The sequence below is a fragment of the Scomber scombrus genome, chromosome 15 (assembly GCF_963691925.1).
Source record: "Scomber scombrus chromosome 15, fScoSco1.1, whole genome shotgun sequence".
In the NCBI taxonomy this organism is placed as follows: domain Eukaryota; kingdom Metazoa; phylum Chordata; class Actinopteri; order Scombriformes; family Scombridae; genus Scomber; species Scomber scombrus.
Window position 1 is genome coordinate 22,943,887 of NC_084984.1, and position 288,358 is coordinate 23,232,244.

The 288,358-nt window shown below is 39.1% G+C and overlaps 10 protein-coding genes and 1 pseudogene across 19 annotated transcripts in view; 7 read left to right on the top strand and 4 right to left on the bottom strand.

The window, feature by feature from the left end:
* Positions 1–6,848: 6,848 nt before the first annotated feature.
* On the top strand, positions 6,849–34,233 carry atp2a2b (ATPase sarcoplasmic/endoplasmic reticulum Ca2+ transporting 2b). Its single transcript, XM_062434020.1, has 23 exons — positions 6,849–7,430; positions 7,912–7,929; positions 8,064–8,146; positions 10,843–10,947; positions 13,522–13,660; positions 20,343–20,423; positions 21,498–21,583; positions 22,050–22,205; positions 22,359–22,500; positions 22,791–22,957; positions 26,295–26,383; positions 26,592–26,694; positions 26,798–26,929; positions 27,090–27,209; positions 27,331–27,549; positions 27,775–27,898; positions 28,039–28,250; positions 28,480–28,700; positions 29,257–29,459; positions 29,564–29,649; positions 29,812–29,945; positions 30,364–30,481; positions 30,653–34,233. The coding sequence occupies exons 1-23, from the start codon at positions 7,313–7,315 to the stop codon at positions 30,923–30,925; spliced, it is 3,129 nt and encodes a 1,042-aa protein (XP_062290004.1). The 5' UTR covers positions 6,849–7,312; the 3' UTR covers positions 30,926–34,233.
* A 1,566-nt stretch (positions 34,234–35,799) lies between these two features.
* Positions 35,800–114,219, top strand: bcr (BCR activator of RhoGEF and GTPase). 4 transcript variants are annotated; one of them, XM_062434264.1, is made up of 25 exons: positions 35,800–36,198; positions 36,376–36,988; positions 37,019–37,492; positions 81,981–82,165; positions 88,057–88,161; positions 89,148–89,333; positions 94,749–94,856; positions 96,997–97,057; positions 97,173–97,225; positions 97,927–98,067; positions 104,299–104,420; positions 104,710–104,875; positions 105,040–105,159; positions 105,561–105,636; positions 105,730–105,834; positions 106,287–106,361; positions 106,756–106,853; positions 107,826–107,957; positions 110,454–110,513; positions 110,831–110,940; positions 111,885–112,024; positions 112,887–113,021; positions 113,228–113,333; positions 113,830–113,992; positions 114,130–114,219. In XM_062434264.1, the coding sequence occupies exons 1-25, from the start codon at positions 35,869–35,871 to the stop codon at positions 114,217–114,219; spliced, it is 3,954 nt and encodes a 1,317-aa protein (XP_062290248.1). In that variant the 5' UTR covers positions 35,800–35,868. The 4 variants fall into 4 exon arrangements, with proteins under 4 accessions (XP_062290248.1, XP_062290249.1, XP_062290247.1 ...); XM_062434265.1 differs by having other exon boundaries at positions 35,800–36,152; positions 36,294–36,985; positions 37,055–37,492; XM_062434263.1 differs by having other exon boundaries at positions 35,800–36,187; positions 36,356–37,492.
* Positions 114,220–123,512: 9,293 nt separating this feature from the next.
* LOC133995429 (adenosine receptor A2b-like) lies at positions 123,513–127,941 on the top strand. The gene is made up of 4 exons (XM_062434819.1): positions 123,513–123,712; positions 123,874–124,005; positions 125,753–125,856; positions 126,959–127,941. The coding sequence occupies exons 1-4, from the start codon at positions 123,513–123,515 to the stop codon at positions 127,939–127,941; spliced, it is 1,419 nt and encodes a 472-aa protein (XP_062290803.1).
* Positions 127,942–131,073: 3,132 nt separating this feature from the next.
* LOC133995344 (small nuclear ribonucleoprotein Sm D3) lies at positions 131,074–133,970 on the top strand. Its single transcript, XM_062434700.1, has 4 exons — positions 131,074–131,179; positions 131,932–132,072; positions 132,667–132,859; positions 133,768–133,970. The coding sequence occupies exons 2-4, from the start codon at positions 131,947–131,949 to the stop codon at positions 133,830–133,832; spliced, it is 384 nt and encodes a 127-aa protein (XP_062290684.1). The 5' UTR covers positions 131,074–131,179; positions 131,932–131,946; the 3' UTR covers positions 133,833–133,970.
* Positions 133,971–135,085: 1,115 nt separating this feature from the next.
* Positions 135,086–151,697, top strand: LOC133994999 (calcium/calmodulin-dependent protein kinase kinase 2-like). Its single transcript, XM_062434245.1, has 18 exons — positions 135,086–135,245; positions 140,352–140,656; positions 141,028–141,363; positions 142,889–142,936; positions 143,832–143,885; positions 145,635–145,686; positions 145,855–145,988; positions 146,182–146,218; positions 146,379–146,400; positions 146,524–146,612; positions 147,758–147,957; positions 148,190–148,243; positions 148,349–148,422; positions 148,584–148,671; positions 149,128–149,259; positions 149,927–150,030; positions 150,239–150,292; positions 150,989–151,697. The coding sequence occupies exons 2-18, from the start codon at positions 140,426–140,428 to the stop codon at positions 151,059–151,061; spliced, it is 1,782 nt and encodes a 593-aa protein (XP_062290229.1). The 5' UTR covers positions 135,086–135,245; positions 140,352–140,425; the 3' UTR covers positions 151,062–151,697.
* Positions 151,698–161,108: 9,411 nt separating this feature from the next.
* On the bottom strand, positions 161,109–164,042 carry LOC133995451 (proteinase-activated receptor 1-like). Its single transcript, XM_062434844.1, has 2 exons — positions 163,865–164,042; positions 161,109–162,901 (listed from the first exon to the last, which is right to left on the bottom strand). The coding sequence occupies exons 1-2, from the start codon at positions 163,959–163,961 to the stop codon at positions 161,640–161,642; spliced, it is 1,359 nt and encodes a 452-aa protein (XP_062290828.1). The 5' UTR covers positions 163,962–164,042; the 3' UTR covers positions 161,109–161,639.
* A 1,735-nt stretch (positions 164,043–165,777) lies between these two features.
* Positions 165,778–168,138, bottom strand: LOC133994948 (proteinase-activated receptor 1-like; annotated as a pseudogene).
* Positions 168,139–175,326: 7,188 nt separating this feature from the next.
* LOC133995452 (proteinase-activated receptor 1-like) lies at positions 175,327–178,495 on the bottom strand. Its single transcript, XM_062434845.1, has 2 exons — positions 178,288–178,495; positions 175,327–177,584 (listed from the first exon to the last, which is right to left on the bottom strand). Exons 1-2 carry the CDS (start codon positions 178,358–178,360, stop codon positions 176,326–176,328), a joined length of 1,332 nt encoding a protein of 443 aa, XP_062290829.1. The 5' UTR covers positions 178,361–178,495; the 3' UTR covers positions 175,327–176,325.
* A 13,984-nt stretch (positions 178,496–192,479) lies between these two features.
* Positions 192,480–195,650, top strand: LOC133995492 (proteinase-activated receptor 3). The gene is made up of 2 exons (XM_062434901.1): positions 192,480–192,602; positions 194,037–195,650. Exons 1-2 carry the CDS (start codon positions 192,539–192,541, stop codon positions 195,098–195,100), a joined length of 1,128 nt encoding a protein of 375 aa, XP_062290885.1. The 5' UTR covers positions 192,480–192,538; the 3' UTR covers positions 195,101–195,650.
* A 6,236-nt stretch (positions 195,651–201,886) lies between these two features.
* Positions 201,887–240,126, bottom strand: LOC133995307 (synaptic vesicle glycoprotein 2C-like). The gene is given in 13 exon segments (XM_062434648.1): positions 201,887–202,070; positions 202,757–202,916; positions 203,101–203,304; positions 205,539–205,672; positions 207,154–207,318; positions 209,329–209,417; positions 209,518–209,628; positions 209,724–209,813; positions 210,051–210,167; positions 210,169–210,188; positions 219,380–219,531; positions 227,090–227,270; positions 239,538–240,126. Coding segments are annotated over 13 exon segments (2,196 nt in total).
* A 39,802-nt stretch (positions 240,127–279,928) lies between these two features.
* LOC133994906 (ceramide transfer protein-like) overlaps positions 279,929–288,358 on the top strand; it is a 31,766-nt gene continuing 23,336 nt past the window's right edge. For all 7 annotated transcript variants that reach the window (XM_062434132.1, XM_062434136.1, XM_062434133.1 and 4 more), the window contains exons 1-2: positions 279,929–280,627; positions 284,046–284,180. In XM_062434132.1, coding sequence (XP_062290116.1) covers positions 280,517–280,627; positions 284,046–284,180 — 246 coding nt within the window. In that variant the 5' untranslated portion in view covers positions 279,929–280,516. The remainder of the gene's footprint in view (positions 280,628–284,045; positions 284,181–288,358) is intronic.

Genomic DNA, 288,358 nt, shown 5'->3' on the forward strand with positions numbered 1-288,358 from the left:
AAATCACCAAAGCTAGTGAATAATAATTAAAAAGAAGCAAAAAATAATAAACTACTACTAAAAACTATTCCCTTAAACCTCTGACTAACATAGCCTATATATGAACCCCTAGATTTTCTTAACAATTTATTTATTTACTTTTATTTTAGTAGTTTATATTATCTTTATATGTAATTTATTATATCATATTCTTTATTTCATATTCTTTATATTCTTTATATTCTTTATTTCCTCATATATGTAACTGCTTCTGAAATGTATAGAATGTATGTGTGATGTGGTGTTTGCCTGAATGTGTATTCCATTGTTGTTTCAATAAAGATAAAACAAAAAACAAAACAAAAAATGAATTGAATCAAGGCAAGGCTTTAACACTATAGCCTACTATGGAAACAAAAAACAGAAAGTTTGACGGACTGTCAGTTTATTTATTTTATTGGGAAAATTTCACATCCATAAATCAAAGTTCTAGTTTGAACTTTTCATGATTCTATAGAAAGTAAGAGTCTGTCCAATTTATAAATAATATGAAATGAAATGTAGCTACATGTACAGTAAGAATGCTACAAGAATTTTTTTTTGAGGAAATCTGATTTTATTGCCTAACTTTTCTGTTATAATGTATTCTGTCTATTTATTCATTTATTTATGTATTTATTTATTAGGCCTATTATCAGTTTGACCTTTTGTAGTGTTATCATGTTGAATAACAATAATAATAATAATAATAATAATAATAATAAAATCAAGCTGTACTGTGGACAAGATGCAAAATTGTAATGACCTCTTTTATTTATAGCGTTGTCTCTGTTATCTTTTTTTTTAAATTGGGTTTAGATCTTTAATGATCTCTTTATCTAAAACTGGTTTTGTACATGTTGGTGAACTGAACTACAGGATCAATGTATCACAGCCAAATTAAGTTTACAAATAATTTAGAGAAAAATCAACATGCAGTCATATTTTTGTCCACTTGAGTGCAGCAAAAGTACACCACTAGAAGACTCATCCAGTCAATCCAAAATATTTTTACTGTATAGAAAACACAAAAGAAGTTTCATTTTAGGAAATAAACTTTGTGATCTTGTCCGACTCTCATAAAAAAAAAAACCCTGTATAGTTTCATTCATGAAAAATGATCTTATATCCTTCTATCTAGTTGTAACTCTGATTAAATATTTCTCAAGTTTCTAAGGCTGCAGAGACAGGCAGCTGAGCTTTTATCTGACTTTATAATTTTTCAAATGTGCTTGACTACAATCATTGGTGGCAAAAGCTCAATACTCTTACTCATTGTGTTTGATCAAATCACCATATCATCATCATACCACGAACACCTGAACTCTTCATACAGTGCAAGCAGACATGATGTTAATCACATTGGTGCCTTTCCTCATTATTTTTAGACTATAAATAACTTTTTCAAACTCATTTACAGTAGCCACTTATTACAATGTGCTGTGACTCAAGAGCTACATGCATGTAAATCCATAGAAAGTTAAAAGAGAGTGGCAAAGAAGTTCCGCACTTTCAGAGCGAGGTGTCTGTCTTACTCAGGGACAGCACAGACAACAAGGAGGGATACTGGTTGCCAAACACACAAACCTTTAACCTTCTCATCATGGGATGTCCTCAGTATTAACATTTCCACTTGTTCATAGCACCTTATAAGGTAGTCAACCACTTTTCTGCTGAAAATCCAGTGCCAAACATAGGCATGCAATGGGAAAAGGGTCTTTGTTGCTTATTGTACTTGAGGATGGTTGGTAGTGTGGGTGGAAAGGATGGACTAGCATGCAGCGTTGATTTTTCAGAATTTATTCAGACTGTCCACAGAAAGGGGAAACAAGAACAATTTAATGAGGTTCATCATCTGCAGATAATTAGTGCAAAAAACCTTCACAGGCTACAAAACACTGGCATTTTCCTGGAGAGGGAAAACAAACCAACCATTCTGCTATCTTCCAAAACCTTTAATTCCCTGTCACCTGCTGTTTGTGGCCAATCAGGAAGGGTCTCTGGAATTAGTCAACCTTGACCCAGGCGGCATTGATCTCCCCTCTTTTGGAGCTCAGTGGTATTCAATTGTATTTTGGCCAAAAAATTAATCTAATTTAAATCCTCGAAATTTAATGAAGTTAATAAACAAATAAACATTCCTTTCTTTGGAACTGACTAACATAACAGCACAAAAACAAACCCACATACGTTTTTAAGTTTACATGGTCAGGCAGGAAATAAAAATCCCCCTACAGAAAATCTGTGAGCATTACTCAAACATCACTACTTCATGACTGATATAAATGTTGATCAGATGAGTGAGATGAATGTGCCCTTTCCTCTCAGCACACCAACATTGACTCATTAACATATTGGATGGTAAAGATGGTAAACTCCATGACGTTGCCATAATCCCATATCACACAAGGTACGCGCCCATTTTTTTCCTACAAATTCAGATATTACTGCATTTGGTGAAACAGGGATATTTTTTTAATAGTCTTCATACTGTACTGCAGCTGATAAGGTTTTGCTGGATGAAAAAGTTCTGCATCAGAATAGACATATTGTATGTTTAATTAAATGATCATGTCACTGCTTTACACCCTTGTCTATATACAGTAGTTGACACGCAAATAAGGGCATAAGGTAGCATTTTATCCCAATCACCATGCATTTTCTTGTTGGCCAAGAAAACCTACACCTACACCACAGACCTACACCTTTCTGCAAAGCTCACACTCACCTGTACTCCTACACAGTGGGAGCTGGCCACAGTCTTTGCTCACAAGAGAGCAGCCACAGCAGAACCTTCATCAGACTGAACTGGAACAACTCGCTGCCTTTGTACTGCCTCCACATATAACAAAAATAATTAATTAAAAACTCTCCCTACTGTCAGCAGAGAAATTCACAGCTGTTGAAGCTGTTGCCCTGCTGGCTGAGTTATATAAGCTATTGCTGAGCACCATTTTTTTTTTTTAAGTTTAAAGGCAGTGGGGTAGCAAATTGGCTAATAATGACATATGTTGCATATGAATTAAACTGAAAGGGAGGAAATTTCATTAATATATATATTTTTTAAGTAAGTGTGAATAGTGCCAGTCATTCTTAAAAAAGACATGATTTGTATTTAATGCATTAAGCAACAATGCTGGAATTCTGCCAAATAATGACTGAATTAAAGCTTGAAAGAACCATGATACTTAAAGTTTTGCATATTTTAAGGCTTCAACTAGCAATGAACTGGAGACTACCTGGTGGTTACTGTCCATACTTCTACTGTTTTTGACACTGATCAATTTTGCATGAAATGATAAGCTCAAGTTGAAATAGCAAAATAAGACTTTGCTCCATTTTATCGGTGGCCTAATTCCAAAATTGGTTAAACTAGGAGTGGTTTTAAATGACCTAATGATGGATTTAGATACTTAGGTATTTTTTTACCCCCCACCATAAAAAATGATATGAGTCTAACTATAAGTACACAATCAGATGCATCAATGAAGATCTGAAACGCTGGTCAACGCTCCTCCAACAAACAACGTTTGGAGTCAAAAAGGTCAAAAGGTACGGAAACTCAATGGAGGAAATCACATATGCAATAAGGCTCCAAAGGCCTATATTTACTGGAGGTGGAGTCCTGTAATGACTCTGTTAATGCAATAAGAGAATCTCCATCCTATATATCCCCCCCCCCCCCCCCCCCCCCCTTATGCTTCAGTTACAACAAAAGAGGCCTTGACATTGCCTCTACTTTGATGAGGTCATGTATTGTTACCTAAGGGTCATTGCAGTAGCTACTTTTAGACCAGCAACAGTTAATTTTCTGTTTATGTGACAGCTTATACAACGTTTGGAGGTTTTTAGATTTACAAACCTTTTTCATTATGTGTTGTAAAAAAAGTACTGTATATTCTCACTTTTTAAGCTGTAAAATTTACGTTTTTGTCACTAAAATTTTAGTTTATGTTCTGCAATTCTATATTATTACACCAAGGATCATTTATTTCAACATTTTGGCAGGTTTCCATTTGATAAGACTTTTTTTTTTTTTTTTTAAATCTCAGATTTAGTAGGTAGTCTGTTATGTGCAACAATTTATATGGATACTTTGAAATTTAGTTCCAACCAATGTATCAGGAAAATCACAATGAAATGTACCCCACGCAGACTTCACTTATATCATAGTAATGTTCTCGTTCATGGCACTTCTTCATTCTTATCTCATGATGTTGTGTGTCTAAATAGTTTCAGTTCAAATTTTCTCAAGCTTACCCAGCTGTCCCCAACTGTCACTTTAACTGCACAGATTTAGTCTTTCCTTGTCAATGAGCAGGAGTCTGACAGTGGCAGCACACATTAATCAAAGTGTCTGAAAATAACTTGTCTCTCAGATAGACAGCAGATAGTGTAGGCTGTAAAAGACAGGAACCATCTCACACTGGCGCTATCTCACAGTGTTTATGTATTTTAACTGTTTAAATAATTGTTTTGGTTCCTTATCAACTTTGTATTCAATTATTTATTTCATTTTCTATGTAGTCTTCAAAACCATGTGCAAAAAGGATAGACATGTCACCGCCCAATTTGGCACTGTGGTATCATTTCAAAGACAACTTTTAGGACTGCTTAAAAAGATAAACTGTTTCTGACTCTGTGATAAAAGGCGTGGGAGCAAATGATAAGGTCGACTGTGTTGTATCACTGGCGCTGCTGCTCTGTCAGTCTAACAGACAATGGGATTCTTCCCAGACAAGACAGATAATAAAACTGGTGTGTACAGTATTGCCAGGCCTCATGCTGGCATCAGAGGAGAGTAGGGATTTATTAACATAAATGTAAAAATGTATCCTCATTTACATACCACTCACAGCCTCCATAGTTTGTTGTCAATGTAGGAAGTAGTTGATACAATTTTAAGAATGTATAGGTAGCCTAATTAGACTTATTGTGTGGAAAACCAATTAAAGAATTGTTATTGTTTTTTATTTTTTAAATGTGTGCAGAATATCACAAAAAAAGGGATCTGAATCTGAATCCGGTGTATTGCCAAGTAGGTTTGCACATGTAAGTAATTTGTCTTGAGTGGTGTGTGGTGCATAACACAAATATATACAAAAGCATGTAGTCCTACATAATACATCAATTTTTATTCATCTCAACCACTGTTTTCCAGTCAGGTATCCTCAGTGTTATGAACTCAACCAACTACATATCGCTTTATTTGTATCCAGTTCTTTGACTACAACCCTTCCTTTACATTTTCGTAAACAGTATTCCTAAAATCATCAATTCCACAATTATTTCACTTGAAATAACTATAAGCTAAGGTCTCCTATATGTCGAACATCTCAATTATAGATTGGTTTAATTTACAGAGGTTCAGTGATATTGAATGTTCTGCCATCTCATATTTTAAACAGAACAGCTGCACAATTTAAGAAAGCTGTTAGGTTTGTTTATTATCTCTGCAATGTTATAATGGATTATCTTAATTAACCGCCCACTAATATGCTGATTAGTCATTTCAATTTATTTAATTACTTTGTGTACTTGTATATACCAGTGTCTGCTAATGTGTGCAGTCATATATTTTGTCTTTTTTTCATCTCTCTCTCTCTCTCTCTCTCTCTCTCTCTCTCTCTCTCTCTCTTTTATTCTTTTAAATATTTTTTTCTCCTTTTCTAATGTATTAAGGTGCACTCTAGAGTGCCCTTATCAAGCCCCATTGAGGGTTTTTTGCACCTATCCATCAGGTTGCGACAGGTTTAAACTTTAAAATGTTAAATAGCAGACAATGAGATGAAATGTACAACATAGGCTACTTATTTAAATGTAATGGTAATCAGTGTTGGGGAGTAGTTACATGTAACGGCGTTATTTAATTTAATTATAAAATAAATGTAACTGTAATCTGTTACAGTTACTGAGAAAAAAATGTGTAATTAGATTACAGTTACTTATGAAAATGTTGATGACAAAGGGGGATTTGATCTGAAGTCAGACCTTTTAAGAGTTTTTTCCTCATTTAAAAAAAAATCTAACATGTTACTGAATAAATATATTGCTGTTTTTAATTATTTTAAAACTAGATAGATAGATAGATAGATAGATAGATAGATAGATAGATAGATAGATAGATAGATAGATAGATAGATAGATAGATAGATAGATAGATAGATAGATAGATAGATAGATAGATAATGTGTAAATAAATCATGACATGGACCTTATTTGGAACACACATCAGCTTAAATTGTGTCACAGTACCAAGCCCATGCCAGACTTTTGACTTTTTTCATTAAATATCTTTATTGTATATTCCAAAATCTACATAAATTAATGAATACATTAAAAGAGAGATATAAAGAGAGATCAATTTTGCTTTATAAGAAGTAATCTCCCTTATACATCATGTCAGTGTCCATTAAAAATACTTGAACTTAGATTTTGGTGGGCTTAATGGGTACACTTATCCAAACAGGTGAAAGCATTTTTTTTGTAAAATTAGCAAACTAATCAAAATGTAAAATATAATACGTTACATTACTTTGATTAAGTAATTGTAACAGTTACATTACTTTTTTACATTTTTAAAAGGGGTAATTAAAAATGCGTAACCTAATTATATTTCCAGAGTAACCTTCCCAACCCTAATGGTAATATAGATGGCAGCACACACATACACACCAATGACACATCCATGATACACACATACACACATTCATGACGCCCACCGACGTCGTTGGTTGGTCGAGAGAGAAGAAAGAGAGAGAGAGGAGGATTTCCGGTGTCTCCAACCAATGAGCTGATTCCACATGCGGACACTGAACGCCGCATTCGACGCTGCGGACAGACTCGACTGGTGATTCCGCGATACACAAGCAGAGCAGGCAAATGAGTTTAAATCCTCTGTTTGGGCAGATTTATTCAGAATAAAAAGAAGAGCTGGACATCAATAACATCTACTTGAGACTGCCATGTTGATATGAATTATTCGTTCGCAAATCTTTCGGGAACGCGGAGCACAGCCGGCGAGTTCAAGCAGAGCAGAGGGAGCACAACTAGCCTGTTAGCTTTGTAGCTGTCCGTTAGCTCAGGAGCCGCTGATTCGTCCACTCTGTCCTATGTTAACGCTAATTTACCCAGTAACAGTCAACACTTTTGGGTCCTGCTGAACTGTTTTCAAGTATTTAAAAAAAATCTATATCCCAATACCCAAAAGGAGGGAAGACAGAACCCTGTGACAGGTTGAGGGTTGGGAGCAGCAGGGCAAAACCGAGCGGTGTCCTCAAGTGGCCGTGTCACCATGGATAACGCACACACGAAGACGGTTGAAGAAGTTTACAGCTTTTTTAACGTCAATGAAAGCACGGGTCTGAGTTTAGAGGCAGTGAAGAAGCAGAGGGAACGATACGGACCCAACGGTAAGGAGCCCGTTAGCGTTAAGTTTTATCCAAAAAAAAGTGCACTCTCTCTGGTGCCATGTATGGCCCGTGACTCCCGGTGTCATGTCGAAGTCTGCCCCCCTCCTGGTAAAATTGGCAGTGGCACCACATCCGCGGTTGGAGTTAGATTATCGTTACGGTTAGCTGGTTGGGTGTTACGGTAAACTTGGGTTAAGGTTTAGCCGCTCAGAAGACGACTAGTTGGGGTGTTATGGAGAAGGGGTAACAGACTTCGACATAACACCGGTTTGTAACGGGCGACATGCTTTAACACAGAGGAGGGCTGTTTGACGTCACGGTCCGCATGTTGAAATACTGGAAGAGGCATCACTTGTCTTGCTCAATGAAACATTACATCATTCTCCATCTGTGTAATATTTTATTATTGTATATAAAATATTTGACATCTAAACTAACGGCTTGTCCATTTCTCTTTATTTGGTGTGATTTGGATCTGCAGAATTGCCAGCTGAGGAGGGTGAGTAGATCTTTGTTTATGGATGCAAGCAAATAGTCACTTGTAGATGTTTAAAATCTGATTTTGCAAGGAAAATAAAAGCTTGGCATGCCTTTTTATTTATTTATTTTTGAATGAACTCTTGTGTTTTCAAGGTAAATCCCTGTGGGAGCTGGTGGTTGAGCAGTTTGAAGATTTGCTTGTGAGGATCCTTTTGCTCGCTGCCTGCATATCTTTTGTAAGTATAACACGTGTTTTGTCAACTATACAGGTGAAATTGTTTAGTTCCAATATGGCTGACTTGGTAAAACAAATTCGACAGCCCGTATCTCACATGTGCACAGCCCACTGCCATGCCTCCTTTTACTGTTTTGTTATCAACATTAGTAGTAGTAAAAGTCTGAGCTTGAGTAAAGATAGGGTATGTTAGTGCCAGATTAGTGAAGAGGTTATTCATGCTGAAATCTTAAATAAAAGAGCCTGCTATTCAACATAGGGCTCGACAGTTTTTTCCCCAACTATTTTATTTGGATTTTCCAACAAAATGATATACAGTGGTAACGGATAAATGCGAAATAAGGCATTAAAAAACAGACGGGGTGGACAACACATTCACACATACAGTTGTAAGTACAAAAAAAACACCCCAATCTCAGTTTTAGATTGTAAAGAACTTCTTGACCCAACAGTTATCAATATCACAATATCTTTGACGAAATACCCCTTTTGAAATTGTGATAATATTGTAGAGATGACTATTGGTGTTTCACAAAACATTTACAAAATGAGCTTTTTGCTAAATAATCAATATTAATATGGATATAATGACTAAGTGGGTAAATATAAATAAAAGAAGAGCTAGAGCAGTATGTTAAGTTGAGAAAATTACATCAAATGCAGCATTTAAAACCAGGAAAAGACAAGATATTATGATGACAAAATCTTGTCTCATAAAATGGTGTTGATATAATATCAATATATTGCCCAGCTCTAATTTAATTTTGAGGGTAAAATAAAAGGGTAAAACTAGGCATTCTGCCACTTGATCATTGCCTGTGTGTCTACCACTATCTTTTATTTTGCCCTTTTTAGTGATGAATACTGAGGGGTTTTTTTTCTCAGCAAAGCTCCGTCACACTACAAAGTTTATATAGTCCTTTTTGATTGATTCAGTGCAGATCACAGTTTAGCAAGAATGCTTTTCAAAGTGGAGAAGAAAGGAGCCCAGAATCTGTCCGGTGACACAACCCAGACAAACATTTCTCATGATTCTTCCTTAAGTTATTATATATTGGCGCTTACATGCGTTTGCTCTTGAAGCAAATCATAAGTCATTGCAGCTTCTTTGAGCCTGTGATGTTCCCTAGAGATCATGTTAACACATCAATAGTCAAGAATTCCTCCGTTAAAATGAAACACTGACATGTTAATGGAGCAACATGTTTGATTGTGTGGCATGTTGTTGAAATGAACTGCATGCTTTGAATTTAAGAGTGAGACACCTGAGAAATACATATGTCTCTCTGATGATGGAATTCCCTAGTGTTAATGTGCAATTACACACTGGCAATGACTACAACTCTTTAATGAGTCTTAACACTACATTGATGTCCAGCTTACATGTCGTCATCGTGATGACAGTGAGTGACAAGCCCTAGGGGAGTTTTATGTTGTACTCAGTGTTGGGTTCACTGTCCTGTGGCCCTGTATCTACTCCAGGATTGGCTGTTGGCCCACTGGCTGAAAATGTCATCAGTCACCACGGCATTGCGATGACAGCCAGCTATGGTTACAAAGCTTTTAAATCACCAGCTGTAGTGTGCCGCACTCTCACTGAAGCACATGCAGACACATTTATATTTATATCAGCATGACAACATTTTGACAACTAAGTTAAGTACAATTATTTGTTGGACTTGGCATTAAGTGGGGTAAGGAACTAAAAGATGCAACATAAACAACTTTGTGTGATATAAGCTTAGAATTGAATTAGAAGTTTCACTGGCCGTGTTTAAATAGGTTGGAGTAGGAGATAGGGAGGCAGTTGGTGTTTCATTTGACACACTTCGCTCCTGGCACAGATTATAAAAGAGGAGAAGGTGGTTACTACGCTCACAATCTCTTTGACATGACTCTCTAACACACTTGGCCCACTTTCTGCAATACTGGCAGAAGCTGGTTTGATTTTATTATTAATTATTAAAAGATTATTGGATTCTTTAAATGGCACAACTTCATCTACTAGCAAGGTGTGGAAAAGGACAAATATCGTTTTCATAGCAGAACAAACCAAGCTATCAATGTCTAGCATGTGTAATAAAAAACAACGATATATATTAATAATTCATAATTTAAAAAACACTTTATTTGCATTGTATCATGTGAACTACAGAATTACCTAAAAATAAACAATCCTTCAGAGTAGCATGGGAAAATGTAATCAATATATAAAGTTATGTAATATATTTTGATTAAAAGGTCACTTAATTCTGGGAAATAATGTGAGACAAACTACACTTGGAGAACTATTTGTCCCAGACTACTAAATAGACAATTAACTGAAAATAGCCTTGACCTTTCTTCCTTGCGATTGTTCCCTTCATGTTGATGACTTCAAGTAGTAGGCCAGCTGATATTATCTATCACCTATTGAGCTGAAAACAAGTGTATTTTATTCAGTAGCCTTAGTTAGCTTCCATGGAAATTTCACAATTTCAAAGTCAAGCCTGTAAACATTTACCTTACTGAGGAGAGTGGTGTGTAAACAACCCATGGTGTGGTTATCCAGCATGCAGCAGTATTCATTTTAGCTTCTTTGTTGGGAGGGGTGCATTTAATTTTATCGCATTTAATATGTTCCCTCGGGAGCCTCATGCTTTAGTATTGATATTTGCTGTGTATTAATGATTTTTTTGTCTTTTGTTTTGTGTGTAGGTGCTGGCCTGGTTTGAGGAGGGAGAGGAAACCGTTACAGCCTTTGTGGAGCCTTTTGTTATTCTACTTATTCTCATAGCAAATGCTATCGTTGGAGTCTGGCAGGTAAATACGCATTCATTTCATAAAAGCTACAACATTAAAGACTGTATGGTTGTTGTAATCAAATGTGTGTTGGCAAAGATCAAAACTGTGGAATAAGGAGTCATAAATCAGTTTTATTATGAAAGACAATAGTTTGAACCACACTGTTTCCCATTCAGGTCAAGGGTAGAGTTCATATCCTATTGGACCCTCAGGGCAAAAACACACCAATCTCCTACATTTCCCTTCTCTAAATCAGTCTGGGACCCTGGTCTGCTCCACTTAATCCTTACTTGATTATATTCTGGTCCTCATCCATTGACCTCCTTTTCCAGGGAACCCTTTGTTTTTACCCATTGAGTGAGCAGGAAAACATTTAGTCTTTAGTTCTAGAGGAGAAAGAGAACAAATTCAATTCCAGATTTTATTTATCCTTGTAAGGGTAATTATATGCAGCTGCTCACCAACCAGATCAACAGATAGAAACAGTTGATAAGAAAGACAGAAAAATGCAGTTATTTGACATGGCGCATGTTGAAGAGATATTTTTTTGCCCCTGTTTATATATGTCTGAGTCCTGGCTTTCCCCCAGGATTTACAGTGTCAGGTCCTTTGAGAGGCGGTATTGATTTGTCAACATATACCTTAATTATAGGCAGGAAGCAAACACTGCAAGAGTGAATGGATGGAGGCACTCATTTGTACATGGAGAAAAACTAATTCCTTTTTTTTCCCACTGACGCACTCTCCAATCAAATTCAGAATTGGCCAACAAACAGCATGTTACCTTGGAGTCTGTTATGATACATAGATGGACTGACTCCTTGCACCTGCCCTGTGGATGACAGGGGTAGATTAATACACATAAAAACAATACATAAAAAACCCCACACATCTTAACTATTCTGTGATGTTTCTGTTGGATGTGATGCGATAATTTCTTAATGTGGTGTGTTTTAAAAAAAGGGTGATGTGGATCTTTAGATGATGCTACACAGTATAATTGAAGCCAGATTTAAGTGGTAAAGTGTTTGTAATAATGTATGTGGTTTACATTCATTTTCTAGCTCAGTAAGCAACATGTCAACCCTATAAATCAAATGATCAGATATATTCCTGATCCCTACTTTGCATTTAGTAATACCTGTGATTTTTGTGAAATTCGTGTTGTTATGACATATCCCCGTATGTGATTGCTGTAGAGTTTATAGTCAGGAGAAGTAAACCCCTGAATCATAATTTGATGAAATAACTCACCCGAGATGCATATTAAAACCAGGTGTGAACAGCGCATATTTTTCTAACTAACATGTGGCCACATGTGTTTCTGCTTTTGCAAGTGTCTTTTACGATAAATGTCTAATATAGTAATTTAATCATCGTAAATCATGCCACAGTATACTTTGTTAAAGCAGACACCTGTACTTGATAGGTTGGGTGGGTCTCAACTCGATTATCTTAGTAACTATTTGTTGAAGGCAGCCTGCTCTGAGTCTAGAGCAAATGTGGAGTTGTTAAGTGGCTTGCTCTTTGTTTATGCAAACAGAGCCATATGATTGATGTAGAGATGGATGACATTGTGTGGTCTGCTTTCTCTGCTGTTGGTTATACCTGTTTTTCTAACTGTGCTCTGAACTCAGAGGACATTTCACAACATATGATGTTTTGTGTTAACCTTGTAAACCCTCACCTTTACAGGCAGCCATTTTAATGGCTGTGTGTCCCTGTTGTTATCCCATACAAAAGACCATGATGTCCCAGGGTTGTGTGTCCCATCTTGCCATGTCCTGTTGACTGCTGCCTTCTCGCTGCCGCTAATACTGTCTAATCTGAGAGCCATTAGTCCGACCAGGAAAAGTCAACACTAAGAATAAAAAGGGAAGAATGATTAGGAAGGAAATGAGCTGGAAAAAGGAAGGGAAAAGTCTGAGAAATCCAAGAATGGTGTAATTTTTATCAGATTACACTGTTAGTTATACCAGTACTTACTAAGTAACCTGTTCATATATTTAAAGTGTATTTTTTCACATCTGAAACCCAAGACAGGGGCTTTCTTACTCGTACTCTAACCCAAACCCTTTTACAACAGAAAAACGTGTTCAGCGTTCTTCACTGTCTATCTTAAACCACCGGTGATGTGCATGTATTCTTCATTTTTCGCCTAGCTTAATGACAATAAAGCCAAATCCTTGAACCCAATGTAATAATTCACACATCAGTTTATTTTAAATAAATGTGCTTTAGCCCTAACATAATATCTCATTCAGGTCCTGTGTAATATTTGTTAGGAATTTACTAATTTTACAAAAATATGCAATACATTTCATTCATAAGTGTATTTAAGCAGGCTGTATATACTGTACATCATCTACTTTATGCATATAAGTTAACTTGTCACTTTTTTAACCATTTAATACTGTTTGTATGCAGTTTACAATGAATCAAAAGGTGTCCTTATTTATCTTTCTGCAGATTGTTGTGTTGTATATAAGTACATTGGAAACCATTAACAGGAGTCCTTGTATGCATAAACTTACAAACTTAACTAATACAGATGATTCTGATCTTTAACTTTTTCCTATTTCTACTTTTCAGGAGCGAAATGCAGAAAATGCCATCGAAGCGCTTAAGGAGTACGAGCCAGAGATGGGGAAGGTGTACCGCCAGGACAGAAAGAGTGTCCAGAGAATCAAGGCCAGGGACATCATGCCAGGGGACATTGTGGAGGTGGCAGGTAAGAGGAGAAATATTAGTCATGCCTTCAGACTGGATCCATTCTGATACTCTGAATGTTCTCACCAGCTCGTAATAGATAGATAGATAGATTCTCTTTGTTTCTCTACACATTTTTGACTTTTCCATGCAAAATGTCTAAAGGACTATCAGCTACTTTGCCAAAGCGTTTAGCACGGTATCTAATTCACGGCATCCAGAAATTTGAATTTTAATCCTGTCTGCTCTTTCTGTGCTTATCAGACAGAGGACAGTGCCAGTGTTATTTGGTTGGTCTGTATCAGTATCTGTCTGTCTGATAAAACTTGGCCGGGTTTAACTGAGCAAGGTTTCATTTCATTAGTCACTGATGTGCAGCATATATGTGTTGCACCAGTGTTTTTAAAAAATCTATAATATACAGTATATGTGATGGATGGTTGTAGTACATCATCTAGATATATTCAATGCCACATGTGTAAAACTGTTTGGGGGCGGGAGCTGAGGATGTTAAGACTTCAGTATTTCAATCAGCCCGGAGCTATTATGATAAATGTTACCTGTTCAGTGGGACAGACGCTATCGATGAGACTGTAAGAACAGTATTCATCATCAATTCTGTAAACATCATCAGCACTGTTTTGATGTACATTTTACACAGTTTCAAACACGCACACACACAGCTGATCCCTCATCCTGTTCATCCCCCTCGACGACGCCAAAATAATTACTGTAGCGAGTAAGTAAAGCAGTTATGCAATCCAAGAGAAAAGGTTCAATCTGTTCCTGAAACATCATCTTTTCTTGGCTAACCTCGACTTTGATAGGGCCACATATGGTTTTGCCTTTATTCGTCACTCCTCCTCTTTTCTCTTTGTTGTTTTGTGTTTGTGTAGTAATCAGTGTATTTCAGTTCATCTCTTTCTGTCCGGTATCTTTCTTCTTGCCTGTTTCTTGTTTTCTTACTTTCATTTGTTCTCTCTGTTAATTATGTACCATCCCCTTTTGAAGATGTATTGTTTTCCCAATAGAAGTTCAGAGGCGTAGAGTCACTGAAAATATTCCTTTAGTGTGTTTTTAGTGTTTATAATCTTCCCAGAAGCTAAAAGAGAGCGTCCCAGTTCCTCCCAGCATCAACACTGTACCACACAGTGGCAACGTTTTACTTAAACTTGTACTGATATAATTAACTGTTTCAGTCTATCATGAGTCAGCTAAAATGATCAGCAGCATCAGTGCAGTCAAAACCATGATCAGCACTTACATAATTGCCTGGCACTGCATCGTGGCTTATGGAGACAAATGCTTTGTATTGCAGGTAGGGAAATGTCTGTTTTCTGAAACACAGTGTCTAAAATTAGGATGTGTTGAATAAGATTGAAACAAGAAAATTGAAGTCCATAAGAAATCTACAGTTTGTGAGTGAATGTACAAAATCTACAATATAGCAAACTGATATGAGCATTTAAGAGCAGTTAAGCATCATAAAATACAGTATACTGATGATACAGCAACATGTAATGACTGTATGAATCTCCTGCAATGGAGGCATTGACATCAGCATGATTTAACATTGCAGCATTATTGATGTGGTCATTATCCATAATGACCAAGAATCAACTAATGTGAGCACTTTCAACTGAAGTAATAACAACTGCAAAGCGCTGAATACCAGGGAAAACGATGGAAATACATTGGAAATAACTCTTAATTGTTCTATCCCTGACAAAGACTGATATGCTGTATCTTATGAATGTTTCAGATTGTTTATGAATCAAACCAAAAAAGATCATTTGTGCTTGGTAAAATGATGCATTTCTGTGAGATATCTTTGCCAAAAAGACCTTTTTGGCGGCCTAAATCTGCTCAAATTAAAGGCTCTTTAAAAAAAATTCATACAGTATATTTTGGGCCCAACAAAATTGCAATAATTTGAACCAGGGTTTGAAAAGTATTGGAATAAGTATCAATGATATCATAATAAGAAGAGTACCAAACCCCTACTGTAAGCTCCTGAATTCAGCTTCTGATGATGCTCAGTTTTTTATGCTTTAGTTTTTGTTGCCACAACTATTGTTGTATTCAGAGTTGCGTAGATTATTCAACCTGCCAACTTTAATGTTTTAGTGGGAACCAAACAAGCCTGTGTGCATGCTTTACGTACACAGTTACATCCATGTGATTTTAGCATAAATATAGTCCTAAACCTAATAGATGGACCTCTGAGCATCACATGAGCAATCAAGGGTCAAATTGGTCCACAGGGTTAATTTGTAGAGTATGGCCACAGTGAACTTTCTATAAGAGCTGCCTCAGTTTCATGTGCTTCATCAAAAAGCTGTGTGCGCATGTGGTTATGTTCACAAACACAAGTTGTCGGGAAGCCTAAGAGTCATCAGGCGAGTAGCAGTGTGGGGGTTGATGACAAATCAGTGTAATGCCAGCCTTGTCAGACCAAGCATATGGTTTATATCCTGTGAGGAGTTTTAGATTCATAGCTGTGTTGGTTACAAACTCAGACGCTCCATCACTACAATTGTTGGAATTGAAGTTATGTGTCTTACCCTGTGTTGATAATATGCCCCCCCCCTTCATCTTTGTATACACAGTGGAGGTAATGCCCACCTCTTCTTTTAGTCAGATCTTAAAACAAAACAAAAAACTGCTGTGTCAGATAACCAGAAGACGTCCACGCTCTTGTCTTCCAGGCTTGCGGAGACCTACTTATAAAACTTGTTTTTCCCTCAGTGTTTGCTTACTTGTCACAGTTCAGTTTATCGGCCGTGTTGTGTAAACAGTTTATTTGCTGCAGTATGAACCGAGTATTATTGAACACAGTTTGCTTTTGTCTTGTGACAACTGCCTCCTTTTGGCAACAGTGGCATTGATCTGTGTTAGTCATGGAGTCACTAACTGCAGTCACCTGTCAGAGGGAATATTTTTAGATGAGATATCAATATGGTGGCCATTGGAGCATTGTGATTGTTCACTTTGAATATAGCTATAATTGACATATTTGTACATTACAGCAGCACCGTTGGTGTAGTTTTTGTGTTAAATGAGCACAGGACGCAGAGTGTGTACAGGACATCACTTCATCTGTCAAAGAGGTTTCACAGCATTTCTGGATATCTTCAGTCAGGCTTTCAGTTTCTGGCTTATGTCGCCCACATCGTAATGACTCACTGTCCCCCATTCAAGCCATTCATACACTATTTGGTCTCTTGAGTAATTCCGAATTTCATTTAAAACCCCAAGTGGTTTTATTTACTGCCAGCACTCCACTTAGGAAAGAAACATTTGCTTGATTCTTTGCTCTCTTTCACATTGCATTTCTTGTACCTCGCAATTTCTTATTGGGGCAAGAGGTGCTAAATCTGTTGCCTAAGCGATGACCTTGAACCATGCAATGCACAGCCTGTGCATAAGGAATAGAAAGCATGTCCTTCCTTTTCCGTTTTCTTTTGTCCCCTCTTGAGTAACGCTTGCTGGCTGTATGCAGCTCGGATGTATATTTGTGATCACCCCTGTTCTTCCTGGCTTCTGGTTTTATCTTAACCACAATCTGAGGGAAGTGTTCACCGTTAATGTTGGGATGTCTGGGGAGGTGGAGGTGGGGGATGACGGCAAGACAGGATGTAACGTTTAGAAAGGGTACAGATTGATTTAGATAAATAATTTGTGCTCCAGATGGCCACTCTCTCCTCTCTTGTGTTTAAAGAGTGTAGGATAGTCTGTCTATTGTCATCACCCCAAGCTATTAGTCTGTGCCTGTCCTCCGCTGCCTATCTAACCCACTCGTCTATGCTTTTTTCTTTCCCTCTGCCTTTCAAGTGTTCAAGGTGTATCCCTTATTGGAACACACTGAAATCATATGGAGTGCCCTCTGCCACATGTGTTTGTATGTTAAGGTTTCTTGCGATCTTTCTATTCATAAGAGGAGTGGAAGAGTCCTTGAAGGGTTGGAGGACTTGTGGAAGGTCCCTGAAGACTGTAAGCCTACGTGCTAACTCGACAGGAAGTATCGGTCACTGGGGGAGAAAATATACAACCCCCTTAAGACCTTTGAAGTTTCACTGGACCCACAGCGATGTATAGCTGGGTGTTGTGTAAAAGCATTTGTACGATAACTTAAATATAACATTTTAAATGCAGTGTGCTATTCCATGTTTTGATGTTGTCGTTACCTGCAGGTCGCATTTCCTTAGATTCTCACATGAGTGGAGATTTATACAGTCACACAGGACGGGGGTTTCAGGAGGGATTCAGGTCATTGTTAGGATGAGGGCGACAAAGTTGGCGACTCTGAGTAGAGTATGAAAATTACTGGGGGGGGGGGGGGGGTGTTGTTATCACTCAAGTGTACGCTGCCTGACATTTGTGCCTCACTCCAGGGAGGCAGATAACTCCGATAAAACCCTTTGTTCACATGGGAGGTGGAAAGGTCCCTATCCCAGAGGCTGGCCACTCGTTCCCAGAAAATGATAAGAGCTAAAAAGAGCATATTCTGTAAGAAGGAAGGAAACATAATGTCACCCGTAAGTTGAAACAGCTGCAAATTTTGGGTCACTGCAGCAAATGTCTGAAGATAATTGCAAAAATAATTGTATTCATTGTGACATGTAGTAACATTAATTCACTGTAACAGTAATTCAGAGGCTTTGATAATTGCATTTTATATTAATCTATGGAGTCTTTATTGACCAATGCATGAAAAGTCCTTTATAAGCTTCTTATTACCTCGTTTGTCATAATGGTGAACGTAATGTACTTAAATGAAGATTATCAACATGCTTGTTATTGTTAAGGGTTTAATTTTCAAAGCCTTAATGAACGGATCAATCTTCTTTTCTCATTGCTTGTCAAAGTGGGTTATTCTACTGGCTGTGCCCTTATTCCCAGTATACACCACCAGTTGTTAAATGGGGGCCTATTTAAAGTGACTTTTTGTATGTATCTTTAATATTTCAAACGACTGCAGTTCCTCATCTTTGTGTCTTTTTAAAAACATTTTTTTTGGAGTTATCTCTTGTCTGTTGGGGCGAGGGGGGGGGGGGGGGGGTCTAGTTTGAAGGCAGGCAGGTGATGTTAAAGTGGTTTTGACATCTCTAGTCAAGTAGAGGACCAAATTTGGTAGTGTAGCTGGTTCGGTCTAGAAGCATTATCACTCAACATGAACTCAACATTACCATGTTACAGTAATGATATTGAGTTTTTAGAAATTATAGGTGCAGTGTTACTTTATCAGATATTTATTTGAGTTGAATGTCCTAACTTAAGCCTCTGTGTTGATGGCTAAAAGCTGTGACAAACCCATGAGAATGGTGGGAATGAATGAAAGAGCCTGTACGCAAGGACACGTCATACTGTTTCTATTTTAGTCCACATGACGTGGAGCGGGTTCTCCTCGCTTAAAACACAAGTTTTTTTTTTTATATAATTCCCCTTCCCCCCCCAAATCCAGCAGCACATGTTTGCAACTGATCAAAATAGTTTTCCCATTTTTGGACGTGCGTTTTGCAGGACTCATCTAATCCCTCTTCCCATTTTCCTCCTCCTCCCCCCTCTCTTGTCTTCCTCTGTGCTCTGAAGGGCACTGCAGAGGCCCAAGGGTTGGTTTACATGTGTGTCACCACTCTCTGCTGTCCACAGAGGGATCTCTCAAGAGCCTCTGGGTCAAAACTTGATATTGCTTTTACCGTCACCCTTTTTTCTTTTCTCTTTAAGTTGTGTGATGTCTTACTGTAAGCTTGGAAGTAATATTTCACTTTGGTACAACAGTGGCCTTTTTCCATTATACTTCAGCATTTCATTAAAATGTCAGCGATCCATTTGACAGCTATAGGGACCTGTAGCTGACCCATTGTATTACTTTAATAGTATAGTATAATATGGTAACCATGATAATAAATGTGCTGACCCTAACACTTTAGAGAAGTAAGAAGAAGTAATTTATCAAGTATTTGACCTTTTTAAGACATAATATATTGCATGTTTGTATTTCCAGTCCCTTTAGAAATTCTTTTGTAATGGAAAGCTCAAAGGAAAACAGCACCTGAAAGCTGATGTGCATCTGATGGTAGCGCGAAGTCTAACATTTTTCTTTTTTAAACTGCAAAGCCAAAATGCATGTGAAACCATACAAAGGAGTCCAACTGTTCCCTTTTTAAGCAAAGCTAATAAACGTCAGCGGCTTTAATTGAACTTATCCACTTTAGGCAGAGGAAACACTTGTTCGGAACTTGGTGTCTATTTACATTTTACATTTGTTTTACTGGGGATTGCTGAAAGGCTTGGGTTAGTGGAAAGAATGAGAAATGATCTATTTGCGTCCTGTGCGGGAGATGAGTGGAACATTAATAATGTTTGAACGCATGACTCTCCCGCAGCCTCTCGCACACAAATAACTTGGGTTTGATTATTTTACTTCTCCCGAGGAGAATGGGATGGGATAACATGGCGGATGATTGTGTTTCCGAGACTCGTGTGTGTGTGTGGGGTGATTTTTGTTTGTTTATTGAATGGTTGAATTTAGTCTTATCCAATCTGAGCTCCACTCCTTTGCTTTTATCACTTGTCAGAGTGTTTTTTGAGGTTGACTTAATCCAGTTATACAGCTGTCCATCCACCTGTAGTCAGCATCATTTACAGATGCTTTTAACTGTGACAGGGTGCTCAAGTATCTACTTTGTTTCTATCCACAGTTGGAGATAAAGTGCCAGCAGACATCAGGCTGACCTCGATCAAGTCGACCACGCTGAGGGTAGACCAATCAATTCTTACAGGTAAAACTATTCATAATTTGTTTGGAGCTTTTTATCTGTGTGAGCTTGTATTGATTCATGTTTCTGCCTCTCCTCATCCTCATTCATTACATAGTTATGCATTTTGTATGTTTACATAATACAAGTTTTCCTGCCTAGCTGACATATCATATATAAACATGCATTACTTGTGCATCAGTTCTTCGCCTTCCACTGCAACAGACTCGACATCCTTTTCCAGCCGAGGCACAGCAGAACAAGAATAAGTAATTTCAGCCTCCCTTTGACGCACATGCCCTCATTACACGCTGCAGTCATGGCTGCTCAGTTAATACAAAACAAAAAGAAGTGTGATGAGGATGAAAGGGAAGGTAAATGGATGAAGCAGTGGATGGATTATTGGACACTCAGATATAGCTATGGAAAAGATAAGGAGGGGAGAATGTTGAAGGATAGATAATGCAGGAGAGAGGAGGTTTATATGAATCAAGGCCTTGAATCTCTCGTCTTGCACAACTGCCTTAATTGGTAGCAAATTCCATGGGATATTTTAGTGTTTCAGCTATTTTTCTCCCCTCTCCTCTTCCCCATTCATGGCCATACCGCCTGTCAAATGCTCACTGCCTTGCTGTATCAGAACAGCACAGACCTTGCACAGTTGATTACACACACACACACACACACACACACACGCACAGTGCAACCCCACCATCAGATGTGGGGGTTTGAAAGGCAGTGGCGGCGGCTCAGCATTTGGTAATTGTCAGGCCAGCTCAGTCAGCTGCAAAGCCTTTTCCACACATCTGCCCAAAGTGTCAACCAAGCATCAGCTGGTAAAGCTACCCCCGTTAAAGTTTTTGGGAGTTTTTCCTTATTTGAATCGAGGGTCTAAAGACAGAGGATGTCCTTAGACGTTTTTGTACAGCATTACACTTGTGTTGGTGTACATATTGTAAAGCCCCCTGAGGCACATTTGTGATGTTGAACTATACAAATAAGATTGGCTTGATTTCACTAAACAACTACTTTTGCTCTGCAGTGTAGAAACTCTACCAATGCTTCCCTCACTCATTTTTTTTGTTTCCTCTTCTGCAGGAGAGTCTGTATCTGTGATCAAACACACAGACCCGGTGCCTGACCCACGTGCTGTCAACCAGGACAAGAAAAACATGCTCTTCTCTGTGAGTGACTCACAAGACCATTTTAGGCTGCTCGGTGTTACTTTACAATTTAAAACAAATATCCTCACCCCTTTTCATCTTGTCTGAGTGTCTGACTATACCTAGAAAAGGCATCATCCCTCTTTTTCTATTTTAGATTGACAGTGCATTTGGAAATTTTACAATAACAGTGCCTGAACAGCTCAAGAATCCTCAGCAGTTTGTAAATGTAATTAGCTGAAAGGATTTACATTATGTGCACATTCATATACAATAAGCGTTGATGTAACACATTGCCACGGCAGCCTTAATGGTTTCTAAAAGTGGATTATTGCTGCATGTTGACTCTTGAATCTTCTGTGTCTGTTGCTGGGATGACACGCAGCTCAAAATAGTCGTCAAACCAGTTTTTTCTCCCCTTTTACCTGAAGCCTAATGCATAATTTGTTTGGTTTTCTGCCGTTTGCTTTTCTCTGCTTTTCCTCAGGGCACCAACATTGCAGCAGGTAAGGCTGTTGGTGTGGTGGTGGCTACAGGTGGCAACACGGAGATTGGCAAGATCCGAGATGAGATGGCAGCAACAGAACAGGAGCGAACACCACTGCAGCAAAAACTGGATGAGTTTGGACAGCAACTATCTAAGGTGCTGTCTCATTGTTTTTTGCCTTTTAACTTAATTATAAGATGTCAGTAAAACAGGCGCTGTGTTTTTATCAAAATCTACAATGCTGGTTTCAGACACAATTGATTGACTTATATGATCTTTAAATTTAACACTAATATTGTATAATTGAAGGTTATTACTCTGATCTGCATTGCCGTGTGGATCATCAATATCGGACATTTCAACGATCCTGTCCATGGAGGCTCCTGGATCCGTGGGGCCGTCTACTACTTCAAGATCGCTGTGGCTCTGGCAGTTGCTGCTATCCCGGAAGGTGAGCCGGAGAGTTACACAAATGCAGCCATGTGAGATGTTAATTCCTCTGAGGCTCCCTTGCTGTGATATTATTCAGACTGCTGGAACTGTTGGTTGAAAAATCCTATATTATGGGCAGTTTTTCAGTATTTTAGTGATAAAGGGACAAAGGATAATATTTTCATCCCTTGAGTAAAAGACTATAAATAGAAATGTCTCCTTTCCTTTCTGTAACCGTTTATCACCTCTCCTACATTTCTTAATCCTATTTTTTTGCCCCTCTGTGCTTCTGTTGCTGTTTCCCTCCAGGTCTGCCTGCTGTCATCACTACTTGCCTGGCTTTGGGAACACGGCGCATGGCCAAGAAGAATGCCATTGTCCGCAGTTTACCCTCTGTGGAGACCCTCGGCTGTACATCTGTCATCTGCTCCGACAAGACCGGCACGCTGACCACCAATCAGATGTCTGTGTGCAGGGTAAGATTATTGGAGATAGGGAGGAAAACATTAAGCTCTTTTTAATAATTACCTGAAAGAGATTGTGGATTTAATTTATTTATTCATCAATCTTATATTGACACACACAACCTCCGTAGAGATGTATAATAATCGCTTATTCGAGTAGATTCAATTTCAAGGGACATTCTTAGCCCGCCGGCTTTGCATGAAATAACAGTCATAGACATCCGCAGTTCAAAGATGTTAAGAGAAGACTCAAAGATTAGAAATTAAGGTTATATACACCTTTCCACAAAAGAGACAAAACAATAATTCATCATGTAAAAAACAATTATTTCCTTTTTTTTCATTACTTCATCAATGTAATTTTAGTCCAAACATAATTGATGTTTGAAGCACAAAGAGCTGTAAGACTGGTCCGCTTTCTCTTTAAACAATTCTATTGCACTTGGCTGTTTAAGAGTTCCAAAACATAGATCTAATTTAACAGCATGAGTCAACTAACTGTGAATACCTTATCCTATATTTACCCCATTATTTCAAATATTTACCTTGTTGATTTTCAGAGAAGTGATTTTAAATCAGCTCATTAACCTTCAACAGGCATCTCTGAGTTGGCTCAGTTCACCTAAAATGAAACTGACCTTGTTGGCTTATCGAACAACATTCACACTGGCGTCGTAGTAACCACCATAAATGTTAGCATGCAGTTTGTAGAGTAGACGCAAAGATATAGTATATACTTAGGAATGTGAGGTGGGAAAGCTTACTAAGTTTATATTATACAAACAATAGTCATTAAAGAAATTATTATGTGTCAGGCAAAAATAATTAACCTAATTGCGACACCTTTGCATGGGAATTCTACATGTAAAGTGCATGTTATTACCCTTCATGCTTCCATTATGCTGGCCTTCTTTACATGTGTAAGCAGTGTTAAGAAGACCTCAGACTACTGGGCTGCTGATAATTAGTCCATATCGCAGAATACTATTTAAAATCCCTGCCAGCAAAGTGTGTTAAATGAACCCAGGATGTGCTCGATGTGTCCCACTGGAAGAGTTCATTGATTGACAGTTAATTGCAAATGGGGCGTTTGAAGTGAGTGAAATTGTTCTTTTCTTACCTTTTTGGGGAACTATTTAAGCAGCACACCATAATATTTAAACAGAATCAGTGTTCCCAAATGAACCTGTGGAGCTGAAGCAGCCAGTGATTTATTTGAGTGATCCATCTCTTAAATCTCTAACATTTTCAGGGTCCTAAACTCATTTTTCAAGTCTCAAAAACTCTCATGAACTAAAACTATTCAAGTGGTAATGTGAATCTGAGTATTGCATACCCTTAGTGTCGACACAACTTGTCACGAAGGCTGTGTATGGCTGTCTACATCCTCTCCAGGGAAACGGAGCAGTGAGCACTGATGAGGGCTGCACTGTATTTGGAGCTGGTCATTTCAAATGAGAAGACAAATGGGAGAAAAGTACAAAAATAAATACAATAAAAAAAAAAAAAACAGTTGCCATACATGGAAAGAGCTTGGGCTCCCTACTTTCCTGACCTCTGAGAACCTCTCAAGTGTAAACTTTTCAAGGCTGACAGCAGGGTTTATTGAGCACGGAGCTCTGCTGACATTGAGTGTCTAATAACAAATAATGAAGGATTTAGTTGTACACAGGCTGCGATTAAATAAGATTCATTTTGTGTGTTTATTTTAGCTTTAGGCTATTTAAACTATTATCTATTTACAGTCTATTTTAGTTTAACAAAGTATGCATGATCTCCCAGCTCCTTTGTTCTCATCAGTCTCTTCTTTGATACCATGACCAGAGGCTTTATGTTTTTGAGTTGTCCATCTGCCCGTTTCATTCTCGTGAATGCGATATCTTTACTGTAAGATCATGTTCTGCCAAAAAAAAAAAAACTCTTCTGGCCATTCTTCATCACCGTAACTGATAAACAGAAGGGGAGATTGTGACCATATTTCACATTTGGTCAGATACTGAATTGATTACACTCATTTTGGGTGATCACCTTGAAATTAAATTCTTTCAAAATCTTGACTACAAATATTTCTTAAGTCTGCACAGACATCAATATAAACTGCAACTTGACTATTTAGCGAAGGCATACAACCAGAAGGCAGTATTTCTACTTTTACATATGTGTAATCATTTCTCCCTCCATCTTTCTCACTGCTTTATCCTCAGCACTTTATCTTGCTGCTCTTCTGTTTCCCTCCCTCTCTTCCCCTCCTCATTCCACTCTCCTCCCCCTTCTTGTTCCGGCAGCTTGCTGATCAGTATGCAGTAGTTAGTCACTTGCAGCAGAACCAGCAGTAGAGTTGCATAACTGACCTTGTCTTGAGAGATTCTGTCTCCTTCCTCGTGTCTTTCTCTCTCTCTTTTTCTTTTTTCTCTCGCTCATCATGCACAATTTGAAAGTGAAAATTGTGTTGAACATGTTTGAAAAGCCTCATTGGATCCCACAGGATGCCATTAGCAGCTATTTGATAGTCACTGTCAGGGAAACTTTTGCGTGATGCATCTGCAGCATCCAGGCTACCCCTGTCCAAATAGGGCAGTACTAAAATTTGTTGCCCCTCAGTGACTTAATGTTTTTATTCAGCTCCTTGGGTTTTTGGTAGGACTGCCATTGACATCACTGCTTTTTGTAGCCTGACTGGTGCCTGAGGGTACTGCAGCCATAATGCTGGCTCATCATTTTATTCAGACATTTCTATTTTCTTCCCTTGTTCATCTCTTTCCTACCACTCTCAAATTTAGGCAAATGTATTCGCTTTTGTTCTGATTCGGTCCTTGTGGTGGATTTCTCTCTGTCTCTGTCTTGTAAAACTTGCTTCTCATCTTTGGGGGGGAACAACATTGAATATGGATGTTTTTTTTGCTAAATGAGCAAATACCTGCTACTGTACTTCCAGTTTACAAAACAAATTGATAGCGAATAAACCATACACCATAAGCTGTCTCGTTACCCAAAGGTTTGGATACACAAGTTCAAACAGTTTCCGCCTTATCCAGAGTGTATTCATGTTGTGTGACGGCACACACAGGAATTCTGCGTCTGCCTTGCTGTAAGATGACATTTATGGACTCTCCCCACCGGAGTGCTCATTGTCTGCTTTGGCTCAGCATTTCAATGTTGTGTGCTGTTCTATGTTCAAGTGGACTCATCACATAAAGGTTGATTTCCTGCAGATGTTGGTGTGCTGCTGCCACCTGCTGGATATGTTAGTTAGCTTCTAGCTTCATCATATCCATTGTTGCTCCCATTAGATGTGGCGTATGACTGTGAAGGAATAATAATTTGTCCCTACAATGTTTGTGTTTTCTAGATGTTTATCATTGACCGAGCAGAAGGGGATCATTGTTCCTTGAAGGAATTCACTGTCACTGGCTCTACATATGCTCCAGATGGAGAAGTGTGAGTATTCAGTGTGTGTAAAATGAAAAGACAAATCTAAAATGAACAAAATTAAGTTTCACACCATTTGGAAAGAAATCCCTCTAAGCTAATGTGAAAATGTATCTTTAATGCTAGGTGGTTTTTGACATGTTGACGCCCTGTTTTTAATGGCTTCTGCACAGTTGGCTCACTAATTGTTTCCTGTCTGCCTCTGTGTTTTCTTTAGTTTCCATGATGGCAAAGGAGTCAAATGTTCCCAGTATGACGCCTTGGTGGAGCTGGCCTCTATCTGCGCTCTCTGTAATGATTCCTCGTTGGACTATAACGAGGTTGGAAGTGAATCTTGTTCGCATGTTAACTGGCTCATAACCCTTCAGCACCATTTTTGCTTATGTGTTTATTTCATTTTCTCTTTGTATTTTTTTTGTCCAGACTAAAGGTGTGTTTGAGAAGGTGGGAGAGGCCACAGAGACGGCTCTCACATGCCTGGTGGAGAAGATGAACGTGTTTGATACAGATGTTAAAGGCCTGTCCAAGATCGAGAGGGCCAACGCCTGCAATTCTGTATGTAACTTTCACTTCCTCAAAGACAAATCCTTTCAATACAAACAGGGTTTTATGCACTTTATTTGAATGGGATAATGAAAAACTAAATGCAGAAAGACTAATAAAACTGTTTAGAGAAGAAAGTACTCATTGCATTTGTGTTTTATCATATCTTTAGGTGATCAAGCAGCTGATGAAGAAAGAGTTTACCTTGGAATTCTCCAGAGACAGGAAGTCCATGTCTGTGTACTGTACCCCTAACAAAGCCCGCTCTTCTGTCGGCAAGATGTTTGTAAAGGTAAGGCATTAACATAGAACACTATTGCTGCCTTGTTGACCAGTTTTTGTCCTAGGTTTGGTTTTATCGTGCTACTCTGATCAAACCTGCATTTCAAATGTCTTGTCTGTGCTTGCTTCAGGGTGCCCCAGAGGGAGTGATTGACAGGTGCACACACATCCGTGTTGGCAATAACAAGGTGCCCTTGACCCCTGGCATCAAGGAAAAACTCATGTCCGTGATCAGGGAGTACGGAACTGGCAGGGACACCCTGCGTTGTCTGGCCCTGGCCACCCGAGACAACCCCATGAGCAAGGACGACATGGTGTTGGAGGACTCCAACCGCTTTATCGAGTATGAGGTGAGAGCTTGGAGGGATTGATATAGTTATTGGTGTAGTAGCTGCCCTAAAGCTTTATTCTCCTAGATTTTTGTTTTTCAGGTTCCTTAATCTGGCATGATTTTATTATTTTTGTTAGTCAGTGTTTCACATGACATAGCGGCTCAAGAAATGTATTATACAGTTATACGTGAGAACAAGAATTTTAATACTGCATCTATTTAACTTTCTTTTTTTATAATGTAGACTGATCTGACATTCGTCGGCTGCGTGGGCATGTTGGATCCCCCCAGGGCAGAGGTGGCAGCTTCTATCAGGCTCTGCCGACTTGCAGGCATCCGAGTAATTATGATCACCGGCGACAACAAGGGTACGTAAAGAGAGTAAACTGGACTGGCACAAATCAGTCCAATAACATTCTATCACTACACGCACAAGGTCAAATATAGTTCAGCATTTCATTTCAGGAAGCTTTAAGAAGTTAATAACGTGCTCTCATTTGTATTACAGGGACCGCTGTAGCGATCTGCAGACGTATTGGTATTTTTGGAGAGGACGACGATGTGTCCAGCATGGCTTACACTGGCCGAGAGTTTGATGATCTGTCGCCTGCTGTACAAAGAGATGCTGTGGTCAAGGCCCGCTGCTTTGCTCGTGTCGAGCCTTCCCATAAATCCAAGATTGTGGAAATTCTGCAGTCCTTTGATGAGATTACAGCTATGGTAAGCCCTTTTAATATCTTTAAAGTTGTTTTCAGGGCCTGTTAATATCATGTGTCATTGTCACACTTTCCAGTTGTTAATTAGCTATTTTGTTAAAAGAAATGATAGCAGATAAGATTGGATTATTTCCAAGTGGAAACTTTATCATACATTGTAAATCACTGAAAGTCATAATGAATTTTGATGTTATTTCTAATTTCCTGCCCTGGTTTTCACCCTTCCCCCCCAGACTGGTGACGGAGTAAACGATGCTCCCGCTCTAAAGAAGGCTGAGATCGGTATCGCCATGGGCTCAGGCACAGCTGTGGCAAAGACGGCCTCTGAGATGGTGCTAGCTGATGACAACTTTTCCACTATTGTAGCTGCCGTAGAGGAAGGCAGAGCTATTTATAACAATATGAAACAGTTCATCAGATACCTCATCTCCTCTAATGTGGGCGAAGTTGTCTGGTAAGTTTTAAATGTACTCATGTTAGAGAATTTTCTGTCTTTAGTCAGCCTTAAAGATCTGGACCTTGACGTCACAGTTAAGGCCACACTTTCATCTTGGCAGAGAGACATACTTACTCCTACTTACTTACTCCTTAAGACAGTGAAAGCAACTGTCTGTGGTGTTTTAGGTCACTTTGACTGTCTGACTCCCTAACCCCACAGATGGGTAATTGTTTCCTTGTTTGTGGAATAATCAACCAGTAGGCTAATTCCATTACTGTAGATGCATTGAGTATGACCATTTTGGGCATAGAGTATTCGTAGTACTATTTGTGAAGGCTTAAAGACTCTCCATGGAGGACAGTTTCCTCAGAATTGTGGTGTCATCATGCATAAGACGGGTATTGATAATACTTGGATTCTCCTTGGCCAAGCTTCAATAAACATTTTCAGTGTAAGACATCCTGGACTCTTGTACACTTTTCTCTACTGCTGAGATTAACCACTGACAAACAAATTCTACATAACAACTCACATAAACACTATTTAATTTCCATGCTTCTTTTGTGTGCAGCATCTTCCTGACTGCAGCTCTGGGGTTCCCTGAAGCTCTCATCCCTGTTCAGCTGCTCTGGGTCAACCTGGTGACCGACGGTTTGCCCGCCACCGCTTTAGGCTTCAACCCTCCAGACTTGGACATCATGAACAAGCCTCCACGCAACGCTCGCGAGCCCCTCATCTCTGGATGGCTCTTCTTCAGATACCTAGCCATCGGATGTAAGAGAGGAAATAGTGTCATTGATTGTTGAGGGAGTTGTGTGTTCACAAAGTGTTGTGTGCTGTTTGTGACACTATTTTTTTTTTTTTACTTGTGTCACCAGGTTATGTGGGTGCTGCCACTGTTGGTGCTGCTGCCTGGTGGTTTGTTGCTGCTGAAGATGGTCCAAGGATCACCTTTTACCAGCTGGTATGAAGAAAAGGCAGATGACTACTATCATGTTAATTTAATGCACAAATAGTATATGACTAAATCACATTTTTAAATATGCACTACACGCAAAAATGCAACATTATAATAACCATTCCGTACAATAATTGCTGTTTTTTTTTTTTTTACCACTCCCTACAGAGCCACTTCCTGCAGTGTGGTCCAGAGAATCCAGACTTCCAGGGTATGGACTGTAAGATCTTTGAGTCTCCTTACCCCATGACCATGGCCCTGTCTGTGCTGGTCACCATTGAGATGTGCAATGCCCTGAACAGGTTAGTTGGAGCAAGGCGTCCTCACAGCTGTGCAAATAATTGCCAATAAATACGAGGCATTTATACACATTTACAAGTGAATTTCATGCTTCAGAGACACAAGCTGCTCAGGCTAAAATAGAGCTGATGCATAAAGATAATAAAGGAGGGAAACGAGCTGCGTGTGAGCCAGCAGACACTGGCAGCCAAATACTGTGTACATTGGCTGCGACCAATTTAACTCCAGATCTTTACATTTCCTGCTGTTATTTATTGTATGTGTGGCCCTTAATTTATCTCCACTAGCGCTTTCACACGCAAACCCTGTGTTTTTCTGTAAAATGTAATGAGTCATGAACTCATGTTAAAATGTATCTAAGCACAGCCTTTTAAATATGTGATATTTTAATAAACACGTCCACTTGTCCTTGTTGCTCAGTGTGTCAGAGAACCAGTCCCTGCTGCGTATGCCTCCCTGGGAGAATGTGTGGCTGCTGGGAGCCATCTGCCTCTCCATGTCCCTTCACTTCCTCATCCTCTACGTGGAACCTCTTCCGGTAAGAAATATGCCGTTTAGTTCCCTGCAGCGATACCGTGGGGTTGGGACATGCAGGATAAAAAGAGGGTCATTGTGACATGAACATGAAGCTGAATAGGAGATCCAGCCTGATTTCAGTACTGGACTGTGCACCGTATAACATGACTTATATCTTTTGCCTTTCTCACAGATCATCTTTCAGATCACCCCTCTCAATTTGACACAGTGGCTGATGGTGCTAAAGATCTCTCTTCCCGTCATCCTGCTGGATGAGCTGCTCAAGTTTGCTGCCAGGAACTACCTGGAGCCGGGTAAAGAGCTGGAGAAGCCTGCCGGCTCCAAAGGCTGCGCCCTGTCTGCATGCATGGAGGGCATCTCCTGGCCCTTCGTGGCTGTTTCCCTCCCCTTGGTCCTCTGGATCTACAGCTCCGACACTAACATGGCCGACATGTTCTGGTCCTGACTGACTTGAGCACAACCTCGACTTTCCAATTTGCATTCCTCCCCCCACACCCCCACCACCATCACTTCCCCACCCTCCATCCCCCATCCCCTCTCCTCTTCCCTCTCTGCCTTCCTTCATGTGCATAGCTAGCGTGTGTGCGCGTTTGTAGATTTAGCGTGTGTGCTTGTGTGCCTACCGTGAGTGTGTGTGTGTGTGTGTGTATACGTGTACGAGAAGGACCAACTGTAACACATGAAGCGTAACAAATACTATCAAATGTTAACATTGAGAAGTCACCCGTTTTGAGTTGGGATCAGATTTGTGAACAGGTGAGGCTTTAAATGCGAGTGTTAGAAGACCATCACTCCCATAGCTGTGGACTTTGTTGCTGGTTTGAAAGAAAATATACTGTTGCCATTTTTTTTTTTGTTATGTCAATATTGCCTTTTAAGGTTTCTATTTTCTAATTATTTGAGAAATATCAGTTGTCTTATGTCACTACAGTAACAAAAGCAAATTGTTTTGTTTAGCTTCCTTATTCATGGCAAGAAAATCTTAAGATATCAGAAATCCATTGATCTGTACAGAGATTGAACACTATTTTATGCAACTTTTTTTTTTTTTAAAATGGCTTTGTAAATTGTTTGACCAGCGTGGCTTAGACATACCGCCTTTCTAATGTTTACCATTGTGTCTTCAGTATAAACTCAGAACTCTTTCAGAGAGGAGAAGCTCCGTGTGGCAGACGAGGACTGGGGGAAAGGTTTGGGAGTGAACATTTGAATGCTCCGCTTTAAACAAAACGGGGAGGAAAAAAGATTATCCTGGAAAAAAAGCAAAAGCCGCATGTCCTGTGACCAAGCATGAACTGTATGTGGTTTCTCATTTGTAATTTAATTATGTATGCCCCCCCCTTTCCCATGTCAGAATTTAAATTAACTTCATGGATTGTTTTTTTTTTTTTACTATTATGATTTGAAATAAGCCAGTTTTTCTGCACTGGGCAGAGCACAGCTACCTCAATATGATAAAGAAAGATCGTTTAGTTTTTTGCTCATCTCTAGATGCTTTTCCCTCACGGCTTCCCACAGTCTCGCTAAAGCGTAACATCTGAGGTGTGCCCCTATTTGCTTGTGCAGAAAACCGAGAACAAAATCTTCCCCTCCCTCTAACATTTTTAAGGATTTATTTTGTTTGTATCTATTGTTGACATTCATTAACTTTATTTGTTGTTTTGCTTTAGAGACAGAACTGTTCGGGGATGATGTATGTTAATTACCATCTCCACAGTGTTTGATTCAAAGGACAGTTATTAAAATCGTTACAAAAAATACTAATACAGCAAGTACTCCAAAATGAACTTGGATTGCAAATAAAACACCCAAAATGTTGGTTTTTTTTACTTCAAGAAAAAAAATACACTCTTGAACCCTTTGAATCAAAGTGTTTCTGTCTTTATTTATTACAACTGAGGCCGATGGTTAACATGATTCATATCCAGTGTTTTCTGTATGTGCACGTAATACTTGAATATAAATCATTTCAGACATATGAATGCTTCAGTTTCCTTGGCGCAACATGACGATGCAGGAGATATTCATGACACAGTGAAACAGATCTTGTGTATATTTGACTCTGGTGGGCTTAGGTCTTAGTTTGTGCTGGGCGCACCACACATACAGTCAACTGCACTAACTTTAAGCATCATTCTGAATGGAAGTGTCCCCTGTCTAAAGCATGCTTTTTAGGGGTAGAAGCCTGGGTTTGTTTGCACTGTGTGTTTGTGTTCACTTGACAACAACTGTGTGCTTTCTTCCTCAATGCCTTCCATTGGCTCCCCTGTCACTAGAGTGAGTATCCATTTGCATTTTCACACTCTTCACTACAGTAGAAGCTAAAAAAAACAAGACGACAGCAGAGAACCACTCCCTGGATCAGAGATTTTTCCACAATTAAATTAAGAAGCATTTTGGGAAATGATGTCCAGGTAACTTGTAGGCTTTACGGTCATTTAAAGAAGTTGTAAATTGTTCCATTAGAGGTATGCAAGGGAGTGATCATGTGAGATCAAACTAGAGAAACATAGCATTCATGTTGACCACATGCCACTATTGTGAATGTCACCGTGTGCTGTTCCTTTCACTGCTCTGACACTTGCTTATATCCACAAATCCTACTGTTGAAAATATGGGTTTAAAAAAAAGGACAATTTAATGTTTTTAATGTCTTTGAATTGTGAAATTTTGTTCTAACGTACCTATTTTCTCCTTTCCAGGTTGGCTCTCATAAACACTTGGCATCATTTTCAGAGTGGGCTCAGAGGCTGGAGTCCTCCTACCATCCAGCATGTGTGCTCACTCTTAACATCACACACCTCAGACATGATGACCAGCAGTGTGTGTATCCATGCACAGACAAGAACAACAACAAAAAAAGACATGTTTTAACAGTAATATATGACCAAATACATATGGGTACACTTATGAAAAAAAAAGGTGGTTGGGCTTTGCTCCATGCGCCATAACACACCACCACACACACTTTTTTTAACACACTTATACCTCTGTGTGCAGACGCTATATCGACATGACACTATTCCAGTTTTGTGTGCAGGGAAGTTCAACACCCTCGGCGTTCCTTCTTGCATGAAGAACTTGTTTCTGACTTTCCATGGTAGCTCGTCACGTAGAGAAATCTTTAAAAACACTGGGTTGATTGGTCTTAGCTGTACATCAGTGTACAAATATCATGCATGCGTTTCAGCTGTATGTAGGTTTTGCGATTTGTATTTATAGATTCTAATGTATAATACTCAAATGACGGTTTTAAGATGGATATATCGTAAATATTGGGGAAATCACTGTTTTTATTGTAACGGTTTGGGTAATTTGCACAACATTAGACATGGAGAAATGACTCATGCTGAACTTGACTGCTCTACTTGAGTTAGATTTTTTTTTTACTTAAACTTTGCCATTTTTGTTAACTACTATACTCTAATCACGGATCCATTTACTTTCTGGTGAATTAGTCCTTTACACTTAGGACAACGGACTCGTAACAATAATCCTGCAATACAACAGTGTTCTCCTGTTTTCTTATTGCCTCCGCATTACTCTTATTATTCTTATTATCATGTATCTTTATCAACTGCTGTAAAACTGTGATCTAAAGTGAGGGGGCCTATGCAGCCCCCTCAGTGACACCTAGTCGAAGAACAATATTAACCATATGTAAAAAGATGATCATTATTGAAGACTAATAATGATTGTACATGCATTACTGAGGTTGTGATTTCAGGTAAATAAAAAAATATAGTATTTGAACAGTGTCTTCATTTCATTGACTTAAGTTGAAGTGGGCGATTCTTGCATGGTCTTCCCGTTTTTCCACCATTAGTCATTTATAGGATTTTAAAAAACAACACTTGTCTAAAGGTTTAGGAACGCTTTACAATGAAACCCTTAAAGATTCACTTTCACGGTTCCCATCTGGAAACTGAAAGACTGCACACCAGATAGTAATTGCAGTAGATGCTGTATAATGTGCCTCCACTGGGTGGCAGCATTGGGTTAAAGATGCCAAGACCAAGCTTTGCCGCACCTGTCTGAAAGGTAGACATTAGCTTTTTAAAGGGACCAAATAGGAGTAATTTGCTGGTTATAACCTATACAGTCTATGGTAATAACTCTATTCATAATTGTTAGTAAAGAATGTAGTAGCTTACTGTGTCTTAAGATATTTGGGGGCATATTTTAGTGCTGAATGCTTAAGTAAGAGTCAGTAAAATATAATATATGGGTTATATGTAGCTGCCTGAAAGTGCACAAGAGAAACAGTCATGCAACCATAGCACCATTTTTAGAAAGCCATTTGTGTCATTTCCTAGTTTTAACAAGCTTTTGTTGGCTTACATGAAATAAACATAGTATAATATATATCCTGGAGCTGCTCTCGTAAAACACTCAAACTTTTAAGTATGGAAATTTTAAAAAGAAGGAAAGAAACCCAGACTAATATTCAGGTGAGGGGTGACTGCATCCTTGCTCTGTCTCTTTAACCAGCAGGATCACTGTCACTCTGGTCCCTCCCATTCTTGCAGCCCCTCCAGTGTTGCTGGCCTGAGATGGGAGCGCACACAGCCGCACCATCACGGCCGAAGAAACGGGAGAAATCTGGAAAAGAACATTTCGGGAAAAAAGCAACAATACCGAGTACGTGCCGTGGGGGGAAAATGGGATAACGAAACAAATCGTTGACTTCTACCGGATCCCAACTGCTTAATCACGTCCTCTGAAAAACTCAGATGGTGCCGTCGCTTGTATTTTGCGCTTTTTATCCATTCTCCTTGAGCGCTGCTGGTACAAAGGCGCTTGGTCCGGAGCAGCAGCAGCAGCAGCAGCAGCAGCACTACCTGGGATTACTGCCGTATGAATGGACAAAAGTGAAAGCACCAGCTACTACGTACACACCTTGACTGGTCGACACAGACAGTGAGTAAATCGAGGAGGATTTAAACACTTTTTTTTTTTCTTCCCTGGGAGCCAGATCACCTCGTGAAGACAGATGCTGTCATTGTAGGCTGAGATTTTTCTTTTTATTCTTCTGAATTTGAAAGTGGCCTTTTCTGGAATAATGCATGAGAAAAACGAGCTCAATTATAGTATTTTATCCCTTTTTTCGTCTCACTCATCCCCAGCGAGTCCTCTGACTGAGCAGCCGGTTTCTCTAGTTGAGAATGGGATGTATTGTTGCGACTGCGCAACCCACGACAAGTGTCAGCAATTAGACTGTGTGTTTCTGAACGGGTTACCTAAAGGCCTGTTGTAAACAGCCACTGTTTTCTAATTGTAGGTTCCCTTTGTTGATAAAGGCTTTGGTGAACTGGACAATTAAGGGACAAACTGTGCGCATTAGTCCCCCTGAACCGGGGTTGTTCACAAATATAATTTGGGCACAATATGGTGGAGCCGGTGGGATTCATTGAAGCGTGGAAAGCACAGTTCCCTGAATCAGAGCCCCCCAAGATGGAGCTGCGTTCGGTTGGTGGTATTGAGCAAGAGCTGGAAAAGTGTAAAGCATCCATCAGGCGCCTGGAGCAAGAGGTGAACAAGGAGCGCTTCCGCATGATCTACTTGCAGACCCTCCTGGCTAAGGAGAGGAAAAGCTATGACAAGCAGCGGTGGGGCTTCAGGAAGACCCCCCTGAATGAGGGGGTGGACCCTGCAGCCCCACAGGGTGCAGAGTCCCAGTCCCAGCAGCCACACATGCAGGAGACTGGTGGAGTTGGAGTAGTTGTGGGAGGATGTGGTGGAGGTTACGCTGGTGTAAGTGGGGGTGTTGGGGACAGGAACCGTTATCAGCCACTTGGAGATGGAACCGGCAGGTCCAAACCTAGGCCTCCGCCTGCCAGGAAATCAGCCTCCCACGGAGATGGCCTGGAGTCAGCCTTTGAGGTACCTCAGCAGGCTGAGTCAATGTCCTGTGACAACCTCGATGGCCTCTCACCATCCAAGCAAAGAGGAGGCATCACTGTTTCACCCCGCAGACCCAACCTCCCACCCCCAGACAAAGAACTGCCCACTGACCCAAAGGACAAGCTGGGGATGGGACTTGGTGTGGCAGCTCTTAGGTCCAACTTTGAGAGGATCAAGCGGGCCAACTCTCACTCTGCGGGTGATGTAGCTAAGGGCCAGGAGAAGCCACTGCCACCACCGCCCTTCTACACCAACATGGAATTTCACCATGAGAGAGGTCTGGTCAGGGTCAATGACCGTGACGTTTCCGACAAGATCAGCTCCCTGGGCAGCCAGGCCATGCAGATGGAGCGAAAGAGATCTCTGCACTCCCTCCCAGGTAACCTGGCAACGGTAGCAGGAGAGCTCCGCGCCAGGCCAGTGTATAGAGGGCGCTCTACCGAGAGCACCTGTGGCTATGATGCAGAATATGAAGATGGAGATCCCAACCAGCGTCATTCAGGGAGGGCTAATGGGGGCAAACCTCCACCCCCACCTTGGCAGCCCTCCGAGTTCCAGGCATATTCCAGTGTCTATGTCGGCGGGGTGATGATGGGTGAAGGTGGTGGCGGAGATGGGAGAGGTGGTGGCGGAGGTGGTAGTGGAGTCACAATGAGAGACCACGGGGGAGGTGACGACCACCTCCTGACCTGGCCACGCCGTTCCTACTCGCCGGGGAGCTTTGAGGACGTTGGTGGAGGTGGCGGATACACACCAGACTGCAGCTCCAATGAGAACCTGACGTCCAGTGAGGAGGACTTCTCCTCAGGCCAGTCCAGCCATGTCTCACCCAGCCCCACTACAGCCTTCCGCCGGCCCTTCAGGGAGAAGAGCCGCTCGCCGTCCCAGAACTCCCAGAACTCCCAGCACTCCTTTGACAGCAGCAGCCCTCCGACGCCGCAGTCCCAGAAGCGTCACCACCGGCAGCAGGGAGGCCATGTGGTCATGTCTGAGGCCACTATTGTGAGTGTCCGCAAGACTGGTCAAATCTGGCCACCTGCTGCCCATCATGACCTTGTGCCCCATGGGAGAACATCGCATGACAACAGTTTCCATGGAGACCACCTAGGTGAGTGGTGGCTGCTATATCTTAGCTTTGTTGTGCTGGAAAGCTGGTGGGCTGGAGTGCAAAAGGACATTTCAGAGCCCACACAGAAACTGAGTATGCTTGGTTATATGTAGCGGAAGGAAAAATGAATGAAAGCCTGAGTGAATGAGTGTTATTTACTCATCCAGGAATTATGTTGGCATCTATTTTTGTGTATTTTTATACTCCTCTTCACATCATATGAATTTCCTTTTTAAAACCACAAACAATGCATCCAAGTGTTGATTTGATTGATAGTATGTGGTGATTGTGTGTGTCTGCATGCAAACACAGAGGACTGTGTGTCCTTTTTAAAAAAAAAAGATTTTGTTGGCATAGACGCCTTTATTTATCAGTAGACTGACAGGAAACAAGGGAGAGAGAGGGGGGTGTGACATGCAGCAAAGTACCTCCGATCGGGATTCGAACTGGGGTTGGCTGCGTATATGGCATGCGCTCTAACCACTTGACCACCTGCGCCCCCCACCTTGTCCTTTTGATGGCTTTGTGTGGGAGACATAAATAAAAAGATAAAAGATCCACCGTTGCTTATTCCTGGAATAAGTCAGTTGGGTGGGTGAATAAATGCGTTCAGTCTAGGTTGAATCTGCGGGTCTTTCTCAGACGACTCCTGCAGCTCAAAGTATGGAATTCTAATCGCTGGTGTCTGTCTGGCTGCCTGTCTGTCTTTCTGACAACAGATAATTCCCCTGAATCTCAAGCTAAAACTCTTCACCAGCTCAGCACAGATCAGAACAGAGAAAGAAGCCCAATCTAATCTCTCCAAACAATTAGCCGCAGTATCCCTAACCACAAAATTACAGCCTTGAAGCCATGGCACCTGTAATAGAACAACTGTTAGCAGATAGATGTGCAGCCTGGAGCTAAAGACACAGGCATCTGCTAACTCAGCTACCAGGCTGAAGCACAACAGTGGTGTGTTTTGCTTTGAGGAGCACATTACTACTTACATTTACTACTCCCCAGTAAAATTGCCATTGTAGATGTTGTGCCAGCATACTACACTGCACGGATGGTTCAAATATTTAACACAATGTTCACCAAGGTGTGTTAAGCTGCAGTAGTGTACATTTTTGGTGTGTTTTATCTATGGTTTTCTGCTGTGCAAGTAATAGTGTTTTAGTGGCCCTCTGTAGTGTAACAGATTTGGGACTGGCACCCCACTGAACCAGACAGGCAGCAGGGTGCTGGCATGTCATTGCTGCCCTAGTGCCAGGATAAAGTGGAGCGAGAGAAAGAGGTAAGCAGGTATATAGTGAAAGGGAGAGAAAGATAAAAAAGAGGGAATGTATGAAAGCAGAAAATGAGTTCTGGCACAGAAGCAATGTTTATTTATAAATGTGCCAGCCGCAATAATGTTATAGTTAATTTAAGTAATGCAAAGGCCTAGTATCATTAATATATGATTTTACAATATATGATTCAGTACTGAAGACATCACTGTCATCATTCTGGGTTGCATTACTGTCTGAAACCCGATGCTGCACATTGCCTAAATATCTTGGATGGGGGACAGGCCTCTGTGCATCTATAATTCATTTATTTGAATTGAGCCACTGACACAGTGGTCTCGATGGAATCGGCTAAAATGTTTTTCCAGACAGGATGCAATGCTCGAAGTACAGGATCACATCCTGTACGGAAAAGCACCTCAGACATATTTGCAGTGAAAGTGAATCTAAAAAGGGACGTTTCCCCTCTTAATTACCAACCTTGTGACAAGTAATAGGCAAACATTTAGAAAAATGCTAACATTGCAAACTCAGAAAGCAGGGACCCAGCAAATGGCTAGCTAATTCCCCAGCTGCTATGTTTGGGATTATCGCTGAACTGTCTGCTCTCTTTGTTTTAACATCTTTTCCACAACAATGAGCCCTGTAGGGAGTTAGGGGAGCCGGAAGAGCATGGACGGAGATGGAGGATGGGGGATGTGTTTGCAGACGGCGATGCATTTAGTGGGATAATCTGGAATTTGAGCATAAGAAGTGAAATGTTGGTTAGATGCACCCCGCAGAGTGGTCCTGTTTTCTATTTGGGGTTTAGGCTTAGGGGCAGAAAGGCGTAATGTTGACAGAGAAGGTGATGATAATGAGTTTCACATTGTTTTTGGGCTAGAACAGAGAGGTTAGGAAAGGGAGTAAGAGGGTTTTTGGTGGGCGGCTGACAATGATAATAATGAAGAGTTGGACAGTGTTGTGAGGAAGACTGAGGCAGGCAGAGTGCAAGGCAGAGCTGCCGTTTCTCGCTTCATTGGTCAGGGATGCGGGGGCTGCAGAGAGGCACAGATGGGAAGAAATCTCCTGTTGCGTAACAGAAACACCACAGACTCACACACAGAGACACACACACACTCAATGTTTACTCTTATACCTTGAGGCTGCTTTGCCTTTAGAAATAGGTGTGCATGTATGTGTTCCTGCGTTGCAACTTGAACTGATGTTCAGACTAAGTAGCAGTAGAGGGATGTTTCCTGCCTGACTTGAGTCTGGAGACGCCAGTGTCTCATGTGCAGATCTATTCTGATCTATTGTGATTTGTTTTGACCTCTTCCTCTTTGTGTTCCTCTCTTCTCCATGCCTCCTGCATGCCAATGACAGTAGTAATTGCTTCATGGTGTGTTCCGTTTATTTAATGGAGGGGGTTTTCAGGATGAAAGGATGATCTCCATGCTGAGCAGAGATGAGCAGGTCTTTGTAACTATGATAGAAAACAGAGAATGAAAGATAAAAAAAAAAAGATATTTCCCTCGAGTCATCCAGTGGGAAAGCGGAGACGCCTGGCAAGTCAAAGCCGGGCTCATAAATAGGAGCAAAACATGTTTGGAGGCAAAACCTTCAGCTGCCAACATTTCATTTTTGAACTCTGTTGAACAAACATGAGTGCAGCATTGTTACATATAAATATTTGATCATTCATGCTGAGTTACATGACTGACAAGTCTCTTTTGCATCACCATGCCTCCATTTTTCAGCTCTTTTGCATGTAAACCCTTAAAATAGGAAAGAAAAAGGGACACAAGTTCAGAGTCTGTCCAGAAAATTAAATGCTACCCAAACACAGGACTGTTGGAAGAGTTATCATATCAGATTTGAAAGGTGAATGATCATCATGGAGAACTAAATGATAAAGCTTTAATTTTAGGAGGTTTAGCAGTGTTAGCAGGCCTGCCCAGAAGCCTTACTCAGAAAAGAAAAAATGAATTATCATCAGTCATACCCCAAACATACCAGCTGCTTGAAGTTTAAGTGAGGTTGGTTCATTGAATAAAGGGAACTTTCACTACCTTCTATAATGAAATAGGTGGTAACTGAAAATGGCATACACTGCTACAAATCTGCTGTGAATACCTGTGGGTTAGCGTCTGAGGGTGGGGATGCCATAGCAGGACGGGCATCAGAAAGCTTCAATGGTTGTATTGTCCACACCCTTCACCTCCCTTCAGGGTCCTGTCGGTGGTTACATTCTTAGGCAGGAACAACCTCTCATACTCCCCCCTCTCACCTCTCTGGTCTCATTATCAGGGTGTCTGCATGTATCAGCAAATTAAATGTAAGACTTTTAAAGACTAAATTAATTAAACAGTGTCATGGTTAAAACAGCTAAATTTGTTTGGCTTTTAGATGCCAAGGTTAAATTAGCCACAGATTCAACAGTACATAATTGACAACATTTTAGCATTTCCAAGGACCTGTAACCACTTGCACCAGCTCTTCATACATTAAAACTCATCCTAGCTATAAGTGTTATCTAAGCAGAGATTTACACATCACAAAAATAATATGGGTTGCTCCACACAAACTAGTTGTAACATAAAGATAAGTTGTCAAAAAATATTTAAACCCACTAACTGGCAGGTATAACTGTTAGTTCGTTCACATAGCTAACGAAGAAACTGACCAAACTAAAGTTAGGTTGCTAATGTGACCCGTTTAGCATGAAGAGTAAAAGAGATAATATGGAATAATTGTCAACACACCTGACGATTGATTGGTTTTTAATAACTGTATAAACAGGGAAGATTTTATGTTACATTTCAAAAAAATAGAATACCTCAAATTACAAAACGTTGCACCGATAAAATTAGGCTAAATGACCTAATACCGTTAGCTAGGTTAGCCTAATCTGATGTCTCCCCATTCTCCCTAAACTGCATGGATGCCCATGGATGCCCTGGTAAGACTATTCTTTTTGAAAGTTGCAGCTTCTTATGCTACAATGACTTTGTGTTCATTAGAGCTACAGATATTTCCAACTGATTTAAACATTACAAAAATATTTACTAGCAAAGACATTCCTTAAGTTATAAATCCTGAGTGTGTAAGTAGCTAGTGGCCACAACAACTTCATAAAGACTTCATGCACAAATGTAGTCATTGATTTTAAAACAGCTAGTACAACCGGATCCTGCAATTAAATATATTGTGAATTTTACTTTGTTTTTCCGCAGTTTTTAACCTATGCCTTTTTTGACGTGTAAAATATCAAATCACAGCTTGCTGGGGAGAGCAAGTGTATCATAGTATGTGCTGGAATAGATGAAAAACAGTTGCTCAGGAAAAAGCTTGGTGACCCTGATTGACCTCTCCAATTCAATCTAATGATGTCATCAGATCCGCTCTGTGTGTGTTTCCAAGTACTTTTCTAAATATATTTTTTGTTTAACGTCATGACGTAAAACGCACTCGCTCTTACCTCCTAGAAAATCAGAGTTGTGTGTGTGTGTGTGTGTGTGTGTGTGTATACAATGTCTGTCTCAAGGGATTTTCTCAGCAAACGCAAATCCAGTAACAAGCGGACGATCAGTGTAGATGACAGACTGTTGCCGAGATGCCAGAGTGTGAGCAGGCAGCCAGAGAGGATCTGAGACTGTATATGTTTCTTCCTCTCTGAGCCTTTGTGTGCAGCTGTGTCCTTTGCATGTGATTCGCAGCATGTATCTCCATGTATATGTGTGAGGGAAGACGGGGGGGGCAGAAGATGAAAAAGAAACGATGGGTAGAGGTGGCTCACGAGACACCGAGATATTTTGTCACTGGTAACTGCGGCCAACCCTGCATGCTTTACAGTAGTCCAGCATGGCACAATGACCCCCTTCTCACACTGCGGGAGGGGTGGGGGGAGGTGGGGGTGACTTCAGCTCTTAAAAAGGCTCGTTCAGTCTGTGCTGTCGAGAGAGCTTGGCAGTGAAAGCCTCGGTTACCTCAGCCGGCACACAGGAGCTGCAGGCTTACAGTCGTTGCCCTAAGAGGTGGAAAGGAGAGGAGAGAAGCATGGGAGGATAAGAAGAGGTGGAGGGTGGGGGTGGGCTGGTGAGCGGATCTGCCTTTCTTGCCAGCTGGGTGCTCAGCTCAGCTTTTCATTGGGCTAGTGCAACCTGCTCGGACCAATTATGCAGGCACAAAACGGCCTCTTTGTTCCCTTTGTTGGGATCAGTTATGGAGGAAGAAAACTTCCTTTCTGAGGAAAAAAGTGAATGTTGGTTTAAACCCTGTTCATTCATTCTAAAATTGAGTTTGTCGGCTTGTCTGCAGTTTTGGTAAAGCACTTAAGTCTTTTATATAAAAACATTTAACTGCATTCTGTTAGTAGACCAAATGTAATGGTTTTTAACCTTTATTCAACACCCTTTCTATCACCAACACTGATCACAGAACAACAGTTCTTTATCTATCATATCTGGACAGTTTAAAGGCACATACAGTAATACTGCTGTGTCTACTGTTTTATTTTGCTCCAGCCTTGATATAAGATTGCAACATGCTCCTTGCAACAACACTACTTTGTTAGTATTAAGTTTATTGACTTAATCATGACCAGAAAATCTAAAGTACAACTTTTGGCGGTCAAATAATTGTGTCACTACACGAATAAAACTTATAAGCTATGTGTTGAAAAAGTGAATAATCGAAATAATTCAAATATAAACACATGTTAGAGTGTGTAGTTCACATTACGAGCGTGACATTACATTTTCTCTAGTGGTGTCCCGTGTTTCTGAAGTCCAGCCTGGCATTGAGGCTTGTGTGACGTTGCTGGGTTGGCAGCAGGCACAGGAGGGTGGAGCAGCTCCAGCAGCTCTCCAGTGAGAGTCAAACTGCCTGGCTTGGTTTTGTGTGGCAGGAGCCGCCAGATCAGTCCGACACTCAACTGCGCTCCTCTGCGCGTGTGTGTGTGTTTGATATTGGTGGAAAAAACTGTGTTAAAGACAGGGAGTGTTTGTGTGAGTGTGTCCACTGTCCATTACTTTAAGGCCTATAGGGCAAATATCAGACATCCAGGCTACGTGAGGGTGAATGGAAGCAGATTGGATGATCATCTCTGTACACTGCTGACAGACATGCAGACACAAACACACATAAACACAAACTCACAGCCCTCCAAAGGGTACTTTTCCTTGCTTCTGTTTATTTCTTCTCCTTTGTGTGTGTGCTTGTATATTTCCAATGCCAAGCATCCAGCCGCAATCTTTCCTCTGGTGACCGACAGCTCTTGTGAGGAAAAAGAAAAACTTGGAAAATCCCTTACATGAATTCTAGTGACTTGTTTCCCATACATAACTGCCTTCCCTTTTGAACAGCCGCCATCTTGGCTCCCTTTAACATGGCTTGCGTTGTCACAGTCGTCGAGCTTGTCATCTAGATTGGCCACAGTACAGGAAAAACTGCACTAGTTAGCGTCCACCACTAACCACTCACCACAGGCCGTTGGCTTCATTGTGTAAGTGCTTGCTGGTGTGTGTGTGTGTGTAGTGTGTTTTCTGATTTTCTATGTATCCTAGGTTAGCTACACGGGTCATTAATCACGGCCAGCTCTCTCCAAGGGTTAAGGCTGGGGGGTGGGATGGAAAGAAAAATCTGGTTTATGGTTTCAGGTTGAGACCACAAGGCAAAATGGCGACTAAATGAATATTCTAATGACCCAGAAAGCCCCCAGAGCTGTGCAGAGCTGCTTTATTCATCCAGATTTACTAGTTTGCTAGTCTAGACATTAAAGGGGCACTCCACCTATTTTACTAGTCACAGGGAGCACCACACAGCCTATGAAAACAGTCCTCTGTGGCTTTAGAGGAGCTTTGTCAAGTCTGAGAAAATGACTCATGTCACATCACATGAATACCTCAGCTTGAAGTTGAAGACTACAAATTTGGGTGGGTGTGGATGTTGAAAGATGTGGGCGTCAGTCAGGTGGATCTAGTCAAATATGCCATCATGTTGCATCATGGGAAGTGTAGGTTCTAGTGTTTGTGGATATTTTGACCCATATTTGTGACTACAGGTTGTAAACCTCATTGAACTTCACTGAGGTAAAAATCCCAGTGAGAGCTGCTTTTTCAACATTCTCTTTTAGCATGAACTGTGATTGACATCAGTCTTGTGGCACATATGTCTCACACATGTACAATGGAAAGCGTAGTGATATTCTTCTCTATATCATAGGGCAACTCAAACCTGTTTAGTCATGCAAACATGTAAACCTTGTGGTAATCAGATTACCAGTATTTGTTCTCTCCCTCATGTAACACACGATACTGCACTCATTATAGCACTAATGCATGATGTCCCATATATTACACACAGGATTATCATCACTCACAAGCCAGCACTGGCATGTATGCATGTTTAACTAACTTTTTTTGCGCAGGACAAAATAGCATCAGGTTATACAAAAAAAAAAACTTCCTTCAGCCAAAAACCGTGTAGACATTTAGACTGATTACTTCCGCATAACAACACACAGATATTTCAGGCTTTTAGAAAATTAACATGTATCAAATGGAGCTTTTCTTTTATTTAATGAGGCATTCACTCTCTTATTTCCCACCTCATTTCTCCTTTTTCTCTACATCTTTCCCTACTTTTGCCCATTACCCCTCTTAGTTCCCCCCTCTCTCTCCTTCCCTCTATCTTTGCCCCATTCAAACAGCTGTTTCTAGTTTTCTTTGCTCGGAGCCAATTAGAGGTGCATCACCTTCCCATCTTTGTTTCCGTGGGTTTTTCGAGCAAGGGGAAAAGCCGGGAGAGATCAAAGTCTTGACCCCCCCTGCAGTAGCGTACAGGCTCTCTCTGTAATTGTCCAATAGGGGTTTAACTGATGAATGCCTATAAAACAACACAATCAATGCCAAATGTCAGCAGCAGGCTTCCTTGTTACAGAGTATAGACTGCCGAGTCTATTCCCCCGCGCCTGCACCACGGATTCGTTTCATTTCAGTCTTTTTGTTTTCTCCTTTTACCTCCAGCTATTACTCTATGCATGTCTGTGTTTCTTTATTCTGTCTTTCCATATGTGTAGCTGTAGTGTTTGTGTGTGGACAGACAGTTAAAAGCTTGCAATCTTTGGAAAATGGGTTTAGTTGACTTTAATGGAGTTAACCTCAGATTACTGTCATTAAAGGATTGTGGTTAAGCTATATGTAGGATGTAGTATTCCCTGTCTTGGTTGTTCTTGAATGTCCTTGAAATCAGGCGGTGTTTTGGATCTTTTCTCCCAGTCACTTGCTCACTCAAAAAAGTAAGATATTGAGGCTGATCATGGATGCACATTATAAAACACATCATGCACATGTCCTTACAGTCTAATTGAAAATCTTCATTATTATTTTTGTCATATAATTAAATGAAAAAAACACAGATTATATTTTGTTATTGCTTAGTTGATTTAAAGTGTCTTTGAGTAACTACTTCTAGCTTGTCTTGCCTTCATCCTGTGCCATGATTTTAATCAAACATTGGAAAAACTTGATATATGTGGCCTTTGAATGAACCCAGCTTCTAGAGGTTGAAGCAAAGATGTATAGTGAGTAAAGTACAGATGCAGGACAAAATCCTTATGGAGACCTTGATGGTCAAAACATTGCCTCATTAAGTACGTTGGAGCTCGTGTGCGGACTGCCTCTGTTTTTCTTTGCTGGAAGAGAAGCACAGGAGTCATCAGTGTGCTCCTGCAGGGACAGAAAAATGCCTGAAGTCGTTTCCACAGCAGAGCTGAAAAGCTGGAGAAGCGGGAGGAAGCGCTGCAGACCTTATTAGCTTTTTGTAGCTGCAGATGATGAAGAGCTATAGGATGAGACACCTTGTCCTCCTGGCCTCTGTAATACAGCAGGCATGCACACACATATACACTTTCAGACTTTCTGTTTCTATCAGACAAACACATACTGTGCATTGTGCCTTGACTGTGGTCAGGGTTCAGCAGCATTTTATTGCATCTGAAATCCTTTTGTATTCATTATCCAATCCAGTTTGCTTTCAACATTTGTAAGTAACTAAAGCCAAATCTCCTTTTGTTGGCTGGATAGGCTGAAACACAGATTTGCAGCCTAATTAAAATGCACTACCTGTAGCTACAGTCTTAAAAGGAGATTAGCAGCATTGAGTATGAAATGTTCATTAAATATATGTATTACTTATTGAAATAACAGGTGTAGCCTGCTAACTTTTAGACAGTTTTCACAAGCTTCTTGCTTGAAAATACTGGAGGTCCAGATTCATATGATAAGTGCACAAGTATAACTGGGAGATCCAAGAAGATCTTTTTATTTGAGAAGACTTGTCATTCTGAAATCACATCGTCCACTTGATTATAAAATGCAAAGTGATATTTATTTCTTTAAAAAAGCATCTTGCTGCTTGCAGAGAGCTCATTAACCAGACAAAAGAAGTTGGCCTCTCTGCAAGTTTGATACAGCATGAACCATAATTAGTAACAGCTGATATAATCTGCTGCCGGTGGCGTTTATTATTTTAACCGGAAAAAGTGACGGCCTCAAGCTGGCTATGAATAAAAGGCCTCCTACCTAAGTGATTTGTGAAGCATTGGAGCGTAGTGAATCTGGGTATTTTGGAGGTACCAGCTCCAAAGGGGAACTAACTATTGGAACTTAACCCTAGTTTGGATGCAGTGGAGAGGTGAGAGGAGCCGACACACACAACAAAGAATTCATTACAGCCAGCCACTCCTTCTTCTACCTTTACTGTTTCACTCTGGGCCTCCCTCCTCTCTCTTTCTGTGAATGTGTGTGTGTGTCCTTCTCTTTCCCTTCCCTCAGGCTCTTTGTTATTGGACTGTGTCTGCACTGGGCAGCTGGATGGGTTTGCTCAATAAATGGCAGTTGTTAAGAGCTGCTCAGGCTATTAGAGGTGGAGGTGTGTGTGGTTGTGAGGTTTTAGGGAGCCGACCCGCTGTGTGAGTGAGTTCGAGAGAGACACAGAGGTAGAGAGCCTGCATGAAGGAGGAATGAGGTAGCTATGTTGTAAAAATAACACATTATCAAACTAATGAGGAAAGTGGCTGGCTGTGGATAAGAGTTGGAGCCGGCTGTGCTGTGGAGCACGGCCAGAGGAAACAGCTGGAGTGAAGAAGAACCGCACTGTAGAAGTCCATGCATTTGTCCGTCACAACGCATCTTTTGTCATTCTTCGGCTAATGAGTCAATACTTACACTTTTTGTGTAGTGCTGAGGAACACACGATTCGGTTGTGTTTAAAAATGACACTTTTGTAAGGGTGTGAATGACAGCATGGGTCAGTGAAAATGATTAAGAGCTTTGTATCCATGTTTCCAGACTTGGTCCAAGAGAAAGAGGAGGGAAAATGGTAAATAGAACCCCAATTGAATTGAATATGGTTTCAAGATTGATACTGTAAATTATGTTTGGGGGCAGGGTGCAGAAATGGAGGGAGGAGGCAGGATAATGTTGTAGCCCAATGGATTTTGAGAAGGAGCAGAAGAGACATTTGTTAAATGTCAGAAAACATGGGAAATAAAAGCATTTTACCAGATTTGAAGAGAAGTTTGACTTTCAGTCATTTCATCTCTGTGCCTTTGACTGCCTTTATTGTCTGTTATTTGTTGAGCCGCTAGTTGCAGAGGGAGCCGATAACTGTAGGCTCCTGGGGAAGATCAGATTTCATATTGCGATCTGCCCCTCCTCCCCTTCCTCCATCTCTTCCCTGAATGCCCTTCGGTAACATCCCTCCTTCTGTGATATCTCTTTTATGTCACTTAATATCCCTTTCTCTGCCCCCGCCCCTCCTCTCCTGACCATTTCTCTGTCTCTGTCAGCCTCTTTCACTCAGTGCTGTTCAGCCTGTATAGAACTATACAGCATAAAGGCAGATTTTAAGCCCAATTTGCCCACGACAACTGATTTTCAAGTTCATTGAGAGGCTGAACTTGTCTGCAAAATACAAGACACATCACCATAGATGGTCGGCAAACGTTATCTGCAGGATTTTAATTTGTCGCCGCTCAGTCCGGTATCATGCCAGCCTGAAGCAATCACGATTATATCAACATTATAACTCAGTCCTGGTAAAAATCAGAATGTTATCTTGTAGTTTGAACCGAAATGTGAATGGAAATCACTAATCTGCAAAAATCTGTCATTAAATGTGCGATTCCGAGTCCTTTCACAGTCAGTCAGACATTTAAAAGCCTTTTTATCCCCCAGCTGTATTGTCCCTTTCTGTCTGTCTCTTTCAGTCCATTGTTAGCCCCTCTTCTCCTCTGACAGGCGGTAGAATCCAAGCCAGTAGCTCTGGGGCTGATTCTCCTCCTACAAACCTACCCGGGAGCCAAATGGGGACAAGAAATCCAACTCTCTGGCTTTTCCAGCTCAACCTGCGCCCCCAGCAAAGCACTTAAACACACACACACACACTCATTGTCAAGTTACAGATCATTTACATAACTCTCAATGGTGCAGAGGCTCAACATGGCTTAAGAACTTAGCCTGCTAGTTACCTGTTGTAGCAGTTATGCAATTTTCTGGTTAGGTCGCAATCTGTAACTCTTCCACAGAAAGCTTGTACAAATAACCATGACTACAAGATAAAAAGGCCATTCTGTAGGCGTGTGATGTTTGCTCTGGGCTGATACTCTGTTGAATTGGGGTGATTTGACTTGAACAAAAATACATGCTTATGTTACTAACACATCAAAAATGCCACCAAGAGCGCCAGGCACTCTGGTATGTAAAATGTCAAAAACACTTTAAACTCTACAGTTGACAGGGATCTTGGTTCACCTTACATTAACTTTAAACCTAACGGAACAAAATGGATCAAGCTGTTTATGAATGTAGGAGGAAGAGAATATGAAGTGATTCCGCATGTGCTTCTTTGTTGTGGGATTTGGAGCTTCCTGTGTAGTGTCCACATGGTCTCCACATGGTCAAAACAGTCTCATTTTACTAAGCTTTTTTCTCCGTTTTCTGCTTCTTTCTTTCATTCTTTGTCAGCTCTGTTTCCCCTTTTTTCCTTTTCTGTGAGTGCTCCAGTTTTACATATCTTCCTGTGTCATTGTCACTGCAGCTCTCATTCATTTGGCCCACTTTATGGACCTATAAATGGCAGAGTGTGCTCAGGGCAAAGCGGTAGTGATTGGCTCAGAGTGACAACTCAAGAAGTATTTTCTCTGTCACATCTTTAAGGAGAGCATACAATCTTGCCTTGTCGAATTTGGTTTGTGTGTGTGTGGACTGTCCAGCATTGTAAAGCCTGAGGAGGGTTGTAGGCATTAGACTTCAGACTCCTCACCTGCACATTTAAATAATCTACCCATTTCCCCAAATTAAGCATTTCTTATTACATTTGCACGCATGCGCTCACCAGCCTGCCTCCCTGCCTAATACCTTTCTCTGTCATCCATTATTGATAGTGCAGCCCACTTGTTGCAAAAGTAAAGACTGACTGTCACTGGGTGTCATATTGCCACCTCCCCACCTTGTGAGCAACAACCCTTTGTGGGTCACATTAACACTGCAGCAAGCCTACTATGTCAACACAACCTCAATCATACTTAGACAAACATGCATATGTATTCACAGTCACACACACACACCCTAATCTGATGGGTAAAGCGATATCTACAGAGCAATGGAAATGTTGGTAGCAAGCTGAGAAATGCAGACTTTCTCTCCCAGAGCTGCTCAGCACGACAGCATGGTGTGATCCTGCAGCAGAAACATCTCATCAATAAATAGCACTGACTTTTTACCTTCTACAGTCGAGGTATTCAAAGTGCATGGTGTATGGAAATGAAAAAATATAACATTAGTTATCAAAAGGAGATCAGTAGAATAGCCTAAATGTGCGTGATCTGGTTAAAGACATACTTCGTGGATACTATAGTTTGGGGGAATTTGACTGTTTTTATCATTTTCCCCAGAGTCAGAAACTAATAAATGCCTTCAGACAGACTTTTTATGTATTTGGCATTGTTTGGAATATGTCAAACAGCAAGAGCAGGCTATCTTCACTCAATTGTTTAGTGTCTATGGGATCAAATAACATAATCGTGGTCCCATAGGCATCCAGGGATTGTGTGAAACTAAACATGTAAACTATGAGGTGGGAGGCGGAGGCTTTTTCAAAGCTTTCTCTGAGGAGATGCCCACAGTCTCAGACTTGGAAATCCCTTTTCTAAAGTAAAGTCTGCACGATTTGTAAACTGTAGCAAATATTCCAGAATTGTCCCAAAGCAGTTTTAGATGAAAGTTTTAAACATATTCCCTTGTTGACTGAGTGTTTGTGAGTGTTTCACCCCTTGATCCAGGTAATTGGGGGTTATTTAAATTCCAAGTTGTATTGCCAGTTCCCTTTTCTTTGCATTAAGTGTTTGCCAGTGTTTAGTATACATTGTGGCTGTCCACCTCAGAGTTCGGATTGGAGGCTTTAACAATTCTGACATTTGAAAATTAGCTTGGAATTCCCAAGCATACTTTAGATAAATAATGAAGTATCGTATTGTATTTCAGTCACATTTCAGCTGTAGTTTTACAGATTTTGAAAGAAAGAAATAGGCAAATCTATTAATTTGGAATGCCTTTTAAATCTTACAATGGAAATACTGATATTCATCACCAAAGCTTAGGAGAATATTAAACTAAAACTTCCATGTGTCTGTATGGGATGTTAAAATGGTATTCTGTCAGTTCATGTCCAGTTCTTAACAATTTATCATGTTAACAATTTATAAAATGTGATATTTACCAAGCAAACAGGGGATCCTGTTCTTCCAGTCGAGTCTTAAGAACTTGACATTCACCACAGTGGAGAGAGAAAAAACTGTTGCAGCTGAGCTGTGGCTCTGCACAGGCTTTTCTGTGATTTCTTTTTTCTTTTCTTTTTTTAAATACATAGGTTCTACTTTGGATTTATCTCTGAACTTTAGAAATAGTCTTGTAGCTGACAACTCATCTTCCCTGAACAGTCTCGTATAAGCATCTTCTAGTAGCAGCAGATGATTATGAACAGTATACACAGCAGTGTAAACAACACTACAGTCAGCCAGGATGTATATGCTTAGTCACATGGCTCCATCTGTTAGAGGAAAATTAGGTCAGTGACCTATCATGTGAAGCAGAGGTGAATTTCTAATTGACTAGGTCTGGGGTTTTTTTTGTATATTTTGCCTCATCACAAAAATAATCCAGTACAGTTTAATATAACACTGTGTTGCTTTAACCTTGATTGTGTTTCATGTTTTATTATATAAGTTGATTTGATAGAGAAGTTTCTGTTTGGACAAGTGAGAAGAAGTGAAACCAATCTGATGTCCATAGAAGCATTACAGTCACCATGTGAATATACTCAGAGGGATAAAGAGCAGCCGCAGTGCTGTGACAAATGATTGACACGGCGTTGTCCCCGCCCCCTCTCTGCAGTGGATTGGACGGTGGCCAGAGGACAAGGTGTCTCAAAGGAATCCCTGTGTCACCAGAGAAGGCCTGGCATAGCACACACACACACACACACACACACACACACACACACACACACACACACTGCAGATAACCTCGCACCCAAGATATTTACTCTAGACACACAATTCCTCCTGCTTCAGGCCTGGTCATGGGATCTTGACTCAAATGCAGTGAAAGAGGATTCTGTTCTTTAGATGCTGGTAGTACAGACACACCTAATGTAAACAGCACACCTCAGTGGAAATGCTGTTCTTTCTGTGAACACGTCATCTCTCGTGTGCGCTGTGTTAAGGGCCACAGAGGGATTCCTGTCCCTGCTGTGTGTGTGTGTGTGTCTGCTAATGCGTTGGCATGAAAGTGTTCTTCTATGTTTTGTGTTTGTTTGTCTGCCTTGAGAGTGACCTTGTGTTGAAAACAGAAAGTGATCTATACGAGAACCTGCGGTGCCCATTGTCTGCTTTCGAGGCCAGAGGAGAGTGGGATAATTGTATTACAGTTGCACCACGCCAAGAGATATTCATAACTCTATTGATTACTTAAGTGAATCCATGGTGAGGGCGCCCATCAGAAGACCTCTATAAAGCCTTTGTCTGTGGATGTCATGTTGCCTGCTGCTGGTGACTGAGATTGTCCTCTGCTCAGACAAGCAGCTCTGCAGACAGTATTACAGCTCTTGCAGCTGAGCTGAGCTGCAGAAAAGAAATTACTTCATGGAAATAAGGGGTTCATGAAATGAGAAGTAAAGATGTTTGCATACCATTTTTTCCTTCCCAATACCCATTTTGATACCTGAGTACTGATCTTTTGCCACTGCATAAAATATATATATGTACTACCACTACTACTACTACTGTTTACTACCAACCCCGTATTGATGTGATATGATTGCTGTCTTTCGCGTGATGCATCTACAAATGCTTCATTATTTAAGATTGCTGGTGTTGAAATTTGGAATACTAGTGCCAACCCTCAAAACTAAAGCCTTGCATACTGTACATGATGTATTTTTCCTGGTGGGACTTTCCAGTGTAAAATATTGCCAAATTATTAATATTTTGCTAAAATTACATTATTTACCAGAGATCAAATTTTTCTTCACGACTCTAAAACAGTAGTTTCCAGCAGTCTACCCAGCAGGTAGAAAGCATGTAGATTGCTGTTTTGGAGCAGCGAAGAAGAATCGATTTCGGGGGAAACTGATGTTTTTTCTGGGTGTAAAACTAGTTTAAAGTTTATTAATAAACACAATTCTCAACTCATGAAGACTTTTATACTTTTAACTTAGACTTGGTCTGCAGTCATGAATCAATGACTCGATTTATTCCAGCTTTAGGAGGTCTATTTATCTACTTTCTTTAATTCTGACTAGCTTTTGCTAGGTTTACCCCTGTAGCATTTGTTAACCCAACTAGCTGTAGAAGCTGCTGCACAGGTTCTTCATTGTCTTTTATCTTATCAGCATAATCACCTGCAGTCCATTCATGGTCAGATTTTGTAAATCAGCACTAAAAGCTATGTAATGACAAAAAGCTGTGTTGCTGAAGAACCTTTCTTTTGTCTTGTGGTAGTTGAAAATACAAGACAAAAGCTCTGCAAATTTCCTCAAGCACTTGAATGAATAGTTCAATAATAATTTGCAGGTGCTTCAGTCAGGAGAGTTATCTCTGGGGTGGTTTTGTCTGGTTGCTTAAGTCCAGCACAAAAAAGCATCCAGCTACCTGCCGTCTTTGCTCTGTCTTCTGAACAGAGAAGGCTTCCAGAAACCGAACAGATGGCTTGACTGTGAGAAGGAGACATAGTTCTCGGCACAGTGGAAACTTCCAGTGTTTTACAGTGACACAATTAGCTGTAATGAATTGAATTAGCCTCCCAAGGTAGAGATGGCGTTGGTGAGAAACACAACACAGAGAAAATCACATTCACCTCTGGCATTTCTCCTCGAGGCCTCTGTTGTTCCAGTGGGAGAAACAGCTGTGTTAGTTTTATGGAAGTGTGTGTGTGTGTGTGTGTGTGTGTGTGTGTGTGTGTGTGTGTGTGTGTGTGTGTGTGTGTGTGTGTTTTTGGATGAGAGCTCAAGCAAGATTTTGGATCAGAACATTAATGTGCACGTGTGTCAGTGTATGTGCATGTTTCAAAGATATTGTGACTGTCCAAACCTTCATATAGCTGTTGCTGAATCCACAGGGGTGTCTCCCTATCTCACACACTCAGTGTAAACAAATGTCTTGTGACTGATAATTGTATAATTGACACTTATCGCTTCGCCGTTACCATGGTTACACACCGTACATTAGGTCTAGAACACATTCTGATCTAAAAGTGCGCTTTCTGTCCTATAGACACCAAAGTCTGCTTAATTCTGCTGCAATTCTCCCATTCTGATTAGATGGGAAGCAAACTTCAACGCACATTATTCACACAAATCTGACAGCTGGACTGTTTGTGCAGTCTGTGTTTATTCACCACAAATAGCCCACTTACCAACTGTACAGACATTAGCTGCAGCTAGCTCACAACATGTGCCTTTGTGTGTGTGTGTGTGTGTGTGTGTGTGTGTTTGTGTGACAGCTCTGATCTCTAAACTCAACAAGAACTTAAGTCATTTTCCTCCAGGCTACTCTCCTTTTTTAAATTTGCCTCTGTATGGTAATGATTGGATGTCATAAAGATTCAATTATATTCACACAGATTTTTCAGTCAATTTACAGCAGATGCATTTTTTGCATCAATTCACACCATCCAATATAAATTTGGTTCCATTCAGTCCCACATGTTTTTCCTTTGACTTTACAAACAGTCTGCACCAATAAGTGAATTCCTTTTCAACATTATAAAACTAGCAAGTGTTTTCACAGTGAGTTTGTGTTGTCCTATCAGCAGGATTATTTAATCGCTAAAGTAGGGAGCTTGTGACCAGAGGATTGCTCTTGGTGTGTGTGTGTGTGTGTGTGTGTGTAGCCGTGTTTCACACACATTCATTCAAGGCTCTGCTGAGACTGTATACTGTTGGCAAATGATGAAGTTTGTGTTTGTTCGTCAGTCAATAAGCTCCAGGTTCAGGTTGTTCCCAGCAAACATGTAAACATGGATTATAGGGGAGACTTTGGAAGAAGTAGAAGTCTTTTCTCACTCTGTACTGTGTGTGTGTGTGTGCCTGCGTGCGTGCCTGCGTGTGCACTTCAGTGGAAAGGAAATGTTTTGTTAGCATTGTATATCTATCGCATTGCCCTCCAGTCTAGGCTGTTTGCCCTGCTGTCAGTTGGCCTGTCAGTCAGTCTGATAATAGGCCAGTCAGAGGAAAGCAATGCTGGTGTATTGACTGTCAGTCACAGAGGAAAAAAGACAGAGTTCTTCAATGTCATTTAGGACAAATCACATGCTCACAGATTAGAAAAATGCATATACACACATGCTGGAAACTATTGTGATGCATCTGAATTGTAAAGAGGAAGTGGCCAACAGCCTGGCTCTGTCTCGACTCAAGATTGAAAACTAAACTGCCGTGTTTCAAGAAATATTGCAGGAGAATTATAGTCTTTCTCTTGACAGCTGGTGTGTTGATCATAGTTACTAAATCTCAGCCGCCTGTGAGTGCGTCTGTGTGTGTTAAAGACTTTTGACTGCAAGATGATTTGTGGAGAGAAAGCTTCACAGGGCATCTGAGAATACTGTGAGAAAACTGATTTAAAAAATGTCCTGAGGCATTGAGTATATATTAAAATAATTGCAGTGTAGTTTATGTTTTATGTCTTTATAATGTCCTGTACTTTTTTGGCTGGAATACAAAAGACAAGTTAAAGTGCACAAGCTTGTAATAGATGAACCTATTCGCCTTTCTTTCTCTCCCTCTTACCCAGATGCTTCTTTTCTTTTCTGTATATTTCTCTCTGTCACTGTACTTTTAAATTCATGTCTCAGTTGAAGCTCTTATGTAAGTGAATTAGAAGGCAATGTAGCATTTCCTTTTTCATGTGCTGTGTTGGCAATCAGGGACTAGTTGGCTTATGTCATCTCTCTCTAGCTGAGGAGGAAGATTTAAACACGAAGCTTAGTGACAAATCAGGAAAGCTTTCATGCTACTTCTGTTTGTCTGTGGCAGTGCTTTGGTCTGAAGGCAAACATTAATTTAGATATAGTCACTATATGACTAAAAGTAAGCATGCATAGTATGTGCCCATATATATGTATTTTGTACTTTGGTCTTTTTTTCATGGTTTGGACCCCTTAGTTCCAATAAAAGGATGCTTAATGCTACAGTATAATATGTCCAACCTCACAAAGTCTCTTGTGATTGGATAATGTGTGCTCATTCCTCAAACTAAAAGACACAGTCAAATTATTGCAAGAATTAAGCATTGAAGAAAAATCCATTTACTGCAGCACTTTTAAGAATAACACCATTGAAACATATCAATCAATCAGACTGAATTGCTGGTGTGTTTTATAGCAGCACAGGTTAAACTGAATGCACTAGTGGCTATATCCAGGTTAAAGGGTGTTATCTTGTTCAGGTGAATAGACTGGTATTGACCGTGGGCCATTTTCTGTTGCCATTTTAGTCTCAAGGCCAGACCTCTTGAGAAAAAGAGCTTTCTGCCAGTAAAAAGCCATTATCTCCTCCTTCCATAAAACAAAAGTGCCATCTCACTGCTTCGGCTTATTTTTAACTCACTTTAAAAGTGGAAACAGGGCAGGATTTGAGGGAACATGATAAGCAGAAATTGTAAAGGAATTCTCGGTTATGAAAAGATTTTAAAATATTGGGGGGCAAACAAACATGTTAGAAAGGATCGAGCACATTCAATTTGCAGGCAATTTATAAGGCAGCAGATACGGACTAATATTAGCATTCATTTATAGCTGTGTTCCTAGTCTACTGCAAAATGTAAGGCCAATATTCATTTCCTTTTTAGCTGTCTTTTGGTCTCCTCCAACTCTTGAGGCACATATTTTGCTTGTTAGCTGCTAAAAGCTCCATAATGCCATCATTTGTACTCTTCCATGTATTTGGTTTTGGGCTGGATTTTTTTTTTGTTTGTCAATTTCTATTTTTATTATTGTATAGACTCTCGTTTAAAATGACTTATGTAAGCAGAGCAGAAGCGAAATAGAATATGTGGCTCGTGGATTCATAATCCGGGACCTTGTATTACGAATCCATGCCCACAGATTTATGTCCCCTGAATTGCAATCCATGCACTCAAGTATAAAATGGGAAGTCGCTCATTCCATTTTTTATTTCCAAGAAAATGTGGCCAAAGATATTCAATATGAAATTGTCTGTCTTAAAATATAGTCTTCCCCAATTTTGAGTCACACCATCCAGTAAACCATTCCTGTGTGTGTGTGTGTGTGTGTGTGTGTGTGTGTGTGTGTGTGTGTGTGTGTGTGTGTGTGTGTGTGTGTGTGTGTGTGTGTGTGTGTGTGTGTGTGTGTGTGTGTGTGTGTGTGTGTGTGTGAGTGTGTGTGAGTGAGTGAAAGGGGTGACTCATTTTGTAATAAATTACGGTTTTGTAATGGGTAACACACAGTGGACTGGCTTAGTCTCCATAGCAATAGTGGCTGAGAATCATGGGTAATGTAGCATTTATGCTACCCAAAACTGACCAAAAAAAGTCTGTAGGCATGGATTTGTAATTTGAGGGTAGGGATGATGAATCTGAGAGCACAGTTTATAAACCGTGTGCACAGATTTCTAAATTGAAAGTAGAGATTTTGTCTACACTTGGATCTTTTTTTTCTCAGTTGACCCCAGAGGGGCTCGGTATAAATGTTCTGGTTTCACAGTGAAAAGCTGGACCTGTGCAGCAAATAATGAAATATGTTATATACCAGTATATTAATGAGTGTGACATCACTAGATTTAATGAATTTCAAGGAGAAAGCCAACAATACTAGTCTGGCCAATGTACACTTTGTGCATTAGTTTTGATATGTTTTATATGTGTGTTTATTTATGGTTGAGACTGGGCGATAACAGAAATGCTTCTGCTAATGCTTGTCAGACGCAGGCAGCGCTGCTATATATTGACACTGAAGTCACGGTCACTCAGTTTGTTTTTGCAAGGCTGATTCACTGGTCTCAGGCAGAACATCTGACGAGGGGACAGCAGGGGTGGGACATCACATATAAGTGTGTGTGTGTGTGTGTGTGTGTGTGTGTTCTTGCACGTCTTCATCCGCATTCACTTAAATGAGAATTAGACTATTTTCAATCTGTGTAATTTCAAGATGTGGAACATCAGCTGACAAATAGTAAAAGGGGGAAAAACAGACTTTTAAATAAACTCAATGGATGAGTAATGAAGAAGGGTCAAAAAAAATCTCACAGACATAAGATCTACCGCCTCAAGAACAAGTGCTATGAAGTGTTTTCAGACTGAAGCACAACATAAGCAGAGTCAATCCTGCTCTGGAGGCAAAGCATGTTAAAGCATATTCAAGACGTGCCTTTTGGTGACTCAAAAGAAACAAGCCTGGGTCCCATATGGTTGTTAAAGAAACAATCTGGATAATGCAGGTTCTAATTTTCGTCTCAGTCACATCTGTTGGAGTGCAGTAGTAAACCTATTCATATTCCTCTTCATCTTGTCCTGTTAAAGTGCTCTTTTATTGACTTTTCTGTCAAGTTCAAGAGAGCTTTAGTGTACAACAATGAAGCTGCAGCTGCAACTCCAATTAGCAAATACAGAAGCATCAAAAATGCAAATTTAACAAGAACGTTAATAAATAAAGGGAATAAGAAAATTGAGCTGAGTTGAGAAATGTAGTAGTTGTAAAAAATATATGCAACTATTTAAACATAATCTTGAAAAAGAGATTTATCTTTATCTGACATTCTTATGCCAAAACCTGAAACTAGTGATTATTAAAAGAACACTGAAACAGGTATCGCATTTGGATAGCTGAAGCTTTATATGATCTTCAAATAAACTTATCTTAAACCTACCTTTAAGCCTGAGTTGTTAAACAGAGATAATAACCCTTCATGCTAAATGTATTGCTTTCTAAAATGGACACGACCCTTACAGGGCCTAATGCAGCTGATAACAGCTGGCCTGAGAATGCAACAAGGCTATCACAGAGTTGACAAAGTTGTACATTTTACAGGCCTCAGCGAGAGAGAGAGAGAGAGAGAGAGAGAGAGTGTGTGTGTGTGTGTGTGTGTGTGTGTGTGTGTCTACATGTGTGATAAAAGAGAATTTGTGGACCACAGACAGCTTGACAGCCCCCCTGATATCACCATGAGACCTAAAGTGCTGTGTTATTGATGACTTCAATTAGAGACCCCGAAAAGGCACTCGCCCTGCCTCACTGTACCTGTTTATTATTTTCTCCTCCATATCATCTTTTTTTTCGTTATACTCACAGCTCTCAGGTCATTCCCAGGGTGCACAGATAAATGCAAAATATTGCTGAGGAAGCAGAAAACCAACCAGACTTGATTGGGCTGAAGTGACTGTAAAGAGGATATTTGTTTAACCTTCATGAGAACTGATTTTTGACTGTGTGCCACCATCTGGGTATTCATTTAGCATTGAAACAATTAGTCAATCCATCATTTATCAAGCAATAATGAAAGTGATCATTAGTTACAGCTGCAGATCATTTCCAGCAACTGATGCTGCAGTGATTAGAGAGATTGAAGAGGGCAAAGGGCACAGCGGACAGAGAGAAAGAGATACCGAGAAGATGGACTGAAGCACATGCTGCTCTCCCACGCCCCTCCCTATCTCTGCCAACACACACACAAACGCACACACATGGCTTTCTCCCCTTTTTCTCTTGCTCTCTCTCTTTCTCACACACACACACACACACCTATAGCCTGACACAGTTATGGGAGACTTGCTGATCAATCCGGATGTTTCTGGTGTATCACTGGTCCACTAACGGTAAAAAGTGGGTCACTCGAGGGGTCTTGTCCCATTTTTTTGGGAGCTATTATTTGTTCTCACTCGAGTGTGGCGTGGCCCCCGCTGTCTTTTGTCTCACTTTTCAATGGATAATAGTTTCCCTCTCTCTCTCTCTCTCTCTCTCTCCCTCTCTCTCTCTCCTTCCCTCTCTCTCCTTCCCTCTCAGTCCGCCCTTGACCGCGGGTTGACTCAGTATTGCCTCAGGCTCATTGCCAAGAGCTCACAGTTCAGTGCTAAAAGGTTACTTACTTCGGCCAGTGCAGGTGACGAGGCTGTGAGATCATTCAGAGGTTTGCTGTAGAGTCCACTGACAGCACACTGCATGTTGACTTACATGAGTTCATTCTCCAATTTTACTGCCAAATAGTGGTAAGCAAGAAAGATGGAGGTTTTTTATAATGAAGATAAAAACCTTTATTTACTCAAGCATTGAATCAAAGTACAATTTTTCAAAAATACAAGTTACTTCACCTTGTATTTCTAATCCAGTCTGACAGCCATAATGACTAGTTACTTTCCAGATTAAAGATACCATCCAGACATGTTTGCAGATGTATATTAAACATTCTACTTTAATTGGTGTCTGTTTTCCTCCACAAAAAAATATCTTAAAATCCTTAAAATTACATCTACTCCCTCATTTAAAATTCCAGAGTCTATGAATGTGAAAATATTTAACATTTCTAAAGTGTAATGTCTTCTATTTCTTTTTAAGGTCTATTCTCAGTGTGTGTGTGCAGTGAAGGCTTTAACTTTCCACATCACACTTGTGTAATTTAAATGTTGGAACAGGATTGGCTCCAAACTAGTTGTGATGTCACACATCATGCTCGTTAGTACACATCTTAAAGTTGATGTAACTCTGTGCCAGCTAAACACAGATGTACAGTTGTCAGTTCTCATTCAGATTAAAAATGGATGCCTTTCTAGTGAGCTAGTCTGATGGAAGCTTTTGTGGCTTGCTGATCTGTTGTTCTGTAAACCTTTTTGTCCTGCCGTGCAGTCGTGGAAACTGTTTATCTTCTCTTTGTAGCACTCCGAGACAGAAGCGTTACTCACAAAAACCGCAAGTGTAAATATTGCATGTCCTTACACTTCTGTCACTAATTTGGGTTAATTGTTTCCATGCACACAGTTGAACTGCAGCTTCCACACATATCTTCTTCTTCTTCGTCTTCTTCGTCTTCTTCTTCTCCTTCTTCTTCTTCGTCGTCGTCTTCTTCTTCTTCTTCTTCCCTCCCAGTCACACATTCTGTGAGCTGGATTTGGGTCACACTGACTTGGGTGTGTGTGTGCGTGTGAGTTTAAGGGGCCCTGGCCTCTGTATCCTACTGATATCTCAACAGTAGCACAGTGCTATCAGTTTCTGCTTATTGTCAGCGAGGCAGTTCTCCAGTAGCGCTACATGAAGGCTGCTTTTGTTGGCTGATAGGAGATAATTCTTTAGGAACACACACACACACACACACACACACACACACACACACACACACACAAATGACCCTGTGAGGAATAAGTCATCAAGGAGTGTCTGTGGTTTTGGGCTCACATGCCTGCTTTTCTGGAAGAATATTTACCTGCAAACTGAACCAAACCCTTCATTTTTTTTGGCTTTCCATCATGAAAAATTCATGTAGAGCAGAGACAGAGTCTGTCTGCCTTTGTATGCTTCTGTTGGTGCGTCTACCTTATTTAATGACTACTGGAGGCCACCTCCGTCAGTTTGATTTAGTGACTTTGTGTCTGGTGATTAAGATGTGTGTCTTCGATCTTTATGTGTGTGTATTTCTATCGTGCATAGTGGACTAACTCTCTGAATTGCTCTACATTGTCCACATGGTTGTCATTGAGTTATGTTGCTCCCTCTTTCTAATTATAATGAGGTGTTGCCTTATAGATTTTGATGTAAATGCATGTTATCATCAGCAGTTCTGCAATAGATTCACTAGAACACAAGCAGTCAGTTTACTTGGTGGCGTTTATATGATGGGAGACAATAATTGTAACCAATTCTATCAGAACATTTTAGACAGCATGTACTAACAGGGAAAATAAAACTCAATTACACCCCCCCCCCCCCCACAATCTCAAACTCAAACCCAGACAGAGAGAGGAGCTACATGAAAATAATCATCCTAAAACTATTCCAATACCCAGAAAACAGACAGATCAAATGTGTTTTTGTGGCTGGAGTTGTGGTTCATGTTTGAATGTGTGTGTGTGTGTGTGTGTGTGTGTGTGTAGGAGTAATATTAACTCAGACACAGTACATCTTGTGACTCATTGTATCTGTCTGGTGACGGTTTATCTTATTCATTTCAGCAGCGGTTAATAACTATAGCTACAGATGGAAGTTGTTGTTTATGGGCAAATTGTCTTTTTCACAGTGTTCATATCCTCTCTTATTGATTTAATGAATTTCTTTCTCTACAAGACAATGACATAGTTTCTTAGGGCTATACCCGCATGGTCTCTTATGGTTCAGACACACCAAATCCGTTGATGGATGTTAAGTCGACATATCCCATTCATTTTCTATGTAGAGCATGGGCATACATCGGCTGTGCGTTGCATGATTGATATGACACGGCAAGTTGATGGACTGACCGCCGTATCTGACATTTGCATAATCACGACTCGACCTCAACTTTATGCAAATGAGGTCCATCTAGCACAACACGAACAGCTCACGAAACTCAGAATAAACTGCCAAACTAGGAATATGTATCAAGATGCTGTTACTGTGTTGCTTATTTTCTCACCTCAATATGTAATATGTTTTTTTAAGTGTATTATTTAGCTGTACAATAAAATAGTTTATAACACTGCAACCATGTTGAAAACAGTGGAACAAAAACCAAACATCACCCTACTGGCAGTGCCTGACTCACCAGTGGGAGTGTTGAATGATCTAGTGTATCTAGATCCATTGCTGCCAGAGTCTGTGTGCCTGCACTATTACAAGTTGGCCTCCTATTTACTGTAAATTGTTCACATTCAATCTCAGTTATTTCTTTTGTTGCATCAACTAGACAGTTGCTAGGATTGACTGTTTGGTGTGCTCATTAGAAAATACACAAACATACAGTGTGTGTGACGGACTGAAGGCACTGAATACTCGTGTGGAGGACATACAGTACAAAGATCTAAATACCAAGTTAAATGTGTGTGTTTTCTTGTGTGTTTTCTTGTTCCTTGACGGTGTAATGTGATTCATAACATGTTCCAATCGGCACTGCGAGTGTCTAAGTGTCTAGAGACAGCAGCATTGCTTACCACCCAGAGAGCCTCATCTCTGTGTGTGTGTGTGTGTGTGTGTGTGTGCGTGTGCTGACTGTGTTTATTCCAGCAGCATGCTGATGTGAACGCTCATTGGAACAGAACAACATGGCTGACAACAGCTTAGTAACCTAGAGGACAACACATACTAACAAACACATACCTACAGTCACACATGCTGAGGTACTGCAGCAAATTTACAGAGAAACAAGATGCAGACATTCATGCACAAACTCCTGCCATCCACCCTCTTCCCCTTCCTTCTCCTTCCTCTTTTCCATCGTTCAGACGCTCCAGCAGGCAGATTAGTGGAGCGCACAACGCCCACAAGGGAATAGTTGCATTTGTGGCTCTGCAGAGCAGATCTGAGAACCTCTGGGAGACTCATGCTTTAATTTGATTTTTGTTCTTGAGGTCGTAGCTCTATTTCAAGCCGATTCACAGTTTATTTTGCTTGTCTACACTCTTCTTTATGGTTTAGTGACTTATTTGCCTGCTTGTATGACAGTTGGGTATCTGTGTGCATACAGTACAAACTGTGCATCAAAAATCCTGCAAAAACAACTGAACAAATTAAGAAAAAGTTGGTTGGCTTTTAAAGAATAAACCAAAAAGGGATTTTATAGAAAAACATGTCTATATACCTCAAAAACAACTGTTTGGTAAAAATGTGCTCCATGATTGATTTGTCCTTGCACTGCTTCTTTATTGTCTGAGCATGAAGTGAAATAACCAGAGCTAATAGTGTCAGTAAGTGGAGCTCAGTGTGCTTCTTCTGTGATTTTAAGTCTAAAAAAGCTCCCACTCTGTTTGGAGACCTGTCAGATGCATTTGACAGCCTCCATCCTTTCCTGAGTGAGCCGTGAGAGTGTGTTCGGTCAGAAGGTACAAGATGTCAAGTACAAAAGTAAAAGTACAAATAAAAGAGTGAATGCTCTAAACAGTGAACAGTTAATGGGCTCTTGCGCTGGTGCTGTAAGATTACAGTTGAAAATAACATTTGAAGAATAATTTCTGCATCAGACAAAATACAATTGTGATGAATCAGAGACTCAGATTCTCAGACAGATTTTTCTTATAGCCCCAAGCAGAGAAGACACTCTAGTGGTGTTAGCTTCTCTTCTTTTTATGTTGTATCCCCCTGTGCTGATTGTGCATCAGCATGTGTTAGTGTGTGACTGTTATATGTTTGCCTCTGTGTCATGCATGTATACTTATATCTTAAATGGGTATCTGTGATTGGATTTCATCATGGCTGAAAAATAAAGTCATAAGATGATGAGCTAGAGTTATCTCTTTTAATGCTTAGCATATCACTAAAGGAAAAATGTTCATCTTAAAGCTTTTAGAATCACATATTTCATGAAGAAGGGCGGATGAATTTCTGCTTTGACAGGGTTTTATAAGAGATTTTGGTAGGAAAAAGTCATCACACTATGTCAACCCCCCCCCCCCCCCCCCCCCCTCCTAAAGTGTATATAACACATTCTGAATCACCATCCATCCATTTGTGCATCTGTCCATCGTTTCGTTCCTTATATGTGAACCAGTCATATTCTCTTCAGTGTGCGCTCTGTCCTCTCGCTCCAGCGCTGCTAAAAACAACATGAGGTTGAGCTGAGTCCAGCTTCTCTTTAATTAACAGCTGGCTAGTCTAATCATAGTAATGTGATGCTGTGCTTCGGTTGCATAATGACTTTCCTATCACCATCGTCATCATCATTACTCTCACACCTACACACACACAGTGGAAAGGCAGGACAGGCAGAAAGCCCTGTACTTTAAAGATATCTTGATTACTAATGAACTAATAGTCACATTTTTTGCATTTAAAGACAGAAGCTGCTTTTAACATGTGATGTGTATTTGGAGAGTGAGAAACACACGCAGCAACCATTGCACTGGAATGTGATCCAATCTGCCAGACCACTTCCAGGGTTGATCTGGATCACATTATGAACGGGATATCAGCCTGATTCTGCCAGAAATAAATGTAAAGTGTGTGTGTGTGTGTGTGTGTGTGTGTGTGTGTGTGTGTGTGTGTGTGTGTGTGTGTGTGTGTGTGTGTGTGTGTGTGTGTGTGTGTGTGTGTGTGTGTGTGTGTGTGTGTGTGTGTGTGTGTGTGTGTGTTTGGTTTCTGCATCACATCTCTGCTTGCTGAAATGATGTACTAAATACAATCAGTTGCCAGTTTGATTAGGCACGCCTCTCTAAAATTAACACAGATACAATAAATTCTGTATTTAGGGAGGTTGTATTTTATATGTTAGTTAGTTTGATTTTTCTGTTATTTTCATACCTTTATAATATCAGTTGTCTATGTTAATCATGGTGAAAGGTTCAAAACATGAGGGGAAAGTATATAAAAATGCTCCCTGTAAGTGAAAAGTTTCAGCCTGCTCTGAACACTTCATTGCAAAGTTACCTCTACTTCTTCCTTGTGATGACGTCAGACTGTCCAGTGATGCCCACAAATGCTCCATAGTCTTTGCTGCTTAGGTTGTTCCACCCGTTGTTCACGTGTGACCACTTACATATTTCAGATCAGATTCAGGCTGGAAAATCTATAGATGTATTTGAAAAGTTTTTATTTCAAGTAAGAACAAGAAAAATAAATAGAATTTGGCCCGTCCGAACTGAGTTGACTCATTGGAAAGGGAGAGCTTAAAGAGACGGGAGCTAAAACAGCCTGTTTCAGACAGAGGCTGAACTGTGGGGCTGCATAAAGGGCCAGTATAAGATAAATAGGCAGGTTTTTGAACTGTAAATCATGCAAAGATATTCCAGTAGAGTTGCAGAATATAAACATAGACCTGGTAATGCGCAGGATATGTCTCCTTTAAAGCTAAATCAAGTGTTCCCAGACAGAAAGTGTTTGGACTCAAGGGCAGCGGGACATTTTGGGCTTTAGTTAAGAAGCAACATTTTCAGTTTGCTTCACTGCAAAGCTGGACTGCTCAACATGAGAGCACATACACACACATACGCATACACTCATTGAGTGGTGAGACAGGCCTGATTCATGATCACACTCACGCCTCACAGGGATGATGACAAAAATGACTCTTTTGTTCTTCCACTGTAGTTCCATACTCTGTCTGTCTTTCTTTTGGGTCATACAGAGTGTAATGTTTCTGTATGGTTTGCGCGTTAATGAGGAAGTTTGTATCTGTCGTTGGGCTAGCACAAAATATGTACATCTTTCCCGTGTGTGTGTATATGTGTGTGCAGAGAGTTGTTGTACACAAATATGCTTCATTGTTGATAGATGGCATTCATGTGTCCTTGTGAGGCATTCTGCACTGTATGAGGTCATGTTAGCGCAGGTGTGTGTGTGTGTGACTGTGTGTGTGGCTCCCCTGCTTTGTCCTTGGTATGTAATAAGCATGTGGGACTGCGGCTCTTTGCACATCTGTCTGGTGGTCGAGAAAGCGTGCAGTGCTGCTTTGCACCATTTCCAACAGCAGCTGCCCCACCCCCCACCTGCTCTGCCCTCCCAGTCACTTCACACACACACACACACACACACACACACACACACACACACACACCAAAGGAGGTCGTTTCCACAGAGTTCGAGGACGCCCACACTCCATGGGGAAATCTGCCTTTGTCTGAATGAGTACAAGGGACCTGATGTGCTTTCATCATCATCTGTAACACACTCACGTCCTGATGTATGTATTTTTAGTTTGGCTTCAGTTCTGCTTTTATTGCTTCTCTTATTAGTCCATCAGACGTGTCTGTCTCTTGCCCCCAAAAGGTTGCTTCATCCTTCGGTCCTGTTGGAGACTTTTATTCAGGCTTTTTGGGTTTTAATGCCAGGCTTGATGCCCCCTTAAGGGCCAGTCTCTGTTCCACTTACGTCTCTAACTCAATTAAATCTCTCAGTGAGGATTTCTTTTATCAGTCTTAGATGAATCTGCTGCTACACCACAAGAATTGTTCTTATTTTCAACAAATCTCATGCAGAGTCAATCCAACAATGAACTCATCCTACTTGCAGGTATTGTGTGTGTGTGTGTATCCAAAGACTGATATATCGTATTCCTCTGTGCTGTAGACCTCTTTTGTCGTCCAGAAACTATGAAAAACACATCAATGAGCCACACTGAGCACTGGGTGACATGCTCCTTCAATGGTTATGGTAGTTTGTTTGGTAACGGCTCCAAAGACTAAACAGCGATCAAATTTTCAGTCTTAGGAAAGTAGTTCTGTGTAAGGCAGACGCCACTGAGTCTGAAAGGTTACACATAGAACCATGAGTTTGCATCTTATCACAAAGTAAAACCAATATTAGCTTTCTTGCCTGTAGGAATCGAGGCTCTGAAAGAACTTATACGGTCGACTGCTCTCTCATAATGTACTGTAGTTCAATGACAGCCGTGGGCGTACACCCGTGGCCCTACAACCTGCGGTGCCACACTCTCCTCTGCTTGTAGTGTCTGGTTACATAAGCAGACTAATGTTACCCTAGCAGGCCGTGTAACTGGCACCTCAATATCTGTCATCTCTCCGGAGGGAAAGAGGCTGGAGGCGAAAGAGGACTCGAGGCAGAGGAGAGAAATGAAATGATTAGTAGAAAGTTTGAGATGTGAGAAGAGGAGCTTCGAGAAAGACAAGAGTTGTGAATTGAAAAGGTAAAAGAGAGAAGTGAGTGGAATCAGTAAAGAACAGAATGATGATGATGATGTTTTCTTTAGCAGATTTTTTTTTTAAATACAGTTTTGAGTGGCAGTCAGCTGCCCTCGTGGACATGTTTTTAGTTTCCAGTGACAGCTCGCAGCCTTGATCTGACTCAGTTGAAGCTCCTCTCCTGAATCTCTCAATTACCATCCAGTAGAAAAACACAGAAGAGGCATTAATCCTCCGATCCATGTCTGGCATGCACTCCCGGCCCGTCTTCGCTGTGTTTCCTTTCTAAACACATTCTTTTAACCCAAATTGAATATATCATCCCTCCCTTGAGGCGCCAGAGAAGAAAGACTCTGCCTCCCTCGCTGTCTCTCTCTAAGTTTTGCAGTTAATGCTTCTGAGAGCCTCCTATCTCGTCTCATCTCTCTGTTTCCCTCTCGCTCACTTTCTGTCATCCTTTTTTTTTGGTTTGTTTGCTTCTGTCACTTTTTCTGTCTCAATTTATGCTCAAATTTTAGCACTGGACATATTTCATGAGAAATACTTATGTCATTTCTATTTTTAGAGGCCAGACTTGCACATGGTATCCACTTTTGGTTTAAAAAAACTCAAAGAAATTCAACTTAGAACTTAGAAGAGTTTTGAACCTTTTCACATGCTGACAATAGCTTTTCGTCTGTTTTTGTAGTCATAAACAACATGTTTCAGATTTTTCCACAACATGCGCACAGTGTATCAGAAAATACCACTCAAAAAAAACCTGCTGTAAGCATGGTGAAACATCAGTCTTCTTACGTCTCCTCTTAGACACTTTATTCAGGAGATTCAATGCCGCTAGAGCAGTGGTCTCCAACCCTGCTCCTGGAGAGCTACTGCCCTGCATGTTTTAGGTATCTCCTCACTCTAACACACCTGATTCTAATAATCAACTCGTTATCAAGCCCTTTGACGAGCCTCAGCTGCTTGATAACGAGTTAGAGTGAGGAGATACCTAAAACATGCAGGTCAGTAGCTCTCCAGGAGCAGGGTTGGAGACCACTGCGCTAGAGCAATTTATCTCCATTTTGATAATGTTTAGTAAAGCATCCGATCATTTGATTACATTAAGTGGATAGATGTATAGTTGATGGCAGGTTGGATTGATGGAAAGTGATGCTCTTCTCTTTGAGGAATCTACAACTGTAGTGCTAACTGAGCACTTTCCCAAAGAGTATGTGCTTTTTATATCATTGCGTTTATTACATAACATACTGCTCTATTCTAGTTCTGTGTTGGTAGGAGTGTGTTTTATTTAAAGTTGTCATGTATGTACTGTATGTGTGTGTACTTGCCAAATAGAGCTTTTCTTTCTTTCTTCTTTTTCTAAATCTTTGTTAGCTTATGTTTGTTTGTAGGTGTTAACTAACCAGATGACGTTGGGTTATTATGAGTCGTGTCCTTGCAGCAGAGCCATGGAGGCCAGTGTGCCTGTGCGTTTCCAGAGGGAACCAGATAAATAGCACACACACACACACACACACACACACACGCACAGGTCTACCCAGAGCTTCCTGTGTCTCTCTGCTAGGTCCTGTTGCCAAGGAGACCGGGGCCTGGGCTGAACACATACAATAAATACCTGGGAGTGGGAGTTAGGGGTGGAGAGGAGAGTGGAGGAGAGGAAAAGAGAGAAGAGAAAAGTGGAGGGGAGGAGAGGGGAAGAGGCTGCTTCATTCAGACATCCCTGTTTATCATATCACGATGAAGCCATAAACAGACTAGCAATGCCATGCAGTTGTCTTGGCCATTTGCCATTGTTGGTTTTAACATCAATCCATCAAATTTCCTTCATAAGACTTGAGGGGAAAAAAATGTTGTATAATATAACAGACAGGCTGGATAGAGCTGCAGTGGTTCTTCACGGCATTGATGAGATCCAGCATGTGATCCTGCGTTGAGGAGAATCAAATAGCAAACTGGCTCCTCATGACTAAAAGTCCCAGAGGAAACTGTGGCGAGCTGAGCCCATCACCTTCAAGAGACAGCAGCCAGACAGCCAGAGGAATAGAGATAATTGAAATGACTGTCTGTGTAGGCACTGAATCTGTGTTTTTTTCAGTCTCCTAATTATTCACTGTCCTCATTTTGTGATAATGTGTGCGTACGCATGCAAAGAAAGAGAGGATTTTGAAAGTGTGGATATGTTCTAGTATCTCATGAGTGTGTATTTGATCAGGCATTGTGTGGGGGCGAGGCATTTACAGTATGGTGTGTGTGTGTGTGTGTGTGTGTGTGTGTGTGGGGGGGGGGGGGGGGTGCGGGTGTGGAGGTTTTTAGAGCCATTATGGGAATATTTGAGTGCTGGGTTCAGGTAATTGATGCTGGGACGCTTCAAACTGGCAGACAGTCAGACTGGCGCAGTGCCAGTGTAAAGAGGAGGGGGCGGGGGCAGAAAAAAGGAGGAGGAGGAGAAGATTAGAGAGGAACAGATACAGGCCACAGAAATTCCATGGCAACCAGATGGGGTGAGAAGTACATTAAAAGGATGATAAAATGACAGCTTACCTTATGGTGGAATGTAATTTTGCAGTTTTTTTTCCCTCTTGTTCTCTATTACAAATGTAGCATGCGTATTAGTACATTTCAGTTTTAGTCAGACTTTTTTCTTCACAGAGCTGCTTATATAGATTTTTAAGAAACACATCTAAGAGTTGTTAGTTTGTTTAAGAAACTAAGAAGTGTCCATGAGCAAATATTATCATTTTTCAGGCTGACTGTTTGCTAATTTGAACAAATAATAAATTAAACAGATATTCACTGGAGATGCTTAGTTTTTTTCTGGTTATGCTTCCTCAGCAGCATCAATAAAAGTATGTTCTGTAGCCTGACAGGTTACCTAATCAGAAATGAAATGCTCTTCCTGTTGGCTGTGGTAACCCAGGCAACAGTTCCCCTGGAGACGAGCTTTGGCAAATCTCTACGGTCCGTTTAGCAAAGTCCTAATGCGTGTCCCCTGAACAGCTCCGGCATAAAGCAGCAGTTTATTGCCCTGAGCAGCGATGATGCTGAGGCTTGTGTTTGACCAGAGATTAGGCAGATTGAGGCCTTTTGTGCTGGTTCTGCTGTTTGTCGATGATAAGCGCCACTGCAGGCCGCAGTGTCTGAGCCGGGAGCGGAAAGAGAGGGGACAGGGTTGAGGTAAACTGAAGGGAGCCTTTTCAGTTTGTTTTCAGGTTGGATCAGGGATAGATCTTTATTCGCTGTTTTTCAAGGAAATTAGAAGTTGCGTTTTCAGCTTGTTAGCGGGTCTTCATCATCATACACAAGTAACTTCAGGGATATGTCCTATTGTACCAGTGAGCTTAAAGGATAAGTTCACACTTGTTCAAGTCTGTTTTAAAACAACAGGCTGACAACAGTCAGGTGCCTAATGAATGAATCTGCTCACTGTAATCACTGCTCCTGTTCATACTGATCATTAGACAATTCCCTCCAAATGTGCTTACAAAGTGATGAAGGACAAAATTCACAGTAAAAAGTCCCTCTTTGTGTCTCGACAGTGTTTTTCTGTTCAGCTGCAGTGGAAGGATAGTAACAAAAAGAGGGAATTTGGTGCTAAAAGGATTGTAACTTTAAAAGATATTGACTTGATTTGACAGCTAAAACCTAATACCTTCACATATACCCTGTATAAATGTTTGCAGAGAAGCAGGGCTGTGGATTTGAACTCTCATTACTTGCATTACATTAGGAACAGGAGGAATGATCAAAGCAAGAAAAAACTGTTTCAGTGTTCATTTTGGCACCTGGATTTGTTTTTAGACAGATTTGAAAAATTATGATTTTGCAGTTGCCATATTAATGATGGAATATATCATATTTAAATATTGACATGAATCTGAATACCTGTAAACTATTTGTATTGACTAAATGAAACTAACTGCAGTGTATTAACACTGTAGGATGGCATAGATGCAGTTGTTTGGCAGAAAGGCCTAGCGGGGGTCTGATGGTTTGATTTGATTTCTTGGTTAGAGACAGTCTCACCAGCAGCAGTAGCAGCAGCAGCAGCAGCAGCAGCAGCAGCAGCAGCAGCAGGAGGAGGAGGAGGAGGAGGAGGAGGAAGAGAATAAGGAGGAGGCGGGGGGAGGACAACATTACCTGCATTACAGGACTCTTGGGATTGTTGTGCCTCAGAGATGAAATAATGCCAGGAACTCACACTCTCTGAATGCTAACTTGATTGGATGCAGTTTCAAACTGCATGGGTGGATAAACATTTGAGCTATGTGCACTTTTTCTTCATCACTTTTTTTATAAAAGAGTTTATTTCTTAATCCGGAGAGAAGGTGTTGGCAGGTCATACAGGTGGGCTATACATGACACTTCACCTCTTTACACTGTATTATGCTGAGACAGCATGCTCCTCAGATTTGAAAAAAATAAGTGATTACATTCATATTAAGTAAGTCTGTTTCTGACAGTATCAGCCTCCAGCTGACTGACTATGGTTTGGCGTCTTGTGCTGCCAGACTTTGTTTCCATTGTCCAGGACTCATAAAGCTCTGCACCACCTAAATGGTACATAATGCTATAACCATAAAACTCACAACCCCTGCACATTATAGTAAGTTACACATGAGCACACACAGCAAACAGCTCTTGAATTGCTTCTGGGCTTCTAAAGAAGCATACTGTTGTGATCTTTTGTTTTTGCTGCTTTTCCCATCTATGTTGCCACAGTTACTGACAAAAGTAGTAATAGTTGTAGTCACTGTAGTGTTACATGTGCATGTGGATCAGAAAATAATGTGATACAATCAATATTCATCTTTTTTTTAAGTTAAAAGATGTGTCAATAGTAATTAGAGCCCTGCTGAACATCTGCCTGTCAGACACATAATCAGAGATTATTGGTCATTAATTCATATTTGCCAGCTGTCAACAGACAGTAGTGTCTCAAAGCAGGTAAGAGCAGTGCAGTCTTCACTCATCAGTGATACATTTAAAATGTCACCTTTTGTGGAACAATCATCAGTATGATTTACTTCAGTTTTTGTATCAGACTGGCTGAAATGAACCAAGATCATCGATCAGCTGACACGCCCTCAGAATTTGTCCTTTCATTTGATTTGAGTTGTATATTTTTATTTACAGTAGGGCTACAACTAAAGATAATACTCATTATCGATTCATCTACAGATTATTTTTTTCAATCCTTTATTTTCTGTACAGTGTCTGAAAACACCTGTTACAGCTCCGCACAGCCTCTTCAAATGTCTCTGAGTAATAGTCTAAAACCCAAAGATATTCAGTTTACCATTATGTACAACAAAGAAAAACATTAGGTTTTGGGTAATTAGTGTTACTTTCAGACTCTCTCATGACTTCAAGACATTACGACATCTTTAAACGGAGGTATGTGTTGCCAGTAGCTGATAACGTTCAATGTGCATTTTCAGCGGGTGGTTTTATTGATTGAGGTTTAGTAATTGGATTTAACCGCCGCCCCCACCCCCCAGGCATACATGGTTACACAAACACACCACGTGAAGACACAGTAACAAAACCCACCTGACCTTTGATCCTGCTCCTCTAAAGCGTTAACCTCTAACCTCTGACCTTTTTGCTCTGCCATAGGCCTTGAGCGCCTCCAGCAACAGACGCATGTAAACACTTGATTGTGTGATAGTATTTTGTTATACTGTATATAGGGTTGGTCAGCCTGATGCCTGACAGTGGTGTCCATCGGCGATGTGCCGTGCCCCCCGAACATCGTCGATTGTCCAATTCCTTGACATCGCCCAACCCTAACTGTATATATAGTGTTATGATGACTTTGTTAAGGCCAGACTTTGGCTAATTGGTTAAACTGTTTCAGTCAAATTTTAGACTATCAGCTAAAAGATGCTAACATCTTCATCAACGATTAATAAAATGTGGGCATGCGTAATTAGCATTTGTCGGTGACGTTCACTCTATTTTTATCAAGCACATGAGAGCATTTAAAACCCACACATTACTTATGACGGGCCACAGAATGTTTTGCAGATAGTCATGGAGATTTAAGTGCCAGCTTCACTGTAGCTAAATTAATGAGTCGGCTCTCCGCCCACACAGAAAACACACGCAATCGCTGTGGTGCTCATGATGCATTAAGCAGAGTGTCAGAGGGCTGAGCTCTGCCCTCGAGATTTACCGTCGCGGTGAGATCGCAGACTGGCTCCTGCAAAGGCCAACTCGGAAAGGAAATGGGAGAAAAGCAGACCAGGCGCAACAAGAGACCAAGAGATGCCGTGGGAAGATAGTATTCAGGGAGAAGAGAGAGCAGGAGAAAGAAAGCTCTCCTGTTGTGTAATGTGAAAGAGTGGAGTGGCGATAAGAATGTGTTATTATCTTGATTAGCTTCCATAGATGCAAAGAGCAAGGCAACGTACATACAGTAAATACGACCACTTAAGACCAATCATCCACCCGTCTTCACTAAAATTCCCAAAGTGTACTATTTGCTGACTTAACCCAAAAGCCAAGCATCTTCTATTTTTCATTACACATTACCGTCTTTTCCTGTAGAAACCGCAGTATAATGAGCACAGTCCGTGTTCCCGAGCTGAGCTGGTAATTTACCACGCTGTATTATTAATCAGAGTCTCTGTGTGATTTTGCAGCAATTTAAACGCTTATTTCCCCAATAATGCTTCAGGGGTCGGGGTAATGAGTCTCCTTCCTAATGACTTTGGTAGTTGACAGGGGAAGACACGACAGGCGCTTTATGGAATCAAAGGTTTGTCTGGCAGGATGAGTGTAGAGTAGTGCGTGTGCGTGTGTGTGTGTGTGTGTGTGCGTGTGTGCGTGTGTGTGTGTGTGTGTGTGTGTGGGCATGTGTCCACCGAGACAGGAGAGCGCTCCCCTCGAAAGTATTGTGTGATCAAAGCAGCAGCAGCAGGAAGGAGAGTGAATATGAAAAAAATGTAGCTAGACTGAAGCAGAGAGGAGAGACACGGCGGAGGATGTAGGACGCAGCACAGAGGGACGCAGACAGAAAACACAACGTGACATATGGCTGTTTGTCATCCTGTCAGACAAATTTGTGACAGGCCATGTGATTAGTCGTGCAATTATCTTTATGTCCGTGTCTTTATTTCTGTGTTTGGCTCATTTCTATACCTGCCTGCCTGTCAACCTTTATCTCTGTCTTCTGTCCTATTCCTTATTTGTATACTTTCCCATATTTTATACTTGACTTATGACTCATAGTTCAGTATCTCCTGGCAGCAAACTCTTGAAACTGTAAGGATGAGGCTCAAGAAATACAACATTTTAGTGTCTAAAGGTGTTTTTCTTCTTCTTTTTTTTTTACACAAAATGTATCATTTGATTAATTGGTTAATTGAAGACATCGGAATTGGAAGAAAAGCATAATTCAAAGAAATAATTGTTTGCCCTAGGTTGACTGCTTTAGGGTAGCAGTGGTAGGGGGCACAGTTAAGAGACTCAGCAGTCACACTTTTCTTTGTTCTCTGTGTAGAAGTGGCTGAGATTGACACTAAAATGAGAATAGCTTGTCCAATTTAAAGGTCAGTCCACTTGAAATGAGCCTGGTCAGGTGAGGCTAACCCCCTTCAATTTTCCAGCAGTTGGGGAAACTTTTCTTAGTCTTAACACACTGTTATCTGTACTGTACATTTACTGCCAGATTGACTATTTACTGCAAACCCTTTCCTCTGCTCACTTTTGTACCACTCACTCTACTTGCTAAACACTATTGCACACTCATTACATGTTTAGTGTCTTGTAGCCAAGTGTGTCATCAGCGCTAGTGCCTGGTTAGCACTCATGCTAACGCGAGCAAACGCTTAAACGGATAAAGATATTTTAGTTTTCTAAACATTTAACCACTTTTTTTCCTATCATATTGGAATTGAAACTGGGAATAGATAAAAACCGGAAATGTGTTGAAATCTCCATAGGAATTGAAAAATGTTTCAGTCGCCACAGGTGAAACAATCTCATCAGTGCTAGCAGCCTGGCTGTCAGTGTTTCTCTGTGGCATGGACGGATTGTTTGCATCTGTTCCCACGAGCAGTGGAGGAAAACACACAAAACCACACAAATATTTAAGAATATAAAAACAGCTCATGGCACATGCTGTAGCATTGTGATCCCACACAGTAAACAAAGCACCACAAATATCCTCGTTCCTCTGCTCATCTCTCTGTTCTCTTTTCCACCAGTGACATGATTTCAGGCTACACTCTTTCCTCTGTTGCTTTTTTTCCCTTCCATCTCCTGTTTTGCCTCTCATCCATCAAGAGACAAAGGGGTGATTACATCACTGCAGGGGGTGCTGTTTGTTTTTTTTCATTGTTTTTGTTGTGTTGTCTCTTTGCCTGATTTGGCGACTGTCCCGGCTTTATAACTGAAACCTACTGCTGCTGGGTTGTTTCCACAGAGGTTATTGACACTGAGGCAAAGAGATTAAGGTTTATTATGATTTCTCAACTCAAGTAATGTTAATATTTCAAGGAAGTGGGTACTAGGAATTCACTATCAAGAAGGCATCAGGTAGATTACTGGTTTGATTGGTGTATGATAAATAAACTGCAATCAGGAAATGAGATGAAGAAAGTTGATTGTGTGTGGTCCTCTTTGGTCCAGGAGCACTTTGCTTCTGCAAAGAGGGCTTTTTCATGTAGCCAAATACACACTTTAGATGTGGAATATGTGGAATCCAAGGCAGTCGTATCTTTTACAATGATTTTGCAAAGAATGCCTTTAAGATTCATCTTTATCCTGCGAGAGTCATTTGCTTCTCCAATCTAGTCGCCCCGAATGGTTTCTATGAGGGATGCAAAGTGGCCACTGTGTGACCTCAAATGAAAGCAGTTCTCTGAGTATAGCTGAAAGATTGTCATGCCTAAATTGCAGATATTCTGGACTTTAAGAATAGATGCCACCCATGCAATTTATGGCACTACGTCTGCTCCTAATGACAAGATACCGACATTTATCAAATTAACTGCTGTCAAGTGCCTGTGCTGTCGCGGGAGGATTACCGCAGAAACGCTGTGTTCAAGTTCATTTGACGGCATGTCTGTCCCCCCCAGCGATGCCGTAGCTAAGGCTTCACTTTAATTTCCACAGCTTTCCACTATCACTCGTCTACCAGCCCCCCTCTCTTCTGTGCTAAATTTGTCTTTAAATTGGATATTCAGGCGATGGAGAAACTCAAGGGAAAGGGTGCCCTCTCTCCCTCTTCTCCTCTCTTCCATCATAGTTTACAGTACAGTACTGCATGTATTTGACACCATTTTAGAGGGACAGAAATGAAAATGACAGCATTATTCAGATGTTAAATTGCCACAAGCTTACATACACATGTAGACTACATCTTATTTATCTCCAGAATCCAGACCTGGCCTATTCAATAAGCTTAGCCCTACTGGCCCACTGTAGGCTGCATCAGTCAGATTAAAACACACCATTCGCACTGATTACATTCTCCTCTCAACAAATATCTTAAGAAGAGGGCTGTAATGTTGTAATGTAACATTAGGACCCTATGAGGCTGAGAGTTAAGTAGGTAAGACTGAGTAAGGTAAGTGTGTGAATGTATTTGTAAGTGTGTGTGTGTTTTAGAAAGAGAAAGAGCCAGAGGTGGGGTTATATAGGCAGTGTTAGGATGACAGGCCAATAAAGGCGTAAGCAGCCAGGGCAAATTTATGACGGCCGGGCCGAGTGGAAAGAGAGATGGGGGATGGAGAGACAGCTCTTACTATCCAGGGTATCTTATGCCCCCTTGGAGAGTCACTCCTCTTGTCTCTACAATTTCATGGCTCTCAGTCCTGTCGCATTGTCTCTTGTCCTCTCGCTCTTTATTGTTATTTATCTTTTTCCTTTCTTACTGTAGTAGTCTTCATGATTATTTCTGTCCTAACAGTGGTTTGTCCCCCTCTCTCTCTCTCCCTCTCTCTCTCTCCTCTCTCTCTCTCTCATCTCCTCTCTCTCTCTCTCATCTCTCTCTCTCTCTCTCTTCTCTCTCTCTCTCTTTTTACTTTCACCCCCTTCTTTTCCTCCGGCGCCACACAGAGCGCTGAAGTGCTTCAGGCAACCATTGTTTCCTTTGTCTGTAGGCCACAGCGCTCTTTATCTCAATTTAACTCAGACAACGCCTTTTGATTTCTCATATGTGTTAGCATGAGTGAAGCAAATAGATAGTTAGCTCAGTCATCCTTTTAAGCCATTGTATTTTTTGTGCTGCAACAATGCTGTGTTTCTAGACTTTGTATCTATTATGGCTGAGAGCAAGAAAAGGAGAGATAGTCCAAATCAATCTTATTAGAGAGGTACGACACTTGAGAGAGAATAAACTGGACTAGCATTAGACAAAGACACTGAGAGGGTGAAATAGAGTGGGTTGAGCGCCCTCTTAAAATGACCTCTTATCATAGTAACACTTACTGTACATGACTTAATACAATACAGACTTACGCTAAAGACAACTAATAAGGTGACGAACACAAATCATAGAAGATCTTTTTTCGCAGGTCTCCTTCAGGGCTCCCATGTGTAGTATTTGAAGCCTATGTCTTATATTATACAGGACGTCCCATCAACAGACCAGTGTCACATGACACCCAGATACCCTGATACCCCTGCCCTGCCTGTGATACTGTTTTGGAAAGACCCATGTGTTGGCCATGGCAGCGGAGCACCAGCTATTCCCAGCATGATTGCAGTTTCCACCTGCAGCAGGAAAAAGACCTGTTCCCCTCCCAATCACTGTTTCCATATAAACATTTTTACAGGAATGTGTGTGCGCATGTATATTTGGTGTGTGTGTTTTTTATGTCTGAGGTTTAAATCAGAGTTTGGTTGTTTTATTTTGGCAATAGCTTCAGGAGGAAATCAATGTCGAACTGTTTTTTTTTCGGGGGGGGGGGGGGGGGGGGGGGGGGGGGGGGTTTGCGTGCTTATGCTGCTCTCCAGGCATTTGTATTAGCCTTTCTGTCATATCTGCAGTTTATTCTTTTCCTGAGGGGGAATTGTACAGGAGACAAGAGAGGAGAGGGAAAGTGAAGCAGGAAGAGGAAGATGCTCATCTGTGAGCAGCATGAGGATGAAGAGGCCAGCTGTGAATCTGTGGAAACACAAGCGATCTGTTAACAAGAAGGCGAGAAAGAAGAGAAGAGATAAAGACAGAGGCGGTTAGATGTATGAGATACAGGGGTCATGCAGACAAAGAGCGTGAGAGAGAGACTGACTCGGGGCAGCGTTAGGAGCAGCGTCTGGGCCGAGATGAGGTCAGACGTGGACAGACTGTAGCCTAGTGTTTGACCACCACAGGCTACGGTGACCCATTAACAGACTTGTAAAGTTCAGTCCCCCTCTACTGAAAACTGCAGGTCATCCACACACACATATACTCCACAAGTGCACATACATTACAGGTAGTAATATACTAATACATAGCAATGGTCTTAACCAATCTGATGTATTAATAGCTTTATTATTTTGAGTCTATTATTTGTTTATAGAAGAAAACATCTAGATTGCCTTGTTTCATTTGTAAAAAGCAGATAGGCTGGAGCTATTTAACGTGTTGCTTTTGTACCCTAGAGACACATAGCCTACATTCCCCAGAAGACCCTCAGTTTAGTCAGACCCAGAGCTGCTGTGATTCATTTGGCATTTCATGTTTCCTGCTTTTATCTACCGTGAACAGATTATTATTCATGATAGTGGTTTTAGGTCTATGACTGTGCCCCTTTTTAACCAAGAGGTGGTTATGGCCTAAAACATGTTGTCTGGATACTCAGTATTGTTGGCCTCAGGGCTGTGAGCACACTTAAAGCTTCCTCCCCCCACACACACACACACATATGCATGCGCACACCCTCAGTATATTTCTAGTGACAACATTTTTCCAAAGCCAGGTGGTAGGAATATTAAAATGAGTTATTTTAGTGATCTAGAGAAACAGCTAAAAAAAAATCCCAACCCGAAAAACAGAAACATGCCAGGATGGTAACTATTCATTCAGTTCCCACTTGGTGTTTTTCCCATCCACACCCTGTATTTTTAGTAATGAATCAGCTCAGCATATTCTTCTTCTTCTGAATTATATGAAGTTTTTGTTGTTAACAAACTGCAAAAACATTTTATTTCAAAGAAACATAACAACATAAATTTTACCTCAATGATAGAGCAATGAAATCTGGTGAGTTATGAAATATATGAGAATGCAGAGTTTGCAAAGTAACAGCAGCAGCGCATATGAGATTTTTAAAAAGTGAATGAAGAATGGGTTGTACACTACTCGGTTTGGTTTGCTGCACGGTTTGGCATTGTGGGAAGAGGCTGTTTGCACACAAACACACACACACACACAGAGTCTCTATGTTGCCTGGCAGGATGCCGTTGGTCCAAGCAGTCACAGTGGGCAGCGTTCGCCCACAGGCAGCAGCGAGTACACGGAGCAAGCGGTGGGTGGGCTGAAGGTCAGATCAGCCCTGGACACACTGGCATTGTTCTTTCTGTGTCATTCTCTCTTTTTTCCCCCCTCACTTTATGACCTGTGACTTAAAGAGCATATGTCTGTGTATGTGCGGGTGTAAATATATATATATATATATAAAACACAATGAAAGGCACAAGAAAGGAATAAGTACTATAAATGCTACTTAAATGTGTTTTAAAGCTACAGAGTGCTTATTATTTATGTGACCTGGAGAGTATTCTGTGTGTGCATGTTTGTGTTTTTCTCTGCAAAGAGCTATGGCATGTCATTAGTGTGAGTCAGCACAGAAGAGGCCTGGCCAGCTCTCTGAGAGCTCTGTTCAATGTAGAGAAGTGGGTGGAGATGAGCAAACGGTCTTCTTAGACACTCAGAGATGCATGATGTCTTCTTCTCAGCTGTTACACACCAGATTCCCCGAACTGCTGACTGTACTCTCTCCTCCTGGAAGCTGAACCTTTTGAACTCCAAAACATTTTAAGTAGAACCACAAAAAGCCACACCTTGAGCTTCCTTGCTGAGTGTGACATCATTAAACAAGGCATCCAGATTGTAGTTTGTTTGCATCCATTTCACTGACCTTTATTTCTTGTTCTTTGTGTCTCTCCCACCTCTTTTTGTAAAGGGCAGCACACATAATCATCAAAATCACTTTGTGCTGGCTGAACTCTTAATTTCCCACAGAGAAAGTGATAGCGCCCACCACGGAAGCAGTTCAGAAGGAGATTGCAGGAAATTTCCCTTGAGATGCTGTGCTCAGTGTTCAAATTATTTGAACCTTGACCCAGTTTATAGTTGGGCCATTTCAAGTGCTTCCTCCCCGAGCTTTATGTTTTTTGTATAAATGCATGAAGAAAGATGCAGGGGAAACTCATTTTGTGTGCCCCAGTTTCCGAAACTGCATTAATTAGTGTTAGAAATTAACTTCGCAAAACATGACAACCTGCTGTGAATGTGAGGCCCATCAGCAAATGTAACACACAGTTCTGCCCAGCGTGCTTTACAAAGGCACAGGTAACATGAAAAGGATTTTGGTCAGGTTAAAACTTACAAAAGTTATGTTTTACAAAAGATATTAAATGATGGTGTTATGAGATCGTTTGGCAACACCAAGTGGCAGTGCATCTCCCTACATTTGCCTTTGACTTAAACTAAATGCATGGCTGAAAGCTTCACAAGAAGGTAAAGATGACTAGATAGATGTCTGCATTAAAAGTGGTGCTGTAAGTGTGCTGAAATTAAATGACTGAAATGCAGTTGAAATAATTGCAAGACATCTAAATCACACTTTCCCACTTCTTTAAAAAAAACTGGAATCTGCTTTCTTTCTCCACTACAAACTCTCTTGCAGAAACCTCAAAAACATAGAAAAATCTAAAATATACTGACATAAGGTTTGCTTCTTTTCAATCACAGATGGTCATTTCACCGGGACCCCTCCCTCATATGGGTACGATGCAGACCGTGCAGAAGAGCAGCGGAGGCACCACGACATCCTACCTTACATCGATGACTCACCGTCATCTTCACCGCACCTCAGCTCCAAGAGCCGCAGCAGTCGGGACACCCTCTCCTCTGGATCTTTGGAGTCCTCCAAATCGGTCAGTACACCACCCCACAATCTCCTACTGCTGGTATAAACAGAGGAAAATAGATATTTATAATAATTTTATAATGAAACCAGTGTATAGTGAAACCACTAACTCTGCATCAAAATTGTCTTTTTTTCCACTAATGTAAGATACAAAACATAACACCGTATGGATTTACAATTCTAGAAACATGGTTGAAATCACTCTTCTATGGCAATAGGTGCCAATACTTCCTTTGACCTCAATACAGAGCAGGAAGTGGGCTAATCTATTCTTAGAGCAATCCCGCCTCATCAAAAAGCTGTAAATTGATGAGAAATCAAATCTGCCATTTGAGAGGATTGATAAAGGACAATATCTCCTGTCTCATAACCTCCAAAGCAGTCATCCGGTGAAGAAACTCATCCCCCTTAAGAGACTGGCCTTTTCTCGTTCATGGTATTAGGCAGAATTACCTATTACCTCCATCACCCCATTGCTGCCTTCATCCTCTTACCCTCCGCTCTTTCTTTCTTGTCTGCGGAGAGAAAACCCAGTGATCTATGACGTCTGGTGCTCTTCAGAGGTTACCATGGAGAGGATACACACATGCACGTGCGCACACAAGCACGTGCACAAGCTCGGAGACAGCAAAGATGAACAAATAACACAATCTATTTTAAGCTGCCTTTCTTTTTTTTCATCTCTTTTCTAGAATTCATATTTATTTGTATTTTAGGAGATCTCGTCATCATAGTGAGGATTTGTTGTTAGCAGATGAACATTCCAGGGCCAAATGTTCCATTAGGATAGAGGGGTATCGTGGGAGAAAGTAATAGGCTAATACTGCCCCTCTCCAGTGTGCCCTTGGAGGAAGTAATCGCATCAGTGGTCATGAAGCAATATCAGCAACGACGCCCCCCTCATTCTTTGCTCACTGTCTGAGCCGGCGAATTGAGTGTCTGTCAATCTGATTGATGGCTTGATTCTTCCAATAAATGATGAGTCCCCCGTCTGCATCCAACCTTTGACCTGCAAGCTTGGAACTCTCGCTGATTTACATTTATACACATACACATATGCACACATACACACACTCAAACACACCCTTCAAGACTGCTTGAGGTTGTCCCCTCTGAAGCACACATATGCTTGATTTTCATGCGTAAAAGAGATTGAACAGGATTTGCTGAGTAAACTTTCATGTTTAGAGTCAGAATCCCTGAGCAAACCTGAAGCTATGGGTGTGTGTTTATTAAATGTGTGTTTAGGGTTGGCAGCGGCGGTGCTGAATCTTTAGTTAAATATATTATGCAGCCATACAACAAATATCCATCAACAAATCCTATGAGCAGCAAGACATGCTTTCAATAACTGTCATGAAAATAGAGTTACCATCGTGCTTGATTTGCCCTTGGCCAGTCCTTCTTCAAACAACATCCCAGTCTGCTTCTCTAATTGATGAGTCACAGCCCAGACGGGCTCCGATTGGCTCGGCAGGAGCTGATGGTTTTATGATGTCATTGTGATGAGTCATCACCATCAGCAAATACTGCTGATTTAATTTTCCACGGTGTCTCTCGTTCTCTTCTAATCGGACTCTTGCCTGCACTGCAGAGGGAAAAGACGGGGGTCACTGATCAGAAGTCTGCTGACGCATGACGACTATTTCTAAAATGTTTCAGTTGTTTTGCCAAAAACACTGATGACATCTTTCACAAATGTGCGTCATATCTTGGCACATACTTGTAGGTCAATCAAGGACAGTTACAGCTTATTTTTAGTGGATTATTTTTCCATACAAAGTTTGCTCGACCAAGACAAACTAAATTCCTGTAAACTTTCTTGGGCAGATGAAGATGACAGGAAATGCAAGAGATAGAGAGATTGGGAATGACATGAAACAACAGTCCTTAGCTGGATTCAAACCAGGGTCCTTGCAGTTGATGATCACTTCCTTTACCGAATTGGCCAGAATTCCTCTTAATTCATGAACCTTTGTTCTTCTCCTCACTGTATACTGTATCATAAAAACTAATTTCTTTGTTCTCTTATCTTATCTGACATAACACCCTGAGGCCAGGACCTGAGGGAGAGATCACTTCTTCTCCTGCTCAGGACTAAATCTCTAGATGGCCAACTTGAGTGGATTAGGAGGCTTGGAAAGATTAAAATCTCCCTTGTTATAGTGCATCACATCTGTAATGAACACGACTCGTTTTCTTGCAGTTATAGTCCCGGCGTAATGTGGCATCGTTCACATCATCATCCAGAAAAACCACTACAAACACCAACTCTGTCGGTGTCTGTCACGTCTTGCTGAAGTGCATTTTGAGTAAAGAGAAGTAATGCTGCATGTCTTCCTCCCGCAGCATAGGATCATTCTGAGACAGCTCCATTACACAGCAGACACGTGGAGATAGGAAGCAATCTCATTAGGCATTTCAGAAAAGCGAGGGATGGCAGAACAGGATGCTAAACAGATTAAGATGTGAAAAATGAAAATTGAAAAGGGTTAATAAAGTGTGGAACAGGCCATGCATTGCCGTTCACTTCTTTCTTTCCCTGTTGAGTGTTTATATGAGCTGACAGTCTCCTGCACTCCAAAAGGGAAAGAGAGACAGAGATGTAGAATAATGTTATTACAGTCGCTGCTGCCCTGCTTCTATCTGTGCCTCCTGAGCTACATCTACGCGCTTGTCAAATAAACACTGTTTGCATTGATTCTCATGCATCTCCCATGAACATTATCAGTGCATAAGCAAATCAGAATTTCTAAATCATGTTAGGTAGAACCGCCGCTAAGGAGTGTGTGTGAGCTGGAGGAGGATTGGTTTAAGTGTTGGTTTAATTGGAAAATATTAGCTTTTGTTGCACATGCTGGTCACGAAAACATAGACACAAACCCAAATATACCCCAAGCAAGGCAAATGTGTTTTCTTTTTACTTTTTGATGACCAAACATGTAAAGCAGACACCCCTTCAGTCTGAACCCAGAGATGGGCTCATTAGCTGCCAGGGCGATGAATAAAAGATGATATGTCTGGAGATGTGGGTGCATCCTAGGGGAGGCGTCTGGGGTCTGTAACGATGAACAAACACTTTAAGGATCCCGTCTGCCCTCTACTAGTTCAGTAACACGTGGTTGGATGTTTCAAGTTCCCTGCTTGTGATTTTTCTTTGAATGTTCATGATGCATCAGATGGACTCTGGTGTTTCCCATGTTCTCTTACCAGCAGGCATGTTCCGGGTATGCGGATACTTGTGGCTCAGCAAGGCTTTATATTCATTTTTCATTCATTCACAAATGTTCAGGGGGCTCAATTGCTGCTTTCCCTTTTACCTCAGTGGAGACAGACAGATTCAAATCCACCACAATGCAATTTAATGCATTAAAAGAGCAATCCTATATTACAGTTATATTACCAATTTACTTTTTAATACCTTCTAATTAAAACTTTTTTATTCACAAAGAGAAGACTTTCCCACTTTTGGTTGTCTTAGAATCCATACATAATAACCAATTAGAGCTTTTTCAAGAGACGCTGATGTTTTATACAGCTCAGATCCCCAGACAGCTCTGCATGATGCATAATACATGTCTGTCACAATCATTTCCTTTACCCTTCACTTAAGAAAGAGACACAAAGAAAGAGAGACTGAAAGACAGAAGGAAAGAGAGAAGGTAATGTATATTTACAGTAGAAACATAAACTTTTGAAGTTAAGAAAAAACAGTCAAATGAAGAAGAGAGTGCATATAGTCCATCATGATTCTACAAACTTAATGAATCAACTTTGTCTCATTCAAAGCTTTTACACAAGTACATACAAATCGTGTGTTAAAGGCTAAGATGCTAAGAAACTGGAGCAAAGTGCAACAAAGTGCCTTTAAATCCTTGTGACACCTGTGTCAATGCATTACATAAACTGGTCAGACCAGCACAGAGCCGCCATCATAAAGGATTAATGGTTATTCATTTTAAATAGAACTGTAACCACATACAGCAGCACTGTATAAATGCCTTGCAGCTTTTAACTGTTTGCAATACATGCAGCCAAGATGCTGTTAATTAAATCAAACTTTATTGTGCGCTGAATGTGTTTGTCACTTTTAAAATGATGCTTTTCTGTTGCTTACTGATTTGCTAATCAATACAAATGCAAGCCAAACCAAAGCACGTCTGGCCCTGCGGTAACTGTGCTGATAATGGACTCCTAGGTAATGGAGTCCATAATAATTCTGGATCATTTCATAATCTTCTGGGCTATAGCGGTCCCCTGAGATCTAGGCTAGCATCTGCTTATGCTGTGGCCATGGAAACAGGTTTCAGACCCATTTACCACTCCATTTAAAGAAATGCATGTACACCCACAGAGATCCAAGTGCTCGCAGCACATGTTGAAATGCAGCTCACATGAATACTGTGCATCATTTTAGCATGCATATAGATAATATGTAGAATTACAGGTGGCTTGACATATAGAAACAGGTAAAGTCTGAAGTAGTGCTGAAATAAATAGTCAATTAATCAATCAGTCAACACAGAAGGAAGATTTTGATAATCTATTAAGCGTTTAAGTCATTTATATGGGCAAAACAGGCAATCTGATGAAGTAACCTTAGGCTCTGGGAAACTGTAATGCCATTTTTTCTCTTTTTTTGCCACTGTAGGCTAAATGTTCAATGAATTGATTTGGGGAAAAAACAGATGAAACCTTCAACCAATCATTTATTTGAAATCCGACTCATAACTGTAGGAATAAAGCTAAATATACACCAACAATAATAAAAATACACTTAGATTGTCTGGCTGTTATCATGTCTACCATATGGATTTTATCCTGTTGCCCCCTGTGCAAATACACATACAATATTTTCTGTGTCACTGAGGTCTGTGAAGCCAGGTAGCTTAAGCCCAGCAGGCTGATTCAGCTGAAGTTACAGCAGCCAGACCTGAATGTGCTTTTCCTTAGATCACTTTGCCATCTTCGTGTACTTGATCTTGACCTTCATTTAGTCCCTTTCACACCTACAACCCATATGATTGCTGTATAAACATAGGTGGCAGCATTAGCATGTGTTTGTAGGATTTCCATACAGGATGTGTACACACGTGACATGACAGCTCTTGATTAGCAAAAGGAGGCTCAACAATTTGTTATATGCTCTTGGTTCAGGAATCTTCTGGCTTCTGTTCACACTGGCATTGCACAGAATGAATCCCATGATTTTTTGTCACTATTTTCTAGATCTAAAAAGCTTTTCTTTGTTTTATGTCCCTCTTTCTCTCCTTCCTTTGGCCAGTCTCTTCTCACCGTGACCCTCACTCATGCTTCTCTCATTCCCAATGTTTCTATACTACATACACTATCAAAAATGTAGTCCTACCCTCTTGTTCTCCTCTTCATCATGTCATATCTTTTACTCTTCCTTTCCTGACCTCTTTCTATTCTTGTTTTCTCTGTTCTCTCCTCATCGTAGCCTGAGGGACAGGATGCTTCCACGTCCCAACCTGAGCTCAGTGTGTGCGCACTTGCGCATTGTCTCACACACATATTTTTACCCCAACCTTTGTCCCATGGGAGACACTGCCTGTTTGAGTTATTTCAGAGTTTGTGGTTAAACAAGACAGCCCGAGGAATCTCTCTCTCTGCCTCTCTGTTTTCTTTCATGTCCATACTCCTCCTTTGACTGGGCAGAAGGGAATGAGGAGTTAACCAGGGAGGATTTCTAGAAAGTGCATGTGTACCTTGGAGATCCTTTTACCAGCTGATATTGAATATACTTTAAAAAAAATCTAATTGTGTGCCCTACAGTGTGAAAATAAAAAACAGGCATGCACAAGATTGAATTTATTTGTGTGCATCTATTTGATATTGATGTAACTGCATTAATGAATGTCTGTGTTTTTGTTGCAGACTGAATGTGACCTGGAAAAAGGTTTGGAGATGAGGAAGTGGGTCCTGTCTGGGATTTTGGCCAGCGAGGAAACATACCTCAGCCACCTGGAAGCACTGCTTCTGGTGAGAACACACACACAGACACACACACACACATTGTCTGCTATTGTGTTATGATAGATCGTTTACTTGTTAAATTTGGTGCCATGGATGTATCTACTGTATCTAAATGAAAATAAAACATGCTAACAAGATGGATCCTTTATTGGCTTTTGGGTTTTGATGTGCAATACAAAAATGACAACGTACAAGTTATAAATAGCCAAATAAAAAACAAATTGCAACAGAGAAAGATACATAAAAACATTCGAGGGTTGAGTTGTATGGTATGACAGGATCATAAGGAAATAGAAAGTTGTCAGCCTTTCTCTAATTGTCAGGGTTTGCCATACTGTTTTTACCATGCAATATCCCAGGGCTGTATGAGCAATCTTTCAAAGCAAAACCATGTGTTTTCTAAGCCACTATGGCTTAAAGTGGAAATTACAGGATAATAGCACATTAAATTTCCCTTAATTTCCCAAGAATTTATTGTGTTTAAAGCTATTTAATTATATGTAATTTAAAGCTGCCCTAATCCAATTTTTTATACTAACAGTGGAATAAATGATTAAGCGTAATGTGAAAGGTGTCGCTCTTCATGTGAAACCCAACAGAGAATGATCACTCGGCTGCAGTTCCCCTCAGCTCTGTGGAGCATATTAGCATCTTTGAACTCATTGTGTTGATTTCACAGCCAGTAACTTTACAGTTTCGGTTCAGTCCTGCAGCTCTCTTCAACCTAATTTCCAGCAGAAGCAGGCGGCTGTTTTCAGTGAAAGATGTAAACCGACAGTATGCTAAGCTATTTTGGCTGCTAATGTTATGCTCTTAATTAGATTATATGCTAATAGTTCTCAAGCTTGCTTTGCAGATACATATCAGATTTCGTATCAGTAAAAACGGGCCCAACCTTTTTAGTAATTTACTAATAGGTGCTTACAGTTGACACAGAGATGCACTGCAAAGCATGTTTCACACCTGTTGTCTCCACTGTTCGTCCCTCTCAGCCCATGAAGCCTTTGAAGGCTGCAGCTACAACATCGCAGCCTGTGCTCACTGTGGCCCAGATAGAAACCATATTCTTCAAAGTGCCTGAACTATATGAGGTCCACAAGGAGTTCTACGACGGACTTCTGCCCCGCGTCCAGCAGTGGAGCCACCACCAGAGAGTTGGGGATCTCTTCCAGAAACTGGTGAGGAAAAAGAAAGAGATAAGTCGAGAGGTTTGGGGCTTGTGTGTGTGTGTGTGTGTGTGTGTGTGCCTGATGATTTTTCCTAATCAAAGTGACACTGAGCACCCTACAATGTTGGAAGTACTAGAAAAGACATTCAGGTTCTCACATTTCCTGACCTGTGAATGCAGCGACCCGAAGCAGCCCCACTGGGACATTATTCACAGTAATGTGCCTCAAACTGGGAAGCTTTCAATGTAACTCAATAAACCAGTAAAAAAATGTAGATTAGATTTTTGCATTGATGCTCTTCTTTATCATTTTAAATTTAGACAAATTGAATCTGAATCAAGCCACTCGCTCTCTGTCTGTCCTCTCCAGTAGTTTCGGCCAAGGATGTGAGGGCCAAATGTACACTGGGTCTACTTAATCATTTTCACAATGGGTCAATTAACCCACAATGAATCAGTTGTTAATTCTCTTCGAAATGCTTCTCCTCTCCCACTGCCTCACTCTCCGTGTTCTCTCTCTCTCTCCCCCTCAGACTCACTCATGCTCGAGCGCACACACGCTTACACACACACACACACATGCACACACACACAGAGGGAGGTGCAGGCGTGTTTCACAATGCCGCCTTTCTGCCTCAGGCAGCTGAGGCCATCACTGCTCTGTGTGCTTTGTGTCTCAAAAGAAGCTGCTATAAATAGGAGCCTCACTCTTTCTGTTGGCCTGTCTTCCCCTCTCTCTTTCCCTCTCACACACATTCACCAAAATCCATGTTTTTATCAAGTAGTTTGTTTAAAAGGTCATCTATGGTTTTTTGGTGTAGTAGTAGGGTATGGTCACATTAGCATCCAGTCCTGTCTGTTGTAGGTGATAAATAGATATTGATTGATTGTAGACTATGAACAGTGTATGAGAGCTACGCTGCACATTATAGACTTGCCTATTTGCCAACCTTGCAAATTTGGAGGGCAAAGTTTAAAGGATGAAGTTGGGGATTTTCTATATTTTTGTTAACGTCAACAAATCTCATGAAGAGTGAAACCAACGAGGAACTCATCCTACTTACAAATATTGTTTGTGTATCCAAAGCCATAAATGTTGTATTGCTCTGTGCCATAAACCTCTGTTTTCTGTTGTCCAAAAAATGATTAAATACACATCACTGAGCCACACTGCTGCACTGTGTGACATGTTCCTTCACCCCAAATGCAAAGGTTACCGTTGTTTGTTTAGAAACGGCTCCAAAGAGTGATAACAGCGGTCACATTTTCAGTCTCCGGAGAGTAGGCCTGTGTACGGCAGACTACTCTTGACTTTGTACTGAAATTCTTTAAGAAAGTCAAGAGGTTGTGATACAATGTGTAGCACAACAAGCTAGCAAAGCTCTGTAAAACGGAACCACGTTCATGTCTGCCGACTTCTCTCCTGGGACTAAAATGTTATTGCTGTTATTACTCTTTGGAGCCATTTCTAAACGAACTATGGTAACCCTTGCCTTTGGGGCTAAGGAACATGTCACCCAGTGCAGCAGTGTGGCTTATATCAGGATTTTGATACACACACAATACTTATAAGTAGGATCAATTCATAGTTGGTTTCAAATGAAATCAATGCAAATCTGTTTATTGTAATGTTTACCACATATTTCTGCAAGGCATAATGAAAGAATGTTTCTCTAGGATCAAAGTGTAAGGAGACATAACTTAAGCAACACTTTCAGTTAAAGTTTGGCTCTACATATGAGATTTGTTGGCAATAATAAAAACAGAAAATCACAAGCCTTATCCTTCAACAAAGGTGAACTTTCACCTACAAGTCGACCAGAGCCAGACAAGAGATCAAGCCAAAACAGGAAACACATTCTTGAATTTTTCAGCCGTATGGTATTCAACTGGGAGATGGAGCAAATATTCACCTAGACTATTGCTAGTGTGACCATACCGTTACCTAATTTCTTTGTCTGTTCTCAACTGTGGCTGAAAGAGCATTACGTCAGCCTATTTCTTCACACTCTGTATTTTTCTATCAACCTCGATAGTCTGGAGTCTGCTTGTCTTTGTCACTCTCCCTCTCCCTCTCCAGCAGGTGCACACACACACACACACACACACACACACACACACACACACACACACACACACATTTATACTGTACATACACACTAGTACACACACACACACACACACACACAGTTTCTGACCCATTCCCTCCCTCCAGACAGTAGTTAATAAAAGTCAAGAGGAGAAGACGCTGAGCCTACAAAAAAAAAAAAAGGAAAAATGCTACATGACAGCCGTTCCGTTAGGAGGTGGAGAGGGAGGGAGGAAGAGATTAGATGAGAGTGGAGGAGGTGAAGCAGCCAAGGAAAGAGGGGGAGGAAGGTTTGAGATGGAAGGAGAGAGGATGAGAGCCGAGTAGGGATGGCAAGTAGATTTAGGCAACTCTGATAGAGCTGTCTCACCATTACTCTGAAATCTGTGAGGGGAGCAGACGGGCTTAGGAATCATAAAACATTAGAACAAGGAAGGCGAGGGATGGGAGTGAAAAGAGGAAGAGGCAAAGCGTCAGTGGCAGGTTATAAGCATGAGTGTCAGAGAGAAGTGTTTGAAGACTGAAAATAAGGCTAAATCACACTCGTGCTTCTGCTCCGCCTGAACACACACTTCACACACTGCAGCAAAGTGAAGGTTTTACACCGTGAAGACAGACAATCAGACACAGCAGAAAAGTTTTTTATGGGGTAAACTGATAAACTGGCTTTGAACGTTTCACCTCTGATTCTGTAAATTTATACAGTAGAAGAAGAATACCCTCCCAAATTGTTCTTCGCTCTGTTGAAGTTTGTCTGAGGTTGGGTGTAGTGAATGTATGTGAGAAGATATGTCACTGCATGTACAGATGTGTACGGATGTATTTGAGAAGTTTCCATTTCGAGTAAACGATGAGAAAAAAGGTGAAATTCTGCTATTACAGTTTGTTCAAGTACATCTTCCCCAAGCTGGTCTGCAGAGATGTAGCTTCCAAAAGTTGACCAATCAGAACAGTACAAGCTCATCAGAAGAGGGGTCTTAAAGAGACAGGTGCTACAACGACCTGTTTCAGACAGAGGCTGAACTGGGATAAAGTATAAGATAAATAAGAAGTTTTTTTAACTGTAAATAAGATATTCCCGTAGAACACTAAAATATAAATATATATGTGCATATGTTTAATTTAACTTGTCTAATTCTGTCAAGTCATATAATTATATCATCAAGTGATGCTTCATCCTTCTGTAAGAACATATTTCAGTCTGTTGGAACTACCTTATAAACCAAGTGGCTAAATCCAGACTTCTCGTATAATGGCCGTGGTCTGTCATGAGGCTGTTTCCTTAATGTTGTTTTCCGCTGTGGATTACACACATACTCTCATGCAGGACAAATCCCAAACTGAGAAATCCAAACGCCCAAGCAGTTTCTTTCATCACCCAAAGCCATTTTCTGCTGTGATACTGTAGCCGCAGCCGTACACTCTGTGGATGTGGCTGGCAGACATTCGGGCTCTCTGTTCTCGTCGCAGTGAAACTGTCACGCTCTGAATGGCCTCCACTGTGGCGCAGATTGTGTGGCCCAGGGCAGGACACAGGATTGCAGGATTTGTGAAAATTGCCTTACTCCTCCTCGCTTTCTTCCACCTTACCTTTTTCTTCCTGGTGTGCAGATGTATGTGTAAAGCACAATACTGTAGAGTCATTTACGCACTACCTTTGCTTCCTGAAATCCATCAGCGAGCGCTTAAACACACAAGTAAGGAAAATCATTTGTCAGAAAACGGAGGTTCTAATTTCAGTCTTGTGTTTTTGCTGTGTTTTTTCATTCATGGTGGCACGTAGCCTTAAAACTATAGCTGTTTTTTGGACAAACATACACACAGTGAAATTGGTGGTGATAACATAATAAGTGCAAACGATGTTTAAAGAACTTGTGACCCCCCCACCCCGTGACATTAAAGATCAGGTCATGTCAGGAAGGTCAGAGTCATGGCTAAATATAGGATGTACGACGATGAATGAGCCCTGTTTGAGACAGCAGTCGTTTAATGGTGTACAGATGTGAGTTTTAAAGTAGCTTACACAAGGTGACAAATTACAAATCAACAGTCCCAAAAGCTTTGAAGACTTGGTGTGTAGAAGTTTTAAAGGATAATTTGGGTGCATATTTGGCATAATTTCATCATCAACACGTAAAGTGCTGCGATCTGAGTCCAACTGGGTAAGAGACTCGAGCATAATGATCATACAGAGTTTAAGCAAAATACTCTCAGGTTAGCCAAATCTTATGCCTGACTGCTCACATTTCTTGCCCGGTCAGACTTTAATCTCAGAAATGACTTTGGTACCGATAGAAATGATAACCACAGTTATCAAATAAACTGGAATGATCCTTTAAGCCTCTGAAACAGACAAAAGAGCTCTGCCCAAGGTATGAGTTACAGGCGTGTTTGGTATTCTTTTCAGGAGTGTGTGTGTGTGTGTTTGTGCGTGTGTGCGTGTGTGTGTGTGTGTGTGAGACATTCTCGATATTACACACAAAGCCCTTCTGCACTGTCTTTCTCCTGCTTTTGCTTTTGTTCAGGAGAATTGATTGTTCTTTTGTCGGCTGTCGAGACGGATCGCAGCGCTGGCAGGCAGAGTTTTGGTGGCGTTTTATTCAGCCATCCAGCTCCATAAATGTGTTTTCATAGCCTCCGTTACACCAATCATTAATTACTCACCCCGGTGCAGTGCAGGGGGCTCATTGGTTGCTATGGCAACAACTCGGGCGTGTGGAGCACTGTGGTTACGTGCTGTTGTTGTGACGGTGATCTGTGTCTTTTGGTTTGCTGTTTGTTTCTTCCAGCAGTCTGCAAGTCATACACAGTGTCTCAAACATGTGTTTCAAGGATTTTTCACTTGTTGCAAATAGATTTGTCTATTTGTGATTGTAATGGTGAAGATTTCAACAAAACTTCAGGGCGTGAAGTGGCTCCTTTTGTGCTCTCCGTCATTTTTACACAATCGACACTTAGACAAAGTGTCTCTGTTACTCTCTGTTGCTGTGTCTCCATCTGTATGACTGTGTGCAGAAAAGGAAGTACAGTAGGGAAGAGGACTGACAAGTGTGTTTGGATTTGTCTTTGTGTGTCTGAGCATCTGACTGAAAGACTGTTTTGTGTGTTTCATTGCCTCAGTGTTTCTGTTTGAGAGCACAGAGCAATGATGTTTGCCAGCTAATTATTTCTCCCTTATAGAAACCTTGAGCTTGACAAATTTAAATATTTTTATTTGGATTTAGAGTATGAATTGCAGGCTGAATAATCTCTTCACTTACAAACATTTCAGTGTGTCTAATCTTATCATTAAAATGTAACCCTCACATCACTTCTCTGTTTGTTTTTCTTCTTCAGGCCAGCCAGTTAGGAGTTTACCGGGCCTTCGTAGACAACTACGAGTTGGCCGTGGAGACAGCAGAGAAGTGCTGCCAGGCTAACACGCAGTTTGCTGAAATCTCTGAGGTAAGTAGAGGAGGGGGGAAAAAATGGATGACGATGCCAAGCAGGGACTCTAACATGTGGTTGTATTGAAAGCTATAAACGTGGGGGAAGGGATAAACAAAGGCTGTGCCAGAAGTTTAAAAAAGTGCAGAAATGTCAGGAATTAGAGGTAAAGATAATCCCACTACTCAGCAATGAGATCCTCTTGTGTTGCTTAGTTAGAAGAAAAGCACGTTCTCTTTTTATATGTCAGGAAATCCAAGAGAAGGCTGATAACCAAATATTTATACGGTATTCCTCTTGATTTACACTTGTTACTCAATCTTCCTGTTCATTCAGTATTCATCCACACACACACACACACACACACAGTGCAGTAGACATTGAAGCGCTTGCAGGCAAAAGTTACTGGTTTAGTTTCTGTCTTAATCTCAAAGCTGTGGCGAAGGTTGAAGCTGTGATCACTGAGTTATGGGGTCGTTTTACCAGCGTGTAAAATCAGTCAGTCAGACACTTAACCCCCACATACCAGCAAATTATCCAATTTGCACAACTTGTCCTTTTTTCTTTGATGTATGGAGCAATGCTGTATCTAATTAAGATAAAAGAAAGTTAATGTTCAGTCAAACATTTATCACAGGAGCCAATCTTCACCAAAACATGTACTGAATTGTTTGTAGAACCATGTGCAAATGTGCCTTCTCCAAATGTAATAAAGCAACATTCATGCTATTGAAAAACGCCAATTTCTGTCTGATTGGCTGATCTTTGATCTGATCATTGATAGAAATAATTCATTTAACAGAATCCAGTCTCACTGACTGTCATTGTCCAGCATTCATTCAGCATTTATTTTATTTACAGTACATTAGTGAGTAATGTGGTGGCTCTGATGAGTACAATTTCAGCAGAGTGTTAACATTAAACAGTTGGCCTTATGTTGTGCTGTTGCCACATGCAGCTGGATAGTTTGTGAAAGAAAGGCAGTGTTACCTAGTCACACAAAAATGGCAAAGAAGATGACTGACTTGCTGCACATTGTTAAAATATGTGTGATTATGGAAAGGAACAGTTTCCGAGAGGTGTTGCATAGAGAGAGTCTATTTTGCACCTGCTTAACAGTTTTACCCTTGATGTACTTCACTTGCAAAATGCTTTCCCATTTTCACCCACACAGCTTTTATCATTTCCCCGCATTTAAATTTCAATGTTCTGCTGAATATATATCTGTACAAATGCAACCAGAGGCAATTTTGTGGGTATGTGTCTCCCTGACCGCATGTACTTTTTTTGCCTGTTTCAGATGTGTTTATCAGGTAAATGATTGGTGTTTCCAGTCATTTTTGCTTAAAGAGCCCACAGCTTGATCTTAGTCTCATCCCTGACCAGGAAATATGAGCTTGGTATCACCTTCACAGACTGCGGATGAGTCTTGACAGCTTAATACATTTATACATTTATCTTTTCCCCAAACACAGATTTACAACAGCCTCGACGGCTCAGAACAATTTCCTTTATCGTAGAACAAACTAGATTTGAAAACACTCATCGTCATGACTCAAATGTAGTTTTAGAAACTATTTGTGAGGTTAATGTAGCACGATTGACACAAGTTTAAGCTACTAAACTTGGGTCAGCCAAGTATAACATGGATCGGAATTGTGGAAGCTCAGACATTTTTTACAGCTTCCCTCATACATTTTGGGATTTCTTTCAATTCCTCTGGTGGCCATGAAAATGAGTTCAGACACAGCGTTTAAAAATAATTTTGGGTCGCTATAACTATAAACCATTGTGGGATATCTTCTTTTGTACATTTTCTTCTTCTATTTGCATGTAAGCATGTGGCGGTTTTTGATGAGGTTACCAGTTAGTGTTGAAGCTGGTGTCTACATGCAGGATGGGGAATTCATCATCGAGGGTTGTTAATGGCCTACGTAATGATGCATGACTCCCAGCCATCTGAGCAAGATGATGGGGGGAAAAGCTGCTGAGGATGGCATAATTAATTTGAAATTGGGTGACCTCAGAGCTGTAGTAAGGATAATAACCTTATCATGCATTCATATTACTGTAACTGTGCTGAAGTGGTTCCTAAAGGTGTTTCTTGGAAAGGGTTTTCCCGCCTCACTGTCTGCACCTGAATTGTGTCTCCACACAGAACCTGAGGGTGAGGAGCCCCAAGGACTGTAAGGACCAGACGGCCAAGAACTCTCTAGAAGGTCAGTTGCTATATTTGGGGTTTTACTTAATTCTATTCTAATATTAAAATGTAATATAAATACATATAAAATATTATATTAATTCTGTCTGATTTCTCTTCTTTCTGATCTATAGCTCTCCTATATAAACCAGTGGACAGAGTGACACGCAGCACATTGGTGCTTCATGTAAGTAAGAGAGAGCCCTGAGGCAGCGACCCTCTTTAATAACGTCACATCACAATTGTGTTCTGTTGTGTTTTGGTAATTGCTTCTATTGCTCACACATTAACCTGAGAAACCATGACATGAACAAACAAAACACAACCTTCAGTTTGTTTGCTGACATTTTGAGACTATTAAAAGCATGTCGTACTAATTTGTTTTGTCGCCATCTTCAGTACCCAGCTTAATCCTCTATAAAGATAGTGAAAATAAACCCACCTGAAATGGTGATCATTATGAGATACTGTATATGACAGATTTCCGATTAGATATGTGACTTTTAATGTAATCATTGGATGTCTTTGATGACTTTGGAGAGAAAGATGCAGAAAGGCTTGGCTTTATTATTAATAAACTTTTGCCTTTATGTATCACTGCGCTGTTAGTTTTGTGTTTAGTAGAGGTGGCATGGCTCAAAACTTCACTTTATATTTCGTTTTTTCATTTACTGTTAGGATCCAGGGCTTCGTTCATTGCACATATGCAAAAGAAATAACCTTAAGCACACCATGAAAGAGCTAAATAAGAAAAGAGCAGCACAGCATATTTGAATGACATTATGCACTTTGAGGTAACTGTTGCATTTGCATGTCTGTGTGCATACATGTACCTGGAGATGTTTGCTTTTGAAAGTAAACGTCCCTGTGTCTCCTGCTGTACTCTAGGACTTGCTCAAACACACGCCCACCAGCCACCCGGACCATCCTCTCCTGCAGGATGCCTTGCGGATCTCCCAGAACTTTCTGTCCAGCATCAACGAGGAGACCACGCCCCGACGCCAGTCCATGACCGTCAAGAAGGGAGAGGTGAGTGTTCAAAGACTTGCAAACAGACTATGATGTAAATGAGTCACACTGCAGGCCTGGTTTTATCCCCCACTGGCAGTGGCTCAGAGTACATTGATTGACTGGACAAAAACAACTAAGTTCAGAGTAATTTGAGAGTTAAGCAGCTGATAGAAATTAAAGTTGTTGCATTAAATTAATTTCTGGCCACATTGCTATGAAATCAAATACAAAGGCATCAATATGTGATTCATTCAGACATACTGTATGTCACAAAATCGGTACTGTTGCTTTCATACATTTTCTGAATTTGCAACTTTGAACCCAACACTAGCATTTCTGCAGCAGGAAATATTTTTGTAGGTTTTCAATAAGTATTATGACCCTACAGGTTTAGATTACATTTTAGCTCAATTAAACTCCAAATGGGCTTCGAAATAATCTATTTCCTCCTCTTTTGCACAGACTGGTGATAGTAGAAATGTAGATAATAGTCTTTTTTTCATCGGTTCCAATCTATATAGTTCTGTTGTACATCGTTCAGGATGATGATGTCATGACCCCGCCCTCCAAATGGCCTTGAAGTCGCTGTCAAATCAGTGTACAGCGGTACCGGGAGGAGGCCACCAATCTGCAGCCTAGAGCAGAGCCCACGCCCTTATATGGTCATACCAGGGTTGGCTAGTTGAGGTTGATTCTCCGTTTGCTCTGTGTCTCTCCTGAGGTTTTTCCCATCTCCCACTAATGCAAACACACACACACACACACACGCAGACAACCTAACCCCCGCTGTCTCTCTCATCCCCGGAGATGACTTGACGCACATGAATGGATGCCTCTTGATTGATAGCTTGCGTGACACTACCGCACATAATGCCTTGTAATGAGCCACTGGTCTGCTCTGACTGGCAGATTCTGAGTTAATTATTCATAAATGGAGGGTGGGTGCGAGTGGGCAATAAGGCTGTGTCGGCTCCTCCCTCTGCTCACAGGGGGGTCATTACCGCACCCTTTCCATACACACACACACACACACACACTTTTCTACTCTCTGTTCCATTCGCTGTCTTTCTTTCTTTTGCCGTTGTTTGCCTTTGAACATATACACACATATACTTTCCTGCTCCACCTCCCCTCCTATTCCCTCAGGCCCCCAATTCCATCCCAGTCTGTCCAGACCACCACACCAGTCATCAAATATTTATGATGGATACATGAAAGCAGCTCATGGAAATCAATGGGGTTCATTATATTGTACTGTTGATAGGATACATAATACGCCTGAGGTTTTTGTCTGCCTTTCACCTACTCAGTCACTGAAAATCTGTTGTTACCCGGAGAAGATGTTTTGCGGGACGAATGTCTCAGCTGAGAATAATACAACACTTTTTAAACCTGTTTTAATACCTATAATTACACGAATTTATCAAATAATTGTAGTTACCTGGTTTAAATCACCAACTCAGCACATCTTCACCCTACTAAATTGAACTTGTGCTTTGACCTCTCCACATTGTCACTATTACAATGTTGATAACTAAACTTTTCTTGTCTGTATAGATCCAGAGAGGGTGTCAGACCTCTAATAACAGTGAAAGCTGATGTTAGGAAAGGTGTTTCTTTTTTGTTCTCCTTTGTCCATGGGTTCATACATTTTCCAGTTAATGAGCATTCATTTTGACCTTCCTTTTTGTAAATTGCTGAAGAATTATTAGACTGCACATAGAGCTATGTAGTAGCTGTTCAAACAATCGGACATTGAGTCCATAAATACTGGATTGGCAGGGCGTTGCATTCTAAGAGTTAAACACTGATGATTGCAGTTACATTTTACATTACACTCTTGCAACACACCAGGCAGAAATGTTCAATACATCTACTTAGAATGATAATTTGTCAAATATGGTTTTCCACAAAAAAGGGTCAATTATCTTTATTATCTACAATATCTTAAAATGACACCTATATCTTCTCCCTCATTTAAAATCCCAGAATATACAGATGTGCAAACACATATTAACTGTAGAGTCCACTCTTGTGTATGTGCACTGGATGTTTCAAGTATCCACATCCATTTCATTGTTATGATGTCTATTTGATTTAAGGAGGCAAAAAGAATCACGTAGCACAAGTGACAGAAGAAGAGGAAAAAGGCCTCAGTGCTAATTTATGATCTGTGGCTTGAAATCTCTGAATTCTCACTCTTACTTTAACATGCATGCACTCATGAGTAACCTGTGGTTTGTTCAGTGGAGGCACGCAGCAGCAGAAGAGTACAAGTGGCCCCCAGAGGCCCTGGCCTGGCCAGATGGGGGGGGTTTTGCTTAATTAAAAGGCGCAGTTTAAATCTCAATTCACCTCCCCACTCTGCTTTGTTTGCCTTTTGGAAAGATATGCACATGATGAAGATGATGATGTATGTGTGTGTGTTAGTGTGCATGCGTGTGTGTGTCTGTGTCTCTAGTAGAAGTGCACACACTCATCAACACCTCTTTCATCTGTCTGTACGTCTTTCTTTCAATCTATCATTACACAAACACGTCCCGGTATACACACAGTTTTTCACACACACAGTAAGCACAGAGATGCCCCTTTGAGCATGTACTACATTCTAAAAATAAACATGGATCTTTTGTATATTCATGCGATTGCTCACGCGCACGCTTTCAGTGAGGCTCCTCCACGAGATGGTCAATATTTAATCTGCATGTGCTGTCAGCGTGCTCTGCCTCGCCTCGCTCTCTCTCTACGTCGGTACTGCAGACGTTCCAGTCAGCTATTACGATAAATAGAAAAAGTCACAGTAGCTATTCGATGTTATGAAAATGTCATCTGATGCGCTGAGACAGCTGCTTTGTTAAGTATGTTTTTCCCCCAGTAGCAGAGCAAAGCAGCAACATAAGCACACTTATAAATTCATCAGATCATTGTTTTAGGAATGAGCCTTAACTGGAATATGTGTCTGCATCCAAAGATTAAACTCTAGACCCTAATTAAACAAGAAACAAAAAAACATTTACAGAGAGTAAACTTTCCATTCAGTATTAAATTAATAAAACACACAATAACAGCATTATTTAATCTATTATCAGTGTTTTTCAGTCCTGGTCCTAGGGCACCCCTGCCCTGCATGTTTGAGATGCACCTCTCTTCCAACACTGCGAAAGGCCCCGCTTCAAATGATCAGCTCGTCATCAAGCTCTGCAGAAGCCTGATAACGAGCCATTCATTTGAATCAGGTGTATTAGAGCCAGGAAACAACATGTAGGACGGGATGCCCCAAGACCAGGATTTAAAAACACTGTGATAGATCAAAGATTTTCTTCTTTTCAATTTCTGATTAAAAAAAATGAATACGATTTCATTAATGCTGATGATTTGATTTTAGATTTTAAGGGACTAAAACCTTTGTTCCAGATTGTTAATGGCAGGTTTGAATGTGCAGGTTAAACAGACACTTATGTGTCCCAGTGTTGTGTTATTCCCCCACATGATTCACATTCACTCGCACACAGTCAGAAGCCTGTAAATCCCCGATCTGGCTGTTATCCCTCCTTTTATCTTATCTCTTTATCATGAGATCAATGGACTAGAGGATTACCAGTGAGGCGTGATGGGCAGTGTACTTCCTCAGTCCAGTTTGAGACAATTCTCGTAGCTCCTGCGTAACACGAAAGAGTGTCATCATTTTTCTGCTGAACCTTCCGTTTAATCTGAGCGAGTAGGTGGGCAGTTTAAGTGCTTTCTGGATAGTATACTTAACCTACTGTTGTATGTTTTGTTTGATTATCCAATCAATAATCCAGTCCAGTGTATGTATTTGCTCGTTATGATTATCACAGGAGATATTAGCTGGGAAAAGGAGTTGACTTGCACACTAAAATTCTTACTGTCCTCTCTGGTAGATGAGAGGACAAAAAAAATTCTTAAAAAGTAAAAATTGCAACATCAGTGCAAAAATCAACACTTATTTTAAAGGTTTATTAACAATCTTCTAAGAACTGGATGCAATAATTGGCATGAGGAAAGACATCACGAGCAGGAGAATTTGGTTCCATATCTATTTTTTATAGTTTACTTATGATAGTTTAATCCTTGTTTATATACGCTATAATCTGCATGTAATTGGCAATGGATTAAATGCTCTTTAAACCTCAAATCCATGACCATATTACAGATATGTGATATAAGGATCAGACTGACGGTGTGTTGTATTCACGTATAGCTTTACAGTATGACTCAAGTATTCTTCATTCTTCTCTACAGTTTAATGATGTGTTTGAGCAACATGCTAATAACGAAGAGCAGCATTGTGACCCATGTCTCGTTCTGATTATTGTACACGTCCTATATATAGGCCGATGTGACAGCATGAAGACAGACAGAAGCAAGGGAAGATGGAGCTTTCTTTTATATTCTACTCAGAAAATATCCTCAAGGGATTATACATTGCATGTGGGATGACTTCATAGATGTGGCATCAAGGTACCCAAAAATAAACGATGGAGACTGAATGATGAACGTGTAAACTTAATGATGCGCAGTTTCAAAATATATGTAGTCTGTGTTATAGCACAAAATGGATCAGGAAATTATATCTGGACAGTGGTGAAGAGGAAGGAATGAGATGTTTTGTGTCGACTGACAGATCGTTGTTGCCCCTAGAGATAAATGCCAAAAAGACACAAAGCAACCCCATCTGGAAGTTATCTATCGCTAGCCGTCACCATCGCATGCTTTATTATCTAGCTAGAAACTAATAATTATATCCACCATTGGGAATTCAACTTTTATTTGATCCTTATTTGTGTCACATGGTTTGGTGTCTATAGTGAGAAACAGTGGCATTACATCACTTCCATCGGTAGCTACCCTCTCTTTTTTTGGCTTCTTCTTCTCTCAGTTCTCTTTCTCTGACACCTTCTCTCCCTTTCCTGCTCTTATTTCTCTCTCTGTCTTCTTTTTGTCACCCTCCCTCCTTTCACCCTCTTTATTGTAAGCAGTGACACAGCATGATCCTCCTCTTTACCAGCAGATGTCCGGTCAGGTTTTGTGAGCACATCAGTCTCTCCAACAGTAGCATCAGCTCCACTTCAGCATGGACTGGTGGTGACAGTGACTGTGTGCTCTTGATGGAGGGGGGAGGAAAAGGAGAGTCACACCGAGATAGGGATGGGATTGGTTCTGAGCAGACGTGATGTCATGCTTGAAGGCTTTACTGGCTAGGGTGTTGTGTGATTGACTGGGTCTGGAGAAGGGGGTGCTAGTGTGGAGCAACATGAAAGTGAGAGAGAAGCTATAAGAAGCTATGGTGTCCTGATGAGAAAAACAGAAATAGTAAAAATAGTAAATTTAAATTTATCAAACCTACTTTCTGATTTGCTTGGTTTGGTGAGCAGCAGTGTATGGACCATTATGTCTCTCATTCACATACACTGAATGTGTCTGTTAAAAAAAAATAAGATTATTACCCCTAAAAATATTGGTGTAATCATGAAAAATAACAATTACTGGTGGAGGAAATCAGCTGGAAACTTGCAGAATGATTGAAACTGAGCACTTAAAAAGACACACTAACAAAAGGATTAGCATAAAGGCACAAATGAACTTTTTTGCAGTCTCTTTTTTTTTTTTTTGCAGTCGAGTCACAAGTAAAGCCAACATTATACACATGACGAGGTGGACGGTTTACTACTGGCTTGTGGTTTGACATCTGTCTGCTGCCTGTGTTGTCCACACTTGTAAATGTCTTCTCTTACTTGGAAAATTACATCACTGCCCCCTTTTGGTACATGACAGTATTACATACCTCATTACATAGTCTGACATCAGTGACTAGTCCCAGTAGCTCCTAATATCACTATCCATTTCCTGCATAGCTCATTCATTCACTCCTTTGTGACCAGGAAATTGAATTTACTGGGCAATCAGTACAAGTGATGCATCCACACTTTTGGGTAATTGCAGGTTTCTTATGTAATGAACATCATTATGTTGGGTGTTAAACCTTTGTTTGGGTGCAAGGTGTATTTTGGGTGATGACGAAGCTGCAAGTAAAAGCTTTGTCTTGCTGATTTATTTATTTTTTTAACCACGACTCACAGAAATGATCAATACTCCTAAACAGCAACAGTTTTTTCTGTTACAAGCTGCAGATCTGTCTCTCTCCTGAGCTAATTGCATACAGTTTGGTTATTGACAGGATCAGCTTCATGTCACTAATATGCCTAAACGCTGTTGTTGTCCCTGCAGAATCGGCAGCTGTTGAGAGATAGTTTCATGGTAGAGTTGGTGGAGGGAGCCAGGAAGCTGCGGCATGTCTTCTTCTTCAGTGACCTGCTGCTCTGCGCCAAACTGAAGAAACAGATCGGAGGGTAAGAATTGAACGATGAGTGGTGAATTATTGCAACTTGTAAAATCATATTAAATTCCTTTAAAATATTAACGCCGTTTTTATTCTTTTATCCATCAGCACAATGAACCTTTCTGTGTTCTCAAATAACAGATGACTCTCAGATAAAGAATTCTTGGGGCTGTTTTTTCTTACTTAACTTTATATTTTTCTCCCCTTTCCACTGCCCCCCCCCTTTCTCCCCAACTCATCATCATCTTTATCCTCCTTTATTACTCCACTTCCTCCTTTACATCCCTCTTTCCCTGCAGTAAAAACCAACAGTATGACAGTAAGTGGTACATCCCCCTAACCGAGCTGACCTTCCAGGGCCCCGAAGAGGCCGAGCCACTTACTATCCCCCAGGTCCCAGATGAAGAGCTGGACGCCATGAAAGTTAAGATCTCACACCTCCGCAGTGAGATCCAGAGAGAGAAGGTAACGTGGATACACACCAGTGCAAATCCTAGTTAGATTTACTATAACTGTGACAAGATCCTTTATATCATTTGAAGCATAAAAATGCAGTGATTTGCTTCATGGTTTCCCACAGAAACATGCATAGTTGCTTTTAATTCATGTTTTCACATCTGTGATTTCAGAGAGCCAACAAGGGTTCAAAAGTCATCGACCGTCTCAGGAAGAAGCTGTCTGAGCAGGAGTCTCTGCTCCTCCTCACGTCTCCAAGCACGCCCCTCCGACTATACAACAAGAACGGCAAGGTGATGACATTCTCCGACTTTCTCTGGCTCTTTTTCTTCAATCTGATTTTTTATCATAATTTCTGCCCTCTTCCTCCTCCTCCTCTTCCTCCTCTCACTGCTCCTTTTTCGCTCTTCTTCTCCACATTTCATCTTTTCTCCCAACCGGTTCTCCTCATTTTGCTTCTTTTTTTGTTCTCCTCCCGCTTCATTCCCAGCGCAATATCCCCCTCGCCGATCTTCCATAAGATTAATTCTCCTTGATCTGTCTCATGCACAGACTTCCTCATATCACTGTGGAGCGAGTGCTATATGATGTTTTACATCTGTGAACGCAGGTGGAATGAGAAAACGCCACAGCACAGTTTCATTCTGCTTGTAAAATAATAGCCATTTTTTGTGTGTGTGTGTTTGTGTTTCAGAGTTACAGTTTTCTGATTTCATCTGACTATGAACGTGCAGAGTGGAAGGAAATAATTAAGGAACAGCAGAAGAAATGTACGTGTCTCAGAGTCAAAACCAAATATTATTGATCACACTTACATTGTTAACTTTTGATAAACACTAACTGTTCCCATAACTTCCCTTTAGGTTTGAAAACGTCCTCCTTGACTTCTATGGAGCTGCAGATGTTGACCAGCTCCTGTTTAAAACTGCAGACTGTCCACCACATTCCACTTAGTGTCAATAAAGAGGGTAAGATACTTATTTTTGTATTAGAAAGTATTTGTTTTTAGACCTCATGCAGATGCTGTTTACGCTTTAAGTCTTCTGAAACTGTCAAATGAAGGATTTTGTAGATTCTGCTGTGTAACATTATAAGTATTTGTTGCAAAAGTGTAGCTACGCTTTCATGCTTTCTTGGCTACTTGCTTGAGTCCATGTCTTGGATGGAAGCTTTGTTGTAAACTATGAAAAAGTTTTTTTTTTAAATTAAAAAAAAAAAAAAAAAATCCTGTCAAAAGAAATGCCTATGATTAATAATTGTGGGTGAGATGAGGATAAAAAGTACAGAGAGGTTTAAGCCAAATGTTTTACACTGTAGGATTCTGCTCCAAAACAAACAGAGATCTGCATGTTTTTCTAATCCCTCCTCGCTCTCTTTCTCTTTTTTTCTCTGCCTGCTGACTGTTTGACTGTTTTTCCAGAGGATGAATCCCCCGGTCTCTACGGGTTCCTGAATGTAATCGTCCACTCTGCCTCCGGCCTCAAACAGAGCTTGAGTGAGTCACTTTCAGCCTCTATGCAAGCATCCGAAAATACAGATAATCAGACAAAACGAGCTGAAAGTTTTATACTACTGAGAAAGCTCAACTGCTCAAACTGCTCAACTGAAAGGCAGTTTCGTGTTTATTTTGTTGTTGTAGTTGTTGTCATGGTGGAATGGAAAGAAATGCAGGGATTCTTTGTTTCCTTCATAAATTACATTCATTTTTAGAACAAAGTTTCACCCGCTGGTTTGTTCTATTCACCACATTTTATAATATGGAAATATACTCTTGAAGCATTTGACACAGTGATTCTGAGTCATTTTGCTATTTCAGTTGCTAACGTAATTCACAAAGAACACCTCAACACCCATGTGACTTTCTGTTCAAACCTTTTCTTCTCTTTCAGATCTCTACTGCACAATGGAGGTGGACTCCTTTGGCTTCTTTTCAAATAAAGCCAAGACGAGAGTATATAGATATACCACTGAACCCAAATGGAATGAGGTAGGAGATCAGTCCAATACATGCTTATATTATATAACTGCACATATCCCCAATGTCTAGATCAGTTATAGGTTGATGCTGAAATTCTGGACATTTTAAACATGTTTTATTAATCACACATGACACAGGCTTTTTAAATAATGACGGTCAAATTGGTATCTGCACAGTTTGGTTCTTAAACTGTTGAATCAAATTCACATTCAAATGACATTGACAGATGATTATAAATACATGTACACTGTGCAAATGTCAACAAAAATATCAAATACAATATAATAAAGGGCCGTTGTTGTTTTTTGTGTGTGGAAGACCAATTCACAAAGACGTCCATGAACGCATCTCTGTCATGTATCCTATCTGACATCTGCTTCTGTAATCACTTTCAACTTTCCATCTTTGGGTAATGAAAATATGTATGTAAAAGAAAAAAAAAACACTCGGAGCATCTGCAACCCCTGTAAACGTACAGCAAACACACAAACATGTATGCATTAATGACACAGCTGGATGTCGGAGGTTATCAGTACAGAGGAGCAAGAGCTTTGAGACACAATCAGCAGATCATTCATCTGCAGAGCAATTTTTTCTATCCTGGGCCCAAAGACTCTTTGAGGCCCAGCAAAGTGGAAATAATATCAGTTAATGAGGAGCTGCTGGTGATGACTCACATCTGTCCAAATGTTAAGTGAACCAACACAATGTGGGCCTCAGAACGATGTGCAGACCATATGCAGAGTGCTCCCTTACATAATTACAGGGAATGTTGGTCAGCTCTGTTTTATGTGGTTGGATGTATGCAGACAAAATATAGTGGGTTTTCAGATTTTTCTTGGTCTATAATTTCTCTGTTTCGCATCATCTTTGTCATTCTTGTTCTGCCTTTATTCTTGTCATTGTTTTTCAGTCAATGCAAGCTTGGATGTTTTTACCTTTTTTGCAAAAAAAAAAAGTGTTGTTTTTTTTTCTCCTCAGGAGTTTGAGATTGAGCTGGAGGGCTCTCAGACCCTGAGGCTCCTCTGCTATGAGAAGTGTTACAACAAGACCAAACAGAACAAAGAGGATGGAGAGAGCTCAGACCGCATCATGGGGAAAGGACAGATCCCGGTATGACATGACATCACCCCCCTTTCAGCAGACCCACCGTGACTCATTACTGATAGGCGGTTATGTCACCACCACTGCTACGAAGCATGAAATCCATATTGTTGCTCAATGAATGGACTTAAATGGAGCATGACGTTGCAAGTGGCTGGATTAGATGAATTACCTTAATATGTAATGGATGGGTAGAGGTCGGTTGAATTGAGAGAAATGGCTGTTCAGAACATGGGTGTGTAATTTAAATCATTTTTTAAAAATGGTCACTCTGCTCCGTTAGGATTTACAATGAGGCGAAAGAATGAGCAGCATCTCTGACAGAATGACATAAACCCTTGGAGCAATCATAGTTCTGCCACGTTTAGCTGTTTGAAACATTCGTCACACTCTGAGGTCTATAATGGTTATTGAATAACAGCGTCCTGCACAGGTGGAATTTGCATCGATGAAATTAAGTGCTCTGCCTATAAAAATACCAAAATCCTGAGCAACACTCTTGAAAAAACCTGAACTCAGACACTGTCCTGACAAGCTGGCCATGAGACTGACTGATTCCAAGTTGATAGCAGATTTAAATAGCAGGTATTTAGGTTGACACGACGACACCAAACTGCAAGATAATGCCAAATGTCACTCAGGAGATAAACAGAGAGAAAGATACAGCAGGGAGAGAACGACTTGGAAACATGAGTCACTGCTTTGATTCACTGGCGCTAAATTCCTTCTGTACTCACTCCTCCACCCACAAACAGGTCAAGTATGTGTGTGTCAGTGTACACGTGTGTGAGTGGACACAGCTGGACACTGGTGTCTGGGTATTTGAAAGATGTGTAACGGGTTATTTTCTTGCTTTTCTTCACCAAACTTATAAACAATCTTACATTTCGGACAATAGGACAAGTCTCTATGTGTGTGCACTCTGCCAAACAGTGAATTATAGTCACATGCTCCACCTAGTGGTTCCTTTCATACTCCTGAGATATGATCGCTTCTTGACTGATGATGTCATTCAAAACAAACCATCCAGAGTGGTGAGAAAGTTACTCGGCAGGGTTGTTGTAAATCCAAGGCGAGAAATTGCTGCTCCTGTCTTCAGCACGAGCCTCAGATTACTGCTCAGTTTTATTGTTTTACCGACCATTTCAATGTTTAACAAAACAACCATTTACTTCTCACTAATCATACATACCACAAGTCATATTAGATGTTTTCAGGTACTAAATTATTTTTAACTAAACATTGCAGGCCTCATCAGCTATTTGCATAACTGTATAGTATGCATGTCTTTATCACATTATTGTCTTTTTACAGTGTTGTAAAGTGTCCCGGCTCATACTTTCATTTCAGCTTTTAATAGGGTTTAGTGTTACACATCTGTGATTTATTGGAAAATTGTTTGTTGGGAAACAGCGCAGGCTTCGCTAAACCTTTCACCACTAAAGGTTTGAGAAGATAAAACTGTATTTGATCACAAAAAACAAAAAACAAATATGAGCTTTTAAAACATTTTTATCAGAAAGCAAGTGGAGCCCTTGTGGCTTTGCTGTTTTTTAGTGGGATGTAATTCTTTCTAGATAAATGGCTCAAACCAAAGAGTGCTCTCAGCAGTGAAAGATTCAGTTATGAGAAACATGATTACGCTTTGCACGCAACCAGATGGGGTTTAGCCTAGGTAAACATACAGCATACGATATAGTATATTGTGTGTGTGTTTATTTCCTCACGTTAGATATGTGTGTGTGTACTCAGCTTCTATCGCCCCAGATGGCCGTGGCTCTGTCAGATCTGAGTGTGTGTGTGTTTGTGTGTGCATGCATGTTTGGGTGTGAATTTAGTCCCTTTAAACAAATTGTATTTGTGCCATCATGTTTCTAAAAATACAACAAAACCACCTTTTACAACATTCCACTGTCATAGAGGGAAGATTTGTACTGTTGATGCACTTATAATTTAATGCACTGTGATGTTGACATAGCTGAACAGTACATAAGTAGGGCGAGAGTATGTAGAGACAGTTTAATCTCAACAAAGCAAATAAACATTAAAAATTCATGTAGCTACAGTGGTTCATGAGAAAATAGGGAGATTGTGTCTTTGGAAATCATAAAAAACATTCTTTGTCGTCTTTAATTTTTCGATATACATGAATCTGGATCTGTATCACAATCTAATTCCACTGCCAAAAAATGTATTGAAATTAGTTTGCAAGTAGTTTTTTGTATGTATCCTGCTACCACCAAGCATACAAGTAACTGAAAGTAAAGCAAACCTTTTTGATTGACATAGCCAATTAACACTCTGATACCAGCATGAGCTCAGACATTACGAAACGTCAAAAACTGCAAGTTACACTTCAAAAAGAGTTTAAAATGCTGAGTCAGGAGACCTTTTTCACACATGCACCATGGTTTTGGATATAAAGGAATATCATAGTTCAAATGAAGTGTCACTATGAAATGTATATGTATTAAAATGTCAAACTTTTCTGGTCTCGTCACTCAGCTCGACCCTCAGACTCTTCAAGGCAAAGACTGGCAGAGAACAGTTATTCCCATGAACGGGGTGAGTGGATCACATCGACTTTCTACTTTATGCTATTAGTTTGATGCAGTCTCTCTCTGTTAAGCAGTTGTCAAATCTGAAAATACTCATATTATTAGGTGTCACAGTCAGTGATGATACAACCTCATATAGTAGCACATACCAGTAAGGGGATCAACGATGTCTCCAGGAGGTTGTGAAACAGTGCAGTATACATCTGGTTTTAACATGGCAGGATTTCCTCAAGATCTCAGAAAACCATTGCAGATTGCAGGCTTGTAGATCGGCTTCTCGCTCTGTAAACCTGCATAACTTTAAGTAACTTTTTCCCATATCAGATCGAGGTCAAACTGTCCATGAAGTTCACCAGCCGAGAGTTCAGCCTGAAGAGGATGCCCTCGCGGAAACCCATGGGTGTGTTTGGAATCAAGATTTCCACAGTGACCAAGTGAGTTGACACAGAAGCTATTTGATTACAGAATAACTATATGTACTATTCAAGTACCAACCCTGCCCCCATGTCCAGTTGGATGGATGCTTGTCCTCCACCTGAAGTGTCTTATTCCATTCCAGAGGTCAGCAATTAGGTTCAACCCCTGGCCAGTTTTTTTTCATACAGAGCTCACACAGTAATATTTAATTTCTTGTAGGTTTGACCTAATTTTATAACCAGCACTGTTCCAATAGCTTTGCTGTCCTCACTTGGGGGCAGTATTGTATGCAACAAGGTTATATTCATTACAATTTACACAAGCAATTTTTTGTTTTGGGGTTTGTTTGTAAAAAAAAAAAAAAAAAAAAAAAAAGAAGAAGAAAAAAATGTAAAAGTGTTGATGGAAACTGTAATTCAAGACTGTAGCTTTAATTATGGAGCCAACTATTAGGCCTATGCTGTAGGAAGCTATCTGCAAACACCTAAACCAGACTTTGGCATGTTTTAGCCCATTAATTAAAAATCATGTATATTTTACAATATTGTCGACTATTTTCTAAAGCATAACACATGATTTACAGCCTGCAGTTTCTATTTGTTTCCTTATTCTATGAAAATAAACCTGCAGGCATTTCACACTTTCTTGACATAGTGAACACTTGGTTGGTGATAACTGACATTAATGAGGATTAAAGGTAACAAGTGGGTTAACTAAATTTACCAGCAATAATCAATTAGCATTGTAGGTAAAACATTTCAATAGAAACAGCAGCAAAGAGCCTGAGGCATTACTAGCCCCTCAGTAATTAAAATAATACAAAACACAGCTATTAGTCTTGTTCGTTTTCTCCCTTTATCACTACAAAGAAAACATTTTACACCTCATCATTTATTCAGTATTTTTGCTAATATGTTTGAACTAATTGGATGATAAAAATGTTGTGTTTCTCTCTGCCCAGGCGAGAACGCTCCAAGGTGCCCTACATTGTCCGGCAGTGCCTAGAGGAGATTGAAAGGAGGGGTATGGAGGAGGTGGGCATCTACCGAGTATCAGGAGTGGCCACAGACATTCAAGCCCTGAAGACTGCCTTTGACACCAGTGAGTGAAGCCTTTATCTATTAATCTGTTGTGCACAAAAAGGCATTCAAGAGGCTTTAAATGGACAAATTACAAAATGCTTTTTTATAAGAAATAGCAGTCAACACATGAATGTGTGTACTGTATGTTACTGGTTTCACAAGATTCACATTTACTCATTGAAAAGAAGATCAGTTTATATGTAATGAAGCCTTTAAATTTAATTCACTTCTGGCACACATAACCATGTAAATGCCACCATATTCCAGTTAAAATCATCCACATCTCTCCTTAACAATCTTTCCAAGTTTATTCTGTATGTGGTAACTCTAAAATTATTTATTACATGTAGTAGACATTAGAGGAGAATCGTGAAAGGAACATATTTTAGAGACCCATTTTCAGAAACAATAAACCATTTACAGAAGCTACTTGTACTGCAGGTAAACAGAAAATGTGATATTACAGAAAGTGGGTATTGTATTCACAAATATATGTTTACTTTGCATTTTCCATATTTCAGTACATCTATCAGCAAATTATAATACTGTAACTGCGATGCATTTATAGGAAAGAAAGCTGAGAGGATTTATTGACCGTCACCTGAAGGAAATCCTTTTTCTAATCTTTCTGTCTCTGTTAATCAGGTGATCATTATCGTAGCTCTGCATTTGAGGCATTTTCCATTGTGTGAAATGAGTAACCAGACTAACTCTTTATAAGCATTTTGTGTGTTTCTTACATGGAGTGGAGTTACTTTACTTCTGATGAGATACTGGAAAAATGAGATGCATGGCAACTGCCTGCTTGTGCCAAGATGCTTCCGTTTTGTCAGTGCAAGCCTCCTGTCTTCATGTTGTTCTCATCTCGCTGTCTCCTGCAGATCATAAAGACGTGTCAGTGATGATGAGCGAGATGGACGTCAACGCCATCGCCGGGACCTTGAAGCTGTACTTCAGAGAGCTGCCAGAGCCGCTCTTCACTGATGAGCTCTACCCCAATTTTGCAGGCGGCATCAGTAAGTCGACACATCGCACAGTTAATTATCAGTCAATCAATCAATCAAGCAAACTAAGTATTAGAGTTGTAGGTTTTCCACAGTTGCAACATATAAATGTGCACCAACGGTTGCTTCATTTGCAAGAAATGTAAAATGTCCATTTTCATTCAATGAGTAAATGTTTTATAAATAATGAGCATATCTTGTCCTTTACTTCTGTGCAGCCCTGTCTGATAGTGTTGCCAAAGAGAGCTGTATGCTGAACTTGCTACTGTCACTGCCAGAACCAAACCTGGTCACATTCCTGTTCCTTCTGGATCACCTGAAGAGGTAAGAAAGAACAACTAAAACTAATGCAGATACATTCACAGAATTGCATTCAATTGCAATAACAAAAGAAGCATATTAACATAGATCAATTTCATTTTTATGTTCCAGTATTATTGTAATTAAGATATAACATTCAAAATGTGCAACTGGGGGAACTACAACTGATGTCACTTCACGTACTTGCTGTGGATTATTAAAACAAGAGCAGTCAGTACTTTGGGATGTTTTTCAACTGCAAAATTTCCTCTGGTTACCATGGGGACTTTGACTAATAAGAGGCTCAACCGTTACATGAGCATCAGTACAATGCAGATGCAACTATTTTTTCCATTCTCCAACTAATCGATTCATTCTTTCACCACTAATAAATGACAGAAGCCTTCACATACTCGCACACACAACATACAGACCCATCATGGCACAGTAACGTCACCTTGTGTGTGGTCTCGTCCTCTATCTAAATCACTAATGGACTTGTCCGTCTTCCTCTCCCTAGGGTGGCAGAGAAGGAGAGCATCAACAAGATGTCTCTCCACAACCTGGCAACGGTGTTTGGGCCAACCTTGTTGAGGCCCTCTGAGAAGGACAGCAAGATCCCCACTAACCCAACACAACCCATCAGCATGGGGGACAGCTGGTCCCTGGAAGTTATGGCTCAGGTGAGACTCGTATGACTTCTATCATCTGTTTGTTCCCTCTGGTCTTTTATCTTATCAGAAAAATATGCTCTGTTAAGATTGAAGTACTTCCTCAGAGCAAGACCCTTTTTAACATATCCTTTCTTACTTCTTTGCAGGTCCAGGTGTTGCTGTATTTCCTGCAGCTGGAGACGATCCCCACACCAGACAGTAAACGACAGAGCATCCTCTTCTCCACTGAAGTATAGAGTGAACATTTGGCTCTGCCTACTTAAGACCTTTTGACCGTGAAGGAGTGAAAAAGAGAAGGACCTTGGCTCAAAGTGAGCCTGTAGTAGTATGTTTTTGAATTGACTGACCTCTTGCAGCTGTGGAAGGGATTGTCTCCTTGGCTATGCCTGTTGCCCCTCAAACACAAGAGGGCGCCATTGGGCCTCTAAAGCTCAGAGGATGCAAGTCATCTGGTTCATATCTCTCACTACTGTGCATCACACCTGATATTTAGTATAATTCCTCTTACCTTCAGTGATACTGTGGGTAAGCCTGCCATCTACATTTCTCCACTTTGCTCTTTGTTGGTCTTAACGTTGAACCTTTTCAAGCTTGAAGACAGTTGTGGTTCATAAATCAAAAAAAATGTCCAAATGAGAGCGAAATTCTCAATTCTTGGAATTAATTCGCGAATCAGAATTTCCTCATACATTTGTGTTGGGCATTGTTCTCTATCTGTGTTTATTTTGGACAATCATCAAGACTCTTTTAAAATGTGTTTATCCATCACAAATGTTGCTTGTTGAGGAAAGTTTTAAACACGTCTTACATCATTCCTTCACATCATTTCTAAGAAGACAAGAAGAAGCATCTGTGCTGACCGTGGGAGTTAAACATGAACATCCAGAGCTGCCACGAGATTGACTTTTTTTCCCTCTGTATCATGAAAGCCACTGGAAGCCGGCATCTGTACGTTAAAGTGTTTACAACGTAAACAAACCCCCGGTTGGAGTCAGAGACAAACGGCTTGAAGACGGACTGTAAGAGGAAAAAAGACAAACTGTTAAAAAAGGAACCTGTTGTTTAGTAACACTTCAATTTGACTGCCTGTGGTTTTTCTGACCACGAAAGCAAAATTTCCTCAAATTGTGTTGTTTGTTGTCTCAAGGTAGTCTTCAGCTTAAATATCCAGGAAGCAATATATTTTCTAACATAGGAATCGTCTGTGTTCATACCTTTGCTGACGAAATGTCCTTCTTATTGTAACATAGGACATCTTGCCAAATGACTATGTTGTTTGTTTGTTTGTTTGTAGGAAAAAACGAAGCCGTTGTATTTACAGATACAGTATGTACATAATCTTAAAGTGTTTTTTTTTTTTTCTTTTGTTCTTTTTGTTTGAATTGATAGAGCAGATACATCTAAGTGTGTGGAAATCTCCTCTATCAGTTTGGACTCATTGATGCTTCCAGCACCTTAGCAAAGATTTAGCCAGGTGGAGCGGTGGTCATCCTGCATTGTTCTTTTTGTTTAACAGTATAATCATTGTTGCTATTATTGTAATTTATTTTGGGGGTCCTGGGGGGGGAAATCAGTCTTTGTTTTTCTATGTGTACTTCTTGGGTTCTATTAAGAAAGTGGTAGATGTTAGCCTTTGACTTCAAGTCTTGCGGTAAATAAGCAGGATTTAGCCTTGTTCTTATAGAAACTACTCAGCTGTTCTGTCCAGCCTATCGAAATATTGGTTTAGATATTATGAAGGTGACACACATACATTTGGAGTTACAGACTGTATGCTGCTGTGGAGAAAAAAAGGCACAAGCTCTTTAACTGCGGGGTGTTCCTCGGCAGTCCATCTCACATCCAGAGACCATCACCTGTCTAGTGTAGACATTATGCAATGTCATAATACAGCGCACACCCACACATACACCCACACATACATACATACATACAAACATACATATGACATTGTTGTTTTTGTACCATTGAGTCTGTGGCTGCAGAAGTGCACTCATGCAATGTTAGAACTACTGTATTACAATTCAAGTGACCTGAGCACTCAGCATTTATGTCTATTGAAGAGAATATCTGTCGGTTTAAATGAAGGAATATGATTTTGTTTCTTCTTCTTCTGTCTGTTTTTTGTTCTCTCATGCATATGGCAACATGTCCTCCATTTTCCAGTGTTCTCCTTCCTGTTAAGCCTCCAGTTAAGTCTCTTAAAGCTCTAAAGATATTTTGTCAATACTAAATTGACATATCTCTTCGTCCTTGATTTAACATGCAGGCATGTTTTCTTTCTGTCTTTTTTTATTATTATTATTGCTGTCTTGTCAGCAAATGTGGGATGTTGGTTTGAGGATCTGGTTTACATTATTACAGATTGTCCTTTTCTTGCCCATTTAAGGATAAATATCAAGTCTGGTTTGTAAGAAGCTGGTTAATACTAGCTCTGCAATTAAATGCATGTCTGTGCTAGGCCTTCAATATATGTATCATAGGCATAAAACTATAACCAATTGATCAGTTTAATGGATCTGATAAGGGCTTGTGTGTGGTTGTGACTACATTTAATAACATAGGAAGGCAGATATGAGTAAAAGATATCAATAACAATGTTTTTTTTTTTTTAGACTTTTGAAATGTTAAGTGAAGTCTCTTCTTTTGGATACATATCTCTAAATGTTAAGAAACATATACTCACTTTGCTCATTATTCAGCACTATAGGGTCATCATCTTTCTCTTTTCAACATCACTTATAATTGAACAAAAAGGAAATCAAAATTCATTGTTTGAATGACTACTTAGTCTGTAGATTTTAGGTAAACACATTACTGTATCAACCCCATACACAGTACTGTCAAGATTTTATCCAGAAAGACTTTCAGTCCCATCTCAGTCATTTTTTACTGCCATTGTTTACTTCCACTAAGTTTGGCCTACTGTAGCATGCACACATTCTTTCAACATCTATAATCCACCATTCACCCATTCTTTCAATCATCCATCACCTTTATTACAAGTCCCAATTGCCTACACTCTTCTACCCTATCGTGCCTCGACACTTTTGCTTTTGTTTGGCGCTTGCGGTACTCGAAGCCGAGTGGAAACGTTCAGTCTCCCGTTGCCTTTGCTGAGGACAGCCACACAGCTTTCATCTCTTATAGACTAAGACAGGACCTTAAACTCAAGCACGGTCTTAGCTCATACTGTAATGCCCAACCTACTCGCCACCTTCATCTGACTGTGATGCTGTAAATCAAACTGTGTAAAGGACAGAATTTCTCGCCCATGTCCTTATTTTAGCTCTTAAAACTTTAGCTCCTTGTATGCCTTTTATTTGTATTTATTTATGCTTTGTTCCAGTTTGGTAAAGGAAAGTGTACTGGATCTATTTATTTATGATATAATACCATCTAAGGCTAAATTAATGTTGGAAAAATGGTCTTAAATGGTGTACTTTCTTTGGGAAGATGTTATGTCGCAGCTTGCTTGTCATCTTCAGTTTATGGATCGTCGTGTTTTAAGTTACAAATGTGTCTCACTATTTTGTCCCAGAATCCTGACCTTTATGTAAACATCTTTGTACCCCAAACTCTTGCAGTTAATCTCTGTAGTTATGTGTGTTGTACAACAGACTGGCCACTGTGATTGTTCAGCTATCTGATTTTGGATAACTGAATAGAAGGCGCAGGTTCTTGTCAATTTAACAGGTAGATTCTGCAAGTTTACATAACTCTAATGTCTCTTATCTTTTTTCCCATAAAGTTGTATAATATGTATTATACTAGAGAGTACATCATTTGGTTTTCATTTTATTTATTATGGCGTCCACTGACATATGAAGCACTGGGGATTGATCGAGCTGGTACACCTTTAGTCTCTTTGAGAAGACAAGCTGTCAGTATGTGGTAGAGGAGAAAAAGAGTCTTCTGCATTGTTTTGGTCTGTTGATTGTCAGTGTAACTGCATGTACCCTCTACAATACAGTTCCTTCCATAAGCTCAGTCTTTAATTTCTGTACATGGGGAAAAAAAGTCAATACCACAAAAAGGTTTCATTTTCTGTAGGAACAGGCTGGAGATAACATAGGAGGAACATATTGCTCCATTATGAAAGTTTCAAATTTCCTCCATTTATTGCAAATGACCCTGATAGCATTTCCTTTTCTACCCTATGAGGCAACTTCTCTGACATCATGCTGACATTGAATTACACAATTTTAACATTTGGCGTCAACAATGGCAGTTTTGTTTCTTTCAACATGTAACGCGAAGCTGAGGATGAGATTTGTCGACCAACCACAAACACTTTCTCTTTTATCTCTCGATTTTTTGACTCTCGTTCCTGTTCAATATTCAGTGTTCTGCTTGTAGAACTGTAAAAAGGAATACTGTATTCTGAGGGCAAACATGTTTGGAAGGCATTTGCAGCCTATGTTTGTACACAAAAATGTTAAATAAAATCTCCTGTATCTACATATAATGATATGTTTGATTATTTATTTTAATTACAGAGTAAACTGTAGGGTTTGATGTAAAAACTCTAATATTCTTAAACTAAATTCTTTCATCTATCATGTCTTTTATTGAGGCAGACAACACCAGGTTCATTAGACATGGCTATCTGTGTTTTTCCTACCCTGGTGTCTCAGCTGACTGACATCATTTTGTGGTTATTCTGTGTGTGCAACTGAAACTGGTGATGCACAAACCTTTACAACCACAGTCATTCTTTTTTAGCGCAAGATCCTCAGCAATAAAAATAATAAGATCATTTAAAGCAGGTCCACTTTATCTTGTTTTCTGATCATTTTTGTTTGTTACTTCCATTATTTGCTGTGTGCTTGACAATTGTCATGAATAAATCTTATATCCATATTTTCTTTGCCAATTCCAGTCCTGTTGATGTTAAACAAGAATCGATACTTTTCACAAGAAGCCCAGTCTGAGTTTTGAAATCTTCTATCCAATACATTAAAGCCAAAACAGTTATGCTCATAATTGGAGTAAGTTATTTAGAAGGAATGAATCATTAGTCTCACTGATAAAACAGTAAGTCTCATGTTTACACAATAAAAATGATGACATCTTGAAACAAATCCTTAGAATCTGATTGTTGGCTGAGGCAGTTTTATCTTGATGAATTTGTTTATTCTGACATGCATTTGAGTGAGTTAGGCTTTATAGTTCAAATGAAGTGTTGTACAGTATAATACATGTTTATGTGATGTTTACACTTCATGTTTTGAGAATTTTATCAGTTAAGTATAATTAATTGGATGGATGTAAATGCATCTCGTTTCATGAAAATGGTTTAATTATAATTGTTATGGCTTGAACGATAAGCATGATGAAAAATCCACACACTGCCACATGTACAGAAGGTCAATCATTGGCTTTTCACTTCTTACTACAGCAGTCATGTACTGTACATATAGCAGTGAACATGTGAACTAAACCAGAGCTGTTTTTGCCGTTTAACCGGAGTGTAGTTAATGGCACATGCTGCTCTGCTGGCAACCGTCTTGTCTGTGCAGTATAAGGATATCACTTGAGGAAAAACGCTGAATTTGATAAGACACGTGTGATGGTCTGCAGCTGATTCATATGGCTGCAGTGCATTTGGTGAAAGACTTCCGGTTTTTCAGTGCGTGTTTTTTCTGTTTAACTTGTTGCATGTACAGTCACTTATGGTTAATGCTGGAAGATATTGCCCAGCAAGGGCGATTGTAGGATCAGACCTTTAAGGGGGGATCAGCTCCTAATGAGAATTTGACATACAATGCCCTGCAATTGTGAAAACGAAACAAAACAATAATAATTTATTAATTTTTAGGGGTGCTGAGATCAAATTAAGGGGTCTAAAATCGGCCCTGTTGCCCAGCATGGTTTTTCCTTGTAATTATTTTACACACTGTCCCTTACAAACCTTAACCTTTAAACACATACTCCTGTTTGAAAAGTGTGACTTTTACGCACTGCCTCATTTGCAGCAACCCCCACCAGCCCCCCCACCACACACACACACACACCAATAGAGGCGGCGGCGCGGCAGGACAGCGGTTTCCTGTTGCAGCGTGTCAGAGCGCACCTTGAAACTTCTCCTGACAAGCCGAACACAAGCAGCGGACCATGTCAGAGGGTTTACACCGTTTTTATTTATTGTGTTTCAGGGTTAAACCAATCAGACTACAGTGTTCTTTTACTTTTTAATGTGCGCAGAGATCATCTGAACACGTGGATTGGATGGAAAATAAAGACCGGTTAACATGTATCCACCTTTATGAGGTAAGAAAGTAATTACTGTTTCCTTCGTATTGTAATAAGAGTACCAACAGTTAAACAGGTTTTTTTACTTTCCTTACCATTCCTACTGTGTTTAAATAGTGAATAAAAGCAAACTCAAAATATAAATAACTATAAGGCCATTCGTTAAGGTCTATGGTTTAAAAAGGTAGATTATTTTATAGTAAATAAACCCACAACAATCAGTAAGTAGTTGTGATAATGATTGAAGGTTTATTTACAGCCATTTGTAAGGCTGACAAATGGAAATGAACATTTGGGATCAGTGCTGAAACCTTTTTTCCACCACTAGACATCTGTGACATCAAACACATAACTTTCAGTGCTGTGATTGTTGGAATCAGCTGCCTGCCTTGGATGTTTGTGTGTCTCCATTGTGCACATAGCGTTTTAGCCAATAGTAATACAGCAGTTTCTATTTTTTTGTTTTTGTTTGACATTGATGGAGCTGAGCTAATTGACAGGGCAGTGACAGTTCCCCTCCAACAGGATGTGCATTTTTCTTATCACTTCCTCCAAGGCCCCTGTTTATAGCCATTTTTAATATAATGGGGAGTAGGTTTTTTTTCTTACCAAAACAAGTGGAAGAAGGAAAAACATGAAGGCTCCCTTGTGATCGCATATGTTGTCACCTATAAACTTCAGAGTTTGGGGAAAAGTAAGTAATTTTTTTTTACTATGTGGGATTAGAAACTTTTGCAGCCACTTGAGGTCTTAAAGAAACCCAGGAGCAAATTTTTGTTGAAGCTTTCCCAACCCGCTGGATAAACTGCGGTTTTGAAATTCCTCCGGGCTGTGAGAAGGTTTCAGTAGCAGAACAATAGAGGTAAAGTTGGACTTTGGTCCGATGCACTGCCAATCAGGATCACTGGTGGGTTAACAGAGGCAGATTAATGAAATAACAATGTATGAAAACTTCCATGAATGTGAAATGAGTGGAAGCGAATGGTTTGTTTTACTTCTGTTCCTGTTACATTGTCAACACTGGCACATGCAGTGTGTTTTTACATTTCCATAAAAGGGCAAATAAGTGCAAGTATAGGAGCATTTCAGACCAGCTTTCTTCCTGTTGACTTCTGGTGACTACTGGTGCATGCAGTTTATATGAAGAGAGTTTGCATCTGTGTGGTATACATTCATATCACTAACCAATTTATCTGAGCAGTGAAGTTAAATGTCAGTTGCCATTCTCAATGTGTTTGTAGTTGAATGGGGACTTCCGTCCAACTGAATTGACACTTAATATAGCTAATATTGTGTTATCTCATCTTTCACAATGCAATGGGGGAATGAAATTCAGACAGGTGTTAAAGCATGAGTGAAATTATCTGACATCTATCAGATGTGAGCACAGGCGTAGTCAGAGCAGAAGAAGAAAGTCAGCGAGCCTCTTCACTGGCTGAAAATGGTCAAATTAATTTTGACCATTTGGGACGCCTCATCAGCATATCGCTTCTGTGGTTACATTTCTGACACAGTAGGAGAAAAAATGAATTGGGAAACAGGGTGATTAAATCCCAAAACGCATGGGAAATTCTTATTCACTGAAAAAATGCTGACATGAGTCATCTAACATAGGTCACAATAGTCCCAACATTGCTCCTATAGCAACCAAATGCCTCCCTTTGTCGTTCATAGAATCACTTGTTTGTCATATATTCAATCTTGTTGAATCTTATCTCTTACTAAATGTATAGACCTTGCTAGGAATTAGGTCATTTACAGATGGCTTTTTCACAGCAGTCAATAGCTTTCACCTTCAGCATATGTGTGCTGTGTAGATTCTGTCCATTGAGTCATAGCAGCAGCTTCTGTGTGCTTTGATTTAACCAACAGGATAAATTGTGTGTCATAGGTGGGGATGAACTGACATACAGAAGCTTATTTAAGACGTTAATGCAGTTATTATATTTGTACTTGTGAGTTTTTACATTTTTGATTTGGATCTCTTAAAGGAATAGTTTGATATTTTGGGAAGTATGGTTCTTAACGTTTTCTGATGAGAATTCGATGAGACTCCTGTCAGTAACAATGGAGATAGAGGGGCACGACATAACTCCAACCGCAACTTGTCTCCCCTTTCTTCCAGTCTTTATAGTAAGCTAAGCAAAACAGCTCCTGGTTTAGCTCCGTTAACATGCAATCATTAGAGTGGCATTGACTTTTCTGTCCTAACTTGCAACATAAAGCAAATAATAATTAGTATGTTCAAAACAGAGCAAATCCAAGTTAAGCAGAGTAAACACAAACTTCCACTAACTTTCCAGAATGTTCGCTATAGTTTTATTTCAACGATTTCATCAGTTCCTCTTCAGTTATTATTATCTGACATGATCTGGAGAGGTTGTCTCTCTTACTCCACTGAGTAGTTGTACCCTAGTAGATAACCTCAGTGAATAACTTGGCATCCATTTCCTGAAGGTTATCTGAGGTTGTACCATGTTTGTAGTAATGTACTGTAATCTGTTTACAGTGCGGTGGAATTTAGCTGAAATCTTTGAAAAAAGGCACACCAAACATTGTTCAACACAGTGACAATGACTTTGAAATTTATAGGGGGTTTATTTAGTGTAATTATCAGTGATCGTGGGGGAAAGCATGTCACTGGCTGGAATGATTAGTGTGTCAAAGGGTTTCGGGAAACTTTTCCTGAAATAAAAGGTGCATTGTTGAACTGTCTGCTCTGGCCCTGTATGGAAAACAAACTGCCCCGCTGTCTTCCAGAGATAGATGGCTTTTCTGACCTGTGTGTGTGTGTGTGTGTGTGTGTGTGTGTGTGTGTGTGTGTGTGTGTGTGGTAACCTACAATCTGTTTGTACAGGCTCTGAGATTGTGTTTTCTCTATCTCTCTCTCTCTCTCTCTCTCTCTCTCTCTCTCTCTCTCTCTCTCTCTCTCTCTCTCTCTCTCTCTCTCTCTCTCCCCAGACCGCCACTCTTAATTTGGCAGCTTTTGGGAAAAACCACATGCTCTCTCTTCAGTAGTCTGCTGTTGTCTTTGACTAAGTTGAGTGGAGAACAAAGAGACTGAAAAGTCTGAAAGTAAGATCTACGAGTGAAGTCTAGCATCTCAAGTGTTCTTTGCACCTGCAGCTTCCAGCCCTAAGAGTTTTTAGGCGTCACTCCTACTTTAAGTCATACCATGCTGTATGGCAAGCAGGTACTTTTTCTAAAAACATGCCAATCAGCTGAGTGTGTGGGATGAGAGCGCGAAAAAAGCAAAAAAGAAGAAGAACTAACCATGGTGAAGAATGACCAGCTGGTCTACATTGGCCTGGAGATGGTGATTGCCTGCTTGGCTGTGGCTGGGAACATCCTGGTGTGCTGGGCTGTCTGCCTCAACTCCAACCTGCAGAGCATCACCAACTTCTTTGTTGTGTCGCTGGCAGTGGCTGACATTGCTGTGGGGTTGCTGGCCATCCCATTTGCTATCACTATTAGGTATGATTTCCTTTGTTGTTTCCTCTTGATCATCTTTTTATATGACTCAGAAATTCAGTTTAATCCTGATACAAAGTGTGGTTAATCACATTTTGAGAGCGGGGCAGATTTTGTGTCTCAGACATGTTTAACCTGTGTGTTTTCTTGCAAACCGACATCAGTATTGGCTTCTGTGCCAACTTCCACGGCTGCCTGTTCATCGCCTGCTTCGTCCTGGTGCTCACCCAGAGCTCTATCTTCAGCCTGCTTGCTATCGCTGTGGACCGTTACATTGCTATCAAGAACCCACTCAGGTGAGAGGAAACAACGCGGTTACATCAAATGACAACTGACAACTCAAATTGAGACAGCTCTCCATTTCTAACACACTCTTTTCACATGTCAAGTAGCAAGTCAAAGGAAAAACATTAAATCTGAGAGGCGTCCAAAGCACACATGCCATGGTGTAGCAAAACACATTGAATTATAGTGAGATATTATTCAGTTAAAGCTAATCTGGCCGTCTGCAGGGCAGACAGTGATGTATGTGTCCACAGGCTTTATTAAGTTATTGTTTGTGTCCTGATGGAAGTATTAAACCTGCTGAATGCTTTGATCATGATCATCAACATAAATCAACACCAGTCAGGTACTATTTCTTTAAAGTGCCTCACTTATTTTGCAGCTTGTTCCCTGTTCAGTCCTTTTGCAACAGATATTTTCACACCCATATTGTAACCAAGCCCGAGCTGCAGTCTTTGCTTCCATCACGAGTGGATTTTTCACTGAGTAAGCCACAGCAGGTGATGCATTTGCATAAGGAGTTACATAACAGCCTGGTCTTGCCTGTGTGTGTGTGTGTGTGTTTATGTGGTTACACTGGTGCCACAACCCTGGCACCAACAATCAGAGAGCCAATAATTCATCAGTTTTAGGAGGCTTAATATAGCATACTGGCTGCCATCCTGGCTGTGAAAGACCTCAGTCACGTGGGATAATAGTTACAAAACACAGGGACAATTTTAAGTCAATGTGACGCTACCAGGAACACTGAGCCAAATCTGTCCACTGATTAGCTCTGCATGAGGCAACGTGCACTTTTCAAAGTCTTAACAAATACCTGAATAACCTGAATATATATGGATAGTGGATAGTTTGTTTGTTTGCTAATATAAGATACTTCATTGTCATTGTATGCATACAACAAAATGTCCTTTGATGATTCTCTCAGACCAGCAGCAATTGATGAGACAATAAAAGATATCAACAGCTTTTAAAAATCAAAATAGTGCATGGGGTTATTGCACATATTTGTTCATATTGCAGTGCCTTTAAAGTGCAAAATAGTGCAAAGATAGGATAGTGTGAAACAGGTAGGTATGGTATTTAGCCAATATTTCAGTTTAACAGCCCAAAGTGCATCTTCAAGAATGTGATTCCAAGTGCAAGTATCTGTTGAATTACTGTCAAAATATTGAAGTTTACATCTAGATTGCAGTCCTGATCATTTAGTATAGAAAATCATCAAATATCAATAAATGTTCATGTATCAATTTTTATATCTCACTGCATTGCTCAGAGGCTTTTATGTGACGAGACTACATTCGTCAGAGCTAATTTCAATGAAATAATTTCAATGAAATTAGCTCTGAAGTATGATGGCAAATTTGATAAATTACAAAGAAGGAAGGAAATGTCCTTTAAAGCAGATTTATGCACACTCATACAGCTGTTTGCAGAGTCATGTAGCTAACAGGATTTCACAGTGTCTCTTCTAGCAGCTAAGATGAAAACAGAAAAATTGAACCTCTTCTTGAAAAAAGAAGGTACTAACAGACAATTTAAAACAATTTCTCAAAGTTGGTTTAGTTGTGGCAATGTCCTCAGTTTCGGAAAGGCAGTAATGAAGCAATATAAAAATCCTCAGCGGGACAATTGAAATCTTGTCCTGGCTTATTAAATAAATAATCCAATCAGGCTTAAATGCACAGCCATTACTACCACAATGAGATTAGATAAAACCATGTATTATCATAAATGTACTTCTGCTCAACCTTACAGGTACAACAGCCTGGTGACAGGGCAGAGGGCAAAGGGCATCATTGCACTGTGCTGGCTGCTCTCAGTGAGCATCGGCCTAACACCGATGCTGGGCTGGAACAAAGGTGAGAGATTTATTTTTAATTTGTTGTCATGCAAATATGCGCTTTCAATATTTGCATGACTCTTGCATATTTGCAAGCCTCTGAAAACGCATATTGATATAAAGGAAAACATGCACGAAGCATCTGTTACTCCGTCCATTAATCTCTATGGCGATGTTTTATGTAAACTAAACTTGTGTAAACAATGGTAAAATATGGTTTACATTCATTTGATTGTAGGATGTTTACAGCCAGAATATGAAAATAAACAGGCAGTCAAAAGCTCATAAATACAAACACACGTGCCTTACACCCTAGGATTCTCCTGAACAACTATTTTTAGAAATGACAGACATATGAGGGGAAGTTAGAAACAAATGAAAAAGACATATACAAAAGAAAGGTTCCCTGTGGAGTGTTTGACTTCTAGTAGCACTATGGAGCGTTTTTTATGAGTGGATTCCCATTTTGTTTGCGTCATATTGTTACATACACATTAGGACGTCACGCGGGTGACACAATACACAGTCCTACCAATCGTTTCACTCTATTACATCAATCTACTGCTGGCTGTGGCGCTGAGAAACACAGCAATGTATCAACAAAGGCAGAGAAGAAGAAGACTGCATATCAGTAAACAAAGGTTTAAGCACTGCAGGACTTCAAATAAACAAATAAATATGTTTTACGAATGTTTTAAGAGGAAGGAAATGGCTTCAACACATTCCATGTTCGATCACAAGGATGCATGCAAAGAGTTCTGATGAGTAACATAATCATAATTTAATTTGTCTACGAGAAAACTCCACAGAGCATCTTGGAAAAATACATTGGTATCATCTTTCTAGAGAAAAGTGCTCCAATTCATTTCAATTGGTGCAATTATCGGAAATCCATCTGACTACCCACAATGACTTCAATTCAGCTGAGTGCTTAGATTCGTTTAGGAAACCTGATGCCTAATGTTAGATTTAAAATCTGATGCCCAAACCATGCGCATTATCTTGTCATAATTTCATGAAAAAGACTTAATTATGTGAGATCTTTTCTGCTGTGTAAAAAGTGTTGCATATGGTTGAGATGATCAACGGGGATGATAAATAACTCTGGCTCTGTTGTACAGGTTTGAACTCCACCACTACCAACAGCAGCAACAAGAGGAGCTGTCCTGAGGGCATGATAGAGTGCCTGTTTGAAAGAGTGGTTGGTCTGGATTACATGATCTATTTCAATTTCTTTGGCTGTGTGCTGGTGCCCCTGATGGTCATGCTGGTCATCTACGCCCACATCTTCATGGCAGCACGGCGCCAACTCCGATTGATGAGGCTCAAAGTTGCGCACACGCCCGCTCCTCAAGACATAAACTCACGCTCGAGCACATCTCGTACGACCCTGCAGAAGGAAGTGCAGGCTGCAAAACCACTGGCCATCATCGTAGGTTTGTTTGCTCTTTGTTGGCTTCCTGTGCACCTACTGAACTGTTTCAACTACCTGTGTCAAAACTGTGAACGCCCACATATCTGGGTGATGAATATTGCTATCATCCTCTCTCACGCTAACTCCGTTGTGAACCCCTTCATCTATGCCTACCGCATTCGGGAGTTCAGACAGACCTTTCGGAGAATCCTGTATCAGCACATGTTAGGGCAGAGGGATGGACACGGGTTTAGGGTGGGGAATAATGTTGGCAGAGATGTTGCATGCGGTAGTATCACGCGGAGCTCTTCTCGTACTAGTAAAGAAGGCTCATCATGTATCACAGTGGTGAATAGTTATGCCCTGGACCCAAGTCTTGATAGAACTCCTCCGAAAGCTACTTGTAAAGCCTCTAGCCATTGGGCATCAACGTTAGATGCTGCACCAAGCAGCTACATACCCAATGGAAATCAAATAAAGGGTAGCACCGTTTCAGCAACACAGCAGGAACCATGCATCACAGGATTTTCTGTGGGGGATGGAGTCGAGTCAATCACATATCTGGGGGGGACAACAGATGTTTTTGAGGTGAGAGAAAGTGGAAGCTGTATTTCTTTTGTGAATGTTCAGGCTCTCTCCCCAAAACCGACTGGCCTCACACACTGCACAGAACTTCCAGAAGTCTCATGACAAAATATTCAAAATATATTTGTCTCTGTAAAACATAGCATTGAGAAAATGTGACAAAATGAGGTTGGATCAATGCTCGTGGTTTGAGCTAAAACATTATACTGTAAGTTCTTGGTGTAGAAATCAGTTTTCCTCTTTCTGAAGTCAAACATAAACTTGGAAGGCAATATTTTTGCCTAGTGTAACATTGTGTTATCCTCAACCGCCTCTGGGCCAAATCAGATATACAAGCACACAACAAAAAAGTAATAAAGCAAGTTGATGTTTATTACGGGCATTTTCTTTTTCATGCAGTACAATAAGGGGTTTGACAGTATGTCCTTAGGTTCTAAAGGTGATGGGTTTTTTTTAGGTTGCATATCTTTAAAACAATGTGCATTTAGAAAACACTACCTTCTCAATTGTACTGTATTTGCCACAAACTAAACTTTTAAAGGCTTGAGCTGCATTATTTGTCATTGTTGCATAATGTCACCTTTTGTAATCTAAAAAATGATGAACTGTTTTTACTTACTGAAGAATTAAAAGTCTTAAATGCTTGTCAGTTCACTGTTTTTCATTAGCTGTGGTCACTTTCTGCTTTAAAACTCACACCCAGAATTATTATTACTAGTTTTAGTATGAACCCGCTTATAAGATAGACTCTGTATTGCTACACATAAAGCACATATTGGCTGATCTATGTCTTACTGATGGTCCATTAAACAGTCTCTCTGACAACTTGTGGTAAAACAATGATATTGTTTGAAGGCAAGCATCAGGAGCTTACTTTCTTTTGTGTGAAGATCTGTTAGAAAGTAATTTTTCAAAGTGCCGGATGGCTACAGAACATTTGATATTGCCAGTTTGATCAGTGATTTGATAACTGCCAGGCAACACCTGTCCGTTGCTGGTTCAACAATTAAATGACATATTTGTCAAATGGACCGATGTATACGGTGTCCATTCAAATGTATTCAAAACAAAGAGCTTGGTTTATCAAGTCAAATATCACTTCATATGCCTGTAGTTTGGCTACATTCAGAGTCAGGCTCATACACATAGACAGCATGAAAAACACACACACAAACACACACACACAAACATAGTAAATACACATCTCCACAGACTACTCAGCAAGAGGTGTTTACAGAGTAGCCTGGCTGCTGACGCCAGTCAGTGAGCCTAATGCAATGGAAATCAAATGAAGGTTTATTTGATGATGTCTTTTATTATGCCATTATGCTTTCCCTTTCCTCATTAAAAAGCCCTTCCACTGTAGGAGAGACCTGCATTAAGCAACATTTACGTGCCTTAAAACAATCCCAGAGACATGTCTCCAGGGATAAATCATACATGGGTATGTATCTAGCTCTTGTATGTTGTTTTAAAACCAATATGTATCAGTTTTTTTGTGGTATCATGATAAGGATGAGATAAGGATTATGAAAATGATGTATTTATGGGTGATTCAAATTTGAATTAATTCTACTTCAGTTAAAATACAAAATCCTTGATAAACAAGGGACTGTTGGAGTCTGTTGACTTGTAATGACAGACAAGGCTCCAACATAATTATGCCATGATGTCTAGTGGGCATCTTTATAGTATTCCATACAGTCATAAGGAAATATATGGGAAGGAAGAAAACAGCATACACATTTTATTGTTAGAAAGAAAGGCAAATTAACAATTAACAAAGTTTGTTTTGGGATTGTCTTTCCTTTCTCTATCAGGCTGGTGTGGTAGAGACATGGAGACCAAATATAGATAAATTATCTAGTTTTGCATATCTGACTTCTGGAAAATGTCTAAATGTCTAGACTAGTTAGGGCTTTGTGAAGTTAGTAGGGCATTGTTTGGTTGGCATGGATACCAAAATGAATAAACTCTTGCAAGTTTATCTTTGACACTATTTTGTTCAAATCAATACAAAAAAAAGTAGTAATTCAGCTTAGACCATGATGTTAAGACAACTGAAATGGTGATTTAGCCCTGTGGCAAAACACAAGTTTTAATTTACCCATTAGCTAGAATCATCCATTTGCAGATTTATATCAATTGGATTTTAATAATTATAAGCTTCTATTTGTATCCCATGTGGTTTTGAGATATTAAGGTTCAAAGTTTTGACATCCTAGTCAGGAAATTGATATACAATACAGTTCTCTTTACTTAGTCGATATAACAGCTACCATTAATTTACTGTAACATTAAAATCACATTTTTCTACATCAGGTGATTTTCAGACAGAATCTTTTTGCTTGGAGTTATACATTGCTATCTACTGAGCTTCAGAGAAGGTGAGGATTTTGTTAATAAAAGTAGACAGATTAGTCTTACTTTGTTGTAATACACAAAATCAATGTATGAACTGCTGAATGGAATTATGATTTGAAGGAATATGTGAGCACAGACAACAGTTTAGCTGTATATTTTAAAATTACACATAATTAGTTTTTAATAACTTGGTTTTTCAGCGACAGATGTGAATTGAAGATACAGATCATAAAGTCTGACCAACAACACAATTGACACATAGTAAAGAGTGTGATGGGAATCTGGAAAATAAAAAGTTGTCTTTATGTTTTTGTGCTTTGCAAAGGTTCAGTGTACATTCACAACAGGTACTATCCCTCAGTTGCATGAAACACATTAGTTCTGCTACGGAGGAACAGTTCTGTGTATTCAAGAACAGTTTACCAATTAATCCCTGTCAGTCAACATCAAAGGAGAAGTAAGCATATGAGGATATATTTTTCATTTCAGGCTAACACATATATATATAAACAAAGTATAGAATATAATTTTTCGACTGCAAGAGGCAGAGCCTGATTGGTCCTCTCATCTACACTCTGAGCACTGACTGGGGATTTGCAGATGTAACCTTATAGCAAAGACAGAACATTTTCTTTTCTCAAATATTAGGGCCATAAATGCAGAAATGATAAAATAAATCCATACATAATGTTAAAATCTGTCATGTGAATAACCCACTTTTGTCAAATAGAGATAGAATAGTAAACATACAGTTCAAATCAGGTTTTTTCATCACTGGGTGTAAGAACTACATAAAAAACCCCAAGTCCCACAATGCACCGCGGGACTCCACAGGAAACACTTCAATGAACCATAGATGCATTGTGGGTAGGCGGAAAAGGCTCAAAAAGAGACGCGAAATCGACAAACGCACGTTGCACAGTCGATTCAGAAAACCAACAATACCAAGAAAGAAACCAGTTTTCAAGACAGAATCAAGGTAAGAGCCCGAGCAGAGTGGATAAAATAGCATTTTCACACCAGCGTTGTTTTTACGTTTGTGTGCATTAGAGTTAAACCACTGCTAATTCATTCAGACTGCTAACATGGCTGCCTTTTATGTCCAAGCTAAAGTCAGTAACTTACTTACTTAAATACACGTTCATATTTAAAGTACCCTTTAAATCGCATGAGACATTAGTTTGTTACATGTTGAACACATTACTAAAAATTATGTGTAAAGGACATTAATCGTGATATACTATTGTGTCTTCATCAAACGCTAGCTAGCTATTGCGGCTAATTTAGCTAGGTAGCTGTTAGCGGTGAAGTTGCCCTCCTCTTGCAACCAGATATTAACTTAGATTTTTACGCTTTTCACATCGCATCCTCCCAGATGTCAGTGCTGGCTCATATGTGAAGTAAATATAGGCATTTTAAAAGTTATGTGTTCGTTTCAGGCTAGCCACTGCTATTGTTTAATGAGAGGTTAACGCTATTTATCTGCTGTATATTAACACTTTCCCGTTTACAGCAATAAATGGAGAGCTTTTAATGTAAAACATATCCAACCCGAGTTAGGTCCTAGCAGCTTAATCATCAAACACTAAAGAAACGTTGTAGAATATGATGTAAACACCTTGATTGTATAAAATGAACAATATTATAGAGTTTAATGTAAATCCTAGTGTTGCATGATTTTTAATTATGGGACAACACGTAACATTTCCTGCCATACATTTTGTGTTTCAGTGAAACGGTTGAAACATGTCCATCGGAGTACCCATCAAGGTCCTGCATGAGGCCGAGGGTCACATCGTGACCTGTGAGACCAACACTGGAGAGGTGTACAGAGGCAAGCTCATAGAGGCTGAGGACAACATGAACTGCCAGGTTGGGCCTTACTAAACTAATGATAATCACAAGTAAACTCCTCTGAAAAACCTGATGTCTGTAATGTTATGGCCTCTGTTTCATTATGTTTCTGTGTCTACCTGTAACTAAATGTGTAGAGCTGCAGAGCTTGATCCTCACTCTCTGCAACTCTGACGCCAAGTTCTACTAGATACTTAGTATTTGCATTAACTTGTGTCCTTGTAGTAAATATTCCTTTTAACAGAAAGCATTTTGACTTCTCACAGAAGGAAAAGCACAGTTGTAAAGACAATTAATGATAGCTGAATTCTGTTTAGCTGCCTCAATTTCAGGCTCCTGCTCTTGTGCTTTAAAATAATATCATTAGTTTGTTTTTATAATATCATTGCTTATTGGGACACTTGTAGAGAACAAAGGCATCATTTATGGTATTAGTAATGTTTGCTTTTCAATCTATGATTAGTATGAACATCTGCTTGGAAAATATGTTTAACAAATGTGCATTTGGCACAAATTAGACTGTTTCCACCTGAAACTGAATACTACTTAACCATGGCACTTTTTGTTCACTTTTTTTTTTAACATGTAGCATTTTTTCCCCTCTATTTACAGATGTCTAATATCACTGTGACTTACCGTGATGGCCGGGTGGCACAGTTGGAGCAAGTGTACATCCGTGGCAGCAAGATCCGCTTCCTTATCTTACCTGACATGTTAAAGAATGCTCCGATGTTAAAGAGTATGAAGAACAAGAACCAGGGATCAGGCGCAGGAAGGGGCAAGGCGGCAATTCTCAAAGCACAAGGTGAGTGGGACAGTCTTGAACCAGTGTCTCTCTGAACATTTCAAAGGACATGTGGTTGTTGGCATATCATCATTGCAATTTATTATGAGAAAGCTTTTATGGAAACGGGGATTAATCCCTGCATTAAACTCTATCGGAGGCATTGATTCAACCCTGATTGTTAAATAAAGGCAGTAAAATAAGGATATCTTACTTCATCATGTTTGTGTTACTGTGTAGAACCAGAATAGCTTCCCCGGCATCACGTGTATACAATTTAATGGTGCGGTTGATGTTAGACATGTAAAAGTTAAAGTGTATACTTTTCATTCTTCTAAAATGTATGTTTGATACTTTCATATCCTATTAGTAATGACACCTCGACTAATGTAAGGCTGGAGACCTAATTTACCGTTCGCTTGAATTTATCCAAAACTAGCAGTTGGTCTGACCGGCAGTGAGATATCACTGTTGGGTAGATCTAGTTTATTAAAGATGCCACCAAAGCAATGTGGTAGATCAAATAGGTCAGACTTGTATATATATGTTTATCAATATATCTTTTTAAATGTTAGTTATGGCTGAAAATGACATCAGAAATGAACAAGTTTGCTGATTTTTTAAATTTTATTATTATTATCCTAATTCTAATTCAGTGTTAGCTGTCTACTTGGAAGTGACTATTGTAGTTAGTCTGATGTCAGTGATTCAATCTGTTATCATCATCTTGTACATGTTCATTTACTAGATCATCTCTGTAGCTGTTTAATCCTGAGTATCATAAAATGAGTGAACTGGAAGGAGATTCTGTAATCTGTCATTTTCTGAATTTCCTCGACCAGTGAGATCAACTTAATACTATTTGAGTCAGACATTGTTTTTTTTTTTGTTAAAACATCTGTTTTTCTTTGTCTTGTTTTTCTCTGAAGTGGCTGCAAGGGGCCGAGGCCGTGGTGGAATGGGAAGAGGCAACATCTTCCAGAAGAGGCGATAACTTGTCCAGCTATCTTAGAATTGTCCATTGTATAGTCTTGTTTTTTCTTTTTTGATTTGTCTTTTTGATTGGATATGTTTTGTTTCCAGTCTTATGCTTTGCATTTTTTAATGAAAATAAACACATTTTCAATTTGCATTTGTGTCTTAAATCTTTGGTACCACAAATTTTTTTTTTTTCTTATACCAGTTGGTATTCAAGTTTATCCAATCTAAACATTGATTGTTTTGCCTAATACTTGAGTTTCTGTGCAGCCTCTGTGCTAACTGTTACACCGAGTTTTAAATTTGCTAGTCTAACACTCAACATGAGAGGTCGCCATAAGCTGAAGAGGATCTTGAGTTTAAAATGCTGTTTTTGAAGGTCATCTTGAAGAAGCTACAGATGTCCGTGTAACATGCTTGATATAATTTGCTGTGCCGTCAAGGATATTTTTTTTAAAGGTTGCCCAACTGACTACAGATGAAAATTGGTTTACTTAGTATACTACTCACCCTTTGGAAACAGTATGTAATATCCTGTGTGGCTTTAAAATCCTTTACATTGTCTCAAATTTGGCTTGAGGCTTCATATCTTGAACTGACCCCTGTCCTTACACCGCTTATAAAAATAAAAACACCTAATACAAACTTAATGGGGAGAAAAATGGAAGAAACATCAAGAAGAGCAACAAAGGAGAGACTTCCTCTCCCAGAACGGACAGTCCTGCAATAGATGTATCTAAAGAATAGAAAAGCAGATTGCAGATATACAGCAAGAACACAAGATAAGTTATAATGGATTTATAATTCATATTGGGGAGTAACTAGTTGCATGTAACGGCATTTTGTAATTTAATTACAAAATAAATTAACCGTTATCTGTTACAATTACTGACAAGCGTATCAACTCAGTGGAAGTGCTTCGTACCAAATTGACTGATTAAATCTTGGAATTAAGCGGTTTTCAAGAAAATTACCAACAGAACATTTCAACAACAAAAAAAGTGAAACAAGGATGCTTTGTTTTACTCTCACGGTGCAACTCCCAAAGTCACCACAGGGGGGAGCCAGCCCGCTACAAATTGCTCGTAGTAGAAACTCCCAAGAACCGTGAAGTGTTTTATTTTGAGCCCGTCAGATAAACTCAAAAGAGGCACAAAGGCAGGTTGTATCTCCTCAGCGGCGGTCGGTTGTTGCTAAAACGACTTCATTAGCACACTTGCTCGTTTTCCCAACACTTCCTCGACGTGAAGCACGAGACCTGCGTGCTCAGCTGGATTGGTTCATCATCACAACATTGGCTATCATTAGTCTACTGTCTGCCTGCTGTCCGTGCCACCACCAGCTAGCTAGCTGTTGTACCCACCGCAGCTGAAGCAGGAGAGAAGGAACCCCACTATTTCTGACTTATAGGCCTGAGCAACACGTCAAGGTACGCTTATATTTCTCACAGCAGGTGTTTTTGTCTTGGGTTTTGTTTCGGGCGTCTTTTGGACCTTTCCCAGCCACACTACTTAGCATCCTTGACTCCTGCCCAACATCTGTATCTTGACAGATGCTGCTAACGCTAGCTGGGACCTCACACGACGGCAACACTCGTTTCTTGTGTGACATTTGGGATAACGTGAATAATGAAGGCGCTTGACATTTTCTGACGTTAATAGACAAAAAGTCACCGCTTTCTCCAGTTATGAGTGAAGGTTAGCTGTTGCTGTAAAGGGGGGGGGGGACCTGGAGCTTCAAGATTGTTATGACAGATGAGCCTAACAGAGTAACGATATGTTGATGTTAAAGGTCTTTAACATCTGTATTTATGTTGAGATAAGGTCAGAAAACGAGGCGATAACGAGTCTTGGTCTGATGGTGTGATTGCATCAGCTTTGGGGACAATCCAAAGTTATCCCTTTTTTTCTTTTTAAAGATAGCGCCCAATATCAGCCTGTAGGCACCCGTAATATTATTTATTTTGCAGTAATTTGAAGCTTTTGAAATGTAATTGGACCACAGTTAAAATCATAAGTGAGTATCCATATATATAAAAGCAGCTGAATGGCAAAATTCCTGATTAAAAAGTATCTGTGGACAATTGAGCTGCCTTAACCTTTTTAAGACAGCATTATTCAGTAAAAAAGCAATACTATGAGGAATGAATTATGTCAAATAGAGCTGTAATGATGAGTCTGTGAATCAATATGTCAGTAAACAGAATTACTTCGATAACTGATTGATTATTCAAATCATTATTTTAGCAAGATGGCCAAACATTTCACTGTTCCAGCTTGTCAGATGTAAGTAATGAATTAGCTACTTTTCTCTGTTCTCTTTTAAAGCAAATTGAAGTCATCTTTTAATGTTCTGAGATACTGAGATGGACATTTTGTTGGCGATTAATGGAGAAGATAATCCGTACTTGCAGCCCTAATATCAGCTGTGGTTTTGCAGTTGAATCAGAGTTGATAATGGATGAACCAAACCCAACTGTGGTGTATTTTGGAATTAAATATCATGGCACCCAATCAAATATTTCAGTTTCTCATTAATATTTGGCCATGATTGTGCAGTAACCCTATAGTAAAGTTGGTCCAGGATGCTCATCCCTCCATTTACAGCAGCTTATCTCTTACACGGCTCCGCAGATCGCTGTCAGGGTTGCCCTGTTGATCTTTTAATGAAGCCGGGGAGACTCCTATGCTCCAGATGGCCCTGTGTTGTACTTTATGTTTGTAAGACTGTGTCTGTGTTGTTATTAATGCTGTACATGACTCGGACCTCCCGCAGGCTCTTATAAGTCCTCCCCCCTTCTGTCCTGCCCGGATAGTAAAGGTCGAGTCATGTGACTTTTGTCATGATAAGAGGGACAGTGCAGCATCTGGAGCTCGGCAGCATCTGTTGGTCTTTCACGAGACTCAAATCTAACAGCTTGTTCTTCATCGAGCTGCTGTGATCAGTAGGGATCAGGGAAGTTGAGGGCTTTAGCCAGCAGTTCACTTATACATCACATGTAGACCACAGAGACCACCAATGACAGAAGAGTGTTTTTTGTGCTAGTGAGTGGCTTAGCTGTGTTAGCATGAATGTTTAGCATGGACAGATTTGATATTTCATGTCTTTTGCTTGAATAAGGCCATAGCTTGTGTCCAGCCCCATTAATTCGGGGGGGTGAGTGAGTTATGTTTATTGGTTAACATTACCTTAATCTCAGCTCCAAGCCGCAGGATTCAGATGAGTGCTAGTCTAACAGTAGTTTCAGAAACTCACTTCTCAAATAACAGCTGTTGACACTAAAACATCAACAAACACCAACTCATCTGGCTTTTGTCTTCTTTTTTTCGATTTGTCATGCTGCTGCAAATCCCGCCGGCCAGACAACGATTGCTGGCATTACACCGCTAAAGACACAACGAACCAGTGGCTAATTTCCAAACCCTGCTGGGCTGCAAATTAGATTTTCAGTGTTATTGTGTTTGTTACTATAAATGGTGACAGTGTAGAGAATGGTGGAAACAGCCTTTTGATATGTGCCTTACCATTTATCTGAGATCAAAGTAGGTCAGGCTTGGTAAGTTGCCTCTCTTCTCTGGATATAAAAAGCCGGAGCTGGTGCATTGCGAGTTTCTTCCAGGGTCACGTCTCTATTTTTTAAGTGAAGGCTGAGTCTACTTATCAGGGCACATTGTGGTACTTTGATGGCAGTGACACCGTGTGTTGAAAGGGAAATAGGATCTCAAGAGCTTCTTTTTTTTAGCCAATTTGAAACAAGGATCATTTGACTTGGACAGTAAAAGCCATAACTGTCTGCTTTCAGGAATGATCAGGGAATATGGAAGGTCACACAGGGTAGCTACGTTAGACTTTGAGGAGGAGAATACTTCTGCATGAGATTTCAAACATTCTCAATGCTCGGCCTTTGCAATGTATGCTTCTTTCTTCCTGTTGCGAGTTTACATCACTATATATAGGTTGGCGATGGAGGGAGAGAGGCCACCCGGAGTGGGTGTCTTTTCCCACACACAACGTCCTCCTTCTGAACTTGGCTGGAGCTCCCACCCACTGTCTTGTTTTCTCATGGCTTTCCTTTGTTTTCCTGTATCTGTAAGATTTACTCCCACACACGGACAGTGCCACAATCCTGTCAAAACCATGACGGAAATCATGAAACTCTCTCTCCCCTCCTTCCCTTCTTTCCATTCCTCTCACAGATAATAAGCAGATAATGCGCTGAGTGGACTTGGAGATGGAAATGGCCTTATTGGAAACACGTAGAAAGGATTTTGGTTAGATGCTACACAGATAATAATTAACTGTGTTGTATAACCGACATCAAAAGCAGACTGAACTGTTGCTTTTATAGACGCATCAAATCTGTCCACTTAGAGATGAAGTTCACGATACGAGACGTGTTTGCATGCATTAATTAGCACTTAACAGAATGTGAGGGAGGAAGTCCCGGCTCTGTGCATGTTTCATACGGAGAGAGCTGTTTCTACTTATGTTTTAAGAGCGAGTGAACAGCATCTCTGATTATTTTTCCCAACACCCTTTCATTACACCCACAACTTGATTCACGCCAGCCAGTCAAACACAGACTCTCCAGCTGTGTGAAAAGGTAATTAAACGTTAGTTAGAAGTACATTTAATATGTGTATAAGATTTTGTCACGGGATTTATGCCACTCACAAGTTATTCTTGGCTTCAACAGAACAGTTTAATAGAGTTGTCTGTTTTTTGGTTTATCTCGACTTGTACTGGACTGTTGCATTTTTTCAAAAGTGTGTGTGTGTGTGTGTGTGTGTGTGTGTGTGTGTGTGTGTGTGTGTGTGTGTGTGTGTGTGTGAATCAGTAATCAAATCAAGGGAGGCAGTGTGTTTTGAGAAGAGAAGGGTATCAAGCACCAATACTTGAAATGACAGCCTTATGAGCTATGACTCAAACAGAAGGGTTTACCTGAAAGGTTAGGTGGACAGGTGGATTTTGAAGGCTGTTAGTAGGTCCAGTAAAATGAGAACTGATGACTGGGCATCAAATAATGAGAGTTGGTATAAATGTCATGCTCTGTAACTTTGGATTTGACAGGAAGTTGTGAGACTGACATGTACAGTAGTTCTCAACTTCAGGGGTTTAGAATCAGCTTTTTTGGCTACAGGTTAACTTAAGCCTGGTTAAACATTGTAGAGATTAAACACAAAGCCAAAAAGCATGAAGCACATGCATGATGATGATGATGATGATGCATGGTTTGTTGCTGAGATGGCTTGATATAGCATTGAGAAAAAAGAGTGTTGGGACAGCTCAAAAGTAGATATTTGGACACATCTTCCTCAGTAGAAACTAAGACAGTGACAGAAAAGATAGACTGCTGTTGGGTGGTTCTGTGAATTGGCCATTGATCAGAGCTAGCATGTCAAAGCGTACTGTAAAAGACGTTTGCAGAGGCGTCAGCTGTGAGAGACGTGGCTGTCAGAGGAGGCTCTTAAAAGTGGAAAATCATTTCCCGGTGTCTGTAGCAGCGCAGCTCTTTGGCAGTTGTTACACTGAAGGCAAAGGATGATGGAAAAGACTGATCCACCCACTAAAGTCTGTGAGTTCTCTGATTTATGCCATTTTCTCTCAGAACATTCGAGACTGGTGGTGCTGGTATGGTAGACTGGTATAAGACTGCACCAGATAACCAGGGTCAGAATGAGAGGAGGAGAAGGAGCAGGAGGTCTTACATAGAGAGATCAGAGACTATCCAGACAAGAGCTTAGTGTTGTTGCATCATTTACCATCAGTAAATGTTTGGGGTTGGTAGAGTTGAAACGACCAATGTGATGAAATGAGTGAGCACAAGGCTGCAGAGATTTCGTCAGACAGAGACCATCTCGCTGTGAACTGTAGGAAGTTTAGGGAGGGACACCGTCAACTGAATGAAGCAATGGACACATGAAAAGAGGAGAGGTTGTCTATCATCAATCAATCAATCAATCAATCAATCAATCAATAAATCAATCAATTTTTATATAGTGCCAAACCACAACATTTACCTCAAGGTACTGTTCACATAGAGCAGGTCTAGACCGTACTCTGTAATGTTCTTCTAATGCTGTTGTATCTTACTCGGATGTGTCAGTATGTAAATGCTGCTTATAAAAGTGAAGTGTTTAATTGTTGATATGAATTTGTTAATTAAGATCAGCATTTCACCCTCATTGAAACATATCCAAAATATCCTTGTAACATTTATTAGCAGACAAAGCAAAGAGCTTTGGTTGTTTAGATGAGTGATTCAAATCAAAATCATTGATTGATTCCTATAAAAGGAAATATTACTGTCATTATTAGAAGATTTCAGTAGTTACAAGAGTTGTAGTCTTCGACTTATTTCAGGCCAGTCGTTTATGAGGAGTACAGTCCACATAAATCAGAAAGTCTCTTTCTGTCAGTTATCTGTGTAGCAGTGTGTACCCCTTAAGGCCTCCACTTGTTAACAGATCGTTAGATGTCTGAAAGGCCAGCATGTGTTCCCTACATGTGTTCTTATGTTACGGTTTGCTTTTAGGCACCATCCGTCCCTCCCCCCTGGAGGTTCCCGTCTGATGGAGCAGTGGTTGTCAGTCTTTGTGAAGAGGCACCATGTTTCCTTGTCATGTAACCCCCTGGCCCTCTGCTGAGCCGCCGGCCTCCTGCAGTAGCCATGCACCCCCAGCGCAGCCCTCACAACCCCTTCCTGATCTACTGTGCAGCTGTCCGGCTCCACCTTTGAACACCCACTCTGAGACGCCATCCCCAGACCCCATGGAGTCCCTCATTGTGGTCACGGAGTACGAACCCAGCAGGCCACCCGGGGAGGCTGGGGAGGAAGAGGTAAGATGAAACACACCCAGGTAAATACTATGTGCCAGAGATGTAACCTAATTGGACATGGACATGTATACTGAATGAAATTACTTTTTTATTATCCATAAATTAATTTAGAGATCAAGAGAATGAGTGAAATAAATGCATGTTTTCCCAGAAATATGTTTTGTATTATTATCTGCATTATTGGATTTCATTATTTTATATATTGCTTCTTTTATTGTATCTTGTTAATACAAAAAGGAGAGGAAGTTAAATTACATTAAATAATACTAATGGCTTGAATTGAAGTGATATATGTGGGAAAATAGGCACAAACTGCATTGTTTTATATTGTTATGCTAAGTTGATTCTGATTTAAATATGTCACATCTCAGGTAGAAGAAATGGACAGCTCAGACACACCTGAGCCAGCGTCCTTTGTGGCGGCATCCTTCCGTACTCCATCCTGCGACCTGCTGTCCCACACAGTTAGCCGGCAAGAGGCTCTGCTACCTGAAAGCCAAAGGGGGAGATTAAGTCTGTCGGACAGGAAACTGTCTCTGCAGGAACGCTCGCAAACCGCAACCTCACCCTGTAGCTCCCCAGGACTCAACGGGCGTTATATTTATCCGTCATTACCCTACTCCCCCATCACGTCACCCCACTCCTCTCCACGCTTGCCCCGCCGGCCGACTGTGGAGTCCCACAGTGTGTCCATCACTGACCTCCAGGTATGGTCAAGACGGACAGTAACAAGGTTCTAGTAGGTGTCTGAAATATTTTAAAGCTTTCTTTGGAGTTGATTGTGTGGCTCGCAGCTATTAGTCTGAACAAAATCAATGCTGCTAACACAAAATAATGCTAAAATTGCTCTTTGAACCAGAAGAACCTCATCAGTTTTGTTTGTCAGTAATCAATCAGATGACCAACAAATTCCAGGAAATCGACTAATATGAGGTTACAGCTGGTGTAATTATAATTATGATTATATAATTGACTTTCTCTGCACCATCTGAGCAGTGTATTCCCTTAAGGACTTTGCGTTGCATAAGGCATTTACACATGAACAAACTAACACAGAGCCAGGCTCTTATAGATGTGCCCCTGTTTAACATCTGTTAGGTATCAAAATATCACACGTACCTGAAAGTAAGCAGAACTACATGTGCATTTGTCTTAAAAGCAGCAGCACACTGGTAAAGACTGAGCTTTGTGGATGCATATGTAGGTAAGGTTTTACAGTCGCAGTAGATGTAGATAATAGCTGTGATCCCTGTTACACGTATAGTAGATACAGAAACCTGTAGATATTATGTACTGTGTGTAAAAGAACAACAGACTTAGAGCCCATTTGTTTTTACAATATCAAACATTGTATAGATTAATAAAAAATAAGTTAACATTTCTGATATGTATTCATTGTGGAGACTTCCTTGTCAGGTGATTGACACAACTGTAAATTAAGCATGATGCAGCTGGTCCTTGTAATGCCACTTTTACATCAAACTTTTCCCAAACTGTCAAACATGTGACTACACGTTTTGAACTCACAGAGAATTTTGAATTTTTACCTCAGGTGGTTAAGTCCTATGATCTTCCAGTTCAGATACAAACCCAGTACACTACACTTAGAAGTGTATATTCTTGAGGGGCTGGTTAGTCAGCATGTCTCTTGTTGGTTGTATGAATCATTTTCCGTAGGTTGGGTTCAGTTTGTTCACAGCGGTGTCTGTGTTCCCTTCAGTCATTATTTTTAAAATCCACACTGCTGCTTTTCACAGTACAAAGGAGGCTAGAATGCACCTGTACTGGGCACTTCCTTTAAAAGACTACTGTATAATATATACTTCAAGCCTGTCATAGCTGGGACACACATCCTACCTCTGAAATCCCAGGCAGGCTGCAAGATTAGTATATAGGATTACTGCCAAAAAATTAGATAAGGTGCCAGTGGTGTTATGAAGGATGTATCCACATTTACCTTTGATGAGTTGTGCTCTGATTAACTGCAAGCCTTGATTTGTTAAGGTACATCTTTTACTTGAAATGTAGCGTACAAGATGACAAACTGAACTGGTAGCTCTGAAGTAGGCAGAGCAATGTAGAAAATGGAAAATCAAAAAATGCAAAAGCAGATTTTGTCAGAATGCTCATGATGTATCTGGAGTATCTAACTGCTGAAATAACAGATGTGATTTCATTCGAAAAGAAACCGTTTTCTCCTCCTCTCTTTTCTCTTTCTTCCCTCTCTACAAGGACTGTGTTCAACTCAACCAGTACAAGCTGAAAGACGAGATTGGAAAGGTACCATCAGAGACGTATCGCTGATTGCTCCCTTTCACTGACTCTTCCATTTTGCTTCTCCCTTCCGCCTACTGCATGTCTGTCAAGTAGCGCACACCATCAAGGACACGCAGTAACAGCCTCTGATATCCTCTCTCCCGGCTGTCCTCATTTCCCAAACTCTGTGTAAACTACCAGGCCATGGGAGAGTTGGAAGATGGATGAGAGGCTGGTATAAATAGCGCTCTCTAAGGGTTGAGTGAGGCTTAGTGGATATGAGTGTGTGTGTGTGTGTGAGAGTGAGTGTATTTGTATCCACGCTTTTTTTGGTGTGGGTTTATTCAAGAGAAAATATGCATGTCTGTGTGTATTTCTTCAAGTAGGGAGACACGTTAATATGTTTGGTCGATACAGGATTGTTGGAGAGGCTCCTGTGATCAGATCATCTTTGGGACTGTAGGAAGAGCTCTGTGCTGCCTCTCCAATCTGTTCCCCCAGCAGGAGCTGATCCCGCTTACTCTCCCTCTCTCACGCTCTGTTTGTTTTTGTGCATGAATTTGTGCACACAGGCAACTAATTGGGCCTAGATTTTTTTTATTCTGAATTTCCTGTGTGTGGGAGGGGGAGCTTGATGGCATAAACCAAATTCAGTTTCCTTAATTAGCCTGAAATCAAAAATGAAAGAGCGAGAGGGAGAGATGATTTGAATTTCTCTGTTCTCACTTTGAAGCAGCTGGTACTCTTTCAGTGTACACTGTCAGCCCACTCGCTCTCCTCGCGTGTGCGTGTGTTTGTGTATTTGTTCCTGTGTGGATTTGTATGTATTTAATTTGCTTTGCACAGTGTGATGTTTTTTTTCCCACGAATGGTAGACTGCTTGATCCCACTTTATTTGCTCCTGTTCTCTTTTACTTAGGGCTCCTATGGTGTTGTGAAGCTGGCGTACAATGAAGATGACAACACATACTATGTGAGTTCTTCATGCAGACACACACAAATACATTACCCCTTTCTCTGTTTCTCTCACTTCACTCCCATTCCTCACCACTTGTCACATACACACCCCACATGCACACAGACAAGCCGCATAATAATCAAGCTCTCTTGTCACATTTACTATTGTGACTTTATGTACAAGCTCCGTATATGATAATGTCTCCAGTTAATTATGCCTCGCCGAGCCCTGTAATAACACATCAGCTCAAGCTTTTCTGTTTGCTGTTCACGATTATTGCCGCAGTTCTCATCAAGCTTTATGATACTGACAGACATTGACATGGAGATTATTTTAATAATTCTCCCAAGTGATAAAACCCACATGTCACATCCAGCGATTATATCATTGTTATAATAACTGAGGGCACCATTTGAATTATTATTTGAATATTATTCAATATTTTAATAATTTCAGTGATTTTAAAGCCATGTGCAGAAACAGCTAAACTTGTGTAATTGCCCACAGCAAACATCCTACAAAAAGTGTATGTAATAATGTATAAGTATTATGCCGCAATATATCGCAATTCATTTTTTTCAACTGCAAATTATGTCCCCAAAGGAAAGCCGTGTAAACATCTGTTGTATGCACCTAAACTGTTTTTATTACAGTCTTGTCCAACTTAATTAAATGCAAACATGAACATGCTTGGACTGCTGTACTAATCCAGGTATTTTGAACAATGCAACTTGCACAAAAGAAATTGTGCAGGCCCTTCAGTAACTGGGGAATTTGAAAGTAAATTATTGTTCAATTGAAGTCAAATAGAATAAAACATGCCTTACATTATGTTACACTCTGAGATAATGCACTGTTATAGTCATGTATAAATCCACTGCCCGTGATGTCCACACATCATAAGTTAATGCAACCATTTCTGCTATTCTCAATTTTGGTGGAGCTGATTTAATATTAGCTTTGCCGTCCTCTGGATGACAAATCCCATTTGTCATGTCCTTCTCCTTCATCCCCTCCTTGTTAAAAAATCCAAAATAAGTCCATACATGATTAAACATGAACAGTGCGCTCTTGATTTATTTTTCTTCCTCCTGCATGCTGACTGTCACCTCTGCTGACTTCACCAGGAAACAGACTAGAGCCATCTAGTGGAGTGAAAAAGCAATTGATTTTAATATACTAGTACTAAAAACTTACATTTTCATTTGCCATTTATATTGCAAAAGATACTTGGCGTATGTGTATCGATATAATATTGCCACACAAAATATTGCGATACTATGCTGTAGTGATTTTATTTTCCCTCACTGGTAAACAAGACCTGTTATGATGAGAAGTTTAATGGTCTACTTTATTTTGTGCTCATCCCTTTTTTCCTTTTCACCAGTTAAATGGTTTAGATAAAGGTAACGGTAAAAACTGAAAAATGCAATTTCACTTGGCAGAATGAAAAGCCAGTGTGTTCTTTTGTAAGTCTATAATCTTTTGTCCTGATGATGCTGATCTCTGTTAGTAATCGCATATGCACACAGTGGATGATCAAGGTGAGGGGAGATTTTTATAGATGCCAGGATATTCTCTCATAGGTATGTGAGTGGGTGCATTGTCAGATATCCATCGTCCCATTTGCTATATCCTTCTCTTTTCTTTCTTATCTTTCTCTCTCTTTGTCTACTTTTCTGTTTCTATCATCTGTTCTCTGGATCTTTTGCCCACTGCTTTCTGTAATCCTCCCGGCCCTTCATCTCGTTTTCTCTCCTGCAGGCGATGAAGGTATTGTCCAAGAAGAGGCTCATGAGGCAAGCAGGTTTCCCACGTAAGTCTGCAGCCAGGCACAGATGGTTAACACAGCAGAGAGCACAGAATCTCATAATGCTCAAGGACTAAAACTGATCCTCCTTGTCTTTGGTCCCTTCCTGTACCTTCCCCCCTTCCCTCACCTGTCATCCATGCCCACCTACAATGTTCCTTTTTCCGCTGTCAGGGAGACCTCCCCCTCGTGGAGCCAGAGCCGCCCCAGAAGGCCCTTCTCAGCCCAAAGGACCTCTGGAGCGGGTCTATCAAGAGATTGCCATTCTGAAAAAACTAGACCATCCTAATGTAGTGAAACTAGTAGAGGTGAGGGCTGTTCACACTTTTCTTTTGGTTATTTTAATGAATTTAGTTCTAACCTGAGATTTTAAACAGAGATGTGTGTTATGATACCTGTGATGTCAAATGGTTTTCAATGGCTTTACACTCATGTATCAATGTTAAAATGCTGTGTTTTTGTGTTCACACTCATTTCCATCTCTTTGTGATTTGGTTCCAGGTTTTGGATGATCCCAGCGAGGACCATCTGTACATGGGTATGTTGTGGCCAGACAGTCAGCCTTCAGTACACATACACACACATACACACAGTTATACATAAAGTAGCCATAAAAGGACATTTTAAGATGTATTGTTTTTTTGTTTTGTTTGTATCTTGGTAAGTGAAATGTTTCATCTTCTGTGTTTCTGTCACAGTGTTTGAGCTGGTCAAGCAAGGGTAAGCTAAGCCTCTTTTATAGTTGTAATTGTGACACTGAAACCATCTTATTAAAGTTATGACAGCTAATAGAATATGTGTGTGTTTGTGTGCTCCTATTTATGCGCACTTGTGTGTATTCAGGGCTGTGATGGAGGTGCCGACAGATAAACCTTTCAGCGAGGACCAGGCTCGCTTTTTCTTCCAGGATCTGCTCAGAGGAATCGAGTATTGTGAGTCCTCCAAAAACCTCCTTGTTATGCTTCAGCCCAGCATGTGATTGCATTATATAATGTTAAGAATGGAGCGAATAGAGACCCTTATTTGTTTCATATCTAAATGTTCTACGACCAGATACAGAAATGATAGATATATTTGTAACAATATAATACACTGTGTTTCAAAACGGATTCAGCTGCAGTTTAATTCCCCTCACTTTTTATTTCAAGTACTGAGTCTGAAATGTGGCAGATAATTATAGTAATATTTTGAATTTATCCTGTCTAGTTTAAAAATAAATCCATGATATTATGCCTGACCCTTTTCAATTCAGCCTTAACCCTCTTGTATAAAATACCAGACTGACAGTGCTTTTTAGCAGTACAGATAATTGCCTCTTAAAAATGAAAACCATTTGTTGTGTTATTTAGTGAGCTTTGAGTGTCTAGATTTATAGTTTTATATAATTGTATCTAGTGTATGTATCTAGATCTGTCCTCATCCTACAATTCTACCATTTACACAAGTCCTTTGTGCCGTTCTTGACTCGAGCCACCCACAAGGCTCATTTCACATCGTCTCAGCTCTTAATGCATTTCAGCACAGGAGAGGAGGTTTTGCAGTGTCGTCTAGGAGACTAGCACTGAGGGAGGGAGAGGGAGGGGTCTGTACCAGGGACGCTGAAATAGTCAGAACCACATTTTTTCTCATTATAAGTCATCATAACTGTAGAGAGGCTTGCCTGTTTGAAGTCACAGTACAGGTAGCATGGTTAAGAAATACATTTCAAACAGATAAATACAGTACACATTGTTTTTCTTGTTTTTCACATCTTAAGCAGGAACTGTGGGTGTGATCCTTTCTGTTGACGGCAGTAACTGCTGACATGTTTATCCAATTTCCTGTCCAAGTGCATTGCTAGAGATTCCTTCATGTGGGTCCAAGCTGTTTTTAATGTATTGCATCAAGCAACTTGCTGCTTTGATCATTATTCAAAATTCAAATACTCAGAAGGTGAAATTTGTTATTTTAAGACCCCCGTCCCAATCCAGACTTTGTTGTAGTGTACTAGAGAAGATTCATTATCTCTTGTACATGAGCAGAATTGCACACATACTACCTTTGTTGCTGTAACAGGAAATGTTTTCTATTTCAACAGTACACTACCAGAGGATCATCCACAGAGACGTCAAACCCTCTAATCTGTTGGTGGGAGAAGACGGACACATCAAGATAGCAGACTTTGGAGTCAGTAACCAGTTTGAGGGGGCTGATGCTCTCCTGACTAGCACGGTGGGAACGCCTGCTTTCCTTGCCCCCGAAGCACTCTGTGAGACCAGAAAGAACTTCTCTGGAAAGGTGAAGGAACAGTTGGCTAAGTAGTGCCCTCTGGAGGTGATTTTCAGAAATGCAAGAACTGTGGCTTTTTAAAAAGAAAAAAGTATTTTAATAGTTTTGCTAGTATTCCTTTGTAATTTAAACACTTTTTGGGAGCGTTTTATTTCTCCCTGTGCAATGGAAGATTTCAACTACCATACACTGAAGAAACATTTCCAAAACATAACATACTGTATCATATTTAATCATGTAGGCTTTGGATGTATGGGCCATGGGAGTGACACTTTACTGCTTTGTTTTCGGAGTGGTGAGTCTGTTCTATGGCCAAAAAAAAATCTTTGTTTTATTTTGTTAGAGTTTCTCCTGGATGACAATCTGCTAATCATCTTAATTTGATATCTTTTATTCACAGTGTCCATTTATGGATGGGCGCATCCTTGCTCTTCATCAGAAAATCAAGACACAACCAGTGGAGTTACCTGAACAGTCAGTTCAATCATCCTATGTCAAAAAGTGTCTGTTGTTCATATAATAAAAAAACTTAAATAGCTGCTTGTTAAATCTGCACATGGAACATTTTCCTGTTTTACAGGCTGTAAAATGAAATGTAATTTAATCTGTAGCTATGATCCTTCTTGTCTTGCCAGTGCTGACATATCAGATGATCTCAAAGATTTGTTGCTGAAAATGCTGGACAAGAATCCAGAGACAAGAATATCAATCCCACAGATTAAGGTAAACACTCTCTTTCAGTTCAACTGCTGGTTTCCATTATATTACAAATATTACTTAGAGTGAAATAAACCACCTACATACAGACCATCAAAAAGAATAAATAAGTAGGTGTGAATGGGTCAGTTGTTGCTGTACATGAAGCTGTCTGCATGATGATGCTGAAATAAGATGTGCTGTGGTGCAACCTAAACCTTTTTTGTGTCCAGATGTTGAAATCATCAATTTATATTTTCTATAAATGTATGATGAAGTGGTGTGATTATGTAGTCAGTATATGATGATTATATACAGTATATAGCTGTAAATAATGCTCTGTTTTTATTATTGTAGTATAATAGGCCAGTGTGTAGCATAAATAGTTAAATGGTGTATCAGTTCTATAAAATATGTCTCGGGAATTAGAATGAAAAATGCGAAAAACTCTTTTGTTCTCTGCTCCCTTCTGCTCGTGTCTAGGTGCACCCATGGGTGACAAGACATGGTGCTGAGCCCCTCCCTCCAGAGGATGACAACTGTTGTATGCTGATTGAGGTGACGGAGGAGGAAGTAGAGAACTCTGTTAAACACATCCCGAGCCTGGCGACAGTGGTGAGTTTACACATTTATGAACATCACAGACATGCTGAAGTCTCATTTGTTTTCTACAGTTCCTGAGAGAGGCATGAAAACACTTTGAAATGGAACCTATCAAGACATGACAAGGCGTGAAAATGAATGCTCTATCAGGAGCGAACGAGGACTAATTCTTAGTACATTTGTATTTGTACAAAAGATATTGCCACTCTGCACTTGCATGACTCATTTATTCTTTTTAATTTATTTTCATTACTTTAATTAATTAATTCCAAATATTACAAAATACATGAAAGTTTTGGATGAATTTGAAGCTTTCTTTCTTGTGTGGAGTTTTCTTACTAGCACTTAAATACTTTAGTTGAAAGGACACACACGACATGAATTTACATGCACACCTACACACTCTCTGAACAAAGTGAAAATGTAAATATCTAAAGACCTCCAAATGCACCAGATCTGCCATTACTGTCATTTATAGATTTATAGGTACAGTACAGCCTGTATGCTGCCTGTTGTTTTGTAGGCTGTAAAATATTTGTAATGTACTTTCATCAAGTGTTTATGTTACTTTAACCCCATAATTGATTTACAATACAATAATATAGTTGAGAATGAACATTAAGCTTTTCCTCTTAACATTTCTGAGTATAATGTTTTGGTTTGGTATATTCTTCTACAGATCCTGGTGAGAACCATGCTGAGGAAGCGCTCTTTTGGAAACCCCTTCGATTGGAGCCGTAAAGACGACCGCAGCAGTTTGTGCACTCGAGGACAAACACTCACGTAAGGGTTGTTTATAGTCACGCTACAGATCTAAACCCAAGTTTATATGTAGTCACTGCCATAATAGGCGTCAAAGTATGCTGTAACTATCATATTCTAACTTGTAGCTGCTGGCTCCTCTAATACTCTGTTGACATCAGTATAGCCAGCTAATGTTCGTCAAGTAGACAAGTGTTATTATTGCTCTCCTCCTGCTTCTTCCCTGCAGGGAAGGCAGAGCAGGCAGTGTGAGACACTGCTACATTCATTGTAACTACAGAAGGTAAATGAGTCTATGACTGTGGCAGCTCCTAAGCGGTACAGCGTTGACTATAGTGGTAGCGAGTGTACATTTAGACCACTGGTGTGATATAAGCAGCTGCATTTTCTCACTATGACTCTAATGGCCAACTGCTTGAGTTTGTAAATTAGCCTGTGCTAGTTTATGGGTCTTTGGACATGCCATTTTCAGGAATGTTGTTCTCTGCTCCTGGGTTTACAGGACATGCAAACAGAGATTTAATTGTATATTCGATGTCTGAGGGTGCTTTTGATTTGCAATTATTATAAAAGGTGGACAAAATATCATGAACAACTGCACAGTCTAATGCAATCCAGTTTTAATCAACACTGTGTCAAAGAGGTGCTGATTGAAGTAATACTTAAGGCTGCAGTTTGTATTGATAGCCCAGACCATACATTTCTTCCTGTGCATGAAACACAAATATTAGTCTCTCTTATATAACCCCCACCCCCACCCCTTCTTTATTTCTTAAGTTTCTCTTTATGTATGATTTTTGCTGTATAAATAATAGCTTACTTGGTTTGTATAGCGCTCACTGCTTTGCTTTACAAGGCATGCTTCAGTTCCTAAACTGAGCTTAACAGTGGCTTGTTTCTCTGCATAGTGACATAGGATTGACAGCAGGCCCACACATCAGTGCTTCAACTAATGCTGTGTCTGTGGTGTGTTACTTAGGAAACAGCTGAGTGGTGACGGCATGAGGAATATGGACCTGCCCTACGTGGGAGAGGATGAGGCTCTTTCCTGATGCAAAGGGTTTATTATGCACGCTGGTATCTGCCTGCCTGCAACCACACAGCACGACACCCCTTTACTCAAAGTTTTCTACTGTCAGCCTACACCTACAGTATGTACATTTCCTGGGAGGTGGACAAGTTTGGCAAACACAGGCGAAATAAAAGGGAGAAATGAAGGACCTAATGCACTTTGACAACCATTTTAAAGCTTTTACTGCATTCTCTCTTCTTACAAGCCCCAGTTTGGGGTTGTGGGACTTCTGACAGTGAATTGGAAACCTTCCAGGAGTGGATCCTCCTGAATCTTGATCCTGTCTTCAGCCCTTTTTACCCAACACACTCTCCTCCTCTTTATCTTGCATGCACTTATAGTCCTAGCATGCTCTGTCTCAGGCTTCAATTGTACATTTTTATGTTTTATTGTAGTTTAGCCAATTGTGTTTCTCTTTGTCTTTACTTGACAATTCTTTCAGGTATACAGGGCACGGGAACCGAGGATGGTGGTGGTGCATGTGGAGGGGTGGTTGCGCAGTCTCCACCATTGCCTCGACATTCTCTTTAGTAGAACAGGTTTCTTGACAATGATTGTCTGGTTCACTCTGCCTCTGAGTGGCAGTGCCCAGTTTTGTAACATAATCTCGAGTGAAGAGTCTGTACAGTTTTCCTCGAAATGTAAAAAAAGGAGGGGAGTGATAAAATGTTTACTTCATTGAATGCATGTGTTTACTTTCCCAGTGGAAACACTGTATAAGCTATTTAAACATCTGCATGCTCATAGAATGATCAGTTTGATGCAATTTTCCTTTTTTCAGTCTTACCACTGGCATTTTTATTAAGTCTCCCATTTAATATTACAATAGAAAGCTTTAAAAACAGTCGATATGGTGATTTGTGAGCAATCATACAGTTCTTCATTACTGCATACAAGATAGCATAGAAAAAATTGGGATTTAATTATTTTGCAACGCTAGTGCTTCTGGTGAATCTTTGTTAAGTGAACAATAATATAATTTGTATGTGTACATTATAAGAAATTCATAAATTCATTACAATTGTAATAATGGAGGTACTGATCTGATGAAAACAGAATGTCTTGGTGCAAAATTATTCTGTAGCCATTGCCCAGTGCTTAAAATAGTTGTTTTCTTAATCGTATGAAGTGCAAATCGACAAACAAGATTATGTGTTGAGATTATGAGGAATTTGTTTTAAATGTCAGGGGTTTTTTTCCCTTCTCAGAGTGGATGTTCATATGTAGACTGAAAACAGAAAATGATGACTATTGAACCTCAAGTTAAAAATTGTGAATGTTCTTATTTGTCTTACTTGTTTTTTTATTGTTATTATTGAGGCACTGATGTTCTTTTAAAACCGCACATTTTAAAGACACCAAAAACTTATTGATGTGTAATTTTGTAAAGTATAGGAATTTTAAAGAAAACTTTAATCTATTTGTCCATTATTGAACTATTAGAGCTGGCTACCGAAGTAAGTTTGATGATGGAAGCATAGTGCAGCTGCAGACTTTTTTGTACAAATCTATGCATGACATATCTGTAGGAGTGTTGAAATTTAAAAAAAACGTGTCATCTTTCGAGAGGAGTAGGCCACTCTGCAAATATGTCTAATGAATTATAAAGTACTTTAGCTTTTGTATTTGTTCTAGTGTCTCGTTTTAAATAAGATCCCAAAGCAGATTAGCATTGTTCCTTTTGTTTACCCTTCATTTGTTTTCTTCCATGTTCTCACAGATGTTAGTATAAATATAGATACAGTTACTGGATGTGTCTCTGGGTAACATAGAATATTGACACAATATTGATTATAACATGTAATGCTTCCACACACTAAGTACTTCAGCACTTAAGTGTTGAATGTATGAGAAAGGGACTTTGAAGTTTTTTTACTTACTACTTGCATGTCACTCTGAATTTCTGTTTTTTTTTTTTTTTAAGACTAGTACTATGCATATTTGTGTTTTTCTTTATATAATGCAATGGAACACCCTGTCAGATTGTCACATACAGTTTCACACTCAGTGTCTGGATGATGAGGGCTGTATGTGTTTGACTTTCTAATTTATATTTGCTTGCCCACTGTTTTTTTTTTTCTTTCTAAAAGATGTCATTCAGTTGTGCTGTTGAGCACAGCATGTATACAGACCCTCTGGCTTTAGTTTCCATGAAATGATTGTAATTTACTTTTGAAGGATATTTCCTTTCTTTACAAACTCAATGATAAAAGCCAATTATCTTCCAATGTCCCATGAATTTAAACAGGGAATTAATGGTAGAAATGGCCTCAATGTGTGTTATACTATAAAATGTTAAACACGCTTTTCACATATTCATGACAGATTTTGCATTTTGGCATACTGTAAGTTGCTATAGACTAATTGTTATTTAAGTTGAAGTAAAAAATCTTGAGTACAATAACATAACAAACAATAACATACTTCCCCTTTATAGTGTGAGTATTTTGCCCTCTGTGACCAACAAGGATGAAATGAAGGACAGTTTGTATCTGATTGCAGGGTGACAATGCAAGCCACAGAAAAGCTGTATGATAAATATTTTATACTAACAATATTTAAACTGGTTTGTTTCAAAACAGTCTTTGCCCATTCTTACCAGGAGGACCAGGCTAAGTGATTAAGCTTTATTGTTCACATGATTTTGCATTGCATAGTGTAATTTATTTTTATTAAGAGCTTTTTGGGGCTCTTTTCCTCTAAATGCATGCCAACTTTCTGAACACATACCACTGTACTGTCATAGCATGAGAGGTCCCTGAAGACAAAGTGAGACCTTTAAATGACTTATTCTATACATAATGTATCTAGCTCATCATTTGAATAAAATATTATTGCCTTTCTTTAACGCTTTTGGTCTGCATGTTTTTAAAGTCAGAGCTTTGTGTCTGCAGTTACAGAAAAAGACCACTAGTGAGTGCTGTGCACCATAAGATCTCTGAACAGGCTGCTCTTGAGAGCATCAACATCACATTTTGTTACTTTATATGACGGCAGGAAATGTTCATTTTCTACATCTGCCACATAGTTCAACAACTACAGATATAATTCTCTTAAAATGTCTACTGCTTTCCACTGTTGGTAGAACATTTCCCACTTTGAAACATTTATGCATGACATGCATAACTGATTTGAAAAAGTATTTTGTTGTGCTTTGTATTTTATTTGTATTAATGTTTTCAGTCAATTGCCAACTATTACATTTTATCACCAGTTACTGTCAGCTATTTAAAAATGGTTTGGAGTCACTATTTAGAAAAAAAGGCCAAATGATCTTGATTCCACCTTCTTAAATGTGAATATTTTATAGTTGGGACAAATAAAGACATTTGAGGATGTCTCATGAGGGTTAGGGTTTCACCAAATAAAGAAAAAAAGATTTGATCTTATCGTGTGTCTGCCAAAAAGATTAGGATTTCTTCTTTGTTCCAATGTTAATTTTCTAATAAAGGAGAAATTCTGTTGAAATGCTGATTAAAGGTCACTTACCCAGACATGCTTTGGGAGTGTGGGGGCATGAAATGTTTGAAAATCTGCTTGAAAAAAACAACAAAACAGTCCATGTTACTAATTTTTATGTAGAAAATATTTCTGTATGAAAAGGACATAAGGACAAAAGAATTCAATATTATAAATTGTGATCACATTGTGTTTCTTAAAGAGAGAGTTAAAATAGTTGGTAAATCTGTCATTCATATAAAAATAATAAAGAGGTCTGGCTTAATAAATCAATATAGGGCCTGGTTATGCCTAAATCTCCAGTAGAATTTAATGAGCTTTTTCTTAATTTTCCGCTGGTTGATTAATTGAAACCTTTATACAGTGCATGCCATTGAGAGTAAGCCCTCTTTTTCGATGACAACCTGATTATAATACAAATATAAAATGAGTTCACCTCTGATGTTGCACTGAAGCTTAGTAAGAACATGACATTATTTTAATTCGACCCTCATGGCCTTTGTGTTGCCTTAGTTCCACACTGACATAGTTTAAAATATGTCAATTTAAGAGAATTTGGCCTTCAGCCTCCAAACCTCAGTGTTGGTTTCACACATCTTGAGAAAAACACTGACCTCTTATGCCTATTATATGACATTACAGTTAATCTGCCCATGTGAGAATACTCAGATTTAAATGACTGGTAAATCTCTGGTTCTCAATTCATTTGAAAGCTTTCATGTTCCTTTGTAATTCATAAATTACACTGACTAATATTATGCTAATATCATCTTGATAAAAAACAGAAAAAACAGGGCAAAATCATGCCTGTGTGACTGCACTGTTAACACATTTTGAAAGCAGATACTGAAATTCAAATGGCAACACCATTTTATGAGGATCAAAACTTGAGCTAAAAAAGAAACATATAAATTAACATAAAAATAGCATAAAAGGGCCAGTTTGTAACTGGACAGATCTCTAGGGCTGAAGCCTGCAACAAATAAGTCTCACTATATAAGATAAAGTGTGAACGCAGTTCAGAGGCTATTTCAGGTGCTGAACTGGGATGTTATCCCCCCCGCTGGAGTACATAAGAGCCTAATGCCCCACATCAGCAAATGAGAAGTGCTGATTGTGAAGGATCTGAGCCTTCACTCATCACTCTGAGTTAATTGTTTACCTGCTGGAGGCTGCCAGAGGTATGAAAAAACAATAAATAAAACAAAGGGCTTACTCAGCATTCTGTAAAGCTGCATGCGAAAACATTTTTGTTTTGTTTTGTGGTATCCCTTTTTTCTATTAACTGCCTTCTTCAGTATTTGTACTCTGCTCATTAAAGTTGGCTGCAATCTCTGGCTTCCAAAGAGAGATCATACCACCAAAAGTTTGTGTAGATAAAGATACACAATGAAGTTTAAAAGAATCTTTCAATTAGTAGCAGAGTGAAACAAAATGATCTTATGATCTATATGTTGTTGCGTAATGTGTCGGAGGTAACCGTGCTTGAGTACACTTGGGTTTGAGTAATGTGAGTGCGGGCCAGCGGGGGGACAGGGGAGGGGGGACATCCTTGCTTCAGCACGGTACGGAACAACTGGCCCTAGTGTGAGTGCGCCCTAAGATCCTTTTGTTTCACTCTGCTACTAATTGAAAGGTTCTTTCAGACTTGTCTTCCTTTCATCTGTGAGTACTTTGACCCATTTCCTACTTGTGCTCTGAGTTTTGAGTCAGCAAAAGTACAAGATCTAATCTTTACCTGATATTTTGTGATCAAGGTAATTCCTATCTATCCTTTAAAAGGCAATTAAAAACTAAAACAAACAAACAGGGCTTTTATTCTTCCTATGTTAACGTAGAAACACTTGTTATAGGTGTTAAATCCACCTGAGCTGAATGTTTTCATGACACAACACAAACAGTGCTGATAAAAACAACAAAGCGATATCTTACCCTGGCCAAGACAAGTCCAGACGCAACATAAAAGGAGAAACAGGTGAAACCATCGTATCCTCAAAGTCATGGCTGCAAAAGTGGGTAGAAAAATATAAAATAATAATGTGCAATGTAATGTCCGCAGGCGTGGCAGCGTCTGTTCACTTCTTCACTGATTTTACTGCCATCCTCTCTCTACATATAGATAGTTGGGACACCTGCGTGATGTCACTCAGTCAGGTGACTGCGTTTAACCAGTCGTGACACACCTTGGTTGATTTCTGTAATCTCACCCATGATTTCATCTTCCGTATGTTATAAATAATTAAAGGACGCATTTCTCTTCCTCTGCACTGCAGGAACATAAACGTACAATTCTGATATCTCTGAACTCTTAATATGTATTCAGAGGATATTATTTTGTTATGGTTGTCCTTCTATTTAGATTATGTATCGAGTTTTAGAAGTAACAATATGTCATGCATTAAAACTATTTAGTACATATGAAGTTCAAAATACTCCTTAGGACATGGCCGGATTTACCTCCTACAGGGGTCTGGGGCAAAAGGTAGTTTTTGGCCCCAACTACACATGGGAGTAGTACTCTAGAGATGAAAATATTAGTTGATTTGCTGATACGGTCGACAATTAATTGCCAGAAATTTTCACAGTTGATTATTTGTTTAAATAATTTTAAGCAGAAATGCCCCCAAAAATTCTCTGAGGCCAGGTTCTCATATGTGAATATTTGCTAGTTTTCTTTTGTTCATATTTCTTATATATTTTTTGTTTTTTGTATATTGATTAGATGCAAACGATCTGTTCAAGTATAGGTTCAATAGACAGGCTCAAATTAACACTCAAATTGTTTGTTTTCTTGACATAATCATTCCTCTTTACACTGTCCATGGGGGCCAAAATCCACTCTCTGTGAGTCCAAGAAATGTATTTAAAAGTTTATCTGAAGCTAATATGAAGCTTCAGTCATACAAATGAGTCAAATCAAGTAGATATGTTTCAACGTTTCCTTCCATCACAGCTCAACAGGGAAACATACAGAAGGAATCTGACTCTAAAAAGACTGTAAATGTGGCAGATATCGACTTGATATGACTAACTCAAAAAACCTCTTCCATTGTTCATATGGACGCCTGACTGTGAAACAGAAGCTATCCTTTACCATATAATATGTGAACTTGGACTTCAGTGAATAATGATAAGAATTTTAAACTATCTGTGGAAATGAACATACATAAGGGGGCCAAATTAGGAATGATTTTCAATATAATGGACTCTAGTACACCCCGGACTACAACCTCAATAATAGTGGAATTACCACATCTCTGACAAAGTCATCAATAACTGAAAATGTATAAACTTCATAACAGTAGGATTTATGCCAGAGCAGTTGTATTGGATTGCATTGGATTAGAAAGGTGCTCCTCATAAAGTGTTTAGTGAGTGTACATACAGTAGATATTGGACATTTTTCACCAGCAGGGGGCAGCATTAAACCAAGTATGACAATGAGGGATGTTTGCTGATCACATAACAGTTGCTTCTTAGTTGCCTTTATTTGAGATGGAAGCTTTTTTTGTTTTAAAAGTGGTGTACATTTAAAGAAAATATAAAATATTGGCAAAATACCAAAGTCTCTGCATTCATTTGCATATGCACTCACAGTATATCAACTTTTAAGCTCTTACATACAGTGCAAACATTAACATTTCATAGTCATCAAACATACAGCAGAGTTTTTCTTATCTAACTCAAATTTCCTCCCTTTCTATCAGACAGCTGCAGCTGATTCAGACACTGCTGCTCAAGTCGTCACTAAGACCAAGGAAGACGATCATGTCACTCCAGTTCTCAGAATGTTATACTCCCTTCCTGTCTGTCAGAGGATAGACTTTAAAATACTACTGTTGGGTAATAAAGCACTGAATGGTTTAGGGCCAAAATACATTTCAGATGTGCTGCTACGTTACGAACCATCCAGACCTCTCAGGTGGTCTGGGAAAAGGTCTGCTTTCTGTCACCCAGAGTCCAAACTAAACATGTGGAAGAAGTGCTCAGTGTTAAAGCTCTACATATCTATTGCTGGTCCGCTCCAACTCTCAGTTCTTTCTAATCACAGCTGACGACTTTTCTGTTTGCAAATTAAATCCAAATTTTAGGGTTATATCTTACACTGTACTGTAACTTTTTATTTCACTTTTAATAGTATTTAAATTTCTTTTATTTTGCCATGTGTTGCTTTTATATCCTGTCTTGATGCATTTGATGTTTTATGGAAAGCACTTTGAATTGCCTTGCTGTTGAATCCAAACAGGGGTGTCATGTAATAGAAATCATATGACTTTGTGGGTATGATGTCATAAATGGGGTCAGGAAAATAGTCAAATAGGAAGTACCTCTTGTGAAATCCACTTTTAGGTCAGTGACATAGGATTTACACAAAATCAAGGTTAAGGATATAAATCTGGCATGAATAAAACAATGTTCTTGATTATTAAATTATGTTTATGATGTATTAGAGCACAAATCTGAAACCATTTGGCACAAGGAACACTAATATATGTTCCTTTTTCCCTTTGAGTACAATATCTAAAAAAATGTCTTCTATTATTCAGTCAAATGGGCATCTCTATCGCTTCACAATCTTTGCTATGAATGAAAGACATCTCAAACTAACATTTAATTGCATTTTTAACACTTGTTGGCATTGTAGGTTGCCTCCATTTATTCTAATCATGACAGAAAAACATAAAGGCTACACCCTACAGGTTTTTTGCTCATTACTTGCTGTTACTTGAACTTCATAATACACATATTTATATTGTTTCAGTTAAGTAAATTAAGTCACCTTTACCAGATTGTTAAAATTAAATGTAATCGTATTTCTCATTCATGACCAAACCACTGCTATCATCTGCAGCTGTGAACTAAGATGGTAAAAAATGGGAAACCTACTAAATGTCTGCATGTTAGCATTATTTTGAGTATTTAGTTCAAAGCACTGCTGTCCTTGACTTGTTCCATTAAAAGGCAACTTCTGCTATGTCCAACAGTTTCACAATTTCCTTAGCAAAACAGTTACCTCTGGTCCTCTCGGGATCATAGCAAGGACTCTTTAAATGCTGAGCTCATGAATAGAAGATGACTCCCAAATTTCCTTTTATGTACTTAACCAAAGCTGAGGTGGAAGAAGACTTCTTCTAACCCTAACCCTAACCCTAACCCACAAGTGGTGCAATGTGTACCAAATATCAATAAAGGGAAGTGCTTGTTCCACATTACCCTTTCTACCTTTTCTAGAAAATGTCTTAAACATGTAACCACATCATATCCACAAATTATGCGCACATTTTCAGGACACTTCTACAAAAATTAAGGGATCTGTAAAATTGAGCGTTATTGAAAAACAATATATTTTATACCTGAAAGGAGTCAGTGATCTAAATTAAAAGCCGGTAGAATTCAGTACACGTTTGTGTTGCTCTTCTGAAGATTTCATCTTTTTCATCCTTGAGTTGATGAAATTTTACCACCAATGAAGGGGGTCACAAACCCTTGAACCTCTCACGGCTTCCCTTCCGTACCTTCAGGTTCGATCATAACCCCCAGGGGGAAATCTGTCAAATTTTCCTGAAGGAGCTGAGACATACCTGAAATGGAAAAGAAGAAAAGAAGCTTTTTGGCTTATGAAGAACAATAATTAAGTTACAGAAGCATTTTTTGTGATTGATTCATAATTCAGTAATTCTTTATTTTGAGAATAAATATGATCGGCTGCTGTTGGTGCTTCCATTCTTCTTCCACAGATAGTTTTCCTGATCTGCTACATTACAACTAGGGCTGGGTATCGTTTAAAAGCTTACGATGCCAGTACCATTGCAAGTTCCCTTAAGGTGATACCGATACCAGTTGAGTACTTCATTTGATATTCATTACACATTTTGTTGTAGGACTACAGGATGGACGAGCTGTCAGAGCTGATATTTGGTGGTGCAAATGTCTATAAACACATGCATATGCAAATTATGTAGAACTGAATAACACAGGGTTCTTTGGGGTTGCAGGGGGTCCAGTGATTTTCTGCTTTGACCTTTTGGTATGCCTTGCTTATGAATAAAGTAACATGTAAACACCTATTTTAATTTTAACACCATAATATACTGTTGGGTTGGTTCTTCATTTTTGTCTTCATGTGGAAAGGAGCTCTGGCTGTGAAATAAATGTGAGTGAAAGGTCAGCTACATTAACATACATGAGTGGGGTAAAACAGAAACAGTTTTCATTATCATACACTCCTATACATCACCACCTTTCATTACGGCCTGTAATAAACTAACTAATAGTAAACTTGGTATAATATATGTAGAATTACCACACAAAGTGTCAACAATAACTGAAAATGTGTAAACTTCATTAGATCAGAATTTATGGCAGAGCTGTTATATTGCATTAGATTGCACAGGTGTTGGTGCACATTTCTCACCAGCAGGGGGCAGCATTAAACCAACTATGCCAAGCAGGGCTGTTTGCTGATCACACAACTGTTGCTTATTGGTTGCATTGCACTTTCACAATTATACTTAAACATAAGACAAGAGTTTATTTTGTTTTAAAAGTGGTTTTTATATTTAAAAAATCAAAAACAAAAAAATAAGACATAACTAAAAGCTTTTCAGAGGTGAACATAACTGCATTAAAATATACTTTTCAGTAAATATACATATATATTTATATAGACATACACAAAATCATGAAAATCCTTGTACTCACTTGCAGTTTATAAACTTTTAAGCTCTTACATATACAGTGCAAACATAATAGCATTTCATAGTATCAAACGTTCAGCAGAGTTCTTCTTATCTAATCTAACACTTCCTTCCCTGTATTGTTTTTAACTTCATTATTCATTCAAATGGACATGTGTGTCACTTCAGTGTTTGAAAGCAAGACTTCTGACATTGAAATTTATTTAAAAAGTATAAAAAATTGCATTTAAAATACTTTCTGTTGGCATTGTAGGCTCAGCTGTCCTCCATTTATTCTTATGTCAGGCTAGACACTACAGGCTTTGTGCTCATTACTTGCTGTTACTTGAACTTCATAATATAGATAATTCTATTGTTTAGGTTAAGTCAGTTACATCACTTTGATCCAGTCTACCAGTCTATCAGACCAGTAGTTTCTTGTATTGGCTGTTGAGATTTGCTTGGAAAGAGTCAGTTTTGGTGGTTGATGTGTTTGTCTTTGAACTTTCTTTGTGGCTGGACTTCAGAATCGTTCTGGCACTGGATCTGTATGAACCAGAAGATGAATGACTGCTGCTGACCTCTGTAATCTTCTGACACCTCAGTGCTTTGGAAAGTTGTTTCTGGCATTGAGATGATCCAAAGAAGTAGACCAGGGGATCCAGAAGGCAGTTCAGACTCCCCAAACACAGGAAAACCAGATAGATCGAGTAGGAGCCATCAGGGGCCTGTTGGGGGTTTTTCATTCCCTCGTTGAATTGTAGGTAGTGCGCTAGCAGCAGGCAGTTTGTGGGCATGAAACACAACACAAAGATCACCAGCACCGTGAAGGCCATCACCACTGCTCTTGTGCGTCTCCGTGAGCGTCCAGGAACCCCGCGTGGGACCCTGCTCAGCGACCAGATCACCCGAGTGTAGGACACTACTGTGATGAGCAGAGGCAGGAAAAAGAGGAGGCAGCATAGAATGATGAAGTAGATCTTGTAGTGCCAGATTTGCTGATCAGATCTCTGGATGTCGTGGCAGGTGGTGATGTCCAGCTGTGTTAGGTGAACAGACTGTTCGGAGACCACCAGGGGCACTGAGCCAGCAAAGGATAATATCCACATGGTGACACAGGCTATGATTGAATTCCGGGGCCTCCTCCAAGCCAGGGAGTTGATGGGGTAGACTACAGCAAGAAGCCGATCCACACTGATGCAAGTTATGAGCAGAACAGAGCAATACATGTTCCAGTAAAAAGCTGCAGTGACCGCACGGCACATAATCGGGCCAAATATCCAGTTGTTGCCGCCAAAGTGGTAGGAGATCTTGAAGGGGAGCAGCAGGGCAAAGAGCAGGTCAGCGCAGGCCAAGTTCAGCATGTAGATTGCTGCTGGTTTTTTTGGCCGGATCCTCCGAGCGAAAGCTATCACCGCACAGATGTTAATTGGCACGCTGATGAGGCAGACCAGCGTGTAGAAAGATGGTATGAGGACAGTGGACACAGGGCTTTTGAGAAACTGCAGCGCCTCCTCTGAGATTTCCTGCCTGATGTGTGATACATTATGAGTTCCATTATGAGCCCAAAGTCGTGTAGAATTTGTGTCTTGTTGTTCTCCATCTTCATCTGTATATTCAGGCGGTAGTGGCTCATCTGTGACCGTATAGTGAAAAAGGGAAAAGGTCCTCCCATACATACTTCCTGCAGAAGACAGAAAGGGAAAGATTTGTATGTTTAATTCGTATAATAATTTATATTGTAGAGCTGAAACAAATAATCAATACATCAATTTAGAGATGAAAAGATTCAATTAACTAATTTGTCAATCCACAGTAAAATAATAAAATAACTGTTTTGATTATCCCTAAAAAGGTATTTTTTCTAATGTAGAAAGGTTAATTAATTAACTGGTTTGAGATTGTGATTTTTTTAATGTTTTATTGAATATCTTATCTAAATATCTAAATCATAGACATGAAATCATATCAGACGAAAAACAATAAATTATATCAATCTGAAAAATTATGAAGGCCAGTTTTTACTATTTTTCGACAGATTAGAGACCAAACGGTTAAATTATTATCGACAATTGAGTTAATTGACAGAATAATAAAATCAATTATTTTGATCAAAACAACAAGACACAACAAGATATCAGGGCTCCGAGAGTTTGTAATGGACTTTTTCATAGAAATAGACTAAATGATTAATCAAAATCCGCCAATTAATCGATAATGAAAATGATCGTTAATTGCAGCATTTTTATTATTTGACTTTATTTAGGGGTATAGAGGTTGTCTAGACCCCACGGTGACGTCATCAATAAAAAAAAACCCAAAGATTGTTTATTATCTATAACATATTATAAAGAAAAGCAGCAAAACCTCACATTTGAGAAACTGGAAAGAGACAGTATCTTTTTTTCTTCTTCTTTTGCTCGATAAATAACTGGAAGAATAAATGTATTATTATAAAGTTGCTGATTAATTTTCTGACTATATCGATGAATTAAAAATCTTTTTCAGCTCTATTAAGTGCAGATTACATTATAACATTCATTTTCTACCATATTTTATGAATGTAGAAAACATCTGTAGTGAAACGGTTTCCTGCTTAAAGCATTCACTTTATGTAACATTCAGAAAACAGTGGAAGTTTTCTTACCGTTTTTGGCTGCAGACGCAGCACACGCACAAAACAAAACCAACAGCAACGTTTTTGGAAACACTGAAAACATTTTGCTGCCGAAATATGAAGCCATGAAAAAACAGGAGAGATATAATCCAGATGCGTATGTGTTGTCGGTGTTTCTCGCTTCTCTCTCAGGATCTTTCTGCTGTTGGTCACCACTGAGACAATGTAAAAGTGTTTAGGTTCCACCCAAAGTCCAGAGGGGTCTGAGACGCCCCCGTCCACCAATCACCAGCCGCAGAGCAAAATTCCTTTCGTCTGATGTCACCTTTCCCGTCACACAACGGGCACATCCAATCTGATTGGAGGGGCAATTAATTTACCAGCTCTGGATGAACCATGGCAACAGTGCTTGGGAAGCTACCCTGAAAAATGCAAATAATTTAATTCCGGAAGAAGTTACAGCAAAGGAAGCCTATGGAAAAAAAGTAGGTTAAATAAGAAAAAGGAGTTCAAACTCAAAATCAACAAGCCTCTTTCAGTAAGACATGTACTTAATAAGTTATCTGAAGCTGTCATGAACTCTTGGACTTTTTGTGTTTTGTGTTTTTTCGGTTGGTTTGTTGCAGATGGGAGAGGTTGTGTATTTGGTTTATTTCATGTTCTGCAAGGATTTTGTGTGTGTAATTTTATGGGGAAGAGGGTTGGTTATTGGGGTTTTGGTTTTCGGTTTTTCTTGTGTTTGTCCCTTGTGTCCCCAGTCTGTCTTCTGTCAGTCCCTCCACACTTCCCTACGCATCTGCCCTGCATCAGCTTTGTCCGTCATGCCTGCTCCCTGTGTTTCCCTAAGCCTGTCGGCCAACTGTCTGTTTTTCTTTTTTGTCACCTCACTCCTGTCTCCTGAACTCATCTGCCGTCTCCCCACCTGAACCTCATCTCCTCGTTAGCTCAGTTATATTTTAAGTCCTGGTTTTCTGTTCATTTGTTGTTGTATCCTTTGTTTAGGATCCAACCATTCATGGATCCAGTAGGTGAACTATATGTGATGACTTTCAATCTTTTGTGCTTTCACAGTGATTGGAAGAATGTCTCCAGTAGTGAGGACAGAGAGGCAGTTTTACTTCCCAGCAGACTGGGAAGTGACTGCAAGGCCTTGGCTAAAGATATTGCTACATGGTTAGGTAGAGGACTCTTTGAACACTGGTGAATCCCAGCCTATAAACTTAGATCTGCCAGATGAACCTCCTAGCTAGCCTGTCAGCTACCAGCAGCCACGCTGTCCTGTTGCTTCTAAGCCAGCTAACCTGCAGCATGCTAGCCACCAGCCTGTATCTCATCCTACTAGCTTTGGACCTGCTATACTCCAGCCTGCACCTCAGGTTTGTAAGCCTGCAGCCTACTCTTCCTGAGCTGGTTCCAACCCTTAACCACTATCTGGGAACCTGCCTGGCTCTGGGAGGTCCTTGAAGTGTCAGCCAGATTTCCTGTCTTTATGGCAAACAATAAAACCTCTCCTTGGGTTGCATGACCACCATGCCTGTGTGGTGTAGGGCTCCTCCACTGCTGCCCAGCACCACATGGGATGGGAATTAGACAAGGTGTAAGCTTATTTTGTTTTAAAAGTGTTTTTTATTTAAAGACAATACAAAATAAGTAAGAAATCAGAGGTGAAACATAAGTGCATTAAAATATGCTTTTCAGTAAATATACATATGTATTTATTTATACATACACAAAAACAGGAAAATACAAAGTGTCAACAAAATAGAAAGCCCCAGTATTCACTTGCTGTTTATAAACCTTTGAGCTCTTACATATACAGTGCAAACAGCATTTCATAGTATCAAACTTTCAGCAGAGTTCTTATCTAATTTCAAACTTCCTTTCCTGCATTGTTTTTTACTTCATTATTCACTCAAATGGGCATGTGTGTCACTTCAGTGTTTGAAAGCAAGACTTCTCAAATTAAAATGCATTTAGTCTATTCGTAGTATAAAACTTTTTTTCAATACTTTATGTTGGCATCGTAAGTTCACATATCCTCCATTTATTCTAATCGTGACAGAAACATAAAGGCTAGACACTACAGGCTTTGTGCTCATTACTTGCTGTTACTTGAACTTCATAATAAAGATATTTCTATGGTTTTAGTTACAGTTACATCACTCTGATTCAGTGTAACAGTCTATTAGACCAGTAGTTTATTACATTGGCTGTTGAGATTTGCTTGGAAAGAGTCAGTTTTGGTGGTTGATGTGTTTGTCTTTGAACTTTCTTTTTTGCTGGACTTCAGAGTCGTTCTGGCGCTGGATTTGTATGAATCAGAAGATGAATGACTGCTGCTGACCTATGTAATCTTCTGACACCTCAGTGCTTTGGAAAGTTGTTTCCGGCATTGGGATGATCCAAAGTAGTAGACCAGGGGATCCAGAAGGCAGTTCAGACTCCCCAAACACAGGAAAACCAGATAGATTGTGTAGGAGACATCAGGGGCCTGTTGGGGGTTTTTCACTCCCTCGTTGAATTGTAGGTAGTGCGCTAGCAGCAGGCAGTTTGTGGGCATGAAACACAACACAAATATCACCAGCACCGTTAAAACCATCACCACTGCTCTCATGCGTCTGCGTGAGCGTCCAGGATCCCCGCGTGGGACCCTGCTCAGCGACCAGATCGCCCGAGTGTAGGACACTACTGTGATGAGCAGAGGCAGGAAGAAGAGGAGGCAGCATAGAATGATGAAGTAGATCTTGTAGTGCCAGATTTGCTGATCAGATCTCTGGATGTCGTGGCAGGTGGTGATGTCCAGCTGTGTTAGGTGAACAGACTGTTCGGAGACCACTACGGGCACTGAGCCAGCAAAGGATAATATCCACATGGTGACACAGGCTATGATTGAATTCTGTGGCGTCCTCCAAACCAGGGAGTCTATAGGGTAGACTATAGCAAGAAGCCGATCCACACTGATACACGTTATGAGCAGAACAGAGCAATACATGTTCCAGTAAAAAGCTGCAGTGACCACACGGCACATAATCGGGCCAAATATCCAGTTGTTGCCACCAAAGTGGTAGGAGATCTTGAAGGGGAGCAGCAGGGCAAAGATTAGGTCAGCACAAGCCAAGTTTAGCATGTAGATTGCTGCTGGTTTCTTGGGCTTGATCCTCCAACCGAAGGCTATCACTGCACAGATGTTAAATGGCACGCTGATGAGGCAGACCAGCGTGTAGAAGGACGGTATGAGGACAGTGGACACACGGCCTCTGAGAAACTGCAGCGCCTCCTCTGAGATTTCCTGCCTGATGTGTGATACATTATGAGTTCCATTATGAGCCCGAACTCGTGTAGAATTTGTGTCTTCTCCATCTTCATCTGTATATTCAGGCGATAATGGCTCATCTCTGACCGTATCTTTTGAAGTCCTGTCAAAATAGGTAAGGAGTGGTTCAATGCCTGCAGAGAGAAAAGAATATGAGTCAGCGGGATCCAAGAGACAGAAGTGAAAGATTTGTCTGTTTTATTCATAAAATGATTTATATAATAGAGCTGAAACAAGTAATAAATTCATCAATTTAGACATGAAACTGTCAGTCAATTTACTAATTTGTCAATCCACAGAATAATAATACAATAACTGTGTTGATGATCTGTAAAAAGAATTTTTTCTATTACAGAAAGGCTAATAATTCACTTGTTTAAGATTTTGAATATTTTTAAATCTAAAAAATATTAGTTTGTTATTAGCTATATTGAATATCTTATCTTAAAATCTAAATATCAGACAGAAATGATTTAATGCTTATCAAGTATTGATAAGTTGATCAACAGAAAAATAAAATTATATATATTCATAGTTTTAAAAAAGTAGTAAAAGTGACGTCATCAATTTAAAAAACAAAAACAAATATGTTTAATTATGTATGTATTAACATATGATAAAAAAAAGCAGCAAATCCTCACATTTGAGAAACTGGAAAGAGACACTATCTTTCTTTTCTTTTGCTCGATATATAACTGGAAGAATAAATGTGTTATTACAAAATTGCTGATTAATTTTCTGATGATAATATAGATTAATTAATTATTAATTAACCTTTTTTTGCCCTATTATGTGCAAATTATATCATATCATTCATTTTCTACCATAATCTATCAAGGTATAAAACATCTGTGGTGAGATGAGTATGAAAAATGCTATTATGTTTCCTGCTTGAAGCATTCAACTTATGTAACATTCATTTTTTACCGTTTTTGGCTGCAGACGAAGCACACACACACAACAAAACCAACAGCAACGTTTTTGGAAACATTGAAAAATTTCGCTGCCCTGAATATCTCTGTTTTTTTAATAAAAGGTGATCCAAAAGTTCTTTTTAAAATCATTTATAGACCTCCAAGATACTCAGGAAAATGCATTGATGAGTTGCTGAACTGCTGTCAGTTATCTGCACTGACTACAACTTTTTTTATCATAACAGGGGATTTTAACATTCACGTAGACAATAACATGGACAGTAATGACAAAGAACTCTCTGCTCTACTTGACACTTTTGGCGTCTTGCAACATGTGAAAGGACCCACACACACACACTCGAGGCCACACTCTGGATCTGGTTATCTCTAAAGGTGTTGACATTTCTTCTGTTGATGTTAAGGACTTGGCGCTTTCTGATCATTACTGTGTGTTCTTTGACTTACAGATCATTCCAAATGTTCAGTTAACCTCTGTGTCTGTTAGGAGAAGGTACATAAATGAGAATACCAGTGCAAAGTTTATGGAGGCTATAGCTATGTCACCAACTGTGAGTGCAGAGTCAGTTGATGAACTCCTGGAAAAAAAATAAGACGACCTTGATCAGAAAGAAAACACCATGGAGGAACACTATGATGGTAAAGGCTTTGAAAACAGAATACAGGACAGCAGAGTGTAAGTGGAGCAACAAAATCATCCAATACTGGGCCATGGACTGACTCATTATCCTCCAGTAAGCTCACAATAACTGAATCATCGGCAAACTTCACTATGTGCCTGTTTTCATATTGACTGCAACAGTCATTTGTATACAAAATATATAACAGGGTGACAGTGCACATCCCTGTGGGGATCCATTGGAGGACAGCAGTGCTTCAGAGAGGCAGCCATTAACTTTTACCCTCTGATTTCTCTCTGTTAAAAAGTCTAAAACCTATCCCACCAGATTAAGATCCAGATTAAAATTACCAATACATTTATCAACCAGAATATGGGGCTGTATTGTATTAAAAGCTGACGAGAAGTCAATAAAAAGCTATTTAGCATTAGTCTTTGTGCCTTCCAAGTGCTTGTACGACATATTAAGCAGTATGGCGGTTGCATCTTACACTCCTTGGTTAGCCCTGTAAGCAAATTGCAGGAGATCAACATTGTGTTTTGGGCACCAATTCTTCTTTCACTATTTTTTCAAAACACTTCACAACTTGAGAACTTCCCTACACATCTGCCACGCATCAGCTTTGTCAGTCATACCTTCTCTCTGTGTTTCTGTGTCTCTATCCTTATCTGTATATTCAGGTGGTAGTGGCTCATCTCTGACCGTATCTTCTGAAGTCCAGTCAAAAATGGTAAGGACTGGTTCACTGCCTGCAGAGAGAAAAGAATATGAGTCAGCGGGATCCAAGAGACAGAAGTGAAAGATTTGTCTGTTTTATTCATAAAATGATTTATATAATAGAGCTGAAACAAGTAATAAATTCATCAATTTAGACATGAAACTGTCAGTCAATTTACTAATTTGTCAATCCACAGAATAATAATACAATAACTGTGTTGATGATCTGTAAAAAGTATTTTTTCTATTACAGAAAGGCTAATAATTCACTTGTTCAAGATTTTGAATATTTTTAAATCTAAAAAATATTAGTTTGTTATTAGCTATATTGAATATCTTATCTTAAAATCTAAATATCAGACAGAAATGATTTAATGCTTATCAAGTATTGATAAATTGATCAACAAAAAAAATAAAATTATATATATTCATAGTTTTAAAAAAGTAGTAAAAGTGACGTCATCAATTTAAAAAACAAAAACAAATATGTTTAATTATGTATGTATTAACATATGATAAAAAAAAGCAGCAAATCCTCACATTTGGGAAACTGGAAAGAGACACTATCTTTCTTTTCTTTTGCTCGATATATAACTGGAAGAATAAACGTGTTATTACAAAATTGCTGATTAATTTTCTGATGATAATATAGATTAATTAATTGTTAATTAACCTTTTTTTGCCCTATTATGTGCAAATTATATCATATCATACATGTTCTACCATAATCTATCAAGGTATAAAATCTCTGTGGTGAGATGAGTATGAAAAATGCTATTATAAGACTGTTTCCTGCTTGAAGCATTCAACTTATGTAACATTCATTTTTTACCGTTTTTGGTTGCAGACGAAGCACACACACACAACAAAACCAACAGCAACATTTTTGGAAACATTGAAATCATTTCGCTGCCGAAAAATGAAGCCATGAAAAAACAGGAGAGAGAAAACCAGTCAGATATGATCCAAACGCGAATATGCTTTTGTGTTTCTCGCTTCTCTTTCAGGGTCCTTCTGCTGCTGGTTACCACACAGTCAATATGAGAGTGTTTATTTTCCACCCAAATGTCCAGAGGGTCTGAGATGCCGCCCTCCACCAATTAGCAGCAGCAGAGCAGATTTTCTTTAATCTGATAACACAGCAGGCACATTCAATCTGATTGGAGGGGCAATTCATTTACCAGCTCTGAATGAACCATGGCAACAGTCCTGGGTAAGCTACCCTGAAAAATGCAAATAATTTCATTCTGGAGGAAGTTGAACTACAGCAAAGGAAGCCTCTCAAAAAAAATCTAGCTTGGTTAAATAAGAACTCAAACTCAAAATCAACAAGTCTTTTTCAGTTTAAGAAATGTATTTAATAGGTTGTCTGAAGCTGTCATGGACTCTTGGACTTTTTGTGTTTTGGGTTTTTTTGTTTGGTTTGTTGCAGATGGGAGATGTTGTGTATTTGGGTTATTTCATGTTCTGCAAGGTTTTTGTGTGTCTAGGTTTAATGGGCAAATGGTTAGTTATTGAGGTTTTGGTTTTCGGTTTTTCTTGTATTTGTCCCTTGTGTCTCCAGTCTGTCAACTTCAACTTCAATTTTATTAAGATCCCAAAGGGGAAATGGTCTTGCAGGCCAAAGACAACAATTAAGACAACAGAAAGGACAGTACATAGAACAATATCTGACATAAAGAACAGGACTTGAATATTAAAACTAAGATTAAGATTAACAGACATACAGACATTACAAACATTTACAGACATACATATAACAATGTTAAAAATTAATGATATGGAAGTAAAAATAGCATTAAAGTCCTTTTAAGTGTAAAGTGCATTGTGTCCATCTTCATTAAGTGAAGTGCAGCTTATTTAATAGATTGATTGCAACTGGCACAAATGAACATTTAAACCTGTTGGTTCTGATCTGTGGTACCTTAAAACGGGTACCTGAGGGAAGAGTTTGGAATTCTGTGTGAAGTGGGTGAGTGTCCTCCAGAAGAATAGACTGGGCTTTCTGCAGGGTTTGGGACTGGAGAATTTCAGACAGTGTTGTCTGGGTGACTCCTACCACTTTGCTACAGTATTTCCTGATTTGGTTGATATCAGCTTTATTTTTCACACTCAGACCTCTAAACCAACAAATCATGGAGAAACACAACACAGACTGAATATAGGATTTATAAAAAATGGTCATCAAGGTTCTACAACATTTTTTATTTTGTGCGTCAGTCACCAGCAGCCCCTGCCGAGAACAAGAGGCGAGACAATCCAAAACAACAGATAAGGCAGCTTTCTGGAGAAGAGTTGCTACCGCCTGAGATAAGGACTGGCCCCGAGCCTCAGAACGGGAGCTAGAGCGAGCACCATCTCTTAGCTGGTCTAAAGCAAAAAACGATTACGTCAGCGGGCTGGGGGCGTGGTTATGTGAGCAGGACTTGCGCAAACACATCGCGGCCGCAATTTCCTCCATCTTCGTCTTCTCCTCCTTCTTTGTTGTCTTCTTCTCCTTCTTTGTTGTCTTCTTCTCCTTCTTTGTTGTCTTCTTCTCCTTCTTTGTTTTCTTCTTCTTCTTCTTCCTATTCTTCGTTTCTGGCAGGCTAGATGCCTTGCGGCATGTTGCTGCCTCTCACTGGTGAATCATGGAAGTGCTTCAAAGGCGCACGCTGGCTACGTTATACAGTGACGTAATCGCGTGGCTCCTTGCCGGTGGAAAAACAACAGGTTGGTAAGAGGTGCTCGGGTTAGCACCAACTGAGCACCGGCTGTAGCACCAGCTCCGAGCCAGCTCCGGCTCCAGCTCGGTGGAAAAGGGGTACCAGAGAGGCTCCCCCAGCCCCAAAAGCCCAACATGAGGAGTCTCCCCCAGCCCCACCAGGAGACTCCCAACTTTCACCCACCAGGACCCCTCCACTTACTTCTTAATGAAACATGGCTGACTGAATGTAGCTGTTGTGCTATTCTCAATGAGGCAGCACCAACACATTTTAGTTTTATGAACAAGTGTCGAACTGGTAAGAAAGGCAGGGGAGTTGCTGCCATCTTTAAATCTATTTCAATGCAGGGAAATTACATTAGGTGATTTTAGCTCTTTTGAATATCTCTGTTTTTTTATTAAAAGGTGATCCAAAAGTTCTTTTTTTAATCATTTATAGACCTCCAAGATACTCAGGAAAATGCATTGATGAGTTTGCTGAACTGCTGTCAGTTATCTGCACTGACTACAACTTTTTTTTATCATAACAGGGGATTTTAACATTCACGTAGACAATAACATGGACAGTAATGACAAAGAACTCTCTGCTCTACTTGACACTTTTGGCGTCTTGCAACATGTGAAAGGGCCCACACACACACACTCGAGGCCACACTCTGGATCTGGTTATCTCTAAAGGTGTTGACATTTCTTCTGTTGATGTTAAGGACTTGGCGCTTTCTGATCATTACTGTGTGTTCTTTGACTTACAGATCATTCCAAATGTTCAGTTAACCTCTGTGTCTGTTAGGAGAAGGTACATAAATGAGAATACCAGTGCAAAGTTTATGGAGGCTATAGCTATGTCACCAACTGTGAGTGCAGAGTCAGTTGATGAACTCCTGGATAATTTTAACTGGAAAATCTCAAATGTCATGGATGCTGTTGCACCTATTAAAACTAAAAATAAGACGACCTTGATCACAAAGAAAACACCATGGAGGAACACTATGATGGTAAAGGCTTTGAAAACAGAATGCAGGACAGCAGAGTCTAAGTGGAGCAACAAAATCATCCAATACTGGGCCATGGACTGACTCATTATCCTCCAGTAAGCTCACAATAACTGAATCATCAGCAAACTTCACTATGTGCCTGTTTTCATATTGACTGCAACAGTCATTTGTATACAAAATATATAACAGGGTGACAATGCACATCCCTGTGGGGATCCATTGGAGGACAGCAGTGCTTCAGAAAGGCAGCCATTAACTTTTAACCTCTGATTTCTCTCTGTTAAAAAGTCTAAAACCTATCCCACCAGATTAAGATCCAGATTAAAATTACCAATACATTTGTCAACCAGAATATGGGGCTGTATTGTATTAAAAGCTGACGAGAAGTCAATAAAAAGCTATTTAGCATTAGTCTTTGTGCCTTCCAAGTGCTTGTACGACATATTAAGCAGTATGGCGGTTGCATCTTCCACTCCTTGGTTAGCCCTGTAAGCAAATTGTAGGAGATCCACATTGTGCAATGTTTTGGCCACCAATTCTTCTTTCAATATTTTTTCAAAACACTTCACAACTTGAGAACTTCCCTACACATCTGACACACGCATCAGCTTTGTCAGTCATACCTTCTCCCTGTGTTTCCTCCAGTCAGTCTAACTGTTTTCCCTTTTCACCTCACTCCTGTCTCCTGAACTCATCTGCCTGTCTCCCCACCTGAACCTCATCTCCTCATTAGTTCAGTTATATTTTAAGTCCTGGTTTTCTGTTAATTTGTTGTTGCATTCTTTGTTTAGGATCCAACCATTCATGGATCCAGTAGGTGAACTACATGTGATGACTTTCAATCTCTCAATGCTTTCGCAGTGATTGGAGGAGCGTCTCCGGTAGTGAGGACAGAGAGGCAGTTTTATTGTCTGCACCCTGGAAAGTGACTGCAAGGCCTTTGCTAAACAAATTGATAACTTGGTGGGTAGAGGACTCTTTGAACACTGGTGAATCCCAGCCTATAAATTTAGATCTGCCAGATGAACCTCCTAGCTAGCCTGTCAGCTACCAGCAGCCATGCTGTCCTGTTGCTTCTAAGCCAGCTAACCTGCAGCATGCTAGCCACCAGCCTGTATCTCATCCTACTAGCTTTGGACCTGCTATACTCCAGCCTGCACCTCAGGTTTGTAAGCCTGCAGCCTGCTCTTCCTGAGCTGGTTCCAACCCTTAACCACTACCTGGGAACCTGCCTGGCTCTGGGAGGTCCTTGAAGTGTCAGCCAGATTTTAGTGATTCTTTTATATTAATATACATATTTATTTATCTCACATGAGATTGAGATGTCGTCTGGCGTTAGCCAAGCTAGCATTAAGTTGTTATGCTGCACACAACTGGAACAAACTATAAACAGAACTGAAATCATATGAAGCTAAATCAAAGTCATATGCTTTCTTCATTCAAAAAAAATTTGAAACTGAAGGTCCAAGTTTTGATATTGAAATTTTGATAAATACATTTTTTTTAAATTATTATTTTGAATACATTATTTTTCTTACAGTTTAAAATCTTTTGAGTTTCAGACTTTTGACCCTGATATTGCATTGGGGTCGTGGTAGGAATTAGGGAGAGGGGTGTGAAATAATGATAGATAGCATAACAATGAAGGAGGGCATCTTCTCCATCACTTTAAACTTGGTTGGTAATGGTTGCTGTTCCCTCAGGTTGCTGCTGGTATTTCCTGAGGTAACAGGTAAGAAACACTGTCTGTTTCAGAGACGATCTGTGCTATTTGGATGATGTTTGTAACACAGGGACATACATCAAGGTAAAATAGATGTGTTTAGGTGGAGGATTTGTCAGTTATGTTAGAAACATATAGCTAGCAATCGCTAGATCAGCTTCAAACTACAGCAGTTTTTATATAGTTTATATTGCAGCCAGTGTCTTTATTTCCTGACGACAACAACAGAAAGCAGGAAATCTTCACCTTCACAGTCCACCAGTATGTTTCCTCAGTTGCTAAATAAACTAGCTGCTACTCTCGTACTGTGTACAACACTAAACATAGTTTTTTTTTCTTCTCTCGATGCTTCCACAACTCCTTTCTGACTCAGAGCTGTGTCAATGGCTCTATTCTGACTGACTCTACAGCACCACCTAGTGGCGGAATTTATACAACGCTTAACTCATGAATGAACCAACTGCAATGCAAAAGAAGTTATAGTTTTTTTTAAATAACTTTTATTCATGAGTTTTGCTTTTTCACAACATGGAGAACAAAATAGACAAAGCGACACAACAAAACATAAAACAAATAATAATAATTTAAAAAAACAAAATAACAGCAAAAAACAACATACTGCCAGCTCACAGTAAAGACGCACATGCATGTCAATGACTGGAATGTCCATAAGTGGATTGACCGTCAGGAATTGAGTGGGTGTATCTAGGACATAGGGGTCGAAGAAGGCCAGGAAAGAAAATTAACCTGGTGGATTACAGCACATTACAATGCAATGCAATACAACAAAATACAATATACAGTAGTCCAGTTGAATTAGTTCCTAGTGAGACACTTCTCATTTCTAATATGGTTAATAAAGGGTCCCCAGACCTTAAGAAACTTGGGGTGGGAATTAGACAAGCTGTAAGCTTATTTTGTTTTAAAAGTGGTTTATATTTAAAGAAAATACAAAATAAGACATGACTGAAAGCTGTTCAGAGATGAAACATAGGTGCGTTAAAATATGCTTTTCAGTAAATATACATCTATATTTATATATACATACACAAAAACAGGAAAATACAAAGTATCAACAAAATAGAAAGTCCTAGTATTCACTTGCTGCTTATAAACCTTTAAGCTCTTACATATGCAGTGCAAATAGCATTTCATAGTATCAAACATTCGTTCTTATCTAAATTCAAACTTCCTTCCCTGCATTTTTAACTACATTATTCACTCAAAAGGGCATGTGTGTCACTTCAGTGTTTGAAAGCAAGAATTCTCAAACTAAAATGTATTTAGTTGTAGTATAAAAAAATCTTTTTTAATACTTTATGTTGTAAGTTCACGTCCTCCATTTATTCTAATCGTGACAGAAACATAAAGGCTAGACACTACAGGCTTTGTGCTCATTACTTGCTGTTACTTGAACTTCATAATATAGATAATTCTATTGTTTAGGTTAAGTCAGTTACATCACTTTGATCCAGTGTACCAGTCTATCAGACCAGTAGTTTATTACATTGGCTGTTGATATTTGCTTGGAAAGAGTCAGTTTTGGTGGTTGATGTGTTTGTCTTTGAAATTTCTTTGTGGCTGGACTTCAGAATCGTTCTGGCGCTGGATCTGTATGAACCAGAAGATGAATGACTGCTGCTGCTGACCTCTGTAATCTTCTGACACCTCAGTGCTTTGGACAGTTGTTTCCGGCATTGGGATGATCCAAAGTAGTAGACCAGGGGATCCAGAAGGCAGTTCAGACTCCCCAAACACAGGAAAACCAGATAGATCGAGTAGGAGCCATCAGGGGCCTGTTGGGGGTTTTTCACTCCCTCGTTGAATTGTAGGTAGTGCGCTAGCAGCAGGCAGTTTGTGGGCATGAAACACAACACAAAGATCACCAGCACCGTTAAAACCATCCCCACTGCTCTCATGCGTCTGCGTGAGCGTCCAGGAACCCCGCGTGGGACCCTGCTCAGCGACCAGATCACCCTAGTGTAGGACACTACTGTGATGAGCAGAGGCAGGAAGAAGAGGAAGCAGCAGAGAATGATGAAGTAGATCTTGTAGTGCCAGATTTGCTGATCAGATCTCTGGATGTCGTGGCAGGTGGTGATGTCCAGCTGTGTTAGGTGAACAGACTGTTCGGAGACCACCAGGGGCACTGAGCCAGCGAAGGATAATATCCACATGGTGACACAGGCTATGACTGAATTCTGTGGCGTCCTCCAAACCAGGGAGTCCATAGGGTAGACTATAGCAAGAAGCCGATCCACACTGATGCAAGTTATGAGCAGAACAGAGCAATACATGTTCCAGTAAAAAGCTGCAGTGACCACACGGCACATAATTGGGCCAAATATCCAGTTGTTGCCGCCAAAGTGGTAGGAGATCTTGAAGGGGAGCAGCAGGGCAAAGATTAGGTCAGCACAAGCCAAGTTTAGCATGTAGATTGCTGCTGGTTTCTTGGGCTTGATCCTCCAACCGAAAGCTATCACCGCACAGATGTTAAATGGCATGCTGATGAGGCAGACCAGCGTGTAGAACGATGGTATGAGGACAGTGGACACACGGCCTCTGAGAAACTGCAGCGCCTCCTCTGAGATATTCTGCGTTGTGTGTAATACATTAAAAGTTCCATTATGAGCCCGAACTCGTGTAGAATTATTGATATCAGTAATATCTTCCTCTGAACGCTGGTCTATTGACTTATGTGTGGCTGTACCCTCAAAAATGGTAAAGGCCCTCCCGTGTGCACTGCCTGCAGAGAGAAAAGAAAATGAGTCAGTAGGATCCAAGGGACAGAAGTGAAAGATCTCTTTTTTATTTGTAAAATGATTCATATAATAGAGCTGAAACAAGTAATAAGTTCATCAATTAGACATGAAACCGTCAATCAATTTACCAATTTGTTAATCCACAGTAAAACAATAAAATAACTGTGTTGATGATCTTTACAAAGTATTTCTTCTTTTACAGAAAGGCCGATAATTTACTTGTTCAAGATTGTAAATGTTTTTAAATGTAATTTTTTCCCTGTTATATTGAATACCTCATCTTATTATCTAAAATAAAATTATAGATGTGTATATATATGCATAGTAAAAAAAAAAAGTATTAAAATTGACGTCATCAATTAAAAAATCCCAAAGATGTTTAATTATCTATAACATTTGATGAAGAAAAGCGGCAAATCCTCACATTTGGGAAGCTGAAAAGATCTTATTTTCTTTTTCTCGATAAGTGACTGGAAGAATAAATGTATTATTATAAAGTTGCTGATTAATTTTCTGACGATAGTATTGATTAATTAATTATGAATTAACCTTTTCAGCTCTATTATGTGCAAATTATATCATATCACACATTTTCTACCATCTATGAATGTAGAAAACATCTGTAGTGAGATGAGTGTGAAAATATAACCTTATGTAACATTCAGAAAAAAAGTGAAGTTTTCTTACGGTTACTGGCTGCAGACTCAGCACACGCACAAAACAAAACCAACAGCAACGTTTTTGGAAAAATTGAAAACATGTTGCTGTCAAAAAATGAAGCCACGGAAAAACAGGAGAGAGAAAACCAGTCAGATATGATCCAAACGCGTATATGTTGTCGATGTTTCTTGCTTCTCTCTCGGGGTGTTTCTGCAGCTGGTCACCATTCAGCCAATGTGAAAGTGTTTAGTTTCCGCCCAAAGTCCAGAGGTTCTGAGACGCCCCCGTCCACCAATCAGCATCGGCAGAGCAGCACGCCTTTTGTCTGATGACACAGCAGATACATCCAATCTGACAGGAGGGGCAATCAATTTACCAGCTCTGAATGAACCATGGCAACAGTGCTGGGGAAGCAACCCTGAAAAATGCAAATGAGTTCACACTGGAGGAAGTTGAACTACAGCAAAGGAAGCCTCTGAAGAAAAATCTAGTTTGGTTAAATAGGAAAAAATAGCTCAAAGTAAGTCTAAGATCAAATTGACAATGTAAATGTGACACAAGATTATAACACAAAAAGTCACATGCCAGCAAAAAAAAAAATTACATGCAGTTGAGTTCATGCAAAAAGGACCTACTTGTTCACTGGTCATAGGCCTACATAAACCAATAATGGGAAAGTGCATTTTGTTATCCATCAGTCAGATACCTGCCTTCAAGAAGCTGGAGTCCAGTCAAGGTTGGGGTATTGCACCAGGCAGGATTGATCATTTAACTGGGTCATTTCTACAATAACTTGCAACAACTTCACTGAGCATTTGATCATAAATTGCAATGACAAAGACCATGACTCATTGATGGAGGCTGTCTGGGCATGCCGTCACAGTGATAAGGATGCAATAGGAAGGGGGTGGGGCTGGCAATGGTGAGCTAAAAATAAAAAATAATTCCTTTTCTTTTACCGCTCCAAATTGTTTGTAATTTTAACTGCACAAAAATGTCCAAAAAGTTAACTTGTTGATTCACTATGCAAATATTAATGTAGTTGAGCAACCAGGAAGCTATTGCAAAATGTAGTTAAACTATTGGTTTGATTACAGATAGTTCGAATTCCTTCTTGCATGACACTGCATGACAGTCACACAAATTAAGGGACCCTTTCCTGCCAAGTACATTTCTTTTGTTTGATGGTGTTTCTTTAGAAACTCATTGAATTCAGACATTATCAGACCTAACAGTTAATAGTAGCTTACTTTGTCCAGTTTTAACACAAGGTAGATTAAATATTATTTAATGTAAATTTAACAAAAAATCAACAAAGAAAGTACACATTAATTGATACAGCAAGTATTTCACAATGAAAACATAAAAAAAGAAAGACTTCACAGCAAAACTCCAGTTGATAGGAAATATAAGTGAGATTTTTTTCTAATTTCAGTTGAACTGGGTGATACAAGGGGAGGTAAACAATTGCTAAGTTTGTTGGTAAAGAAAGCAACTGCTCATTTTTCAAGAGGCTGCGATATATAGCACAACAAGCTAGTGATGCTCTGTAAAAAGAACCGCCTTCCCGTAAATGCTCAGTGGTGTATGCCTTACACAGAACTACTCTCCAGAGACCGAAAACGTAATCACTATTATTAGTGTTTGGAGTTATTTCTAAACAAACTAAAGTGGCCAAACTCTTCCCAATAAAGGAACATGTTACCCAGTGCAACAGAGTGACTCACTAATATGTTTTTAATAGATTTTGGACAACAACAGAGGTCTACGACACAGAGGGATAAGATATATCAAGCACACAATATTTGCAAGTAGTTCACTTCATTGTTGGTTATGCTCTGCACATGATATTGGTTGACAATAAGAAAAATATAGAAAACATGCAGTAGACACTGGTTAGTTGGTTATACTTTAGGTTACCATGTGGACATAAAAAAATCAGAAAATGTAACTAATCAGAAGCTTCACCTGTGTAGTACCTTACCTGTAAGGCAGTAGAGGAGAACGGAATAGATTCCATTTTAAGGTGTAATGGAAGCCTAAAATGTCAGGTAGGAATAAAGTGGTCTTATTCTCCTTAAGCTGATTCTGTTAAAAAAGATGTGGATCGTCAAATATGTCTTCTCCACTTGTGACAATGATCCTCATCATAGGGTTGTTAGTCACACACTATGAGGTTGGTTGTCCCTGTGTTATTTTAATGGGGGAAAACAAAAAAAACCAAAGGCAATCTTAGAAATGAATTTAAAATGTTTAGTTTCATTGAAATACAACAACCTAACACATCTCCTGCACCAAGAGAACATAAACAGGAAAAAACATTCCTGTAAGTGCATTTTTTGTCCTTATATGGCAATATTGTACATTTTCATATATTCTTGTTTGGCTCCTGGTCATTTGCCAACATTTGCCAAACAACCCCCAGAGAGAGTTACAAACATCCCAAACTGGGATTTTTTGGTACCAGCAAAGGTAACAACTTCATGTTTAGGCATCGCTAAGAGAAAACCAACCTCACTATCGCCCTCTCTTCATACTTTTTAATGGTAATGATTGTTTTATTATAAACTCATTGTGTAAAAGAGATCTAATGAATGTGACAAATAACCCCGTTCTCCTTTAATGAGAGATATTGTTGTAGAACATGCTCTTTGTAACATTAATTCAGGCTGTTTTGCCATAGTTGAGAAATGGTAGACTTTTTTAAAAAGTATAGAAGATTTTTTAGGCTGATCAAGTGTTGTTGCCGTTGCTAGTCTGACTATAAAGTTCCAGAAAAGCTTCTTAATTCTCGACTCTCGTTTTATTCTGTATAGTTGTGTAACATAAGAGCTGAGCAACATTACTATTAGCTTAAGTAATACCACAAATTAGTCAGGTGTTATCTTTAGTGAATCCTAAACTGCACTTGGAAAGACTAAAACTTCAGTCACTTGGTCCCTGCTTTGTCTTGGTTTTGAAGATGAGCTGCAACCTTTTGAACCATCTGCAGGCAATCTACTACTCCTGGGCTGAGGCAGGATTGAGTTCAATGAGTCATGATAGTCTAGTCATACAGACACACAAACCTGGGCCAATTTCTCAGGGTCTGGCCATAAAAAATGTCTTAAGTGGGAAAACATCTGCGTTACAACAACACTCCTTGAGAGTTGAACTTACAACAGGATACAACAACGTGATGGGTTTTTAAGTGTGGTTGGGTAGGGGGTGGGGGAGGTTTGTCTTTGAGATAAAAATACAACCAAATCGTCAGAATAAAGCAAACCATAGATAAGTTAAATATATCCGTTTCATACATTTGATCTTTAATTTTCAATGCTGGTCATTATCAGCTGAGTAAAATTGTTTTATGATGTGATGTGGTTAAAGTCTTGTAAGGTATAGGCACAAAAACACTGGGTTAGTGTTAGGGAAAGATCATAGTTTGGTTTGAAATAAAAAAAGACAACAAATAAAAACAGCTGAAAATTCTTTGACGTCTTGCTGAAAACACCCAGTACTGTTGCCAAAAAAACAGCTGCAGAAATCCCCATGTCTCAATAGATTTAAACAGGAAGTAGGCAGTGGTCTCCAAGTGGTTTTTCCACAAACTAACTTTCTAGTCAACAACCTGACCCCTCCTCCCACTAATAAGAAAGTCAGCTCAGATAAATGTTATCTGAACTGTCACTTTAAATGTTGATATGATACATGTTGTAGAAATGTTAATATGCTATGCACACACAAAAATAGAGGTACAAGACAAGAACAGTTTTGTACTTACAGGTACACTTTTACAACTGTACTTAAACTGGTACAATTTGATCAGGTACATAAATGGACCAGCACTGAAAGGTGCACAATTATCTCTCAAAAGGGTAGCTACTCCCCCTGCGACCAGCATTTGTACCGATTTAGGTACACACTGGTACCTCTATTTTTGAGTGTGTGTATTACTACACATATTGAAACTTAGAGATTCAACATATCCGTGGTTTGCAGAAACATACAACTCCAATGTTTTACTCAGACTACTGGGCTATAAAAACATCCACCAACGCATGTCCAGAGGATGTAGCAGAACAGCTTATGTGAAATAAACACAACGTTGTTTGTAATGAAGCTACATATCCCTGGAGATGCTAAAGTGCTTCCTCTGTTTGTAGTGGTTAGATACATAACGATCACATAGACTGATGTCCAGAGAGAACAGTTTAAATAGCCTATTTTAGAACAGATTACAATTTTGGATGATAAAAAAGTACTTTCTTTGCAGGTAGTTATATGTTGTTGTTGTTTTTAAAATTTCATCTAAACATTTGCTTGAAAAATGTGTCCAGATGTCTGTAGCTGGTTCATGTTTTTTTGGTTTTTTTTTTTTTTTTATCTCTGTGGTTAAAGTCTTTGTGTACCTTCTCTCATATACACTATCTGCTTCTCTGGAAGATCACATCTATTTATTTACTCTTTTGCATACAGCGAGACAGTTCCCACTGCTTCTGGTTACAGATCAAGATCAAACAAGTTGATGAGTATCATCATGGGTCTGTCTGACTGACTGAGGACACATCTGGAAAACAAAACAACTGGGAAAGAGAAAGTATGTGTTAGAAAGAAAGCAAGAAAGCAAGAAAGCAAGAACGCAAGAAAGCAAGAAAGCAAGAAAGCAAGAAAGCAAGAAAAGATGGAAGGATGGAAGGAAGGAAGAAAAAAATACACTGGTTCCTTTCTTTTGTGAGATGAATGGAGAGCTTCTGACAGAGGGTGAGGTTGGGGGCAGGATGGGTGTGAGCAGTCTGACTCATTTAGCCTCAGTTTTAGCTTAATATCCTTGGGGACTCTGTAGCTGAGCTCATAGACAGCCAGACTAAACCCATTTCCACATAATAATATTTGTCCCAAATCACATGCTACTTATTTCAAAACAGATGTCTCTGTGCAACATGCTCATGATTCAAATAAAAAGTTTAAAGTTAATTTGCTTTCTTGAGCATTAGATAAGAAAGTCCTGTCATCACCATGAGTTTGCCAGAAACCAGCAGACTGGAGGACGTTATTACACTTGGTCATGAAATAGTCTGGCTCATATGTTAGCAATAGCAGCTTATCATTTTTAATCTTCAGGGTTTGTTTGTATGGATTAAACTATGAGATATAACTATAAATAACTCAGCTGTGGAGGTGGTGGTAGGTGGATTCTGTTGCCTTCAAACAGAGCCAGACTAGCTCTTCCCAGTCTTAATGCTAATCTAAGCTAACCAAGTGCTGACAGAAGCTTCATATTTACTGTACAAACTAGCGGAATTGGTATGAATCTTATCATCTCATTCTTGGCAAGTATATACAGATAAATGCATTTCCCAAAATGTCAAACTACTTAGATTCATTGTGAATTATATATCTCGACACCAGTCAAATGTAAGTCCAACATTCACTCTCCTTTTAGCTGTTTTAAGTACTGAGAAGAATATGTGGTTCTTTAGCTTCTAAAAGCTCAAATATATTCATCAGCTAACCACAAATGTTGTCTGTTTACTATTTGCTTAGCATGAAGCGTACAGTGTTCAGAGCTTATCACTTAGATGCTTTTTAATTGAAGGCTGAGAAAAAGTCTGTGAGAATGAACAGAATGACTAAATTGTGAGCTGGAAAAGCAAAAAGCAAAAAAAAACAAGCCGAAAAATGCTAAAATGATGCATTGACCTGAGTGGATTTTCAGGGTAATAACTCTCTGAGGATTCATCACTACAGCCGACCCCTTTCACATGCAAGTAGTGATTTAATATAATAAAGAAAATATTTATAATAGCCACTTCGTACAGCTGGGTCTCAATTATAGAGGTCATGTTGTTCTTGTAGTGGGCTGATCTTGGGCGTTTAACTTAAACTCATTCCTGCTTGTAGGGGAGGCAGGATACAGACTGTGGGAGATTAGATCCAGAGTGAAGTCAGTGGTGTTTTCCAAGCCAGTGTTTCACAAGTTTAATTCCTGTTGTTTTCAGTGTCCACTTTTTTAGTGCATTTTATCGTTCTCTGGGTATCGTCCAGCCAGGATAGGCGTTGAAATTCAACAATAGGGTGTTTAAACTGTTGGGAAAAGGAACAGGCGAAAACATAGAGGTGAACAATGAGAGAAGCACAGAGGATTATGCTGACAGAATATTTTCAGCATCCTGCAATACACGGAACAGGCAGATGAAGTCATTTCTTAGAACAACATCAGCTTTATCAGTTTGTGTATATGGGCAATCTGACCACTTTCCTGTTCACTGAGCATCTGGTTTATAACAGTGTTAATCAGAACCAAAAGTCAGCTATAGATGCACCAGTATGTGTGAATGTGACATGTGTGAGACAGAATTAAAATACTTCTGAAAGAGGAACTGTGTGTATTTTCCATCAGACAGAGGGGCGTCTGGTATTAAATAGCTCATATTAACAACTTGCAAATTCAGCTGGAGCCTTGCAGTATATCAAGCTCATATGGTCATGAGACCATGAGAAAAACTTCTCTCACCAAAAGAAAGAAAGAAAGAAAGAAAACACTTCTCCTTTTGGTGGAAGTATAGTGACAAATGGATTGACAACCTGCAGCCTTAATGGAAGAGATAGAAGAAAGTTTGCTGCACTTTTGTCTTTTGTCTATGATGTATACTCTCTGTACATTATTTTATATACTTTACTTATATTACTTTAGACAACAACATCTGCAAAAAAGAATTCATTATTTTAGTCATTTTTTGAGAAGTATAATGCCAAACATCTGCTGGTTGCAGCTTCTTAAATTTGAGGATTTAATGTTTTTCGATGTTATATATGACAGTAAACTGCACATCTTGTTGATCAGAAAAAAACAGACATTTGAAGACATCAGCATGGGCTATAAGTAAGGATCACAGGCATTTTTTAAGACATTTTATAGACAAAATTATTAATTGATAATGAAAATAATCATCAGTTGCAGGCCCACTCAAATGTGACAGGCGATGTAACATAGAACACTACTGTATAGCCACAAGTACAACGATATGGGAGCAAAAATGTGACTTTCCCTGGGGACTCAGATCATTTTGTGTACAGTATATGCAGGAGAAACCACAACCTTTCCAAATAAGCACACTCTTTTGTAGGATTGACGTCATTGGGAGCAGCGAGTTTGTTATCAAACCAAAGATGGAACTTGACATACATAGGAGGGCCAATTTTTCCAGTTATTTTTCCAAAATTATTAATTGATAATGAAAATAATCATCAGTTGCAGCCCCACTCAAATGTGACAGGCGATGTAACATAGAACACTACTGTATAGCCACAAGTACAACGATATGGGAGCAAAAATGTGACTTTCCCTGGGGACTCAGATCATTTTGTGTACAGTATATGCAGGAGAAACCACAACCTTTCCAAATAAGCACACTCTTTTGTAGGATTGACGTCATTGGGAGCAGCGAGTTTGTTATCAAACCAAAGATGGAACTTGACATACATAGGAGGGCCAATTTTTCCAGTACTGTGGCTGTTTGGTCAGTTTAGAGAAACAAGATCAACAGAAATGTCTTGATCTTAACATCAGCTACAAATCGGGGGCATTGCATGTCACAACTAAGTCTTAGGTCTTGCCTTTGAGGTCCTGAGTCAATCTCTAAGTCAAGACCAACATTTCCCATAGTTTAGTAGTGTTTCATTTCAATTTGGATGGTAGATAAATGTCCCTCAAACAGTCTTGCCATTTTAACTCCTCGTAGCGTTATCGATAAAGTTCATCTGCAGCACTGGAAGTAACACTTGTGAGATGACGGCAGAATGCAAATTTTGGGTAAACCAATATTTTACATATTTTTCACACGTCCCCTTTTTGCTCATATGATAGGTCATGTATCGTGCAGTTACCCATGGGAGCCATAACGCAGCTTTAACAGAACATTTACACATTTTGATCCATGAGAAAAAACCTCAATGTGTGCTTTTCCACATACACCCCCTCTTGTAATAGATCTGCATCATTGGGGAAAATGAGGTTGTTTCCAGGGAAAAAGTGACTGTATTGAAAGGAGGCCGATGTGGAGAGGGCCAACTTTGGCTGCTTGGTCAGTCAACAGATTTGCTGTGATGATAACAACAGCACTGTATAAACGTCAAAGTGGGACAAAGTCATTACTAATGCTAATGGACTGAACTTATATCACACATCACACACATCTTGGCTGTAAAGTTCTGTGTCAAAACCTACAAGTACGATCTCAAAATTAGAGGATGGCCAGAGACATTGTTATCAGTCATAAATACGACATCAGGATCTCCTTGATGACATTTCTTTGATTGCTTTTAAAATCTGACACAATCTTCTTCACTATTTTACATTATATTAAATAGTTTAAGCTGATCATACAGTATGTTTTGTATGTAAAATATTTACCTGTAATGTTGTTGAGTGGAAACCAGTTAAAGCTCATTCGCTGATGCTCTCTGTGCTCCTCCACGGACTTTAGTGTTTGTTTTTCTTTATCCAACATAGCACTATTCCTTCGCTCAAGCATGCATCTTCCTATATTACTCATTGCAGTGATTTTCATGTTTGATGTTTTTTGTAAATTGTATGTTCCACCTACCTGCCGAGGGACCACGGGCGGAAAATACCAACTTGCTAAAACCCTGGGCAATGCATCTCTCCTTGTTTTTTACACAAGGTTAATGTTTTATTGTGCATTCCAATCCATGACACAGTGAAATTAATGCAGTGGTGTAAAAACTACAATATCTGTCTGAAGTATACAATACCATCAACATACTCAAGTAGAGTACCATTAAAACTGTATTTTTGGCGGTTGAGTAGATTTAATTTGTCCCATTGCTGACAGGAATACATCATTGTTTGCTCTACAGTTGTTTCTTGAAGACATACTGTTCCACCATCTGTTCTGCATATGGTTCTGTTGAAGATGATTCATTCATTCATTGCATGACATCAATAATGAATACTTAAAATGGTCCCGAATTGTTTTACACCAGAGAAAAACAAGGAGAGCTTCAATAGAAATGTTCCTTTTAAAGGGGAGTGATTTACTTGTAGCATGTTGTGCATTTAGTTGATTTAATAATTTATGATGACTGTGGGTATTAATATTTAAACATAGATAGACAGGACCACCATTCCTCATTTAGTTTTATGATGTAGTGTCTTGAATTTTTGGATGTTCGTCTTGCTTTCTTTAAAGAGATAAAGTTGGCACGCAAAGCAGACAGATGTCAAACAGCCACAAAACCACAGTCACACAACATCATTGAAATTATTTCTCTTAGTAAAAGATGGATTCACAGGGATTCAAGTTTTATTGCAAATTTGCAGTTAATCTTTTACAAATGGATGGGCTGAGTGAGATCAGTGATCATATTTGTACTTTAGTCTCTTGTTTGTTACTTATTTGTGCTTCTTTTAACGGAGGAGCTTCTGCCTCTGCGTCCAATTGCTGAGAAACTGGAAGTTGAAGGTTGAATCTCACCGCTTCACTTCTGATTTCGCTTGCACACCTGTTTGGAAACCAGCAGTTGAACATTTTCTCACACAAGGAGCAACGGAGAAAAAGTTTCCCACTGTGCACGTAGTTAGAATAAGGTAGCATAACATGAGATAACAGATTCCCACACTCACCCACTAATCACCCTCATTTATCTTCCTCACCACAGTGACGAAACCATCACTTCAGTTACAGTAGCTTTGTCCCTTACGTCTTTATACAGAATAATATGTGGAATGGACAGAGCAGAAAAGTTAGAAACAGCAAAACAACACATGCTAAACATTTGAAATGATGTTTATGCATTTGTTAAAAAATTAAAAAAATATAAAAGTAAATATTTTTTCTTTTTTTTTAATTGTGTCATAATAAACAGCATCACAAATATCCTTCCTTTTTTAAATTACTTTGAGATTACATTAAATCACAACCAGAATCACACGTTTTTGGACAGCTGTGAGATTTTAAATAGATGTTATGTGTCTTGTATATGATTAATTGCAGCATTATACGTTCACTCACCGGCCTCTTCATTACATACACCTCTGCAGCCTAATCCAATCCAATGCAACAGTTCTGCTTTCAATTCTATATTTATGAAGTTTATACATGTTTAGTTTTTGTTGACATTATCAAGAAGGTGATAATTCTACTTTATGTTTATTATTGAGGTCATAGTGGGTGATGGTGGTGTATTATGGTGCATTAACCTTTGTGTCGTCTTCCCGGGTCAAATTGACCCCGTCTGTTTTGACTGTAACTTCTTTCCTCCCTTCCGTCCTTCCGTCTGTCCTTCCTCCTTCCTTCTTCTTTCCTCCCTCCATCCTACCTTCCTTCCTTCTTTCTTTTCTCTGTCCTTCCTCCCTTCCTTCTTTCTTTCCTCCCTTCCTTCCTCCCTCCTGTCCTTCCTTCCTTCCTCCCTCCCTCCTTTCCTTCCTTCCTTCTTCTTCCTTCCTTCCTTCCTTCTTCCTCCCTTCCTTCTTTCCTTTCCTCCCTCCCTCCTTCCTTCCTCCTTCCTTCCTCCCTTCCATCCTTCCTTCCTCCCTTCCTTCTTTCTTCCTTCCTTCCTTCTTCCTTCCTTCCTCCAACAGGAGGGTTAAATTGAATGATGTCCCTAATATTATTGTGTCCTCTCCATTAACAGACATGAGGGGGGCAAAATATTAAGAACACCAGTCAATAAAATGTGTCCAGTGACTGTACATCCTTTATTTAACCAGGTAGAAGTCTCATCTAGATTCAAATCTTTTCTTTAAGAATGACCAGGCCAAAAGAGCAGCATAAACATGGTCATGACAATAAACACAAACAATACAAACTGTCATACACTACACAATAAATGCTAATGTTTACAGTATTATGACATTATGTCGGTGGCAACTTTCCTGCCATGCATTCAAATCACAAGCAGCACAGTTAGTGGCACGTTTTTCATCACCCAGTGGTTGATCTGCCAAGTAGGGAAGGCGGTCCAAATGCAATAGACTCACTCTTTAATTTGCATTTGTTAGTGTGACATCAAACAGCAACACTGTTTAGATCCCTGGTCCAAACACAAGCGTTTAATTACCACTTAATGCCATATGGCTCCGCCAAAGAGAGTGAAACACAGATCTCAGAGACACCACTTCAAGAGAAAAAAATAAACTAATTCAGCTTTAATTTTTTCTTAACATCATATATCTTCACTACTATTTTTCCCTCCTAAAAAAAAAGTGATTGTGCTTTAAAGTCAGTCTGAATTCAGCAAAACTTGAAAATGACAGTTAACAGGAAACAGAACATTTGTCATTGAAATCTTACCCAGAACCATTAGACATTTTGCTGGTGTTACATAATCAGAGTGAAAAACATAGAGGGAGAAAAAAAGCGCGGCACAGGAAATCATCCAAACTGTTCTCTTATCTAAGCAATCTGTGACTAACTGGCAATGACCCTTAAATCTCAGAGTTTAATGAGAGAGGGGCATAATTTCTCCGACATGCCGATATAATTACTGTCCTTAAGAGGTTTTGGACAACAGAAACTGTGTATGAGAAACATACCATGTAATGAAACAGAAAAAGAAACCACAGTCCTTTAGTAAAGGGAAATATCGCCGTCTTGTGGGGAAAACCAGGAGTTCTTTCTACAAATTTCACTTTACTTTTTTAGCATCTTTTTTCACAAACAACACCAGCCTCATCATCTGTGAGTGAATCTTTTTAGAGTTAGGGGGTAAAGTATTATGTCAATGTGTGCCCTAACTAAAAAGCAGAAAAAAGTCCTCTGGGACATTAAGCTCCTGTGTGATCTCAGTGATGCTAACAGGAAACAGATGCTTGTGGCATTTTTGATGTATTGTTGCCCTTTGATGGACTTAAACTGAACGGAAGGAGATGACGCATCTTCTCTAAATGGCCTGAAATAGATATGTGATTTCTGTGTATTTTTTCGCAGTTAATGGAAGTTGCTTTAATTTATGTTTTTTGCGTATGTTCTTGAATCTGTGAAGTATTGAGATCTTTTAGTTAAGTAAAAGTAGCCATATACAAATATTAAAACAAACTAGATTACAAGTAAAAGTCTTGCATTTAAAATCTTACAGAAGTAAATATACATAAGTTTAAGTTGCAAAATTTGCAAGTATCAAAACAACTTTTGAGATTGTTTTCTTGGGCTTTTTCAACGTTTTCTGACATTTTTTGGACCAAACACCTCAATTAATCGAGAAAATTGCCAATAGATTAATTGATTATGCAAATAGTTGTTAGTTGCAGCCCTAAAAAGTTCTCATATTGCAAAGTGGCCCCATTCAGTGCTCTTTATTACTTCCAGCTGTGCAATCTAATTCAATCCAATACAGCTCTGCTATAAATTCGCCATTTATGAAGTTTGATTGTTCACACATATACAGAGTACAGTTTCTGTCAAAAGTATCACCGCCATTGAATGTTTTCATGTTTTAATGTCTAACAACATTGAATAAAAGGCTTTAATGTAGCTTTAATGGGATCAGCAGAAAACCACATTGATATTAGAGTCAAAGTGAAAGCAGATCTCTACAAAATGATATAAATTAATTACAAATATAATGTAAAATTTATATCTGAGTAGTAAGTAAACTAGTAACTATAGTTGTAAAATGAGTGTAGTTGGAGAGTAAAAATACAATATTTCCACTTGAAAGGGAATGAATAGTAGCATAAAGTAGCATAAAGTAGCATAAAGTAGCATATAATAATAATAATAATAATAATAATAATAATAATAATAATAATAATAATAATAATAACAACAACAATAATAATTATAGATATATTATGATATAATACTTCAAGCACAAGTACTTCAATGTGTTACTTAAGTACAGTACTTGAGAAAATGTAGTAATAACTTTAAACCACTGCTTGTGTGTTGAATGCTGTCCTGTAATAAATATGTTTAAGAGAGTCTTGAAAACAAAATAAAACCATGTCACATAAAACGTTTTTAAATACTGGTAAAATGATGTGAATTCTTTAAATCATAACTGACGTTCTTGTGTTGTGCATTTGGGCCAGGATTAGATGATGTTTGAACATGAAACCCCGCTGGTTTCTCCCTGCCTCTAACCACATAAACAAAATATTTTATTTATATTTTGTTTGTGACGATGGTGTATGATATCAGTTTGAACTTCTGAGTCATCTGTAGTGTTTTAGATGCATGACAGCTTAAAAGTGGTAGGACGATGCCTGCGAGGGGTAAAACATCATTTCCTGCACACAAGTAAGAAACAGGTCACATCTGTGCTCAGCTGGATGTTAGTACTCAGACAAAGCTCAAATAACAAACTATCAAGTGGAACTGGCTAATAGAAATACTTCAGTCCGTAAGTTATGACCCTCGTTTAATTTCTCACGAATGAAAAAGTGCAAGAAAAGAAAAGAAGAAAACCTGAACTGAAGTTATTATAACAGACTCATTGTGACTGGGGTCTCATATGAGAATACGTCACATATTTGCCATGCTATTATCCCAGCTGCTGCACACGTGCGTGCCACATTTTGTCAACATAAGCGTCATAAACACATTTTTCTAAAGGTATTGATGAACCAAAATATGAGATGAAATACAGTATCTTCATGGAAACACAAAAAAACATAAAGAGTGGAAATGAAGACTAAACAAAAACTGGACTCATGTTTGGACACGCTTATCATCTTCAGACAGGCATTTCCTCTGCAACCCTTCCTCACGTATTACCTCACCTCTTATCGCTCAAAGCATCAGGTTTCTGGGGGGAAAAATCCCAAAGTTTCCCTAAACATGTCCGTCTTGTGGACATTTTTCCATTAGTTCACCAGTGCTTCTTGGAGGTTTGAATATGTCAGTCAGGCACCATAAAGTTTAAAAAAGCTGAATGGAGTAGATATTATAAAACAGTGTGCAAAAGGAACGTTTAAGTCTACTTTAGGAGGAATGTGAGAGGAAAAACCTAAACAATAGTTTATGGCAAATAATAAAACAAAGAAGTGTTGTTCAGCGCTGTAATCATTGAATTTGTTAAAACAGATAATAGTGTGGTAGGTTACCAATACAAATACCATGTGGTTCACAACTACACACGCTGCATGTTCAAACAGAAACCCCTGTCAACTCACATTCCTGTCAGCAGAGGCGTCAAGTTGGTTTTGTGGGCTTTGGGGTGGTGCATTGAGCAACTGCAGAGAGAGGTGACTTTAAACAGCAATCCTAATTTAGAGCCGAGCTTAGAGAAGCGAGATGTGCTTGAGTCAAGTGCATTTCAGAGATTAGAAATTATGGGGAAACTTCTGTTTTTTCTCGTTTTTCTTCTCTGTGTCAGCGGTACACTCCAAAAGAAAGGTAAGAGATTCTTATAAAAGTTTAGTTTAAGAATGTGTTTATGTGTTAAATCATGATTTTTTCTTATGTTGCTTAGAAATGAACCCTGAGTTCAACTATTGATTTTGTTAAGTGTAGAATATAATGTAAAATATGATTTGCTCATAGACTTTGCTGACATCTATCAGTAACATAAGTGAGGAGTTGACTATATTGTATTATTATATATTATATATCAGACTGTGGTGACTGTCACAGATTCACTTTAACACAAAACAACACATTAATGAAACTGGGACAAGGTGGTTTATCATCTGTATTAGAACTAAAACAATTGGTTGATTAATAAATGAGTCAATATGTTGATAATTGATTCTTTAAAACCTTTTTTAAGCAAAAGTGCCAATCTTTCTCCTCCCCTCTTCCTGTTCCTCAATGGCGAGGATTGATTTGTGATATATGATGGTAAACTGAAGTGATTTTAATCAATCAAACAATCAAACTTTATTTGTATAACACCTGTTGTATAGATTAGTACAATTCAAAGTATTATACAGATGATGAACTGATAATAAGACTGAACACGATCAGTAATAAAATCAATAAAATAAATCTAAAATAAAATAAAATAAGAACTAAATAAAAGACAAATACAATAGTTAAGATGAAATATAACATAAAACTTGAACACAATAAAATAAATGATTAAATAAAATAAGTAATGGCCCTAAAATATTCTAATTCAAAGCCAGGCTGAAGAGGTGTCGCCTTGAATAAAGTACACTGTGAATACTAAAACATTAATGTGTAAGCTGAATTTTACTGTTGTAGCTGCTCGAGATGGAGATCATTTTCACTACTTTATGCACAGTTTGATAGTTGAGTCCAGTGATTCCCAACCTAAGGGTCGCACCCCTCCAAAGGATCACAAGATAAATCAAAGTGGCAAACCCCACGGCTTGAAGCTGTAATACCTCCAAGTGAAGGTTGCTTCACACTCTGCAAGTCTCAACTTCTCCATAGACATACAAAGTCGGTCCAGTGTTGCAATAATTCACTCAGTTTAATGTTACATGTGATTCCTGCCCTGTTAGCACAATAAAGTTCAAGTATAGCTCATTTTATCCTAATTAGTTATTAAATATTCACTTCCGTCCGAGAAACTTATCATCAAACTTATCTCGTTATAACGTGAAACTTATCACTTTAAGTTAAGTTAAGTTTCAATAAGTTTCTGTATTGAAATGACTGTAGTTGAGTATAAAGTATTTCAGTATTTCTCTTTGAAGTATTAAGCAGCATAAAACGATAATACTCATGTAAAGCACCTCTAAATTGTACTATTTAAGTACATTAATCGAGTTAATGTACTTAGTGTATGTACTGAATATCATCAATATAGGCTAATTGTTAGAATTGTTGTTAACTTTTGTGTTGTGTTGCTTTCTGTTGCAGGTAAAAGAAATTCAAATGAGAAGAATAACAGCACAGGTCCTTTACTTCCTGTGCCCAGAATATTTAACGGACACATTCAGACTCAGCTCCCTCCTGTAAATGGGACATTCGCTCCTAATTCAGCTCTACCCCCTGTAGTACTGGAGTTACGAAGCAATGGCACAGTAGGGTACCTCAACGGCACTCTGAGCACAAAGGTCATCCCCATTATTTATATGTGTGTCATCTCTGTTGGGATCCCAGCCAACGTCGCCATTCTGGGCACCTTGGCCACTAAAATTCGGAAGGTGTCCTCGGCCATCCTCTACTGCAGCCTGGCCGTCTCCGACCTCTTCCTCCTCATCTCCCTCTTCTTCAAGGCTCACTATCATTTCCATGGCAACAACTGGGTGCTGGGAGAGGCTGCCTGTCGAGTGGTCACGGCTTGTTTCTATGGCAACCTCTACTGCTCGGCCCAGACGCTGGCATGCATCAGCATCAAGCGCTACCTGGCTTTAGTGCACCCGTTCATGTACAAAGGCCTTCCCAAGAGGATGTGCACGGCTTGGGTCAGCTTGGTGGTATGGGGGGTGTTTGGTGCCGCCATTGTCCCCGAGCTCCTCGTCCAGCAGACCTATCGGGTCTTTGAGCTGGGCACCACCACCTGCCATGATGTACTGCCTCTGGATAAAAGCTCTCATAACTTCCTGCTCTACTACAACCTTGTTCTAACCATCTTTGGCCTCCTGGTGCCGCTGGTGGTCACTGTTGTGTGCTACGCTCGGATCATCTGTGAGCTCAACCACTCACACCTCGACTGGGCGATATACATCAAAGCCAGCTCATTGGTGTTTGTCATCTTCCTGGTGTGTTTCACCCCCGCTGGACTCCTGCACTTCCTCCATTACGTGCAATTGTCTGTGAACAGAGTAGGGAGTTTATACGTGTACTTCAATGTGGCAGTGTGTCTGTGCTGCCTCCATGCCTGCTTGGACCCCTTCCTCTTCCTCATCATGTCAAAGTCTGCAGGCTCCAGGGTTTACTTTAGGCCCTTTAAGGGAAAGTCTGTGAGCATATCGATCTGAGACAGATCTCTATGTAAGTGTAAGAGTGAAGTTATGTTTTATGGGTCAAAATGATGTAAACATAAGTTAAACCTGGGATTACTGAAGTGTTATTGAATCATTGTTCACTGTGTATGTATTGAATTATTGCCCATCAGTTTTACTGCATGTGAGTGTCAGCTACTTGGCGGCACTGTTGAGACTGCTGGGAGTAATGTGAAGTTGAGGAGAGACAGGAGAAGAAGAGATGGGAAAAAGAAATGTAAATATTCTCTGTGGCTGGAATCCAAAGAGAAAGCAAAGAGTTACTAATGCATTGATTGTCAATAAGCAGAGGACAGACATGTTCTCTGCAGATTGAATCAATATTTTTATATAGAAATACAGTTTTTCTTGCATGCGAGAGAAAGAATGATTTCAACATATATGTGAATGTACATAAAAGATAAAAGGAAAGTATATTTATTCTAAAATAGTTTGTGATTTTAATGTATATAGTTTTGAAACTTTCTTCAGAGGCAAATTGTCTTTGATATGAGTATTGCTGACAACTGACTTTGGACTTCCTGTAAATGAGCTATAATATATAATGATTAAAGCACAAATTGACTAAGCTATTTTGTTTTTATTTGGTGTCTCAAAGCGTTGTTTCTTTAAATCCCTCTTCCAGCAAACAAAACTCAACGCACATTTTCAACTGTATACAGAACAATTTGGAGTCTTGATTACGTTATCATCTAACTGCTCAGGAAGAGAGTCCTTCCTGCACCAGGCTCGGAGTGGGTGAGAGTCATTTCCTGCCTCGCCTGTGACAGGATGCATTATGACACATATCACACCAGATCACTAGCAAAACACACGCACACACACGTATACTGTATGTGGAACTGGAAAAGACATATAAAAAGTTCCTGAAAAGATTTAACAGTATGAAAAACAAATATAAAGTCTATTTATGGCTGATATCTGTTATATACTGTATATTAGTGTGGTACAGTTTTGATAATATTGTACTAAAATTTCAGGGGTGGATTATATGTTTATCAAAATCAATTATACTTGCTAATAGGGTACTCCACTTTACTCATCAAGAGGAGTTTCCGTAAGTCAAAAAAAAAAAAGAAGATGTATTTTATTATCATAAAGTTTGCATTACAAACCACGCAACGTTTTTGGAGCTTGAGTCACTCTATCTCGGCCTTTGATGCTTCAATTTGTAAAGCACTCAATTTCATGGAAGTGCAATTGTTAAATCACTTGGGTGCAACTTAACTAGACTCATAGTTTGCTTTTTAAGTCTGTCATCCGCTGCTGATATTAACATCAAATATTTCAGAATCAGAGGTTTATATCGTTGTGGTCTTTCTTCCTGTTCATGCTGGCTATTAAAAGATCCCCTTCTAATGTGCTTCCGCTGACCTTGTTTTATCTGAATCTAATTTAAGACTTTAGTCATCAGCCAGATCAAGTGTCTTCCAAATGTATGTCTTTTTTTATTATTATTACAGAAGTCTCTTCTGTCTCTTTGTGTTTGCCTGGACAATGTTTCTCTGTGGAGCTGTTTACTATCCAACACATGCTTTGACTAATTTGGATGACTGATAAACTTTTAAATACATTCTCACACAGAACGATGTCTGTGGATTTTGTTCCCCGTTATTTAAAAGCACAATAGGAAAGGATCTTATAATGGACGGTATAAACAGTAGAAGTAATTACAGTGAGCAAAACAGTTTCAGTGTTCATTTCATGGGCACCTGACTTTCATTTTTAAATAGAAAAACTGTGAACCTGTCCTTTAAGCAGGCTTAAGGAGCAGCTCTAGGATGATATTCTGTCAAAAGTGGTCGTGGTTTTGACTAAAATGACTCAATTATTGGATAGATTCTTTGATTTAGAACCAAAAAACCAGCAAAGCTAATGACATTACCATCACCCAAAACCATTAAACAGGCAACGTGCACCAGGAGATACATGCATATTTTTATACCTTAATAGGGGCAATGTTTCCTGGTGAAGATATAACTCATAAAATCCAAAATATCCAAAATATTTTGACAATTATTTGTGGAAATGTTCACTTGGGTGCAAATGGGACAACTAGTAACACCAAAGTAAATACAAAAGAATAATTAACATCTAATTTTCCACTCCTGCCTGTTTAAGGGTTTTAACTAGTGTTTAGTGCTAATTAACTTTAACACACTAAACTAAGATGAAAAACATTATACCTGGTAAAGTTGTCACTGTGAGCATGTGAGCAGCCTTACTGACCTGCAAGCTGGAGAGTCTTAATCTTGTTTGTGTAGAAAAGCCAGGAATTGGCCAACTTCGTTTGTTTTGAATTGCTTCAACTAATCTCTCCCCTCATTGTTTTATGGTGTGGGAAAGACATTTAAAGTTAAGAGCAGAACACAACAAGTTAGACTGGGTTGTTTTGGGCTTGGAACCAAGAACACATTTTGGCAAACGGCAAAGTCCAACAACTCAAGATTTGACCTCGGCCAGAACTGCTGCTAAGTGTCAAATAAACTAAACAAAAAACTAAGAACCGTTACGAACTTTGACCTCAAAACAAACATGAAGACTCACTAGGGAGTGTTCATAAAGTGATTCCTAATGTAGTAATAAAATGAGTCACCATAACAGTCCTGACAGATGTTGGGTCCTTTCTTGGTGAATGTTGTGTAAATAGTGCCATCTGCTGGTGTATTGTATTTTATTTTATTGTATTTCTTTATTGGATGAACCAGTAAAGTACAGATGACAGATATATGTTCCAGTAGCTTAATATTTTCCCCTCACTTGTGGTGTCATAGAAAAGAGAAACAAAACAACAACTAACTCCAAATACCCCATCCATCCACCACAACCCCTCAAAAGGAGAAAAGAAAGAAAATGTGCCAAAAATGAATAAATGAATCCATAAACTAAATTAAATGAAACAAAATAAAACCCCAAAAAAGCTATTAAAGGGATTGTGTTTTAGTGTGATATTAAGAGCTTTATGTAATGCATTTAAAAAAAAAAACAAGACCAGAACTATAAAAAAATGAGTGCGATCAGCTGAAGATGAATCACATCTATCTCAACTGTCATCAATGCCTTATGCTTTATCAGTTTGTGTATTTGCACTGAAAAAAACTGAACAAAAGCCCAACAGCTGTTCAAATGAAACTCTTTATTCAATATGTGTAGACACCAGAGGAATCCACCTTTACATTGAATTCACTTGAGCCTTTTCTTATCAAAATAAATCATATCAAGGACAGGTAATTGTTTTGTTTTTTGTTTTTTAAACACACACTTCCACATATTGTTTGAGAGCAGGGGTTTTCAAATCTGAAAGTCAAACCATTTGGGTAATTTAGTGACTTTAAGATGATGATTCATTTAACTGGAAACCTTCCCAAAAAGCGGATTTGACCACCCCTGCTGGATACAGTCATCTCACCACTAGCATGCCCTTTCACAATGACCTACAGCAGAAGTCAACTCATTATAACGAACACCTGTCCACAACAAATCTGACAACACACGAGAATGATACATTCACCTTTTGACCCGGAATCACATGTCTGTTTCCCCCCCAAGCAGAGGAACAGCGAAGACACCAAAATGGAAAAAGCGCACACACACAACAACAGAGAGAGAGAGAGAGCGAGAGAGAGCGAGAGAGAGAAGGACTTCAGTAACAAACATGCAGGATTTTTCTTTTTTGTGGAAACAGTGATGGGTGTTTGAGTTTGTTCAGCACAAGAGTTCGGAGGAGGGGACGAAAGCAGACAGAGAGATAAAGCATCAAACAACAGGAGACCAGATTCACATCTTCAGTCGCATTTCAGTCACAAAAAAATGTAATCTTAAAAGGAAACAGCTGCATGTAGGAAGTTATGTGCTGCACAGAAACATCAAGAACATTGACAGGAAGTATCTAACAAGAAAATAACCCAGTAAAACCATTCTAGACTTAAACTTTTATGTTAATTGACTCGTATGATTGAACAAACCCAGAAAAGAACATGTTACAGGGTTTTTTTTTACTTTGCAAATTACCAATGGTAATACAGTTTAACATCAAAGCACTGACATTATAGCAGCAAGAGTTCCCTTCATTGGAGGTTTTAAAGGGTCTGTTCACACAAATCACAAAAAAACATATTTTACTTTAAGGTTATCTAGTCATGCAGATAGTTTTTTGTTGTTGCAATATCCATTTAAGAGATTTCTGCAAATGACCAAATAGAAGGGAGGTCTTTCTCAGAAACAATGAGTCTGATGCAAGAACCACTCCTTATTTACAGATTTGTTCTTAACAGTCACGTACAAGTCATGTAAGAGAATTTGAAGCATTCCTCAATTTTCTCTTCTCTCTTTTTATTAAGGATTATAATGTTTGAATCTGAATGAATTTAGAGTTGAAATGATACTGAAATCAACTAAAATAAAACATGTTTTACTGCTGCAACTGTATTTTGAACTAACTAACTAACTAACTATAGTGAACAGAACATTTGTATATTCTGTCCGTCATATTATCATCATCATCATGGCTGCCAATTTTGCACAGCAGCTTCTAGATTTCATTGGTTGTTGTAAACAGCTGCCTCTTTCTGCAGATCTCTGTCCAGTATCATCTTCTGTTGCAGCTGACAGAGTAACATCATTGACTATAGGCTGTAATATTCCCTCCTGTAATATTTCTGACTGTCACATGACTGATTTGCTTTGGAAAGACGTTTTTGAGCCTCTAACTTCACATCAAAGTGATTCCTCTTTATTTCTGTCACATTACATGGTGGCACACCCTCAAAATGTCTGCTGTCTTTGCTGATATCTGAAAGTAGGACTTGAGGCTCTGTGGTGTGAAAATGATTTGCTTTTGCTCTTTGAGAACATTGTTTGGGAATGAAACTCACCCACAAACATTGATTATGCTAATGATCAAATCTCACAAATGTTCACCACCTCATGAACTGGTGACATTCTTCAAACTGAGACACTTTGAAGTGCACAAAAACAGTCTTTTCTGACCTCCATTATATTGAATTGGTGGGGACACAGGCATCTCAGAATATGCACACATGGGTGAAACTATCTGGAGCATGGAGGTTTATTTTGACCGTCAATCATCTGATAACAGCTGGAATTTCAAGTGTTAAACAATCTACATGTCTAGACACCTCTAGAGGTAAGTAAGGAAATATGTTTTTTTGTGATTTGGCTGCACTGACCCTTTAAACATGGCTTTTAATTTCACTTCATCATGTGGTTTAAATCCTCCAAAAACCTCAGTCATGTTGTATAAAAAGACATTAAAACAAAAACAAATAGGATAATTGTATCTCATAAGGGTTTTTTCTTGACACGCACACACACACACACACACACACACACACACACACACACACACACACACACACACACACACACACACACACACACACACACACACACACACACACACACACACATACACACACACTCATATACACACATGCATACACATTGCATTATCAAGAGATGAGAGACCAAAACAAAACGCAGGACAGAGCAGCAAAGCTTCCAGCAAGGTTTGGAAGGAGAGACGGGCTCAATGGAGAGAGAGGCACGACATTTGAGAAAAGGCCTTTGAGTTTTGGAGGGAGCAGCAGCAAGGCAAGAGGAGATAAACGAGCGAGAGGACGAGACACGATGAGGAAACCGAGGTGAGACAGATAGAGGAAACAAACAAACAAAACAAAACAAAAAACAAAGAGAAACGCACATTTTTTAAATTATTTAACAGCACAGGTTTCCTCTAATATAAATTCTTCTTGACAGATTGGATTGCAACGGAGAGCAAAGCCCTTCGTGGTGAGCTCGGCGCCACAAGACAAACACAACACAGACACGAGAGAGGGAGAGAGGAAGCATTCAGACAAAAGGTTTCCAATCTCAAAAGTCTCTTGCTGTAAAAAGCAGAAAATGTAAACTTTTTTTCACTTTTAGAAATGTAGCTGCTGAAGTTGCCCGTTTTTAACTAAACTATTATATCATTATTGATTTCTTTTTCTTTTCTTTTTTTTTCATTATGGCCTTGTCATTCTTGCTAATTGCAGCAAAAAGCTTGAACGTCATCAACCATTCATGGATTATTGACCGCAGGTTTAGAAACAGAGGAGACACAATTACATAAAAAAAAAAAAAAAAAAGCTGTTGAAGCCATAAATAACGTATGTAAACAACTTAATAAATCGATATAAATACAAATGAATAAATACAATCACAAATACTCAACTCTTAAAATGAATTCAGCAGGATTCAGAAGGGAAAGGTTGTCAAAAGTTCAAGCCTTTTGCAGCCTGGACACATGCGTTTGTGGATTGCATGTGTGGATGAGCATCATGGTAGACAATGAGCTGTTGATATACAGAGTTTTATCCATCTATTTATATTCTAGCTTGTTTCTTATAAGCATCCTGTCCAGCTTGAAATCCTGCAAGACTGTGCAAGGCTTTGGAAAGCAGCCATTGCCACTGCGAAGACTTGTAACTGTTGATATTTCAGATTTATATCTCTCAGTCTGTGTACATCTACAGCTCTCTGTGAAGTTAAAAAGCATCTCATAATCTTGCTGTACCAGGTATGTACTCAGAAATAACAGCAATTACTTGTATATTTGAGGGTTTTTTTCAACTTACAGTATTTATCAAATAATCATGACTGCAATGTTTGTTGTCAGCGATATTTACTGGAACCTTGAATGCATCATTATGCAGTAAACTGAGTAAACACCTGGTAAACAACATTGTTCTATGTTGAGGTTTACATGAGGACATTGGCACGTGTGTCTGGCAGTCGGAGTCCCACCAGCCCGCCGCCAACCAACACGGCCGATGCCAGCAGGATGGGGATAGCCTTGGTGATGCCAACCAACGAGCCAAAGATCAGGTTGCCCAGCACCGCTGCCAGTTTACACATGGCATTACAGAAGCCGAAGCCCGTGCCCCTGAAGACGAGGAGACAAGGAAGAAAGAACAGAGAGAGTCAGATATGTCGGCTGTTTTACTGAATACCTTGATAAAGTTAATGCATTGCAATATTTCCTTTGAAAACTACTGAATCAATTATTTTAAAATATTAAAAGTTCATTCTTGATTTAAGAAACACTTATACAAATAATCTCACTGCAAGGTTCACTCAGTGGCATGATAAATATTTTTCATCCAGCCTGTACTCACAAAAAAACTACAGGTCTAAAATTAAAAAATGAACTGTAGTTACGTTTACGCCATCTAGTGTTCAGATGACTTCACTATATGGCGACATCTATATCAGGAGGAGGTGGGTATGACTAGAAAAAATGGCCGTTTTTACAGGAGGCAACTGTTTACTTACCTGCTTTCTGAAAAAAACACATCTATTTGACACATCAGCCACTTTTAAGATCAACATCCAATACTGTGATATTATATATTTGTCTGTAGGAGGAAAAACAAAGCATCATAGGTCCCTTTTAATCATGTTGGATTAAGATGTATGCACACACATTGTCAGGGATAAAGCCCAGATTCTTTACTCTGTTAAGGGAACTTTAATACTGCTATCTAACTTGAAATGCTTCATAAACACTTTATACACAGGCATGCATCAAAGGTAAGAGTCTAGGTGATATGCAGTGAGAGCAACACTCACCTCCTGTCTGTTGGGTACAGCTCAGCAGTGACGACATCCAGGGAGTTCCAGGCGGAGATACTGAGGCCGTTGTAGAGGCAGAGCATGAAGATCATCATGGACTCGCTGGTGCCGAACCACAGGAAGAAGCAGCTGATGCCTGAAAGCACCATGGAGCCTCCTGCAGGACACGACACAACACATCTTTTACATCTCAGACACAAAATAGCCTCATTTACGTCACCAGAAGTCACGCAGATACAAGGGTTGAAATCAGAAGACATAAAGACATTTTGCAAGAGGAATGCATGCTATTTATAGCCAAAACAGCAGGTCAGCAAAGACCAGAGTATGACATGTCATACCTAACATGCTAAGGCGGCCTATTTTGTCCATGAGGAGGGCAGAGACGATGTTTCCAGGCAGCACGGCCAACGTTCCCAGGAAGTTGACGAAATAGACCCAGTAGGCGCTGTAGTCATCGTCAAATGTCATCTGACAGCCTGTCTTGTTGTGGTGGAAGGAGCTGTTGATCACCATCGAGTTTGTTAGCTTGGCGTCGTCAATATCTGTGAAGGTGGGAGACAAGAGAGAACGTTTTGACATTGTGTTTAAATGATGAAAGAGGATGAACTTTTATTATCTTCTATAGATGTAAATGCGGTCTCTTTCTATGAATTTAAATCATTGCTGCCAAAGCTTTGTCCTCTGCTGACGTTTTGGGGTTTATTAAAATCAGGTTGGGTTTATCTCATTAATGTACTTTTTGGTGGTGTTTAGTTTCCTCTTAGGTTGTCTTACCAACAGGCAAAGCAGGTAACTGCCACAAGCCCTGCAAAAATCCTGTGCTCCCTGCATGTAAATTGGTTTTGGTAATTTCATTAATTATAATTTCTACCACAACTAAGGTGGCTCCTGCATTACTAGATAATCTGGTGATTCTGTCTTGTATCCTGTCTGGCCACCCATGTTCCACTGCTTATCAACACCTAGTCACAGTGGCATCAAACTGAGTAAAGAAACCCAGACATCCTTCACCCCCACCAACACCCTCCAGCTCCTCCTGGGGAATCTAAAGGCATTTTTTCAGGCCAGGAGAGATAAGTACTACCTCCAGCATGTCTGGGTCTGCCCATGGGTCTCCTACCACTTGAAACACCTGCAGGCATCCAGGAGGCATCCGAAACAGATACCAAACCACTATATGTGAAGGAGCGGTGGCTCTGCTCCAAGCCCCCCCAGGATGCTCGGTCTCTCATTGTGCTCAAATATAACTGTGTTTAATTCAATTGCCATATATTGGTCATTGGTATATAAGCATATAGCGAAGTTCATTCATATACCTTATAGTCTGTTATGTGATCTGTACTTAATGAGGGTTTATGGGAGCCAACATGGTTACACACACAATGCATGAGGTGTCAGTGGAGACCCAACAACAAATTTTAGTCCTCTGGTCACCTAAGAGTTTAATGTAGCCAATTTGAGGTGCAACATTTAGTTATTTTAAGGTTTGTTTGAGTTTTAATTATTATATTATAATCTGTGACATATTTTAAGTTATGTGTTTATGTTTTTTGTCTGTGAGTCAGTGTTACTGCTGCCTATCAGGAATATTTTAAAAGATTAGTTTGACATTTTGGGAAATCTGAATATCATTAATGCTGCTATCATGTCTGAGAGTGCCATCAAACCTCTCGAACAACTCTCGGCAAGAAAGTAGATTATCATATTTCCCAAATTGTTGATCCTTGATCCTGTTAATCTTAAGAAACTTTTGGTCAAATAAAGGTTAAATAAAAATCCTTACTCTTGCATATATTCATTTTTAAACATAACCCTTCTCAACCATGTGTGTATTGGATATTCATATCTACACTACATGCTAACGATCTGTGTAGTTTAAATGTCTCTTTGCTCTGTTCCTAAGTAGAAATTGTGTAATAATAGACCTGAGCAGATGCAGGGATGAGGAAATATTCACCTCCGCTCTCTCTCCTCCCTCTCTCTCTCATTATGTCTCCCCTTGTTTCTCTTTATCCTCTGCTCTCCAGAGACACATTGCTGGGGGCAAAGAGACTTCATTTCCCATGAGGCATTATAAGCGACCTGACATGCCCTTACTGTTTCCATGTTCAGCGCTTTCCTGAGTGCTGGAGGGAACTATTTTTTTCTACCATGCGCTCCCACAAGGTCTGAATCAGTGCCAGTTCTCTCCGAACATTAAAAAATGCCTCTCTGCCTTTTGTTTTGCTTCCTCCTTTCGTTTTTTTTGTCAGCTCTGAAATGAATGTCTTGCACTTTTAAAGCACAGCATGAATTTATTAAGATGTTTTGGATGCTTGTGCAGACGTCTTGGTCCCATGGTCTTGAGTTCGTATCGTTTTTCTGCCCAGAGAATCATGTACATCACGTACAACAAAAGCATCAGTCCGGGAGTCTTTGTGCGGTTAGAAATGGCCATTTTCTGTTCTTTTCAGCCCAGCCTGGTTCAGTTTCTTTGTTAACTACAGTCACCTGAGTTGAGAGAGGCAATCTGCGCCAGGGGCAGAGAGGTTAAGCAGTAATTTAGTGGCATAAAGCAAAGCCATAAATGCTCAAACCCATTCTTTCTTCTCTAAGCCTGGACGTTAGATCCAAAATGAACTGTCAGAAGGAGACAGAGAGACTAAGAGAGACTTATGTGTAAGGCACCTACAGTATAATAGGATTTTCTGGTGTGGAAAGGATATACCTCAGTACAGGAAACCACACAGGAGAAGAATGCTATGAACATGAGTGAATCTGGCAGGTGTAAACTCACCAGTGTTGTAAAAGAAGGAGTCTACAAAGGTACAGTTTTTGAAGTAGGATCCGACTGAGGAGACATCCTCAAAATAGCAGTTGAGGAAAGAGGAGTCGATGAAAGTGACCGACTTGAACCTCATACTGATAAACCTGGAAGAGGAAAGAGAGGAGAAATGGAGGCGGGAAATTAGAGTAAAGAAAGATCATAAGCATCAACCAGTAAAAACAGGGGTCATTTTTATTTACTCAATTTAATCAGATCTCTTCTTCTTGAGACAGATTCTGCTAGATTGTGGCAATAAAGTAAAGTGGAAGGTATGTAGTACATTAATCCCTGTGCTGTACTTAAGTTTCCATTGCACTTGATATTTATACTCCACTACACGTAAGAGGAACATATTTTACTTTTTAATCTACTACATTTATCCGACAGCAACATTTACAATTTACTTAACAGATTAAGTTTTGCATCCAACATTATAGATTCAACAAAAGAAAAATCATTTCCTATCATCCTAAATATACACAGTTATGGGTACGTCCATAAATCACCAGCCCACTGCCTTTTTTGCTCTGACCAAACACAGATTCTCTGAATAAACAAATGCTGAGCTCAAAAAAGAAAAAGCCTCACCAAATCAGGAGTTACAGAAAAATGTGCACACGGCTTTAGACCAACAACCACTACCGGTAAACTTTTCATCCTACATAAATATCTTTCTTGTCAGCCTGTTTTACTGCATATCAAGTATCGATTTCATAACTAAACTACACATTTAGTATCTTCAAATGAGTCCAAATGAATGTCCCTGATTACAGCCAACTTTAGTGTATATTTCTGCAGAGATGTCCACATTTGCTGCTAATACTTCTGTGCTGTTACTTAACCCTCACATACTGTTCATATTCTAACATTCTGGTTCAGGAGAACATTTTATAGAATATGAAGAATACAGTATGATGTATGTATGATATGAGTACTTCTTCCATTGCTGCTTAAGGAAAGACCAGCATGTCTTTTCTTGAGCATATCTAATATGACAGCGCTAACCAGTTCGTTATTGATCTGTTGCACAGCAGCATGGTATTGGTCTTGATTCAATCTCTTAATAAACTTGCATGCTGGTCCGCAGCGAGAGTGGAAAAGAACAAAAACAGCATATCGATGCGTCTTTTCCTTGGCCTTTGTGTAAGTGAGAATCATCACCGGCAGGAGAAAGAAGTGTGTGAGTGTGTAAGTGTGTGTGTGTGTGTTAGTGCATGTAAGTGTGTGTGGGGGGGTAAGAGAGAGAGAGAGAGAGACAGAGAGAAAGGGGGAAAGAGAGAGAGAGAAAGAGATAAGCCTTTAAATTTCCTGGTGGCTGTGGAGATAAAGGAGGCAGGATTAATATTACCGGCAGCAGTGTGTTGTTTGCGGGAATGACGAATAGTGCTGCTATCCCACAACGGGACAAGCAGCTTTGACCACAAACGCTGCGCCTGGGGAAGCTCACAGGTCTGGATCTCAGCATGTTAACATCACAGCTGGTTTGAATCATTTCACACGTCTGCACACATTTCTTATGCATTAATCCCTTTGTTGTGGGAGAACACTGGGGTTGGATTGAGATTCTGCATGCATCCAGTTTTACCTGTCATTCAGAAACACTCCATTTCTGTGGATCTGGTTCTCCAGGGTGAAGTTGAAGGTGAAGTCTTCGATGCGTTCGTTGTTGTGGATTTTCACTCTGGAGGCGTAGTCATCGGCTTGGAGGTGCTTGATGACGTCCGGAAACCACACAGACAGCCCGTAGTACCTGCACACAGCATCAGCTTCTGTAGTAAAGTGTGTTCAAAATCATTGCTGACACAGACCACACTGGTACTGCTCACTTTGAATTCATGGCCATGTCTGACAATAGAATAAGCTCAAGATAATAGACATGAAGGCTGAGGTGAATTTTTCTATTTCATGTGAAGTGTTTGGTTTGTTTTGTTAATGCATTTGTTTGCTATTGTAATTGTCAGATTCTTCTCTGAGAAATGGAGCCATCAGATGCCAAAAAGTGAGAAAAGATGCTCAATATGTGCATGAATACAAGCGATCACATGAGGAACACAGAAAAGGCTCCAGCAGCTACTCTGGACTGCAAGGTGTTTTAAGCTTGGCAGTCTTCCTCTTATTTGTGAGCATATTAAATTCTCTCACTTGTTTGCATCTAATGGCTCCCTTCCATTGTTCTGAGTTCTTTTTTCTTTCACTGTTTTCTAGTGGAAACTGGTAGTATACCCTATGAATGAACTTTTGGTAGATTACCTGAGGCTTATATAGTTTCAATTGATTATGAAAAACATTTCACAATGATAATAATAAATATATTAATAATATAAATAACATGTAGACCGAAAAAAAAAACCCAGACACGTAAAAGCATTACAGGAAATTGACTAATAATAACATTTTCACATTTTCACAGAGGGGTTTATAGTAGCCAATCACAGCTGTTCTGGTTGAGTCATTTTAGGTCACATTATGTGACCTAAATGATATTCCCCCACACTTTGCCCCCCCTCCAAAAAATGTGGATACGTAAATGTTGATCAGAGCAGTCACAAACTGTAAACAGTGTGTGAGAGCGATGCTACATTTTGTAGTCTGGTTCTGTAACAACATACTAAACATGGTGATAAAAACGTCTTCATTCCCAAATATAGTATATCACTGTCTGACTAACCCAACACATGCATTAGGTCAAAATCTGATCTGAGTGGAGATGTAACAGGGCTCTGTTATCCTCACTCACTCCAAACAGGTGCATATTCCTAAAAATACTGCATGCATCCAAATTAGCTAGATGTAAAGTTTGTGGTGGGAAAAAAGTCTGCAAAGGTTCAAAAGTCTTTTGTGTTTGCTGCTTTTTTCTGTCTGAATTTGACTCATAACATGCAGTGCACATTTGCAGTGTCTTATATGCCTGAGGTGAATCTGGGCGACATATTCATAGAAAAAAAGTTATAATTCTGTGAGTTTCAAAAAGGTTTATTACAGCACTGTATTTAGGATCATCTTAATTAACTTGGGTAATGAAGCAGCTACCTGTGCTTGTGTGGGTGCGTGTATGTGTGTGTATTTGTGCCTGTAAATGTCTGTATATGTGTGTGTGTCTATGTATTCATTAAAAAACAAGGAGCAGAGGGTCAGAGAAATGACACATCTGCTAACGGTGTAATTGGCTGTGCTGTACGTCTCCAGAGGAGGACGGGGCAAGGTAGTGTCAGAAGTGAAGCTGGTTTATTCTTATTTCTGAGCTGAGAAGACACAAAGAAAAAGAAAACAATCCTGGATCTAGTTTAGGGTGGGGAAAAAGAAGATGTAACAAGCAGACAAGACATTAAAAAAAACAGGAGGCAAAAAATTGAGGTATAATAATAAAGCTTTGACACAAAATTCAACCAGACTAGAATGAATCATTCAAAAGACTGTCCTCAGGGCTGAACATTCCCGACATGTCCATACTGTAATTCATTAAAGAAGCCGGCAGAAAAAGTGACACTCTTTCTCAAATAGGCTCTTCACGATCTAACCTGTCAGCATTCATCAAGAGGGTGTAAATGAAAGAGCATCTGCCTCAGCGCTAAGTATTTCATTAAAACTCTGTTATTAAAGCTGGAAAGTAGTAGTGACTCAGCTAAGTATCGCCAACGGCAATATGTAGCGTCATTTAACAATGACGGAAGCATATAATAATACCATGAAGAAATGTAGAAGAAGAGCTGGAGGTGACGTCAGTGACTGTGTGTGTGCAGAAAATCACCCAAAGTCTTACCCAAAGGACAAAGTGAACCAGACTACTGCCAGTTTCACAGTGTTGTCTTTCACTGGGTAGTTGAAGCATCTCATAAAAGTCAACCAGATCTGTTAGGGAAAAAAAGGGGGAAGACTTATATTCAATTTAAAGCTTAACAACCATGAAAAGTCAGTGGAAAGACAAAAGAAAACAACAAATGCATCATACCCCTCTGAGCTCAGCCTTGATCTTGTAGAGGACCTTGAGCACAGGGTTGGCTGACTCATTCTGCATCTCCACCAGCTCGTCCAGCTGTTTGGGGATCTTTATCCTGTTCACCTGCAGGGGGAGACACTGATCTGTCACCTGCTGGTGGCACTGCAGCAATAGGAAAGATGCAATAGGAAGTGGAGTGGAGATGGTGTTGTACTCACGGTGAACACTCTCTCAGGCTCCCCACGGGCACGCATGTTGGTGTCGTGGATTTGTTTGAGCACCATCCAGGCCTCGTCATGTTTACCCATCTATGGGAGAATTAAAGGGAATATATGTGTGCATGCACATTAGGAAGTCTCATTCCAGAGTCCCTTGGATTTTAACTTCTCTTTATACTTCTATTATGCCATTATTCAGCTTCTATATTTCTAACCATATTTGACTATTAACTGTCCACAAATGCTTTTATACTCTCTGATACCATTAAGAAGACATCATACTGCTACCAGTGAGATGGCAACTTATACAGTCTCTCTCACTCTTACCTCCAGGAAGAAGCGAGGGCTCTCAGGCATAAAAGTGAGAGCAACCACTGCAGAAACACACACGGCAGCGCGCACCACCACCACAAAAACTCTCCAGCTGTGGAACTGGTAGGCTGAAACCCATGCTGAAACTCCAGCCTGCACAAAGAGGAAGAGGAGGAGGAGGAGGAGGAGGAGGAAAAAGGGACACACACATACTGTACAGTCAGAAACTAATGTGGTTCGGCATCAGGCCAGAGTTCAAAAAGCATAAAATGAACACAGAAAATATGATATCTTTTGTGGTTTCAATCTGTTTTCATTCATTTATTTTCTTTCACCCCCCTAAAGGTTGTTGTAACGGACTGTAAACTTTATGTTTCAGTCTGTTACACTTGTGGACAAATATACGTGATAGCAAAATGAAATTAAATAACTGACAAGTCAGCAACTTCCAGAGTTTCACTGTTCAATCTTTGGCATCTGTAGATACACAGTGTAATCATTTCTGTCTCCTGTTGTCTCTCTCTCAATTACACTCTGTCTTTATCTCACTTCCATCAATTATTGATTGCAACAGAAACTTAGAAAAGGTTACATTGTCTTAAGGAAGAGGTGTCCAAAGCCATCTTGGATGGCTACATGGTGGCTAAGTTATTGGTAGATACTTTCTGTGCGTTCAGGTTGATGTCTTCAGTATCACCAGTTTGCATCTAAATGGTTGCTAGGTATGGCAGATGGTTGTTATGGTGTTTTGCATGATTGTTAGGGCATCCTCAACAGGTTGCTAGGGGTGTTCTGCGATGTTGCTATGGGGTGTCTGAATGGGGGTAAAGGAGTTTGAATTTTTCAGCACCATGGAGAGAGACATAAAGAGGACTGAAAGGTTGTATTTCATGTTGAAGGCTTCTCCAAAAGCGGCCACGAAATGCAGTTTTTCTTTGCCAGAATATAAAGGATCCAACTACCTCACAATCCCACAATCAGTTGTCCTAATTTTTTTTAAAGCTGTGTTAAGGCAATCCTCATCAGCTTGGAAAGTAGGGGGGACATCACTTAACTATAGTGTTTATGCGGTCGTTTGTTACTTGTACCTTTGCAGGATGTAAATAAGACATTGACACTATTGCTTTTAATTAACTAGCCATTTCAAAGAAATAGAAGATGTGTGGATATATTAAACATAATCCATGTGCACTACATGCGGTGATTTTGGTTTTAATACTTTATTTGTCATTTTCAGATTTATAAGAAATTAAATGCATAATATGTAAACCTCAAATGGAGAATACAAAGAGCAAACGGAAATAAAAGACAGGTAACAGAAAAGGAAAAACTAAAACCAAAGAGAAAAGAAAAGGCTGCCAGACAATTTGAAAAATAATGTAAATAAACTTTCAAAAATAATAGACAAGCAGTTGCCACAGTAGTGAAATAATATGCGTGTAACAGTCGGATTGGGTACCACACTTACACGTAAGTCTAGGCAGGTCAGAGTCAATGTAAATGTGAGTCTATGTGACCATGTGCTGAAGTTAAACACCAAACCTGAAGGCCACATTTGCTTTTCACTGATAAGCACATATAGAAGATGAAGCATAATGTGGGAAAGAAGCAGTGGAAACTGAGAACTGTTTATTAAAAAGTGTTCAGTTCCAATGACTTTAGAAGCTTTCCAATAACTCACAAAGAATGATAGTAGACATGTGTTACTTACTTTCTGGAATGTGAGTTTTCTCAGTTTAATATGTAGTATACACTATAGGGCTCTCAGAAGTTCCCATAATGAAAGAAACTTTTAGATACTACTAGATATTTAATGTGTGATGTCTCTGTAAGTAAAACATGTATTAAAAAGCACAATTAAGTATTAAGTTCGGTAACTCGGGCTGTAATATCAGGAACAATATCCCTTCTGGCTACAAGTTACAAAACCTAAAAAAAAAAAAAAAAGCAGAAAACTTTAAATGTGATTTATTAGAAAGTTGTTCGAGATGCTTTCAGCAAAGCTTACAAACCTTCCTATTACTTTCCAATTTATAGTGAAGTCTGTGGAATTGATGGAGTGTATTGTTGCTCACCGATCATCAGCAAGTTTTATATAACAGTAGTTTTGAAAGTGTTTGGGGGGGCCACTCAGTTTGAATTTCATTTATACAGCCAAGTCTGTATCAGAGAATCAGTATCAAGGAAGTATGTTAGTGTGTGTGTGTGTGTGTGTGTGTGTGTGTGTGTGTGTGTGTGTGTGTGTGTGTGTGTGTGTGTGTGTGTGTGTGTGTGTGTGTGTGTGTGTGTGTGTGTGTGTCGTTAGGGGGATTATAGCTATAATGGACTGGAGGGAATGGTTGACTGATTCAGATACTCAACAAGATTTATGTCCCTACTCTACAGTAAGTGAGTACAGCTAACACACACACACACACACACACACACACACACACACACACACACACACACACACACACACACACACACACACACACACACACACACACACACACACACACACAGACCTTGGCCATCATTCAGCACTGTGACACAAATTTTAAAGCATTGGGGGGACGCATACAGACAAAACACTGCGACATACACACACACCGCATGTAACGCTGCTCAAGGCAGGTTTCCTTGTAATTCTTAATTTCCTTTTACTGTATCATACTCGTAAGACCTTGAAATACACTCAGGTACACACACACACACACACACACACACACACACACACACACACACACACACACACACACACACACACACACCCACACACACACACACACACACACTCACACACACACACAGCTCTCTGGTCTTTGTTCAGCAGTCAATGCAAAGAGCACTGCGGCGGAACCTATTACCCACACACCACTGCATCTCGGAGAAAAAATGTGTTAAAATACTGGCATCTAATCAATTGACCTCAATTATGAACCTCGGCCGGCGCTCTCGCACTCACTCGCATAGATAAAGTTTGTGAGGACAGATGGAGAGAGCTTTAAGATGTAAAGTTTTATCTTTAGATACTACTACTGTACAGAACCAGCTACGGCACAAGAGACACAAACACTGTGTGATTCAATTCAATTTATATATAGCGCCAAACAGAAGTTATCTCACAGCACTTTTCACACAGAGCAGGTCTAGACGGTACTCTTTAATTTAATTTAAATAGACCCAACAGTCTCCCATGAGCAAGCACTTGGCAACAGTAGCAAGAAATAACTCGCCCTTTAAACAGGCTCTAGGTGGGCGGCCATCTGCCATGACCGCACACAAACATATGAAACATTACATCCTTATTTTGGTGTTTATCTGCTAATTATTGAAGTCAAATAACCGAAAAAAAGGGAAATACTAATTGAAATAAATACAGTTTGGTGTTAAAGTTTCTGTAAAGGGCAAAAATCATTTTTACTGGAGCTTCTTTCTACCACAGAAATAGTCTCTAAGAAAACTGTGGAGAACTTGGGATTATCCAGGGATAAAAATCCTGCATTTTGAACATATTTTAAATGTATTTTGTGTCCAAACGATGAGCAAAAAGTTCCATATACTCCCATTATTTTGTGAGTTTTCATTACATATACACGTTAAGTTTTTATGTATCTTTTAATAGCTGCACAGTTTAAATGTTGTCTGTCTTCCTTCGCATTGTCATGAAATAATACCAATGCTTTTGATAGTACAGTTTATAGTAATGGCTGGCATTGGTTCAGCAGCATACATTCAGTGTATCTACATTGTGTAATTACCTCTCTATAGTGTAGTTTTCATTGTTAGTGGTAGAGTGCGCCCCTCCTGTGTGGATTGCCTTCACAGGAGATGATGCAGCATGTAATCGAGCATTATGAGCATTACTCTCAACATTGAATCAGAGCTGTATTTATGTTACTGCTAATAACAAATCTAACGTTTACAGCCACTGCTGCTGCTTCACATTAAAAACATTCAGCTGGTGACACATGAGCTGGCTTTTGTTGTGAAGCAGCCACAGGAAATTTAATTAATTTTTTTAGCAGAGGTTAGCTCTGACAGCAAATGTGTCCACAAAACAAGTCATTTAATTATGTATTTCACAGTGGATCTGTTGAAAAGGCAACTTATTGACTGTCTTATTTATTTAAAATGAGTTTGTTTGGCTGTGCTGTAAACAAATACACAGGTGTCACTAAATCAGCCAGGACTGAAATCATTTGAGAGGTCATAGGTTCAAATCCTGGACGAGCCCCCATTTACTGACTCATAACATTTAAACATAGGATATTGTACTAAATCAGACCAAATTAACCCTTACATACTGTTCATAATCTGACTCATAGTTAAGTCTCTACACTAATTCACATTCACCAGTCATTAATAAATGTTTAATTAATCCTTAATGAAATGTATTCTATTTATTTAGCACTATTTTATGATCCAAGAGAACTTTTTTTTTATAATAGATTATGCATATTTGAATTTTAGGTCAAATTTGGGCATTTGAACAAGACAAAAATGTGTATCAGCTGTACAAACAACAAAAAAATGATGCATTTTATTTCCATTTTTGTATATTCAGGGTCACATTAGGAAGAGTCTGGCTAAAAGAAATGTGTATATGGTGTCTTTACAGCTCTCAAATGTGAAAAATGGGTCAAATACGACCCCTGAACAGTATGTAAGGGTTAAAAAGGGGGGAACGTCTGTAGCTGAATGGTTACAGTGTGTGCCATATACAACAACGCAACTTCCCTGGTTCGAGTCTGGCAAGGAACCTTTGTTGCATGTCATACTCAACTCTCTCTCCCTTTGTTTCCTGTCGGCCTTTATGCCACTAACTGTCTAATATTGAAGACAAAAAAACCCTCAAATTGAAGAACTAAAGGTGAAGAAAAGGGTGCCGATATCAGCGGTGTTCAGTGTGAGTATAAGACGTGTGTGGGTGTTGTAAGGTGCAAAACAAAGGCATCAGAATAACTTAAAACAACACATACTAAATCAAGCAAACAGGTGCGTGAAGGGGAAAGGGAGAGAGAGAGAGAAAGGGAGAGAGAGAGAGAGAGAGAGAAATATGCACTGCAGCAAGGCTTAAACAAGCAGGGAACACACATGGTGTTCCAGGTTACCTCTAATGATCCACCTGCAGACAGACAGGTGAACCACACAGCAAGAAGTACAAGATGACTCAGGGGTCATCGCGAAGGTTTCTCACTTTAAATAATGGACTTTAATAGAAAATGAATATTATCAAAGCCTCAGAGGAAGCCACTGCACCAGAATCTGACTTTGTCCACATGCTTTTTTTTTCTTTCTTCCTCTGCACAGTATGTGATGTCCTCTTTATTAGCTTCAACTCAGGCAGAAAATGTGAGCAAATGCAAATCAGTAATAAAAAGAAATGAGTGTGTTCAAGCTTGCACACATTTTCTTTATAGTGTTTTTTTTATATAGTATATAAAAGTTTACAGTTGTTTTCTCTCTAGTTTTCTTTACATGTTGTAGTGACGTTTGTTTTGGTCTTTTGACTTTGTCCTAGATAAGTACACCACTCGGTCGAAGTACTTCATCAACCTGGTGCCGAGACATTATAGAGTCACACACTCCGAGCATTGTCCCCAGGAGAGATTAGTGTCCTGATGGCCGGCGTCCAAGAGTAAACTTCATTATATCTGATCAACATGTTCCTGAAAAATGGCAAACAAAGAAACCCTTCTTCTTCTTCTCCTTCATTCTTTCTTGCTTCCTTTCCTGTAATATTAGTTCTCTCTGTCCCTTTCTCTTTGTTGTCTCTCTCCAACTCCCTTTAGCCCTGCGCTGTATTCTTTCACCTTTCGATTATCCCTGACACAGGCCACATAAATCAAGTGCACTCTCCACCTCTCCTTCTCTCTTGTCCCCATAATCTCTTTCTCTGCTCCTCTTTTCTTTGTCCACACCCCTCCGCACCAGATTGATTTCATTTCGCCCCATTTTGTTCTTATCCTCTGACATTCCCTCTTTGTTATCCTCCAGCTCACGATCACTACACGTTATGAGATATCAGCCAACCTTTTATCTTTTTCATCATCTATCTTTTTTTTCTTTTTTCCCCCCACTGCTTCCAACACTGTTACATTAAAGTCCACAGAATGAGAACAAATATTGATTATGCAGATGATGTGATGTGGACACGAATTATGAAAGATTGCTGTAGATGGATCCTGCAAGATTTGAGTAAAAGAAAGATAAAAAATTAACAACATAGATGACAGCTTGCCTGCTACACTGCTGTGTATCATTGCATTTTACTGAAATAGAGTTAAATACATAAAGAGCATTGTTGGGGAGTAACAAGTTACATGTAATGGCATTATGTAATTTAATTACAAAATAAATGTAACTGTAATCTATTACAGTTACTGATGAAAATTATGATAACAAAGGAGGTTACATCTGAAGTCAGACCTTTAAGATTTTGCTCAGGAGGGTTTTTTCCTCATTTTTTAATAATGAACATGTTACTGAATACATATATTGCTGTTTTTAGTTCTTTGAAATCAATATTCTTTTATATTTAGTAAATAAATCATGACGTGGGTTTATTTGGAGCACACATGGGCTTAAATTATGTCACAGTACCAATTAAACCCACTTTATTCATCAAATATCTTTATTTTATATTCCAAAATCTACATGAACTAATGAATATTGAACATTGAATGAACATTTTCAAATGAGAGATAAATGTTGCTTTATAAGAAATGATCTCCCTTATAAATCATGTCAGTATCCATGATAAACAGCTGGACTTAGATTTTGGTGCTTAATGAGAATATTTACCCTAACAGCTGAAAACATTGGTTAGAACATTAGAAATGTAATTAAATGTAATAAGTTACATTACTTTGATAAAGTCATTGAAACAGTTACATTACTTACGTTACATTTTAAATATAGAGTCACTAGTAATCTGTAACCTATTACATTTCCAAAGTAACCTTCCCGACCATGATAAAGCACAAAAAGACAGCCTCTCATAGTTGCCTTTTAGTACATCCCAGAAATCCCTCCCGGAGAAAATCCCCAGAACAGAGACAGAAGTTGTAACAGCTGAGACAATTAGTCGATTCATCAGCGAGTCAATCAACAGAAAATCAATCAGCCACTATTCTGCTGCTCAATCAATCGTTCCGAGTCCTTCCTCAGGCTAAAAAAAACCCCTAATATTAACCGGTTCCAGCTCCTGCAGTCAAAGGATGAGTCACTATTTGCTGTCCTACATGATTATGAACTGAATGTGTTCTAACTGCAGGTTAAAGACGTCACACTGAGCTCCAGCTAACTGCAATAAGCCACCTCCCATTGTGAAGCTTAAATCCAGCTGAAATGTACATAAACATCTCATTATTACAACAAAACATCTAATAATAACTAGGTTCGGATCATGTAATTACAAGAATACTATCTTGTACTATGAGGCGTGATGTTGCTTCCTGATTTCATTCACTTTTATTTCCTCCTTGGTTTGAGACAGTGGTAGATATTAATGTCCCTGAATGGTGTGGATGAAATTATTATTGTGTCAACATTGCACACGAGTCTAAAATCCTCAGGATTTTTCAGATGGAAAGTCCTGACCTGCCTTTTTTTCTTCTTCAGCTGCAGCTAAAACAGTTCAGTTTAGCCGCATGTAGTCACAATTATGAGATAAGGTCTCCAATTTTTTTGTGTTTTCTTTTTCTTTGGTGAATGCAATGTGCTTCTGTGATGCTTCTGTGGGTTTATACATTGTTAAAGGTTGCCATTTAGAAAAAACATATATTGGCTTAGGAGATTTCAAACACAGTACAACTCAGCGCTGTGCTATCAGTGATGTAAAATCATTAAGTTTCTTTACTTTGCAGTGAAATAAAACAGATTTTGTGGAATGCTAAATATTGCAATTAATGGACACAGCTTTAGAAAAATCCTGTGTATGTAAATCAAACTTGTGGGTGAGATAAAAGCAAATAACTGAGGCAGAACAGGTTGTGGCATTTACAACATTTGTCATCAGTATGTGAGAACAGAGATGTGCTCTATGTGTATAATCTTGAACTGAAAAAAATAAAGCTTAAATGAGCACAGGAAGTTGTAGAGCCAAGTATTTACACCAGAATTCAAATGACTCTGAAATAGTTCAGGAACCTTGAGGTGGAGATTCAACAGGGAAATTAGGAAATAAAGCAGAATGTCATTTGAAGATATGAAATGAAATGAACTAGTATCACATCTGGTCAAAAAGGTAAACAAAAAAATAGTAAGATGAATAAAGACGTGCTTATGCTCGTATGTACTCATATGCACTGTGTAGGCTGGCACATATGCTGCGTTGCTTTTTCTGCTGCTGTTGCTACTGTTGTCGGAGCCTCCACCTACACTGCCACCTGCTCTGTGTTGTGTGCACACCAGAGGGTCTTGATTTCTAAATTAAGCCCCATGAGTGGTGGTGGTGGTGGTGGTGGTGGTGGGGGGGTTATTTGCAATTCCTTTCTGCACGTTATCTATCATGTTACTTTGTATTTGCACCACTACAGCAGGCAGCACCATCAAGAGCAGAGCTGTACTGAGAAGTCAGACTTTATAGCCATTTCTATTTGCAGTGATGGTGATGTGAGTGACTCTGGATAGAATTTCAGTCACTAAGGGAAACTTATAGAGTGTGGGATTGAAACTTTTCCCTTAATTTCCACTGTGCAGTTTAAGCTTCTGTATAGTGTCTAAAAGTTCTGCATATGTCTTGCATACTTTTTCTTGTGTGTCGATCATTTTTATGTATATTGGTGATTAACCTTTACATACTGTTTATATGCTGACTCATTCATTCCCCATCAGTCTTTAATAAATGTTTGATTCATTGAAGCTGTCACAGAGTGAACAAAGTGTATTCTAGTTATTTATGGGGGAAAAAAGACATTTACAATCACTATATTATGGTCCAGGAGAACATTTTTATAGAATATGAGAAATATAACATCATGTTTTAATGGTGTTTTTTTGGAATTTTGTACATTTGCGTATACAAAAATGTGTATCAACAACATTTTTAAAAAAAACAACATTTTATTTCCATTATTAGGAAAAAGTCCTGATACAAATGTGTATATGGTGTTTTTACAACTATCAAATGTTTAAAAAAAATGGGTCAAATTTCTCTTACTACTAACTTGTCTTCCATTATCTCTTGCCTTGCTTTTATCCACCAAGTTGCTGAATGCCCAACTTGCCAAAATCAGTAACCCTCATAAGAAGCAGATAACTATAATGCTGTCACAAATGACTGAAAAGTGCTGTGCGGCACTAACATCAGCGTGGCATTGTTTTGACTCGTTCATCAGGTCAGAAGCGTCACTCACCGTAATGTGGGATGATGGCCCACGCCATGGCTGAGGCGTAAATTCCTCCGATCATCCAGAACATGCAGAGCCAGCTCAGATGCTCTCCTCTCTTCTCCCGAGCCAACACCTCCGCAAACCACGAGAATACTATTGGTACCGCTCCACCGATCCTGCAAATACAGTTTGCTGTAATTAGCTATGTATGCTTCAGAAGCCAACCTTCATTTGTCTTACATTAATGTGTGCAATGACAAATGTTTATGTTCGTGCAAAGCAAATTTATGCAGAAAATCATTTGGGGGGAAAAAGCAAAGGAGTTTGTAGTTGCATTTCCCCATTTGTCACTGTTTAAGAGGACATATGCACATTTCCAGGTTTTTATTTGGGGGCTCTACTAGAAAATCTCTGCATGATTTGCAGTTCAAAATCTAATTATTTATCTTATACTGGTTCTTTATGCAGCCCCTCAGTTCAGCCTCTTTCTGAAATAGAACATTTCAGCTCCTGCCTCTTTAATGTGTCCCCTATAAATTAAATTAAATAAGCATTTGAGGCTCATCTGCGCATAAGAAAGAGAGTCATCCTCAGGGAAAGCCTCAAGATGGCTGTGGATCAAAAGAGATGAGAGCCATGGAGTCATGGTAGCTTGCCATTTGGACACAAACTGGGGTCTGATCAGCCCCAGATGGGTCACCTGGAGGAGGGTGTATGTCACCTGGAGGAGGATGTATGTCACCTGGAGCAGGATGTATGTCACCTGGAGGAGGATGTTTGACTCGAAACACCTGATGATTCCAGGAACATCACTGAAGATGTGTCCAGCAGATTCTTTAAATGTATGCTCACAATCATCTTCCCATAAAAAACCCTCTACATGCATCAGACAGACGGCTCATAATTATGCAATCAGCCACTGGAGTTGTTAGATTTAAGTTCATTTTGACTTTTCCGAGAAGGACAAACATGATGTGTCCAGTGTGTCCTGTTCTCTGATGCCTGGAACTGAATTTAACATCTTCTTTTCTGAATGTTTTGTCTTATTCATACTATAAAAAACAGTGTTCGTCCTATTTTTAAACTGATATGTTCAGGGAGCAGCAACACTGTCAACCATGACTTAAAATGTGTTTGAAGTAAACATGCTGCTGTCTACTGACCGCACAAAATGAAAAGCCACCATACTGCAGCAAACAGGATATTGCAAGTGTGTAATTTAATCTTTGATGTATCTTCACTGCTCTCTTCTCTCAAAGGTCCTTGTTACATTATTGCACAGAATCAAAGGCATCCTTTAGGCTTTTGAATAAATGTTTTCATTATAGCAACAATGTCTACAATTGACCCACTCTAATACAATCACATAACGTCATGTCATTGTGTTTGTCTGATGTGTGGCTGCACTGAACTGGACCACGAGCATTGTTGGGAAGTAAAGTTATATCTAATGGAGTTACATAGTTACTGAACACACATATTGCTGCTTTTAATTCTTTATATTCCTTAATAAATTTGTAATAAATAATGACACAGGCTTATTTGGAGCACACATTAATAGGTGTCCAATCCAATCCAATCTTTTCAATTTTTTAATTTTTAATTTGATAGTGCTTCTATTGTGTTATCTGTTTATTGTGTTTTATATTGTTGTGCAGCACTTTGGAAACATTGTGTTTGTTAAAATCGTGCTATATAAATAAAGTGGATTGGATTCGATAATTGGTGTCACAGTACCAATTAATCCCATGCCATACTTTTTACTTTTTTCATAAAACATCCTTATTTTATATTACAAAATCTACTTGAACTAATGAATACAGAGATAAATGTTGCTTTATAAGAAATGATCTCCCTTATAAATCATGTCAGTATCCATGAAAAACAGCTGAACTTAGATTTTGGTGCTTTATGGGAACACTTACCCTAACAGCTGAAAACATTGGTTAGAAAATTAGAAAAGTAATCAAAACTTTACATTACTTTGATTTAGTAATTGAAATAGTTACATCACTAATTACATTTTAAATAGGATAACTAGTCATCTGTAACCTATTACATTTCCAAAGTAACCTTCCCAAACCTGACCATGAGTGAGGTGTCGAGCAGGAGCCCATCTGTGTCTGCAGTGACTTTCTCGCTGGTTTGTTTCACAACTCCAAATAAATTACTTGAGAAAACTCCAAATGGCAAACTGTTAGTGAAGTGAAACACAGCACAGACTGTCATAAAGTGCTGATGTTATTGAATTCACTTTGGAAATATGGAATGAGTCCACATAGTTTGTGTTCAGTCATAATGACCGTTCCTCGCATATCAGCACAAAAAAACAAAACATCAGCATTGTGTTGGACGATGGAGGAATGGCTAATAAAAGAAGTGTGAGCAGACTAAGAATATCAACTTACATCTGCTCTGTTATAAAGGATATTTATGTTCTTATGTCATTTTACTTTTATTTCTATTTAGCTAATGTGGCTCTGGAGCCCATTTCAGCATGCATTACAATACAAAACAATATATCACAATGCAATGCAATGTTGAGTAGAGTTTTTTTTTTGGTATTTTGGCAAAACACAGCTTCTTTGTTCCTTAAGTCAACATTATTTCCATGACGAATTGCCTCTGGGTGTATTTTTCTGCCTGGAAAGCAAAGTGTTTAACATAAAATAAGATTAGTTTTGTCCTTGGTGTCTTGTTTCAAATGCTTTTTTTTCTCCTTGTATCACAGTGTATCATGATTTATAATTAGGGACCGAGCCGAAAGGCAAGAGGGCGAGGACTCCAGAAGGGAGTCCTGCCCTTGCCTGGAGGCAAGGACCCTATTGTATTTGTATTGTTTATTATTATTCTACCGCCTCTTTGAGCCTTAATTTGACCCCCTAAACCTGCTCCAAAACTCACCAAATTTGGACGCACATCAGGTCTGGCGAAAAATTTGATAAAATTGAAAAAAAAAAACAACGTCGAACTCTCTAGCGCCACCTAGAAACACTAAAACGGCCACTATGCCTGATAGGAATGTCGTAGAAAGATCAAACCAAAACTCAATTTTTTGTCTTATCAAGACCTACAAATCACGCGCCGACACCCCTGACCTAAATCCAACAGGAAGTGCACAATTTGCTGTTACATGTGGGATCTGGCTATGTTTTATACTTTTTGATCTGCGGACACACATGTGCACCCTGTTCCTCTCCCATTCAATCCCGAATCTCCATTCTGTCTGTGCATGCTCTGTTGTCATGTTCTGCAGTCGTTAACTACCATGGCAACGACTGTGTGTGTGTGTGTGTGTGTGCAGCTGGCTCAGCCAGGTTCATTTGTGGTCTTAGTGTGCCACCCAGTGGAGAAAACTTGTCATGATACCTGATAAGGAAAAGGTGCCTCAGTTTTCTGTTTCTAGTTCAAGTTTATTGACTGTATTATTATGATTTTAGATATCTGTGCAGACTGTCAACTATTTCACCAACATTGTTGTCAAAGTCTAGATCAAACACGAATAACATGAGCATGAACAACAAACATATCTACAGGTTTCACTGGAAATATGTTCCTCTCCTGTTTGACTCATCAAAGTGTTGGAGGCAGAGGCAGAGAAAGAGAGTGTGTGTGTGTGTGTGTGTGTGAGTGTGTGTGTATATGTGTGAGTGTGTGTGTTTGTGTGTGTGTGAGTGTGTGTGTGTATATGTGTGTGTGTGTGTGTGTGTGTGTGTGTGTGTGTGTGTGTGTGTGTGTGTGTGTGTGTGTGTGTGTGTGTGTGTGTGTAACGTATATCTGCCCGGGTCTGAATGCGTCTAAATGCACGCCGCGGCCCGCAGGTGCAGGGGTGCGATGTCCCGCCCAACACTGCTTGCAGCTTTAATGTGATATTGTATTTGAATAATTTGACAGTTTTTGAACGTGTTAATTTCATAAATAGGAATTTTCTCCTACTGTGAATCAATGGCATGGAGAGATATGCAAAGTTATGCCGATGGAGGGACTGAGCACAATATTTAGGGACAATGAATGCTCCTCTGATAGACTGTGGCAACCCTTCCTTGACTATATCCCCCTCAGTATCTCAGATATCATATAAAAGAAGGCGTCACATCAGTATGGGGGCCCCCCATGTAACACTCAGGCTGGCCAAGACTGCTGACGTGTGTTTTCTTTTGTCTTTATTTTGCTCTTTTTTTCCTGTCTGCATGTGCTGACCTATGATGTGATATGTTAATATGGTGCTGTCTGTTGTTATTGATTGTTATTGTTTGATTAAGTCTGTGTAAATCTATTTTTTTTTCCTTAAACAAATAATGCAGGATTTGGGGATATTCTATTTATTTGCTTTCTTGTAGAGAGTTAGATAGACAGTCATGTGTGTCATATATGTCCATTATGAGGCAAAAGGAAAGACAATGATCAAACACATTTCTTAACAAAAACATCAATATTCATTCATATATTTGAACTTAATAGGTTTAAACAAATCAATGCTTAACCGTGGATTTGAATATGGGACTTTCCGTTTTAGAATAACTTTCTTGCACTTCATTTCAGAATGATTTTACTTTAGGAAAGAAAAATAGTTCCGATGAAATAAGTAAATATATGCTCAGAATGAGTATTTTACCATATATTTACAATGAGTTGTCCTTAATTCCAGTTTTTTAAATGAACATCCTTTTAACGCACACCTACATAAAAAAAGAAAATTAAAGTATAACATACTTTTTCATTTAGACGTCTAATCTGTATGATTTGACAAACTAGCACTTGTCCTTTTTCTATTTGTAGAGACAGCTCATGGTGGCAAAGTTAATGAGGTAAAGAAATCTTAATGAGACAGGCAGAATCTAGTTAAAGCAGCAGGAACATATTTCTCCCACTCTACACTAGACACTCCCCTTAGATATCTGTTAAAGTGTTACAAATACAACCACAGCTCCAGACTTTATTGATCAGTTGGTGCAGGATGTTTTCCACAATGCTACATTTTCCCAAAAGGGTAAGTGCAATCATACATCTCTTTTACCTCTTAACATAAATCTGCATCTACATACAGATGGATAATTAAGTGATGAAAATAAAAGCTAAACCTGCTAATTAAAAATTTAAAGCAAATCAATAAAAGTAGGTTGTTTTAAAAAAAAAACTAAGATACAATGGCTCACTGGTTGCTTACACAAGTGAGCTAAGTGCAAATGAGGCAATCGTATAGCCAGAACAGGTTGATTAAATTGAGTTTAATAGCCAGACCTGAGCTATAATGGTTGTCCACAAACACACACACACACACACACACACACACACACACACACACACACACACACACACACACACACACACACACACACACACACACACACACTTAATAACATTTTCTTGCTTTTCCTCTTTCGACCAATCACTTAAATGACCCAATCTGTCTTTAATTCACATTTTGGTCTCATTACTGTAATCTGAGGCTCATCATAGACTTACATCATCTTCAATCATCACCACTGGTCCCATTAAAAAATGACTGCTAAAAAACTGTGTCCCACAATTAATTAATCATGGTGATAAACTTTATATATAGAGCTAACCTAAATTCTTGTCAGATAAAGAAAAACAAGTAAAAGTATAAGAGAATAAAGACAAAACACATCTTCAGAAAAGTAAAGAAACTGTAAAAAATTACAGTAGATAAAAAATAAAAGTTTAGCAGGATGTGGTAAAAGAAAACAGAAAGGCCAATATGTAAAAATGTGCTTTAAGAGGTGATTTAAAAGGCTCTGTCTCCTTTGTTTTTCAGCGTGGATCAGCCAGAAGAGCTGCATTTGGGGAACGAGCCAGGCATGTATAATAAAAGTTAAAAGGTTTGAGATATAGCTTGTGTCCAGCCCCACCTGAGCTTTAAAAGTACTAAGTCTTAAAACTAACTGGCAACCCCTGCAAAGATGCTAAAATGTGCTTTTTTGACACCTGTTAATAATACCAGCAGATGCATTTAGTATGAATTGTAGTATAAAAAGTGTAGTTTTCCTACAGAAAGAGAAAAGTGAGCTCACAGCATACTGAGATGAACGTATGAATATCAGTTTCCAGATAGTTTCTGTATAGTTAAGCTGGTAGAAACAGGGATGTAAATTTGAATTGATATGAAGTTACAAGACAGAGATTTCAACGCTGCTTAGTGATGATGACGATGATGACGATGATGATGATGATGATGATGATGATGATGATGATGATGATGATGATGATGGGAGTAAGAAGTAAGTTTATCAGCACTCATTAAAAGGATCTCAGTTTTTTTTAGGATTTAATTGTAAAACATTACCAGCTATACATTTTTGGACATCCTCAAGGCAGTTTAAATGGGAACGATAAAAATTGTTGCGGTCGCAGGTAAAATCAATTTGGGTATCATCAGCATAAAGGGGGATGTTGTTCTAGATGCTGCATGTAGCCTGAGGAACCCAACAATGCAGCTTTGAATTAGAGGACCAGTACTCACCACAAACAACATGTAATACTACTTCTACTAATAATAATAATATTAATAATAAAATGTATTTATCAAAAACAGAAGTGTTATTTAAGGACAAAATAAAAAATAAACAACATAAAGTCATATAATCAGGGTTGTGAAGGTTACTTTGGAAATATAATAGGTTACAGATTACTAGTTACTCTATTTAAAATATTAAATTAATTATTAAAAGTAATGTAACTATTTCAATAACTTAATCAAAAGTAATGTAACTTATTACATTTGATGACTTTTCTAATTTTCTAATGTTTTCAGCTGTCCCATTAAGCACCAGAATCTAAGTCCAGCTGTTTTTCATGGATACTGACATTATTTATAAGGGAGATCTTTTCTTATAAAGCAACATTTATCTCTCATTTGAAAATGTATTCATTAGTTCATGTAGATTTTGGAATATAAAATAAAGATATTTGATGAAAAGAGTCAAAAGTCTGGCATGAGCTTAAATGGTATTGTGACACCATTTAAGCCCATGTGTGCTCCAAATAAGCCCAGGTCATGATTTATTTAGTAAATATTTAAAAAAAAAAAAAGATTTCAAAGAATTTAAAACAGCAATATATGTATTCGGTAACATGTAAAATATTTTAAAATGAGGAAAAAACCCTCCTGAGCAAAATCTCAAAGGTCTGACTTCAGATGTAACCTCCTTTTTGTCATCATCAACATTTTCATAAGTAACTAACAGATTACAGTTACATTTATTTTCTTATAAAACTAAATGTAACCAGTTACTCCCCAACACTGCGTATGATTTACAATATATTTGCCTCAGAAGCTTGACATTTGCACTCAGTGTGACCTTTGTATGAGAAGGGATGTCAGACCACTGAGATGGGAGAGCGTGTCATTTCCCAAGGATGTGGGCAGCCAAGCAGACCACAGCAGCACTAAAATGCACAGATGTTCATTTACTGGGGCTCGGCTCATTTCTGCAAACGTTTCTGTTTTGCTTTGTTCAACACCGCCACCCTTCCCCAACATCCACCCCCAACTCAGGGGATGAGGATGGAGCGAGAGCTAGGCAGTTAGAATAACCTCTTGTCATGTGCTTTGACTTTAGAGGAGGGGAGATGGCAGAGGAACCGGCGGGAGGACAGATCAGACCAGAGAAGGGGGGAAAGTCCTCTGAGGGGCTTCAGTCTCTCAACCACACGGAGAAGGAAGGGATATTAAATAGGAGAATATTCAACAGAAGAGGAGAGTAAACTCACCCGAAGCCAGACACCATGCGGCAGAGGAGGAACATGCTGTATCCTTGGACGAATGAGGAGAGGAAGGCGAAGAAGCCATTGACAGACATGGCTATCAGCAGGCACTGTTTACGGCCCACCTTGTCTGACAGGCCGCCCCAAAAAAACGCTCCGAACATCATCCCCAGATACACGATGCTACCTGGAGAAAGAGAGAGGGGAGGGAGGAGAGGAGAGAGAGAGAGGGATGGAGGCAGTAAAAGTTGTAAATAATCACAACCATCTGGACTCAAATGTTTGTTGAGAGAGAAACTGCTGAGTAAATAAAAAACACATTACTCAGTTTCAGTTGTATACTCCCATAAACACAGCATTCAAATTACAAAGAACGTTTATTTATTTGATCAGGACAGAGCACGTTAATAAAAAGAAGAATAAAATAGTAGATTTAAAGATGTATTACATCTGTAGTCCCTCTGGCAGGTAAAGTCAGAGAACCAGACAGCTGGACTCGCTGCACCAAACTGACTTACTATTTGTTCAGAGTTTGATCAAAACTGGATTTTTAAGCAAATATTGGTACCAACTTTTGAGTTTTAAACCGTCAGACACTAACATATTGGCTGAAAATGATTTTGTAACCATTTTTGACAAATATTCTTTAGATTTGGTTGTTAATGTGATATTAAAGTTGAAAAATGAAAAAGCTCTTTTATGGACAAAGTATGTAAAGAGGGCTGTTTTGAAATAACCTAAAAAATCTTTGTTTTTTCTGTACTGCAATGTATTATCTATTAGATGACATATAATATACTGATACAGATGTGCTGTATCTGAGATAAACTAATATTAAAACTCTATTTAAATTCAAGAGTTCATGTGTTGAAGTCTTTTCCCATTTTGTCGAGGATGAACTGCTGAAACATGTCTGCAGTGGTGCCCGTTTAACCCTTTCAAGCTCTTCAAAAGCTGTCATATAGGCATTATGATGGATTTTGATGATGCAGTTGCACTTCAGCCACCACAGTGGACACTAGTGCATCATCCCATACACTACCACTTTATCTGCAGTAACTTTTATTGGTTGTAAATCAGTTGATTTATGTTATCGTAATGTAATTTAATGGGGAAAAATGAAGTTCAAATATTGTGTCATGCCTAAAGAGAAATAAAAACACTTAGGAAAAAAATCCTGACGGAGGTTATCATAATTCATGCATGAAAGGGTTAAAACAACCCCTTGTTCAAAATATAGATATCGGTAGACAGATTTATTTAGATCCATATGGAGCATTTTTTTGGTTTTCTACATTCTTTAAATTTGTAATTAAGCTCTCAAATGAAGTAAAAGCATTTCCATGTAGACGTAAGTATAAGTCTGTTGAACCTTTGACCTCAAACATGATCACAGCTAAATGAGGTCAAGTGGTCTTTTGTACTTGAGTCGACACCCACTGCTGCAAAGTGTCACCAACTATTTTCTCATGGAAAGTAGCTCAAACTTGCTGGAAAAGTTATTAGATGTTGGTAGATGATGTTAGAAGCCAACTGCATCTGTGTGATGATAGTGTTGGATGTACAAAAGTAAAGTCAAACTAAACTTGATTGACTTTAATTAGCTTCATCATTAGCTATTATTATTATAGTTGCTATCATCTCATCAATATGTAGCTATCTAGTGTAACGCTTCATAATTTCACTGCAATAAACTCTAGTAAGTAATCCTGTATTGTGTGAAAAATTGTCTGTTGTCAATTAAATCATTGTTTGGAGATTATAAACTGGTCGTTAGTGCTGGTGAACACATTCACAGCTCATTCTCGTTATTGTCTGGCTGATGATTGGTCGGCTGAATTTGCTGCTGCTCTCATCCACATACTGAACATAATCAATTCAGGTAATGAGCGAGGATGAGAGCAAATTCACCGAGGAATATTATCAACTCTCTACAAGGAAGATGAGCTAAAGTCAGCAGAGAAAGTTACTAGATTTGTTGCTATAGTCGCTGAAAATAAATCAGTACTATTAACCCTTACATACTGTTCATATTCTGACTCATAATTAATGTCTACATGAAGTTACATTCATAAATTCCCTGTCAGTCATTAATAAATGTTTGATTCCTTCTGTTTAAAAAAAAGACATTTACCATCACTAGTTTATGGTCCAAGAGAACATTTTATAGAATATGAAGAATACAGCAGCATGTTTGAATGCTGATTCTTGATTTTTTTTTAAATAAACACAGGTCAAAGTTGCGCATTTGCATATATAAAAAATGTGTATCAGCTGCACAAAAATGAAAATATTGTGGGTAACATTAGGAGAAGACTTGCAAAAAGAAATGTGTATATGGTGTTTTTACAGCTGTCAAATGTAAAAATGGGTCAAATTTGATCCTGAACAGTATGTCAGGGTTAAATGTTGCTAAATTGGCAACGCTGTAGTTCACCATTAGTTGGTAGCACATGCATGATAATTTGCTTGGGTGCAACTACTCTGAAAATCTTAAAAACGCTCCTTTTTAATAGGTAATGATCTCATTAGATTTAAAAGTTGTTTAAAAGTGAATTTAAAAGTGGCTTCAAACATCTGCATCTCTACACAATAACGCTGATGCAGTGCATAGTAGCAAAGACATTGTGTACATACTAAGAGAGGCAATAAATATATTAATGAAAGATATTACAACATATCAGGAGCTAGCAAAGTTGAAGGCACTTCGATTTGTCACCAACTGTGATTAAGAGTGAAACTTCTGAAAACATGTTACTGAGTGAAATGTAGTTTGTTTTTCCTTTTGATTTAATGCCTTATTGGTATTTATTTATTTTTATGTGCATTATTTTTGGAAAATAGTTCATAAGGACTGAAATAAATCACTGCTCCTACTACTAATACTTGCAGTAGTCATACAATGCAGTAAAATTAAATTCTGTCCATGAAAACCATCCAAAAAAAATTGGCCCTGGCTGTGTGTGCTCTAAGCTTAGCCCCCAAAATTTTGTCAACTCATAGATTCGCCCCTGCACCATATTATCTGTTACACATCTTCGTTAGTTTGGCTATTACATTACAGGTATCATGGTTTACTACTGCAATAGTCTTAGACAACATCATCTAAAGCATTAAGTGGTTCTTTCCAAGTGCATCAGTGGAGTAACAGAAGTCAGACTGTAATTGGTTGTGTTATTTCTCGGCTATCGACAAAACACTGAGAGGTCACATAAAAAAGTGAGTCTATATAAATAGCAGAGCTGGTGCCAGTTGCATACAAATAGACCTTTGACTTAAATTTAACTTTAAGTCAGACTTACTGTAGACCAATAAATGTAGCTGTTGACTAATGTAAAACAGACTTAGCCTGTCGGGTAATGGCAATATGGTTGAAATAAGACACTTATAAAAAAAAATGGCAGATGCACCAGAGACACTAAGCAGCAGAAGATTGTAACATTTTACACCTGCTGATGTCTGCTGCTGGGGAAAAAATTAGTTATTTTGTCGTTTTTATCAACTTAACATAAATCTGAAGCGACACCAAGTATGGGAGAAGAAAACTGAGAAGAGACACAGCATAATGATGATAATGATAGATGATAGATGTTCAGAGAGGCTTTAAGAATATGATGCAAGAATCCAAATAAATCAAAAGAAGCATCTGGAAATGAGAAAATCCAGCGACTGAAGGTGCAAAAAGAATACATATACCTGTGTCTTTGTGTCTTTTGACCTATTTTCTAACATATTGTTACCATAGCAACAAGGCTCTCATCTCAGGCTTAGTCGAGAAGAGAGGTGGCTAACTTTCCTACCTCAAAATCAAGTCTAAATATTTATATAGTGGATTATGATCAGGGTTGGGAAGGTTATTTTGGAAATGTAATACTTATACAGATTACTAGTTACCCTACTTAAAATGAAATAAGTAATGTAACTATTTCAATTACTTAATAAAAGTAGTGTAACATGTTTCCAGCTGTTAGGGTAAGTGTTCCCATTAAGCACCAAAATCTAAGTTCAGCTGTTTTTCATGGATACTGACATGATTTATATGGGAGATCATTTCTTATAAAGCAACATTTATCTCTCATTTGAAAATGTATTCATTAGTTCATGTAGATTTTGGAATATAAAATAAAGATATTTGATGAATAAAGTGGGTTTAATTGGTACTGTGACATCATTTAAGCCCATGTGTGCTCCAAATAAACCCACGTCATGATTTATTTACTAAATATAAAAAAAACATTGATCTCAAAGAATTAAAAACAGCAATATATGTATTCAGTAACATGTTAAATATTAAAAAATGAGGAAAAATCCTCCTGAGCAAAATCTTAAAGGTCTGAATTTAGATGTAATTACATTATTTAATTACATATTTTTCTCAGTAACTGTAACAGATTACACTGTTCAACATTTCTGGGTTTAGATGAGCTACACAGTTCACTGCAGGCTGATAACTAACATTTTTGTACTATGTTAAATGACACTTTTGACTCACATTTAAAAGGATTATCAGCTGCAATAGCAATAGAAAAAACCAATAATGTGGTTCAAATTTGCTTTAGAGATGTGTTTGCATTTCATTTGCCTGTTATATCTTTAGTGACTGCTGTGTGTAAAGCAAATATCTCTTGCAGAATGTGTGAGATTTGACTCCAGTTTATTTCTGTCTTAATGAAATGAGTGTGTGTGGTGACGCATATTTGTCAAAGTGACTGTGAGGAAGCAGAGCAGTAGTTGACCTCGCAGCCCTGCTTTTACAGTCCGGGCATTCGTCTCATACTGCGGGCTTGTCCGCAGGAAGTCGGGGTCATTTCTCTTCCTGTCGCCACCAATATGCAGCATAAAGAAAAGGGAGGTGGAGAGGGGTGGAGCAGGGTGGGGTGGAGTAAAGTGGGGGTTGTCAGGCCAGTAAACAATCCACTTTACTCTCTATGTGCTAATGAAAATGCTAATGTGCTTTGGAGGCTGAGATGCGATTGTTTGACAAGTCAGCGCTGGAAATAAAGAACGCTGACAGAGGCAAAGAAACCTTCTCTTCTCTTTCTTTATATCTCTCCCTCGCTGTGTTTGAGGTGACGGGACAGATACGCTGAAAGTAGAGGGTCTTATCAAGCTGCGCAGACATGATGCTGAGAGCTAGTGATTCATTACAGGTGACAGCCGCGGGATCTATCTATGCACTAACGCTGCGGAGAAAGCTCTCCTATAGGCAGCAGGATATAAAGAACAAGCAACACTAAGTCATGCTCACGAATATCAAACCGAATATCAAAACCTCTGCATTCTGCAACATCTTTTTGATCGTGTGTAGCTGCATATAAACAATGCATCTGAACACATATACCCAGGAAGATGCTATATCTAGTAACACCCTCTCATTTGTTTTATGGCTCCCTTCACACAGGGTTTATATGTGTAATAAAGGGGGAGGGTGGTGCTGGTGGTGGTGGTGGTGGTTGTGGTGATAGGACATCCGAGACGCAGTATGATTCTTTCCGAGATTGGGTTTGTGATTTCCTGCAGGGGTTCAAACTCAGGTCAGACCTTAAAACCTCCACTTGCCTCCAGATTGCAGCACTTTTATGTAAATTAGAGTTGTTTGGTTAAAAGCAGCGGAACATAAAGACAATAGATGTGTTTAAGTCTTTAGCCTCATACAGGGAAACACACTATCAACTGAATACCTAATGTCTACCACCAAACATAGGAAACAAAACCTGCCATCAACCTCACACTGATATGTCATTTATAAGCTTGAGTAATATCAGACAACTAAATCTAAGTTAAATGTTGTAAGATATATGCTTTTTTATTCTAATAAAGCATAAACAGTAAAAGTCTCCTCTTCACTACATCACTTTAGACTTTGCACACAAGTCTTTTAACAATGATGATATAATACATTTTTGTCTTTTTCAGCTCTAACTGATGGACATTCGGGACATTATGTGCACACGGCTCTGCAGTGAAAGCAGCACGTCAGCAGCAGCTTCAGTCCTTCATCAGTGTCTGCACGCGTTGCACTCAGCCACAGTACAGCTTTGTGGTCACGCACATTATGGAAACCCCGAGATCCCAATAAAAAAAATCACTGCATGTGTGTAAAACAGAGGACAAGTGGCTTTAAAGCCTAAAAAGCCACTTTGCATCAGGTTTCATTGGTAAAGCAGCTGTATTAACACCTCCTGTATAGCCGGCATGTAACACACTGTTTATTAACTCTTACATATCGTTCATATTCTGACTCATAATAAGTCTGTACACTAATTCACATTCATAAACTCCCCATTAGTCAATGTTTGATTAATCTTATGGGAAAAAAGACATTCACACAGGCCAAATGTGTACATTTGCTTATATAAAATGTGTATCAGCTGCAAAATGATGCATTTTATTTCCATTTCTGTAGACTTTGGGTCACATTAGAGAAAGTCCATCTAGCAGAAATGTGTATAGGGTGTTTTTACAGCTCTCACATGTAAAAATGAGTCAAATTTGACCCTAAACAGTATGTAAGGGTTAAAGGTTCTCTTCCAGATATACAGTACGTCTCTGCTGCCAACTGTTCCCTCAGAAAAAGTGTTATTCACAATTCAAATAACAAAAGCCTTGAAACACCTAAATCTATCCAGCAGAAACAGTGCGGTTATAAACTATGACTTATTCAATCACAGTGAAGTTGTACTGAGCCCACCTGACTCATATTGGTAATCTTTATTTTAAGCAAAAGCTCCCAGCAGACAGTGTCTACGCTCTTTTTTAACGGTACACTGTGCAGCTTTTCTCTGCATCCGCAGGGATTATTTCAGCTAACTCTCAAATTGTTTCCGGCAGTCTCCACGCATGCTGCTTTTTAAAAGAAAGAAATATATTAATAAGCTCTTACATGTAAGTGTAATTCTCCCTTGACACCTTTCTGCTCTGTTTTTTTTTTTTTCTTCTCTCTGCTCGCAGCCGTGCCATGTCTTGGCATGGATGAGAGGATGAGAGGATGAGAGGAGAGAGGAGAGAACGCAGGCAGACAGACAGCAGTCAGCAGAATCAAGCAGCTAATTTCCTCTGTGGGAAAATTGAGGACATTATGTGAGAGCTTGAGGATTTCAACAAATGAGGGGATTCCCGTAGGAGGGAGTGTGATTGACAGGTGGGTTACAGCAGGGGATGAGACAGTGGGGGCGGGGAGTGAGGAGAAAGTAGACCCCCCCCCCCCCTCCTCCTGGGAGCACAGCGCATTCCTCTGGTATTAATTACATCAACACCAAACAAATCAGCAGGTGTTCACTCAATACACTCAGCACTTCTAGCTCATCTGATGTCCTCACTATACTGTAAGAACAAGTTATTATAGTTAACATAATATATTCAGATCAAGTAAAAAAGTCGTCTAATATGTGCACACAGCCTGAAAATAAGAATCAGGTAGAGCTTCATCCAGGTTAAAGTGGACATATTATTCATTTTTGGGATATTCTGTCGAGGTTGAAATCTAGAGAGGATCGCGCTTTCGCTTGAGGAAATAAGGCTTGCGGGTTCAGTAACTTCTTTAAATAGCTTCTCAAAACTAATTTCTACAGATTAGCTCATTTTTGGATCAGATTTCGTCTCGAAACATGTACGGATGCATTAGAGAAGTTTGTATTTGAGTTAAGAAGGATAAAAAAGTGTAATCCTAATGCTAATGTTAGTTTATGAAGACTCACATTGGAAACAACTGCACATCTGATTGGTTATTATGTTGCGTTCCATTTACCTCGGAAGTCAGAGCTGGGAATGACGTCACATCCCAGTTTTTATCGTTCCAGTTTAGAGGTCAGAAAACCAGTTGATAAAAAATGCTGTTTTGCTGTATTTTGCTCATACAAACACACGTAGCAACATGTCTGCAGATAGAAGTCAGACAGTCCATCTTGGATTTTGAGGTCGGGGCTGGTGAGGTTCGTCTGACTCTCTGACTTCAAGTTGAAAAAGTTTTGATTCACCACGATCAGCCTGCTCCTTTTGTTCACGTTGCTCATTCTGATAATGAACGAGGAGCAGATGTTGCTCCTTGAAACACTCAACAGCTGAATCATGCAGGTTTTAGTGAGACTGTACACTGAATCGTGACGTCTTTCCTTGGACAGTGAACGGCTGATGGGATGGGAGAGAGAAGTTAACTGGTACTAAAGAGATTGTAGGAAATGTTGGATTATTAAATTAGTTAGCCTGTTTATCGCTGCTTACTTCTGCACTCAATGATGTTTTTTTAATCACAGGCTGGCATCACTTACGCAAAGCTCCACCTTGAGGTCTTCACTCTGCGCTACACCTGCAGCACGGCTTCACCTGAGCAAGCACACATTTTACTGTGAACGTCTTCAAAATTCTAGCTGTGTGGTGCAGGAAAACACCCGCAGACAAATGAACGCCATATGTGGTGGGAGAGAGAGTGAGAGGAGAGGGGAGGGCGTTCGACAGGAGGTGTGTGGAAGCAGCGCTCTCCCTCTCTCCCTCTCCCCCTCTCCCTCTCTTTCTCTTTCTCTGGGGAGGTACGTGAGCCAGTCTACCATGGCTAAACTGCAGTGAAGCACAATGCTGCAGAGATTAACTCCAGCCCATATCTTCAGATCGCCTGCATGGCTATGAGACACAGAGAGTGTAAGAGAGGGATTACAGCAGGAGGGTAACAGAGAGGACAGACAAGAGGAAAGGGAAGGGGGAAAAGAACTGGAACATCCCAAATCTGGATGGCATCTCACCTTTTATTTCATACTAAAGGAGGGAGGGGGGACCTAGAATTTGGAGTAGAATAGGGAGAGAAATGCTAATAATGCATAAAAATGAACAAGTTCTTTTAGAGGAAATTGAGATGAATCATACAATTGAAAAGGGCATTTTCAGCACTTCAGCTCCTTTTTAAAATTGTGCAGTATGGTGCAATAATGAAGCTATTGGTGCATTTTATTCTGTATAGCTAACAGTCTTGCTATAACAGCAATGCTTAATTAACCAGGGAATCATGTTTTGGTGGCTATTAAGGTTGTTTAACTTATAATCTTCTTATATGCTGGTTAATAAAAGGTGATTAGTCACCGTTTATGAGGAAGAATAAACTCATTTTCCAGTTCACTAACGAAAAACTGTGAATGGATGTACTGTAAATAATTTACACTTTACAATATGGTGATTATAAAGAAAACTGTGAGTGGGAGTTCCACCACTTAGCTGTTTGAGACACAGTTTAGTGGGGAGGAATCAATCGAAATATCAAATTATTGGCCACATTTCTAAATAATAAAGGCCCCTTCTAATAATTATATAAAAATAAATCAGATTTTTACCAGTGCAAAGATGCTAGAAATTATTAAACTTTTTCATCGTGAACATTTATGGTGGTGCACCGATGCAATATATAAGAGGGGGAGGGGATATTAAGTTATGTGTGTCATGTGTTGTACAGCTTAATATTTTGTTAAGATAATGTAAAAGCATCTTTAACTTCCAGTGCACATCCTGTTAGTGTGCACTGGAAGATGTGAGACACTTCATAATTAAAAAAAGCTCAATAGCCTATATTTGAAAATCCAAACTCCTATGTATCGAAGCAACATAGCCATAGACTTTATGTAAAGATGGACGACGTGTCACTACTTTCTGACACAATGCAAAAAAAAGTGAAGAGTCTTCCCAGTATAGTCACTTGACTGACGGCTGCACACCACAGAGAGCCGAGTGGCCCCAGTGTAGCCACAATGGAAAGGTAAACCTGCCGAAACCAGTCGATACTTAGCTATTTTCAGAAGCTACTGCAATGACTTCTGCTCTTGTGCCATATGTGACTGACACTCACCTAAAATACTCACAATGTCCTCCAAATAATCCATTGAATCACCAGCACAACACAATTAATGTATGTCTTATGATCCAGCTATAATGAATCTTATGTACCAGTCTACTACTTTAAATACTCAGTCAGGATGCATGTGTTTTAAGGTATCTGTGCACATGCACTGTATCTAAATGATTAGCAATACATCTGCAGAGCGCCTAATATGAATGAATTATGCATTCATTATATGTGCAATAATAAGCCTCTTAATGCTCCAAACATTAATGCAGAGTAGTTCAAGCTCAAGATTGTGCTGTAACCAAATTTGACTGCACCGGATGATATCTGTGTTATTTTTTCTCTATTCTATTATTCCTCACTCTTGTTTCTTAGTCTCCGGCCAGATGTCCATTTAAGAGGCATTTACTGACCACTTTAAGAGTCACTGACCGTCACAGAGAAAACTACGATGAAAAACACCAATCAGTATCATCAGGTTTATTTCTATGCACAAGGGAGCAAGTGCACACACACATCTTTTATTTACATGGTGTGCGTTGGGGAGTTGGTAAAAAATGACTCATTCTTTCTATTCTCTCCCTCCCCGTCTCCTACTGAGAGATGAGTCAGAGTATACGGGTGAAATCTGGGTGAATAATAATTCTTAGTGTTCTCTTTATGCTTTTTACAACCACACAATCACATTATGAAAAAGGTTGTTTTCTTTTAATCTGTGTATGGGAACGATAAGTGAGTAATACTCCTCCTTTAACACTGAACATAGAGTATATTGGGGGGGGGGGGGGGGGGGGGGGGGGGCAGCACACACACACACACACTTTTTTTCCTGGTGTGGGAGAGATCTATCTCGCTCAACACACCTCCCACTCATGTATCCAAATACCTGGTGCCATGACAACGCACTGGCAGCTCCTAAAGCAATGAGATTATGGTTTTAAAAAAAGTCACCCACTACTACTCCATGCAAGACAAGACAGGTCGTAAACAACACAAGTCATTAGCAGGTCGTGAGTAGGAGTCTGTAGACTTTATGTGTTTTACTTCCATCTAAATGCATCAGGGTCAATAACGAGGTGTTTTTGTGTCTATGTGGTTTAGTCAAATTTAAAGGGGTTAAAATGTGAAAATAAACATATACATAACTTGCAGACATTCTTCTTTTGTGGACCCAGCATAACATTTTCTGCTTTTAATCCATTTTGAGAGAATATATTAGAGGATTATGGTAAAAATGTCTAAGTGGTGTAACCATAAAAACTATTTAAACTTGCTTTAAAAACACTAAATTCTCAATAAAACACCATATCAGCTAGTTTGGCATGATCTTACATTATAATTGTTTATATTAAATAAAGGTAATGGAATACAATTGTTCTAAATATTACATTTCATCTGGGGAATCATGGAGATCAGGAACTATTTCAGGTTTTTTTTAAATGAAGTCATTATTAGTCCACTTAAATATACTGTAGGTGGATGAAATATTTAATATTTATCATTCTTTTGTGGTTACACCATTTGACATTTTCAGGAACATTCAGTCTTACTTTTGGTTAAAAAGAATGGTGCAAATGTCATTTCAAATGACATAAAACAACAAACCTGATGCTGCATTTAAAACTATTTTTAGTATATTTTTTTGAATTGTTCATCTTGCCAACCCTTATTTGTCACTGGCCCATCAATCAGACTTCCTTTACGTGACAGAGGGGTTGACTTTCAGGTGAATTCATGAGTTTTGCCAGCAGTGCCAGATGAACTGCAAACGGCACCCTGTACCTTTCCAAAATCAGCACACTATGAACTCACATCTCAGCCGTTGCACATACAGATTCAGAGCATGAAGTAAAGTGTTTTAAACTCTCACTCAGTAAATCAATATACAATCTGACTCTAAGTTCACCTTTGTTTGACCAGACAGATCGGTCGGCCAATAAAAACATTGCAAAATTTATGATTCTAGTGTTTCATCATCATTTTTAGTACATTACCACACTACTAGACTAAAAAACAGAGACATGACATCATTGTTTCTGAGCTGAGTGCAGGAAAACATCATGTGTTAAGTCTTGTTAATTCAAAATGCTGTTCAAATCTAAATTGGTGCAAGGAAATACGACACCATGTTTCTTAAAATGAGCATTGCCCAGTTCAAACTACTGAAAAACTCAATGATAAAAAATGTGAAAAACCTGTAATGTTCTTTCAGAGTAAGAAGCTGATTCAGAAAATTGGTTTTCAAGGCCACTAAAGAGTAATTTAACAGTCATTTTAAAGGCTTGCTGCCATGGCTTAAAGTGCCAAGAGTTTATAAAGTCACATCTGAATGCACCGAGCATCATTGATGGGTGTGTTTGGGTTTGGTGTTGCACCTGTAACCACACCCAACAGTGATGTCATGGTGTCCTGACACACCTTCAAGTACACTTCTGTATTACTGCAACACGGTAAGAAGTTGGGCGTCTGTATTTTATCCCACCTCCATAAATATGATTCCCTGAGTTTGGATACTAAATAAAGTTATTATAATGACATCCAGTGACAAAACAACGTGAATGTGCTTATTTTCTCATCTTAACACTGTGAAATTGATTTGAAAAGAAGGGGATTTCCACTGTAAGTCCTTACCAAGCCATCCGGCACCAGAGTTGGGGACACACATGTCCGTCTCAGCGCTCGGCAGGACGAATCCGACCACGAACACCTCCACGCCGTCTGACATGAGCGCCAACCCGAGTACAAAGAACAGCTGCCACTGGAATCTCCCGTGGCCGCACTCCTGCATGATCAGCTCGTACTGTTGGGCCAGCTCCTCCTCATCTGCCTGTCTCTCATTCTCAAGCTCCTTTTGGCTCTTTAGGCTGTCAGACACCGGCTGGCCCAGAGCCACATTCCCGTCCTTCAGCTTCCCGTCGTTACAGGCAGGCACGCCTTGGTACTCCCCCTCGTAGATCTCGTCTTCATCATCGTGGCCCTCCGTGGCGTCGCTGGAGGCCCCGTCGTCGTCGTTGGCTGGGTTATTGTCAGCGTAAGAGTTGTAGTTGTTCTCCTCTTCATCCTCATTCTGGAATCGATTGTAGCTGCGATGCGACGAGTATTCATCTGTGGCACGATCGACAGCTTTGTTGAAATTTTTGGCAGCTTGCCTCTTGGCTTCTTTAGCGATGTCCTTGGCACCTTTTGCCAAGGAAGTCCTGTTGTTATGCGTTTCATCCATCGTGGCAAATAGATAAGCTGGCACTAAATGTCTTTTAATTCGACTCTATGAAGCTTGTTTAACGGGGTCAAGCAGATTTAAGCTACCTTTTTGATTCTTTCTATTCCTAGACAAAGCGAGACTTAAGGCAGTTTTGGTTCAAACAGCCAAGTGCAGGAAGGTCAGTCAGCTGCCAGGACACTAATGATTAAGTAATGATGTCTAATTCCATTGGATGGGAGCAGCCAGACAGACAGTGCTGAAATGGAGACAGTTGATCTCAAATTGGGAAGCTCCTCAGCCCTGTCAGAGCTCAGTAGAAGAGACCGTCAGCCTGTGGGGACAGAGAGAGAGAGAAAAGCAAGTTTAGCTTAATTAAAAGCTGTCTGTCAAAAAGACTTGACTGCAGTATTTCTTGGCTCACTAGAAGAAACTGCAAAAAGAACATTTTGACACAGAGACACAAAAAACTTCCATTGAATTTTTATGCTTTGTTTTACTGGAGTCACAGATCCTGTAGTCAGGCTTTGAGGGGGTAATGACAAAAGAAAATGAATCACTGGGAAGAAATTGTGCAAAGTCATTGGGTATTTTTAGAGTGAAAACTACTTGATGATTTCAGTGTTTGAAATTTAAACTGTAATATAAAAAAACATCTATATCCACAAATGTGACAGTTTTGAGCAATACTACAAATATGTTTGATTATCTTCAAAAGGTAACAACTTGACATAAACAGGTGTGCAGAAAACTTTAAAGACACCTATGAATATTATGCCATGTAATTCATAAGAAGCACAAGCTACAGCCTCCAAAAACAGTTGATTGAGAGTCTGATAAACTGAATGTTATAAGCTTCATAAAGGTAAGATCAGTTGCAAAGTGCACTCCTTGACTTTTAAAAGTAACACTAATGAAACGTTAACCCTCACATACTGTTCATATTCTGAGCCGTCACAGTAGTTCTGCATAATAAGTCTCTGTAACAAACTTCTGAATCATAAATCATCAATCATAAACACCTCATCAGTCACAGATAAACATAATGAATCCTTAATGAAGTTTTCAGAGAGCAAAAATAGTTTTTTTGTTTTGTTTTTATGAAAAAAAACTATATAAAACAATCTATACAACGGTCCAATGTTACATAAAACTATAATTATATTAAATGTGAAGAATGAACATTTTTGAATGATCATTTTTAAAATTTTGGATAAATATGGGTCGAACACACTACAAAACTGCTGTTAAAAAGTTCTTTGTATATTGTGGTTCACATTAGGGGAGGTCATCATATTCCAGGCTAATGGAAAAAAGTATTTTCACAGCTCTCAGAAGTAAAAATGGGTCAAATTTGACCATGAACAGTATGTAAGGGTTAATGGAAAGTGGGTCCAATGTTAAAAAAAAACCTCATTCATAGTCCAGCTGAACTATGTGCACTTAGTTTTAAGTCACGTAGAAAAGAAGCAGCTACTTAAAACAAGCCAAATGATGAAGTAATTAAAATAAAACAAGAAAAGTCAGCCAAGCTTGCAAACTCGCAACAACAGAGTTTCTTTTAATTACAACTTGTGCCCTTGAAGTATTTCTGGATCATTTCCAGGCAGGACTGTTGCACCCAGAACATTACACACATTTGTACTCAGTCCACTGATGTGCTCTATTCACCAATTATTTAGCGTGCTGATGACTTCACAGCGTTGGGTCTACTCATGGACCCTCTGGGAGGAGATGAAACACCTTGGTCCGGTGTGTGGACAGCAGTGAGTGCTTCATTCAATAAGACAAAAGAGGTTTTTTTTGTTATCACTTGGCATTGTTTGACAAGGACAACACCAGAGCGTAAGCAGCTGCACATCACTGACACTGACGACTTCCCAGGTTGAGTAAAGTCTCCTGATTGAGCAGGAACAGACAGCAGCAGCAGCAGTGTGGAGAAAAAATAAAAGTCACGATGACCCCCCCCCCCCCCCCCCCCCCCCCCTTCAACCTCTGCCACCACTGCACTTTCATGGTCTTTGACTGCAGTGCCGTAACAAAAGGTGATAAAAATGCGTCAGTGGAACGGTGACATCTCACTCTCACCCGTAGACAACATTTACTGTAAAACAAGTTGTTGAAGCAGAAAGCTCGTAACATCATCAGTGACCCTCAGCGTCACACAGAGGCTGTTTGGTCTGAGTCAAGAGCAATTTTTACAATCATACCACCTTCTGAGCAGAAGCCATGAAAACTCACCACCACCAAAATAGGATTATTACAACAGTAAAACCTTTTAAATTATGCTTTAGCAGATACAAGCTTCATTAATATCATTCAAAGAGCCAATCAGCGATCTGCAGCCACTCAGGAATATATATTAAAACTCATTTGTGTGTGTTTGAAAGTCCCAGCAGTCTTGTAATTTGTAATACTCTTTTGGGATGTTTTGCATCAGTCACCACAGTATTAAAATATACAGTATTATATATACACTGTATGTCATTAGTTTTACATTTTGGAAAATACACTTCATTTGTGCTACCAGCCACCTGTGAGGCCTGCTCATAAAGAGGACAGAGCATGCACATTTTCACACTGAAATGTATATTATGGGGCTCTACTGGAATATCTTTACATGATTTACAGTTTAAAAACTCATTATTTATCTTATACTGACTCAGCCCCTCACTTTAGCCTCTGTCTTAAAACAAGCTGTTTTAGTTCCTTGTCTCTTTTAGCTTCATGAAGCTTCACCTTGGCTACAAAGGCTACATCAACAAATATGACTTTTTCTTGTTTTTTAACTCAAAATATAAACTTCTCAGTCACATCAGTACATGTTCGAGCCTGATGCAGGTGGACAAAAGCCTGAGGAACAATCTTAGTCACAAAGACAACAGACCAGACGGACATTTGTGGGTTTGATGGGAAGTAGAGATAACACTGCAAACAGAGCATTCAGAGCAGCCTGAAGCCCTGGCCTTTCACTTGAAGGTAGCATTTATACATACATTCACCTCAAGTTTTGGAAATTTGACCATGTTTAACATGACTACTCAACATAACAACAGTATATAAATGACAGAAAATCACATAAAGCATGATATGTCCCCTATATGTATATATGGAGCCAGGAGGCAGTTAAATTAGCTAAGCGCAAACGGTGGAAACAGAAGGAACAGCTACCCCATTAGCTTCTAAAGCTCACTAAGCAACATGTTATATCTCTGGCTGGGGGGATTTCTTATTTTGTTATTCTGTGAGTTTCTGCTTAAAAATAGTACATTGTATTGCAGTAGTAGGTTTTGTTATTGCACTGTTTTGTTTTACACTGTTCTGATGTCAGACTTACATTTTATGTGGTATGACTCAATGGCTTTTTTGGATTCAGAGCACACAACAGAATTGCATTAAATTCAATAAATATGATTCATACCCAACATCATTTATTCATTAATATTATGGAAATATCACATTCTTGGAAACTTGGCTTTTGTAGCCGTGTTTTCTGTCACAGTATTTCTGCCTCATGTTTCCAGGCTCAGACTACATGTCAGCCTGTATGACTGACTACCCTCAGGGCTCTCGCTGCTGTGACACCAGAATAGCCTTTCAGAAGACCTGTCAACACATCAGGGCCGAGCCGTCTGTCTGCCACACTGGAGCCGGCGGTCACCAGACCCAGACCGCTGCAGGAGAAACACCAGCAAGCTTCAGGCCCTCCCAGAAGCCCCTTAGCGACTGTTACTGACGGGGCAATTACAGAGTACAAACTGCACTAATACAAATATATTGCACACGCTAAACATGTGTGAAGTAGCTTTTTTTATTGCGAGACATTTGACTGGGAAATACTGATCTCTGCAGAGCTGCAAGGATTTGATTAGTTGACAGAAAAATAATCTGCAAGTATTTTGCTAATCAAATTATCATTTTAATATTTTTTTAAGGTTTAGGCTTTAAGATTTTAACTTGTAAAATGTAATGATTTAATGCTGTTTTGTCATAAGTAATAGTAAATGGAATATTTTTAGGTTTTGATCTGTTGGTTTAAAGATGTCGACTTTGGCTCTGGGAAATTGGATCAGTAATTTTTCATTATTTTCTGACATTTTTTTGACAAAATGATTAATAATGGACCCAAGATCTGGTGCATGCATGGTGCATTTCTTCTTAATTAAATCCTCCATAGTTAAATACGTAGTTTTAAAGTTTGTCAAGTTTTAAAAGTTGAAATTCAATAACAGAATGACACTGTCTACTGTTTCATGCTTATTAATTTAGAGGTTAAACTCCCAAAGAACAGCAGTCAGTGGCATCTGCTAGTCAAAAACAGGAACAGCGCTGCCAAACCTGAAACACAATATATCATAATCTGTTAAATGATTCTTATACAGAAAAAGGAGACACACTTGGCATACTGTAGTTTTCTACTGTTTCAATCAGCCAAAGCAGAAATATCCCCAGAGCAATACCTGGAAATATTTTTGTAGAATTAAGTTTTGTGGTGTCTCAATGTCAGTAGTGGTAAGATGATACCTTACAGTCATTCAGCCATTCAGCCATGCAACATATTTGTGCCAAAAACTCCATCTTTTCTACATGAGGCTTATCATGATACTCTATTTGTATCTGCCGTCCCTGGAGTAGAAAGCATACACTGAGGTGTAGAGTCCGGGTTAAGTGCCCAAATGGATGGCGGCAGGTTGATGTATGGTGTTTCTGCTCACCTTTGCTCTGCTGGATTAGATAAAACATCAGTTGGGATCTGTCATTTGAACATAAGCGCTGAGGCTCCGCAGAGACACAAAGCAGCCCAAAAGACTTTGGTGCAATGCAGCAATGAAAGGAAGTCAGAAGAGTGTTTCTAACTAAGTTTGTGCACAGCCACTAATGATGAGACACTAATGAATGCAATCTCTCTCCATCCTATATGGCTTCTGGACATTAAACTATACATCTGTCGCTGTCGAGATTTACACTGCGTCATCATGTCCTGCAGTGAAAATGGTCAGTTTACTAGAAATGTACAAGTGAGTGGATCTAAAAGTTGTTAAAGTCAGTATTTTAGTAACATAAAGTTCTGCTTGTGGGTTTACATATGTACAGTATAATAGACTCGTCTCCTCTCATCTAACTTTAAAGTTAGATGAGAGGATCAACCTCACTCTCATCATGTCTGTGCTTTATGTAAGTATAGAGCTAAAGAGGTATTTTAGGTAGTGTAACAATTTCTTGACAATTAACAAAACAAATTAAAACCACAGATTGTATTTTTTAAATTTCTGTTTGTGTATTGATTAAAAGGAGATACACTATGTTAATTTGGAAGCTTTAGATGTGTTGGAAGACATATTGCACATTTCCCTCTGCTTCCAGTCGTTATGCTAAGCTAAGATATAATAGTGCGTTCCAGTATTTCTGATTCCCCACCTCAAAATCCAGGATGGCTGAGTTGTGCATCAACAGTGTGAGAGTTGTAGTAACATCCTGTTTGTTAGCAGTTTTGCCTTATTTGTGTTTCATTAAATCAGTCGTGCACACAGAGCTGTCCAACTTCTATCCGTGGAAGTGTTGCTACGTGTGTTTGTTTGAGCAAAATACAGCGAAATGTGTTTTTATCAACTGGTATTCTGGACTTTCTCATCTAAATCTTGGCAAAAAAAGCAAATAAGTTAACTTCCCAAGCTGTTGGAATGTTCTTATAACCATAACCACCACCACAATCTTTCCTCAACCTTCACCATATATTTATAAACCGTCATTTTGGAAGGTGCTGACAAATGATATAGTGTGTTGTTTAGGAACCGTATGAAGACTTGTAGTGTATAAAAAAGATGTAAGATGGAGGAGCTCATACTGTGCTCTTTAGACGTTAAAACTGCTGAGAATAGTCTCAAAAAGCCTGTTACAGGAATAGACATGTACTCTGAGTATCTACACACACACAACCTCCTTTTTCTTTTTTTTGGCAAAACTTTCCCAAACTCATTTCCAGCGACGCAGCTCCTCCAACTGAGAGCTTGACGTCTGAGACTAAAGGTCAAACTCTGTGATAAACCTCATGATATGCTCTGAGAGTTTCTGCACCAAATGGCCAAGAAGAAAATAGCCAATCAGCTCACTGCACTGCATCGCTGAGAGAACTATTTTATAATAGAGGCAAAATGAATAACGGTGCATAACAGGCAGCCAGGTCTGCGTATAATCCCTGGTCTCAATTCACCTCCTCCTCTCTCTCTCACTCTATCTCTCTTTCTCTCTCTGTTACTGTCACTTTCTCGTCTCTTCTTCCTTCCTTCGTTCTTCCTCCTCTCTCTCTCTCTCTCTCTCTCTCTCTTTCCATCCTCCCCAGCTCTCTCATCCGAGTGCGCGGAGAATTTCAATGCAATGCAGAACATGAAAGATATCCTTCCTCTGTTGACATTTCATTATTCATGATAGGCTAACCGCTCTCCTCCTTATGCAAATGGTCATTAATGCTGACATTTAGTTTTTTTGCATGCTGTTTAAACTACAGAGATAATTCTTAAAAGTCAGTGTCCGGCCCCTTTTTCTTTTGAAGTAACCTATATGATATTTTCACACAACAACACACGCTGCTGATGTAAGCGACACATATGGTAATACAATGAGTCACACCTCAACCACAGCCATGGGAACATGTTTCAAGTTCGGCATGTGGTGGGAAAGACACAGTATGTGGGACAAAATTGTGAAAATGTGCATTCTTAAAAAACAGACACACACATTACAGCAGCTCTTGGTTTCGGGGGAGTGATAGTGTTAGCTTTCTCTTCTCCTCTCGCTTTATAAATGTTAGCTCCCTGCTCTCTTACTGGCAAATAGTTTGCTGAGGTACTTGGCTCATCATTGCGTGGCTATAATCTGATCTGCTAAGTTTTGCTCTTTTTGATGGATTCATAAAAAATTCCAAAATGTTGCTTTTGTACTTTTGTATCGCCTTTTTCTTGTGCTGTTGCGCGTCCGTTCCAATCTGCCTAAAAAATGTAGTACTTAAAATCCACTTACTGAAAAGAAAATATCATTAGAATATGAACATAACCAACAAAAATGAAATGAATGAATGAATAAATGAAGATTTTTTTAAACTAATTTCTATATTTTGTTTTAATAGTTGTGAACATGCAGATCACCTACCATCCTCTAGGTGGTGCTGCAGCTCCCTCTCCACACCTCACAGCTTTGGATTTCTGTTTTGTTTTTCTACAACTAATAAATACAACTTCAGTGTACAGTAGGATAGCAAAATATGAGTTCAAGTGGATAATAAACTGCAGGCTTGCTTGTTTTGCAGTGAATAAGACATAAGTGGAGCTGACTGGATGGGAGTTTGTCGGTAGTTTGCTCTCCAGATTTTTCTCTGCTCCTTGGCCTTCAGGTCAGAGGTCAGACGATCCGTAGTAGCCTTGTCTTCTACTCTTCCGCTCAGAGCTCAACCTCCTCATTTACTCTTTTTTCTACCTGGGCCTTGTAAGCAGCTCCTCCTCCGAAAGTATCACTTTTACCACTGAAGCCTCTTTTTATTCAGTTGCTGTTGTTTAACTTCCATCCAGAACCTTTTGTTCATTTGTCCTCCTCTCCTCCTTACTCTGTTTAGCCTCTTGCCTCATCCTCTCCCACCTCCATATGTTTTTTCTTTCTGTCTCCTCTGAATCTGTGTTGCTTTTTTTCCCCCCTCTTGCACCTCTCCGCTATCTCCAGGGCAACTCTTTCTCTTCACCCTATCTCCACAGCTCACAGCTCAATGTACTTTTGTCTTCTGGCCTGTTTCTTTCTCTCCTTTGAGGTCAGTTTCATCTAGATTTTCAGAATTTACATTTCATTGAGGAGGGAACCTTTTGCAGTCATCTTTTCTTTTGTCTTGTTACGCAGTCTTTCTCTACTCGTACAAGCAAATTTGGATGCAACTGATGCGTCCATTTTATGCACATCTGGGGGTTTTTATAGTCACAGCTCACCTGTGTGATCTAAAGTGTCTTAAACAACCTGCAAAAGCATCTATTCGGTGTGCTTTATTTGTGACTGGTTAAAAGTACACACTGACTTTAGGATTAGCAGTTAAGATGTACATCAAAGTATTTATGGGACAGTTCACCTCAAAAAAATTAGGCCAATTGAAGGACATGCGTAAAGGTGTCCCGTCCAAGAGAGGAGGACTCCGCACTGCAGCAAGAACCTCAGCTGATAAAGGGGCATGGCACCTCTGCAACACTGACTTCATGTCCTGGATCAGCACTGTCAGGTTCCTGATCGTGGGAATGTTCTGCTTGCTGGATCTATAATGGGAACATTTTTTCTCTTTACATACTGTAGATGTCTTTAGATACTGTAATGAATACTTTAAAATCCTTTTTCTTTTCTTGTGCTAAACATTATGGTACATATCTCACAGCCCCCACGACGCACTGTCAGGTCTTTTCACCTGTTGCCTGACTAGACCAGGTCTCACTACTGCATGGATGTGTACTGGCTGTTGATTCCTGACTTTCCTTTCAGGGTGGGACAATCTTCATTTAAGGTATTCTTTTCTGATTTAAGTGTCCTTAGCAAACTGCCAGCATAGCCTCACTCAAAATGAGCCGTGCATCACCTAAGCATCTATTGTTTGACCTTATTATCAAGTGTGACTCTACTGTATTTGGGGACAGTAGGATAAAAAAAATTAGGAGGAGAGCAAAATGTGTTATCATTACTGTTTTACCTGCATTAAGTCAACACCAGGGTTGTGAAGGTTACTTTGGAAATGTAATAGGTTACAGATTACTAGTTACTCTATTTAAAATGTAATAAGTAATGTAACCATTTCAATTCCTTAATCAAAGTAATGTAACTTATTACATTTGATGACTTTTCTAATTTTCTAACCAATGTTTTCAGCTGGTACCAAAATCTAAGTCCAGCTGTTTATCATGGATACTGACATGATTTATAAGGGAGCTCATTTCTTATAAAGCAACATTTATCTCTCATTTGAAAATGTATTCATTAGTTCATGTAGATTTTGGAATATAAAATAAAGATATTTGATGTAAAAAGTAAAAAGTCTAGCATGAGCTTAATTGCTACTGTGGCACTATATAAGCCCATCTGTGCTCCAAATAAGCTCACATCATGATTTATTTACTAAATATAAAACAAATATTGATTTCAAAGAATTAAAGACTTCAGATTTAATCTCCTTTATAATCATCAACATGTTCATAAGTAACTGTAATTTAACTACATTTTTTTCTCACTAACTGTAACAGATTACATGTTTCAGTTTTTTCTGCCCAATCAGTATATCAGTGTATCCCACAAGCTACATTCACAGTTCAGTCCAGCAATCAATACCAATGTGTATCTTTAATTAATCTGTACCAACAAGAAGAAATCCGTACAAATAGCCAGAATCTAGTCAGTAACCCCCCTTCTGAATTTGTTACAGTAACTGAGTAAATATACTTAGTAAGCTATTTCCCACCACTGCCTTCCTTATAATGTTCATTGTCTTGCCCATTATTAATAAATATTACCAACCTGACATACCAATCAACCTCATTTTAAAGCACTTAACTCATCTCATCGCTCCTGACCCTGCAGCACTGACCTTTCCCCTTGTAATATTGTTTATGACCGCCTTTATTTCTTTTTTTTGATGGAGACTCCCTTTGCCCTCTGCTGTGATGCTGTGATTGGGGTTATTATAACAGCACCCTTATGAGGTGATTTTTTTTTTAGCAATCAGCAAAATTCCTGCAAGCTCTGAATCAGCAGTCCACGGAGAGGGAGGAAATGACTCCCTCACAGTCGTGCTGTCATGGCCCGCTGACGCCATCCAGCTACGTTCATTAATCACTCAGGCGAACGCACTGATGGTCACACACATACAGTAGATCCATCCAGGCACACACGCATATACTCTGCAGGTGCACACTCTGGTATCCTGGTAGACATATTCATGCTGTGCATTGTGAATTTGAGAAAATGTTGCTGTATTCCAACAAATTAAAATAATGTATCTGAAAAAATAGCATTTTTTTTAAAGTGGGGAATAGCAATATCAACATGTTAGACAGATAGAATCCTGTATCTGCATGCAACATACCGGTTGACAATATGTAAATGCAAGTGGTGTGTGCAGAGCCCTACAGGCTTTGTGCGGTGCCCACAGATGGCTGCAGTGAGCGTTTGCTAATGCACATCGTGTGAATGAAACTACACGCTCAAGCTCTGCAGATGTTACACAAGTGACGTTTGGCTTTTGACTGAAATAATGCAGGAATTTCTATTAAATGATACAGCTTCATGTGTAATATGAGTTCCATCTCAAAACAAATTTTTTCCAGCTTTAGGGCTTTTTAATAGATTTTAAGAACATAATTGCCACCTTCAGTTTCTTGTTTTGTCATTTTTTCTTGGTTTAACAAGTTCAAAAAAGGGCATACTTGTCCAATCTTAATCATTAAAGAGGACACAACATGCACATTTCCAGGTCTATTATTATACTGGGACATCTTTGCATGATTTGCAGTTCAAAAATCTCTGTATGTACTGTATCGTATACTGGCTCTTTATGCAGTGCCTCAGTTTAGCCTTTGTCTGAAACAGGCAGTTTTAGCTCCTTTAAGCCTTTAAGGCCCCTCAGAATTCATATGTCGCCTCTCTTTACATTATTTACTAGCACAATAAACTTCTCAAATACATCCGCACATGTTGGAGCCAAAATCTGATCTAAAATGTATGAGTTGTAAAGCCAGGGCAGTAGTGATAATACACAGCCGATACAGTATAAAACAGAAAAGCTTAGTCTTGTTTGTAGCTAGATTCATGGAAAACTTCACACAATCTGTGGAAAAATTATATTCAAACATTAAAGCTTTGTTCTGGGTAAACATTTTATCACCCAAAGTTGATTGCAGACATCTGTGACATCATGGGGCAAACCTCTGAAGGCAAGGCAGCTTTAGTCAATGTGCTTTACATAAAAATAGACGCAGAGCCACTGCTGGAAAAAACTAAATATTAGATTTTTTTCCCACAGACTGGCACAGATGACGTGATGTCACTACACAGTAAATACTAACTGCTGATGTCACAGATAGACTGCAGGTCTCAAGACGAAAACTTGAGTTTACTCCCAAACAACTAGACATTTTTTCAACTTTTTTTTCCGCATTGGAAACACACGCTCTGCGTTCCCAAAAGGGGAACCAGGCTGATGAACAAGCAGTTTAAAAACACGCAGCCTCAAGAGGCTGTTGAAGTAGCATGACTGCCGGGGGAGCAGTGTGGTGGAGGTTCAGATAAAAGTAATGAACGCACACCACATTATACAGAAGCATCATGCCTCAAAGCTCCCAGATACACTGAAACACAAGTTAAGAGCAGAAATGCTTACATACATTCATACATTAATAAATGCACTGCTGCAAAGGGAACTACCAAACAACACAGCATTTAATTTGGGTTCTCCTTCTGATGTGCGCGCACACACACACACACACACACACACACACACACACACACACACACACACACACACACACACACACACACACACAAACACAGCTGCCTGATTGCTTGTATATAATGATGGCTGTGAGGGTTTACCGACTGCTGGAGCTTGTCCAGCTGCTGTGAGGGTCCCTGTGCGGATCCCCTACTGATGGAAAGTGTGTGCTTGTTTTTGTCTTTCTGTCTTTTCAGTATTTTTACATGTTGCCCATAGCATTTTGTTGTTGTTGTTGATGCTGAAATAAAAGTGTAATATTTTTTCCTTTTCCTATTTAATTCACTGAAAAAGTTACGCCTGCAGTTTTTAGATGTGTGCAAAATTTAATGGAATAAATAGTTTAATACCACTTTCATCTCTGAACAGTACATATGAAGCTCCCACCGGTATCCAGTTTGCTTAGCTTAGCATAAAGACTGGAAACAGGGCCTGGCTTTATCTGAGAGGTTATAAAATGTACCTACTAGCACCTCTTAAAGTGTGTTCAGACAAAACATGAAGCTAATTTTTGTCTCACCTCATTCACTTGTATTTGACTGCTGGACTGTTTTTGGTTATTCGCCCCCCAAACAGCCAATATATCAACTGTACATAAATCTGTAAGGTTGTTAGCAATGGACGGTTTTCTCTTAACTTTCTATGTTTATGAAATGGATCCATAAAGCTTCAACTTGACCATATGAATACTTATGTCAATTCACACCGCCATTAATACATTTGGCTTTAAATACAAAATGTGCTTCGAATTCTCCAACACTCGCTACTGTCTGTCCTTTGGGTGAAGAAAAAACAAATTGCTTTTTTATTTACAAGAGATTATGTGCAAAACTATTCCTTGGTCTGGAACAGAGTAGATATGAGGGTGGTGATGAATCTTCTCATCTAATGATCAGCAATTATGGGTCAAACTGTGTGTGCCTTTTAAATTTTAATTTAGTTTCTCTGCCCAAAGCCCTCATCTTTCCTGGCATTTACCGCAGAAAACGGAATCCTAATTAGCATAGAGTTGAGGAGTCACCGAGAGCAACATGCAGACTACTACACAGCCATCCAAAATCATCTCCACTAGTGGGAATAGTGCAGGGGGATTCTTGACTGCATTGCCATTAAAACGCCATGTGCTCAGTCCTCTGCAACCATCTTCTTTTTTTTTTGGTACGTTTGCACATTTGACTGGCTTGATGATGTTACCCTCTCTCCCTTTTTCCAGACTAGTGATTGGCAGACAGATTGCATCCTGACTCTCTGCCCTGGCCCTCCAGGTGACATGTGCTGCAGACACATGCAAGCCAGACACAAACCCTCCTTTTGTGTTCAGTTACCAAATATAAATGAAGCTGAGATAACACACAATAGAGGAGGGAAAAAATGGTTAAATAGACTGAATAGGTGCCTGGACTGTCATCTGCTGCAGCTAAAGCAAGGCGTGAGGTATAGAGGGCTAAAGCAAACATTAATTTACAGACTTGGATGTTTGACAAATATCTATTTAAACAAAAACCTTTATCCAGTCAGGGAGCTGCCTTGAGGCAAACACCTGGATGGGATCTCTCTCTCTCTCTCTCTCTCTCTCTCTCTCTCTCTCTCTCTCTCTCTCTCTCTCTCTCTCTCTCTCTCTCTCTCTCTATCACTCTGTACGTGTTTGATCCAATCAAACTTGCAAGTGCAGCTTTATGCATAACTCGTGTCACTTTTCCTCCTCTTTGTTCCACTTGCAATCGTTTACTGAAGCTGATGCGGGGCTGCACAGTGGCTCCACAGGCTGAGCACAGCCCACAGACTACGTACGAGAAAAGGAACATCAATCACCAAGCAGCCTTTTGACGCAAGTCGCGTCCCATAATTAGATTTCGGGCTGTCCTGCTGCCTGAGAATCAATCCTCACTGAGAGCTGTATACAGTTAGATGACTATCCCCACACTGCATCGAGCATTGACTCCTCCTGGGTAATGGATGGACCTGTATTCTCTCTCTCTCTCTCTCTCTCTCTCTCTCTCTCTCTCTCTCTCTCTCTCTCTCTCTCTCTCTCTCTCTCTCTCTCTCTCTCTCTCTCTCTCTTTCTCTCTCTCTGCGCAGCTCACTGCAGATTCAATGGGAAAGCTCGGGGTTGCCTCCTCCGTGCGTGTGTAGGCAACTCATCTTTTTCACGACCACTGATCACGTCAGGAAAGCGTCACCCCCCACCCACACACACCCACCCAACCACACATTCACCCCACCTCCACCACATCCAAAAAAGTCACTGTACATTGCTGGTAAAATTGTACTATAGACGCAAACATCCTTTTATTCCTCCTTTGCATTTAATAAAAACTTTGCCAAAGATTAAATCAGCTTCATGTGTTATAACATGCTCTGATTTAACAGCATGGATACATATTCTGATCAAATATAGTCTATGTGGTGCGAAATTGTTATTCCAAGCACACGTCAGGATGGACAACTCAGAAAGTTCCTCAACTTTTCTGTCAATCATGCGCACACGCTGCTCATTTATAATATGCTACTGCCCAAAAAAATAGCACTGCATTTTAAAGCACCATCTCCTGTTTCCATTTTGCATATGAAATGATCGAAAAGGAAGAAAAACAGAAATGACTCGATCTGTGTTGCACTAAAAAAAAAAAAAAAAAAGACAAAGGAAGATGAAGTTTTGGCACATTTACAAAAGATTATAAAAATTAAAATTCTTACCATGCAGACAGGAGCAGATGCATCGTAGCAAGCTCGATGAGTCTGAAGTGTGCGTCCCCAGATTTCCCCCCTCTCTCTCTCTCTCTCTCTCTCTCTCTCTCTCTCTCTCTCTCTCTCTCTCTCTCTCTCTCTCTCTCTCTCTCTCTCTCTCTCTCTCTCTCTCTACACAGCAGCAGAGACTGTAGAAAGCATCGTGCCGTGAGTCCTTGTTTCTTGTCTTCTTCGATGCAGCGGTTCCTCTGCTGCAGTCCAAGAAAGACGAGAGATGCTGAGAGAGGAGGGAAGCGTGAGTGTGATGGGAAGAGGAGGAGGGAGGAGAGGGGAGGGAGAGAGAGAGGGAGAGAGAGAGAGAGAAAAGGAGGGGGAGCTGGAGTAATAGGCAGACTGAAATCAATAGTAGGCTTGTATCCTTTGGACTATAGTTAGTATTTCTGTGTTATCAACAGTATCTTGCGTAGGTTTAAGTCTGCAGGATGGATGGATGTATTGATGATGAGAGGAAGAGCAGCTGTGAGGGCTGAAATGAAATGTTGCTCCTGGGAAGAAGTTTACTGTGAGGGATGAGAGCTGGATCTGCACTGTGAAACCTCATAGTCTTAAAATCCAATTTAATGTAAACCAAATCACCCACAGTGTAGGCTACAGTATGTTATCAATTACACCTTAAAACCTATATCTACTGTATCACCTTATTGACAGTGTTGGGGAGTAACTAGTTACATGTAAGGTTATGTAATTGAATTACAAAATAAATGTAACTTTAATCTGTTACAGTTACTTATGAAAATGATGATTACAAAGGAGGTTACATCTGAAGTCAGACCTTTAAGATTTTCCTCATTTTTTAATATTTAACATGTTACTGAATACATATATTGCTGTTTTTAATTCTTTGAAATCAATATTTTTTTATATTTAGTAAATAAATCATGATGTGGGTTTATTTGTGGGACACATGGGCTTAAATGGAGTCACAGTATCAATTAAACCCACTGTATTCATCAAATATCTTTATTTTATATTCTAAAATCTACATGAACTAATGAATACAGTTTCAAATGAGAGATAAATGTTGCTTTATAAGAAATGATCTCCCTTATAAATCATGTCAGTATCCATGAAAAACAGCTGAACTTAGATTTTGGTGCTTAATGGGAACATTTACCCTAACAGCTGAAAACATTCATTAGAAAATTAGAAAAGTACATTCATTAGATGAAGTAATTGAAATAGTTTTTACTTACTTATTACATTTTAAATAGAGTAACTAGTAATCTGTAACCTGTTACATTCCTGCTTATTGATAATAAGCATTAGATGACTTCAATTGATCTATACCTTCTGTCTGTATCTGTCTCAATAGGCTCTACACTCCTTTGTTTCCTCTGGTGCAAGAGATCACTCTGATAAAGATGTAAAGATGTTTCCAATGATGAAAATGAGAACAATGAGGGTGATTTAGATACATCCCCACTGTTAAACAAAAGCAAATAGTGTTGGGAGTCGTTTTAATACTATATTGGCCCCATATGATCTGGATCTCTAAATATATTAAGCTGTCTGTTAGAGGCAGATAAATATATGACGTGCAAAAAATACATTTTTGGCTTGACACTGTGAAGATAAATGGATGCAGTTCAACATTTATTCACATGTTCACTCAGAGTTACATTATACATATCCCAATATTCCACTTACACATGAAAATATAATAAAAAGCACCATTGCTCAGTTTTTTTCCTGCTGCAGCCTTACCATTAGCTTATGGTGGCTAATGCTGCTGTGTCAGTTTTTTTTTTTTTTACCAGAGTATTGCAGCTGAGTCATAATTTTAAAGTAATCAAGAGTGTTTTATTAGGTTATGTCTTTCATTGTCGTAATGAAAGCTACTTAGATTGTTTTAATGAATAAAAAGCATGTATGTGAGCTGGTAAAATATCAAATTAGCCCTCTTGCCTTTCCTTCATATTCTTTATCATTAACCCATACACATCAGCACTCTTTATATTTGTGCTTTTTGTGCTATTTTGCACCAAATTACCCCCCCAAAATAAGTTTCAGGCACAAGTTCAATGCGGACGTCTGGGCAGGGAGGTACCAATCCCCCAAAAAGCCATCCTATTCTGCATGGCTAGAGAGGGGGGCCATTATGAACTCCAGTGAATGAGCACTCCTCCGCTCCTCCGCTCTCAGAAATAACCATTACGAGCCGAATTCTCAAGGAGCAAGGAAGGAAGCCTGGAAGGACGTCCTTCTTATTCAGTCAGTCAAATAAAAAATGCAAAAGACATTTGCATTTCTATCCAACAGCTGTTGTTTAATTCGAGGGTTGAAAATGAATGAAACCAAACACACACATATCGGGTCATGGCTGCACACACACACACACACATGCACGCACACACTGTATATGCACAATGCAAAACTACTCAACTGGCACTAATTTATTCCTCTACATTAATGAAACATGAGCTCTTTTACTGATGTCAGAAATCAAGACCTGTGCATGCAAATTCATAAATTTTCATATAGTTATTAACTCTTCTTTTTTTCTAACTTTTCACAGTCTTCAGATCAATCACAAATATGCTCATGGGCGAGTGGGCGGCCACACAGAATAATACAGGAGAGAAAGAGCAAAACAAAGCTTCGTTAGAAAAGGTTCAACATGAAGAGGAGAGGGCTTTGGTTTTATTTGCATTTACACGTTTGCTCATCCAAGTGAATGAGAAGGTACGTCCAAACTTTTGTACTTATTATGCAAAATGGCAGAGTGTCATATCACTGTATATATTATAGGAGTAGTATAGGAAGAGGAGCAGCATTTTAACAACTTTACAGTATATATATGTGGGTCAATGGTGGTTTGTTTGTCCAAGTCAGTCAAATTTAAGGTGTTATATAAACATATGAATAACTTGCACACTTTCCTTTTTTTTGTGGACCCAGCATAACATTTCTGCTTTTAATCCATTTTGAGAGAATATATTAGAGGATTATGGCAAAAATGTCTAAGTGGTGTAACCATAAAAACTTTGTACCAAATAATTCAACTTGCTCAAAAACACTAAATTCTCAATAAAAAACCATATCAACTAGTTTGGCATGATCTTACATTATAACTTTTTATATTAAATAAAGGTAATGGAATACAATTGTTCTAAATATTACATTTCATCTGGGGAATTCTTTTGTGGTTACACCATTTGACATTTTCAGGAGCATTCAGTCTTAAAGAATCATGCATTAAAGAAATTATTCCAGTGGACTGCTGAGAAAAGAAAACAAGCTGCCAAGTTGCATTATGGAAATTATAGGATCTGTGTTTTTGTTTTTTTGCCTGTTGCTTATTCACTCCTAACACACACACACACACACACACACACACACACACACACACACACACACACACACACACACACACACACACACACACACACACACACACACACACACACACATCACACCTGCATATACATTTTTGCACAGTATCAACTTAAATGCACACGTATGACCTTCCATCTTGCTGCCTGTGTGATGTAATGCTTGGTTAATTGTATAAGACTGTATGAAATCACTTGTTTTACCAATGAAAAACAAACTTCATCTATGACATTATAACAAACACATGGATGGATGAATTCTTCAAACCTTTCAATATTACGGGGGAGTACACTTAGATAATATACTGCAACAATTCTTTTGAGCAATTTAGTTGGATGTGTGATATGGAGTTTAATTGATTTCTAATTATACGCCCCGGTGGATGCATAATTTCATGTGTAAAAAACAAAAGGGGGATTGTTAGCAAGGTCTGCTTTAGATGCACTGCTTTGTTCTCCCTGTAATTACACACTCCACTCATCGTCTGGGTTATACTTTGCACGCACACCTATAAAAAAATATATTCTGAGTAGTTGGTAATTACTTGTTTTTGCCATAACTTCCAAACCACTGAGTAAGTACTTTGCAAGAGTGACTGACTCATGCAAACTGTATGAGTCATATGAGTATAATAACAATACCAAAGTTATTTAAATTGTTCGTTATATTGTTTTTTTCTATAATGATATCAGCAGTGAATAAGCTTTTAAATGAAAAACACTCAACATCTGTCATTTTAACCCTTCAGTAAGACAGAAAAGATGTTAAATATAATTATTCATTCACCCTGACACATCACATCAAGTGGACTGTCTTCTGTTTCCGTCCTCTCATAAAGCTACATAAAAGGAGCTTGTGAGGGTTGAGATACCGTTGAGTGGTGTTAAGTAACAAGACAAATAGCCGCTGGAATAGCCCGGCAGGTTAAAGCAAGGTTAATTACATTTCTTAACACACAGGGGTGAAGGGTTGCAGAGGAGGAGACTGCAGAGTGATAAGAGGAGTTGAATCAGTTAAAAGACAGAGGAGGAGTTAAAGGGGACATATCATGCGCATTTACAGTCTATATTTAGGCCCATACTATATTTAGTATGGGCCTGTATTGGAATATTTTGCATGATATCTGATTTTTATAAAACCCTTATATTTTATCTTATACTGGCCCTTTATGCAGCCACTCAGTTCAGCCTCTGTCTGAAACAGGCTGTTTTAGCTCCTGTCTCTTTAAGGCTTCCCTCCCGATTAGCTTCTGATTTCTTCTGCTAGCTCCGGAGATTACATAAACAAACAGTAGTCAGATTTCGCTTATTTGTCTTGTTATGTACTTGAAATGGAAACTCATCAAATACATCTGGGTATGTTGCAGTTCGAATACGATCCGAAATATGCAAATGGTCAATCATCATGAGGAGGAAGTGGAGGTAACGTTAAAAATGAAGCAGTTACAGCAGGTTGAAGCGCTGACTTTTGACTTGCAGAGTGCACTTTTCCATACGCTCACCTCACATTTCGGAACTTTGATCATGTTCAATATTAGACATCCGACACAACGACAGTATAAAAATAACAGAAAATAACAAAAAATGCAGGATAGGTTCCCTTTAGCCTCTTGCAACCGTGCATCCTGATATAGGGGACATTACATTTTGGGTTTGCTGGACCTTATACTTCATTCTGTTTAACCTTAACTTCTTATCCTCATTCGTTAACACTTTTTTGTGCCACCTAGTGGTCCCAAAAGCACAATACAGTATAAAAATCAGTGTAAAAACAAGATGGCAGGCATCTTGATGAAGTCAATCAACAGCTGATCCCCAGACAAAAGTGGACTAGGTACAAAACCTTAACAGATTTTATGGTTTAACCTTGTTTATTTATGGTTAAAAACATTTGTAATTTGAGACGCTGTACAAATCTGACTAATTTCAGCAATAGCAACAAACTACGACACTGCTAATCATGAAGTAATCATTTGAGGACATTGGGATTTTATTATTGTTTATGCAAAGGGAAGATGTAAATGTTAGGAAATAGTTTTATACACTGGTGAATTAATTGTGTTATACAGTAAAATAAACCCATTGTCCTCCGTATGACGAAATTATTTGTTTCCAAAAACTGCTTCCTGCTAAAAAGACAATGCTAAGTTTTGTACTTATCATGTCCTACTAATCCCAAATATCTAGGAGAAATTAAAAATGCATACCAAACAAAAGCTCAGGTCTCAGGAGGTTAAGAAGCATAAGATGTTGTTGAATACCATCAGGATTTAATATATGTGATAAAAGTGATTTGCAGCCTCCAACAGTGGCTCTACTGGAAATGTGAGCTTGTCTTGATGTCTTGAAGTCATGTCACCGTGATCCTTTCAATATAATAGCGGCCTCAGTGTGGTACTCTATGATACTTTAATACACCGCTGTTGATTTCTGTGTCCAGGGACGCCCGAATGAATGCTCTCGATCAGTGGTCACACGTGAGCTGCACCATAATGGAGGAAAGTATGAATGTAGTCAATGAGCCAGTGGAAAATGCTATTTTTTGATATTCATTTTCTCTAACATGGAAAGTTCAATGAAAGCAGCCCGATTTGCCTTTGCCCTGTGATCTTTTATGTGTCACATCTCTGAAACCCCAAGGAGAGCAGATACTTTTGTCTACAAACCTTCTGCAAATGCCAAAGTGTCAAGTCATTTTGCTCCTTAGAGAAAAAAATGACGCAAGCATTTATTTAGAAACCCGAGAGTTTGAGATTTTTGCTCTTTTGCTTCTTTCTGATATAAAACCAACAAATACAGATTTTTTTATCTGTTTATTATCTGATGCTTTTTTTTTGCAAAGCTTTTAAACTAACATCACCATATTTCTATAGTATAACACTTGCCTGTTAAAGTGACTTTTCTATAGTAGTTTTATTGCATAAAAGAATTAAAAATCTGCAAGTACAAAGCAATTGAAACATTACTTAAAATGTCCTTTAACTGTACTATTCACCATCATCTTAACATTATCATTTCCCTCTATGCTGGTACAGCTATTTTCCAAGCATTAAAGGGATCAACCAGAAAGTATGACATAAACCTGATGATGCTGGTAAATGCTTCAGGCCTTTAAACCCCTCCCCCACATCTCTTCTTTTTCTTTTCTTTTCACATCACAGGACCAGACGAAATATTATTTAAAGAGGAAAAATACCTTCTACGTGGCTCTCCTCTCCAAACAAACTGCTTGTGTACTAATTAGAAGCAATGCAAATGATGTGTTTGTGTTTATCTGTGTTTATGTGTTTGTGTGTGTATGTGCGTGTGTGTGTGTGTGTGTGTGTGTGAGTGGGAGGTTGTGTAGATGCGGTCAAGTGCGTACGTGAGTAAGTGTTGTCATGTGAAACTTAATGCAATGAGGCAAGTGTGGGCGGCAGTAGAGTCCAGGCACATCAGTCAAAGCAACATGTAATCACTCTCAGGTTATTGAGTTGACCTATGGACTAGAATGAGGCAGTGTGGGAATAGAGGAGAGCTGTATGACACATCATACAAACAGTAATTCATAAAACTTGGGGGGAGCCAAAGAGATGCTAAATGTTAAGTACAGGGGAAAAAGATGGAGGGAAAATCCGGGAGGGATCAGAGTATGGAAGCCTGGAGGTTGATGACCTAAAGATGGGAAAACAACATTAAGGGTCCGCAATAAGAACCACAGTGTGCCTAAGGTAAAGTTGAGGTGGACTTTTCTATTAGGAGAGAAATGAACATTGACTCAGTTTATCCCTCAGGTGCAGAAATGTCCAGTCGTAGATGTCACTGTGTGGAGATATAAGACTCAATGGTGATGACCAGAGGAGGAAAGGGGGAGGGGGGATTAGGGTCAGGGTCAATTTTGAACCATTTTTACATAGCTATGAAAACAATTTACACACATTTTCATTAGCCAGACTTTTCCTAATGCAACCCAGAATATACAAAATGCATAGTTTATTTTGTATGTTGTATTCTTCATATTTTCCTTAAATGAATATAATACACTCTATCTGCTCTCTGACAGCTTCATTAACAGTTAATCCAACTTTTATTACTGACTGATGGGGAATTTATGAATGTGAATTGGTGTAGAGACTTATTATGAGTCAGAATATATGAACAGTATGTGAGAGTTATGAAAATAGACCTTTAAAGAGTTTGACCTTTTGAGAAATTAGCTTATGTCATGCCAAGAGTGAGATGAAACACTACGAAGCTACAGCCAGGAGTTTGCTTAGCTTAAGGCTGGAAGCAGGGGGAAACAGCTAGCCAGGTTTTAAAAATACACATGCCAACACATGTTGCATCTAATTTTGTTTAATGCAAACAGAAATGTGAAAACGACAAGTTGTGGTTTTTACGAACTGGAAACTAGTAGTATTTTTGTACTCCACACTTAACACACATTTTTCTCATGTCACTCTCTGCAAGAAAGCAAATAAGCATATTTCAAAAAATGTCAAACAATTCAGAGTCCTGAACATGGCCAGAGACTGGAGTACAGTGAGGTGGAGAAATGTGTAAAGATTGGAAGTGGGTTTGGAGAGGTGAACATAAAATGCACAACAATATGAGGCTATAAAAAGAATGAGAATCAGTCTCTCTGAAGAGTTGTGATTTGCAGTCAGAAAAGTTTTCTTTCATCCAATTTACAAAAGAATGCATTTGCATTTTTTTGCTCCTTTACATCTATACAGATTGTTTATTTATTTACCAAAGTTTTCAGATGTCTGTATCTGAGATCTCTGCTTACATTCAAATACAATGGAGGGGCGTCTGTGATGCTCACAGCATCCTTGAGAATTGAATAATGACACATCTTCCAGAAACAGTTTCCTTTTAGCTCTGGATAATCTACAGTAATTGGGGTGAACCAATCAGTGAAATATCTTATAATAAAGAGGATTTATTCTGCACATTTCCAGGTCTATACTCTTATTCTGGGGCTCTATCTTTGCATGATTTACAGTTTCTCCTGTACTGGTCCTTTATGCAGCCCCTCAGTTCAGCCTCTGTCTGAAACAGACTGTTTTAGCTCCTGTCTCTTTAAGGCCCCCCTCCTGGTGAGCCCACTCTGTTCTGAATTTTGGAAGCTGTCTCTCAGGAGTTATCTGCCAAATCAAGTCAGCTAATTTTCCCCATTCCTTACTTGAAATATAAACTATGCAGACATTTTAGAGTTCCAATTATATCCTGAAATGGATCAATCTTAGCAATAAAGGCTACGAAATGGAGGGACAGACACAGTTAAAAAGAGGTAATTCTGCTTCTCTCTTGATAGCAGACAACCACAGACCTCACAATCATCTGGAGATTTTTCAAATCCATGGTAATTGCTTGAATGAGTACAGCTGCTTACAAACCTACGCTCCTTTCATTTTGTCAAGGACACACTTTACCAGGAATTATGCTCTCCCCACATTCTTCTCCATGGTGAGCTGCGTTTCGCGTTTCACTGCCCAGTATGAAGGGCCATCCTAAAAAACTATGTTCTCCAATCGTTTCTACCCAGATTTAACAACAGAAGCTGTGAGATTGTCCTCAGTCTCTAGCTGAGTGAGACGTTTAGAGACTGACTTGTGAGTCTCTAACTTTGCAAACAGAAGTCCTGAATTTAGAGTTGAAGGCAGCATTTACACAGATGATTAGCTCAAGTTTTGCAATTTTGACAATTTTTAACATCCAAATCCAACATTATAACCTGCATTGGTAAGTTTACTTTGGAAATGTAATAGGTTACAGATTAATGTAACTGTTTCAATTACTTAATCAAAGTAATGTAACTTATTACATTTGATTACTTTTTCATTACTTTTCTAATTTTCTAACCAATGTTTTCAGCTGTTAGGGTAAGCTGTTAAGCACCAAAATCTAAGTCCAACTGTTTATCATGGCTACTGACATGATTTATAAGGGAGATCATTTCTTGTAAAGCAACATTTATCTCTCATTTGAAAATGTATTCATAAGTTCATGTAGATTTTGGAATATAAAATAAAGATATTTGATGAAAAAAGTCAAAAGTCTGTCATGATGAGCTTATATATTTAAATATTATATATAAATATTTTAAAATGAGGAAAAAACCCTCCTGAGCAAAAACTTAAAGGTCTGACTTCAGATGTAACCTCCCTTGTAATCATCAACATTTTCATAAGTAACTTTAATTTAATTACACATTTTTTCTCAGTAGCTGTAACGGATTACCGTTACATTTATTTTCTAATTAAATTAAATAATGCTGTTACATGTGACTAGTAAATCCCCAACACTGATTATAACAAAATATGAATTACAGAAAAGGACAAAAAAAGCATGTTTTTTCCCCTACTACATACTCTGAACACATAGTGATATTACTACTACTATTACTACTACATGTACTAAAGCTCTCATAAACCACACAGAAGCATCACTACTCTACTTCATTTATGACATTTATTCCCTGTCTAACACTTGTCCGAGCTAATTTGAAGTTAGTTGTTACAGGTTACGATTAATGTCACATGACCATTGAAGTGAAAGCTTAATGTCTGTCTCAGTATCCCTTCCCCTCGGATACCACAGGCCTAGTTTCAGAGTTAAAAGTTAGAGTTACAACCATTTAAAGGGCGAATGGAGGAAGCTACTTTACCCCATTCACTCCATCTCTCTATCACCCACCTACACACACACACACACACACACAGGAGGGTGTCGGAGGTGGACCATGGCATCCCATATTGTACTCCATAATTTGTCATCTTGCATTAGGATGGAGGATAATAGATGGATAGTGACAGGGGTGTTAATTGCTTTTTCCCCCTCTTGTCAGCCAGAGCTTGGGTGAAGAGACAGGAGAACAGGTAGAAAGACAGAAAGAACGTAAGTGTTTTCCTACATGTTCTGTTTCAGCCTCCTCTTCTGTTTCTTGTGCCAGTCCATCCACTCATTGCCTTGCCAGCCAAATCCATCTTTCATACATCAGCATTATGCTTTTTGTTTGTAATCGCATTGTCTCATCTCTGATCCTGTGCATGACTCCCCTGCATTTCCTATCTCAGAGAACTTATTGTAGTCGTCTCCCATTTCCAGACACATCTGGTTACGCTGTGATACCGACTGTACACCATTAAATCCAAGGTACAAGTCACCTCAGTTCAGGAAGTAGAACTGTTATGAACCTATGGAGTTATTAAAGATACCTACATTAGTTGAATTTCTGACTACTTGGGGATGAATATTTTTCGACATTTCTAGCAGTTTTTCTTTGGCCAATGCTACACTTAGTTGTAGACTATTTTTCCTGTATTGGCATTAAACATTGTCATTGGACAAATACTTACTGTAATAGTTATCATTCTTTTGTGGTTACACCATTTGACATTTTCAGGAGCATTCAGTCTTACTTTTGGCTAAAAACAAATGTTGCAGATGTCATTTCAAATGAAATAAAACCAACAAAAATACAAAATGTACATTTTAACAAACCTGATGTTGCTTTTTAAGACAATTTTTAAGATATTGAATTTCTCATCTTGCCAACTTTTATTTGTCACTGACCCAGAAACACCTGATAAAATTAAACTGAGAAAGTGTTCCTCATCTTTTGTCTACACCATTAACATACATGAGGCTGGCATAATATTAGGAACACTTTTCAACACAATGCACTTCAGTACACCACAACCATCACTCGCTACAACTTAAATAAGAAGGTAAAAGTAAGTAAATACAGAGCAATATTAGCATTAATCTATAGATGTGTTTCTGGACACTTGGCAAATATGATCCAACATCTGTTCACTTTCAAGCTTTGCTCTTCTCTCCACCAACTCCAAAGAGAAATATCCTCTCTTTTAGCTTCTAAATGCTTCGCTACAGCTGGTCACTAACTTTGGCTGTCTGCCCTTTGGTGTCCAGTGGGCTTTTTTAGAGCTTTTTTTTGCTGTTAACAGCTGCATGCTGCATCTGACAATGTGGTTGATGACAGCGGTGGGACCACAACAGTAAAGTTGCAGTTGGTAAAACGAAAAACAATGAGCTGAAAGATGCTAAAACACACTGTAATTGTAGCTGGGTTTGGTGGTTAAGAGCAAATGCTTTTATATTAAACATTTGTCAGGTGCCATTTTGGAGGAGGCAATCAACTAGGCTATGTTAGCATAATGAACCTTTCAATATATATTCCAGTAAATCATCAGCATGTCATTGTTAATTTACAAATATGGATTAATGCTTTCACAAGAATAGACATGTAGGTAACCCAGCTGTTAGGTAAGTTGCACCTGATTCCAGCTGATTCCTGCACAATCTCAAAGATAAATGTAGACGGATGAAATGTTTCATCATGTGTGGGTTGAGATGTGAAATAGTGAAGTGGATAATGGGCGCACATAGCTGCTGAACTGGTTATTTTAGTATGGGATCCAACTGTGCTCATTCTGACACATGTTTCGGAGATTGTGGTACCTCACGGATAATTGGAAAGAACAAAAATACATAGTTGTATTATAGATGCTGAACAGTACTCCACTATTAATGTCTTCTTTTCTCTTACTGTCTACTGAGTAAGTAGGAAATATGAGATCTGGATGATTGTATAAGGCTTTTAATGGCTGCAGTGGGCCTAGAAGCACATCATCTTTACACTAACTACTGCAAAAGGAGCCCTGATGGATATGACAAACCAGTGCACACAAGCTAATAGGACAAAGCAGCATCCTCTGCTTGGCTTGCACAAACTAACGATTGCTTGTTACAGAAGTAATTAAGAGAAGGATTCATGCATGGCTTTAACCTCTCACCTCAATTGAGATGAAAGTGCTGTGCTGAGGATATAGTTTAAGCAGCTAGAGGAATTCCCAGATGTGAGTCATGTGACAGCGTATGGCTGTGAGACACGCAGGAGTGGGAGGGAAAATCCGCCTTGAAGGAATCACGTATTCCCTTCATTGCTCATCCGCCTCCTTTTTTTGAAAGAGGGGATCCTGAGTGTTATGTAAATCAGCTCCGATCAGTGTCAGCGAAGAGATGATGACACATTGACGCCAAAGCAGTTCCTTACATCTCTCTCTCTCCCATCTTCCACAGGCGGCTGTGCAATTTATTTATATTTTTTTGAGTCTTGCACAAGCTCTTTCTAACTACATGCCCTGATTTCTTTTTCTTTTTCATCTCTTCCTTATTTTTCTCCTTTTTTCCTTGTTTGCAAGTACTGACACACCTAGCTCCCTCTGCAATTTTTGGCAGCGCTTTGAAATCTTTGAAAGCGACATGCTGGCATTGGTGATAAATAAGTGAACAGCAGAGAAATTTCCAAATACTTTGCTTCACATTTTCTCATTGATTTATTTGGCAATAGAGCAACATTACATAGCCAATTTCAAACCACAAAATCTCTTTAATCAACACAGTTCATATAATGCTTACCCTTTACATCTTACTTATGACTAACTGTGACATAGTTGAGTAGAAATTGTGCAAATAATCTTCTGGTACAGTGTACAAAACCTCCTTTCCTCCTCTCCAAAACAGATATATCCTCTCAAAAATATAGTTTAGGGATCCAATTATTTATTGTTTACAGATAGTTTTTAAGAAGTCAAAGCTTGGGATGATGTTACCTCAACTGTTGAAGGACAATGTAAAATGTAGACCACGTAGAAATACTCCTGCTGCTACTTGTGCACATAGATCACGTATCTGCAGGGTTGGGAAGGTTATTTTGGAAATGTAATAGGTTACAGATTACTAGTTACTCTATTTAAAATGTAATAAGTAATGTAACTATTTCAATTACTTAATAAAAGTAGTGTAACATGTTTTCAGCTGTTAGAGTAAGTGTTCGCATTAAACACCAAAATCTAAAGTTCAGCTGTTTTTCATGGATACTGACATGATTTATAAGAGAGATAATTTCTTATAAAGCAACATTTATCTCTCATTGTAAAATGTATTCATTAGTTCATGAAAATTTTGAATATAAAATAAAGATATTTGATGAAAAAAGTCAAATGTCTGGCATGGAGCTTAATTGGTACTGTGACACCAAGATCATGTGTGCTCCAAAATAAGCCCACGTCATGATTTATTTACAAAATATTAAAAAATATTCATTTCAAAGAATTAAAAACAGCAATATATGTATTCAGTAACATATTAAAAAAAGAGGAAAAAACCCTCCTGAGCAAAACTTTAAAGATCTGACTTCAGATGTTAATCTCTTTGTAATCTACATTTTCATAAGTAACTGTAATTTAATGACAATTTTTTACGGATTAGGGATTACAGTTACATTTATTTTGTTATGTAACGCCATTACATGTAACTATTTATTCCCAAACACTGTGTATCTGTTACATTTCTGGCCCCATTTCAGCATTTTCATTGCCTTTGGGAGACCTGTGGGAACTTTCCAACTACTTTAGCCTCTGCCAACGCACCTATCTTTCATATAAAAGGATGACATCATGAGAACAGATAAAATACTAAAGGAGCCAGAAGCTTCCAGCAGACAACAATGCATAATGAGACTGTGTCTATGAGCTAAGCCTTTTTTGTTTTTATCATGAATTGAGAATTACTGCAGAGATATGGCCCACTTCCCGTAGGTGACTTCACTGCCAACTTGGTCGCAGCCATATGGTCTGCAATAAATGAAAGGAGATGATATACCTGCTGCAGGAATATTTAAACTAATTATAGTCTGCACAGTATACGATTGTTCATTTTGGATGTTTAAAGCCAGGTGAGCTGTTAAGAATTATAATTCTGCTAATAAGGTTATAGAAAAGGTATCTGAAAGATGCATTATGTGAAAATCAGGACATGGTAGGAAAAGAAATGTTCAAAATGGCAGATTATTATTAACTAGTCAACCCATCCTCATAATTAAACAGTATAGGTCTACAATTTAATTAATTACATTTAAGCCAGCTAACATTATATGAAATCTACTGTCACCAGCTAGAAATGAGAAGCCTTTGCCTACCTCTATCTGAAGTTAATGACCTATTATTTAAAACATTTCAAGTGAGCCTGCCACTTGTAACTGTGTTATGAGCCGTGCAAGAATGGAAAGCTGGTGTAGCATAAGAGTAACTATGGGGAACGGGTCTCAGCGAACAGCTAATTTTACCTTTGATTCATTTATGCTGTCATGAATCATCTCTTAGATCACCTTTACAGCGCCTCTTTTTCTCCAGAGTCAATGAGGATTATTGCATTATAATGATTCTAGAGATCATATTGGTTGTATATGTTTTTAAATCTACCTCTTGCTGAGTCACAGTGACAGCGCACAAGTAAAACGTCTCTCTGACACTCTCCAGGAAATTGGTCAGTGACTACAGATTGCTTTTCGCCTCTTGTTCCTCTAAGCTGGCGCCATATGACATTGTCAGACCGTGAGGTTGTTGGAACAGGGCTTCGACGACGCCGTAATAGGATTAGCCTTGTCATATACACTTATTTCTGGAGGAGCTGTGCACAGCAATACTGGCCCCTGTGCATTGATTCAATTACATATATATTTATAAAGACTCACACCAAATACACACATGAGGACAAAGACATGCTTACAATCAAATATTAGTCCATTTAATGATATTCACATCACAGACCACTACTGCTTTAAAAGGAGAGTGACTGACAGGAAAATGTAATTAATGGATTGACAACTGCCATCTCTCTCCACTGGCTTCTGGGTTGTAATGTTATAGATCGCTCTATTCTCTGCCCCCACTTTGTTAACCACCCTACCATTGATCAATATAGTAGTCTCTTCTTTAACCCTCACCTCAGGTTCTCTTGTATCACCTTTTTTTTTGCTCCCACGGACAATAAATCAAACATGAATGCCTGTGAGCAGTGGTCAATACTTCATAGTGACGCTGTCACTCCATGCTCCATATTTCACCCTGAGGTGCGCAGTGTTCTTGAGAAAGCTTTGAATAATATCTAGCCATAGAATTGATTCTGTTTAATTTATTGAACAGGCCATGATTCAATAATCATTGTTATTCAGTCATTATATTAAAGGACCTATGTGTGAGATTTAGTGACATCTATTGAGGTTGTAGTTTTATCCCTAAAAGCCCTTAAACCATGCAAATAATCCATTAATTATTCCTTTAAAAGCACACTAATAAATACCTACATTGTATCATTATAAATGGGTAAATTAATGGAATTTAAGGTACAACATTTAAGGGAATCAGTTTTATAGTTTCTTTATCAGCATTTCTCATATCAGTGACAAGGCTGAAGGCTGACGTTGCTGATGCCTTTGGTGTCTACTGCAGCCCTGTATCACGCCAAGACATGTAGTATACCTGCCAATCCACTAGAGGGCAAAGTATCAGTGTCATACTACTTTGCATGAAAAGTACATGTGTGTATATCAAGCACCCAGAAACAGCACCAGGCTTTGAAACCAATTTAAAATAGTGGTCAAACTGTGTTATTAAAACTTATATGTCTGTCACTTGAGGCGAACTGGCCCAAAAACACTATTTCCCTTTGTAAAGGAGACATCTGTAAATCAACAGATATGACTAATTTTACCATCAGACGTTGGTCCATTAGATCCAGTAACATTTGGAAAGTCTAGAAGAGCCACACAATTAAATTATTTTAACATCATTCAAGTTGGTGGAGTGCTTAACCAGAAGTTAGCTGGCTCGGCTTGTCTCAAGTGTACGTGCTCTATGGTGTCCACGTAATCTTGGGTAGATGTGGGTAATTTTATGCCATCAAATCTTCATCAAACTTCTTTTGCTTCATTCGCTGTCATGGTTTTACTATAAGAGCTGTATACTGGACCAACCTATTCATCCCCAGGTGCATACGCCAAAAAATGTTTCTAGCTTTGGGTTTGATTCTGGGGGTATGTGACCCACTGAATACACACAGTAGTATTTCTTCTGCTTGTCCAACTTATGAGTTCCCACTCAGCCCATAGACTTTGCATTGTGGCGACATCATAGATTTTTAAACTGCTTTTATCAGCTCCAGGAAAGTTTTACAAATAATAAAACTCAATGGATCAAAAATTCAGAATAGAAAGAGCATGTTTGCGGTTCAAGGTGTCTTGTCAACAGTTTTACAGATGGTGGACTTTTACTGTGGTGGTCTATGTGGAAAAGGAGGCAGGCTTGGTGGCTAGATAGATGGATGGCAAAAAGTGGACTTAAGCTGCAAGAGAATATGTTCGCTTCCTGCTTCCAACTGTGAATGTTACGTATCCAAGAAACTACGAGTGTTGTGGGGTTTTCTGTAGCTTTGATGACAAAGGTTGTCTAACTTTAAGGATGTAGTCATTTTAATCCACACCAGATTTCATGCATAGACTGTATATAAAATGGACGTAACATCCGTGACGTCACCCATTGGTATGTGGACTGCTGCCTGGAAGCGAATAGTTTCGGATCTGGGCAGCGCCATCTTGAACATTTCCGGTGCATGCAGGGTAAAAAAAAACAACATGGATTCTACTTATATGGGCATCAGGAGGAGCAAGAGGCTCCCTCCTGAACCTGTGAACCAATCAACCTGTCAATCACGACGTAGTCACGCCCTAATGCATACCCTGCTTTATCGTCAAATATAAAATCAGGGAGGCCGAAATTTCACAAATGAACATCATACTGCATTGAAAAAGGCTTTAAACTAGCGATTGAGACCATTAACACATTTTGAAAATGTTTACTGAGGTTATAAATCAAGTGAGAAGTTGAATTCTCCATTGACTTGTATAGAGACGGAAGTCCTTTCGACACCAAAACGGTCGCCCCCTGGTGGCCTTTTGATAGAATGCAGTTTTCCACGTTGGCATCATTTCAGAGGACCGAAACTCCCTGCCTGATTTCAAGTGATCCTTTTAACCCAAACTATTATTTATCCCTAATTTCAACCAAGTGTTTTTTGTGTCTAACCCTAAGCAGATCTTATTTTTTAACAGTGATTCGTAACACTGTTAGAAAGCACAGATAAATGATGTTGTCCTGCTGATTACTGCCAATAGAGGCGCTATATTATAAAACGCTCCTAACGTATATGTGTATACTTTAGGCGAGGCAAAACGTGACACCGTGGACCGGCGGCTGTATTATACACTTTGTCGTGATACCAGGTTGATTTATGAGCATCCTGGTAACAATCCAGCACAATGTCGTGAAAGTGTCACATTTTGCCCCTCAGGCTGTTTGTCTTGCTCCTCTATGTAATTTAATTAAGATTAGAGCAGAGAAGGTCTATCTGCAGACTGAAGAAAAGCCTGTACAGCATATCTTAGTGTTTCTTATAGGCTGAACTGAATGTGCTGAGATATGGACATACTGTATGCATTTATATACACATACTGTACATATATCTGCATCATTGCTATACTGCACAAGTGGGTTTATATTAGCAGAATTTATGCTTATTTCCTCATGAAGTATAGATCGGTAAATGCAGTCCTCTAGAGCAGGGATGTCAAACATAAGGACCGCAGGCCAGAAGTAATTTCAGTTTTTCTGCTGATTCAGATTCCCTGACCAGAATACAGTCCCTTGAAAATACAATGAATACATATTGTGATCATATTGAACATCAATCAGCAGCTTCTGTGCAAAATAATATGTAAAAAAACTGATATATAATATTGTTGAAATTGCTTTGAGATTGGGGACATCAAAAGCTGTTTTCTAAATAGATGTGAGAGAGGTTTATTATAGTAAAGTTATAATATGTATATTATATATTATTTGGACATTTTTATGCAATGGTTTTACTGGTCTGACCCACTTGAAATCAAATTGGATTATATGTTGCCCCTGAACTAAAAATCCCCTGCTCTATAGCTTAAGGGCCACACCGGTTCACACTCCTGTGACTAATGGAAATGATGAGATGAGCTTTTTAAACGTTTTTTTAGCTCAGTTAGTCAGCATTTCCCTCAAGTTTCCTTCCCAGTGTGCTTTTGATGCTTGTACACAGACATAGAGTACGGCTCATTTTGTGACTGTCATCCTGTGAGACAGCAAAAGTGGTAAAAACCCCATTTATTTTCTCCTGAGAAAATCTATAGTTAGTCTTCTATCAGAATATACAATGAGCCAGGGACACCTCATGTTTAAAACAGTGCTCCATCTTATGTAAGCAGCACTCCAACTGTGAAGTACATTAAATGAGGCTCATAAATCATTCTTGTCTCACTTGTGACTGATAAAGTTTGGCTATAACATTGTTTTCCAACTAAAGGAATAGTTCAGTATTTTGGGAAACACTTATTCGCTTTCTTGCCAACAATTAAATGAGGAGGGGAAAAAACACTCTTATGTCTGTCTGTTAAATATGAAACTAAAGCCAGAAGACAGTTAGCTTAACTTAGACTTTAATTAATTTTAGGATCAATATTACTGATTGTTGCATCTGTGAGCCGTGTAAAATCTTAAAATTGGTTATATTGTTGTTGACAAGGGGGGACAAATGAGTACAACATGGAAGTTAACAAAGAGAGAATGAGGAACATCCTATTTGAGCACAGTGCAGCAGTGTAGCCTACTGGTTGATTATTTATACTCCTGAATCATCAAATCTCTGTAAAACAGACTGAGAGTTGATGTATTTTGCACTGCTGTTATTTGTTGTTTATGCAGCCCTGGCTCTTTGTCTTTGTATTTTGCACATTTTACATTTAATCAAATAAGCAGTTATGTTACCGTTGACAGTTTTTATAGAGGAGTAGCCTTCTACACATTGTGGAGGCAGAAATCTCAAGGACAGATAGTTAAAAATCTGGCAAATAAAACCAAACTTTAGTGGTAGAGGTGAAAAATAGGACCACTGAGAGACAAACAGCACCATGTGAGAGAAAATATATTTTCATTGCTATTCAGGTGAGCAAACTGTTTACAAAAGTATTTATTTGTGATAAAAGTGAGCTCTGCCAAATTACAAATTAGATGCAAATGTCAAGATCTGAAAGACAAACACAGTAAGGACTTTTGCACAAAAAGCAATGCTCCATAAAAAAACATTACACAGTTAAATTAAATGTATTGGGATCTTTTGTCTGACCTTTGCCTTCAAATGTGAAGAACTTGTACTGGAACTAATAGTTTACTGTTAGTCCAATACTGTGGACGTCCATTATCCTTCCAACTAACTTGAACGCCATAATAAGCAAGCGTAAAAAGACAGTAAAAGATAAGGACATTACTACAATAGATGCATGCATACACTAACAGATCCCTGAATCAAATCAGTGCTTATTTGGTACTGTAGCAATATGTTAGGGCTGGGTACCGGTACTCCATACCTTTAAGTTATCGGCTGAAATAAATCGATACCAAGAAGTATCAATACGTCTCCCGTCAATTAATACCTGCAATCAATCTTTTTTTGCACCCAAAGCTAGAAAGTATGACAATATATGTATGGACTTGCTCACAGCCAATCAATGCAAGCGTTCTTGGATTTAATGGGACATGTGATTGGCCCACTGCCACAGAAGCTACAACCCGTCTGTGGTGAATTTGAGTTAGCGCGCTTAGCAGTTCAGCAGACAAGATGCCCCCTAAACGCTCTAAAGTATAGCTACAATACACGCCTGTCACAGCGGATAAAAGCAAATGCACAATGTGTGATGGGTATTAAATGAAGTACTCAGTTGGTATCAGTATCACTTTAATGGTACTTGGATTGGTATTGTTATCATACTTTTTTAAACGATGCCCAGGCCTACAATATGCTGTGAGTTTCATATAGAGGGCATTTACTGTAAGGAAAAGTTTTTGATCTGGCAGTAGAAAAACTAACTCTCGCCTGCTGAGTCACCTTTCCAATGTGTGGTGGACATGTATGCCCCTCTCAATCTGGTTCAATCTGGTTCACATCCTGACAAAAATACTGCTGCTTCATCAGACGCCTCCATACACACTGTCAAAAGAGTGATTTCAAAGGCAGGATAGCTTTTCATGTTTTCTCCAGTTAAGAGTTAACTGGTGAACAGAATGCACAGAGTCTCTGCTGCTCACAGTTCAAGACAGGAAGCTGTTTTGAGGATTAAAAAGTGTCCCTATGATCTTTATTAAACCATTCTGGACACTTCCTGTACTTAGGCCTGCTTTAAGTGTATTTCTTTGGCATTATCCATGGAAAGTATTATTCTTCACAGACCTCCTGCTTTGGCTCAGCCTGTCACTGTAACACTGGCATCAGCTCCTCTGCTCGCTGTGCCTCTCTGCCGTGTGTGTTGGGAGCCATTCTCACTCAAGCGGATGACGACTGTAATTCGGCTAGAAAGAAAAAAAATGCTGAGTTGGCAAAGCCTGCCTGTCTCGGGAAGGTCACAGCATTACCGTGTCACTGACAAATGAGCTATATTTCAGACTGCCGTTCTGCTCTGTTGTCTTTAAGACAGGGAGGAGGGAGGAGAGAAGACTCAAGATTCAAGAGATTCAAATATCCTTTATTGTTACATCCCATTATACAAGTATACATGTAATAGAGTTTAAGCAATACTGTGTGAACAAATCAGAAAATTATTCTTAAAAGTTTTAATATGCACATTTAATATGCAGGTCAGTGACAAATAAGGGTTGGCAAGATGAGCAATTCAAAAATACCTTAAAAAATTGTCTTAAAAGCAGAATCAGGTTTGTTAAAATGTATATTTTGTATATTTGTTGGTTTTATGTCTGTGATGTTATTTCACTGCAGACATCTTTGGCCTGTATAAAGTCGGTGTCCCCTATATTTTTAATCCCCAATTACATGCATTACACCATATATTACCTCATACCCCTGGTACACCATACTACTTCATGGCAAGCGATGTTGCTTGCTCATCGCACACCAGTTTTTCTTGTTTTAACTTTACTGACTTCTCGTGCTTGAAACCCAAAAAAGTCAGAAGAACCGTGAGGCTTGCTTTCGAGGTGAAGAATCATACTAAAAAAAGAGGAAAAACCGGCATTAGAACTACTTGACGCCAAGGGTCTGGGCTTCACTCTCTATCTCCAGTCGAATAGATTCACGCCCCTGGTACACCATACACCACTTGTGCATGTGTCTGTGTGCATGTAGCTCCATATTTAATACTTTTCATTATTTATTCTGCATATAATTATATTTAAATACATTGTCATATTTTACATCATACTTTATGTAAGTATATTTGATAATATTTTAACAGTTGTACAGACATAGAAAACTATATAGAAAAATGTGTTTCTGGGTTAAAGTGACTCAGAATGATGGAGCAGGTCACAAATTTTTCTTTTTCTTTTTCTTTTTTTTTTACAAAGTTTTCATTCTGTCTTAATTATGCTCTATTTTCCATTTATCATTTATTACTGTCAACTTGTATGAAAATGATGAGTAGTGGTCTGAAGAGTGGAAGGTTGAGGGGCAGAGGAACATTATGGACAGTAGGGGGAGCCTAACTCCACAATAATTAAAACTGTCACAGATGATACAGACATGATACTGTGCTTAGATGGTTAGTTTGCCCAGATTCTTGTCCATCACTGCAGAGACCCTGGTTTGGTTCGTTGAGCGTTTAATAAACACATCTGAGCGTGTTAATAGTGGGAGGGGCAGAGGGTTCTCATTTTTGCAGAGTCACCATAGTCACCTGTAGCTTCTGGGTAGTAAAGGGACAAAATTGGAGGTTAAACTTATGTATGAATTCTCCCTTGAGTCTTTATAGATGTGTTTTAATTCATGTGAAATATGGCTGAATATGAACTATTATCTTTACTGCCCTTTTTTTTTCCAAAAATAACGTTTGGAAGAGCATATCTCACTCAATATTTGGGGTTGAACCACAAATGTATTTTGCATCCTTAGATATCTTATCAGTCCTTAATAAATGGTTTACTGATCCTTTAGAGAGAGAGTTTTATTTTCATTCATAGAGAAAATACATTCACAGTCACATTATATTATGATCCCATTTTATCTAAAACAAAAGAACATGACAGCCATAGTTCATTAAAACGATCAATCCACACTGACCCAGAACATCCTCTATGTGCAAAAACATATACTTCAGAAGAATGAATCATTTTGAAATGTTTCCTTTTTTGTAAATTCTGGGCCACTTTAGGAAAAATAATAAACTTTCAGAGTCAAAGAATTTCATTTAGGGTCTTTTTTATTGCTTTAAAACTTCAAAACTGGTGACCCAGATAGCATGTAAGGGTTAAATTATTCCGCACCTGTACACATGACCTATGCAGACAGATGCCGTCTGTAGACATCTTAACACTCCTGTAGACTGTTTCCATGTCGTCAAGTAAGGGATGTAAAGGTGTCGGGATTTGTGTCACAACTGTTACACCTTGATGAGATAAAACCAACACACAGACACCAACACACACAAGCACACACGCACACACAAATGTTATTATTGTGTATGTGTCTCACAGCACCAGCAGAGGGCGCAGCAATCCTAAGAAGTGGATCACACTCTGGTCCAACCTTTACTGAGGTTACCTTGCAAGAGTTTTCCTGATATCTTCCCTGACACTACTGCACACATGCAGCTGGTGTAAAAGTACTAATAAATACATGTTGAAAAACTCACCACTGTGAGACTTAAGTTTTGCTATAATGAGGAAAAAAATATAACCACCTCTATTAAACAAAATGCATGAGTGACTGGACATTTTTAACTTGGAAGAGTCTTGTTTATAAGTGAGTGTCTGACACCAATATGAAGTAAAATAATCCATCCTGGTTGGCCAGCTGCTTACTTCCCTTTTGCCCACTTGGAGCTGCTGACCGATGAGGAATATGCCGCCCAAAAGAGGATGTGATTTAATCACATTACTGCCTGATCAGCCCTGCCTGAGTCATGGTCCTTGACTCCTGGCCTCTAAATGAATCACAGATTGACTAAGTCAGGGACAATTTGTATGTCACCGTGATTTAATCAGCTGCTTAAATGCCAGCCAGTCAAACAACAGGTTATCTTCAAACCGTTCCCCAGGCACCACTAGTTTTTTTAACGACTTGGCTTCAGAGTTGAACTAGAACTGATTTTTACTGTTAAATACTGAAGGAGGAGGTAATTGTCTTGTTTTTTTACTCACTTTTTTCTATCAAATTATATATTTTACTTTGTCTTCCCTCTCCTGCAGCTAGAATACAGAATATGGTTAATACGGTCACACCTGAAGGCCTGAAAATAAATGATTTGAAGAAGGAAATAGATTATATTTCCCAACAAAAAAAAACACCACTGAAAATGATTGTATACATTTCCTATCAAGTATAGGTTGAGTTCACTGGAGTGTGGTAGTGGCTACAACTTTCAAAAACCAGTTTGCTGAGCTATGTCTGAAATCTCAGCTTCCTGCTACTCAGACTTTTCCTTCTAATGGAAGAGAAGAGTTGGATTGTGCAGCTAATAGAAGTCTTGTGGTTTCTTCATTTTCTAGATCTCATGATTTCATGGGACTGCATCAGACTCACAAAACCCATGATATGGCTAAAAGCTCTCCTCTCTTCTTCCTTCCCTTTCCCTTCCTGTAACTCTAGTAATCACTGAAACAGTGGTGTAGGGATTTCGTGTATGTGTGTGCCAAAGGATTATCACATGACTCAGGGTTAGCATAAGAACAGGCTTATGTCAAGGAAGGAAAGGTAGGTGGGAAAAGGGAACATACTTTATGAGTGAATGTGTTATGTCACCAAGTATTAGGATGTTAAATATTTTAAAGTGTTGAAGTGGATTTAGAGTATAATACCACCTTGTAATAACGTCATTTGACTGTTATGTATGTTTGTTTATCAGGTTTTGGGTTTATTTCACCAAATCAAGGAAGCCTAAGACAATTTATTCATTTATATATCATATATTTAATCTATAAAATGTGTAAAATGTTTGAGAAAATAGCAGTCTAAACCCTAAAGACTTGCAATTTCTGTCGTTTTCCTTTCTGTCATATTTTACCGCTCCACTCCTTTTTTCCTGAGCATTCTCATTAACGTATTTGGGAAGCCGTTTTTCATTGTTTTCCATGGATAAGGAAATGTGTATCATAAAGGGCGTGATATTTACCTGGGCAACGCAGCAACTACCTAGGGCCCTAGACCCTCAGAAGCCCCAAATATATTCACTGGGTGTCAGTTCTGTTTTAGTAGTTTGATTATGTGTTGCATCGTCAGCTCAACTAACACAAGGTATGCATTATTAGGCTATATATCTTATTATATACTTCTTTCCAACTGCTGCTCCAGTACTTCACTAGATGTGTAAATAACTGTTGGGTTGATAGTTGTTGTAATGTGATATCTCTCAGACCATCCTACTTTCATTTTATTTAAGTTCTTTTTACTTCATCTAAATTTAATTGTAAATTTCTCTTTTTAACCCATAACTGCATAAGAGTTGCAATGTACATGTACCCTGTGCTTGTGCAAATGGTAAAAAAGTCTCTTGAATCTTCAACTAGTGAAAGGGTTGAAGAAATGACCACAAACAGGAAGTCAGTCAGTGGGGACCCGCAGCTATTTTTTGAAGAATGAATGAATTTGGTCACGAATTATAAATGGAAGCCCATTTCTGGAAAATTCATTATAGAGAAAAACTTTATCAAAATAATGACTTAGTATCTCAAAATTATAAGAAATTATCTCAAAATAATGACTCAATATCTCAATCTTAATGACTTATTAGTATCTCATCATTGAGATTGATTATTTGAGATATTAAATCATTATTTTGATAAACTAAGTCATAATTATGTGATAATAAGTCATTATTTGAGAAAGTATCTCAATATTTTGAGGTACTAAGTCATTATTTATAAAAATTTTTTTTGAGATAAGTCCTTATTTTGAGAAAGTATCTTATTATATTGACTTAAAGATGATTTTTTTTCATCACATTGGCGGAAATGGGCTTCCACATAAATCAATCCATTAAAATCAATAGCTAAAAGTAGCCTGTACCTTGCTGTGTGTTTGTTTTTTTGGGGGGGCAGGATTTGGTAGGAAAAGCATTGCAATGGCGATTAAATTCGAATTCACACATTTCCTTCCAGTGTGTTAAAGCTGAATTAGGTTAAGTGTTGCACTTTAAAGTAATCTGGAACATCGTATTTGTCACACCGTTTCGCCTGTCGCTGCTCTATATTCAGCCTGAGCGCTGTGCATTGGTGCCAAATTAGGGGAGTGGATTTGGTGACGTCACCCGAGCCAGCGCCCCTACTGCTGCTGCTGCTGCCCGCGCCGCACTATTCGGAACACGCGCTTTGTCTCGCTCGCTCGAGAAAAAAGAAGACGCGCTCGTGAGACGTCAGTTGAACATGGCGTTGAGCTGTCAACGGTCACCAGTAGAGAGGAACTAACGCTGCCACGGCAACAGAGAGGAACTAACGCTGCTATGGCAACAGCGCTAATCTGACAACCAGCGAAGAGGACTGTGAGCATACATTTATCTGCGTTTCAATCATCTACCTTTTTTTTTCTTCCTGCCATTTCTTTCGGACTCAAAAAAAAGGGGGGCGGAGGAGCAGTGTAGTTGACAGCTTCAGCCTCAGCCTCAGCTAACATTTATAAACGTGGACTTGACTACAAAATGTGGAGCAACCTTTCAAGCCGACAATAACCTACCTTTACGCGGTGTAGTAGGGAGGAAGAAGCTGTTTAATATCGACAATAATAATAATAATAACAACATGATGATACTGTCGTGATCTGTTGCTCGTATTTTTTGATACTGTCACTTTAAAAATCCGACTCACCTGAGCGTCGTATGCTGCTTTCATATCGTGTTATATAGTTTACAGTCGGATTGCATATCGTTAAAAAAAGAAAAAAGAAAGAAAGAGAAATGTCAGACAACCAGAGCTGGAACTCCTCCGGCTCCGACGAGGATCTGGAGCCCAAAGAAGAGCCAGGACAGCCCGCTGGTATCGCCGAGTTCAGCGGTACCCTCAGTAAGGTAAGCAAAGGGTTAAAGTTCAGTTTTATATTGATATAATACTTAATTTAATCATTGCATACAGTGGCGATTTTAGACTCGTTTTAGGGGTACTCAAGCACCACTAAATTTGATCTCAGCACCCCTAAAAAATAAATAATGATTGTATTTTTTCCCTAAATATTATTTGATACAACTTTAATTATCTTGCGTGCCTGTCTGTTAGAGATGGGACAAACACTTATGCTGCAGGTTCAAATGGTTTTATTTTAACAGGTCTAATGTACTATAATGTTATAATGTAGTTCTGTCATTAATATATAATCTTTCCCTCATGGTTCATTAACTTATCTTAGAGTCCTCTCTGTAGAAATCTGATTTATTCTGAACCATTATTATTATACATTATAGTAGAACAATCTACTATGTATTAATATGTATTGTTGTATTTTCTGTTATCCAGTGAAATTAGTCATTTAGCAGGAGGTTTGAACACTTGCAGGGCATTGTATGTCACATTCTCATTAGGAGCTGAGCCCCCCTAAAGGTTAGGGTTAGGGTTAGGTTATAATACTTAATTTAATCATTGCATACATTTCTTTCTTGGATAACTTTCAATGCTCAATGATCTGTTCTTGTTTTTAATCCCCCCTGGTAAGTCACGTTATGCTGGGTCAGAGTCGCAGCGAAGGTATCAGCCAGGGAAGCACCTGTCTGCATATCAAGGGTGTAAAATGAGGTAGTGTGGTTATGTTTTAATGACAAATCCCAGCATGTCTATTTTTGAGTGAGAGGATGGAAAGGTGATAAGGATCCTTTCCCTATCCGAAAACATATCCACATTGCTGCTCTGCAATATTAGACCGGTAAAATCCCCAATGAAGCAAAAGGAAACCCCCCTTTTTGAAACTGAAATTGAGTAAGGGGGAGGGGATGGGTGTTTAGGCTCTGTCATGCATCCACTGTTGGCAATGGGTTCAGTTTACAGTTCATGCCAGGTTTTCTATGCACGTTCTAGCCTATTATAATACCTGTATCTTGGCTGTGGTAGTGTTTACACAATGTTGTTACCATTAACTTTATAAATAATTGAAGGCAGCCATTACTTCCTCCTCCAAGTGTACATTTAGCACACATTAGCATTTCCTTATCAGAAAAGGTAAAAGGTCTTTGGGATTCAAAGGTTAAAGCAGCTCTGCTAAACATTATTATAGGTGCAATAATAATGTGGATACAGCAAATGGTGCTACAGAGAAGAGTCTGACCAATACTGGATGTTTGGGGCCGATACTGATATTAAGGAGTAAAATAATTCCAATATCGATATATCGGTGGATAATCTTATATATACAGAATATATTCATAAACACACTTCTTTTTAATGTGGTTATCAAATGACATCAGTGCACTGAAACAGTAAACAGATTAAAAATATATAAAATGTGACCTATTTATATCTTTAAAAGAATAACAGCACATATATGGAATAAACACTGATACCGATATATCTGTGCTATGGGCAAATGTACAGTGATACTTTTAACTAGTGCTTTGACAACAATATGCAACTGAGTGCCTGTCTCTTAGTGATGAGGCGCACTGTGTAAATAACTCTCCAAGCTATTGTTTAAATTAGGTAAACAGACAGTTAAGTCTATGGCTAGACACAGTCTGGATAACCTATTTTGCCATATGCCTCTGCTCACTTGTGCAAGTACGTTGTTTTGGGCAATTCGACCACAGTTTTAATTAGTTAAGCTGCTGGCAAGCTAGTGTGGCGTTAATCACTGTACACTGCTAGCCTGTAAACAGATTGGATGCTGACCCGCTAACCAAGCATATTGTGAGATTAAGCAGATCCAGAAAAGCTCACCTGTTCAATCATACAAATCCCCATATACGTCATATGTCTTGTGAGGATTAATGAGTCTACACCCTGCTTTAAAATCCCATGTGTCCCAATCGGGTCTGACATAAGTGCTACTGTCTTGGCACATAGTGTTTGTGTTTTGTAATAAACCCCCAAAAAACCAGTGTAACAATCCAGTACAGCAGTCATTTAAGCCTTACATACTGTTCAGGGTAAACCCATTGTTTACATTTAAGAGCTGTAAAAACACCCGTTACACATTTATTTTAGCTGGACTTTTCCAATTGTGACCCGTAGTATGCAAAAATGGAAACAAAATGCGTCATTTATTTTTATTTTTGTGCAGCTGATACACATTTTTTATATGCAAATGTACAAAAATGTGTTTATTAAAACTATAAAAAATCAGCATTAAAACATGTTGTATTCTTCATATTCTACAAAATGTTCTCCTGGACCATAACATAGTTATTATGAATGTATTTTTCTCCATAAGATCATCAAACATTTATTAATGACTGATGGAGGAATTTATGAATGTAAATTGGTGTAGAGATGAATTAAGAGTCAGAATATGAACAGTATGTAAGGGTTAATAAAGACTAACTTCGTACTTGTGTTTTTTTGACATTTATTTGACTGTCAACAATGTAGAGCAAGGCAGGAAACCTTCTGGCAGGAGGGGGTGTGGACCTTTCACCCACTTCAAAGGTCTCCTGCTAGCGTTGAAGAAGCCATGTGATTTGTACTTTAACCATTAAGGCGTTTTTATTGATGTTGACACTGAGTCAGAGAGGTGTTGACTCAAGTCTGTACTGATTATAGAGGCCGTACTTTGGGGTGTTGAAATACTAAAAGGCATCCACCTCATGCAATCTAGTATTTAAACATTACACAATATTTTACAGTTTGTGATATCATGCGATACATTATAGGGGAAAAAAGTCCAAGAAGTTTATTGTAATATACATAATAAAAACACAGAGTTTCAGACAATCCAATGAAATTCTTATACTCCTGAAAATGTCAAATGGTGTAACCACAAAAGAATGATAAATATTAAATATTGTATCCACCTACATTGTATTTAAGTGGACTTATACTAATAATTACTTCATTTTAAAACATCAAATGACAAGAAACATTTTTTGGAGTATTTCTACATTTACATTTTAAAGCGTTTTGTCAATACTGAGCAGGACATATCCTAATAACAACCATTTCTTTCTAAATAAGTTGTGACAAAAGATCAAATTTATTAAAAAAACATAGTGTTGCATGGCAAAAGTGGATTATATTTATTCCACATTTTAGTTCACATTTATTTTCCTGTATATAAACAGATTTTAATGAAAAAATACTGGTTACACCAATTGACAATGGGTTACATCATGTCATTGACCCACCTACCAAACATGCCCTTTGAATCAACACACAAACAAACGAAAGACACTAGTAGCCTCAACAAAAACGCTACATTTTATGAAAGACTGTGTATTGTGTTTCATTATAGTTGCATGTGTGTTTTTCTTGGTCCTCCATATTAAAGTGCTTTTTTTATGTTTCCAGTGGACAAACTATATCCACGGCTGGCAGGACCGCTGGGTGGTTCTGAAGAACAACACGCTGAGCTACTACAAATCTCAGGATGAGACGGAATATGGCTGTCGGGGTTCCCTCTGCCTCAGCAAAGCCGTTATTACTGTGAGTAACATTGTGTATTCTTTACTCTCTCTCTTTCTCTATGCTTCAGTATGCTGCAATCAAGGTAGAGTTAGCGTGCAGCATTATGTTTGTGCAATGATGTTTCTGTCAACATGTCGTACAAGAATGAACGCTGTTGTTTGTGCAACCTTATTTGCTAAGAGAGAGAGGGGAAAGGAACGGTCACCCCGGCTATTTAAGCCACCAAACAGTGGAACTTTTCTGTGGCAGACATCCAGAGCTATTCAAGACCTGAGAGGATACTCTGTGAATGTTTATTTAAATTTCTAAATGTAAACCACAAACTGCCTTCCCCCTCTTACTTCATCTGCTGCTACAGTGGCTGATTCTCTGTAGACTGTGTGACTTAGTATCTTAAAATAATGAGAAACTACCTCAAAATAATGACTTAGTATCTCAAAATAATGACTTAGTATCTCAAAATAATGAGAAACTACCTCAAAATAATGACTTAGTATCTCAAAATAATGACTCGTTATCTCAATATAATGAGAAACTACCTCAAAATAATGACTTAGTATCTCAAAATAATGACTTAGTATCTCAAAATAATGAGAAACTACCTCAAAATAATGACTTAGTATCTCAAAATAATGAGAAACTACCTCAAAATAAGGACTTAGTATCTCAAAATAATGAGAAACTACCTCAAAATAATGACTTAGTATCTCAAAATAATAGCTTAGTATCTCAAAATAATGACTCGGTATCTCAATATAATGAGAAATTACCTCAAAATGATGACTTACTTTCTCAATGAGAAACTACCTCAAAAATAACGACTTAGTATCTCAAAATATTGACTACAAAATATTGAATATAGAAAAAAAGCCAAACAAATAGTTCAGATTGTCTAATAGTGACTGACAGATGAGACATACTACATAGGCATGGTTGTTTTTGGAACCTTGACCGTCTCTTTATCTTGGTTGCTTCTGCGCACATTGACTTAGCAGGGATTAATCATGTTGTCTGACCTAATTATTTTTGCTATTCAGAGTGAGCGTAACTGTGCAAACCAGATTTGGAGCAATCACAAATAAACTGAGGAAGATACGTCGCCGTCCGTTGATAAACTCACTGGCAAAAGTCTGTCTTGAAAGCGTGTGTAGACGAGCCGAGTTCATTTCTCATTGAAAATAATGCTTTGTTTGTGTTGCACATCAAATTAGGTTTGGGAATAACTCTATTTGTGTGATTGACATTTCATCAAAACTGTGTAATAATCTTTCAACAGCAGCAGCAAAAAAACACTTTTTCATTTCATTCAAAGTGACTCCAGTTGTAGCAGTTGCTGTCTTAACCCTTACATACTTTTCAGGGCCAAATTTGACCCATTTATTACATTTGAGAACTGCAAAAACACAATTTTTAAAAGGTTGTGCAGCTGATACACATTATATATACGCAAATGTACAAGTTTGACCTGGGTTTATTAAAAAAAACAACCAAAATCAGCATTCAAACATGTTGTATTCATCATATTTTATAACATGTTCTCCTGCACCATAAGATAAAGTGATTGTGAATCACTTTATTCTCTCTCCATAAGATCAATCAAAGAGAAGGATTAACAACATTTATTAATGGCTTATGGGAATTTGTGAATGTGAATTGGTGTAGAGACTAATTATGAGTCAGAATATAAACAGTGTGTAATGGTTAACCTTTTAATATACAAAGCTGCTTAGATTTCCCAAGAACCAAAATATATAAACCCGTTTCCTCTTTATCAACACAAAGCAATGTCTTTTTTCATCTAACCATAAAAACACTTGAGAAGCACATAACAATAAATATCTAAAGAGCAAAGACAAGACTTTTTCTGTGTCTGCTTCAATGGGCGTTGTATCTCCCCCTCTCTTTCTCTCCCGAGCCTCTCTCATAGTTTTGAGAAGTTTGGCGTATGATCTATAAGATGTGATTCAGAAGTCAGGCATCCACCATATGTTTCTCTTTAATTCTTGAAGGAAAGTCTCCGCTCGTTTCTGAATCCACGTTTAAGCCTGAGGCTCAACTCCTAATCAGATGAGAACTTTTTACTCTGTGGTTTCTCAAACTCGTTCTGCAACTGCAGGTGGTAACTTATTTTTACAAACATCTCCTGATTATATCCCAAGTTTTGCTCGAGGGGTAACTGGCAAGCAAGTCAGGTGACTGTTCTGGTTTCAAAACAACAAGCTATGTGGTAAGACTTAACTGTAAACTTCATCATGAGACTGATACTGCTGTGTCACTTTATAGATTAGATCAGGAAATGTAGCTCAGTGCAGTAGCATACAATGAGTAAGTAAGGGAAGTTTATTTAAATAATATAGCACCTTTCACAGACAACAGTCACAAAGTGCTTCACATTCAAAATAAATACAATCAATTATATTCATGTAAAATCAAGAAAAATAGAAATAAAAACACCAGATAAAATATGCAAAGGGAACCGACATAGGTGTCAAGTTAAAATATGAAATAACACAAACTAGCTAAACGCCTGTCTGAACAGATGGGTTTTTAAGGCTTTTTAAATGAGTCCACAGTATCCAAGAACCTCAAGCTTATTGGGAGACTATTCCAAAGCTCCCCGAGTCTTAACCCTCCTGTCAAAATCGAAAGATTTTGGAGCGCTTTCGTAGCCAATCGGTTACTGTGCATGCCGCATATTCACAGCGTCCCTGGTTTGACTCTAGCAAGGGACTTTTGCTGCATGTCATTCTCCTTTCTGTCAGCCTAAATTAAATAAATTGACCCTGTCTGGTTTGACTCTTTATAAAGCATAAGGACTAGCCTACTTCATTTCAACTTATTACCACAGGTTTTACATATATTTATGGAAATGATGGTCAGTAGGTATCATTTAAATGAAATTAAACCTAATTTTGTAAATAAAAAAGCAGAAATTATAAAATATTTGAACTAAATTTAAGGTTAGAGGAACATTTTTGATGATTTGTTGATGGATTATCACAGACTAGTATGTCATGATACTGTTTTGAAACCATTTCAAAATGTCTTATTGGCAGCACATAATCACATAAGTGGAGGGTTAAAAAGTGTCTAAAGTGCACTTATAAAACCCCCGAGCAGAGGACCTAAGGGATCAACTCGTTGTGAAAGGGTGCAAAAGGTCTGTAATACACTGTGGAGCCTGGCTAAATAGAAATAGAAACACTAAAATAGTAGTTGTAGTGATGATAGTAAATGGAAACACTCCAGAGACTTTTTTCATAATATCCCCTCTCAAAGATTCAAAAGAGGTGTTACACTCTGCAGAGAACAGATAAAATAAATCCAATGCTGGATGTTCAGCGTTTCACCTTTCATCATATTCCAGCGAGCACCCAGGTGAGTCATTGACTGAAGCTCGGCCTCAGCTCTCTTTACACACACTAACAAGTGAAATGAATAAGTCACTGTTCCCAGGCCTTGAATAAAACAGGCTTTTCTATTAGCTGTATTTGTTCAGCTTTATCCATTCCCAGCCTATGTAAATATTAACCTCCATGCCGTGCACTACTGTTGTCACTTGTCATTTCTAGTACGCCTCAGAAGTCTGGAGCATAAATAACGAAGAGTTATAGCTATAGTTATAGCTGCCAGTCTTCCATAGTCAATTATTACCTTTTTTTTGTAAAACAGAAATATTCTCTCTTTTTCACCAATATTTCTCACTTTAACACCCCATCTTTTCATTCATTGTTGTCACATCAACTCACCATGATAAAATATGTTCTCAGATACAAGACTTATCTTTTTAAAAAGGTAAGAGGGCGTAGCTGCTTTCACATCCATTGCAACAACATTTTAATACACAGTATTATACAGCTTTTGTTTTATCTAGGCGCACTTAATGAACTGGTAAGTTAGTGTATGTTTTCAGTTCAGTTCAGAAAAAAGTCATTTGCAGCATGAGTCATTCACAAATGGCAGTTAAGACGCTGAAGTTGAGAAACTTTGGCAGACCTGAAAGATTATGTGTGATTCCTTCATGACAGAAGAACCAGAGCGAGTGCTGAGAATCATTAATCTTCAGAGTAAATTGAGACAAGTATAATAACCCAAGATTGTGCAGGACTGAACACAACTCCTACAGTGCATTGCAGGTGGCCCACTCTTCTCTCGCAGTGGTTTCTTAGGCGTAGTCTTCATTATTGACACAGATC

Coding starts and splice junctions, on each gene's coding strand:
- bcr (XM_062434262.1), top strand. CDS start 35,869: ATGGTGGAGCCGGTGGGATTCATTGAAGCGTGGAAAGCACAGTTCCCT. Junction 88,162..89,147: donor ACCTGGAAGCACTGCTTCTG/GTGAGAACACAC, acceptor CGTCCCTCTCAG/CCCATGAAGCCTTTGAAGGC. Junction 104,421..104,709: donor CTGAAGAAACAGATCGGAGG/GTAAGAATTGAA, acceptor CTTTCCCTGCAG/TAAAAACCAACAGTATGACA.
- LOC133995429 (XM_062434819.1), top strand. CDS start 123,513: ATGGTGAAGAATGACCAGCTGGTCTACATTGGCCTGGAGATGGTGATT. Junction 124,006..125,752: donor GCTATCAAGAACCCACTCAG/GTGAGAGGAAAC, acceptor TCAACCTTACAG/GTACAACAGCCTGGTGACAG. Junction 125,857..126,958: donor GATGCTGGGCTGGAACAAAG/GTGAGAGATTTA, acceptor TCTGTTGTACAG/GTTTGAACTCCACCACTACC.
- LOC133994999 (XM_062434245.1), top strand. CDS start 140,426: ATGTTTCCTTGTCATGTAACCCCCTGGCCCTCTGCTGAGCCGCCGGCC. Junction 141,364..142,888: donor TGTCCATCACTGACCTCCAG/GTATGGTCAAGA, acceptor CCTCTCTACAAG/GACTGTGTTCAACTCAACCA. Junction 148,672..149,127: donor TATCAATCCCACAGATTAAG/GTAAACACTCTC, acceptor GCTCGTGTCTAG/GTGCACCCATGGGTGACAAG.
- LOC133995451 (XM_062434844.1), bottom strand. CDS start 163,961: ATGGCTTCATATTTCGGCAGCAAAATGTTTTCAGTGTTTCCAAAAACG. Junction 162,902..163,864: donor TGCGTCTGCAGCCAAAAACG/GTAAGAAAACTT, acceptor TGTCTTCTGCAG/GAAGTATGTATGGGAGGACC.
- atp2a2b (XM_062434020.1), top strand. CDS start 7,313: ATGGATAACGCACACACGAAGACGGTTGAAGAAGTTTACAGCTTTTTT. Junction 13,661..20,342: donor GGACATTGTGGAGGTGGCAG/GTAAGAGGAGAA, acceptor TTCTATCCACAG/TTGGAGATAAAGTGCCAGCA. Junction 22,958..26,294: donor ATCAGATGTCTGTGTGCAGG/GTAAGATTATTG, acceptor TGTGTTTTCTAG/ATGTTTATCATTGACCGAGC.
- LOC133995452 (XM_062434845.1), bottom strand. CDS start 178,360: ATGTTTTCAATTTTTCCAAAAACGTTGCTGTTGGTTTTGTTTTGTGCG. Junction 177,585..178,287: donor TGAGTCTGCAGCCAGTAACC/GTAAGAAAACTT, acceptor TTCTCTCTGCAG/GCAGTGCACACGGGAGGGCC.
- LOC133995344 (XM_062434700.1), top strand. CDS start 131,947: ATGTCCATCGGAGTACCCATCAAGGTCCTGCATGAGGCCGAGGGTCAC. Junction 132,073..132,666: donor AGGACAACATGAACTGCCAG/GTTGGGCCTTAC, acceptor CTCTATTTACAG/ATGTCTAATATCACTGTGAC. Junction 132,860..133,767: donor GGCAATTCTCAAAGCACAAG/GTGAGTGGGACA, acceptor TTTTCTCTGAAG/TGGCTGCAAGGGGCCGAGGC.
- LOC133995492 (XM_062434901.1), top strand. CDS start 192,539: ATGGGGAAACTTCTGTTTTTTCTCGTTTTTCTTCTCTGTGTCAGCGGT. Junction 192,603..194,036: donor CGGTACACTCCAAAAGAAAG/GTAAGAGATTCT, acceptor TTTCTGTTGCAG/GTAAAAGAAATTCAAATGAG.